Raw genomic sequence first — 288358 nt, 5'->3', positions numbered from 1 at the left:
ATTGCTGAGCTCAAACATAACCTTCCCTTTGCACACCCATGCCATTCATTGAAACATAGATTCTTTGAGAGAGAAAAAGAAAAAAAACCTTGCTTGACCCTGTATGAAATCGGCTAACAGCTTCTTGAAGTGTGTATTGTCTCATCCTTCAACTATGTTACGGAGATGTTTAATGTACGGTATATTCTAGAATAAATATCTATAATGAGACAACGTAAAAATCACTACACATCCGGTAGAATGATAACGTCACCAAATTTTTAAAAAAAAAAAAAAAGGAAAGAAAGAAAAAGTTATTACCCATTATACAAGCAGTAATGACGCTCTAAGTGCAAATCAGCAACTCTGTGATGAGGTACATATGTGTGGTTAAAATCACTACCTGACTTCAGGATAAAATGGCCTGGGTGGCCGGGTGGTTAGCATATCCGCTCTCCAGCCAAAAGGCTGCGGTTTTGAATCCTGCCGTGGGCATGGATGTTTGTGATTGTCTGTGAAAATACTAGTGGTGGTGATGGGTGGTAGATGGCATTGGTGTAGTTGGTGGATTGTGAGTAGTGGAGATAGAGAGTTGTAGAGTAGATGTCCTCCCTCCATGAGTCTTTGGACCCCCTGGAGGTATCACATAATAATAATAAATGAAATTTATCACCCAGATTATTGTCTGCCTGTTTTAGAAAATAACAGTCAAGTATTACAGACATAAGAAAGTATAGCATGCTTGTTGCTTTAAAAAGAAAGGGAAATCATAATATATTTCCCTTTGAATTACTTTCACTGTAGCTTTCCTCGGTTTTTGAGAGATGGCATAGAGTGATAGCAGGATGACAATTACCATATGCAAAAGACAAAATAAGAACTAAGAAAAAATACAAAATTTAAATTACCAACATTGTACATTGTTGTGCAAAAAGAAATTTTACATCATTATCTAAATTGGGATGATGATCATACATAAAACAATGACATCATACGAGCGGAAAAAAAAGCAGTAATACATGCCCAGGATATTTTCGAAATAGCACAGGTACAAAGAACTATTTTCTTTGCTCCTTATTAACTGTCATATGATAGCTGGATTGACTTCTAGTAAAAAAAGGAATAAACCAAACAATTACAAATAGGGTAGTTTTAAAATACTAAATACAGTAGTTTCCAAGTTTTTTTTTTTTGGGGGGGGGGGGGGTTCCATGCTACTAAGTCATTTTCTTTCTTTTTTTAAGTGGGGTGGGAGGGAGAAAGATAATGCTCAGATATATTACCGTTTCCCTTATAAAGGAGATATAAAGGAAACGAGGGTTACTGTTACTATTCAAATCAAAGGAAATTAAAGCTAAAAGAGTGGTATTACTTTATATTATTTTCACGTTCCGTAAAAACGCTAATTGGGCTTTAAATACGCGTGCTGCAAAATGGGTTATTTTTAGCGGACTGTCATAACTTGCCAATAAGTCATGTCTTATTAACATTGGAGAAGCTTGCGAAGAGATGCCAAGGTCTTCATTTGTTATTATTCTAACGTAAGAACTTTAGTCTGTAATATGCCTGCCTTCCCTAGTAAGAAATATTCCAAAAGGCTATAATGAAATTGTGCACCATCTTAGAACTCTCTTATCATAGACTGACAATAACATGACGGCGAAATATTTATACGCTATAAAATTCACTATATTGTAGACTATAGTGTTTGTTATACGCTATAGAATTCATATGAAAATATTAGGCAGGTTAAATGCCTCAGGGCCGTTTATCATAATAAAATTCTGAAAATACGCATTTAATGGATTTGATAACACATTAAATACATTTTCAAGGAAAATTTGGGGGAAAATAAGTTTTGTGTGTAAATAGGCATCTTAAATGCTTATTCAGTTTTCAACCGGATAAAAATTAACATCAGATTAAAAAATCGATCTCTATACCAGATCCATTTTCGGGAATTAAAAATCCCGAAAATAGATTTTTAATTCCCCATCTGAACAACAACAACAAAAAAAAACTGTTAAACCCGCACTGTTCCAGATAATGCGACTGTTCGGGCTACAAGATGGCGACACTTGTCTAGTATATTCCTGATAGTGTACATGTAACAACTAAGGAATTGATTCGTTGATAGCTTCGGTTCACTATCAGTGAAGGCTCGAAGGATGGAACTGGCTAGCTACATGTCAAAATTAGGACTAAAGGCGTTCATCGTTCTCCCTCTGGGGTAAACAAAAGGCGTTACGGGATTTTTTTTTCTCTTTAAAAAAAATATGTACGAAAGCTTTAAAAAAGGAATGAAAATCAAGAAGCTTTCAGAGGTGAACTATAGCATATACAAATATTATTCAAGTAAAGAAGAAAAAAAAAAAACAGTTTGGAAATAAGAACCAAACCTTTGAATCTCGTGACAAACTCTGAAGAAAACGTGTATTGATTCAACTAAGGAGGAATGCATTTGCAATAATAGAAAAATCAAAACTTCACAATGGCCTCAAGAAGTTAAAGGGGCAGTTATGGAAAAGAAGAATGCATAGCAAAAGCTCCTAGTAAGTCAGCAGATGCCTGAGAGAATATAGATAAAAATGTGTGAAAGCAGCTAAACAAAAGACATGAGTTGGATAAGAATATAGAAAATAAATATCAGGTGGCAAAATGTTCCACAGACTTAAAGAAGCTTACAAATGGAGGAAAAGAGGAATCAGAAATTATGAGGATGATATGAAAACTGAGGATAAAGGTATTCTGGAATTACTTTGAATGATTGTTAATGGGAAAAGCCATGCTAAAACAGTGCTAGAAAATATTCAGAAGAAATGCAGTTAGGAAATAGAGAAAGCCATCTGACACTTGGAATGTGGGAAAATAGCCTGGAGTTGATGACATTCGACTAGAAATGCTCAAATATAAGTATAAAAATTTTGCTGTGGCTACACTGCATAATTCAGATTGTCGAATTCCAGATATTGGACTGGAGATCCTGTTGTGCCCATCTATAAAATAAAATAATAATAATAATGAAACAATGTAAGAAATGTAGAGGAATTTTCATACTTAGTGTTCCAAGTAAGATTTATGCAAGCGTATTCGAATTTTTTTAAGGAAAGTTGCGTAAGAAAAACTTGAAAAGAATAGGTTAGGTTAGAGCCAAATAGGGGTTGAAAAGATTAAATATTCGCTTTATGGATCCAATTTAAGTTTTATAGGTATTTAAAAGGCATATGAAGGTGCAAAGAGAAAAGCTATTCAAAGCGGTACAGTATTTATTTATTTTATCGTATGGCTTGTACATATGGTTAAAAGACAATAAGATAAAATACACATGAATATACTGTAGATAAGATACACATATATGATAATGTGAATAAAAGAAAGTAAAACATCTACATTAAGACAAATACAAATATAGAATTTATGACAAGCATCAGACAGAACATTAATCATATTTTAACATTTAGGTTTTTAATCCAGTTGATGATTGATCGCCTCTGGGGATAGGTCAAAGATATGGAGATACGTCAAAGCGGTACAGTTATATGGTGTAAATGAGACATTAAGTTAGCGATTATAATTGAAGGAAGTACAGAAAGATGATTCGATCTAAAATTAGGTAACACCACGACAAACACTATCCCCACTTTTATCCATCATCTATATGGATTATTATGCAGGAAGAGGATCAATCCAGACTCCAGTTGCCAACTAAACTTTTTTTCCCGTCAGTTCCGAGTTAGATATTTTGTAATTAGGGTTTATTCTCAAATCCTGTAACTAAGAGAAATCAATCTTAGAATTCACACCACGATTGATTTCCCTAAGTTCTTTAGGAGTACAAAATGATGGTAGTTTAATGCCATACTTTCTTCTCAGAAGTCAAAATCATTTGTAACTCTGAACTCAAGTTCCAGTGATGATGGACTGGAGACCAACTGCTCACCGATTTCCAAAAAAAGCTAAGGCTAAAATAATTCCACTAACTCGATTTTGTAGAATAAAAATGCTAGTGGATTTTTATTTTACATAGAGGTTATCGCTAAATATAATTGAGATGTTGCCATCCATTTGGAATTGAATCCATGTTTTTTTTTTTCCTTGAGGAAACTTGTGGTAGATTTCTTTTATATGGATAAGCTTATTTTATAATTTTTCTCCGGAAAAATCAATCCATCATTTCCATAATTTTCAAACATATTAATGTCGAAGCTCACTATTATATCAGAGATTCTGTTTTGAATTAAATCATAGCAATAAAAATCTTCTAATGCCTTTTAATTCCTCAAAAAAGATTAAGTGGCGCTGTTTTGCCCATAATTTTTGGAAATTGGTAAGATGCAGGCCTCAGTATTCCTCACTGCAGCAGTTTGGTGCATTTCTGTAAGGTGCTAATCGAAGACAATATTCATAATCCTGACACTAGTTATTTGTATCTATTTAGTTATTTGTATCTATTAATATAATATCCTAGACAGTTGAGAAGCTGTGCCAAAGATCGAGCTAAGGTGTGTGTCTATATGTTCTTCTAGTCAGTTGCTACATTTGAGTCTGTACGACACTAAGTTGCAACTCAACTGTTATTGCAGTAACAATGAGCTATGAAGGCATCACAGAAGTTCTGTGATGCCTTCTGAATGACAGTACTTACGTTTTTTTTTTAATTATTTCAGTTTTTGATAAAAAGATTTCTTTCACATGTTCTGACGTTGTTGATCAAAATAATTTTTAACATTTTCAACTAATCTCAATTTGAAAATAGTTGTATTCCTTTTAATAGTCCTGTTTCTCTTCTATTTAGACACATGAATCCACTAATACCTTTTATTTCCTATGGGGGAGGAGGCGAGGCCGTTTAGTCCTAACTTTTGGAGACTGAGGGGTAGCTGTCAACAAGCTGGTCCAAGACTATCACTAATTATAAACGGCATCTGGTGCCCCCCATCCCATTATCTCTAAAACAGGGTATTAATGTCTAAAATAGTATAGATACTACGGTCGATTTTCTTGAGTTTAATAGACGTTAAACCTCTAGTTTCTGGGCGAAAAAAAACAAACCTGCTTGCATGTCAGAGATCGATTAACTCGGGAACCAGTTGAAGAAAGGCTTAGAAAAGGTTGCTCTAAGGTTGTTTCAACTAGAATCGAACAGAACGGTCGTTCTGCGGGAGTCTAGCGCTATGGATACAATCATTATTTCTGCAGACCTCAATTTGCTTATTACCATATACACTATGTTGACAAAAATATTTGGACACCTTATGTGTTATACAAATTTAGAATCTTACCACATGCAAATATTCAGGGAATGTCTGTGTAAGTCTGTTAATAAAAGGTGGGATGTGCTGCATGTTTTTCACTGTACTTGAAAATTTTCAGCTTCCAAATGTGGAAACTTCGAATGTGGGATGGTAGCTGAGTGCCACATTAGTGGTCTTCTGTCCATAACATTGCTACCTGTCTCAGTATACCAAAAACCACTATTGCTTATGTCATTCGTATATGGAAAGTTGATGGTACTACCACAGCAGAAAAACACCCTGGGAGGCCACTGACACTCACATGCACTCGAATATTTTGCGTAACAATTAATCGGGCCCTACAGTGGAAATCTCTAACATTTATTTCAGTTCCATATCTATATTTGATATTCATATTACACTATGTTTCATCAAAGTTTAACCTATGTAGCTCAGTGGAAGTGGTGCTTGCATCCTCTGCATTAGGTTGTGAGAAGATAGATTTCAGTTCAAATCTATCTTCTCAAAATAGACACCATCTCAAAAATCTAGATAGGGTTAAAAGGCCTCGCCTACCCCTATAAGGGAATAAAACGCATTACATTATTATTAGTATTATCATCATCATCAAGGTTGTACATTTGTCCCATCGTATATTAGTGGATTCTCTCAGTATGAATTCAAGGAATATAAGTATAAATGTGTGCCACAACACCACTTACTGAAAGGACTTATTTCCGTTATTAAGCTGGTGTAGAAGTCAGGTATCTATCCAAATTATGCTGGAGTTCGAACTTAGTTCAGAGTTCTTTATGATTTAGATACAGTAGAATGTTTCAAAGCAGCAATGTGGTGATGAATAATCATTATGCATACTCTTCAAAGCAGATGGATATCCTTTGGCATGACAGCTGCTGGAGAAAGTATATTTCTTACCTGTTAACTACTTTGTCAGTGATATTATGTTTCTCGTAGTCACTTTGCCTTTGACAAAAATCAGTAAAGTCAACCTGATAATGCCTGTTATTCTGCAAAAGGAATATCACACAATGAGAGAATGGTACAAAGGTTCAGAATCCTAATTTGAACTAATTATTATGTATACCTGTTGTAAGAGATATAACTTCGGGCTGGGAATCAGGCCAATTTTATTCGAGAGACACTGTTACTTCGTTAGAAAAAAAAATAAACATAATATGTCGCAATCTCTGCTGATCATCAACTTAATGAGGAGTCTATAATCATGGCCAAAGGCGAATCAACTGTATACAACTTAATTAACTGTCTGTAAAAATAAAGGGTTTAAAATAAAAAAATAAATCTGCTAACCTCTTTAATTCCCTTACAGGGAATAGATGAGGATCTTTAGCTCTATCTAACTTTTGGAGATTGAGGGGGGGGGGAATTCAATCTTCACAGGTAGCCATCAAAGATATCTTTCCCCAGGCTATCACTAATCATACCCAGCATCCGGTGAAGAGAGGCGGCTGACAAGTGCCGCCATCTCGTGGTCCTTAAACCTAAAACTATATATATATTTATTGCCTGAGATATTGTGGGTTCTACTGTCGATTCTCTCTCTCTCTCTCTATTCCACTTCGCTACACACATCTCACCGTCACCCCTATTACTACTACTACTTAATTCTCTTACTACACACAACTATCATCTACCACCCCACCACCACCACTAACAGTATCTATTGTCTCTAAATTGCGTGTGATGGCCAATTGTCTCTTAGCGGGATGAAAAACTCGAGTTTCAGGGATCAAACCCTACTAACCCTGTATAAGATCGGCTAACTCACCATCAGTTGAAAAAAGCCCATATAAAGATTCCTCTCATCACGACGAGAATGGAACTCAGGCTTTTTTTCAATCGAAGGGCGCAACTTACCGTTATTCTTCCAATTGCGCTACGTAGGGGCAGTTGGCATTGTCATGACTATTAGTCGCTACTTGTTTTAACACAGTATAAAGAGTCAGTAATCAGAAATGATTCATTGCATAATGTAAGAATACTTTTGGTAGTAATAGACTCTTCAGCATTTTACGTATGATAAACAACAGATTCCTTTATTTGCGTTAAAAGATCTCATGTTCTTTACGGCCTAATAATGTCACTTCACACTATAAGCAAGTTTCTTAGTTTACATGGGATGATGTCTTACTGAACAGTGATCATTATTTTACTAATTTAACAGAATAAGAAAACTATTGTTCTAAAGTGATATTAGGCACCTTTTGATACGTATGTCGTTTCGCTTGTCTGTTATCATTTGTTGTGTGAGTTATAGTTATATGTGTGTGTGTGTGTGTGTGTCAAGAAGTTGGCAACTGTTTTGAATTTTCGCGTAATAGCTTCAGTTGTTTTGTAGGCCACAACCGGTGCCAACATCTTTTTGATTAACTAGTAGGTTACGTATCACATTTGACAATTGGGTGAAATTTAAACTGGATCTTAACAGACTTAAGCAGAGGAAGACACTATTTTTTTTTTTTTTTTTACCCAATGACAACGCTGGTAACTGTTTGACTTTCATTTCCACATTTTCATGTAAAGAATGTTATCCAACGTGAATAGTCAGAATTCACGTTGGATAACATAGTAGCTAATTAGAACAGGAAAAAGACTCGAGTTAGGAATTATTATAAATACAGTAATGTCACACTCCCCCCCCCCCCCCGAAACTTCCGTCATAGAGCTTCCAGTCTTTCTCTTTCTTGTAACACCACTTTTTTTTTAAGGCACACTTTATTTTTTTATATGAACTTTTGCTTATCATGGTAAAGAAATTTGAATTTGAATGTACCAATGACTGGAGCGCTATACTGGCGGGAGGTGAAGATCCTGGTAGGACCACTCTAGCAAGACTGATCAGTGGATAGAGCCAGATGAAGTGTAGTTCACACACACACACACACACACACACACACACACACACACACACACACACACACACACACACACACACACACACACACACACACACACACAAAGGGCTGTGTTATCACGGGAGAATAGACTCAATGCTGTCATACCAGCGTCGACGACAGTCGCTCTGGATGACAAGGACTGTGTAAATGGCTTAGGCAGGGGGGGGGGCAGTCATGAAAAATATACTATAGTCTCTAAACTTAATGTGAATAGAGAGTAAACAATTACCTAAAATTACCAAAGCAAAATCTTTGAAAATATTTGTGTCAACTCGTAACGTGAGAACACTCATAACAGATGACAGACTACAAGAGCTGAAGAAAGCAGTGAAAACAAAAAATGGAGCATCTTTTTCCTTGCATAAATAAGAAGAAACTCAGAAAAGTAGAAATTTGTATTATAGAGAGGCCAAAGGTTATTCTTGTAGTATTCTTGATCTTATAGAAATGAAAACCAAACATGATGGGACATATGGGATAGATACTCTAAACGCGTAGCCTCCTTGAAAATTTGTATTCGAAGATACAGTAATGACTATAATCCAGATCTATACATCAAAGAAACACTTACAGTACACGCTGCAATTAATGAAGGCAGTCACACTCAATTAGTAGTAATGAGAGATTTAAATACTTCAATAAGCAAGAGGCTGTCATTTGAAGAGGTAAGTTGGGCAATATGGCCTTGGATTTCGTAACTTCGGAGTAATAAACCATGAAAAATACAAATTCCTTCTTCAAAAAAAAAAAAAAAACCTAAAAGAGTATTCATGTGTTCTCTAAATAACTCAACAGCTGAAATGGATTACATACTAATTCAAAATGCCAAAGTTGTCCAATAAAATAAATTTAACTTTAATACAGATCGCAAATTAGTTAGATGCACCATTCAAACTTTCCTTAGCAAAAACAAAAATAAATGCTTCAAAGAAGAAAATGCTGCCCCAGAATAGTTCAGAATAATATGAATGCATACCAGCTAATATCAGAATGCTAATCTATATGAGTTAACAGACTTGAAACTAATTAGAAACAGCAACTGAAGCCTCAAGTAAGCTAGTCATTAACAAATGCTCAAAAAAAAAAAAAGAAAAAAAAAAGATTCTCCAAAAATACTGAAGAAATTTTAAGAAAAGAAGAATTTTGTTAATGAAATAATATCGAATATACTAACTTCAAAGAACTTCTAGAGAGAGAAAATTAGAAAAAACATGAGGTACGATAACACTGCATTAATAAAGGATGCCTTGGAAAATAATACTAGCTTAAAAATAGTAAAAGATGAGATGTATACTGGCAAGAGATCGATCAACTAACTAGAAAAGGAAAACCCACAAACAGAGAAGTAAACAAAGATTTCTATAAATAATAATAATAATAATAATAATAATAATAAACTGTATTCTAACTCCGACCAACTTCCTAGTGTCACTACAAGCCTGTTGCTGGCTAATACAGAAATCCAAGATGTTAGTTACACAGAAACGGAATGCGCCACACATGAGGTGAAAATTAAACTTAAAAAAAAAAAAAAAGAAAAAAAAAAAGAAACGAAAACCTACTGCAGAAGATTAGATTTTTTTATGTGACTTCCACAAACGAAATGTTATAACCCTATAGTTCATTAGTACCTTGGATGGGCTAAGGATTTTTTTAATTTTATATCGTTTTTTTTTTTTACTTTTTTTTTTTATAATTCAGAAACCCTACCAAACATGGAACTTTTTCAAGCTATTTTAGACCTCTAATTAGCTAGGAGATGGTCTGACATTGAGATTGAATTCATCGCTCACTTTAAGAAAGTCACAGTATCCATGCTTACTGTGGGATTCGACCCCGCAGCTTATCGGTTACAAAAAAAAAAGATAACCATTCGATCAATAGGCTGGCGAAATGTTGAAATATTATAATTTGGACTGCAATTGTTACCTACTCTTCTCAACGTCTATAACAAAGTTGTTATCAGTGAATCGATCTTAGACCAGTGGCTCCAACTCCAAGATAATCCTCTTACACAAGAAAAATTTTAAAGCAGACATCCATAAACGAATCAGTCTTATTTCGTATAACTACAAGCTGTTCATTAGCGTTATTCAGAACAAATACTTTGGCCAACTAGAAGCAAATTTAGCCATATGCACAAAATATGATTTAGGCAAAACTTTTATACAGCAGATCACTTGCATACAATAAATCAAGATTTGTTTGAATATGACAAACCTCTGTGTATTGCTTTCATCGACTATAATAAATATATCACTCCATAGTTCATGTTACACTTTCGGATGCCCCAGTGGAACAACGTGTAAAGATTAAGTATATCGAATTAATCCAAGCTATTTATAGCCGAATTCAAGTAGCTACTTGCACAGAAAAAAAAATTGTTTTGCTCAATCAATAAAGGTGTTAAACAACATGACCCAATAACTCTAGACTCTTCAAAGCTACACTTGAACATATGTTCAGAAAAATGAATGAAGGTTTTAGTATATACGTATCTGAGACAAATCAGATACGTATCAGATACCTTCAACAATATACAATACTTAAAAATACAGTCCAGAGTAACCAAAGTATGTATATAATTATTGAAAATTGGATCAGTAGATGAAGGATGATATACCTATTTCTCCTAAAAGGAACAAGACATCATTATATATATATATATATATATATATATATATATATATATATATATATATATATATATATATATATATATATATATATATATATATATATATATATATATAGCTTTTTTTTCTAACTATGCTAAAAAAATCAACTAATGCCTTTTATTCCTTAATAGGGAGTAAGCGAGGCCTTTATACCCTATCTAGCTTTTGGAGACTGAGTGGGCTCTTAATCTCCACCGGTAGCCAATCAGAGATAGCTGGCCCATGTCTATCACTAATTATAGCAGCCACCGATGAAGAGGCTGGCAAACAAGTGCTGTCATCTCTTGGTACCTAACCCTAACAAGATATCTCATTGTCTGAAATAATGTGGGTACTACGGTCGATTTTCTTGAGTTTACGGGACGAAAAACCCGAGTTTCCGGGAGGAAAAAACGCTTGCTTGTGCCAGAGATCGACTAACTTGGGAACCGGTCGAAGATAGGCTTAGAAAAAGTTCCTCCAGTCAGTGACTAGACTAGAACCTAGGTCTAACTTCAAGCGGCCAAGCGCAGAGGACGCAAGCGTCACTTCCACTGAGCTACACAGGCCTTACTCTATGTTATTATTTCAAAATTATATTCTGTAGATATAAAAAATCTCCACATTTCATTTCTTTGCTTGCTTACAGAGTTTTTGCTTATTTGTCATGTGATTTGATTTTATTAAAAGTTTCTTCTAATCCAATATGCAGTACTGACGTACTATAAGTTGGCTGACCAACCTCTCATGTACGGGCCTAACATAATAATAATAATAATAATAATAATAATAATAATAATAATAATAATAATAATAAGTCCAACACATAAATATTTGTTTATTAAGTTCTAATGATTTTTCTGTTATTTGTTTCAGAATACATAATCTTCCCTTTATAAAAGCATTTATATTGTCCTACAGGAGAAATTTAAGTGTTAAAACATCAAACTGTTTACGCTTTTGTTTTCGGCCATGAAGAAGTACAAACAATTTTGAGTGCGCGCGTCTTCATGATGACGCATGCATTCGCTTGCAGCAGATTTTGCAACGAAACGAGGGAGCTCTTGTAAATAAGTAATAATACGCATAGCCATATTTCGAAATCATTTGAGTAATAAATACTAAATTATTTATGTATTCAGCAAATGTTTAGAGAATTTAAAGCTTTTAAAATCATGTGTAAAGTACTGTGTTTTTAACGAGAAAACTTCAAAATTTTCCAAGAAACGGCTTGGATATGACATCATTCTAAATATATCCGTTGTCGTATAGTGTATCATTGTTCTGAATCCAATGCCTTCCTGCCTCGTACGTGAAAATTTATTGTGTAATCAAATCTTGTTTATTTTTTTAGTGAATTGCTTAGCTCAGACTTTATTCGAAGCTTTTTCCTCGCTACATATTTCTAAAATTCCAAGTCATACTTCGGTAGTATGACTTAATTTTGTATGTATAATTCTCTCTCTCTAATACACACACACACGCAAAACGTAAATCTCTGATCTAACGACGATACAATTCAGAAAACTGTTTTTTTTTAATAAGAGATTGAGCTTTAAATCTTCAATATATCTTTCATTTGCGAAAGAGCTGCAATAATATAAAAACTTCGTTTTTATTAAACTTTCGTTTCGCTATATGAGATGTAATGCCTTCATGATCAAGCTTGAGAGTTCTTCGCAACTTTAGTACAGTATGAATAAAACATAAAGTAAACATGGTGACGTAAATATCACACCGCAAAATTTATCAAAATCTCAACGATCCCAAAGAAAGTGGAAGGAAGTAATTATTACGCCAACGTAACTACGGTATTTATTGAAGCTGTATAAGTAAAGACTTGTAAAGACTATATTTATTACAAAAATTATAATAGCAAAATTTTTTGTGAATTTTACTCAAGTTTTTCAAAGGTCAGCGTTCGAATATGAATACGATCCATACAGGAACAGAGTATTATATAGATATGAATGGATGAATAAATCTAAGTCTAGTACAAGCTCCATATTTTGTAAAAACACATTCTAAAAATAAAAAAAAAAGCGAGCCTAGGCTTCAGTTTTTATGATAGTCAATGGCATTATTATACAAGGTTTTGGGAGGGGAACCCTGCTACCTGCCTAATGAAACTGGCTAACTCACCTTCAGTTGGAAAAAAAAAAAAACTTCCAGTGATTTTATTAAAATTTTGCATTTCGGCCTTCTCATATTTGGTTAAAACGAAGCACTTTTAATGACCCCCCCCCCCCAAAAAAAAGGAATGATATTGAAGTAGTTGAAATAACTCAACATGAAAATGAATAAAATTTTATATTTAAAAATGTATTTCAGTTGTTTCAATTTTAAAATGATTTAAAACGTACATTTTATTAGCAAAATTTGACAAAACTTTATGAAACAAACAAAAAATTGTTACAAAGAACATAAGCCAAAAGCTCTAGGTTCTTTCTATGATCACATGCATGATTAATTACATCGTGAAACTTGTTAGATGGGTCCAACAGAAAAGTTTAATAGAGTCCGATGAAGGGTCCAAGTCTCAAAAGACTGTAGAAAGCTTGTTGCAGAGAGAGGAGACTGTATGTCAGCACAGTAATAAGATCTGTAAATAGGTCAAGGAAAAAAAAAAAGCGTCCCCTCTCCTTCCTTAATTAGGTCCCAGTAGTGGCTCACCCAGAGGGGGGGGGCTCTGTTCCCCCTAAAGAAAAAGGAAAAAATACTAGAGAATTTTCCAAAAATCTTTTCCTAATTAAAATGCTATTTTTTTTAATTTATTTATTGTCGTATCTTCTATTTCTATACTACTTATGAATTAGCGATCATTGCAGATGCTCAGTCATAGGTCGTATACGATGCGTAGTGTATATTCTCAAATCGTCTATTCAATTCTCCCCTCCTCCTCTAAGATTAAATCCTGAGTGCACTACTGGGTCCCGGAAAGTGGATGCCACAGTACCTCATTGCTTCCTGCCGAGGTTTTCGTTAAGCTAGCCGTCGTATATCGAACCCTAATTGACATTTCGTTACTGGAAATCCGTTTTGAACCATAAAACAACACACTGAAATGGTCGCTAACCTAAAATACGACAGTTCAATAATGAAATGATAAAAAACAAAAAATTTCAAGAGCGAAAAGGTTCCAGGATTTACTACTTCAGAGCATTTGTAAAAAAAAATAATAATAAAATACTAAATTTTTCGAGTTCTTTCAAAACTCGATAAATTTCTCTATAATATGACAAGACATTAATCACCGTGGCTGAGATTTTCGAGCTCCGTTCAAAATTTGGATCATTTTCCAATATGATGTAAACTTATGGAGAGAATTAAGTTCATAGCGTATTTTGTATTCTCAGATTCACTTTTCTTATTTCAAGACCTTTATGAGGGCACTACGAATATTCACTTTATCGTAAATGATTTAAAATCAGGGACGAATTCCATGCTTGCTGCGCAAGCTCATTACTTGAGAAAGAAGTAATTTTTATTTATTAATAAATGCATGCATTTATAAGCATTCCATTTAGGCTTTTTTTTTTTTTTTTTTTTTTTCTAGACAGAAGACGTCTTAAGCTTGCGCGGCAATAATTGAGCTTTGCGTTGTGTATCGAAGGTCGATGCTTGCTCGTCTAGTAAACTACCTCGGCTTGCTCGGTTGTAGGAGAGCTTCCAGATCCTCGCTGCGGCACTGTGATTTCGTGCGCGCGCATAGCCATTTCCGCTCCCTTCACGTCGTCTTAAACACAGGCCATACGCAGCCAAAATAGCTCTAGACAGTGAGCTTCAGCCAGCCTTTACAAGTTTGCGTGTTGCTTGGGAAAATTAAGTTACAACCAACTTTTTATTGACCAGTTCATAAAGAAGAACCGTAGGGTAGAATCTGTATGATTAAATATGCATAAATTTCTAAATATATAGTTTTAAATGGTCAATAACTCATTATTTCCCTAATCAGACTTCAATCACACCTCTCACTCCCTGAACGATAACAAGCGCAAGCGTGAATTTCAATACCAGCATTCGCCCCTGTTTAAAATTAAACTGATAATAAATGACGAGCAAGACTAATTACAACAGCTTGCTACTGCTACAGGCAAAGCCGGATTTATGCTTAAGTTAGACAAGCTACAGATTAGAATCTATTGGTTATCCGTTCTCCAACAGGCTGTGGTTCGAATCCCATTTTAGTTATCGATGTTTGCTTTAGGGAGACCACCATCGCGCTTATTGGAGACCTGAAGTGGTCCTGAATAAATTTCATGCTTGTCTCCAGATTCTGCAATAGGGTTTCCAGATTATGCAAAAACTAAATAAATAATTGTAAAAATTAATAAATGAAATAATTAATCCTTGCCTATCCATGTACAAATGTGCTATAAATTTACTACTTTTGGTGCGGGTTGCATTAAAAAAAAAAAAGTTAAAAACAAAGTTTTTAACTTTGTTTTAAACTTTTTTTAAAATTAAATGAAAATTCACAATATATTTTTGGGAACGAATATGTAATGGTAAACGCACATAACATTATATATATATATATATATATATATATATATATATACGTTAAAGTACTTATAAGCTCTGTATTACTTAACCTTGGTATTTCTAGCCTGGCTCCCACTGATGAGACCTCGATAAAGGTCGAAACCGGTCTGGGTAGTGGCCCCTTGCCTTTAATGCATAGCACCATACATCTCCTCAAGGAGATGGGCTTTGCATTAAGGGTAAATATTAAGAATAGTGATCAGAGCTTATTACACCTTTACCACGAGTTGCCTAGACTTGCACTATCTTGTGGGTCAGTTAGACTCACACTACGTGCAGGCGCAAACTTGACTTATTTGTCTGTTTGCTTACTTGGGAAATGGAGTAAAACCAAGTTTAAAATAGCTGGGTATCTTTAACATATATTATACCCAAGGTAAAAAACTTTCTCTCTCTCTCTCTCTCTCTCTCTATATATATATATATATATATACACGGAGGCTGTTCAATAAGTTATGACTATATTTATACAGAAAACAGATTACTTTTAATCGTCATCATTTACATGGTCTTTTTCGAAGTAACTACCGTGAGACGCGATGCATTTGTCCCAACGTTGCGTCCACTTCTTAAACACATGTGAAAGTCCGTTTTTTTGAGAGTTCTTTCAAAACCGCCTCCGCAGCTTTTACACATGCTTTGTTGCTTTCGAAATGGCGGCCTCTTAGTGGTTTCTTGAGCTGAGGAAACAGCCAGAAATCGCACGGTGCGAGATCAGGACTGTATGGAGGGTGTGGTAGGATATCTATGTTGTTCTTCTGCAAAATGTCCACTACACAACCAGCAATATGTGGCCTTGCATTATCGTGGTGCAATAAGAAGCCATTCCTCAGCAATGGACGCTTCCTTTTGACGTGCTGTACCATTGTCCGTAAAACATCCGCAGAGTATGAGCCATTTACAGTATTTCCGGGTTCTATAGCGTGTTGATAAACAATGCCTTCGTAGTCAAAAAACATTATGGTCATAACTTTACCAGCCGATTTTACAGTTTTTGCTTTCTTGGGGGTAAGCGAAGACGGATGCTTCCATTCACTGCTTTGTTGTTTCATTGTAGGGTCATAGTGATACAACCAAGCTTCATCTGCTGTAATAATGCGTTTTAAGAAGTTGTCGCCTTCTTGTTCCAGTCTTTCTTTCCATTCTGTGCACACATCCACTCGATGCTGCATTTGTTCCGGTGTCAAGAGTTTGGGAATCCATCGGGCGCAAACACGTTTCAGTCCCAAATGTTCAGCCATGATTGAGTGAACACTTCCCACAGAAATATTCAGGACAACATGCAGCTGGCGTACTGTAATTCTGCGATCCTCCTTGATGATAATCGCTGCTGTGTTGATCATTGTCTCCGTGATGGACGTTGAAGGTCTTCTCTCACGTTCAAGATCTTCCACATTTTGCCTTCCTTCCTTAAACGTTTTATGCCAGCGAAAAACACTTGCCCTCGACATTGCTTCATCGTGGAAAGCTTCGCGTATCATATTAAAAGTGTCCGATGCCGATTTTTGCAAACGCACACAAAATTTAATCGCATAACGCTGTCCAAGGACGCTTCCTTTTCGACGACTGTTCGCGATGCGTTGGCGCGCCGAAACAAAGTTGCGTTTAGTCACGTGACACTCTGGTACATCAGCCAGTATATGCCATCTATCAACCTCTTTTGTTAATACAGACAGCAACATTTCTTTATTCCATAGAAATTAATATTGTGATGAGTGGTTTCGCGAGATAATATAGAAAGTTTTTTACCTTCGGTGTATTATACGTTAAAGATACCAAAAAATGTTATACTTGGTTTCAATCCTTTTCCCAAGTATGCAAAACTTTGTTTTACTTATTTGGGAAAAATAGCTTAGACGCGAAAGATATTCACGTCTGAGCTACTTGTATATAGAAGCTAATTTGGCGCTGCCAAATTAATTTTAATAGGTGTGACTAATGAATGACTAAATGGCAAATGAGAGACAGCACACATCAATTTCATGACGTTTATTGTTAATTACAAATGAGGTTCAATATGACCACCATTCTGATGTTCCAGGAACTGCATACGGTGCACGACATTTTCCACAGCGGCTCGCAGCATATCGGAATTGATTTGTCTCACGTGTAACGTTATTCGATCTTTCAAAGTTGTAATATCGGGTACATGTCCTTGATACACAATGCTTTTAAGAAATTTCCACAGCCAAAAGTCAAACGGATTGAGATCAGGCGATCTCGGTGGCTATGGCATGGGAAATGCACGACTAATGATTCTTCTGTCAGAGATATGTTGTAACACGCTGTATACCTGAAGTCCGATGTGGGGTGGTGCACCATCCTGCATGAAGATGGTCGAATCGAGATATCCTCTTTGCTGCAGTTGTGGAACCACAAAGTTCTGTAGCATATTGGCATACCTATCAGCATTGACGGAACAGGTCACTGGTCCATTTTGGCGATTTTCCTCGTAAAAGTATGGACTGATGATAAAAGATGCCGTAAATCCGCACCACACTGTGACTTTGGGCGAATGGATAGGTATCTGCAGACACATGTGCGGATTAGTTGCAGCCCAAATGCGACAGTTGCGTGTGTTAATATCGCCGGTCAAATAAAAATGCGTTTCTCCACTCCATAAAATCTGCCACGGCCATGAATCATCCACTTCCATGCGCGCTAAGAATCTCAAAGATAAGTCAATTCGTGTAGTCGCATCACCAGGGCGCAATTCTTGAACATGGCTGATTTTATAGGGGTAAAACTTCAACATCTGATGTAGGATTTTCCACACCGTTGTGTATGCGATATCTGTTTGCCGGGATATTGCTCATGCACTGCTGGTACCCTGCACATTCGTCATCTCCTGTTCCACAATAGCAGTTGCAACTTGTTCAACTTGTTGGTGATTGATTGGTTTGCATCTCCTGCCTACCTGCACTGCTAGAGTTCCAGTAGTTACAAATCGCCGAATCAGTTCGTAGACGAAATTCGTAGATGAAAAGCAGTTCGTCTACGAATGATAAGAAATCTCACAGGCTTTCCTTTTATTGTATGATCGCTCACAAGAAACGCGATAATGTAAATTAATGCATTTTACTCGGTAAACAGCGCCAAAATTTCACCTGTTGACGACTTTTGGTACTTTTTTTCCGTTAAATAATCCCCATGTTCCACTGTGTACGTCTACCGAATATTGGTGTGTTTCGTCCAATACATTACTCGCTAGAGGGCTCTGAACACTTGACGTTATTTTATAATCACCCGGTATTTAACGTATGTTACACCCAAGGTAAAAAACTTTCTACATCTTTCTCTCATCCAAAGATCTTCATTAATAAGGTCAAGCACCTTTTGTCTACTTGTATAAGAGATATATATATGACTTATACATTACTACAACCTTGGTATCTCTCCTTGGTCTGGCTCCCACTGATGAGACCTCAATAAAAGTCGAAACCGGTCTGGGTTTCGACCTTTATAAAAACAAAGGGGGGGGATGTGCTTTGAATTATGGGATACATACTAAGGCAAGTGATATGAAGTCATTAGCCTCTACATACAAGTAGCGTAGACGTGAATATATTTCACGCGCAAAACTTTGTTTTGCTTACTTGGAAAAGGGATTAAAATAAACCAAGTATAAAATATAATTTCTTGGTATCTTTTACATATATATATATATACACATCGAATGAGAGAAGAAAAAAAAAACATAATGACAACATTCCCATTAGTTAAGTAGCTAAGTACTGTATTGTCCTGTACAGAAGCTTAGTTGTCAAGCATGAAAGCCCTTGAACAGAGTTTTTTTTTTTTTTTCATACTACAGTGAAGAGTCATCATGTCAATGTACATTGATTGGGTGGGGTGGGCTCTGTCCTTAGAGTTCAGTTCCGTTCACTTGTTGTCCCAATGCAGTCTTTTGCTGTTATTATTGTATTGTTATTATTATTATTATTTTTAAATAATGATTACCTTTTAAACTAGTAATTATGCTAAAACTATTTTTATTAGTAATGAAACAACATACGTTTCTATAATTGTGAGGAAAGAATTTAATTTTATTTTATTTTTTCATTCTCTGCAGATGTTGCGTTTATCCTGTATTTTTGAAGCATTTTCTTATTACCAAAACTGAAATCAATAATTTTACATATACACTAAATAAAAGAAAAGAAAAACCAAGCCACGTTTTAATTGTATAATAATTAGATTGAATTAATTTTCGCTTAGATTTTTTTTAAATGGCAATCCCATAATTTCTGACAAACTGGGAGCTAGTAAATGATTATTTTTACGTTATTTTCAGTTTAAATCAAATTGCAAATTATTTAAAAAATTTAATTTTAAATTAAATAATTTAAATTAAACTGTTTTAACGATTACACTGTTTAAAAAAAAAACAAAAAAAAAACAGATATTTGGTGTATTACATAATTTAAAATTGTAGACGTTGCCTAGGGATGAATACGTCCTATTTTAAATGGTCAACACTAAAATAGCTGCTAGACATAGTTTCTGTAGTGTTGACAGATATGACCTATAAAGTGCAACCCATGAAGGGAAAAACGTTTCAATAATAACAGGAAGAATCATCAAGCAGAAAGTGATGCAATACGTCATTATTCGCAGACTGACAATCAACAGGAGTCTGCACGTTTTACCTCAAACTGCGTGATTTTCAACGTGAAAATTGAACTATTCATTAATATGTGCCCCCAAGAACATTGTTTATTTTGTTGCGTTTCCACACCATGAATGTTTAAATCCCAGATCCGTCTACTTTCTCCCTAAAAAAAAAACAAAATGCCTCAGCCAAAATACACTGCTGCTTGCACGTTGTATACAGATGTCTACCGGCCTTAACTTTGTACAAATCACCCTAACTGGCCATTCTAAATTTAGTATAAGGACGCCGGTTCCATTACGGCAGTAGGAGATGACACTTGCATCCTGTTGTGTTTCACATCAACTTAAGGGACCAGATCCACCTTTCTTCTTGTTGTTTTTCTTTCCTCTCGCTGTTTCTTTCTTTAGGTGTATTTTCTCCAAAGATGGGGGGGAGGAACTATCTAGCACCTTTTCTGCGCTAAATTGCAAAGCATAAGATATCCCGTAAAATAGTTCATTAGTGTTGAAAAGCAACAAATATAATAACAAATAACAAATAAAAACTGTAAGTTATAGAAATTTCAACAGATTTACTGTCAGAATATGAATACAAAACAGGCAACTTTTTTTTTTTTGACAATAAAATAAAATTAATAAAACTATTATTTATTGTTCACAGCAACTGGTATAATTGAAGTTGTAAATGATATTCCTAAGTTTCGAAATTTTCGTCCTTCTTACCACAGTGCAGTAAGAAGGACGCGACCAGCAAGCACCCTTTAGCTGATAAACACCTGGGTCCGATTCTCTTCATGACATGAATCTTTATACAAGCTTTCTTCAAGCAAAGACGAGATAGCTAGTCTCGTACAGAGATGGCATTTGGAAACTTTGTTTTAACTCCCGCAAAACGATCAGACTGCCTCTAAACAGATGCATTTAACAGACGAAAAATGCATTTAATGGTAGAATGGAGTTTGGTAAATCAATTCAGAGCCGAATTTACGCATAAACCAGACAAGCTACAGATTAGGGCTTCGCATTACAAGGAGCCTCGCCGCTGTAGAAATAATTTAAAATTTGCTCATTAGAGGCGGAGGGGGGGGGAGATCTTAATAGTTGTAGTTGAGTGGCTACAACAACCTTAAATTTAACCCTGGATCATAATATAACACCGAATGAAGGTCTCCACGTAATAAAGATCATATAAGGAAATATTACCTTTAGCATGAGCTTTCTCGGTATCATGCTAATAAAATGCATGATCAACGCATTTTTTCTGTTATAGTAATATCTTATAATTGTAAGATAAGATTCTCTTATAATGATATCTAGTCTTTTATAATAAGATATTAATGTATTAATAACAGACCAAACTCTTTAACCACGAGGCAAGTCCATATTTTTTTATATATTTTAATGTATTAATTGGCCCATTACTTAGTATGAACTATAACCGAACGCTGAATATAAATAATATTACTGAAATACATTTCATAGATTCAAATGTAATCATATTTCAATAACAGAATCGAAACAATGAAACTATTTCAATATTTTTACTAAATTTAATTTAGAATGAGGCCATATTGGTAATATCGCATTGCAAATTTATTATTATCATTATTATTATTATTATGTGACATCTCTAGGAAGTCCAAGGGACTCATCGAGGGAGGGCACCTACTCTACAGCATTCTGTTTCCACCACTCAATCCACCAACTACAACGAACCGCAACATGTGATTATAATGTGATTATCACATTAATAATATTATATTATGAATATTACGAATTTATAATGTTGTTATCACATGAAAAATACACACCATTAATTACCACATGAAAATCTTTAAAATTAAGTTTATTTTATGTACTTTAGTCGAGTATTGCATAATTTTTAATATTTCTACTTCATTCAAACAAATTCAAGAAATCGGTTGGTCTACTTCCAGAAATATTAGTTCCAATCCATGTAATATACGTGATTATGAATACACGTCCACTGACTTCTATCACACCTTCTTGTTTCCTTTTCTGTTTTTTTTTTGGGGGGGGGGGTACTAAAAAAGTTTTTTAAAACTACGTTTAGGTTTTGGTTTTATTGCTAGAATAATTAATGTTTTCAATTTAAAAAAATAATAATAATAAAATTTACTGATGTTCTCATATTGCGATAATATTTTTGGAATAGAACACCGAATGAAATATAAAAAATAGAACAACAAAGTTGTAGAAGTGTATTAAAAAATAAATAAAATGTATAAAATAATTTTTTATAAAAAAAAAATCCAAATAAACTAATTTTTTTTTTTTTTTTTTTTACTATTTGTGTCTATTGCTGAAAATGATATTTCCTAAGCAAAATAAATTATAGTAGTGAATAAATTATTTTTGTCTAACGAAGGGTTGGGCAGACGAAGATTCACCTGTCAAAATCCTCGTTCACATGCACTTGTTGAAATTGGTATCGCACTCAGTGCATTTATCAAATGCTTCAATTTTTGCGAAAACCGTCTTTTTCAGTTAGGTATTTCCGAAATCCAAATTGTATCTCTTTCATTAACGGAAGCCAAATTTCAAATTCGACAATTTCTGACTTCACTCTCATCAAATGCCACTTAAGAGTTAATATCTTTAGGCCAAGTATTCGAGCTCACGCTGCTCTGTCAGGATTTTTACTATCAAACAATCTGCTTTCTACTGATTGTTAAAGTTCTGTAGAAAACTTTTAGATCGATTGGAGAATAATTTGTGTACTTTTTTGTTTTATTCGCTTTGTTTCCGCATCCTGTATGTATGGGTAACTTTGTACTGGAATGAAAATGACACCATACTACACATGCAAACAAAACAAAGTAAAGTTTTATTATAGCACTCAATACATACATACACAGACAGTCAGTGTACCGTAAATAGAGTAGAGTATTTAGTGTAATTAGAGACAACTGGAATGAAAATGACCCTGAACAGTGAAAAACATCGTTCTCCAGGAGACGTCATACTACATAGTCCATAGACGCAAGCCAAACAAAGAAAAAGTTTTATTTAAATATTTATAGAAAGCTTATTTAAATGGTATTATGATACATTATTATAAATTTTTTTTCACATTGCTCGGAAATTGTATAGTGTTGTATAATTATTGTAATTATATATATATAATTACAATGCTACAAATTTTGAAAATGATTTTTTTCATTAAAATGTGATTAAGTTTGTGTGTGTGTATATATATATATATATATATATATATATATACACTTAGCGAAAGCAACTGATACAATGAAAAAGGAGAAGTTGGTCCTTGTTGGGGATCCAAATAGCAGAGTAGGAAATGATTGTGAGACATACAAAAATATTTTGGGAAAATTTGGAGAAAAGAGCAAACCTAATAATAATGGCAAATATCTGTTGGATTTCTGCTCAGGACATGGACTGGTTATTACTAACGCCATGTTTAACATAAAAATGTGCACAAATTCACATGGAGAGAAGAGGCAAGGAATAAGAAAAGTCTCATTGACTATGTTATTGTTGATAGTGATGTTTTCTCCCTGGTGCAGGACACCAGAGTGTACAGAGGATTTGAAATTGGAAGTGATTCGCCATTTAGTCTTGTGAATTTCATATTGAAAATAAGAACGTGTAAGAAAGTTTTAAAGCGAATAAAAGTTGAGCAACTCTCAGATGTGAATTGTAGACTAAAATACAGAAAGATTATTGAAAAGAAAATGAGAGTTTGAGAACAGGAATCAAACCTTGGAGATTCAGTGGCAAACTCTGAACAAAACATTGATTGATTCTGCCAGAGAGGCATGGTGAGGTTGTCTGCAAAGATAGAAAAATCAGAACTCCATGGTGGACACAGGAAGTTAAAGAGGGAGGCAGTGAAGGAAAAGAAGAAAGCATATCAAAAGTTCTTGGCAAATAAGTCAGCTTTTTCTCTTACAGAATACAGAGACAAATGTAAGAAAGCTAAACACTGTGTAAAACTAGCTAAACAAAAGTCATGGGAGGACTTTGGCAAGAACATAGAATATAAATATCAAGAAGTTGGCAAGATATTCTGGAGGTTGTTGAAAAAATGAAGGAAAGAGTGCTATAAAAGGAATTAGAGCTGATAAATGTACATGAAAACAGAAGAAAAATATATCCTTTAGGTATGGAGTAATTACTTCGAAAAATTGCCAAATGAAACAAGCAGTGATGACAGCACAGTGGCAAAAAACACTGATCAGGCATGCAGTCAGGAATACATATGCATACTTGAAGTAAGAAAAGGCATCAAAGGCTTGAAATGTCTAAAGGCACCTGGAGTAGATGATATTCGACGAGAAAAGTATGGAGGTATAAAAGTCTTACAGTGGCTTCACTGTAAGTGGTTTAATGTTAAATCTGGTGTCAGACAAGGATGTTCATTATCTGTATGGATCACATTATGAAGGAAAGTGGTATTAACCCTGATATCAAAATTGGAGATGTTACTCTCATCTCTTGGCTTTTTTGCGGATGATGTTATACTTCTAAATAAATCCGCTACAAGTCTGCAAGATTCCCTGACTAAATTGAATAACTGTTGTAATAGATATGGTATGAAGGTCAGCATTAAAAAGACAAAGACAATGAAAATAGACAGAAATATTGAAAATATCAACTGCATTGTGAATAGAGAACTTATAGAACAAGTGAAACATTTCAGGTACTTAGGCACGATTTTTAGTGAAGGTGGTAATTTAAATATGAAAACAGACTACAGAATCAACAAAGCAGGTATGGTAGGAAGCCAACTGAATAAATTTATATGGAATAAGAGAGAAATTAGTCAAAAGACTAAATTAGCTGTATACAAGAGAATGTTCAAACCAATTTTAACTAATGGATCTGAGAGCTGGGTCAAAAGTAAAACACTTGATGAAAGACTAGGGACTGCAGATATTAGAGAAAGATTAGGGGCATGAACAGATGGCATCAATTTTTGTTATATTAAAAACGAGATTTAGGAAAGAACTTGACATTGTCAGCATCCAGGAATGCATTAGCAGAGCTAATCTCAGGTGATATGGTCTCTTAAACAGAATTGGAGAGGAAAGATTAGTAAAAGAAGTGTTCTTTGCAAGGAAAAATCTTCCTCTGAATCTTTTTCCTTGGCAGGAAAAAGATCCAGAGGAAGATTAAGATATAGGTGGATTGATACAGTAAAAAGTGCCTTAGAAAGCAAAAATATAAGATTTGATAATATTGGAGTCTTGACAAGAAACAGACTGATTTGGAATATATCTACTCTATATATGGGCACCATAGGTGCCAGGGGGGGGGGCACCCATAGTATATATATAAAAAGATAAGCCGAAATTTGAAACGTTTTTTATGTCACATTTTTTGTCTTACCAGCTTACCGGCTCTTATTCTGCTTCCCCGGAACTCGGGGGGGTTAGGCGCGATAGGCGCCAGGGGGTAGAAGCCCCCCCTAGTATATATATATATTCTTTAAGTTTAGTTTTAGTTTTCTTCTTATTTTCACGTATTAGGCCTAGTGATCTGTTATGGAGCTATTTAGCTCTTCTAAACCATACCCGTTCCGAGGATAATGGGGCTAGCCTTATGCTCCTGGTGTGTGTCCTATGTGTGCAGTGTGTGTTCACTGGACCGGTTTGCCTGCTTGCGAGAGAAAAAACCTAAGATAAACTGGGGAGGAAAACCCTGCAGTCCACCCCAAGATCGGCTAACTTGGCTATGTCTGAGAAAGATCCTTAAACTCTTCACGTCGGCGAGGGGAATCGATCCCAGAACACTCCTTTCCTAAACATATGGTTGTGAAGCGCATAGCCACTCGGTTAACGGCGCGCACTAGTTTAATTGTATTTTAAAGTTTTATTTTAGCACTTAAATACATTTTAATGCAAAAATCATTTTCAAAATTTGTAGCTTTGTAATTCTGAAGATTTTAAAAGATCTTGTCTTTTCCCCTTTGGGGAAAAAGGCAAGGTCTTTTAGTGTATATTTTGGAGATTGAAGGGAAAATCAATCTTCAGAGATAGTTTGTCCAAACGTTCAATAATTTTAAACGGTATCTGGTGAAGAGAGAGAGAGAGAGAGAGAGAGAACGGTAGGCAACAGTCCCCATATTGTGCTTCCTAACCCTAATCTGAAATCATGTGGAATCGACGGTCGATTTTCTTGAGTTCCGAGATAAAAACTCGAAGTTCCGAGAGGAAAAAACCCTGCTTATCTGTGCCAGAGAGTGACTGACTCTAGTCGGAGACTAGAATCGAACTTAGGGTGGTCAAGCGTTGTGGATGCAAATGACGTTTTCATAGGGTTACACATTGTACCAATTCCTGGTCAACAATCAGTAATACCATACTGAGATCGAAGTACAGGGAGTCAACTGCAAGTGCTACCCACAGTGAACGACCAACCGCACTTACCTAACGTGACTGTAGGGTGCTATGATTGATAATACATAAAACCGCCATTCTTCAGCCGACGTTCTGGGCGTCGACTGCAACATGAATCTGCACAAAAATGTTGAGAACAGATGCTCACAACATGGGTTTCCGTGGTATTACTGCAATATGCAAGCCCCACATTAGCCAAATCAAAATGCAGTGGTATCTTCAGTGGTTGCAAAGAGTGTTTTCAGTCTTTAAGCTGGAAAAGCTATGTTATGGAGCGATGAATCACACCATACCCTCTACCGAGCAGATAGATGGGTGCAGGTGTGATGGATGTCTGCTGAACATCTCTTACCAGAGTGCATAATTTGAACTACGAAATTCAGATACGGTGGTGGTGGTGTGATGGTATGGTTCTGTTTTTCTGGTTTGGCCTTGGACCTCTGTTTGTGGTACCAGGAACATTAAGCTTCGAGACGTATCTGAACATTCTGGACAATACACTACTTTGTGGTGTTTCTACAGAATTGATCGTTGTCTCTTTTAGCAAGACAATGCACTATGTCATAAGGCTGCTGCTTCTGTGTGGTTTGTGAACATGAACATCACCACACTTGACTGTTCACTTGGCACCCACAGAGCCCTGATCTCAACCATATTGAACATCTGTGGGATGAAATGGAGCATTGGATGAGGTTAAGGAACATCCGCCCACAACAGTCCGGGACCTCATTACATACCTACAGGAAGAATGGTCCAAATTGCATAATATCCTTAAAATAATGATACTGAACAGATGGGGCAAAAACATCCCTAAAATAAAAATCAAATTAACGTGTGTATTTAAGAGAGAGAGGGAGAGAGAGAGAGAGAGAGAGAGAGAGAGCGAGCCAAGTTATTTATGTATAAGAGAATTATTAGAATTGAAACTTTCAAGATGCGGACATTAAAGGGAAAACGAAAAGAAACGGCCGGATTGAGCCTGAACTATGTAAGTACAGGGTGGCCATAAATTAACTTTCCCTCTTTGGAGGTATCTGTAGCTAAAACTAATACACGGAATGAGACCACATTTTATATTGAGACTTTCGAAGGCATGGGGAGATGAATTCCGCGAAAAAAATATTTAGTCAAAAAGTCGCCAATAGGAGAAATTTTGGTGCTGACGGAGCCGAAAGTAGTCATATATTTGCAGTAAACGCAGGTAAAAAGGATTATGCAAATTTTTCTGTGCGTACGTGACAGCAGCGCCACCAATTCCACTTAAAAAGAGATTGGGAACGTCCAGGCAGTTATTCGAATGACTGACGAATTGTGTTCAATATGCATCCTACCTTATGCCTTTTACACCACCATTTCAGTAATGAGAGGGTTATCAGTCAGTTCTTTCCGACGGCATGGTCACCTCGATCCCCGGACATCACTCCATGTGACTTTTTGGCTGTGGGGATATTTGAAATTCGTTGTGTATGTTGGTGGCGTTCCCAACTTGCATGGCTTGGAAGAGAACATAAAACGGGCTATTATGAAACATCCAATCCAACTCCTTACGCTCAGCTGTAGAGCATGTCACAGACCCGATGCAATTTGTTGTACACAAGAGAGTTCAGCACATTGAAAATCGTGTATGTGGTCCAGGGGACTCTGATTCTAATGAATAAAACATTATTTCCTGTGAGTTCAATCACTACATTAATTTCTGTCTCTCGCAAGTTGTTGTTTTAGTTTAATTATTATTATTATTATTATCATTAACGCGCCACATATCCAGCTGGAATGAGTGATGCAGCTGTCGCTTACACTGTCGAAATGTTATTATTCCATTTTATCTGCCTTTAATGTAATTATCCGCTTGTTTTAGTCTCCACCAGCGCCAAAATTTCTCCTATTGGCGACTTTTGGTACTAAATATTTTTTTCGCGGAAATCATCTCCCCATGCCTTCAAAAGTCTCAATATAAAATTTGGTCTCGTTCCGTTTATTGGTTTTAGCTACAAATGCCTCCAAAGAGGGGAAAGTTATTTTATGGCCACCCTGTAGATAAAAGAATGTTAATTGGGATTATCACATTTTTAAATAATAAAAACGACAAATAAAACAAAAAACAAAGCAAAAAAAAACTCATGACATTGCATATGACGCAAAAAACACAGCGTGGTCGTCGAAAAAAAAATCCATGAAAAAAGACTTGTCTTTCCTTAAATCCAGAGAAATTTTCAGTAGTATGTACGATACTAAATCATTATAAATCATAATAACTTGCAGTTTCGTTTATGAGAATGCAACTTCAACAAGACGTCTTTCACTTAGTTACGATTGCTAAACTGTAAGTGTGGCAATGCAAACGCCCACCTATTCTGGGAGGACAAATCTTTTATATCGATATGAATTGTCGTGACTAAATAGGAAGGAAGAGTAAGCCTAATTATCGTGCATTACTCTATTCAAATTTATGACAGCAAGTTATCATCTCTCAATATCGAATTTTCCAAGTTAATTATCAACTGCAAATGGTCATATAAATCATACTAGCTATTATAATAAAATTAAAGATCATTGTCTTGCTGTTCATAGTTTGGAAATACCCTTGACACTTATATAACCCGTTATCTGCAATGGCAGAACAGGCCAGACTCCAAAGTTTCATTCAAGAGAGTGATTCATGAGAGATGATTCATGAGAATAAAACGGTCTCACACCATGACTAAACACAATACTTCTTTCTTCTTTTATTATCTTGATTGCAACGTGATTGCGTTAGGATCCGCCCTACTTGCACGCGCGCGCACACGCACATCTACTTTTCGCTTTTCAGTGAATGTAATATATTACTAATCTTACTATATGTATTAATAGTTATTGTTTCACAGAGGACATACCTTGCCAGTTGCCACAACATTCTAATACAGTGTACTACTGTATTTCATAATTTCAAAAAATTTTCAAATATTCTTCGTTAAATAATAAATGTGTGTATATATTATTTTTTTATTTTTTTTATTATTTTATTTTATTATTTATTTTTAAATATATATAAAGAATTACGCTTCCGTTCATGTTCATTTTGAACATACTATTAATTAATAATTATTTCATTAAATAATAATAATAATAATAATAATTTTATTAATTAATATTAATACACATTTTGTTAATTAATTAATAGTATTCATTTTGTCATCAGCCGACCAAACGACTAAAATCGTTCACTATTTTGCCAACAGGTTGTGTTTCACTTTCATGGTGACATGCGTTTGTTAATATTTCCAAGTTTGGAATTTTACAAAGTGACTTGCTTTGCAGTAATTACTCCAATGGGGGGATAATAATTTACATGAAAAAATAAAATAAATGTCATAGGTAATTAATGTTGATAATGACAGAATTTAGCTATTTATAGATTATGTTGTCTGTATATATATATAGGCGACAGACGCCAGACTGGATTATTATATTGTTTTATATGTGATAAATATTGTTATGTGTCTGTGTGAGATAGATTGTAATGGCTCATAGTTTTAGATCCTCATTAAAACTGTACGAGTGATTAGCGTATATTAATCTAAAATTTTAATATAATATTTATTTTAGCAGAATAATTTTTGGTGCTGTTTATGTTATATGAGTCTTATAGTATGTTATACTCGTTTCAATTACAAATAATGCCATCGTACGTGAAAAATATTCATAAAATCTAAAAATGCAATCTAAATTTTGACAGTGCAGTGGGAACACTTTTTAACATTATAATTTTTGAAATAATTTTATTTTATTTTACTTTTGATGGTTTTAACAGGACATCTGTTTGTAATAAGCAATACACAAGGACTATCGATCATTAACACTTTTATTTTTAATATTATTTTTATATTAGATTTCTTAATTTCAAGGTCTTCATCGGAAACACTTTGAAATATAATATTATAGTAATATTATTTCAAAGTAAATAGATAATAGAAAATTTGACAAAAATGATAATTGTTTTTAATATTTTACTAATTTATACGAAAGAATATTCGTGTTAAAGTAGAGAAATGTTTGTTTCCTTTTCTCACATAGTTTCAACTTTTGGCGATACTTAAAGATACCGTAAGCAGAGGCTCCATTTATTTGTGTAACATCGGTTCCCGGGAAGGCAATGTGCCTCCTTTATCTTCCTTTAATATTTCTCGAGACCCGTTTGTTATTCTTGGCATAGAGAGTCACTACTGCTTTAGTCTGTCCGTCTACTGCTAGCCAGCACGAATTTAGTCTCTGTAAAATGGATCTGAAGCTCAACCACTGATAGAAGAACAAAGCTCAGATTTCAAGAATTTTTAAATATTACCGAACCTGTAGCATTAGCAACATGCGTATAATTTGACAACACAAGCGTTTTTTTTTTTTCATTCATCGTCCATATTCCTTAAATCATTGTTATTACAGATATTTTAGAACGTAACCGAGCTTTCGAAAATATAGATTATTTCAAATGTATCTATTTTAATAATCTTAAGCAATATTCATTATTTGTATAGCAGTCGCGTTAATTAATATCGTCGATAATTAGTATAATAATCTCATTAATTAATATATTTTATGATTGGGTATACTACTTGTATGATGAAATATACACATTTAAAGATTAATTTTAAAAGAATTTGATAATAATTTATTGCCATTATCTAAACTCTCAAATTATTTGGATGACATATTGGCTAACATGATATAACATAATCTAGTGCACCATAATTTTATGTTTATAGGCATTTAAATGGTAATTTTCATGATTTATGAAAACAGTTATAATTCTTTAGTATCTAAGAATCCATCTTTGTTCTCCCCATGACCCATTTTTGATTTACATTTTAAACATGTCGTTATTGTTTTTTATTTATTTACAATTAATGCTGAAATGCTTTGTCGTTGACCTTTAATCATTTATTTATTATTTTATATCGGGGTTTAGCAACAGTTTTTATTATTTAAAAACAAACAAACGACGCTACATTTGTATAGTGAGTTCAGTAGTTACAAGTCGTAGTTGTTGGATGGTAAACAGAAACAATAGGCATATTTGTAAATGTATTATTATTATTATTATTATTATTATTATTATTATTATTATTATTATTATTATTATTATTACGACACTTCATTGAAGCCCAAGGACTCCATTGAAGTGTCAATTTTAGCATCAGTCATTTGTCACTGGATGTACATGACTGATTTCTGTGTATCAGCCTTGAAACTTTTTATTTGTTTTTGGGTCATGATGGTGGTAAGGTTTTCAGGGACCAGAGTTTCGTTCTCATGGCGAAAGCATCTTTTAGAGTTATCCAAAAGATGATAATTTCTATTTGCATATGTGCGAAACCTCATACAACAACAACAAAAAGGGTTTGGAACATTTAGATTTTATTAGCATGTGTGAATATCGGCAAACTTAGAGGAAAATTCAGTATGGAGTTGTTGACTGACGCTAAGAAGTATTTTTTAAATCACCTAGGGCGATGATCTAAAGCATTTCGCAGTAATCAATGTTTTCTCCACTCATATTTTTATTTCACTCGAAAGGCTAAACGATCAGAAAATTTCCCAGAGAGTGATTTATTTTTTATTGAAATTTCAAATTAGGCTCATTAAGATATATTGTCATGTCTGTAAGACAAGCGAGAAATATGAAATTTTTTTTTTTTTTCAATCAAGACAGTCCCTCTCTATAGGGGAGTGGGTACGTTATCCACTCAGTCAAATGTGGTAGAGTTTTTTTATTATGAAAATGCCTATTTCAAGATTATAAATGAAAATAATAATAATAATAATCTTCATTTCTATTTAACCGTTCCACTCCTGAATAGTCAATATGACCATATTCTGTTTCGATTTCTCCCAAGCATTTTAAAATCGACAGTATATATATATATATATATATATATATATATATATATATATATATATATATATATATATATATATATATATATATATATATATATATATATATATATATATATATATATATATACTTTGTGATATATAACACATCTTATTTCATCTTCTTCTTCTTCGTCTATGATCTCTTATGCTTTTAAGCGTCGTGATTTTGCCAAAGAGATTTCCATGCCGTCCTGTCCAAGGTTTGTTGTTTTGCTTCTTTCCAGTTAATTCCCTTCTTTTCCAATTTTTCTTTAATTTCCTTTTGCCAAACTTTCTTGGGTCTGCCTATGTTTCGTTTTCCTATTTTCTGGCTTTCGTATACAGTTTTTGCTATTCTTCCTTCTTCCATTCGATTAAGTTGTCCAAACCATCTCATTTGGGCTTGTGTTATGAATTGATTCAGAGGTGCAACTTGAAGGCTGTCTCTTATGGCTTGATTTCTTATTCGGTCTAGTTTTTGTGCCACTTTCCTGAGATATTTCATTTCAATTGTTTTTAGTTTATTTGTGTTTCCTGTTGTTAAATATCAAGACTCACAACTGTATGTTAATGTTGGTAGAAACACTGAACGGTACACTGCCATTTTGGTATTTTGGGTGACTTCTTTCTTATCTAGGAGTGGGCCTTTCATTGATAGAATAGCTTTGTTCCTCCTCTTATCCTGTTGTTAATTTCTGTGTCTAGTCTACCATCTTCTTGTATATATGATCCCAAGTATTTAAAGGAGTGGACTTGTTCCAGTTGGTGATTCTCTATTTCTTTATGTGTTTTTGTTGGTTTCTAGATATGATCATTGTTTTTGTTTTATTTATATTTATGGTCATATTCCTTTTCTTTGTTTCTTCATACCAAATGTTGATATTGTACTGCAGATCATCAGCTGTATTTGCTAGAATCACTACATCATCTGCAAAAGCCATGTGTGAAATCCTGTTTTTTTTTCCGTTTCCTGTATCCTATAGAGGTGGAACTTTTTTGTTTTTGTTTGGCATGCCTTTAAAATTTCATCCATTACCACGATGAAGAGAAGAGGGCTGAGGATACAGCCTTGCCTCACTCCTACATTTGTTTCAAATTCTTTTGATCTCTTATTACAGGTTCTTACATAATTTCTATTACTTTTGTAGAGGCTTTGTATGACTGCTATTAAGTTATCTTGTATCTTGTTTTTTTCTTTAATGTTTGCCATATTAAGTGTCTGGGAACTCGGTCAAAGGCGTTTTCAAAATCTATAAAACACGAATGTAGTTCTTTTCCATATTCCAATGTTTTCTCTGATATTTGTCTAAGACTGAAGATAAGCCCTATTACATTTTATCCAGTGTATTCTCTATTTGATTCCTAAGCCTCGCTTCTAAAATACGGGCATATAATTTTCCTGGAACGCTTAAAAGCGAAATTCCTCTATGGTTTTCACATTTGCGGTTGTCTCCTTTCTTAAATTATCTCATTCAAACACTAACTGTGTTTTGGTGGGTTACTTGTTATACGGTGGGGGGGGGGTACACTGATCCTAATGCGCAGTCCCTCGTTTTAAGTCCATTTACCAGGCACATTCTGAAGCAGAACCCCAGAACTTTGTCTCCTAAATATACATCAGGTTACTGCTGCTATTTTTTTCCTTAGATGCCTTCCCCAAATTCCTTCTAGATGCTCTCTCCTGCCTTTCTCTATCACTAAATCACTAAATTTTAAAAACTGATAAAAAATATATATATATAAAAAACTGACTGCCATAGCTTGAAAAATGCTGACAAGTATTTTTTGGAACAAATAATGCTCGATTAGTTTTAGCATATCGATGAAGAGGGATAGGATCCCCCCCCCCCCCCAAGGAAACGCACTTCATTCTCAGTGAGGAAAATATAGTTTAATTCTTGTTTTTCGCATTGGGATGAAAATTACGTTTAATAACAGAACATCAGAACAAAATAAAGTTTTATTTTATTTTTAATTTTAGATTTTTGTTTCTTAATATATTGCTCTTTTAATGTTCAAAATTAGTTAAATTATCATAACCTATAGCATTCGCACAGATCCATAATACAGTAACAGATATGTACAAAGAAATTCAAGCTCGTTTGTTGCAAAAACCACAAATAGTAGTAGCTTACTGCAAGCTGGTGTTTTATAATCCCCTGGGTCAAGATGCCCACTGGGAAATCTAAAGTAATTTCAAGCGAATTCCGAGAAGGTATAATACAACAAAGCAGTTTAAATACTAATTTGGTTACTAGGTAACAAGTTGTGGGATTATAGCAGGAATTTTTTAGGGATAAATTCTTCTGCCTGTTTTCAAACAAAGAACTGTGGCATAATTTTTATAAATTAGTTATTCTATAAATTAAGTTGCTAAATGAATCCTCTATACATTTTTAAACGATCAATATTGGATTATTTCCCTATACACTAACTTCGGGAGAAAAAGGGGAAAAAAATATATATATATATGGATCTTTTAGGGAGAAAATTAATTGTTCATTATTTCAGAGAAATGTTTCAGCATTATTAAGAACTTCAGCATTATTAAGAAATTCTTAATGCGAGAATATACCGTATTGCCCGTATCGATCTGCTAGATTTGCTGCAGGCGTTAAAATGATTTACATTTTATGCGTTGCAATCTGGAATAATGGGCGTCTGCTTAATTCTTTATATATATATATATATATATATATATACCGGCGCTAGGGTCTTTGCAGCCCCATGCAATTTCTATATCAGCGCCCTGTAACGATCCGGGCGTGTGTGGTTCTTTTACGATAATAAAAATTTAAATTATTTGAAATTTCTTAAATAAATTATTACAGAACAGCCACACGTTGGTTCGCTAAATGTAACAAACCGGGGGTGTTGATTAGGCAGGATAATAGTTAAAAACCCGAATATTCAAAAAAATTCTCAAAAGTTAAAGCAAATTTTGATAAAGCCACTTCCCTTTAATCGTTGAATATAATGATACAGGGATTACAGCCTTCTCACCGATCCGAATCGCTAACAAAATGAAAATGAATTTTAATTAAAGTTAAAATTTATTTGAACTAAAGTTTAAAAAATTCTTGCATTTTACAAGAGTTATTAAATTCTTAGTAACTTGTAAAAATTTTTTAATAATTTTTATAAGTGGAATTATCTTTTAGGAAAATAAAAGAAACTCAAGATAGATGAGAAAATAAAAAAATAATTCAGAAATGATTAGAACATTTAATGTAAGTATTCAAAAAATAACATATTTACAGAATAACAGAAAATAAATTAAATTACATAAATATCCTCGAAATTTTTTTTTTAAATTTTAGGTTTTTGATTTCATATTCACAAAATTAGAAATAATGGTCTTAACGTCTAATTCCGCACATATAATTTTCAATAGCTATTAACGCGCTATTAGCTATTAACTACTAACAAGCCTTTTTTGTGACATACTTGGTCTTAAGCCGGTTTTAGTCAATAACATTTTGGAAAAGGAACGTTCACTGCTCGCTACACTAACAGGTAAGGTTAATAGTATTCTTAAAGCAATTGAAAAGTTAGGGAAAGATAAATAATTGGACAAAATAAAATTAATAATATCGAAAGGGCTTTTGAATATTTAAATTATTATCCTTCCGAAAAATATCCCGGAAAGCACATCTCGTCATATGGTTCTATTGCGTTTACGTCTTTATTGTCGCCGTCCATCAAGAGAATCTCTAAATCGTCACAATTTTTTTCCTAAATCTTCGTTATTAATTTGTAGTAATCTATACAAGAAATTGAAATTATCATAATATGTTTTAGTTGCTCAAAACATTTTATTAACGAACACATTGCAACGTCTAGAAGTGTATAAAACACATTCACTCTAAATTAATCTTCTGGCGATTGTGGCGTTTCGTCATGATGCTCGTAGTCAAATTGTCGTGTCTTCTTTCGTCGTCTAGTTTTAAATTCTTGTTCTCCGTCCACCTCTTTACTCAGTTCTTTTGCTGTTTTTAGAACTTCTTTAAAATTTGTATCTGATCGATACTCTTGTAAGAATATTTTTAAGTTTTCGATAGATTCTAAAGCAAGTGTAATGTTTATATTTTTGTCTTGAAGCATTTTACTCACAGGGTTTATTCTGTTAAGTAAATCATGCCAAGTTATAAGAGAGCAAATCAATTTATAGTCCTTTATTTTAGCACATAATGTTTGTGCTTCATGCTGAGTTTCTTTATTAAAATTTTCATTATTTAAAATTTCAAAAAAGTGCATCGTAAATTTCTCCTAACTGATATCATAGAGGGCGGATTGCATTAATTTTACTTTCCCATCGCGTTTCTGATGGCTGTTTCAATGTTAATTTTTCTACGAACTTTAAAATGATTTTCCAACGTTTGTAAGAGAATGAAAAGAAATTGTATATTTCTTGAATAATTGCAAAGAAACTAATTGTATCTGCATTCACTTTGGCTACATCGTTAAGGATTAAATTTAGAGTATGAGCAGCACATGGCAAGTAAAAAAAGCTCGAGGATTTTTGTTCAAAAAGCAAATTTTGGAGCCCATATTTCCCTTTCATATTTGCCCCATTGTCATACCCTTGACCTCGCACGTCTTCAATGGGAATGTTCCATTTTTCCAGTTGTTCCATTATTGTTGCACGTAAACCACGTCATGTGGAATCTGATATATCTGCAAAATCCAAAACGTTTTCCCTGATCTTGACAATTCTATTGTCACAGGAAACAAAGCGAATAATAATGGTCATTTGTTCTATTTTACTTGCATTAGGTGTGCAGTCTAATATTATGGAATAATATTTAGATTTTCGAATTGGTAATAAAATTGTATCCCTGATTTCGTTACTTAAAGTTTCCAATATTTCATTTTGACTGTCTTTACTCAAATAGTGTACTCTATTTGATATTTCAAATAGAGTACATTATTTGAAATATCAAATAGTATTTGATATTTCAAATATCTTTGTAGAGTATTTGAAATATACTCTACAAACGGCCCTACAACGAAACTCTATTGTTTCCTTGTAGGGCCCTTTCAACATCGCTAAATTTTGGCTACCAAGGAATTTTATAATTTCAATCAAGCGTTCTAAAACACTCGTCCAATGTTTCTTTTCCATTTCATACATGCTTTGAGTCTGGAAATCAATAGTAGTTTTTTTTTTTTAATTTTTATCAAGTTTTTTCCATTTTAAGAAATTTTTCATGTGAGTTAAACTAGTCTCATGTCTATGCAAAGTTGTACTTACATTTCTCCAATCGTTATAACCTTCTACAAGACTACTTGATTCTGTAGGTGCGAAAAGTTTGCAACAAAACAATTGGTCTATAAAGTTTCGGAATAAATGAGCCATGTTCTTGGCACGAGCTCCCCGTTTTTCAGTTTTCTTTTATATGTGTCGCCAAATTTACGACCATATGTTTCTCTGGGATATATTATATTTTTCTTTTGAACAGGCCCCATTTCAATTAAAACAACTCGTAATTTTTCATCAATATTTCCCCATTCACCTGGATCTTCTAAATTTACAGAGACTAACAATGTGTTAGTTTCGTGGTCAACTACAACTAAATCGTCTCCTAACTGTTTTTCACTTAAATCATGCGTCTTGTTATCTTGTTCAATAGTTGCAATAGCTTTCATGCAAACTGGATGATGTGCACGGTTCTTCAACTCTGATTTCTGATGTATCGAGTTGGTTACCATCTGCATCAGAATATTTTAATATTTTAACAAATTTATTAAGAGCCCCAGTTTGTTTCTTAATATCTGCTTCTTTCGCAGCATGACACTTACGATTTTGTGCACCAGATAAAGTTTTTTTAATTTTTGATTCCATTTCTATTTTATACCCACAAGAAATTATTACACAACACGACACAGAGACGAAATAATAGTCCGCACTGCGCTACTATCAGTAGCCTACTGAGATGCGTACCATATGACTGGTTATCTAGCAAGAAATGTTTTGTACGAAAATTCGTTTCTACGCATAAAAACCGTTCACCGTTTCACTTTAGATAGACTGCAATAGACACAACAATCTGCAGGCAAGCATTTAGCCTGTAATCGCTACAAAATTGTAAACAGCCGGCTGATCAAAGAGGCGGCCATATACAATTTTTTTAAATTTTTATTCGGTGTATCCGGCCTTATTTATTTTAATATTGATCATTCTAAGAATTTGTTGTTTTTATGATAAAAATTTTGTTTCTTAAAAATGAATTTATGTACCGTGCCCTGGCGGCGCCCGCATGCTCTGCATGTCCGCTTCCGCCGGCTCTGTATATATATAATATTCTTACAAAATAGTACTAATACGAAAAATTGCTTATACTGCACTAATTAGAAGCAACAAAAACAACCATAGTAATAATTTTATTTCAAGCAGTTTAAATGATTAGTGTATTCTTTTTCTTTTCCTTTTATTTTGTAAAGCGAGAAGTCCAAAGAATGTACTGGTGCTCGAAGAATTGTAGGTGAAATTCTATTTTCATAAGCTTACTAAATTTAGCGGATTATCAAAAATAAAAATATTCTTTATTTTTGATACTTAATGGCTTTTGGTGAAGAAACTATTCCTTCTTATGTATCAGGATATAAATTACTTCATGATGATGATGTCCATGATATGGATCATTTTGATGAAGCTATGCTACAGGAAGCTCGTTTATCTATGAGACTGCAGCGGGAATTGATGAAAGCTGTTACAAGTAGAAAAAGTTTGCCAAAAATATTCTTTATAATTTATTATAACGAATGTTTTATACAGAACGACAGACTTTTGATTGTTAATATGGGAAATTATAATACTAATATATAAGTTGTAAATTTAATTTTCACTGCAGTTTCGATCAAGAAGTTTGTGCAAAGGAACTAACTTTTAGTACTTCGATTACAATGAAAAAAATTGTCACAACTTTCTTCAGAATAGCCAATAATAGAAAATGTAATAAGTGGTAGGATTAAACGACGTTTTAGCTATAATATTCAAGATTATAAAAATAAATGGACTATGATTAAAATATGAATGTAATGAACTTGATAACATTAACGAAAATGCTGTTTATTTAGTGCACAGAAAAGTCTTTGGATTTGAAAAACAAATCTTTTCCCTAATATTTTAAGAAAATTATTATATTATTTTCAAAATCACGTTTTCGTTATTACTTACCAAGCTATAAAAATAGATATTTTTATTTATTGCTCTACTAAAAGTGATATGAAAAAAATGGTAGCATGAACTAGACACTCTAGATCAGTGTTTCTGAACGTGGGGCAATTTGAATATTTTTTGGGGCAATTAGAAAATGATTGTTGCATTCTTCGCCTCATCACTGATATACTCAAAACACTCACCATTGTCGGCGAGGGGGGATATCAAAATCTTTGAGGAGTTGGGGTGGGGCATGATCCAAAAAATGTTGGGAAATACTGCTCTAGATGCTATAGAACAATGTGTTTTTAGTAATTAAGAAAAATGAATTAATAGAAAAATATTTGCTTATTTTTAGATAATAAAATAATGCTTCATTTAGTTAGTGAAAATGTATTCCGGTATGAAAAATCAAAAAGGTCTCAAGATTAATCACTGAGAACTGTTTGCAAAATATGAATATCGTATGAATATGAATTAATATTATAATCATTTAAGACGATAATGATACATTTTTAAAACAAGCGTTGATGATTTTAATTCTACCAAAAAAAGAAAGAGAAAAAAAAGCTGACACGCCATAGTTATGTTGCCAATGCGGTGTGTGTGTGTGTGTGTAATGATAAATTTATTTAGAAAATATTTAAATACCATGCATTTCGAATTGTGCAAGCTATGACTTTGGACTACATTTAATCTGAATTTCGAAAGATGCTCTTAAAGTGAGGAAGGGATGGATATCATCTATTTATTTACTAAATGGAAAAAAATAAAATAAAATAAAATACATAAAGATCTGTAAATATCTTCGATGTAAACAAAAATATAGAAACAACACTAATCGTGATATGGAAAGCTATACTAAAGCCTAAATCATATTAGCTTACGCATCGGACTTAGAACCGCCGAGAAAAATTCAATAGATAACAGACCATAGACAGATGACAGTGGATCACAAACGGCACATATCAGATCGCCAGAGCAAGCTCTGAATGCTAATATCTCATTGAAAATTAAACCTTAGTTGGCAAATTTAAATATCAAATTTAAAAGCCAAATATAGGTTACGTTGCAGGAAATGCAGGTCTATTCTTATGTCTCTCTCTGAGTGTTTATTTTATGAGGATAATCTGGGACAATATAAATCCTAAGTATGCGATCTTATACTGCGTTATGTAAAATGAAATACACTTTTATAAATTAACAGCACAACTTCTAATTTATTATTATTATTATTATTCCATTCTACTCGAAATGTTTTTAACTGTAAATATTTTCTTAATGATTCCTCTAATTTTTTGGCTTTTAATTATTTAAAGCTGTTTTAAGTTTTAAAATAATTTAAAACTAGTCAGCAACTGCGTATTTTTGAATTTGAAATTGTTACGAATGGTGAATACGATTCCACTCGACTTCCAGTTGTCTTGATTCCTCAAGATGAAAGCTTATCATCGTATTACTCATTATTTCAATAGTAGCTAGTGCTAGCATACAGGAGGTACTTACAGATTAGCAGAAATAAATCCGGAAATACTAGGAATCTATGTCTATGGTACATAGAAATACATAGAAAGGCTATGGTACATAGATATTAGTACAAGTGCTTAGACCAGTGTTTCCCAACGTTTTTTGGATCATTCCCCACCCCCTCAGCGCCTCAAAGATTTTGATGCCCACCCTCTAGCATAATAGTCAGCCAAGTTCTGAAAAGTTTAATATAAATATGTACTTTAAATAAAAAAAAGAACATAGGTAAAACTATTTTTAATTTGACTTTCTTCAATGAATATAAATTTTATATTACACTTTGTATATTATAAAACATAAATCGAACTGAACTCGGACAAATAAAATCCAAGTTAATGCGATCCTCGAGCTTGATGTCTACTGCAAAGAGCTTTTATTTGAGGTACTAATTTAGTCAATTTCAATCTCAAATCCCCATGATTTGTGATATCCAGATGAATTCTTTTTTTTCAGTAGCAAGTCATTTACAGCACTTAAAGCCACATTCAATTAAATATGACGACGGGAAGGGCAACAGTATTTTTTTTGTAAAACTAGTTGAATTTCGGTATTTCGTTTCTGTCTCGTCAGAAAGCCATGCCATTGTTCCTTTTATGTTGAATAAAGTTCTAACAGATTTATCATTTTGCTTTTCTGAACGTTCTTGATACTATATTTATGTTGACTGCTGTACTAGTGTTGTCAACTTTTTTTTCTCGAAAAGTCAGGGTTGCAACATCGACAATTTATCGCCGACAAGGGTGATTTTTTGACTGTATCGGTGATGAGGTGACGAATGCAACATCATTTTCTAATTGCCCCCCAAAATATTCAAATTGTCCCCCTATGGGGTGTACGTCCCACGTTGGGAAACACTGGCTTAGACTAAACTTTAAATACGATGTAAACCCTGATTTAGAAACCAAACACAGATTATTTGATTATTTTCAAGCCAAGTGGTAGTCGTAACTATCTTAACCCGAAGATAGTTAATTTAGTAGGCGGACTGCCATTTCAGAAATGCAAAATGCTTCGTTATGGATACGAAACATCTATCCATAAATAGATCTATCAAATCGTTTCTTATTATCTCATCATTGTCGGCTTCCATCTTCTATCACGAATGGTTCATTTTAGACTAATTATTCTGCAAAAGCAAGCACCGTTCTATTCATATATTTTTCTAAACTCACTGATCCCACCTTCATTTGCTTCGCACTGCAACCCATTGTGGATCTATTCAAAGCTCTACTTATTACGCAACTTTACCGTTTTCTTTTACTTTAAATACGATCTATTCGTTGGTATTTGTTCTTATTTTGAAGAGCCTTCTGTAGTTCAGGATTCCCCGGTATACAGAATTTATTCTAGGCACGAGAATGAAAATATATAAGTTAATACAAACGTCAATGAAATTCGTGACGTCATTTTTGTCACACGAGTCTTTTTAACTGTTATCCTGAAGTCAAGCTAGAAAAAAAAAATTGTGATAACGAGGTAATTTAGAACGACAGTGCATTATTTTTTTTTAAAAGGAAAATGTGTGAAATCAGAAACGGTGCACATTAACATTTCAACAGTCTTTGTTTAAAGAATAGTTAGAAAAATTGATGAATGTGAAAACAGTACACTTTTCAAATATAGTAAAGTAATTTGATTAAGAAACATTTCATATATTTGTAAGGAAGGATCCCGAAGCAGCACGTAACACATATCAGTACAGAAGTGTGACATCATTTAAAGTTTGCCATACATTTTCAAAATTGACAGCGACAATTTTCTACATATATTAAAAATAATAAAAAAGGTGATTTTCTCATAATGATTAAATTTCATCAAGTATATATATAGTAATTAGAAATTGTATCCAAGATATTCTTGACAGGAATCACTTGTTGAGCAAGTCACGGTTATGACAAATATCCTCACAGAGACACACAGTAGAGGTCAACGTAATGGCTAGCTGCAAATTATACAAAAGGGAACTGAAAAGTACTCATAAACACCTAGAACAAAAATGATATTAAGGCAACTGACATAACCACAAGAAAGAACATACTTTAAACCCTTTTAACCATTCTGTTTTATCAAATTGTAATAATTTGTTCTTGTTCTTTTAGAATATATAAGAATACATGTTAGAGGTTTTGAAGATATTCTTAAAAAAAAAAAAAAAATATATATATATATATATATATATATATATATATATATATATATATATATATATATGTATATATATATATATATATACATATATATATTATGTATCGATTATGTGAGGCAATTTGTACCTGTAATTTCCAGTTTGTTTATTTAAATAATTCAATGTTTATTAGTATTCCTTTCCTTTATAAATACCTGAAGAAGGCTGCTATATGCCGAAACTAGTAGTATTTATCATTAAAATCTTTATATGTTATCTCGGTCTTGGAGTCATTAAATCTATTTTTTGATATGTATATATATATATATATATATATATAATGAGGTCTGGGCTGTTTGAGACGGACGTCCCTTTACCTCACTTGACGCTCAAGTTCATCCTACGAAGATGCTTAATAGGGTTAGAGATGATGGAGGCCAGTCAAGTGTGGCGAAGTTCATGTCCACAAACCATGCAGTTACAGCAGCCATGTGGCACTGTGTCACAATGTCGCTGTCAAATTGTCTTGCTGAAAGAGACAGTGGTCAGTACTAGAAAGGTCACCACAAAATAGGAAGCATTGCATTGTCCTGAATATTCAGATACCTCTTGGAGTTCAATATTCGAGGCACCGATGAAACTCTCTTATCAGAGTATGTAACCCCAACTATGAAATTCGGAGGTAACAGTGTGATGATATGGTCCTGTTTTTCCTGGTTTGTCCTTGGACCTCTGTTTGTGGTCCGAGGCTAAACCATCTGCTCCGTATAGAGTGCAGCGTGATTTGTCATAACAGCTTTCCAAGCTTCCACTTTCCACTGTACACGCTCTTTGCACCACTGAAGACAACGCTGCATGTGTTGTGGTAATGTCGGGTTTGCATATTGTGGTCCTACCATTGAAACCCATATTGTGAGCGTCGATTGTGAATGTGTTTTGTACAGATTCATGTTCCAGTCGATGTCGAGACATTGAACGTGTAGGCCGACGAATGGTGGTGGTTTTTACATTATCGTTCATAGCATCCTAGAGTCACGGTGGGTAATACACTGCAGGTAGCACTTGCAGTTGATTCCCTCGCTTCCATCTCAGTATAATATTAGTGATTGTTGACGTAGAGTGGCCCACGTAAACATTTGCCAGCAATTTGCCAAACAGATAGGCCTGCTACATGGCCTCCCATCTCAATGCCTCTTTTCAATTCCATCAGTCCCTTTCTCACAGCCATTTCACCCTGACACAGTTGCACTGACTCGGGAGTATCATATCCTCCAATTTATGCGCTAGAAACACGTGTCTCGTTACATGACACGATTCACTTTGTCAGGGCCATCGCCATATTGGACCATGCCCTGAGGCAAACGATTAAATATCTCCCCTGATGGATTATTAGATAAAAATATAAGAAAATCCCCAATTGCTATTTTATTTTTATTACAAGAGAAACATTAATACAAAACTATTACATAATAATATTAATCAAATGTTTGTTCTACGAGGATATTGCACAATAAAACTGTTTATAAGCTCATCTAAATTTAAATTATAATCTATGTCGTCTCTATCGATATAGTTGCTAGACCAACCAATCTTTCTGGTCACTGCTGTTCGCAAATAATTTTTAATCAGTTTGAGCTTGGAAAAACTTCTTTCCGCACTCGCTACGCTAACAGGCGGAAAGAAGTTTTTATTATTAGCGTAGCGACGGCGCCTACCGCAATATGGCTGAACGAGCGCCCTTATTAAGCCGCCCGTGGGACAAGCTGCCTCTATGCTACACCCTGTCGTCGGTACTGCACCTTGCCCATAAAGGTGTCCGTTAACTTCCAACTGTGTATGTATACATTGAGTGGTAGAATAAAAACTCTACCAACTTTATATGAGCTCAAGCTGTAGCTTACCTTCAAGGAATCTTTATAAAGATTCATTGCTTCTCAGTTAGATTGATTTGACCCATCTCTTTAATCAAAGGACTTCGTTGATATCGAAGATGAAGTTATCAATAAATTAAAGAAATCCATAAATTGAAGATGAAGAAACAATTCATAAGCTAAAGTGATAATAAATATATAGTTAACATAATTTTTTTTTCTTTTCAGAATTCAAGATAATATAGACTCAGTGTAATGACGACATGCTTTTATTTTCTCTTATTAATTTATCTTTATGATTTATTATTATTGGGTAGTTCTTATTACAGCCAATCAAAAGAACAGGCCAATCAACAGGCCCATTTATGAGAAAAAAAAAAAATGAAGAACTCCCTTCCCGTCATGAATATAAATCTTTGATTTCTCATAATTTTAATCTTATAGTATAAAGTCTTAATATCCTCAAATACTAACAACTCCGTTTTAACATAATAAAGTCCTCATTCTTGAGTGATATATTTAGTTATCGGATCTAGAAATAAATTCCCTGAACACTCAGTATTTTCATTTTAAATCACGAACGACATTAATTTAATACTACCACGAGTAAGTGACACTTAATAATATTAATTATACAATTTTTTAAAAGCATATTCAATAATGCCCTTTGTGCGAGTTCTCAAAAACTGGAACACTTGAGGATCGGCTTTCAATGAGATATTCAGGATGTGTGGAGAATGTTGTCCCTTCCATATGTTGACTGCACAGATGGTCGTCCTTGAACACAAAAAGGTTTTGTGCGACTGAAAGGGCATTCTGGAACCAGCTGCTCGCTCGCTGGCTCTTGCTCTGGATGTTAGATAAACAGAATTACATACGACACGCCGTATCTTTTAAGAAAAGTTTCATCACGTTGTCCATCTTAAATTGTTTAAATAGAAGGAGGGGTTTAATAGTTTAATTTTATCACTGAAGCGCTTCTTTCTGCATCCTTTGGCAAGTTTTCAAGTCGTAAATCTATGTCTTTTTTTTTTTCTCTCTCTCTCTCTCTCTCTCTCTTTTTTTTCTCTCTTGTACGAATGGTTTTATTTGGAACTACATCGGTTTTGGTATTCAAGTGTAGGTAACTTCAAATAACTTCAAATGTAGGTAACTAAAAAGGAATAAACAAAACAAGTTATAATAATAATGATAATAATACTGATATCAAATACGCTTTTGTTTAAAATATTTACTCATTATTTTACTGCATACATAGATGTTTGTACTCTTCTGCAATGCCTAAAACTGACTTGATAGAAAATCACTTAAATAAAATAATTGTATTTTAATTTTTGAAAAATAATTTAAACAATTATTTTCTTTTAAAATTAAGGAACAACATCACGCTTTTCTGACCATGATTTAAATTGTAGAAGTAATTTTAGGTTTTTTTTTTTTTTTAGGGAATATATACATTTCTTTTATTTGACACTAATGAGTCAATATCTAAATCTTGGTACAGTACTTAGAAAAAAACAACAACAAAACCTTTATTATGTATAATTGGACTTAAGACGACATTTTCACGGTATGAAAATTTTGTCTTAATCTTAACTAACATCGATAATAACAGCTTATAAAATGAGGGAATTATATATATCGGCATCATTAGGCAATGCTTTAAGGGGGGGGGGAGGTAGGTCGAGAAATTTCTGATAAACACCTAGACAAAAATGATATTAAAGCAACTGATATAACAACATAGAACATAGTAGTAGTAGAGTTATGAAGGTAACTTATATTCTTATATCCTCGTATGTTCTTTCTTGTGGTTATATCGGTTGCTTTAATATCATTTTTGTTTTAGGTGCATATCAGAACTTTCCAGACCCCCTCCCCTCGTATATTATTTATCATTTTTATTTTTTATTTATCATGACAGTAATAAAATGTCACACCCACCAACCCACACACACAGACCATTTATAGTATCAGAGTATAAAGAATTGTTTATGAGAATGTGAAAGCAGTTAAAACTAACAAGAAAAGTTAATATTTCGATATTTGTGTATCAATTATCTTTGATATTAATATGCGCATTACGATATAGCACAGTATATAACATTATTAAATGCAGTTCAGAAGAAGTCATTCTTTATATAAACTAAGGAAATAATTCAGAATTTTATTATTAATTATTGTCTATTATATATACATGCTTTATTTATTAAAATAAGTTAAATAATTAATTTTATAATTAATAATATTAAATTTATTAAATAATAATAAATTAAAATAATTAATTGCGATTTAATCGGTCCTTGGCACTTTTTTTTTGTGTAAATAACAATTTTTAATCTTTCAGATATTTAGTACCGTTGGGGGTATGTACGGCAATCTGGTTCATTAACTCTTTGTTAACTCTGTCAGTTAACAAAGCTCTCTCTCTCTCTCTCTCTCTTTGTGTGGGTGTGGACTCGATAAATATACTGTCACTTGGCGAGTATCATCAAACTGAACAAAATAGATTTTTTTAAAAATTTAATCAAGAAATAACTCTAAACAAAGTATTTTTAAGAAAACACAGAATCAGCACCACTAATCACTTGTTGGAACTCCTTTAACTAACTGATACTTATCATTAAAGAAATGAGAGAGTCTTTGACGAGGGCATTTTTTGCGTGGCGAGTAGAGTTTTGCATAATTTGTCAATCCCAATCAAAGAGTTTAAATATTATATATATATATATATATATATATATATATATATATATATATATATATATATATATATATATATATAATATTTAAACTCTTTGATTGGGATTGACAAATCTCCAGGAGAGGTAATGTAATGATAATTATAATAATAAAATATCGAGATCTGGCAATCGAAGTTGGCCGGCTGTGGCACCCACCAGAGTCATCCCAATAGTTATCAGTGCACTTGGTACAATTTCAAAGAAGCTATCCAACTATTTACAAGAATTAAACATCAACGAAGTGAATACACGTAATTACAAAGAACGGCATTACTTGGAACAGTCCATATTTTACGACGCTACCTGACAGACTATTCTTAGATTCGTGTATAGAATCTGAACTGCACTGTATTATACCAGTCAAATTGTTGTTCGAATGATATCTTGTTTTCACTGTGTATCATGTGAATAAAATACTACTACTACTACTACTACTACTACTACTAATAATAATAATAATAATAATAATAATAAATTTAAACTGTTTTAAATCTAGTGATCAGATTTTAAAATCTAGACAAATCCGGTGATCGCCTTCTACTTTTGAAATCTTCAAATGCTTACTTTATATTTATATACTTTATGATGTATTATATTATTGTTCTAATAATTTTTAAATTGTTCATAATTCAGTTTAATCATAGCTTTTAAAACAGAACATTTTTATGTTGTCGCCGCTTACATTGCTCCATTGTAAGACATTCCAGCATACATTTTGGAAGTTAAGCTGTATTGTGTATTTTTTATTTATTTTTTAAATAAAGTTAGCTGTAAATCTATCATCTATCTGCCTATTTTTTACCACCCACTTAAAACCACCAATAAGCAATATCATACATGGAAGAGGAATTCATCTACCATCGAAAGGCTTCCACAAACCAATTTCTCTGGTGTCGATCCTTTCAAAATTAATAGTAAATAATTAATAGCCACCCTTTTCTTTGCTACCTCGAATTATCCAAGTGATCAACAAGCACCAGTATACGGATTCTGCAGTCGATCCAGATGATCCTCTTGTTTTCGTTTTTATTATGGGACATGCGTCATGGAAACATTCGAAGAAACAAAAGCCCTGTAAAAGATTTCTTATAAAATCTTTTTTAAGAACTTCTTTAAGCAGCAGCCTCTCACATTGCACTAATGCCAACTAACTCTAAATCTTTCTGCTTATCAACAGAATTTGGAAACCATAGTTCTAATCAGGGCCGTATTTATACTTTTGGAGACCCTAGGCGCAACATCATTACGAGGCCTCAAAAGAACAAGTTAATCAAATTCATACGCATTTTTTTTTTATTTTATTGAAAATAAAAGTCAACATTTCCATAATAACTCGTTTTAATAAAATAAGAATAACACAACATTGGTACACATATATTTTCATTTTAAAAAATATATAAAAATAAATCAGCTCAAAAATAAATTAAAAAAAAATAATAATTAAGTTTTTTTTTTTTTTCTGGCCTTGGTTTTAGCAAATATATCTAATGTAATTATAATCAATCGAGTCCATTACATCTGATTCAATGCATAATAACGACAGGTCACTTGTTTTATTTTGATGCAAGTCGCTTCTTAAATAGTTTTTTCAACACTGAAGGGTGCTGAGCACTTGCATTTGAAATAGGAGTCGTCAAAAATATTTTTAAAATTGTTTCTACGTTCGGAAAAGGACCTTAACTCATCGTTTATAAATTTGTACATATTTTTAATTGAAGACTTTTCTTCCTATTGCTGAACTTCATCAATAAATTTTTATGACTCAGTATCAGTCCTATAAGTTTGTAAAATTTTCTTAATCGTCTTGTCGTATATAAATAAGAGTAAAAAATTCATTGAAAAATATATTGTTATCGACTGCGACAACTACTTTAACCATATAATTAGGTATATACACTTGTATTCTGCTTTACAAATACTAGCCAAATAACGGTAACTAAACTATCAGTTGTTACTCGTGCATACGAACGACACTTAACCTCCCTACCAAGGTGGATGAACTAGCCAGACCATCCCAGCGTTTTTCGTGGATCAAAACTTCATTGGCATTCTAACTTTTATCATGCAATTAACCCCTTCGCTTAATCCCTGAACGGCGAATTTAGAGACGTTAATGGTTAACTGTAGTGGAGCGACCTTTGTGTCATTTGTCTTTACGTGTACTGTGTTACTTGGAATTCCCTTTAGGGTCCTACGATATTTGACCCTTTTTTGCTGCACAAATTTTTCAGAGGCGTCTGGTTTTTATATTATGAATTTAATATTTAAAAATAAGTATTTTATTTTGCAACTATAACCAGTACCATCTTAACAGCATTGTAGGCCCGTGGGCAAAGCAGTGCACTGGGACCCCTACCTACCCACCTACGGGAATAAAAATGTAAACGGTTAATAAAATTAAGCCTATCAATTTATTGATATTTTTAACAAATTCAATGTTAAAACATGCTGTAAAGCGAGGATTAATCAACGCAAACTTTGGCAAAATTTCTTTGCAGAGAATTGATTTATAATTGGCTTAAAGGCAAAATCTTCAGGATGTCATTTTCCATGCACATGAGTGAAAGCCAGTTCAAACGCTACTTCCCCGTTGTGCTGCGAAGCTGATTCTTTGTAAATTTCAATCTTGAAAATGAACGTTCCCCTGTACTGTTGGTCACCATCATGCACATGAACACTCTGAGTGCAATTTCAACACTGGGAAACACAGATTAATTTCTCCGAAATTTTTTTTCTATACAACATAGGGAGAGTCTCACAAAAAAAAAATATTTAAAATAATTTTTTATTTATAGTATAGTATGAAGTGTATTTAGATATTGACGTATTGTGCTCCATCTCCAATTCTTTTTCTTAGCTCAGTGTTCCAGTGAGAGGTCAAGTAATTTATACATTCTGCCAAGAGATCTCTCATGAATAATATGGCAGCATGGGGGCCCTGGGAACGCTAGTGTGCCCATACCTTAAGACAGCCCTAACTGTAACTAGGCTGTTTTTTTATATTGTTGTCTGTGAGGAGTAAGGTTTTAAAATGTGGTCCCGTAATATTTTAATGTTCGTTGTTCTATCGTTTCCTTTCAGTTTATACTCTTTTTTCTTACAATTCACTTGTGGTCCCTTTATATATACTACCTTCAGTGATTCAGTTCTTCTTATACCTGAGAACCATGGATATTTATATTAATTTCTGACTGCGCCTCCATGTCCCAAGATTGGTACAAGAAATTATGAAAACTTCCGACAGACTATGATTTAACCAAATTTCAAAATCTCAAAAAAAAAAAAAAAAAATCTTAACAGCCGTGGCATCTCTCTTTAGTATGATTCTAGTGATTACCCACTTACAGGTTCGGTTTATTTCAGATCAATGCATTGCGATGAAATAAGATCAGTCAACACATTTTTGTAAAAATTCAAAGGACTTATTTAATGAATGCTAAGTAAGAAATATACAATACAAAAGGTACAGGGGAACTATCCTCTGATTATTCCGTTAATTGATAAAACTTTTCTAAGCTAATATCTCACACGTCAAATCCTCTGGTATCACAACAATAACAAGATATTAATAGCAAATACCCTGATTCCTTAAAATACATGTCAATCCTTTCCAGTCACTCAGTTAACTTATGTTACTTAATTTATCACATGAATTTTAGTACCTTTTTCATTTTTTTCTTTCTAGAGATAGTGTATTTATACTCGTACATTCACATATTTCTTTACTTGAATTTGAATCATTGTCCACGTTTGTTTTTGTGCTTCATAAACGTCATATTTTAGCTGTTTAGAATAAACAACCTTCGTAATACTGTATTTTTGCTTTATGTAATACACAATACTGTATTATTGTGTATACTTTACATTACTTTTTTTTTTTTTATTGGACATTGGACGATGTATCAGTTTTATGATGGAAACATATGTGCGGTTTTTATCTTTTTTATATTTTTTCTCTATAAGAGGATGTTAATTTTGCTTTACGTTTTCCAATTTGTGTGTTCTATAATATTTATTTAAAATTTTTCCATTTGAATCTTTATTTTCCTCATCATTTATATTTTTCAGAAATTGGTCGGGTTTATTTTTCTTTTTTTTTCTTCCATAGTTTTCTGTAATATCATTACATAATATTCATATACTATCATCTTCAATTAAAATTGTTTCCGTGGATTTTAATACTTTTATTTATCACTTTATATTTTGTTTGAGTCGAGATCTTCCTATCAAAAGATCACTTTCCTATACCTGCAAATGTAAGAACTGTATTATTCAATGTTTCATCTGGTTTGAACAGTAAAATCAATGATTTTACTGTTTATTGTAATTATAAAACTGTGATAAATATATTGTTTATTGTTCCACTATACTTGTAATGGTGATTCTTGTGATTTAAAAAAAAATATATATATATATATATATATATATTTATTCTAAATTCATCATTATACAAAAGTAATCTTATTGCACAGCAATAATTTCACTGGCTCATTGACAATTTTTTGGTAGTGCATCCAATTGCAGGATCTTCATCCAGTATTATTATTAATCCAATTGATATACTTTTTATAATCTAATATACTTTTTTTTCATACAGTTTTCTTTATCACATATATGAAATAATCCATAATGATAATTTTTGTATCCATAAGATTAATAAGTCTATATGGTTTACAGTCTTCTTCATATACTCCTAAATAGTGCTCACATCATGATAAAATACTTGTATATTTTATCATGTTAGCTTCTGTTTCACACCAAACCCCTTTGAACACATTACCTATATTACTCACTTTACAATTGACACTGGAGATTTTCTGTCTGGCTGACTTGATTTCTTATACAATCATTATCAATAATCACTACCCTTCCTAACTTTTCTTTCTTATCTGAATACATGAGACGGAAGAAAAAGAAGAAAAAGGATATCTTCTACTTCTATCATCCAGATCGCGTTGAAGCCAATACTTTTTTGGTTATACTAATCTACCAATGCTATTAACTCATTGCCTTATTCCTGATGCTTTTGGCATTAGTGAACATACATGATAACCGACTACCTGGCTATCGAGTGCTCGGGTACCAAACACTTGTCAGCCTGGTTGTCATTACATGATAATTTCACATACGAAGCTGGGGATGATTCTTCAACTAAATTACCTATTAAGTTAAAGATTTACTTGCTTGAAATAATTTATTATCAATGAGAGCAGTGAAATTGCTTATGGTGAGATAAAATTTCAGCAAAATATGGTTCTATAGTTGTTCATTCAAAATGTGGCTCTATAGGTGTATTTCAATCTCAGATGCGGTTCGACATCTATAATGCGATTCCTCTTCTTAGTCTTAATATCTACAGGGGCCGAAAATCCAACTTCGCACAGATATGAACTTGGAAATAGAAAAATGAACCTTAGAGCTTTATCTGTTAATTCAGGAAATTCATTCTGTATTTGTAGCCAAAATAATGATAACGTATTCTGGCTGTATTTATTTTTTTTTTAGGAAACCATCAGAAGCTAGTTCTAAAAGTTGTTCTTCTTCTATTGACGATAGACCCTTTGGCATAAATTTGTTTTTATTGAAAGGGTATCTTATCCACTCAATGTTAATGTCAATTCAGGGAAATACTTTTCTAGGTGCATTTGTAAGCTTTTTAAATATTTGCTGCATGATAGTAATTTTCACATCATCATCAATTTGTTCATTTGAACTTGCGAGCATTTCATGAAGCGATGGAAACGCGTCAAATTCTGCATTACCAATCCGCTTTTGCCATAACTTCATTTTTGCAAACGTGGAGTTCACTTTATCTTGGACATGAAATATAGAAATTTCCTTGCCTTGTAAAGATAAATTAAGAGTATTTAATATAGTAAATATATCTGCCAGGTATGCTAATTGACTGAGCCATTTCCAATTATGTAAATGCTTTTTCAATTCAAACTTTTCATCAAGAAAAACTGGAAAAGTCCGAGTAAGGACTTTTACACGAGAAAGCCAACGAATATCGGTATGGAAAAGAAGTGTATAGTTGCTTCCCATTTCTTTGCAAAGTTGAGAAAAAAGTCTGGCGTTTAGAGCACGGCCTTTAATATAATTTATGATCTTCATCAAGAACTTTTCTTAGGTCTGTAGACATCATATGTGTAGCCAAAGCCTCCTTGTGTATGCAGCAGTGTGTCGACTTCGATTTGGTGCAACAGCTTGAATCTTTGAAACACGCCCTTTTTTAGATCCGACCATGGATTTCGCTCCGTCCGTGCTTATTCCAATACAACTTTTCCAATCAAGCTTGTTTTGATGCATAAAGGTATTTATACTGTTGAATATTTCTTCTCCTGTTGTATGTTCTGGCAAGGGTTAGCAATATAAAAGGTCGTCTAAATTTTTTGGTTTTTTTCGTATCTAACGAACACTAGAAGATTTGCAAAATTTGTAATGTCGGTGGATTCATCTACCTGCAACGCATAATAACGACTCTTACGTATATCGGATAACAATGTTTGTTTTATATTTTCAGCCATTTCAGTGAATCTTCGATGAACGGTACTATTTGAAAGGCAAATCCGATCAAAAGATCATTTTGCATTATCTCCGATCATAATTTCCGCTATTATTTTTGCTGCAAGCTTGACCAAAGTTTCACCAATTGTTTCCTCTGCACCACTTTTTGCTATTAATAGCGACACACGATATGAAGCTTCTAAAGCCTTCATGTTTTCACCTCCTGACACGATCGACATCACTTTTTGAGATTCTTTTAAATTTTTTAGTTTATTCGACAGGTTTGTCCTTGCATTCATTATGTTTCGATTTAAATTACATGGTTATTTAAATTTAAATTTCATTAATTTTTGCGGTGAAACTTTAATTTTTTAAAGTTTCACCGCAAATTACACATAATGGAATAGGTTCCTCTTCATTTCCCGTCCATGAAAATCCACATTTCAAGTAATTTATATCGTACTTACGAAGTTTTCTCATCTTCTTCCTAGTTGGTTCTTTAGAGATGTCAGACGACACACAATTATCAATTTCACTTGATCTAGATACAATATCAACATTTTCTTGTTGCTGACAGCTACTTGTATCTACTATGTTCTTCTCTTTTGCGCATTTTAAAAATGCGGTCTTTAACCAGTGATCCATACTTAAGAATTTGAAAGCTAAAAAAATTACCGTATTTAACGAACAGTCCTTCAACAAATGGCTAGTGAAAGCAGAACTGGAAACAGACAGCAATGGTAGGCCCGTAGAGATAAAGCAGCTATGAAGACGTTCATATGATTGGTGCGGTATTAACAAAAGATCGCGCTACTAATTGACAAAGACAAGCCGAAAGTTCAGTTGAAATGCTAATTCTCTTCAACCGAATTCCTTATATAATATCTGAAACACATTCACTATATATTTCTTAGTTTTAACATGTTCACTCAAACAAAACCATATGGTTTTGATTGTCTACTATACAGCATTTTATGTGGGAGGAGTCATGCGATTCATTAGTTAGTGCCAGTTGTCTCTAATTGCACTGTTTGTTGAGAAACATATTACACAGCCTGCAGATATCTCTGTACCTTATTCAGTGATACAATAGGAACGTTTCACGATCTCAATATTTATCAATTTATCAATTTCAATTATCAATTATAATTAACAATTTTTTTTTATTAATTGTGTATTAATTATCAATTAATGAAATTGATAATTAATACACAATTATCAATTTCACTTGATCTAGATACAATATCAACATTTTCTTGTTGCTGACAGCTACTTGTATCTACTATGTTCTTCTCTTTTGCGCATTTTAAAAATGCGGTCTTTAACCAGTGATCCATACTTAAGAATTTGAAAGCTAAAAAAATTACCGTATTTAACGAACAGTCCTTCAACAAATGGCTAGTGAAAGCAGAACTGGAAACAGACAGCAATGGTAGGCCCGTAGAGATAAAGCAGCTATGAAGACGTTCATATGATTGGTGCGGTATTAACAAAAGATCGCGCTACTAATTGACAAAGACAAGCCGAAAGTTCAGTTGAAATGCTAATTCTCTTCAACCGAATTCCTTATATAATATCTGAAACACATTCACTATATATTTCTTAGTTTTAACATGTTCACTCAAACAAAACCATATGGTTTTGATTGTCTACTATACAGCATTTTATGTGGGAGGAGTCATGCGATTCATTAGTTAGTGCCAGTTGTCTCTAATTGCACTGTTTGTTGAGAAACATATTACACAGCCTGCAGATATCTCTGTACCTTATTCAGTGATACAATAGGAACGTTTCACGATCTCAAACTTAAATTTTATTCCATGCGTTAATGATGCGTAGCCGAAAATTGCCACGGACCACCTGAAGACCTTTCGCGGACCTCCAGGGGTCCGCGTACCACACTTTGAGAAACACTGTATTAGACCATCAAAATCATCCTATACCTCAACATCTGCACATTGTTTTCCAACGCACTCAACTCATTCAGGGCCGCGCCAACCATCGGGTGCACTGCACTCAGGCAGCAAGAAACAAATATCAAATATTTATTTTATGTAACTGATATCTAATTTGCATTGTACAATGCAGTATAATCATTAATAGTAATAATATTCATATCTTGGTGTATCCTACATCGTAAAATTTAATATAATAACATTATAATATAATATAATAAATATAATATAAATAATATAATAAATAAAAATATTAAAAATTAGAACTCCAAAATTAGAAAAATTAGAACTCCATGGTGGACACAGGAAGTTAAACAGGCAGTGAAGGAAAAGAAGAAAGCATATCAAAAGTTCCTGGCAAATAAGTCAGCTTGTGCTCTTAGTGAATACAGAGACAAATGCAAGAATGCTAAACACTGTGTAAAACTAGCTAAACAAAAGTCATGGGAGGACTTTGGCAAGAATATATTATTATTATTGTTATTATTATTATTATTATTATTATTATTATCATTATTTCGGGCGACTCCAGGAGTCCTTAGACTCATCGAGGGAGGCCCTAAACATCATGTCCACACAACTATGCGATTACATTCTCACAGTATCTATTATACCTTGTCTTGAACTCGTTCACCGTCATAGCACCCACAACAGACTCTGGCAGCTTATTCTACTCATTTACCACTCTAAAAGTAAAGAACCCAGCTCTAACACCCCTGCTAACCACATTCTTTCCCAGCTTCCATAGGTGTCCCCTAGTTCTCCCACCACCAGTCCTGATCTCAAAAATATCCTCCGAATTAATCCTATAGAATCCCTTTAGCAATTTGAATGTCTCAATCATATCTCCCCTCTTACGCCTATCAACTAGTTTCTGCAACCCACAAATCTTCAACCTGTTCTCATATGGTTCATTCCATAGACCTGTTATCATCTTAGTCACTCGCCTCTGGATCCTCTCCACCTCCTCCCCATCAAGAAGGAACCGAGGTGACCAAATCTGAGCACAGTAATCGAGATGAGGTCTTATCAAGGCTCGGTACAGAGGTACAATAACTTGCTTGTCTCTACTCGTCAAGGTATTTTTCAACAACCAAGTGAGTTGATGAGCTGATTTAGCTACTTTTGCAGTGTGCCCCCTAAACTTCATCTCCTTATCCACCAACACTCCCAAGTCCTTGGCCTCATCAATCTCTTGGAGTACAGTTCCACCAATGTGGTATACTGCTGCTAATCTTTTCACCCCAAAATGCATAACCTTACATTTTGTCACATTAAATTGACATCCATTCTCCTTAGCCCAGAACTCCAATCTATCTAAGTCATCCTGCAAGACCTTGACATCTTCTGCATTCACTATTGCCCTACCCAACTTTGCATCATCAGCGAACAAATGAATTGTTCCACTTAGATCCTTCCCTATATCGTTAATGAACAGATTAAACAGCAGTGGTCCAAGAACAGAACTCTGCGGCACACCACTAGTCACAGGCCGTCTTTTGGACTCTACTCCTGAATAAACTACTCTTTGATATCTCTCCATCAACCAACCACCTATCCATCTCACCAACCCTATATCCATTCCCATATGTTGTAGTTTACGGATTAGTATTCCATGTGGTATCCTGTCAAACGCCTTTGCAAGGTCCAGCAGTATCACTGTAAATCCATTTCCCTTATCCAGTTCAGCCGTCACCTTGTTATAAAACTTGAGCAAGTTACTGAAGCATGATCTACCCTTCACAAAGCCATGCTGTCCCCTGTACAGTATCTCGTTTTCATCGATCCATTCCTGTATTTTTCCCTTGACTACTTTCTCTAAGACCTTGACAACGACTCCTGATATGCTGATCGGTCGGTAATTTGCAACCGTAGTCTTGGATCCTCCTTTGTGCAGTGAAACTATTTTCCCCTCTTTCCACACCTTCAGGACTAAGCCAGACCTGAGACTCAGATTAAACAACATGGTCAAGGGCATTGATAATTCTTTAGCCGCTTCACGCAAGACCCGTGCCGGTATACCATCCAATCCCACAGATGTGTTCACATTAAGGTACTGTAATAAACTAGTCACCTCCACTTCATTCATCACTATTCCCGTATAAACTAATGGTTCCTTCACTTTTTCAATGTCACCACCTGGATGATATGCTTTTGCAAAGTGCGCGCTCAGTAACTCCACTATATCGACTGATTTAGTGACCTCCTTACCATCGTCATTCCTTAAAATCATTTTGCCGTGTACAGATTTTTTCTTGCTTGCAGCATATTGAAAAAACTGTTTTGGATTCTCTTTTGTTTGCAAAGCTAGTTTCCTTTCATAATCCGCTTTTGCTTTTTTTACCACACTCGTTACCTTTCTGGCCTGCACTTTATACCGTTCGTGTGCCTGCAGGTCACCCCTTTCTTTAAATTCCCTCCACAGTTGTTTCTTTTTTTGCAGCTCAAGCTTAATGGTGTTATTCATCCATTTAACCCCTACTTGTTTTACTATTCGGACCTTAGGTATACAATCAGCCATTACCTCCTGTAAATGCTCCTTGACCACGTCCCATGCTCTATCGACGTCCAACCCTTGCAGTTGTACATGCCATGGCACTGATCCAAGCAATCTCCTAAGCTTATCATACTTGCCAGCACGGTAATTCCACATATACCCTGTCTTAATCGAAAATTCCACACCTTTAGCCACCTTCCAGGTCAAGACCTTATGATCACTCTCACCAATAGGTGGCAACATGGTCATATTCATTACAGTCAAATTCTCAGATGCTATTACCAGGTCAAGCACTCTCACACCCCTAGTATTTTCAATTACATGCTGTCTCAGATAGTTATCCCTTAATAATTGAATAAAATCCTTTTCCTTCCTCACATGTGTCCTCTCCTCCTTCCAATCAATGTTACCATAGTTGAAATCCCCCATAATAATTACCCTCCTTCCACTCATTTCATCAATTTTCTTATGCATACTATCTCCACCATCTATTCCATCACCTGGTCTATAGCAGGACCCAACTGTATAATTTATTCTGCCAGTCTCAATCTCGCACCAAATAGTCTCAAATGAGCTCCTTTCACTATCCTGCGATACAACTTCAATTCTTCTTGGCTGCAGTTCATCAGCTATCATCAATAATACCCCCCCATTTTATTCTCTCTGTCACTCCTAAACACACTATAACCTACACATTCTATCCCACTAACTATATCTTCTTCCGTCAGCCATGTTTCACTAATGCCAATAACCTGTGGCCAGGAAGAGCCAATCAAGGCCAAAAATTCTTCCTTCTTGTTCCTAATACTCCTGGCGTTAGTATACATGAAATGCAGTGATCCCTTAGTCCCACCCCTATATTGACACGTTATTCTAAATGACCCATTCCCATTTTTTGTCCTTAGTGCTGGCTCGGGTACATTATATACATTCTTACACTCATCTGTCTCACTGATGTCTGCATATCCATTCTCCCCCTCCTTGGTAGTTCTAGTTTCCCTGGTTTTGAACATCCATTTCCACTTCATTCAGCAACACTCTTTCCAGTCTCCGCACACCAAGTCCATTCAAATGCAGGCCATCCATCTTGTATAAGTCCTTTCGCCCTTCAAACTCATTCCACACGTCCACGAATTCCACACCACACCGTCTGCATAACCTACGCATAATGTTATTTGCGATTATGGCCCTCCTCCTAAACTCCTCTCTGTCATACCGCAGCAACAGACTAACCATTCTAACTCTGTCACTCTTTTCTTTCGCTACCTTTAACAATACTTTCAAGTCCTCTCTCATAAAAAATTTATCACCTTTCAAGTCATTCGTACCCGCCACAATTATTAATTCTTTCACCCTCTGTTTTTGCATTCTAATACTCTCACTTACATCCTTAAATTTCGCACCCGGTAAGTACGATTTAGTTACACTGCCATCTATCACCCCTCTTAATAACGAGTTACCATACAACACTCTTTCCTTCATTTCAGAAACTCGATATAGAAAATAAATATCAAGAAGGTGGCAAAATATTCTGGAAGTTGTTGAAGAAGCTTAGGAATGGAGGTAAGAGTGCTGTAAAAGGAGTTAGAGATGATAAATGTGACATGAAAACGAAAGAAAAAGATACCCTTGAAGTATGGAGTAATTACTTTGAAAAACTGCTAAATGAAACTAGCAGTGATCATAGCATAGTGGTAAAAATCACTGACCAGGCATGCAGTCAGGAATACATATCCATACTTGAAGTAGAAAATGCAATCAAAGGCTTAAAATGTGGAAAGGCAGCAGGAGTAGATGATATTCGACCAGAAATGCTGAAGTATGGTGGTATAAAAGTCTTACAGTGGCTGCACTGCATTGTTCAGAAAGCCTGGACAGAGAGACGAATTCCCGATGATTGGAGTAGAGCCCTCATAGTACCCATATATAAAACGGGAAATAAAATTAAATGTGAGAATTACAGAGGTATTTCCCTACTAAGTGTTCCTGGCAAGATCTATGCAAGTATAGTTGAGAAACAATTGAGAAGAATTGTGGAAAAAAAGCTGGGTGAAGAACAAGCTGGATTCCTGCCAAATAGAGGCTGTCAGGATCAGATCTTCACTTTACGACAAATAGTGGAGAAGTCATGGGAATATAACAATCTCTATTTGACTTTTGTCGATTTGGAAAAGGCATATGACAAGGTGCCAAGAGAGAAGCTATTCAATACACTACAGTTATATGGTGTCAATGGGGCATTATATCAAGCAATACTTGGTCTTTATTTGAGTTGTAAGTCAGCAGTTAGAATTGAAGGAAGTACAGGAAGATGGTTTAATGTTAAATCTGGTGTGAAACAAGGATGTACATTATCCCTCTGTTATTCATTATCTATATGGATCACATTATGAAGGAAAGTGGTATTAACCATGATATCAAAGTTGGAGATGTTAATGTCAGCTCTTTGCTTTATGCAGATGATGTTATACTTCTAAATAAATTCGCTACAAGTCTGCAAGATTCTCTGACTAAATTTAATAACTGTTGTAATAGATATGGTATGAAGGTCAGCAATAAAAAGACCAAGACAATGAAAATAGGCAGAATCATTGAAAATGTCAGCTGTGTTGTGAATGGAGAACCTGTGGAACAAGTAAAACATTTGAACTACTTAGGCACGATTTTTAGTGAAGATGGTAAATTAAATATGGAAATAGACAACAGAATCAGCAAAGCTGGCATGGTGGGAAGTCAATTGTATAAATTCATGTGGAATAAGAGAGAAATTAGTCAGAACACTAAATTAACTGTATACAAGACAGTGTTCAAACCAATTTTAACTTATGGATCTGAGAGCTGGGTTAGAAGTAAAACACTTGACCAAAGACTAGAGACCGCAGATATGAGAGTCTTGAGAAAGATTAGAGGCGTGAACAGATGGCATCAATGGCAATATCATATTAAAAACGAGGATATTAGGAAAGAACTTGACATTGTCAGCATCCAGGAATGCGTTAGCAGAGCTAATCTCAGATGGTATGGTCACTTAAATAGAATGGGAGAGGAAAGATTAGCAAAACAAGTGTTCTCTGCCAGGTTGGCAGGAAAACGACCCAGAGGAAGACCAAGATATAGGTGGATTGATACGGTACAAAGTGCCTTAGACGATAGAAATATAAGATCTGATAATGTTGGAGTCTTGACAAGTAACAGACTGATTTGGAGGAAAATTGTAGATAGGAAATTAATAATGATGTAATTTTTTCATGTGGTGCTATCATATCCTGTACACCCCTTGAGGGTACATGGCAGGAATTTGATGATGATGATGATGATGATATAATATAATAATAACAACCCTTACTTTTAGATGTCAGTGGAAGAAAAATATTTTGTGGAGCAGAATATAGAAAACGAAGAGCACAGAAAGAAGAAAATGTAAAAAAAATTACGACTCCTGTTTTCATTTATTTTGCATCTACATCTTAATGTACAGACAAATCTTCAGTTGCTCGAGAAAAATTTGAAGATTCTTCTTCTCCTGCCATACATTTAACTGAAGATTCTATAGCTGCTAAAAAACGATGCTTAGAAAATTCATCTTTCGCTTCTGAAGCTCTCAACAGCTCATTCGGTTCACTGGAAAAACAAGTGACAAAAGCGTGTGCAACACAAGTATAACAACTGAAAACTCTCTCTGAATTCTATCCTTAAGCATGATTTTGATGATCCAGGAAAGTGACCTTTAAAAATAGCAGATAATCTCTAAATGATTCTAATAGTTGTTGGACCAAAACAAATATATATGATATTGATTTTCCAAAAGATGAAAAAAAAAACAGATCATTTTCAGCAGATTATTGCTATAAATGATTAAGTAATAACGAAAAGATACACAGAAATTGGTTATTGTATTCTAAATGCAAATGTTTTCCTTGTAAACTTTTTAAAGATAAAATTAATGCGTTCAATGATGCAATTAGTTATTGCGATTGGCAACATTTATCGAGAACATTAGAGCGCCATGAAAAAAGTGAAGTACATATCAAATGTTAAAGGTCATGGATCGATTTAAAAAAGTCATTTATAATAATACAATAGATGCGTTAAATGAACAATTAATAAAACTAGAAAAAATCGTTGGAAATCGGTAATAGAAAGGATTATTTATACAATTCAATTTTTAGCAGGACAAAATTTAGCTTTCAGAGGTAACAGTAATAAGCTTTTTGAAGATAGCAACGGTAATTTTTTAAAATTAATAGAAACTGTAGTAAAATTTGATAATGTAATGGCAGATCATATAAGTCGAATACAAACTGATAAGAACAAAATGCCACATTATTTAGGCGAAAAAATGCAAAATGAAATAATTTCAATAATAGGAGAAAAAATAAAATCTAATATTGTTAAAATATTAAAATTAAATGAATATTACGCTATCGTTTTAGACACCACTCCAGACGCATCTTACGAAAATCAATGAAGTATTGTTGTAAGATTTGTTTACCTCGATAATGACAACAAGAAAATAGAAATCAGAGAACACTTTTTAGGATTTTATTCAATTACTAACTCAACAGGCGAAGGTTTAACAAATTTTGTTGTAGATTTTTTGCAATCAGAAATTATAAATCTTTACGATTTACGTGCACAAGCATATGATAACATGAAGGGCAAAAATCAGTCTCCAAAAGAGAATATTATATACGAACCCGAGAGCGTTTTACGTTCCATGTGCCGCTCATACGCTTAATCTAGTTGTAAATGATGCTGCAAGTGTTCCGCGTGAAATAGCAGATTTTTTTCACTAATTCAGGAAATATATAATTTTTTTTTCTAAATCAGCCTATCGTTGGAAAATTTTAAAAAAGGAATGCCCAAGTTTTACTGTTAAAAAAGTTTGTGATACGAGAAAGCTGAAAATTATAAAAAAATCATCTCCGCAGTACAGTGACACAGGATAGACTCAACAATTTAAGTCTTATTAGCCTAAAAGATCAAATTGCTACTAATTTAGATATGGAGAATATAATAAATGATTTTGCTACAAAAAAAATCACGTCAAGTAAATTTTACATAAAGGCACGTGCAATTAATCTTTGTTTATATTAAGATATAATTGTTGTTGTTTTTTTGTTTGTTTTTGAAAAAATGTTAAAAATAACTATACCAAACTATGTATTCTGTGTGTTTTTAATAAATAAGACATAACTTTTGGTTAGCATAAATTGTTATTTTATTTATCGTAGTAAATGCTGCATGCAATTTCTTTTAGTTATTTTTTAAGGGGCAACCGATAAAAGTTTGCACCTGGGCAGCAAATACCCTTAGCACGCCTCTGTACTCACTGAATCTTTCTCAATCACAGGCCTCCACCTCATCTGTTCCTGCTCTGCTCTAACAACAGACTCACAACCTTCTCTCATTTGTTCTTGTTTCTTACATTACTCAACAATTCTTTCATATCCGCTGTCACATGTCATCACTAACAAATCACTACTAAATATTCTATTTGCATATAGCCTCGTTCACGTCACGAATATTTTCCCAGGAGAACACATTATATAGCTCCTTCACTAGCATGACCCCTAATTATCGAAACGCCGTTTATCATCATAGTATTTTTACACGTTTCTTCTTTGTTCTACCTTCCTTTATTTATTCGTGTTGTTTTGTTTCGCATCTTACCTTCATTGCTATTTATAAAGCGCTTTTCTAGTCTCCCTCTGACTACTGCCATCTGGGTATGCGAAGCACTCGTCGAAGACCAAATTTCCAATCGTGCCTTAGTTTACTGCTTGATTTGTTCTTATTTTTTTAATTTTAGGATCATATATTAACATCGTTGTCGCTCTATTGTACTCTAACACCTCCATTTTTGCTTTTATTCCTCTGATTTACTCCGTCACTTGAAATTCCTGTTCCATTCAAACCATTCCCGATGATTCTGGCATTAGTGAACATACATGATAACCGACTACCTGGCTGTCGAGTGCTCAGGTACCAAACACTTGTCAGCCTGGTGGTCATTACATGATGATTTCACATACGAAGTTGAAGATGATTCTTCAACTAAATTACCTACCATAATTCATAATTGTCTACTCTTCTCATATTAATGACATATTCTAACATTATTATCTTTTTTTCCCCCTCAAATTACTTTAACCGTAATTAAATCTTGGAAATCGGTTGTCTCGAGTATTCGTTGGAATTTTAATTGAATTCAATGCTACCCATATTTGGAAAGCATCTGATAGAGAGTATGAAAGATCATAACTAACATCTTGTGATTCTAAACCCAAATCCGCATTGCTGTCTGAAAGAATACGATTCCTATAGTTGATGTTTTTTGGGTTGTAGAGTTATAAACCCAAGTTTATGGAAGGGAAAACCTACTTGCCTGTGCCAAAAATTGAGTAACTTCGGAATTGGCTGAGAAGAAGGTAGTAGAGAGCAATTAAAAATAATAATGTAAAATTTCTTCTCATTTCCTCTTCTTCTGCAGACACCTCTGCAAGCCACATCATCCTGCCCACTTTCACCAAGTATGGAATATGTTGTTTCTCACATTGATTAAGGATAAATAATTTCTGCCATTAAGCTAAAGTGTTAGAACAGCGAGTGAACAATCCTTCCATTGAAAACTTGAGGATGCACTATAACTATCATTGAGAAAACAAAAAAAGAATCTGTGTGATAAGTTGAGTTTTAAATTAGTTACTAAATGAATAAGTTGAATTTACCAATTCGTTTCAACTCTATCATAAAAAAGGAAAGATTTATATCCGATCACTTATATTAATCCAAAATGAATAATACTTTTGCAAGTATTTTCAGGCGAAACAGAAACCAAGTATCTTGGATCTTCATAAGACAATACTTATATTTATACCAAGAAAGCCTGGAGGCGTAATCTAAAAATATTTTCACATTTGATGTCCATAGACAACGTATGGTCACTGCCATACCTCACATCGTTTTGGCAATGATGTCTTCTGCTAGAATAAGTGGTAGGGTTTCAGATTCCCTTTCCATACAAAGTTTGTAGGACAATCACAAACATCCACGCCCACAGCGGGATTCGAACCCGCTGCCTCTTGGCTGGAGACGCTAGCCAGGTCGGCGATTCTTCTTGCAGGCTTAAGTGCAAGAAGATAAATCTTGCTTTCTCTAGAGATCTGCATATTATTAAAAGTATCAGTTGGAGTATCTGAAGTGTCTGAATAAATTTCTTTCAGAAAAATAACATGAGATTAAGTTTTACTGTCAGCAAAGACAACATTAGAGTTTTTCAGGAAAGAATAATCTGAAGATCAATATTTAAATCTATAGAAATTGATATCTGAAATTTTGTTAATTTATATAGTATAAAGTTTGTCAAATAAAAAAAGAGACGTACAATGCTCTATGGAATCCACCCCCTCCACACATACACAACTAATTAACAACCTAACTGAATTTGCTTTAAACGGAGAAGATCCTTGATGTATAGGAGAAAAGCGCTAGAAAAACGCTACTAATCAATATGGGTTCAGATCCGGAAGCAATACTGAAAAAGTGCTACTCGAGTTTCATAAAAAGGTCTATAGTGGAATAAATGAAGGAATGCACACGGCAGCTGTTTTTCTTGATATAGCTAAAGCATTCGACTGTGTTCATCATGCTCTATTGCTATTAAAAATGTCCAAATATGGCATTAGGGGATTACTAATGACTGGTTCAGATCCTATCTGAATAATAGAAAACAATATACCAGCTATGATATATTTAAAAGCACAACAAACATAATAAAATACGGAGTCCCACAAGGGTCGGTACTAGGACCCATCCTATTCATAATATACGTTAATGATCTATGTAAATACAAATTTTTTGGCAAAATGATATCCTTTGCTGACGATACGGCTTTAGTATATACCGAAACAACCCTTGAAAATCTAAAAAATCGGATTAATAGCGATATGTTAAAACTAAGTATATGGTTTAGCAAAAACAGATTTAACATTAATACCGACAAAACGAGATATATGTACTTTACATAAACAGACAAATTAGATCACAGTATAACTATAAAATGGCATGAAAGGAAATGTAGTGATACTCTAAATTGTAAATGTAGCTTAATCAAAAAAAAAAAAAAGCGTCAAGTATTTGGGCCTCCATATCGATTGCAATTTGAAGTGGAACTCCCACACCACTTTTTTAACAAATAAGTTTAGGTTCATAATTAACAGAATATATTATGTTAAAACAATTGTAAATGAAGCATTCTTAAGATGTTTATACTATTCCTGGGCAAATTTTTCACTGCAATATAGCATTACCTGTTGGGGAGGAGACTATTATAACAATCTGCTTCCATTAATAAGAATACAAAACAGAATAATTAGAGCCATAACTATTAACGACCTTGCACATTCAACCAATGATCTGTATATCGTTCATAATATTCTACCATTTCAGAAACTATATCTCTATGGTTGTCTGTTATATGTAAAAAGAAACACTGAAAGTTTCTTGGTATATAATGTAGACTATGGATTACGCTGCGGTTGAAACACGCTGGAAGTACCTAAGGCTAACAAAGAAATTTTTCATAAATCCTTGTACATTGTCACGAGCAGCAATAATAAACTTCCGAATGAAATTAAATCTATAACCTCAGAATATGTATTCAGAAAAAGGTCGAGAAACTACCATATGGGATTAAAGAATGTTGACAATTATTTTAAACGTATAGTATAAGAGATCATTATAACTCATATATATAAAAAAAAAAAATCAGCTAACGCCTTTTTATTCCCGTATACGTGAGTAGGCGAGGCCATTTAGCCCTATCTAACTTTTGGAGACTGAGTGGGCAGTTCAATCTCCACTGGTACCCAATCAGAGATAGATTATAACTCATATATCATAACCAATTAAGGTATTGATTTATAAATTGGTTCATTCAATTAGGAATTAAAATATCAACATGTATATTATTATAACTGGTAAGGGATCCCTCTTAGATGCGGTCCCCGGACTCTCGGTGTCTGTTTTAAGCTAATTACTTTTCTAGAAACTAGTATGGCTACGGCCCTTGGTTACACATATTTGCATTAACTAACTTGCATTACTCTAAACCAATTACTTATCATAACTTTGAAACCATTCGAAATATATTATATTCTACTTGTATATATGAGAAAACGTTTTATTAACCATAATAAAATAATAGGAGTTAGTACATAATAATAGGAGTTAGGCATAATAAGTGTTAGTACCAACAGAATGATAGTAATACTTGAATTTTATTTTGTAACATTGTACTGTGCATTGAATTGTATTACGAAATATTGTCATAATTATACAAGTTGAATAGTATAATATGCATAATTTGTATACGTGATGTGAAAAATAAACATTAATAATAATAATAATAATAATAATAATAATAATAATAATAATAATAATAATAATAATAATAATAATAATAATAATAATAATAATAAAGGAACTAAATCCCACAGTACCTAGCATTAGTTGTAAACTCTGAGGATAGCGATCAATCCACCATTGTATATAATGTACAATGTCGGCCTGGTTGGCTGAGTGGTTAGCGTATCCGCTCTCCAGTCAAAAGGCTGCAGGGTCAAATCCAGCCGTGAGCATGGATGTTTGTGATTTTCTGTGGAAATACTAGTTGTGGTGGTGGTGATTGGGTAGATGACGTTGGTGTAGTTGCGGTTTGTTGTAGATTGGTGGATTTCAGTGGTGAACACAGAGAGTTATAGAGTAGGTGCCCTGCCTCGATGAGTACTTGGACTCCCTGGAAGTGTCACGCACTTGAAAAAAAAAAAAAGGAAAGAAAGAAAACAAGAAACCAAACAATGTCAGCTTGGTTTCTGAAGAGGTATTTTATGTTAATCTCGCTTACAAGAGCTTCCGATAAGTAATACAACCATTTGAGTTTCTCCAAACGTAGTGAAATATGCATTTCGTATTAATCGACAGTGACGGAGTCAAAACCGAGATTGTTTTTGATTGTTTAACAGAGATTGGAGAATGATTTTTCATTTCATGAAAACGAGAGAGAGAGAGAGAGAGGAAATTAATCTTATCAGAAGAAATGGAGAAATTCCATTAGAAACCAAATTTGATAAGTAGATTGGATAAAATTCTTCTGATCTCTCACTGGAAAAAAAAAATTGGCAGGACATTAAAGTGTATGAAATTGGTATAGCACAGATATTATAATCACCAGTGCTAAAATCGGGATAAAAATAAGAAACAAGTTGATACGAGCCAACTAACTGGTATCGAGTATATTTTAAGTATTTTTAGTACAGATAAGATAAGATAGGAAAAGGAGTGCTATCAATGAAATATGATGATCTGAGCCCAGTTAGGATAGAAGGCTATGACAGAAATATTAGTAACCATTTCCTAGCAATTTAGTGTGAGGTGAAGTCTAGCAAAATCAAATACATGGTAGGAGGTTGTTAAAGACTTTATGAACCAGTTACTGGTAATGATAAAATGCATTCCCAAATCAACCTAGTTGATGTTCAAAGAGTAATCTTTGAACTCAAAGAGTAATCTCTGTAATTATTTGAAACCTGTTTAGCTATCTGTGAAATTTCATGAAAAAATGAAGCTGAAATTACTGAGCCGTTGCTATACAACGTCCTCTAGCGGCAAGTAAGAGAAGAAACTCAAGTTCAAAGAGTTTCACACCTGATCAGTGCCAAATGGCGTTTTGGTTAAAAATGTAACTATCATGTCTTCAGTTGGTGATGGTGATTATGTAGTAGATACTGACTACAACTTCGAGTTTCCAAATGTTCTATTCAGAAAAGGTTACGTGCTGAGCTGCAAAGCAGAAAATAATGACCTAGTAAGGAGGATACTAGGTTTGGGTTCATGGTATCTGTTGTTGGTTTAAATGATATTACCAGTGCATGGAAAGCATAAAAATACTTAATTGATGCAATATTGGAATGAATCTCTAGAGTTGGAATAATAAATATTGCAGGAGTGAAATAGATGTGCAGCCTTATTAAACAAGAGACTCTTAAGGAAAATATTATGAATGGGAAAACCGTGCACATAAGATTATGTCAATTATTAAAATTATAAGGTTCAAGCCAGAAGAGGTACAAGTATTGTACAGAAAGCTAACTTTGAAAAGAAACTGGATTTGTAAGCTAAAGACAACCCAAAAGAATTTTAATTTTTACGTTGCAAGTAATGCTTCAGCAATTTGAGTCATGTAACTGAAGTTATGCTTGAGTAATTTGCTTACATTTCATAATAATGTTACAGTTGAGCTAGACAAGAAGAATGATGAACCATGTTACTTTTGGAGTTGCTAAGACTTTTGGGAGGATATAGTATGGATTGCTTTTGCATAAGTTAGCAATTTATAAACCAATATGAAATTGGTTTATAAATTGTTAGCATGAATAAGTGGATGGCCGACTGACAGGTATCAAAAAGTGATGTATGGAAGATGTGACTTTGCAAGATTGAAGGATGATCATGATGATGTATCTCAGGGATCAGTCATTGGTTGATTTGTCCAGTCTTTACATTAATGACCTTGACAAGAATTTCACATGAAACACACAGCTATTTGCTGATGATGCAAAGGTAAGTAGGGCAATCAGGAATGCACATGGTATGCTGTACTTTTCAGAGTGAAAGTACAGCATACCATGTCAGTTCAATGCAAGTGAAAATAAAGTTATGCACTTAGTGGTAATGAGGTCACCGGCAGAGTATATTGGGGGTTATGCTCGGAGAAACTGGAGTTTTAATAGACAGGAAGTTAAAGATTAAGGGTATGTTGCAAAGATTGCAAATACAATTTCGAGGATAAAAAGAATGTTTAAATAAACATTGACGTGTAAGGTTAAGGTAATCACTTTTCCTCTTTACAAGCATTCAATTCGATTTCAGCTGACTGTTGTGCACAGATCGGGCGTAGTAGTTACCGAGGAGTTGCAGACACAGCAAAGACTGTGTGAAAATGAGTGAGTGTTAAATATGATATTGAAACTGTGGAGTGCATATTATGAGAAGAGATTGAGCAAACGTCTACTGCAGACACTAACAATAGTTAAAAGAGGGGTTATATAGTGAGACCTAAAAACCCCTGAGTCATAGAGGATACTGGCATGTGGAATTTTTGATTTCATGGGCAGAAGAGAGATGAAGAGAGAGCATTCATGGAAGTTGAGAAGGAATGCAGTCAAGAAAAAGGTAGAAAGCTAGAAGTTTCTCTCATAAAGTGCGTGATTAGAAATGCTTCCTTTTAGAAGAGGTGAGTGCAGCTAGTATAAATAAATTAAAGAAAAAATATGACTAGTGTGAATGATATAAGACAACTCTGGATAGTCTGATTAATTGGAAATCTGATATAATAATAATAATAATAATAATAATAATAATAATAATAATAATAATAATAATGATGATGATGATGATGATGATGATGATGATGATGATGATGATGATGATGATGATGATCTCAAAGGAGTATCGCGAGACTAAGGGTGAGAGGAGTCAAGGAATATATAAAGCAGAGACCAGAAAAGGTCAATTATTGTATGGAGAGTAAATCGGAGGAGTATGAAAAGAAATTGGCTATGCAGTTTAAAGGTAATCCTGAAATAATTTATTGGTATGCTGTAAGTAAAAGACAAAAATGAATGCGGAAGAATAACTTTACTGGAGATGCAAATTGTTCCCTTGTGTCAGAGGCAAATGAGATTTTTCAGATAATAAGTACTCACTTTACTAAAATCTGTCAACTAGATGTATGTAACGTGGGGCAGAATGTTATCACTACACTGGATGAAGAAATACAGGTGCACAAGAATGAAGTCCAAGATCTGTTGAATAACCCGACATCATTTCAGCAACAGCACTAGAAAGGATATCAATGAGTGTGCTAAAGTAATGTTCAGTCGAAATGGCTTGGCTTTTCACATATTTGAACTTTACTCTTATCTCAGGGAAGATCCAAAGGAATGCAGTCTGTAAAATAATTCCGTTTTAGAAGGGTGGTGCAGAAACTGATGTATTATCTAACTATAGAACTAAAAATATTTTGGGTTGGTGGTGAAGATTTAAGAGAAGTTGGTAATAACTCGCATAGAGAAATGGATTGACAGATAAGCTATACGTTGTAAAGCACAGTACTGAATAATAAACAGAGATCACGTTTTACCAATTTGTTTATATTTTAAAATAAAAGTACTGTATAGCTGAATTTGATAAAGCGAGTGGAAATACTATGATATAAAAAATTATATATTATATTATTAAAATTATATCAAGTCAATATATTATTAAAATATATTGACTTGAATAAGATGGACAAGTATCAGAATATGATATAGGGAAGGTGTGATTCTTCCTCATTCGCATTTCACATATGGCTATTGGTATTCCCCAGGAATCAATCCTTGAATCATTGTAATTCACCTTAATAAGATGACCTTAATATAAGATGTAAGACTTCTTTTCTCTGCAATGACTGTAGCAATCCTACAACGCATACTTTTACACAAGCGAACGATAGGGATCAATGGGATTTTGGATCATTCTTGTTGTAGGCATGTAATGAGGTCCTGGACTGTTGCAGGGGTGGACTTCCCTTGACCTCAGAAAAAGTCCACAAATATTCAATAGGGTTCAGATCAGAGTTCTGTGGAGGCCAGTCAATTGTGGTGACGTTCATATAACAAACCAAGCAGTTACAGCAGCAGGCAAATGACATAGTGTATTGTCTTGCAGAAAAAGACAATAGTCATTTCCATAGAAATGCCCAAGATAGGCAGCATTGCATTGCCCAGAATGTTCAGATAAATCTCGGGGTTCAATGTTCGTGGAACCATAAACAGACGTCCGAGGCTAAACCAGGAGAAACAGGACCATACTATTACACAGAATTTCATAATTGGAGTTACGTACCCTGTAACTTCTACAGAAACTGGGTGCTCTGTAAACTCTACAGAGCATCCCGTCCATGTGCTCTGTAGAGGTTGTTGCGTGGTTCGTCGCTTCATAAGAAAGCTTTCCAAGCTTCCACGCCCCATTATGCACGCTCTTTGCACCACTGAAAACGACGCTGCATGTTGGTTTTCGTGATGTGTGGATTACATATTGAGGTCCTACTATGGAAACCCATGTTTCCATAGTAGGACCTCAGTAGGAAAACGGTTCTGCACACATTCAGAAATGTTTGTGCAGATTCGTTTTCCAGTCCATGCCCCAAACTCCGCATTCAACGTGACGGCCGACAAATGCTGGTTTTTACAAATTATCCTTCATAGCACCTTACGGTCACGTTTGTTGAGTGTGTTAAGTCATTCGTGCAGGTAGCGTTTGTAGTTAACTTTCTGCGCTTTCATCTCAGTATGGTATCAATGATTGTTGATCTCTGATGGCACAATTTTTCAACATTTTGCCATGCAGATAGGCCTGAATCATTGCATCCCATTATAATTCCTCTTTCCATCTCTGTCGGTTCCCTTCTGGCAGACATTTCAATGAATACAGTTGCACTGACTTCGGAGCATCATATTCCTCCATTTTATACTAGCTACAAACACGCACCTCTTTAGATCGCACGCTGCACCTTACCCATGGGGGGGGGGGTGTCCGTCGACTTCTCTCCAAGCAGTGTATTAATATTGTGTAGGACCTGACGGGAGATGTTAAATTGTCTTCTGGTGATGCTCCGAAGTCAGTACAACTGTGGTGCATTGATGCTATTGATACTCGTCACTTGAAGAATGATTTGAATAGTCTGGAAATGGGGGAAAATGATAATAGTTTTCAATTAAATATCAGGCAGTGTAAAGTTATCCACCCTGGCTTGATGAAATTTCTAACAGTATATTATACTGATTGGATTATATTAAAAGAAATTGGCGATGATAGGGATCTTGGATTTATGGCGGATAAGAAACTAAAAATCGAAAAACAAAAATTTCAAATTGGAACTTAGATGATTTTTCGATGGTCAAACAAACCTTGATTTGTAATAAGCATGCTTCTTTATAGGACTGAAAGGTGTTAGTGGATTTTTTTTTTGGATAATTGCAATTTTGAAACGTATATTAACATGCACGGATAGAGAAGTCATTTGTCGTCTTTACAAGGTCTTGAGACAACCGCACTTGGACTACTGTCCTCAGATTTGGTCTCCTTGATCCACATGGGATAACAATGCTGTGGAAATGGTGCAAAAGGATTAACAAATATGATGTTGGAGTTATGGTATTTATGTTATTAAGAGCAGGTCTGTCTGTTTGGCAAATATAGATAAGGGTATAGAATGGAGACAATGGTAAATAAGAGAGAGAGAGAGATATGAGACCGGTCTTTAAACTTCTGAAAGGGAATTAAGTTATAGATTATCGGTTTATGAAAAGGGCTTTTGTTGGAATTTAAGTCTGTATGAGGTTAAGATGGTGAGAGAGCTAAATATTTCTCTCACAGAGCAGTGGATGAGTGGAACGTTTAATTTCTTGTAGTGGCAAGTGCATCCAGTGTGAACGAGTTCAAGAGATGGTATTAGTATGGGTGATCTATGGCTTTTCTAGAATAGTCTTTTACTCCTTCAAAATCCATGGTAATAAGAAATATAATAAGAAGATCGACTCCTTCTGGAATTGTCTGAAAACAGCTAGAAAAGTTCCTTTAGTGGTAACCAGAAGACTGGCTGAAAAAAAAAAGTCTTGAAAAAATTGTTGTAGCTTGCTTCTAGAATGCAATTTATAAAAGCGTTTTTTCAGGCCTATGTAAGCAAGTCCTGTTCCATACGATGGTAGACAGATTGATATCACACTAAATATTAAATTAAAAAATAATCTGCTAACGCCTTTGATTCCTCAAAAGGACATTAATAATGATTATGTAATTATTCGAATCAAATATTGCTTAGTTTTTTTTTAATAAATATAACACTAAAATATCATTACAAAGAAACAAAGACACTTTTACGATTTCAGTTTGTATCAGAATAACTGGAAGGTCTCGGTTTATGAAATATGAAATGAAGGCGCTTCAAAAGACAACAAGATTGGATATGCAAATAGTTACCTCATTGGTGATATTGAATACTCAAAAATGATTACATTGTTTGTGTCCTCATAAAATGAAATTTCAATGTCACATAAACTTTTGTAGCTACACCGCTGCAATATATCAAGATGACTGGAAAAATGGTCATAATGAAATGCAACAGCATCTGATTTTGTTTGAAAGGCACATCTGGCGGAAGTTCATTGTCTGTTGATAGAAGTGGGTGGAGCAAATGTAATGTCGTGGAAACATGTGAGTTTGGTATAATGCCTTCGTCAATGGCATTATAGATCATAAAGATGAACAGCATCTGTGACAATGTTTGTCGCACAGACGCCTAAATTATAAAAGATAGATTTTTATATGACTCATATACGAAATGTCACAAGCCCTACAGAAGATCAGTGCTGTTTGTAGGCAAGAGGATAAGAAGATATATTTCTTTGGGAAAGTCTCTTCTAAAGGACATCGGTGGTTGATGGATTGTAAAAGGCTGTTGGTTAGCAGTAATTCCCATTCTGGTGATTTTTGAGGAAAGCGAAGGAATAATAGGGACCAATGAAAGCATCTGCAAAAATCTGTTCTTTGAGAGAGAAAGTGAAGTGGATATGTGTGTGAGAAGGGTCATTAAATAACCGGATTGCTTTCCTATAGAGAGAGAGAGAGAGAGAATCGAGCAATCTTGAGGAGGATTTTGGTGCAGCATTCCAAATATGGGCGCAGTATTCAATAGGTGGGTGTACAGATTTAACAGCTGTGAAGGTGCAAAGTAGAGTCTGGTGCAAAAAACGTTTTTAGTAGCTGAAATGTTTGGTAGCTTTCATAGTTGAAATGTGTCTGTGTCAGGATAGATTGGAGGTATAGGTCAGTCCAAGAAGTTTTTGGTGGCATTAAAGTCTACAAGTTTATTACTCCCCATAGTGTACAGTAGTTAAGATAAAAGGTCATCATATTGGTCGTGGTAGATGTTGAGAATTCTAATTCTTGAGCACTACAAGATGTTTCAAATGAAAAGGAATGGAGTTTTTTGTCATTGTCAAAGTTTTGGATAGGACTGGATGTCTGTGAAACAGGTCATTTATATACCAGAGAAAGAGAGTGCGTGAAAGAACAGAACCCTTGAACTGAGTGGGAGAACTGAGGAGAGGAAATCATCCACCTGAGTGATATGGCTTAAGATCTTAATGTCTTATTGGGTGTCATGTACAGAAAATTCATAAACATCTTCTTTACAAGAAAGTTTGTGCGCACATACTTTCTTGTTTCGTAAAGCAGCTGAAATTTGAGACTACTCTTCGAATACTCTTTCTGATAAGTTTATTATTAGCATGTTTAATTTATGCCTGTGAAGTACCAAGTGCATAATCCTTAATCTTGCATTTGCGGCTGAGTAAAATGTAAGTTACAGACAAGTAACTCATTTTCAAAACTGTTGTGTACTGAAATCAACTATGTCCTACATGCATGTATGTCAGAATAAAGTCCTTTTCATAATGTTTTTTGACTTCTATTTAGAAACACCTGGATCATTTCTTAATGAAAGACAGTGAAGTAATGTCTTGTCAGAATTAAAATGTACATTGGACTCGTTTAAGGTTATACATACTATTTTAATTCGCGAGTGTTTCTTTAAAATTGGCATTGCTTTGTTTGTATTAATTTTAGGCAGGGCATTATCACCAAGACATTTCCTGAAAAAAAGATTGGCATCATTTGTTTTGAATCCATTTATTCATTTGTTTTTTAAAGCTTTATTTACTTTTCTTAATAAAGACTCTACACACCTTTTATATATGTTTAGAATTATTCAACCTTATTATAATATAAAAAGTGTCACAATGGGAACTTTTTTGTATGTGCACGTTGCAGCATAATTTATATTTTGTGTCAATTACCATAAGTAATATTATTAATAAGTAAAATCAACAAATAAAAACTATTGATTGGCTGCTCAAAAAAACAAACAAAAAAGATATGAGTAATTTTACTCACACGCTGCTGATATTCATTTCCAACAAGGCATTTCTTATAATAATAATAATAACTGTTATTATTATCAGATTATGATTAAAAAAAAAAAAACAAGAGTAATGTAATATCGACAATGTGTCTTAAATTTTCGTAACCACATGCAGATTATTAAATATAAGTAATATGACATTGCTTACAATTAATAATTATTTCGAAAAAATAATAACCACAGATTTTATATTTTTTTTATTATAATTATTTATATATATAATAAAGAAGTTTTGAATGGAAACGATGGCGCTACTTAAACCTTGAGTGGATTTCATTCTCTTCCGCAAGGTAGATCTATATCTACCTTACTGTTCCGGCGGTTATTCAAATAGCTGTGTTATAATAATTATCTGTAATTCAGGGTTGGTTTTCTCTGTCAAACTTCGAATTCATGTAGCCTTTTGCTGTATTGCAAATATTAGCACAAGTTTGTCAATCGTAAGATTCATTTTGAGTCAGATTCCTTTGTTCTCTAACTTAAGTATTCATCTGAAGTATTTTGTTTGGAGCGCGCCATATTGGAACAAAGGCAAAAACCACTTGCTGCATGTGGCGAGGTTGAGAGTCGAACCTGTGAGTTTGTTAATAAGCAGACGCAGTAGTAGTAATCCTCTGAGGTAATTTTTAGACGATGAACGGGTAAGGAATTTTTTGATAGAATTACCAATACTTTATTCTACTGTTAGTGTTTATAGTTTTACAAATGTTTGGCGTTTTGATGTATGCTTATGGAAGGTGAACTAGTTAGGCTTAAGGAATATATTTGATATCTGCATAGTAAACTAGAGCTATTTGTGACTGCTCGTTGACCAAGGTTAGATAGCTAGCATAATTACATTAAAAAGATTTCGTGTTGTAATTGTTACAATGGTTTATTTTTTAATTATGTGCTAGCTGACTAGAATTATAAAAACGTATTCTCTTGTAACTGCAGTGTTTACTGATATCACAATAAGGTTTATGTAAAATCATACGGAACATGACCGGTACCATTAAAATTCGTTAAAGAGATCTAATCTGATAGAATGATCAGCGAGAGGCGAGTTTGCTTTCATTGATCATTATAAACCAGTATTTTTGAATTCACTTTCAATTACTGTTGACTGATAGCTAGAGTTGAAAATCGCATCGAAATTGTTTATTGCCATGTTCCCATAGAAAACGTTTAACAGTATTACTATTGGATATAGTGAAAGTTGTATATATACCTCACCATTGTTATTTTTCGTTCTTCTCAATGTAGTGTTTTCCCAGTTTAGTATTTATTAATTCGCTGATAGTCAAAGTAACTGAAGTAGTTGACACAAGTGCAGTATAATGTATGAGAGGTCTAGTAAAGATAAAAATTGCAAAATCTTAAAAGCATACTTCATGCTGAAAATTCAGTACAGTATGTCACAGGATGCTTTATCTGCAGTCACAATAAGTGTGTTCACTTTCATATTAAGTTCGTTGCCACATTCCTTCCTTTTCTAGGTGAAAACAGTAAAAGGTCTTCTGGTCAAAAAAAAAAAAAAAAAAAAAGCCATCCTTTCTAAACAAGCTAGTTTAGAAAATGTTTGCTACCAAAAGAGAATTTATTTTGTTCATTATTAAGAGGAAGAAATTTTAACAGTGATTGCAAGCAGTTTTTGTTGTGGTTAACTAAACTAATGGATAAATTAAAAGTATTGAATCATAAATGTCAAAAACTGGTCTGTTTCATTATCATAGCCTAAGCCAAGAGCTTGAAGAATTACCCATAATTAGCTTAACTGGAAGCTAATGTAAATGTAAATTAGGCCATAAAAAAGGCATGTGGGAGGGGGAACTAAATGCTAGATACAGTTGTACTCAGAAACATTCTGTAAATAAAATTGTGAATTAAGCTTAGCTTAAGAATTAACTGCATTTCTTCTATACTACTGAAATGTGTACTATCTGGCCTGTTCCTGTCATCTCAAGTATTATATTCAGTTGTTCATTCATCCCAGTGCACAGAAGCAAGCATATATCCAGTCAATTCCAAAAAAGGGAGATTAGTCTGCCATCCAACCAGTAGTGCACTCAGGATTTAATCTTTGGGGGTGGAGGGGGGGGGGCTGAGTTGAGTGGATGATTTTAGAATACACACTATGCATCACATACGACTCATGACTGAGCATTTGCAATAATTACTAATTCATAAGGAGTATAGAAATAGAAGACACGACACAACAAATAAAAAAAAAAGTGAATTTTAATTAGGAAAATAGTTTTGGAAAAATTTCTAGTTCTTTCTTTCTTTTTTCTTTGGGGGGTGGGGGAAGGCCCCCTTGCCCTCCTCTGGGTGTGCCACTACATTCAACCATGGGCAATTACCAACACAATTCTCTCCAGAATAATGGAGAAAGTCATCAGCAGTCATCTTCTTCAATAACTTAGGCTTACATTAAATCATGACCACTAGTATTGATTCTGCCATTTGAGATCCATGCCATTGTCCATTAGCCTTCATTGGGATGAAAAGAACTTAGTCGTCTTCAGTGCTACCATTGCAACTTTACTTGGCTTACCTACCCATTACCTTTAGTAATATGAAAATTACCAGATAGGATCGTATTCCACTCATTGTGACTATTCGCCTTCATCTTCTCCTAGAATAAACACATCACATCATTAGCTTCACCAGCCTCTGAAGAACTAGGCATTCTTTTCTGCAGGAGATGTTACTTTTCATCCAACTACTGATTCTACAAATCTGAAATATACCCATCCTCTGAATACTGTTTGTTAGTTTGTGGTTGTGCATCAGAAACAAAAAAATTCTTGTGTTCAGAGGAAAGCAATTTGGCTGATAAATAATCCCCATCTCACTTCAATCACAGTCTTACAGATACTGTTTCAGTTTTTTTTTTTGCTACGAGTACTTTCATGGCCACTGTTCCACTGAACTGGCAAAAATTATTGCTCTGCTCTCTGTTGGCCTTGTTAAAGCAAACAGCAGCAGTTGCTCAACATTCCTTTTCACTGCAACTGTATGCACCAAACCTGTTTCTCTTCCTCCTTTATCTATTTACCATTGTGCTTTGTAACAGCCTTCCATGTGTAGTATTTCCCTACAAACTTCAATTCTTCAAGAAAAGATCAAATTTCTTTCCTGTCTCTCACCTGTATCCCACACAGCACTAATGTGTTGTACGTTCTAACTCATATATGGGATTGATTATATATAAAAATAATCCTTGTGCTACTGGTTGTTTTGAAATCCATGCCATGTAAGCTAGCTTGGGTGATCAAGTAGATAGTATTTCTTTGTAGATAACTTTCATTGCCCAGTGGAGTCTCTATTGATCAGTTGATATTGAAATATCCTTTGGAAAGACCTGTGTTTGAATCCTATCCAGCATGAAGAGAACATTTATCAGGGCTTTTCAGTTGCAGATGAATTAACCAGTCTCATAAGGAGGTGGGAGTTTTTCTTTCTATTGCAGGTTTTTCATCCTGCTCAACAGGCAAACCAGCCAGATGAACACATGCAATTTATACATATGATATATTGACCTTATACCCTTGTGACTCTTTCTTTGACCATAATCCCAAATAATAATAATTCATCACCCATTGAAACTCCACCACTTTGCTTACTGGAGGCATGAAGTGGCTTGCTGACATTTGGTCTTTAGAGAAAGAACTCTGAGTTCTATCATCTATTTCTCGCATGCACTGCAGGTGAAGCCCATATGTCAGTACACCAGGAATGGGCACACCTCCAAGCAAAAGTAAAGCAGCAAAATGGTTCTGCAGTCTGACTGACCCTAATAGTAACAAATCCAGAGACTTCCCAACCAATTGTGGAGAGGAGTCAGTATGATGGTATACTGGAGGAATGACTCATATGGACAGGAAGCAGAGTTCGTTCCCTTAATGTAGATAATAAGTTGGAAAGTCTTTTGCCTTCCATTGTGCCCTTACTCTTTAACTTGGACAGTGACCGCCTTACTCTGTTTTCTTTAAAACAGAGTAAGGCGGTCACTTCATCTTCAAGTTTAACAACTTCTACCCACTGTTCTTTGGAACAGCCTCCCCTCACTCTTTCCTCATAGACTACAACCTGTGCAAGAAACTAATTGATTTCTTCTCATTCTTACTAATATTTGGCACTTGTGCTATAGGTTCATGTGTGGTCTGATCAAAACCCAGTACGTTTGATTTCTGCTAAAAGCAATGTGTAGGTGTGTACCACTAAACAGCATGATTCTTTCAAGTCATTCTTCCATCATGGCAATGTTTCTGCTATTTTCAGCATTTTGCATATATTTCCATGGACTGTGTCTGATCAAAATGCAGTGAGTTTGATTTCTGTTAAAATCTATGTGTGGGTCTGTCTATAGGCAGCTGATTTTGTTGCATGATGTGAGATCACCACCTTCCCTATTGGGAACTTGCAGACAGGTGGCTTGAGACTTCTTAAGCCCCTTGTTTCATCAGAAGTTAACATTCTAATGTCAGCTTACCCAAAAATGTGCTATCGGCTTCTTTTGTAAGCAGAATTCTTAAAAAAAAAAAAAAAAAAAAAAAAAAAAAAAATGTCAGTGAAGTCTTGCACTTTCTGTTAATACTTGAGGAATTCAAGACTGAATTCCTTGCTGCAAGTGGCATGTGCATTGACTGGCCTATATTTTGCTTTAAAATGGTAATCTCATCCATAAGAAGTTCAGCACATAGTACATTAATACCATGGATGGGCAAAAAAATGGGGGAAAGAAGGTACTTGATAATATTGCATTTGTAAACTTGTAGATTATACTCCATAAAATACAAGAGAGGACTGTTGCAAAGGAGAGGAGAAGAAAGAATGAATGAAAAGTGCAAGAAAATCTTTTTTTTTTTTTTTTCCTGACTTTGGAGTTGAACTGTGAAAGGATATATAATTGTTGCATGTGTCTTAACAGATTTAGAAGAGTTGGGAAATTGTCAGTATCAGTTTTGAACAGTCCATGGAAATATGTAGAAAGCTGCAAACAGCAGAAACATTGCCATTATGGAAGAGTGACTTGAAAGAGAATTATACCATATCATATGTATACTATATGTATCTCTTGTCCAGTAAATTTTTGACACATCCATCGTAATCCTCGGAGAATACTGCATCAACCCAATTTTGAATCCTATCCCTTTATCAATCTTGCATCTTAATTACCCTTCCCATCACATAGATTAGCCTATCCTATCATTCCCGTTGTGAAGTGGAACAGTGTCTTCTTTCCATTCCTTTGAGACTCCTTATTATGAGACTATTCAACAGGTCTTCCAAGAGTGCTGGTAACTCTTGGAATGTTCCTCTAAAATGCATGGTAATGTGTGAAGACTAAGTAACCTGTCATGGTTACTTAATTCTTCATACTTCTTGCTCACTTGCCATCAGTCTCTCCTTTATATTCTTCTGCACTCAAACTCCAAATTGCAGAATATATATTAATGGAATAGCAGAGAATAAAAAGGCAACAATGGAACAAGAGTTGACTCTGAAGCACCCACCTTCAATTGGAATGTCCTCAAGATCTTGGTATCTGTTTTACACACAATTCTCCTGATCTTTCTGGTGAAAAATCAGATCATTAAATGTTGAGTGGAATGGTAGAACACTTACTAAAATCATCTGTAAAAGAATTAAAGAAAAGTAGAAAGCCAGAAGATTTTTTTTATTTTTTTACTCTGTAGGTAATGATACAAATGTGCTATTTGAGTGTACAAGTATCAGGGTTGCACAAAAGTTACAGTCAGTCACTTTGGGAGGAGATCACAAAGCATGATTGCCATTTGGATGTGATTCAGTCCTAGCTTTTAACCCTTTCAACTTCAGTATTTAATGTATTGATAGTTTGCAGCTTCTTTGGATCTGGTATAAACAGAAAAGGAAGATGAGAATTTTTATGAAAGCCAGTTGCAGTATGCCCAATTCTTGTGTTGTACATCCAATAAGCATTACTTCAGTGATATGTTCCCTCCAGATGTTTGGAATGCTAAGTGGATTTGTGTGTTCTCTGCTTCGTGATCCTAACATCTGGAGAGAACATATCACTGAAGTAATACTTATTGATATGGAAACATTTCCCTGTTCCTTGAAGATTTTAATTTTAACAAGCCACAGGCAATATAGATCATTCCACATAAAGATCCAAATGAGAAGACAATTATTAGATTGTTTGTGGCCTAGAGAATTCTGATAATCTAATATTTATGTCTTTTCATGTGGATTAACATACCAGAGAAGACATGATTGATAGCAACTGTGTCTGTATGTTAATCCACATGAAAAGACATAAATGTTAGATTATCAGAATTCTCTAGGCCACAAACATAATCTAATATTTGTCTTCTCATTTGGATCTTTATGTGGAATGATCTATATTGCCTGTGGCATGTTAAAATTAAAATCTTCAAAGAATATGAGCTCACTATTAACAAAGTTGGAATGGAGAAAATCTAGACAGTAAATGAATTTGGTTGAATGGGGTAGAGAGACTATTTAGCCCCAAATCACAGATTCTAAGTTGGAAATACATTTACATGATGTATCAGTGTGAACATATGCATAGATACCACATTTGACATGGAAAATATGATTGGTAAAGCTGAAGTGAGTAGTGCTTGAAGCTGAAATTTGTGTTTGTTAGCAAAAGTGTGTGGTTTTTTTTTGCAGACAAGGTGAAAATGAACATTGAAGTTGGTACCATTGACTCCTCATGGTTGTTTAAGTTGAGATGAAATTGGGAGAGACATGAAATAATAGATTCCCTACCAAACTGGTGAACACACCAGAGTTTCCCCAACTCCTGCACATTTCCAGCATACCACTAATTGGATTTCCTTCATGCATGCCTGGCAGCAAGATTATTCCTTAGCTGACCCCCCTCTCCAGAAGTCTTCTAAAGCAGTGCTTCCCAAACTTCTGGATGTCAGGGCCCCCTTTGCAAAAATTAAAATATTTCACGGTCCCCCTCGAAAAAAATCGTAATAGATATATTATTATAATATTTATTGTATTTATATTCAATACAAAACATACACAGCGAATATTGCAAAAATCAAATGCATATATTACATTTTTTGCCTCTTACCATTTGGTTCTGAAGACGATGCGGGCTGTTCTGGTAAAATATGAAATACTGTCCTTTTTTTTTTTTTTTTGAGTCTGTTTCTGCTTCTTCTGATTGTTCGCGGGAATTTTTTTTTATTTTTTATCAGCCACTTATCCATCTCAGGGTTAAATTTTTTAACGTAGAATAGGTCAAATAATATCACCACTTACCGATACTGGCACACCACAGACTGATAACATGAAATTAGTGAATATTACCTGAATAAGGGAATCTCCGGACCAGGAACATTTTTCTCTTTTGTGACTTTCGGTTGAATTTTATTGCTGCCTTGGGAAATCGAACTTGCACACATCTAACAATAGTTTTTAGTTAGATACTGTGTTTGCCCATGCAACATATGGTTTTGCTTGAGTCTATATATACAGCATAGTTTCTGTATGAGGGGACATGTGATTCATTAATTAGTGTTTTTATCCCAGTTGTCTCTAATTGCACTATTTGTTGAGAAATATATTACACAGACTGCTCATACCTTATTCACTGAAATAATAAAAGTACTTGTTTTTATTGCCTCTGCAGTATAGTGGATGTTAGGGAAGGGTGTTGTTTACCACTGCAAGCGAGTTACTATCTCCCCACATGAACTTGTTTAAGCTTTTTTTCATGTGTGAAGTATATGCGAAACTTTTATTGGTAACAGAAAACTAGCTGGGATAACAGTGATAATATAAAACGAGTTTTGATATGTATATAAAGTCAATATCAACAGTTCCTGATTACGAACGCCTGATGAAAGGGACAGGAAGATTTGGAGCTTCCCTGGAGAGCATTCGAAGTAAATACAATTAACCACTGTTTTGAAATGAAACATATGAATAAGCAATATTTACTAATATTCATTAAGCGCCGAAATACGCAGGAAGCAAAGTTTGTGAACCAACACCGATGTGTGAATTTTTCCATTAAAATATAAAAAATAACAAAAAAGAAATAAGTAATAAAAGTTAAATACGTTTCTTTTAAAATAAAAAAATCTACTTAGTCTTAAAACATTTTAAATTTGTTTTCATTATTTCACGGCCCCCCTCAACAAAACCTACGGCCCCCAAGGGGGCCGCGGCCCACAGTTTGGGAAGCGCTGTTCTAAAGCATTGTTGTTATGTTCAGCCAGGTATATTACCTAATTTAAAGATGCCAACTACATACCTGAAAGGATGTGTGCCTTGCATTATGGAATATTAAGGAAATTAATATGAAATCATTAGCCTCCCTATACAAGTGGCCTAGTTGTGAAGATACTTCATGTGCAAACTTTGTTTACACTTTTATAAAGGATTAAACAAGACTAATTTCTTGGCATCTTTAATTTACAACAAACTGAAAAAACTTTCATTGGTATACTACATAGCAACCAGTCTGTAGAGCAATACCTCTAAAGTTGTACTGTACCATTGAAAAGAAAAAAAGTTTTTGGCTCCCTGTCTAGTGAAATTCTGAAAATGTCACTCTAATTGTATGGCATGGTTGAAGAAATGGGGTGGGGGAATAAACTCCAAACATGGTTTTGGACACTTCAAGCATCTAATAAGTAAATGTGGTATTCACTATGCACATTACCCTTAGTGATGCTGACAAACCTCTGGTATCACAGAAGTTTGTCTTTTTCTGTAAGTTGTGTTGGCACTGTGCCTCCACACCTGCCTACTTAAGACAGCTTTTTCCAGTGTTGCACTACCAGGTGTACTATGAGTTGCCCTGGTGTTGCACTATCCAGGTATTTGCTTACGCTTGGACTCACCAAACTTTATATAGTTTCTATATTCGGCATGAAACTCTTTGAGTTTCTTACTCAGCTATGAAACAATATGGGATGTAATATCCCTTAATTTAAATAATTTCTCCATTATGATATCTTATGCCTATTGGCTGAACAATATATATCCAGAGCTACTTATGGACTTGCATACACTGTTGCTGCAGACCATCAGGATCTGCCTGAAGTTTGGTGTATACTCCACATTGTGGTGACCTGAACATCTGTTCCATTGGTTTGAATTCTGTGGTTTAGCCTTAGATATTGCATTCAAGCAACCTATTTGACTCTGAGAAGATGTCCCCCCCCCCAACCCTCCTTAGGCTCAAGTTGAGTTTGCTTACTCAGAAAATTCTGTTCTTTTTATTATGCATTTTTCCCCAAGCTTCATTCAGCATGAAAGTGAAAAATTGATCTTTACTGTTTTATGTGAAATAATTGTGTGCATGCTACTTATGGACTTGTCTACACGATAGAGTATGCCGGTTAGCTAGTTGATGCAGACCATCAGGACCTCACTAAAGTTTGGTGTATACTCCACATTGTTAGTGATCATCTGTTCCATTCATTTGAATTCTGTGGTTTAGCCCTAAACTACTGAAATGTTTGGAATAGTTTGGATGTGAGGCTTTAAGCATTTGTTCACTCATTGCCTTAAACTTATCGATACATCCCCACTGTTTTTCAGTGGGGCAAGGTTATTTAATGAGGTTTATTGCTTTTGGTCTAAAAGTCTTGGAAATATCACTTCTTTACTTTAGATAATACTCAAATCCTAACAGTTAAATTTCTCTCTTTAAGCTGACTTGCACCTCTATTCTAGCATAAACTTCTCAACGTAGCTTCTTCAGCCTCGAAATTAGGTATATACTTCTGCTCAAGACACCTACAATTGCTGATGCTGTGCCACAATTTTAAATGTGAATCAGATTTGGAAATTGAAAAATATCTGTCTGGACCAAAAGACTGTCTGTTTTCTAGAGGTTTTATCAGAATATAAAAGATAAGAAAACATGAAAGGCATAGAGTAAGGTGTTTTTGGACATGATTAGAGAACAAAAACATTCTTTCTTCAATTCTAGATTTGAGTGGCCCATAATGCCATTCATTATTATTAAGTAACACCTCCAGGGAATACAAAGACTCATTGAGGGAGGACATCTACTCTACAACTTTCCATCTCCACTAACCGCAACTACGAGGTGGTATCCAAAAGTTTCGAGACTAGTTTTGTAACACTCCAACAGATGGCAGCACAAGGCTGCAGTCACAGGGAGCACCGACCATCATGTCAGTGTGCCAAAAGACATCCTCCTGTGTACATCGGAAGCTGTGCAACTGGTGCTATTCTGACCACATGCATTACCACGTCTGCGATTTCATCATGGACAGCAAGTTGGAACAAAGAGTGCATGTGAAATTCTGCATGGAACTGGGCAAATCTGCCACAGATACGTTATGATTTAGCAAGTTTACAGCAAATGCTGCAATGAGTCGTTCGAGGTGTTTTGAGTGGCATGTGCACTGGAAGAGGACGAGCTCAACGCCCAAAAATGTCGAAACCATTTGGCAACTTGTGTATGAGGATTGTACGGAACAGTCCAGGCAATTGTTATGTGATCTGAACATGCAGTGTGTTGCTGCCAAGTTTGTCCCCAGGCTGCTGACCCAGCAGCAGAAGGAACACCGCATCGAAGTCTGCCAAGAACTCCATCAGCGTGCTGTGGATGACCTGTCCTTCATTTCGAGGATCATTACTGGTGACGAAACTTGGGTGTGTGGGCACGACCCTGGATGAGCCCATCATCTCCATGAAGGAAAAAGGCGAGGCAGGTCTGCAGCTCGACCAAGTGCATGCTCATTGTCTTTTTCGACATTTCTCGGCATTATGCATAGAGAATTCGTCCCAGGGGCCAGACCGCCAATAGTGAGTTCTACTGCCAGGTTTTAAGTCATCTGAGGGAAGACATTCGACAAAAGCGACCAGATCTGTGGTGCATGAAAAACTGGATGCTCCAAGACGACGTTGCACCCTGTCACCGAGCTCTCCTCACACGTGAGTTTCTTGCTGGAAACAACATGATCTCACTTCTGCACCCATCCTACTTGCCAGATTTGGCTCCTTCTTCCCGAAGATGAAGATCCTCAAAGGTCGCCGTTTTGACACCATTGCGGAGATCCAGCGCTAATCGCAGAAGGTGTTTGACACGCTTCGAAAAGAAGACTTCTAGGACACATTCCAGAAGTGACAGGAATGCTGGGAGCACTGTATTGCTATACAAGGGGACTATTTTGAAGGTGATAGTGTGTAAAGGTAGATAAATAAAGTTATTTCTTAAATAGAGCTAGTCTCGAAACATTTTGATACCACCTCGTACTTTCATCATCTACTGCCGACCACAACCACTAGTATTTTCACAGACAATCACAAACATCCATGCCTATGGTGGGATTCGAACCCACAGCCTTTTGGCTGGAGAGCGAATACACTAACAACTCTGCCAACCAGACTGGCTCATAGTGGCATTATACCTCTCTTGACCGTTTGTGGAGATATTTGGACCCAAAACTAATACAGAGAACATGTCATTGCATATATCTTCGGCATTATAAATTAAAGATGCTAAGAAATTATTCTTAGTTTCATCCTTTATCCAAGTATAAGCAAACACAGTTTACACTTGAAGTAACTTAATGACTTAGCTACTTGTGTATAGTGTTCACACTGCATGTTGCAGTTTTTGATATAAGTGCATGTATAGTTGTTGAAAGTCGTCATTTGGTTAGAGCAAATTGTACTTGCCAAGAAATTAGATTCTTGTTTAATCCTTTATCCAAGTGCTAGCGAAGTTTGTGTGAAGTATCTTCGCAACTAGGATGCTTGTATGTACATGCTGATGACTTCCCATCAGTTGCTTTAGTATCCCATAATGCAAAGTACACCTTGGATGTGCATAATGCTAAGCATTAAGGGAGGATCACTGCCCAGACCAGTTTTGAAATTTGAGATATCAGAGATAGTTGTAGAAAGTATTTTTGCTTGGTTACAGAGTAAATTCTACTTAATCAGAAATGTATTCTTGTATACATGAAACAAATTTTGCACATCTTCACGATGTATAAGGCAATTAATGTGAAGTCATCACCCTCCATATACAAGTAGCCTAGTTGTGAAGATACTTCATGGCATGGTTTGTATGCCTTGTGAAGTATCTTCAAATACTCGCATCCATGGCATTAAACACCAACATAAATGTTGTAATAGGTTTCATGGTATGGTAAGAACACAGATGGTTAAGAAAATAACTATTTATTAACTTAAAAGCTAATATTTCGCTAAATTTTCTTAACCATCTGTGTTCTTATCATACTGTGAAACCTATTACAACATGTCTGATGAACACATAAGCCTATCCACGCATACCAACATAAATGACATTCACCATCACTTAGTCATTCAGTCCAGACCTCTTACTCCTGATAAAAATACATTGCATTCCACTCTGCTGCTGTGTGCCTTCAGTGTCCAAATCTCACAAAGGCACCTGTGCCTATTTGAGATCAGATATGCCACAGATTGGCTAATTTAGAATTCTCTGTTTTTGGTCTCCTCTGGCTCAAGCTTTCCTTGATCCCATTTAATAATATTCATCTGCTGATTTCTGTTCTCCAAATTAACTACTCAGACCGCTTCACATTCCTCTACATGAAACTTGACCATCCAAAATCCAGTGGACCTGACTCAAACCTAACTCTGGGTCTCTTTTTAATCAGTTCTCCCACATACACCATAGGGGTTGCCTTCCCTTCTGGCAACTCAGACTACCATTTTGTGCATGTCTTCTCTCTCATAGAACATTCTCAAACCACTATTGACCTTGCATCCTCTGGCACGTTAAAGGTGCTCAATGGCATGCCTAGAACTACTAGTTCTCCTTTCCATAGTCTTGCTTCAGCTCATTGAAACCTAACACCTGCTCCGAACAAGTCACAGAAATGATCCTCATTGGTATGAAGGCATTTATCTCTTATTTTGCTTGAAATAATTTTCTTTCCAAGCCCTGATTCAACAGAAGGTGTATTACAGCAGTCAAAGGTAAACATTCAGCTTACTTCAGATGACTCATCAAGAACTCCAGCCTCATACTCTGTCTATATCAAAGCATGCAACAAATTCAAGAGCAGATCCAAATCCAGTTTCATAAAGACCAACAGAAGAAAACTTGCCTCCTGTCCAAATGAAAACCATGCCTTCTGGTCTTTGCTGAGGCCATTGGACCCAACTTCTGCTCTAACTTATGTCTGCCTCCCCTTATCTCATCCTGATGGCACTACTCTTACTTTACCCAAATATAAAGCTGACCTCTTAGCATCGTTCACTTCTTCAAATCCCTGCATTGATGACCAGAGAAATCACTGCTTACCATACTGGAATTGAAACATTGTATGCCTTCTATAGTTTTTCAACCAAAAGACAGAAAATGACTAAACTTTGACACAAAAAAGTCTCCTGGTTCTGATGGCACCTCTCAGTTGGTTCTCAAACATTGTGCTCCAGAGATAACACCTCTCCTGTATTGTTTACAATGTATTATACAGAGCTGGTACTTATCCCAACATGTGGAAGCAATCTCATATCCAGTCTGTTCCAAAAAAGGGGAGGAATAGAAGTCTACCATCAAACTATGACCAGATGCCATCTTCTCAGTTCTCAAATAATGGAGAAAGTCATCAGTAGTGAACTTCTCCACTATCAATAAAGGCCTATCAATTAATCAGTGACCACAAGTATGGATTCCACCATTCAAGATCCACTGCTAACCTATTAGCTTATATCACCCACCACTCAGTGTGTACAATGGAAAGGTTCGGCAAAACTTCAGAGTGGTGGGTTGCTGCAAGTGGGAAGAAGATGATTCATGTGATGATTATCTGTGAAAAAAGATAAGTTGGAAGTATTTAGTGAAAATTTAGTCATGGTTTTTGCATCCTTATATTTGAGTACTTGTTTGAATAATTGTAAGGGTGCTGCATTTAATTTTCTGATTTTCAAAGGTTTAATATTTGTACTGTGTTATGGCGCCAGTGTGCAAAACAATGTCATAAAAAATTATAAATAAATAATAATTGTTATTTTATATATATATATATATACAGGGTGTTCGGGATAAATTTGACAGTTTCGTAAGGAAAAAGAAAATCTTCTTTGTATCTATTAAATTTAATGAATTGACAAAAAAACATTACAGGCAGAGTTAATTACAATACTGTCAACAAGATTTACTCAAAATAACCATTAGCATCGATCACAGCTTCAATTCTGCTTCGGAACCTCGAACAAGCTGATGCTACAGTCTCCCTGGGAAGGGCCGCAAAAACTGTTTTAATTTTATCCATTAACTGGGCTTTTGTATTACTGGAAGTGCGATTGGTGTCTTTTTCAACTGCGCCCCATACAAAATAATCCATGGGGTTAAGGTCTGGGGAGTTTGGAGGCCAAACATTTGGACTGGTGAAGTCGTAGAAATTTTCAGACAACCATTTCAGACAACCATACGGCCTACCATTGGCTACCCTTGTTATCCAGGGCTTGACTACAGTTAGCAACTCCACGAACAAAGCCCGAATTCCAATGCCAGGGTTCTTCAACACCTGTTCCTGCAGATTTGCGAGGAATTCTGCTGTACGAACGCAATCAGATCGTCTGCTAGGGATCTTTCTTCTTGCTACATCCTCGTAGTCACCATTGCAAGTCTCTAGTTCATTCCTGATTGTTTTTACTGTATTCAGGGAGCATTGGGCAGCAGTCGTAATATCCTTATTTTGATGGCGGGCACGAATCATCATGATACAAGTTATTCTCTTCCATGATTCAGGTGGGTTCCAGCTATCCATCCTTTCTGACATCTTGTATATGAATGAAGAAGGGTCCAAACTTTTAAATGAAGAGAAGTGTGTGTTAATACATGTAACTTACGGAAAAATATAATTAATTATAAATATGTCAAATTTATCCCGAACACCCTGTATATACTGGCCTGGTTAGCCAACTGGTCATTATCTCCAGCTAGCAGGCTGTTGGTTTGAATCCCAATATATGCATTAATGTTTGTGATTATCTTTAGGTGGGATATGGATTTCATCTCCCAGCATGAGAGCACTGTCTTGCTTATTGTGTATAATAAATTTAGTTTAATCCTTCATCCAAATGTAAGAAAAAAAAAATTTCGCCTGAAGTATCTTTAGGACTGAGGCAACTTGTGGTAAAGGTGGACCAAACTCTCATCACTACTTGTGTTAGTATCTCCCATAATGCAAAGCACATCTCCTTCACCGCAAGTTGCCTCAGTCCTGAAGATACTTCAGACGCAAACTTTGTTTGCTTATACTTGGATAAAGGATTAAAACTAAATTTCTTATAGTCTAACCAAGTGGGAAAAAACTTCCAACAACTTTCTCTAAATCCAGATTGGATTATAATTTGCTACTTCTTGGATCTTCCTTTATGCAATGAGACTATTTTGTCCTCTTTCCACTCCACTGGCACCTTCCCAGTACTAAGGCTTAAATTAACCAGCTTGGTCAGAGAAGCTGATAATTCCCTTGCACGTTCTCATAATACATAGGCCAGTATACTATCTAATCCCATGGTGGAGTTTGTATTGAGATTGTGCAATATTTTAACTGCCATTTCTTCACCTCTATTCTTCTATCCATCAGTATCACATCTGGCACTGCAATGTCACCAGGAAAACAAGATTTTGTCACTCTCAAGTGACTCCTGTTATCAGTGAATCACCACACAAAATCCAACCCTTATTCTCATGCTTTTGCTTTTTCATACTCTGCTTTCTCTCCTTTTCTTTTGCTTCTGTCATCACCCATCTCACATTTTCATCAGTGGAGAACTCGATGTAAATGTCTTCCTATTCCACATTTTGTTCTATTAAAAATAAATCTTTTTTTTTTGTTTACATGAACATATAAATTCAAATAAAACAGACATTTACAATGAAATATACTTCATTTATTATTTGATAAGGGGGTACTTGGTAATAATGAAAATTTAAAAAGGGGTACGGTGGATATCTGAAGTTGAGAAACACTACATTAAGGGAAGGGCCACTACCCAGACCAGTTTTGACCTAAAGTCCTAAAGATACTTCAAGTGCAAATTGTGTTTGCTTACACTTGGATAAAGGATTAAACTAAATTTATTATAGTCTAACCAAGTGTAAAAAAACTTCCAACATCTTTCTCTAAATCCAGAGTAATTTAATAAGGTGAGACACCATTTGGCAACTCGTATAGGTAAATATGACTTCTCCATTGCTTCCACCTTAGTATCACCGCCTCTGGGTCTGGCTCCCACTGACGAGACCTCAATAAAGGTCGAAACCGGTCTGAGTAGTGGCCCTTCCTTTAATGCATAGCATTATACATGTCCCCAAGGAGTGATGAGAGCTCGATCCACCTTTACCATGAGTTGACTCAGCCCTGAAGATACTTCAGACGCAAACTTTGTTTGCTTACACTTGGATAAAGGATTAAACTAAATTTATTATAATCCACTCAGCATCTCAGGAGTGGTGGTTCAAGTATTGGAGAAAGATAGAATTCAGAACTGGGTGGATAGGAATATAATACTCTATAAGGGACAACATAGTTTAGTGAAGGGTAGGTCTTGCCTTAGTAATTTGCTTACTTTTTATAATCAAGTGACAATGGAGTTGGATAAAGGAAATGACTACTCAGTGATATTGCTAGACTCTGCAAAGCATTTGACAGAATTCCGCATAGAGGGATGGATAAGAATCTTGTGATTTGGAGGGTGGCTGATGGACAGATATCGAAGATTGATATCTGGAGGAATTGAGTCCAGGAGAAGGCAAATGATCAGTGGTGTATCACAGGACTCAATACTTAGTCCTTTGTTTAATTTGTGTATCAATGATATAGAAAATGATTTGACAGGAAATATTCAGTTATTTGATGATGATGTAAACTGGGAACAGTAATGAAGGTGATGCAGAGATCATGCAGGAAGACTTAAATAGACTAGCAGTATGGACAAGGTAAATGACTGTCAGTTTAATATGACCAAGTGTATGGTGTGTACTATATTGATGGAGGCTTCATAAGCTGTGTACCATATTGAACTAGTAAATGAGTATTTAGGCTTCGGTGCTGGTTTACACTCAAAATACAATTTAATGGAATAACTATAGCACAAAGAGAAATAAACAGCAGGTTTTTCAGGATTCTCTGCACTGCTTTCAAACCTCATTGAAAGCTGGCTTCTCTGCTCTCCTAAAGATCCACATTCTCACCTGTCTGTTCCATGTGCTTACAAGATTCCTTGTTTTTTGCAATTTATATTATGGTCAGACTGGGAGATTTACTAACATCGACCTAGAACTAAAAAAAAACACATCTGTCACCACAACTATGCTCAATCAGGTCCAGCAGACCTCTTGGATACCTTGCACATTATGAGATGGAAGAAAACCATTCAACAAATACAAACTTGAAAGACTTTAGATGTAGTAGCAGACTTAAAAAAAAAAAAAAACAGCCTAATCTTAGTAAATATGGTTGTATTAAACTGCCGAAAATTTGGGAAACTTTAATTCTTAGGTCTCCTGCCCACCATCTGTTAGCCAACAGCACTCAGAGGGTGTCCCCCATAGGACTTTAGTCTTAATTTATTCCAATCTCATTTCTTCCAATATTGTTTTCTTCAGTGTTTTTGTGTATGTTAACATTGTATTCCTGAAGATAAAATATTGAAACGATTAAACCTGCTGTTTAATTATTTCTCTTTGTGTTGTAGTAGTTATATTATGATTGCTGGAACTGAATGCAGGGAATGGGGGTTGAAATTTAGAGGGCATATTGCAAAGGAAACCAAAACAGCACCTTACATGATTGTTGATTACGTGCAGCAGATTACATGATTGTTGAAGAACATGCTAACATAGAGAAGTTATTGTTCCCTTATATAAGATTTAATGAGGTCACATCTGGACTACTGCACACAGATCTGGACTCTCAGATTCTGTGGGGATGTAGAAGTGAAGAGGTGATCCAGAGGTGAGTGACAAAGATTGTGAAATACTCCCTATGAGAATAGATTGACTGTCTGGGCTTTAAAAAATTAGTTCAGATCAGTTGTATGTGATCTTGATGCCTAGGATAGGCATCAAGATCATACACAACTAGTGTCTTAAACATTGATTTACATATTGTTCTCTGGGATGAAAACAATCTTGTCATGTTAAATGCCACCAAAATAGTCTTGCCTCTTCTCTTACAAACAGTATATATATAAGTTATTAAACCCCTTTTAATAACTTTATTAATATATGTTATATATATATTAATGGGCATATATATTATACATATATAGAAGTATAATATATTATATATATAAACATATATTAAAAAGGGTTTAATATATGTTATTAAACCCCTTATTTTATAGGATTGACACAATTTTTTTTTTTTTTCTCCCAGTGCATGGTAAGAGTGTGGTTAGCAAGGGCAGTGCCGGCACTAGGCTGGACATTGCCTGCCTACAAAGCTGAAATGGGCGCTCCCAAACAAATGGCAATTTATTTATTTTTCTTTTTGTCATAATCATGTGGAAAGAATTTATAAGAATTTTTTGTAAATTTGCAGCAATTATATTGGCTTACCTAATTATTATTACTTAATTCGTTTATAAAAATTTAAAGAATGAAACTTCATACTAACACTTCGAAATGGCACCGCCTACACCGCAGGCCCGCTTCCACTGGCCCTGAGCAAGGGTGTTAGGATTATAAACGAATTTTGGGTTCCTAACCAAAAGACCTGTTTATTTTGGGGTTCTTCAGTGATTGAGCTTGAGAGGTATGATAGTGTGAATAATACATCCCCCACAATGAATTTTCTGGCTCCATATAGATACCTGTTTAATAATTTATGCTATCACTCTTGACATTTCCATATTTGACATGATATAAACATTGAGGCCTGCTAAACTCTGCCATCCTTTGGCCTACCTGCCACTGTCTATAATTAGGTTGATTGCTTTATCTTTGGTCATTTGCTACATGTTAATGGCTCTCTCTCTTTGAGCTTCACCGTCAGTGCAGGAGTACCTCAGGACTACCCTGTAACCTACCTTCTTTCTCATGTATATAAACAATCTACTCTCAATCACCACTAATCATCTCTGCAGTTTTACAGACAAGAGTGCAAGTCATTCTAGCCATTCAACAAACAATGCAGTGTGCAGATATTCTAGGCATCAAGATCATATACAACTAGTACCTGAAACATTGATCTATATACTGTTTTCCCTTTAGTGGGATGAAGACAATCTTGTCATGTTTAATGCCACCAAAACAAATTTGCCTCTTCTTACAAAATAGATCCCAGCTCATTCCCTTATCCTCAGTAATATACAAATCACCAGACAAGATCACATTTCTGCTTGGAGTAACATTTACCTCCAGAATCTCTTGACACAAATTCATCATTACATCAAGTTCCTCAGCATTAAAAAAAATTAGACATGCTCTTTCATCTAATATACTATTTTACTACTAATGGAATTTTACACACATTACTAGTGGAACATCTAAAACTTCTAAAAATTCTATCTAGAGGAGAGCAATTCAGCTCATAGATGAACCCTCTCAAAGTGACCCGAGAAAATTTGTCAGCTGTCTTTTCACATACAGTCACCATTTCAAAGATTTCTTATCAGCTTCAGTGATGTGCTAAGCAATCTGCAATTTAGAGGTCATTATAGCAGCATTCATTATATCCCTAGACTGCTTAAAAGACTAAAATGAAAATGCTTACTATAGTAATCTTTTTTTCAAGTAGTTCTTGAATAGTTGTCATTATTTGGTACATGCAATTATGATTTCTCTGTTGGAAGTTTATGTTTTAATCTTGCATCTCAGAAAAAAAATCTGTAGAACTTGTTCTTTCACGATATGCCACAAGTGTTAGGGTTTAGGATCACAATTGCCGGTCTGGTTGGCTGAGTGGTCAGTGTAACTGTTCTGCAGCCAAAAGGCTGTGGGTTGAAATCCTGCTGTGGGCATGGATGTTTGTGATTGTCTGTGGAAATATTAGTGGTAGTGGTGGTCAGTAGATGCCATTGGTGTAGTTGGTGAAGTGTGGCAGAGACAGTAGAGTAGGTGCCCTCCCTCAATCAGTCTTTGGACTCCCTGGAGGTGTCACATAATAATAAATTCTTGCAAATTGCAGCTTGCATAATTCTTTCTACTTTACTAAATCTCTCCAACATGGAAAGATTTAGTAAAGATTAAGAACTCTGCAAAGAGGCAAATTCCTCTCTCCCCCACTAACTTTTCTGGAGGACTTGGCTTCCTCTTTTTCCTTTTTTCTTTTTCTGCAACTTTTTTGTGCTCCTAGCTCTATCACGTCTTCATTCAAGAGAGCTTCCATTAACTGATCTTCATTTTTGACCTCCAATTCCAGCAGTGCTATCTTGTCATTAATCACTTGTAAGGTTTCTCTTTCTCAAATCCTGTGAATCTCTGAACATATTTTTCATCAGTTTCTTCCGAGATGCTTTTCATACACTTCGCTCTCACCCAACTCCATGCTTCATCTGCATTCTTTGTATACAGTGCAAGATATTCCAAGTCTTTGCATCATTACTAACTGATCCTCATCCTCAGTAGCAGCAGTGACCCAAGCAAAAGCATATTAAATAATATTCCTTGAAGATGACAATGACACCCTGGTCCATGTGTTATTGGAGTAAGTTGTTGTAAGTCATGGATTGACTATATTTTCAAGCTACCTGCTTTAGGTCTTTTAACAAGTAGGACAATGGTCTCACATTGATAATCATCTGCTATCTGATGACATTTACAACATCCATGCTTAAGTTAGTACACAACCACAAGTTTAAGAGCAGGAACTGTTGAATCAGCTAACCAGCACATGATCAAGTCAGCCTTTTTTTTATTTGTCTCTATGCATGTTCAGTAGTAATATGCAAGTTTTTCATGTAGTGCTATCATAATATCCTGTACACCCCAATTAAAAATGTATGGTGGCCAATCTGAATTTAAATTTTTAGGTCCTAAAAATTGAAATTTGCTAATACTTGCAGATTTTGCAAAGAAAAGACTGTCATGGCAAATTGTGCTAATAACATAATATAAGCCAGGACTGCCCACAGGCCGGATGCGGCTCGCCTGTAGGTTTTGATTTTCACAAGCGAAAAAAATAAAACAGTCTGAATCAAATGCGTATTATGGTAATCTTGATGTTGGTAATTTTATTTGATGTTTTTACACCAATCGTGTGCTCGCGGGGAACGTGAGCGCACAATTGGTGTTGTCTGTTTGTTCAGCTATCAAGGTTGTGTCGCTGCTGTTCACCAAATTACTAGATATGCATTGTGATGCACCCCTCGCATAAATTTTTTTATTTTTTTTAAATGCAGCCCTTGGATTCCCTAAGGTTGGACAGCCCTGATATAAGCCATTAAAATGACAGATTTGAGGGATTCAAAATTTTGGCTCATAGTCTGCAGTCTTATCAATAATGAAGAGGAATGCAAGATTTGTGATTAGGTGTTCAGTGGTTATCATGCCAAAGAAACTATATAAAAAGTGAGAATGGCGTCTGCCTATGGTATGAAATTCAGTTTTGTACCAACAAAATTATCTTGCTGTCTACATAGTGCAGTGTTTCTCAAACTTCAGATATCCACGTACCCCTTCTTAAATTTTCATTATTACCAAGTACCCCTAATTAATTAATTAAAAAATCATTAATTAAAACAAATTAATAACTTTTAAAATATTAATTAAAACAAATTAATAACTTTTAAAATATTAATTAAAATTAAATATCTATTTTATTTGAATTTATGTGTTCACGTAAACAAAAAATATGATTTATTTTTAAATTTTGATTCTCTAGAGATGTCAGAAGACACACTCTTATCAATTTCATTTGATCCAGATGCAATATCAAAGTTTTCTTGTTGTTTACAGCTACTTGTATTTGCTATATTGCTCTCTTTTGGGGATTTTATAAATCCAATCATTAACCAATGATCCATACGTAAGAATTTGAAAGCTAAAAAAAATACTGTATTTACTCGAATATAACTAACTTTATTCCCAAAATTAAAGCTAAAAAATCGTGTTGCAAGATACGTGCAGGAATTTTCGGAAACTAAAGTTTTCAGAAAAAAACTGAAAATGGTGCGACTTACCAAGAAGCTCTTACTCGCTATCACTACTTTTGGCATCAAGAACAGCTTCTTTGTGTGCATCGTCAAAGTCATCTTCCCAAATAGCATCATCTTCTTTCCCATTATTTCAAGCAAAAATTACCAGTAATTTACGAGACTTGAGATACGTAGAGCAGCGAAGAACTGCATATGATTGGTGCTGTATTAAGAAAAGATCGTGCTGTTGAATTAGCATTTCAAAAGTTGAGTTGAAATGCTAATTCCCTTCAACCGAATTCCATAATATCTGAAACACATTCATTATATATTTCTTAGTTTTAACACGTTAACGACGGGGGTGGTGTCAAGCAAAACCATATGTTCCGCTGGCAACATATGGTTTTGCTTGGTCTATACAGCAGTTTCTGTTGGAGAGGGGATATGATTCATTAGTTAGCGCCGTTTTATCCTGGTTGTCTCTAATTGCACTGTTTGTTGAAAAATATGACTCTTTTAATTATGCATAACTGAAAATTGCCACGTACCCCTAATGACCTTTCGCGTACTCCTGGGGGGTACGCGTACCACACTTTGAGAAACACTGACATAGCATAGTGAAATGTGGCTGCCATACAAGATTCTGACGGATGAATATTTTGAAATAAATCCGAATCCACAAATAGAAAGAACTACTTAGGAGGGGAAGAAGTCAGTTTTAGGTTGAAATGATCTTCGGTCTTTTTCTTACTCAATTTATATATATATATATATATATATATATATATATATATATATATATATATATATATATCCATCCATCCATCAACAAAACACACACAAAAGGCAGAAGATCCTATAGCAGACAGATGGCATGTGAGGACAGGATTAGGAATAGAGTAATCTGATATTCTTCTTGAGCTTTGAAGATTCCTTTGGAAATGCTTCATGAGAGAGACTTCCACAGAATTGAGGTTGGAAGGAGTGAAAGATGACTGAGTACCAGGTTCTGTGAGTATGTAGTGCGACGACTGTAAAAGGATGTTGAGAAGCTGTTGCATGAGTTCCTATAGATCTGGCAGAAATAGGAGGCATAATGGATGCTAGTTCTGCTGAACAATGAACATGGAAATCTGATTTTACATATGTAATATATTCGAAAAACTAATGTTTCTAGACATTAAAGAGTTATCATGTTACTTGCTATTGCTCTACTCTTTTCTTAGTATTATTTTATCATGCTGGAATGTCCGTCTCCAACCAGAAGGCTGGATTCAAATCCTGCTTAGGGTACGAATATTTTGCGAATGTCTTCAGTGTCGGGAGTAAATGTCATTGCCTGTCGAGACAACCTTCATGCTTATTGAAGGCCTCGGTGGCTCAAAAGTTTCGTATTAAATCTAAAATCCTCTTTGTATTTAGAACAGGGTTTTAGATTTAATCCTTAACTCACTGTAATACTAATCTTAACATTACTAGTGTCCAAATTCTAGGGATGAACACTTTTCGAAGATTACAACTGCAAATTCAGATGAATCGACTTTTGGAAATTTGTATAACTGATTTTAAATAGAAAGCGAGTACACATTCAAATCTTCGAATTGCATGCAAAGGAGTTACGTGGTAGCACTCAGCAAGATAAAAGGCAAAAGGCTGTTCTAAGCAAATCATGTTTGAAGGAAGTTCTTTTTGTGAAGAAATAAAGTTGCAAACTTAGATGTCTTGTAATGTCTCAAAGACATCATCTAGATGATTTCACGCAGGGAACAATTGGCTGCAGAATTACTGATATTGCTAGACAGTTTGGAATCTCACGTAGCATTGTATCCAGGCTCTCGGCAGTGTTTCAAACACCAATGGAATGAGTTCCAGTTTGCTAAGAGGTTGTCCTCGCTCTGCCACAGAGCATGAAGACAGATTTTTGGTTATAACAACAAAACATAATCAACTCGCCATAGCAGGTCAGCTTGCAAGTTGGCTCCATTTAAGCAGAGGTATGCAGATATTGCGACAAACTGGTGAGACATCTGTGACTAGTAGGCTTATATCCCCCAAGGTCTGTATCCTTTATCCACAACTCATCATAGAATATGTTTTCAGTAGTTGTATCCATAAAATTTGGACAAGACACAAATGGGCTAATGTACTCTACAGATGAGTTGTTTTAATATTTTCTCCGATTCTAGATGACACTTAGCTGTTGGGAAAGTGGAACCGCTTACCCTTGTGAGAATGTCCTTGAAAGGGATAGATATAGCAGTTCTGGGGTCAGAGTATGGGGAAGCATTATGCTTAATGAATGCATCAAGCTACAAGTGCTGGAAAAAAGCAATGTGACTGGTGAATGATATTGCAGCAAAGTTCTTCAGTGTCATGGCTAAGAATTCATTTTTATGGATTACAGTGCCACACTTCATACCCAAACAGTGGAGATACTTCTGGAGACTGAGGATATTAATTGAATAGAGTACCAGCATACTAGATCTCAACTCCAAAGAACATGTTTGGGATGCAATAGGGAGAAACATTGCTGCTCGAAATTCATCTCCAGAAAACAAACAAGGCCTTATACTTGCTCAGGAAGAAGAATGGGCCAGTTTGTCTCAAGAACCCCTAAATCACTTGGTGCTAAGCATGGTATGATGCAAGATCTGCATTGCAGTTGGGGTGCACATTCCATGCTGAAATGTCTCCACATAGTTTTCTGTAAGCACTGCATGTTTATTCCTTAACTATGTCCTTAGTAAATTTGTGACATTTACCAAAAATGTACTGCAGTTTAATTTGTACGAAATTCATAACACAGTTTTGTGTAATATAATTTATTAGTATGTCTACAATAAATTATATAAATTTAAGCCAAATGTGGGCAAAATAAATTTTGGCTATAGTCATAAATTTTTTTTTATAAACAGGTAAACATGTAGTTTGTCATTAGCTTTTGCACACACCATTATAGGCTGATGTCCTTTTGTGGGTGGGATTCAATGATAATACACATTAATTATTATTATTGTTTTTGTTTTCTCAGTTTTTGCATCATACATCATTGGTCCTGTTATCTGTCATATTCAATCATAGGAAGTGACTGAAAATTCAATTCAATTAATGTACTTCTAAAATTCAATTAGTGCACCTATATACATCTTAAAAAATTTAAAATTTTTCTATCTATACATTTTTTATAGCTAACTATTTTAAAAAATCGCTCGCCAGGATGTGAAATAATTTAGTTACCAATTTAAAACATTTTACAAAGTTATTGTTTAATGACATATAGTACTATGTTCCAAATTTATCACCAAAATTTGTCTGCTAATTACATTAGCATTTAGCTGTATGGCCATGTATCACTGATAAAATGTTTTTCATGTCACATTGATTAAAAAATTCACTAATATATAAGTAATTAATATATTAGCTTTAACATTGATGAAGTTAGTGTAAAAATTAGTTGCAGTATTAACAGACACTCCTGAATTGACCAGGACTAGGAATGAACACCGACTGATATATTAGGCTACCATAGTATTCTTCCGAGGCTTTACACTTAACTAGGGATATATTTGCCTCCTGAGCCAGAACTGAATTTTACAAGCCCTGTACAGTTTTCTTAGTTCTTGACTGAGATTTGGTTTATTGTTAGACCCTGATAAAATCGTTATTTATATTTCTGACCAACCTCTCACTCTAGAAGAGTCCTGATTTTGCCATTACTGCTATTTTTCTTTTTTTCCTCCTCCAGTAGATGGTCTTCTCCAACATTGGGGATGAATATGACACTGGTTATGTGAATAAGAGGGTAGCTGCTGGACAGATCAGAAAGTGATTACAGAGAGACAGAATCCAGGTGACTAGGTTCTGTGTTAGGACCACTACTGCTTGAATTTTACATAAATGATATGGGAAATAATCTGAAAGGAAATATTCAGTTGTTTGCTGATGATGCAAAATTAGGTAGAGTAATAGTTAGATAAGACAATATGGAGAGCCTGTAGGATGACTTAAATAGGCTGTCAGTATGGGCAAAAGATAATGGGTGTCAGTTTAATGTAGAGAAATGTAAAGTTATGTGCATTTTGGGATAAATAGATTACAAGCTGTGTATCACATTGATGGCACTGTACTCCAGGAAATGGATGAAGCTAGGGATTTAGGAGTGGTGTTACAGTGTTGAAATTTTGAGGGCATATTGCTAAGGTAGCTCATAAGATTACTTGGCTATTGAAGAACACACAAGTAAAGATAAGGAACTTATTCCTCTTTATAAGGCTTGCACATCTGGATTACTGTGCTCAGGTCTATTCACCTTGGTTTCTTGTGAATGAGGGTGGTGGAGAGGATCCAGAAGTGAGTGGTGTGTGGAATTCTTCCTATGAAGATGTTTAAGTTACTTAATTGTTTTATAGGATTGATGGAGGGGAAATGTAATGGAAATGGGGGGGGGGAGATAAACTTCGATTTTTGTATAGAAAAATTTGATCTACTAATCAAAACCTAATTTAAAAAAAAAATGCAACTTGATTATTTTCTTTATGATTTCAATCATTTTATTTTTTTATTTGCAGAGATATTCCTACTTGTGGAATCAAGGTATGTAGTCTTATAAATATATTCTTTTTTTCATCAAAAATACTCATTTTAACTTATTTTTATTAAATTTATTAAAGTAAATTGAGAGTTCTTATAAAGCTACACTTCTATTATGAAAATTTTCACAAATTTTAATTATCATTAGAAGAAAAATTTTCTCTAATTGGTTAAATATTTGAAAAAATTAATCAGAATCAGTTGTATTATTTATACCTTTATCGCTTAACATTTTTTATTATGAATGCCAGACTTCTATATAGGCAAGCTCATCAAATTGTGATTTAACCTCATTCAATGTGCCTGCATTCACCATACTCAGACAGTGCATTCCACTTCCATCTCTTCCCTCCCATTCTATGAGAAATTTTTTCCACATTAACCCAGTAACAACCCCTTAACCAACCTTGTATCTTAATGTCTTCATATTCCAAAGCCTAGTTACTGCCTTAGTCTTCTAGATCCTTTCTGATGATATCCTCATCACCACAAAAATCAGGTGACCCAATTTGTGCACCATAATCCATATGGTGCCTGATCACATGCACGACCCCCTCTGATATCTTATTTGGTGGTAAATTCTGAAGGGATCTTACTTACTGGTTACACCTCGTATTCTCATAAATGTCATATCTGTTGTCTCCAGTTGAAAGTTTATTTTTTAATAATAATAAAGTTAATAATAACTATAATACATTTAGTTTAATCCCATATTGTTTCTTAGCTGAATAAGAAACTCAAAGAGTTTCATGCTGAATATAGAAACTATATAAAGTTTCTATATAATGAGTTTCTTATTTGGCTAAGAAACAATATGGGATGCAATATCCTTTACTTAAATAAGTTCATGTCGCTGAATTGAAGCCTTTGGCTCTTCATATAATTAGTAATTAGTTTAATCCTTTATCCAAGTGTGAGCAAACAAAGTTTGTGCCTGAAAGTATCTTCAGGACTGGGGTAAGGTAGTGCAACTCGTTGCAAAGGTGGAGCAAGCTTACAGCACTCCTATCTCAGTATCTCCCATAATGCAAAACACATCTCCTTGTGGATATGTATAATGTTATGCATTAAGGGAAGGGCCACTACCCAGACTATTTTCGACCTTTATTTACTTTACAAACTTTCAGGCACAAACTTTGTTTGCTCACACTTGGATAAAGGATTAAACTAAATTTATTATAGTCTAACCAAGTGAAAAATAAACTTTCAAAATCTTTCTCTAAATCTAAAGTAATTTAATAAAAAAAAAAAAAAAAAAGAAAAAGGTGGCACACCTTTTGGCAACTCCTATAGGTAGAGATGACCTTGCTATTGCTTCTGCTTGGTATCTCCACATCTGGGCCTGGCTCTCACTGAAGAGACCTCAATAAAGGTCGAAACTAGTCTGGGTAGCGACCCTTCCCTTAATGCATAACATTATACACATTTGCAAGGAGATGTGTTTTGCATTATGGAAGATACTGAGATAGGAGTGATGTTATCTTGCTCCACCTTTGCAATGAATTTCCCAGTGTTGTACTACCTTATCCCAGTCCTGAAAATACTTTCAGGCACAAACTTTGTTTATTCACACTTGGATAAAGGATTAAACTAAATTTATTGTTGTCTCCAGTCTTTGATCAAGTGCTTCATTTCTATCCTAACTCTGAGACCCATAAGTTAAAATTAGTTTGAATACTGCAAATGTGAGGATATCTCAGTGAAGATATCATAATTGATATCTTCACTGAGGTACAGTTTCTTGTGCACCATTGCCTGGATCTTTCATCTCATATGGCTGTATAGTCCAAATCAAGCCTTGGCCTCCTGGATTTTTTGCCTCCTACCCCCTGTCTGTCCAACACTTTTTCAATTTGGATATTGTAATATGTTGCTATCTTGGCTATCTTGACGGTATCAATTTATCTTGTTCTAGGTTTTGCTTTTGGTCTTATACAATTAATTTTACTATTTATTGCCTTAAGAATACTACAGTTTTCCATACAAAAAAAAACATGCCTGCCTGCTGCAACTTTCAATTAGACTATCCTGGGTATTATTGGTTCTTTATAAATTCTCATCTCCTCTACCTTCATCAAAGTTTCTTCACTAAGTGTGGAGAAATATACTTTGCATCTCATAGTTACCTACTAAATTTCAGAACGTTTCACTTGGTGACATTGAACTTGACATTTCCAATTACTTGTGCACTCATACAATCTCTGCAATTCCTCCTGTCAGGCCAAAACTTCCTGCTTGATTCCATCATTCTCCCCTATTTTGCATCATTTGCAAAAAAAAAAAAAAAAAAAAAAAAAACTTATTAATATCATTAATCATCATCAAATCCTCCAATGGGGTTCAGATAGCCTAATCAATTTCAATGCTAATAAAACCCAGTACTGCCTTATTTCTCATTAAAAAAAAAAAAAACATTTTCTTCCAATATTTTTGACAACACCCAAATTTCCAGACAATTTGAGATTTCTCTTGGAATTACCTTGACATCAAGCCTCTCCTTGCATAAACACATCACAACCATTGCAGCCTCAGCTTCTAAAAAATTAGGATTTCTTTTGCACTCAAGACATTACTTCACCCCTGAACAACAGTTGTTAACCTGATACAAATCACAAATCTGCCCAGCCATTGAATACTGCTCTCACATATGGGGTGGGGGCCCCCAAAAGCTCCCTCAAAATGCTTGACTCAATACAGAGGAAAGCAATCAGAGTTATTAATGACCCATCTCTTACAAACTCGCTCCCCTCACTCTCACATAGACGTTTGGTCTCTGCAATTTGTATATTCTATAAATATTTCCATGGAAAATGTTCATCCAAAATAGCATCAATAATACTTCCACTTAGTACTAAGCTCGTTGGATAAACATGCAGCTGCTGCTCAACATCCCTTCACAGTGCACCTTGAAACCCACAGAACAAGCTGCTTCTCCTCCTTCATCTATGCAACTGCTGTATTATGGAACAGTGTTCCCCAAGGAATACAATATACAGTCATTCAAATCAAATGTGAACAAGTACTTTCTTTCCTAATCTGCTACCCATACATTTACCTATAGTACATTAGTAATATAGGTTGGTCAACCAACCTCTCGTGTATGGGCTCAACATAAATCAAATTCCCGATATGTATCCTCAGAGGGTGTACTGGATAATTATGATAGTACTACATGAAAAAGCTTCATCATTATTATTATTACAGTTTTCCTCCAGAATAATCTGTCAAGATTCCAATATTATCAGACCTCTTTTAATGCACTTTTTATTGTATCAATCTGTCTACAGCTTAGTCTTTGGGTCTTTTTCCTGCAAACCTGGCAAAGAAACACTTATTTTCCTAATCTTTCCTTTTCCATTCTGTTTAAGTGACCATATCACCTTAGATTAATTCTATTAATTTATTTCTGAATGCTAACATTGGCAAGTTTTCTAATAGGATACTGCTATTGATGCCATCTGTTTACTCCACTTATCTTTCTCCGAACTCTCATATCAGATATCTTCAGTCTTTGACCAAATGTTTTATTTCTAACCCAACTCTCAGATCCATAAGTTAAAATTGGTTTGAATACTGTCTTGTATATAGCTAATTTAGTGTTTTGACTAATTTTTCTTATTCCATATAAGTTTATTCAGCTGATTTCCTGCCATATCAGCTTTACTAATTCTGTTGTCTATTTCCATATTTAATTTACCATCTTCAATAAATATTGTGCCTAAATAGCTGAAATGTTTTACTTTTCTATAGGTTCACCATTCAGGATACAGTTGATGTTTTCAATGTTTCTACTTATTGTCTTTTTATTGCTGATTTTCATAGCAAATTTATTACCGTAATTATTCAATTTAGTCAGGTAATCTTGCACTGGATTTCTTCAGAAAGATCTGCATGAAGTAAACAGCCGAGATTAATATCTCCTTTAATATCAATCTTAATACCACTTTCCATCATAATATGATCCATAATGTGCACCCTTGTCATACATCGATTTTACATCAAACCATTTTCCTGCAATTATAACAGCTTAAATAGAGAATATGTATTGCATGATATACTATCCTATTTACACCATATAACCAGTGGTGAGTTATAAGGGGCTTGCCTAAGCCCTTTGTTAAATTTTTCTCAAATTTGAGAGTCCCTTGTTATTGTTTACTTTTTTATTTTTTCAAAAAAACAAACAAACATAATTTTTTGAAATATATTAAGCAACAAACTCATACGGTAACCTAACAAAGTGATTTTATTAAATAAAATATTATATTTACTGTTACCACCAGTTTACAAATAAGAATTCACTTTTGGTAATCACATATAAATAAATAGGACTATAAAATAATGCCCCTTGGTTGGTACCGTTGAACATCACATGAAGTATAAAAACAGAAGAGAAATATAACATATTTCAATATTATTGTGTTTAGATAACATTTATTTATCATTTATAGATTGTTTGCATAAAAACTTCTATCGCAAAGAAAACAAATTTATTTTGCTTATAAAAAAAAATGCAGACTATTGCATATGTGCTATTATAAAAGATTTTATTCTTATTAAATTTTGATAGTTAAAAAATGTTTTTCTTATGTAAGATAAATTAACACAGATGATTGTGTGCAATTTCATGTTTAGATCATCAAATATTTATTTAAAAATGATAGCCTTTAGAGGTTGATTGCCCCCTCATACTTTTTGATTGAGTACATAAGCTGTATTAATAAAAGTTTTTGTGTGAAATAAGCTTTTTTTTTGATAGACGATGCGAGCCCTTTGTTAAAATTTCCATCGCTCACCACTGCATATAACTGTAGCTTTTTGAAGAGCTTTCCCCTTTCATATTCCTTTTACAGATCAACAAAACGTAAATACAAATCATGAAGGGGATACAAATCCTTTGATGTTTATCTACCAGTATTATATTATATTATAATAATAATAAAATAAGAATAAAAGCTTTTGGCTTTTATTCTATGTAAATACAAATCCTTGTTATATTCCTAAAATTTTTCAATTGTCTGTCTTGCAGTGAAAATCTGACTCTGACAACCTCTGTTTGACTTGAATCCAGCTTGTTCTTCACCAAGCTCCCCTTCCACAATTTTTCTTAGCTATTTCTCCAGTATACTTGCATAAATCTTACTAGGAGCACTCAGGCAAATATCTCTATAATTCTCACATTCTGTCACAATCTCACATTCCCTCATAGATGGGTACTATGAGGGCTCTGCTCCAATCATCTGGCATTTGACACTGACCACACCTTCTGAATTATGCAATGCAGCTACTGCAAACTTTTTATACTTACATATTTGAGTATTTCTGGCCAAATTTCATCTACCCCAGCTGCCTTTCACACAGTTCAGCTTTTTAGGAACTTTTTCTACCTGAAAACGTGATTTGTGTTATTATATAGCATGTTATCTTCTAAGTCAGAACAGTTTCTAACAGAGCATCAGTTGCATGCACTTGCCATCTTTCATTCTGAGCCTGAACCTAATCAGAAAAGTGTAGAGATTTTTCAGTGCTTTCTTTATGGATAATTTTGTTTATAATTTTATAAGAATTTGAACCATTACCAAGATGCCATATAAAGATTCGTCATTAGTGCTGAAAAACATCAATTATTAGGCCATCTCAAAGCCCATTCACCCAATGCAGTCATCTGATTGATGTTTATCTACCAGTATTATATTATAATAATAATAAATCTGGTGGATATAATATGGCCATCTGGTGGGAGTACTGAAATCTGATTGCATTTTTGATACAACAGCAAGATAAACACATGCCTTGGAAAATGGGGAAACATTCCAAAAACAGAAGCATTGACCAAAATGTTCTACTCCCGATTTGTCCCAATTAACCAGAAACTGTGATTACCACTATCATTCCTGATTCCTTTATAGTACGTTTTCATAGCTAAGCTTTTTTTACACAGCTTTTAAATTTTATGAGTGCCTTGAAATTCTGTTTTCCATTCTTGCAGACAATCACTTGCTGTTTTCCAGATTTTATAGTTAGGGTTGATTAATTCTTGTTTTCAACTTCTGATTTCTTTTCTCAAGTAATATATGAATTTGAGGATACAGCTCACTTCAGCTGCTGAACTCTTTCAGTGAATACAGAGGATTTGAAATTGGGAGTGACCATTACTTAGTACTAAGCAGGGTAAAAATGGATATCATATTGAAAAGAAAAATATGTACAGAAAGTTTTAAAGAGAATTAAAGTTGAGAAACCGGGCTGCTTAAGGGTCAAAGCTGTATAACTGAGAGTAGACCTCCACGTAGCATTTAAAGGAATGCGGAGAACCGACCAGGGCTTCTGACCTAATGTCCAATCCTCACCTTCTCGTGGTGCACCCTGTTGGGTATCTACTTGGATACTGAACTGACGAGGATGAGCTGGCAATTTGGGATTTAGCCGACCATATTTATTCTTATTGGTTAAACCAAAATATAGAATGATGGTACAACATGATAAAATTTCATGCCGGCTGGGGCGTCGCTCGGTTAAACGAAGCCCCCCCCCCCCCCCCCTGTTTTCTCCAGGGAACCAGGGCGAACAGCGAAAAGTTAGCTACTGGAACAAATCTGAAAGCACACCCCAACTCAACATCACCAGAATTAAAGATCGGTACTATCAACATAAGAAGCCTGAATGGCAAAGAAATGGAGCTAGCTGAGGAATTAGATAAGTACCAGATCGACATAATAGGGGTGATTGAAACAAAAAAAGACAAAAACTGGTGAGATCTTTCTGAGCAATAAATACAAAATGTTATATTCAGGAAATAACAATAAAGGAAAAGAAGGAGCAGCCATAGTATTCAACACAAAATACGAGACTAATCTTCTTGAATGGCAGACAGTCTCAAGTAGAGTGATGTGGGCTAATATCAGAATGGGAAATTGGACAATGAGACTTATTTGTGCCTATGGTCCCACAGAAGGTTATACTAAGATAGAAGTGGAGGAATTTTTTGATGCTTTAGAAAAGCAACTGACACAATAAAAAAGGAAAAGTTGGTCCTTGTTGGGGATCTAAATAGCAGAGTAGGAAATGATTGTGAGACATACAAAAATATTTTGAGAAAATTTGGAGAAAAGAGCAAAGCTAATAATAATGGCAAATACCTGTTGGATTTCTGCTCAGGACATGGACTGGTTATTACTAACACCATGTTCCAACATAAAAATGTGCACAAATTCACATGGAGAGAAGAAGCAAGGAATAAGAAAAGTCTCATTGACTATGTTATTGTTGATAGTGATGTTTACTGCCTAGTGCAGGACACCAGAGTGTACAGAGTATTTGAAATTGGAAGTAATCACTATTTAGTCTTGAGCAGGATAAAATTGAATTTCATATTGAAAAGAATAATATCTAAAAAAGTTTTAAAGCGAATAAAAGTTAAGTAGCTCTCAGATGTGAACTGTAGACTAAAATACAGAAAGATTATTGAAGAAAAAATGAAAGAGTTTGAGAACAGGAACCAAACCTTGGAGAGGCATGTGGTGAGGTTGTCTGCAAGGATAGAAAAATCAGAACTCCATGGTGGACACAGGAAGTTAGAGGCAGTGAAGGAAAAGAAGAAAGCATATCAAAAGTTCTTCGTAAATAAGTCAGCTTGTGCTCTTAGAGAATATAGAGACAAATATAAGAAAGCAAAACATTGTGTAAAACTAGCTAAACAAAAGTTATGGGAGGATTTTGGCAAGAACATAGAAAATAAATATCAAGAAGTTGGCAAGATATTATGGAGGTTGTTAAAGAAATGGAGGAAAGAGTGCTGTAAAAGGAATTAGAGATGATAAGGTGACACGAAAACAGGAGAAAAAGATATCCTTGAAGTATGGAGTAATTATTTTGAAAAATTGCTAAGTGAAACAAGCAGTGATGACAGCACAGTGTAAAAAACACTGACCAGGCATGCAGTCAGGAATACATATCCATACTTGAAGTAGAAAAAGCCATCAAAAGCCTGAAATGTGGAAAGGCAGCAGGAGTAGATGATATTCGACCAGAAATGCTTAAGTATTGGAAGTATAAAAGTTTTAGAGTGGCTGCACTGCATAGTTCAGAAGGACGAGTTCCAGATGATTGGAGTAGAGTTCTAATAGTACCCATATATAAAAAGGGAAGTAAAACTGAATGTGAGAATTACGGAGGTATTTCCCTACTGAGTATTCCTGGCAAGATCTATGCAAGTATACTTGAGAAACGGTCGAAAAGCTTGGTGAAGAACAAGCTGGATTGAGACCAAATAGAGGCTGCCAGGATCAGATCTTCACTTTACGACAAATAGTGGAGAAAGCATGGGAATATAATAAAGATCTGTATTTAAATTTTGTCGATCTGGAAAAGGCATATGACAAGGTGCCAAGAGAGAAGCTATTCAATACACTACAGTTATATGGTGTCAATGGGGCATTATATCAAGCAGTACTTGGTCTTTATTTGAGTTGTAAGTCAGCAGTTAGAATTGAAGGAAGTACAGGAAGATGGTTTAATGTTAAATCTGGTGTGAGACAAGGAGGTACATTATCCTCTCTGTTATTCATTATCTATATGGCTCGCATTATAAAGGAAAGTGGTATTATACATGATATCAGAATTGGAGATGTTAATGTCATCTCTTTGCTTTATGCAGACGATGTTATACTTCTAAAATAAATGTGCTTCAAGTTTGCAAGATTCCCTGACTAAATTGAATATCAGTTGTAATAGATATAGTATGAAGGTCAGCATTAAAAAGACAATGAAAATAGGTAGAATTGTTGAAAATGTCAACTGTGTTGTGAACAGGGAACCTGTGGAACAATAAAACATTTCAGCAACTTAGGCACAATTTTTAGTGAAGATGGTAAATTAAATATGGAAATAGACAACAGAATCAACAAAGCTGGTATGGTAGGAAGTCAATTGAATAAATTCGTATGGAATAAGAGAGAAATTAGTCGAAACACTAAATTAGCTGTATACAAGACAGTGTTCAAACCAATTTGAACTTATGGATCTGAGAGCTGGGTTAGAAGTAAAACACTTGACCAAAGACTAGAGACTGCAGATATGAGAGTCCTGAGAAAGATTAGAGGCGTGAACAGATGGCATCAATGGCAATATCATATTAAAAATGAGGATATTAGGAAAGAACTTGACATTGTCAGCATCCAGGAATGCGTTAGCAGAGCTAATCTCAGGTGGTATGGTCACTTAATCAGGATGGGTGAGGAAAGACTAGCAAAACAAGTGTTCTCTGCTAGGTTGGCAGGAAAACGACCCAGAGGATGACCAAGATATAGGTGATTGATACGGTACAAAGTGCCTTAGACGAGAGAAATATAAGATCTGCTAATGTTGGAGTCTTGACAAGTAACAGACTTATGTGTAAAAGTAGTTAAACAAAACTCATGGGAAGACTTTGGTAAGAGTATGGAAAATAAATATATAGAAAGGTGGCAAAATGTTGGAGACTTGAAAAAACTTAGAAATGGAGGAGAGTACTGTATGGAAACTGAAGATAATGATATCCTATATGTCTGGAGTAATTACCTTGAAAGACTGTTAAATGAACCAAGCAGTGACAGAACTGCACTGGGAAATTTTCAAGAGGAATGCAAAGAGGAGTATATATTAATATTTGAACAACACATTACATGCCACAGTAATTATCTTTAATGAACGTACAGATACTTTGTACTGAAAATAACAGTACATCATTGTGTAGAAACAAGCAAATCGAAGAACAGGAATACAAGGTACTTACAACAACTAGTTTACCAATTAAAAACTGCTGCCTTGAGCTAGAAATTAATATAATATAAATTATATATAATTATATATATATATAATATAATATTAATATAATAATTTGAAAACTATTTTTGATGCTTACATAAAATGAGAATCTTCCAAACTAAACTTTTTTTTTGTGGGGGGAGACGATCTTTTGCGATTCGGGTTAGAATGATGTAAAAGAGCTTTGCAACTTTCTTTGAAAAGTCGTTCATATTTAAAACTGTCTATGAGAAAACAAGCCTTTTCTGACTGGATACTGTGTCAATGCTATGCTGTGCCAGACCAGACTCTTCACGTAATTCAATGTAATATTGATGTTCATTAATTCTGTAGATATAGATCTTTCAGTACAAAAGTATCTTTTGTAAATGATGACAGATGGGAAATTTTGTTGATAGGAAAATGTGGAATGAGGTGATACTTAAATTCTACCAATTTTGAGATACCAGAAAAAAATGGGATTGGAACTTTGCAGTCTGAAGAATCTTTAGATGTTGTGACATTTGAGTCAGTTATCTGCTTGATTTAATGAGGGTTGTAACCATTTAATTCCATTAAAGTTTTGATAGTGAGAAGTTCTTGTAAATTGAGAGAGAAGCATATCATTCATAACCAGATCATTCATTAAGAATTCCACACATTTTCTCGAAAAAATCAAGAATATTCAAATACAAGAGCCAGATTCATTAGTCAGCTTTGACATTATTGCCCTTTTTACCAACATTCCATTATCTGACACTATTACAATATGATGATTTCTCTCCTGATGCGAAGATTTTTGAATTTGCTATACACTCAGGATATTTCAGCTGGAAAAACAAGATCTATAGACATTGAAGGCACTGCCAGGGGGAGTCATCTGTCTCCACTTTTGGCAAACTATTTTTTGAATGATCTGGAAGATGCCTTGTTCTCATCCATTCAATCCTATCCCTATCTTTTGATGTTTGTACTGTTTGACCTCATTCTGAAAATGAACTTGCCTAAAATGAATCAATAGCCTTCATCTATGCATTCAATTCACCATGGAAAAAGAAAATACTGGTAGTTTATCATTCTTGGACATCATTCTTACACGCACAGCCTCCGGTACTTTGTCGACCAGTGTTTATCGAAAACCTACCTTTACGCAGATACATTCATCAAATGTGTTCATCACAAGTTTCAAAAAAATTAGTGTTATCAAGTCTAATTAATAGAATTCATATTCTGTATTTTAATTTATGATTTTTTCTTTGTATATTTATAATTTTATAGTTAAATTAATAATTAATGGAATATATATTAATAGAAGTCTTTAATTAACATCGTATGCTTCTCTCCCTCAAGCTTACAAGAACTTTTAAATATCAAAACTTTAATGGAATTAAATGGTTACAACCCTCATCAAATCCAGCAGATAATAGACTGTTCCAACACCTATGGATTCTTCAACAAACTTCAGGGTTCCAATCCCTTATGTTTCTGGTATCTTTGAACCTGTTTGTAGAATTTTGAAGAAGTATCAGCTTATTCTTACCTATTTTTGTTATCAACAAAATTTCTCATCAGTTACCAACCACAAAAGACACTGTCACGTCTATCATTATCTGGCATTTATCAGATACCTTATGAATGTAATTTGACATACTTTGGGCAGACAGGCCATTTGCAAAAAAAGAATTAATGAACATCAATATTACATTGAATACGTGAAACCTCAAAAGTGTGTCTGGTCTGGCACAAAATAGTATTGACACTAAACACAGTATCTGGTCAGATGAAGCTCGTCTCTTCTCCATCGAAGCAGTTTTAAATATGAATGGGTTTTCAAAGAAAGTTTCCAAACCCTTTTACATCGGCCTAACCTGAATTGGAACAATTGTCTGTCCTCCCCCTCTTTCCCCCCTCCCCCCAAAAAATTGGGAGGTTCTCATTGTATGTAAACATCAAAATTAGTTCTAATGTTATTTATTAAAATATTACTTTATAGCTCATGGCAACCATTTTTCATTGGTAAACTGATTTTTTGTATGTACTTTGTATTCCTGTTCTTTGATTAGCTTGTTTCTACTTAGTGATGATGTACTGTTATTTTCAATATGAAATATCTATACTTTCATTAAAGTTTCTCGTAAAATTACTGGTTATAATTCGTTTATAGCTATATTACAGGGACCTTTCAAGATTAGATCAATACTTGAGGTAGAAAAAGCTGTCAAACTTGAAATGTGGAAAGGCAGATAGAGTAGATGATATTCAACCAGAAATGCTTAAGTATGGAGGTATAAAAGTTTTGCAGTGGCAACACTGCATAATTCAGAGGGCATGGTCAGAAGGTTGAATTCCTGATGATTGGAGTAGAGCTCTCACAGTACCCATCTATAAAAAGGGAATAAATCTGAATGTGAGAATTACAGAAGAATTTCTGTAGAGTTCCAGGTAAGATTTATGCAAGCATGCTTGAAAAGACAGTCAACATCAGATTTTCACTTTAAAACAAATAGTTGAAATTGTGGGAATATGACAAGGATTTGTACTTAAATTTTCTAGATCTGGAAAAGGCATACAAGGTATGGGGTGAATGGAACATTATACAGATTAATACATAGCCAACAGTTATGTTGTGAGACAGCAGTTAGAATTGAAGGAAATACAGGATGCTTTGTAAAATCATGGGTAAGACAAAGATGCCCATTATCTCCACTCTTATTAAGCATCTATATGGATCACATTATGAAAGAAAGTGGCATTAGGCCTGATACTAGAATTGAAAATGTCAAACTTACGTCTTTGCTTTATGCAAATGATGTTGTACTCCTAAACGATTTTGTGCAGCTCTCCAAGATTCTCTAATTAAATTGAATAACAGTAGTAACAAATATGGCATGAAAATTAGCAATAGAAAAGACCATAGCTATGAAAACAGACTGCATTTTGAATGAAGATCCTATAGAACAAGTAAAATATTTCAGCTATTTAGGCACAGTAGTTTTTAGTGAATTTTTTTTTTTCCATTGTTATCTTCCCTATCTAATTCTACTTTTCTCTTACTAGAACCTTCTATGGGCACTTATTTCTTCCACATTACAGGCAGAAATAAGTCAACATCCAATTTCCCATTGAAATAGCCTTCCATTCAAGAAGTCTTGTTCAGTGTAAAATACTATTGCTTTTCCTTTCACCAATCATTCTTTCCTTAATATAGAATAAACTAGCTAGTTTATTCTTTTTCTCTATCTTAAACAGCTGGTATAAAATTTGCCAGTGAAATTTATACCAATTGATTTGCATGTGGTTTTCATTGTAGTGAAATATTTACGAAATAAATTTTACTTTGAATTTAAATAGTCATTGTTGAAACATTTCATTGTAGCAAAACCATAAAGAGATCACTACTGTAATGAGCACAAAGCCTTGATTTTAATTTACACACGTTCCTACAATTGCTCAGTTTTATAATGAGCAGCCGTACAAATGTTGGTACAAATAAAAACATTAATTGCTTGAGTAGTTCTTGGAATAGACAAAAATATGAAAGGAGTGACAGTCTTTATGACCACTTGCTTCAGATTTTGAGCTGGTTTATAACCTAATCTTGTCCTTGGGAACCAACCCCTCAATATCTATCTGTCCTGTGCCTAGTCACCAGCCCTCTCCCCTGCACTGTATCCAAACACTGCCACAACTGTAAAATCAGTTTAAAACCTTCAACAGTATCCACACTGTGGAAGAATAAAGATGCTTACATATCAGCACTGGAAAACAACATAACTGGAACAAAAAAAAAAAGTGCAAGCTTATAAACATCAATGAAGCATTGCTTGAATGGTTCACTATATAAACAAGTGCTGGATTTTCAACAGATGGACCAATCTTGAAAGCAGAAAAATATGCTAAACAATTTGGATGCAACGATTTTGTATGTAACAGTGGTTGGCTGAATCAGTTTAAAAACTAACATGTCAGTTTTAAAGACTAATTGAAATCATGATTATTATTAATTACTATTTTTATTTACAGAGAAAAGTATTGTTTAGTATTAACAAATACCTTATTTTTCGGACCATAAGACACACCTTTTTACATAGAAAAATCAACTTAAAATTGGGGTGCGTCTTATGGTCTGAAGGTAACATTAAAATACGAATCTTTACACTGTACTGAAGCTGTTAGCGACATTCAATTACTGGCAATATGTTAATAAAATTAGTAAGTACGCCACTGAAGGTAGGTTATCTAAGTAGGTTAGGTTAACCCAAGTTATCTCGCTGCATGTGGGTGAATCACCCATTTAGAGCATCAATAGTCATTAGTGTGTAAACGTGTGCTTTTGTACGGTTCATTTGAATTATTTTTTATAAGTTGTTAAAATTTTTATCTTAAAATTAGAAAAAATGAGTGTAAAACAAAAAAGACTTTCATATAACATGAGTTAAATTAAATGTGATAAATTATGCAAAACAATATGGAAACAGAGCAGCAGAAAGACATTTTGGTCCACCACAAACAGAAAAAATGGTTTGCGAGTGGAGAAAACGAGGAACAATTAAAACTGCTATGTAAACACAAGAAAACATTCCGTTCGCACCTAGAAAAATGGCCAGAATTAGAAGTACAAATGAAAAATTGGGCAAAAAATCATCGAAACATGGGAATATCTGTTTCTACAAAAATGATAATTTTTGAAGTGAAACGATGGGCAACTGCTAATGGAATTTTAGATTTTACCGGATCACCTTCTTGGTGCTTTAGATTTATGAAAAGACACGGGTTATTCATGCGTACAAAAACTACTCTAGCCCAAAAAATGCCAGCTGACTATAAAGCTAAAATTATAGAATTCCATTGATTTGTTATATCAGCAAGAAGGAAATTTAACTTTGAGCTTAATCAAATTGCGAACATGGATGAAGTGCCTCTAACTGTTGATGTTCCTTCAAATTGAACAGTAGATTCAAAAGGCACCAAGTCAATAGTGATTAAAACAACAGGTCATGAAAAAACTTACTACACTGTAGTTTTAGCTTGTTGCACAGATGGAACAAAACTACCCCTCCCATGTTAATCTTCAAGAGAAAAATGTTACTGAGAGATGAAATTCCTCATGGCATTATTATCCGTGTTCAAGATAAAGGCTGGATGGACGAAACAGGAATGAATTTATGAATACAAAAGATATGGGCAAAACGTCCAGGTGCATTGTTTAAAAAGCCTGTGATGTTAGTGTGGGATCAATTCAGAGTGCATAAAACAGAATCAACCAAGAAGCTTCTAAAAGAAATGAATACAGAATTAGCTGTCATTCCTGGAGACCTTACAAGTCAATTACAACCCTTGGATGGATCTATTAATAAACCATTCAAAAATTTTATGCAGGAAGAGTGGAAGAAATGGATGGCAAAGTCAAATCACGATGTTGCAGCAACAGGACGTCTGAAACGGCCAACAATTTCAGAAGTATATACCTCGGTGAAAAATTCATGGGTAGCTGTGAAAGAAGAGAAGGTTATAAAGTCATTTAAGAAATGCGGGATAAGTAATGCAATGGATGATACTGAATCCATTAAAATCGCAGTTTCTGAAGGGAGTGACAACAATAGTTCAGACGAAAGTAATACGAATGGGGACATTAACGAGACTAGTGATAGTACCGAGAGTGAAGATGAACTGAATATTGTTAATACAAATGATTCTAACAATAAATAAAAATTATTGTAAAATTGTGTCTAATATTAAGTGTATTGTAGTTTAAACAAGCATATTCATACAAATATTAAAGTATGTAACTATATATATTTTTTCTCTAATACTTTATATTTTAATCTAGTTTTTTTAATCCATAAATTTAACTCGTCACTGATAAAGCGAGGATTGCATATAATGAAATTTTGTTACCCTGTAGTGTTCATTATAGCCACGTTCGACTGTAGATACATTATATGGTACATTGTACTATGCTTGTTCTCGTGTTTTGTGTCATGCTAAGCCACACAGTGAGAAAAACCCCCTAAAATGGCATTTTACATACACTGCTTGGAAAGAAGTCACGGACACCATGGCACCCAGCTTAATAAAATGTAGGACCTCCTTTTGCTGCAATGATTGCAGCAGTCGTACAGGGTGAATAAAAGTAATCAATGGGAATTTTGGACCATTATTCCTGTAGGCATGTAAAGAGTTCCTGGACTGTTGTAGTGGACATCCTATCTGATGCCCCAGTTCATCCCACAGATGTTCAATAGCATTCAGATTGGGCTCTGTAGAGGCCAGTTAAGTGTCGTGATGTCCATGCCCATAAACCATGCAGTTATAGCAGCAGCCTTATGGTATTGTGCATTGTTTTGCTTAAATCCAAGAGACAATGGTCATTTCTGTAGAAAAGCCATGGAGTGGGTAGCATTGCATTGTCCAGAATGTTCAGATACCTATTGGAGTTCAGTGTTCGTGGTTCCACCACCAGAAGTCTAAGGAGAAACCAGGAAAAACAGGAACAGACCATCACACCGCCACCTCTGGATTTCATAGTTTCGGAGGTGGCGGTGTGCACTCAGGTAAGAGATATTCACTGGGCATCTGCCACATACCAACACTCGACTGCTTTTCAAGCTTGCACATCCTACTGAACAACTTGTGCTCTTTGCACAAGATGATGCTGCATGTTGGTTTGGGTAATGTGTGGCTTGCATATTGCAGTCCTACCGTAGAAACCCATGTTGTTCAGTCTTGGTTCTGAATGTTTTTGTGCAGATTCGTGTTCAGTTGGATGCCTGGAACTCCACATTCAACAACTAGGCCGATGAATGGTGATTTTTGCATATTATTCGTTGTGGCACCCTACATGTTCAGTGAGTATGGTGGATTGTCCATTTTGGGTAGCACTTGCTTGCAGTTGACTCCCTGAGCTTCCATCTCAGTATGGTATCACTGATTCTTGACCTGGGATGGTCCAATTTATCAACAATTTGCTAAAACAGATAGGCCTGCAACATGGCATCCTATCACAATGCCTCTTTTAAACTCTATCAGTTCCTTTCTCACAGCCATTGGACCTGGACACAGTTACACTGACTAACACGTATTATATCCTCTAGTTTATATTGGCTACAAACACGTGACTTACATGCCACAATGCACCTTGCCTATGGACATGCCCATTGACATTTTTTTCCAAGTATTTGTGTATAGGTATATTATACTCTTCCATAGATATTGAGAGATGTTTTGGATATCATTTTTGTAGTAAGATGGATAGTCCATTTTAGAAATGCAGTGTGAAAGGAACAATTTCTGAACTACACTGGCCTGACCTAATGCTCCACCTTTAGATTTTTCATTTGGAGTTATGTAAAGGATAAAATGTGTACATTAGTGGCTTTATTGAAAGAGCTAAGGCAGGACTCCAGAAATACAGCTCTAGTAGCCACAAAATATTGTTATAGGTGATATTTAAAAAATAAAAAAACTAAATGTTATGATAAAACAAAACAATACATTCTCTATTTCTTACTACACATTACAGATAATTATACAGAAATGTCCACTTTTAATGTGGCCACGAAATTACTCTTTTAGGGCTTCATATGATCTAGTGTCTTTTTTTGGTTGCAAAATACCAGAAGCTGATTTATCTGGGATAAAATCCTGCAAAGTTCATTCATATGTATCATTAAGTCATTCAAGGTGGAGGGATTCACTGATGACCTTAACTTCTCTTTTATTAGATTCATTTGACTAAAACTTTCACTCAATGATGTACTTGTTGATATAATAGCTACAATTTCAAGTGGTTTTGAGAGAAATGGAAACCTATTGTTCTTTTCAAAAATGTCTTGTATGTTTAAATGCTTCCCTGAAGCATTGAAGCATCATTCATCACAAAGTCTGAAACTATTTCTTCATTATAGAATATTTCCTGAAATGTTTATCCAAAACATTAATTTTTTCCTTTCCTAAGATCTCCCAGATTTTCAGGTAAACGTATCAGATATTGGTGCAACTTTGACAATTTTTGTTTTTATTAGTTTTTTTTTTTTTCATTCAGCATTCAAATGGCTTTCTGCAACCATTATTAATGCCTGCACTATTTATCTAAAAATTTTCTCTCAAAAGAGTTGTAACACTTCTCTTTCAGGGTATTCAAGGGACTGTCCACATGGTATTTTGTTTGTCTTAATATCAAATTTTCCCTTTGAGAAATCAGTGGCAGGTGTTTGATTAAAGTTTAAAAAAAAATGTAAAAGAAAATAGTTGCTTCTTATAAAGCAGTGTCTTCATTTTCTTTAACGAGTGTTTTGATATTGCAGTATCATCTGCTTTTACATTGGTTATTTCCTCCAAATGGATTAGTGCTTCAGAATAGTTAACATTGATACATTGATTGATTCTGCCAGAGAGGCATGTGGTGAGGTTGTGTGCAAGGATAAAAAAAATCAGAACTCCCTGGTGGACACAGGAAGTTAAAGAGGCAGTGAAGGAAAAGAAGAAAGCATATCAAAAGTTCCTGGCAAATAAGTCAGCTTTTACTCTTACAGAATACAGAGACAAATGTAAGAAAGCTAAACACTGTGTAAAACTAGCTAAACAAAAGTCATGGGAGGACTTTGGCAAGAATATAGAAAATAAATATCAAGAAGGTGGCAAAATATTCTGGAGGTTGTTGAAGAAGCTTAGGAATGGAGGAAAGAGTGCTGTAAAAGGAATTAGAGATGACAAAGGTGAAATGAAAACAGTAGAAAAAGATATCCTTGAAGTATGGAGTAATTACTTTGAAAAACTGCTAAATGAAACAAGCAGTGATGACAGCACAGTGATAAAAAAACACTGACCAGGCATGCAGTCAGGAATACATATCCATACTTGAAGTAGAAAAAGCCATCAAAGGCTTGAAATGTGGAAAGGCAGCAGGAGTAGATGATATTCGACCAGAAATGCTGAAGTATGGTGGTATAAGAGTCTTACAGTGGCTGCACTGCATAGTTCAGAAAGCCTGGACAGAGGGACGAATTCCCGATGATTGGAGTAGAGCTCTGATAGTACCCATATATAAAATGGGAAATAAAACTGAATGTGAGAATTACAGAGGTATTTCCCTACTGAGTGTTCCTGGCAAGATCTATGCAAGTATACTTGAGAAACAGTTGAGAAGAATTGTGGAAGAAAAGCTTGGTGAAGAACAAGCTGGATTCAGGCCAAATAGAGGCTGTCAGGATCAGATCTTCAATTTACGACAAATAGTCGAGAAAGCATGGGAATATAACAAAGATCTGTATTTAAGTTTTGTCGATTTGGAAAAGGCATATGACAAGGTGCCAAGAGAGAATCTATTCAATACGCTGCAGTTATATGGTGTCAATGGGGCATTATATCAAGCAATACTTAGCCTTTATTTGAGTTGTGAGTCAGCAGTTAGAATTGAAGGAAGTACAGGAAGATGGTTTAATGTTAAATCTGGTGTGAGACAAGGATGTACATTATCCCCTCTGTTATTCATTATCTATATGGATCACATTATGAAGGAATGTGGTATTAAACCTGATATCAAAATTGGAGATGTTAATGTCAGCTCTTTGCTTTATGCGGATGATGTTATACTTCTAAATAAATCCGCTACAAGTCTGCAAGATTCTCTGACTAAATTGAATAGCTGTTGTAATAGATATGGTATGAAGGTCAGCAATAAAAAGACAAAGACAATGAAAATAGGCAGAATCATTGAAAATGTCAACTGTGTTGTGAATGGAGAACCTGTGGAACAAGTAAAACATTTCAGCTACTTATCCCCTCTGTTATTCATTATCTATATGGATCACATTATGAAGGAATGTGGTATTAAACCTGATATCAAAATTGGAGATGTTAATGTCAGCTCTTTGCTTTATGCGGATGATGTTATACTTCTAAATAAATCCGCTACAAGTCTGCAAGATTCTCTGACTAAATTGAATAGCTGTTGTAATAGATATGGTATGAAGGTCAGCAATAAAAAGACAAAGACAATGAAAATAGGCAGAATCATTGAAAATGTCAACTGTGTTGTGAATGGAGAACCTGTGGAACAAGTAAAACATTTCAGCTACTTAGGCACAATTTTTACTGAAGATGGTAAACTAAATATAGAAATAGACAACAGAATCAGCAAAGCTGGTATGGTGGGAAGTCAATTGAATAAATTCATATGGAATAAGAAAGAAATTAGTCGGAACACTAAATTAGCTGTATACAAGACTGTGTTCAAACCAATTTTAACTTATGGATCTGAGAGCTGGGTCAGAAGTAAAACACTTGATCAAAGACTAGAGACCGCAGATATGAGAGTCCTGAGAAAGATTAGAGGCGTGAACAGATGGCATCAATGGCAATATCATATTAAAAATGAGGATATTAGGAAAGAACTTGACATTGTCAGCATCCAGGAATGCGTTAGCAGAGCTAATCTCAGATGGTATGGTCACTTAAATAGAATGGGAGAGGAAAGATTAGCAAAACAAGTGTTCTCTGCCAGGTTGGCAGGAAAACGGCCCAGAGGAAGACCAAGATATAGGTGGATTGATACGGTACAAAGTGCCTTAGACGATAGAAATATAAGATCTGATAATGTTGGAGTCTTGACAAGTAACAGACTCATTTGGAGGAAAATTGTAGATATAAAGTTTATAATGATGTAATTTTTTCATGTAGTACTGTCATATCCTGTACACCCCTTGAGGGTACATGGCAGGAATTTGATGATGATGATGATGATGAATAGTTAACAAGTGCAGTCAGTGCCTCACTCTTAGACATCCACCTTACTGAATGCAAATACTTGAACTTCAGGATTTTTGTAATATTGCTGCCACTTTTCCCAATTCTTTGACTTTTTTTTTGGTGAATTCTGGTAAAAGATGTATACTTTTTTTTTACTACTGTTTCAATTTCATTTTCAAATTGAACAGTCAGGTTTAAATTATGTGCAGTGCAATGTGTTGTTATAAGATCTGGCATATCTCTTCAATTTTGCCACTAGCCCAGTATTTTTGCACCATGTTTCCTGCTCCATCTTTTCCAGTGCCTACTAATTACCAGTCTTCCATGGAAAGAATAACTTAGTATTACTCTCTCAGAGTTACTTGCAGCTTTGCATTTTGAAGAATTATGGAAACAAATGCCCCTTTCAATTTTTCACTTTCATCTATGTATCCTATAAAGAACAAGTTTTCTCTCATTTGAAATAGAAGTATCTAAAAGAAGATTCACTCTACTAGTCTTTGATTTCCTTAACTCATTCTTGTTATGACATCAGCAACAACTGACATGTTTTACATTTCATGTCATTCTGGTTGTATACTGGACCTGTATATCATGCTTATTTAGGATATCATTAATGCCTATCAAGTTTTTGAGATCTGTAAATGGTTTATTGAATTTAACTATATAATGAGTTGTATTAAAAAGGCACTTAAGGTGTTCAAACATTTTAGAATCCACTTTACTTTGGCTAGCAGAGCCACAGGTGTGATTTCTGGCTAATTCTGTCACAACATCTTTTGTGTGAATTGGATGCTTCAAGATTGCCTAAATGTCTTCACTTCGAAAGATCTGCAAACTGTAGCAGTTTAGAGTTACTGTCAGCAGCCCAAACTATGTCTTACAGGTGTTAAAAATGCAACTTTGTCTTTGTACACAACTACATGAATTCTTTGAGTCATTTGTCTTGATAAACATCTGATTATTTTTACTTGGACCAACAGAATTCTTTCTTCCAGCATTTTTAACTTTTTAACTCTCCTGGTCCCTGCAGTTCACTTTGTTTTTATTATCTGATGGGATTTTCTTATTTTTATTATCAAGTACTCAAGGGAGGCTGTAAATCACCCAACTGTCATACCTTCTCTTAAAATCATTTTCATTATATACACTCACTACCCCTAAAGGAAAACTAATCCTTTAGGGGTAGTGAGAATCTAGCTCTTGTCCTTTTCTTGGCTGTGAACAAAATTAAATTCCATGGATGACCCCATGTTCTCTCTCCACCTTTCATATAACAAAAATTTCATCAGACAATATCCTATAACACCCATTCAAAAGTTTATATACCTCTGTCATATCATCCTCTTCTCCTGTTAACCGGAGTCTGTAATCCACATACTTGCAATCTAAATCCCATAATCTGGATATAATCTTTATCTGTAACTGTTCTATAATCTAACTATTCTTTGCACCCTTTCCACAGCCTCTTTAAACCCAGGAGATCAAATCTCTGCACAATAATCCAGACATCAAGGTTTGCATTGTTTTTAAGTGTAGTTTGTTTTTCATTTATTGTTCGTAATGAAGGATGAATTTATATAAATTATTGATATACAGTAATTTAATAGAAAAAAGCATAATTAAATTCACGAAAAGAATGACGGTAGTACTTGTGGTGATGCTCACTTTTTATGATATACTCAGTTACATGATCCAGTCTATTACCTTTGCTTTATTATTCTTTGCAGAATAATTGTAAGTTTTAAGTAAGTGAAGAGTTTTAAATAAGTGAAACAGTTTTTTAAATAAGCCTTGTCATTAAGTAAAATGTTCAAGTATTGAATTACACTAAGTTAATTCATCTTTTGAACTGAAAATGAGCTTAGTAATAATAATACTATATTAGAATTGTGCACCTAAATATACTACACCTAAAAAGTACATAGCTTACAGTGAAACTGGCTTGGAGAAGCATGTTATCAGTGTATCATCCAATCCACAACAATCATCAGTTTGTTGCAATCTCTATTTATTGACTGATATACAGGGTTAAACAATGGCAATTAGAAAAGTGGTAATGAGCAGTGCTGTCACTCATAAATTTGTAATTGATGTTGAAATAGAAATTAATATTAAGATGTACCAAGTATTCAAGGCAAGCCTTGACCATATGACTTTAAACTGGCTGCATTGACTGAATAGAATTAAGGATGCAGCTCACATTAAAGAACATGTTAAAGGATCTCGACCATTGAAACCCACAATTATAACGATGGATTTCTGCTGTAATATTTGAAATGGAAAAGCTTTTGATTTATGTTGGTAGAAAATCAGATATAAAGTCATATGATTAAAGTAATGTATACTCTATATAATAAATTTGTTTCTATTTATGTAAACTGTACTTTCCATGTTTTTAAATTTAATTTTCTGCCATCTATATATTTTAAATTTCCGTTATCATTTAACATTATAAACATTTCTAACTTGTATGGTAAACTTCATATTGGATGTCATCAGCTTCAGAGGTCATTTAGAGTTGCAGTCCAGGAATGCAACTCTCCCATAAGTTAGGGACTGCCTGTATTAGTTTGCATTCTGTAATGGAATTTCACTGTTTTGGATACTATGACTTGTAATTCTGCTTTTGTAAAAACAGTAAGCCCTTATCGCTTGCTTTATCTGAATTGTCATTATTGATGTATCAAACATAAACTTTACTGATTATAATTCATTAATCAGCGTATTAGAGAAATGTAAAAAAAAAAGATAATTCTCTAAAATAAGTGAGGATATTTTTAGTAGTGCTGTGCTGATATATTTCTGTTCATGTATTTTGGCAACATCTTGCAGTACAAAAAACGAGTAAACGTGTTAGTGTTTGTTGTGTATGCAACTTTTTTTTGGGGGGGGGGGGGGGGGGAGAAGGGGTTGGAAAGGAACTCACCATGAGTTTTCTCCTTGCATATGTGCGCACACAAAAAATCCTAATACAGTTACTTCTGAGATTTTTCAAGAAAAAAAATATTTGCATCATCTGCTTATAGATTAAAGACTTTCCTGTTCTGATTTTAAAAGTTAAACTGGAGTTGTAATTCTTCCCAAGTTAAGAATTGTTGATGCCATTCTTGGCTATATATCACTAATATTCTAGACACTTGGCAATTAACTAAAAAAATGTGGAGGAAATATCAGATTAGGTAGGATTAGATATCTGATAGGAAGTATAAGATTGTTGAAATGTATAAATTTTCAGTTTTTTTAATGCAATTAATATGGAAAGATGCTCAGTTGTTTTTGATGGAATAAGATTTCATTTTTCATTCTTAAAAAAAAAAAAACACTTGTTTTAGTAGAGAGAATATGGTTAGATCTGAGAGCTTCTAACTTATTGAGTACATAAACAATGTCCTTAGATTGTTATGGTAGAATCCCATTAGGATGCAAGGAATTTTTTGTAAAAGAGCTTTCTAACTGAAAGCTAGTAAGTCCAATAGCTTTTGAAGTGGTGAGGACTTCCTCCAGGAGATTCAGGTTGATCATCCTACAAAAATACAAGAACAAGACTGCATCTATAGACATGATTAATTACTGTATTTTTCTCTTATGTTTATATAAAGCCAAAGTATGACAAGTTCAGCCTAATTATCTCTTGGTTATTAGAAACTGCAAATGTCTTTACAAGAATATACTACACTAGGAAAGTAGTAGTAGTCCTAGAATAACACATTCCTTACATGTTTGTGGGATCCAGAAGGGTTAGCTGTCACTTAGAAATTCAACTATATTGAGCATAAAATGCCAACATGTAGCATACATATAGTATACACATTCTTCATAAAATATTTTTGTAGGAATGTGAATGTTGAGAACCATTATGGAAGAAGCCATATTTGCAATAGAACATTCTAATTTTAATAAGTAAAAGCTGATGGGGGAAGAGGATACAGTTGGTTAGAGTATTGCTAGGATGTCATTTTGAACATAGAAAACTATGTTTGAGCACATCTGTTTCATTTATCCATGAGTTTTAAAATGAATCAAAGTTGAGCAGTTTTCAGAGGTTAACTGTAGACTCAAATACAAAGACATTATTCAAGTAAAAACGAAAGATTGAAAACAAGAACCAAACATTGGAAGTAGTAAACTCTGAAGAAAGCATTGATTCAGGCATGTGAGACTTTTTTGCAAGGATAGAAAACTCAGGAAGTGAAAGAGGCAGTCAAGGAAATGAATGAAACATCAAAATTCCTGGCAAGTAAGTCAACTTATACTCAGAGAATACAGAGAAAAATAGAAGAAAGTGAATCATTCTGGAAAACTAGCTAATCAAAAGTCATGGAAAGACTTTGGTAAGAACACAAAAAATAAATACCAGGAAGGTGGGAAAATATTCTGGAGGCTATTGAAGATGCTTAGAAAATGGAGGAGGGTACCATAAAAGAATTAGAGATGATAGAGGTCATGAAATCTGCAGATAAAGCTATTTTTCCAAGATGTAGAAAGTAAGATTGCTAAATGAAGCAATCATTGTCAGCATGATAGTAGAGTACACACAGCAGGAGTGCAATCAGTAATATATATCAATACTTAAAAGTAATCAAAAACCTGAAATGTGGAAAGGCAGCTGGAATAGATGATATTCGTAAAACTCTTATGGTGGCTATGCTCCATAATTCAGAAGGCCTGGTCAGAGGGTCAAATTCCAGATGATTGCAGTAGAACTCTAATAGTATCCATACAAAAAAGGGAAATAAGACTGAATTGGATAGTCACATTCATAATATGAATGTGAGAATGTTCCTACTGAGTTTTTGGGAAGATTTATGCAATCGCAAATTTCTGGAAGGGAAACTTGGAGAAGAATAAGTTGAATTCAGTGTGTTGACATAACACACATATCAGTATCTATTTGGAGGAAAATTGTCGATAGGAAGTTAAATGTAACTTTTCATGTAGTACTTTCATAATTTCCTGTACACCTCCTGAGGGACATGTGCCAGAATTTGATTAAAAATATCACATCAATTGTGAAGGGATTTTGAGATTTCCCTAAATTCAGACATTAATTTCAGTGACTAAAATTTATTTTGAGTATAAAAATTAACAAATGGTAAATTGTATTTAAAGTTACAAAGTAGTTGTAGCATTTATTAATGTTTGTGGCATCCAATTGATTAATAAGTGGTTGAGGATTAAGGATAAATAAAAAATTAAATTTACATTATTTTTAATAATGAAGGGAAATTCATTATTAAAAGCCAACCAGTTAAGATGAAAAGAGTATTCAAAATTTATCTGTTTGTTGCACATGAAGATCCACATACTTTCAAAATATATTTAATATTTTTTTCCCTTTTTATGTGCAACTCATGAAGTTTGACTTTAAGGTTTTTCTTATTATTGTTGATTTTACTGTGTCAGTGGGCAGTTGATTTTTGTCTTATCTCCATAATAAATTTACTTGAAAGCTGTTTCTACTGATGCAGTAGACCCAGCCAGTAACAATAATTTTTATATTCTCAAAAGAAATGTTTTCATTATGAAAAGTTCTTTCCGTCTAACACTAATGGACATCTTGTTTGTTTCAAAATGCAATTTTTTCTCCAGTATTAATCTCTCAGGTAGTAGAATTCACTATCTGGGTTCCATGACTTGTCCAATGTGGACACCGAATTTATAGAAAAACATGTTTTTCCAATTTGTAGTTTTGTTTAGCACTGTCCAGGACACAGAATTAAATTGTTTGAAAGGGTGTCTGTAGTTGTATGTATTTCATTGTTATATTATAGAATTCATTTGCATAAACCTGGAATTGTGAATGTTGTCAGAATTAAAATTATGCAGTAATATTTCAACAGTGGCAGGTAAATATTTTTAATTTTGTTTCAGATTAAAATATTTTAATCTGACTTCAAATGACTAAGTCTGTACTAAGATTGAAATCTTGTCTTTCAGATATCTGAATTGTAAAATCATAAGTTCAGTGACAGTGTAAGAAATCCATTAATGTAAGCCAAAGCAAGTCTTCAAAAAAAAAAAAGTTAATATGGCTGAGCATTTATAGATTTTTTTTTAAAGCTTCTCTTTTCATCTTAACTGTTTGGCTTTACACTTACAAGCCAATCATTTTGTCAATAGAAACAAATTCATATTACTTATGCCCTTGCTAACTATATGCCCTAGCACACTTGCTAACCACACTCTTACCCAACTTCCATGTATGACCTTGTTCTGTGACCTCTAACGAAGTGCTGAAATAATTACTCTACATCAGTCCTATAAAAGCCTTTCTATCATATTTCCTTTTTTTTTTCTTTTTGTCTATCAACTAACTTTGCAATTTAATGAAATATTGCAAACTTTGAAATAAGTGGTAATTTGAAGGTGCAAGATAGGAGAATAGGGAGGATTGCTACGTTTCATCTCTGGTGAAATGCCATTCTCTCAACTGTTAAAAGCCTTGTGCACAATGCCAAAGTACACAAGTTCACGGTGGTCTTATGGTCAGTTGCAGGGATGACTGGAGAGCAATCCCAGGCAGAGAAGGCAAACTCATGGTGATTAACTTGGATAAGGCTAATCACCTAGGTATCAGTCATCTTTGTGGAAAACAACTCTTTCGATTGACCTGAGAACATATTTTCTTTCAGCTTTTTATTCAGTCGATTGAGTTGCTCACAGTATACTTCAGCTGTGATTGGTTTTGTGGCAAGAGTTCAAAGTGTATAATACCAGCCATATCCCACCAAATGCTTAACAAAATCTTCTGGGGGGTGAAGGTCTTGTTTTGGCTGAAGTTTAACTTGTTCCTCTGTTTTCGGTGCTCAACATTCTTGTAAAGTATCCACTTTTCATCACTGGTGACTACATGACTCAAAAAATGGAGATTTAACCTCTCGAGAATGAAGAGCAGTTCAGATGGTAAAACAATTTCTTTTGATTGTTGTTCATCATTTCATGAGGAACCAACCTGCCGAGCTTAGGCACTATTCCAAGTTCTTGCAAATGGTGATGGATAGTCAATGATGATGAATTAAGATCTTTTGCTAAATTTTCAACAGTTGCATTGGCATTATCTCTGGAAATACTAGTGGTGGTGGTGGTCGGCGGTAGATGGCATTGGTGTAGTTGCGGTCAGTTTGTGGAATGAGTGGTGGAGACAGAGTTGTAGAGCAGGTGCCCTCCCTCGATGAATCTTTGGACTCCCTGGAGGTGTCAGAATAATAATAATAATAATAATTTCTTGCAATAGCAGCTTCCAGCATATCATTATCGAGAGAGACAGGGCGCCCAGAACATGGGAATCTTTCAAGCTAAATTTTCCTTGTTGAAATTTTTGGAACCATCACTGGCACTTTCCCACATTCAATAAATTATCATCATACACTTACACATTTTTTACAGTGTTAAAAATCATTTTTTTGAAATCATAAAGCATGATGTGCCTAATGTGCTCGTCATTGACCTCCGGTCAGTGACGAGCACATTAAAGGGTTACTCAAACATTAACTTAAATTCGACTGGAATTCCATCTTGTTCTTGCAAGGTGGAATTCCTCAGAATGAGGCGCCTCAGATTAGCAGTACTTATAAAGCTTTTAAAAATTCATGTTTAGACAAGCTGAGATGCGTTTGCCATATCTCACCAATTTTGGAATGATCAGTTCACTCAATCGTATGCAGGTTATAATCTTTGTCTCAAAATGCATAAATACACTTTCCACATTAAATTGACATCCATTGTTTTTTGCTCATATTTTGCTGTATGCAAGACTATTCAAGCCAATGGATCTGAGAGCTAGGTCAGAAGTAAAACACTTGACCAAAGACTAGAGACCACAGCTATGAGAGTCCTGAGAAAGATTAGAGGCATGAACAGATGGTCAATGGCAATATCATATTAAAAATGAGGATATTAGAAAAGAACTTGACATTGTCAGCATCCAGGAATGAGTTCGCGGAGCTAATCTCAGGTGGTATGGTAACTTAGACAGTAAGTATGGGAGAGGAAAGATTAGCAAAACAAGTGTTCTCTACCAGGTTGGCAGGAGAAAGACCAAGATATAGGTGGATTGATACGGTACAAAGTGCCTTAGAAAACAGAAATATAAGATCTGATAATATTGGAGTCTTGATAGCTAACAGACTGATTTGGAGAAAAATTGTAGATAGGAAGTTAGTAATGATGTAATTGCTCATGTAGTACTATCATATCCTGTACACCCCTTGAGGGTATATATATATCAGGAATTTGATCTTTTGCCCATAGTCAGCCTATTTAAATCATCCTGCAAGCTCTACATCACCTTGATTAACTATTAACCAACTTTGCATCATCAGCAAACAACTGAATATCTCCTTTCAAATTATTTCCAATATGATTTATGTACAAATTAAATTACAGTGGTTCATGTACAGAGCCCTGTGGTGTTCCACTAATCACTTGCCTTCTCCTGGATTTTGCTCCTCCATATGTTACCTTTTGGTATCTGTCCGAAAGCTATCCTTTATCCCTATCACCAGTTTTTTATTCATCCCCATTTATTTACATCTTGTATAAGAGTTCCATATAGTATTCTGTCAAATGCATTTGCAAAATCTAACAGTATTATCATATAGCCATACATTCAACTCAGTTGCCACTTTGTTATAAAAAGTTAACAGATTACTTAAGCTGACCCTTCACACAAAGCCATATTACTCCTCATAGAGTATCATATTCTTATCCACCCATTCCTGAATTCTCTTTTTTTGACTAATTTTTCAAGTACTTTTACTGCCACTCGTTAGATACTAATTGTTTTATAATTCTCCTTGATGCAAAGGAATTATTTTGTCCTCTTTCACTCTATTGAGACATTGCCTATAGAACTGAGACTTGAACAGCCTAGTCAAAGGCATCATAAGTTCTCCTGCACATTCTCGTAAAACATGAGCCGATATCCCATCCAATCCCACAGCTGTATTCAGATTCCTCAATATACCAAATACCTCTAAGTCTTCAACCTCTGTTTTCACATCAGTTCCTGTCAGCTCTGTCATATCTTTGCTTGAATGGTATAACATTGAAAATGATCACTGAGTAGCTCAAAAATTTCATCTGCCTGTGTTACCTCTGTACTATCTGCAATCATTGATAAATTTCAATGATTGCAGATGATACATTCTGTAGTCATTCTTTGTCCTACTTACAACCTAACAGGAAAAACTTCAGGATTTCTTTTTGCCTGTTTGGCTAGTTTTCCAATCATTTGATTTTGCCATCTGTACCAGGCTAGTCACCTTTCTTGTTTGAACCTTTTACTGTTCATTAGTTAGTAGTTCACCTTTCTCTTTATATACCCTCAAACATTTTTCTTTGTTTATGTTTAATGATACTACTTATCCATCTGACTCTTACCTGATTTATCCTCCTGACCTTGGGTATAAAGTGGGTATATTGCTTCCTCCTGATACCCGTTGACTATCACTGTGCTTTACTTACCAAGTGTATCATAATCATCTGCCTTGTAGTTCCACATACCCCTTCTTAACTGGGATTTCCACATGTTTTGCTATCTTCCAAGTCAAGACCATATGATTACTTTCCCCAATTGGAGGCAGTGTGGCCACCTTAGTTATGGACATGTCTTCTGATCCTATAACAAGGTGAATACTCAGTCCCCTCTGCCACATGATCTTTAAACCAAACATTTTGTTAATAGGAATAAATTCATACTACTTGAACGGTATCTTAAAATAACTTCATGAATCAGAATGCAAGCTAGAACTAATTAAACACAGTATGGATTTTATTTACATAATTTATATAAAATTATTTATTAGCATTAAATTTTTGCCCCAGTATCAAATCTGCAACAGAAGCATACCATCTGTTTCTAAAGACAGGCTTACAGATGGTTCATATCTTGCCATATTTGAGCTATTACTTTTTTTAAACCTTATTTGCTAATTTTATAAATGCCTCTTGCAAATTCTTTCATTTCTCACTCTCTTTAAGTGAACATACTATTTTAGTTTATATCTGCTTAAAAATTCTTGAATGTTAAACAGTTTTAAGTTATTTTCTATCAGTGGTAGGACCACATTTCCTTAATGAGGCAGATCTGTTGTAACTCGCATTAACCAGTTATAGTTCGTGTTCCTCACTGTTAATTCTTCACTAACCATGACTGTAAAAAAAAAAAAAAAAAAAAAAAAATCGGCTAATGCCTTTATATTCCCGTATGCGGGGAGTAGGCGAGGCCATTTAGCCCCATCTAACTTTTGGAGACTGAGTGGGCAGTTCAGTCTCCACTGGTACCAATCAGAGATAGATGGCCCAAGGCTATCACTAATTAAGCGGCACACAGTGAAGAGAGACGGCTCAAATGTGCCGCCATCTTGTGGTCCCTAACCCTAACACAATATATTTAATGTCTGAAATAATGTTGGTTCTACAGTCGATTTTCTTGAGTTTACAGGACGAAAAACCCGAGTTTCTGGGAGGAAAACCCTGCTTGCCCGTGCCAGAGATTGACTAACTTGGGAACCGGTCGAAAAAAGGCTTAGAAAAATAGTCAGTGTAAATGGTCTCTTGCTCGATCCTCAAATATCTATCCAGTACACTCCTTATGTTCAAATGGTCCATTATGGATTTCCCAAAATTCATCAGGCAGAAGGACTCATCATTCTGACAGCAGCAAGATTATGCTATTAGTCAGTCTTATATGGGATTTCATAAACTTTTTTTGTCCCTCAAACCATAGAAACTGGCTGGAGGAACACATGCAATACACTAATAAGGATTAACCATGATGAAGTGTATGTGCAAGCATAAATCAATCTGATTTATCACATCAGTGAAGTGTGGTTACACTTCATTGGTCCCATGGGCAAGGTATTTTGGATTCTTTTGTAGCTTACCTTAATAGCCAACATCTCAAAATTTACTTCACATGAAAAATGGCAGGTTTTTTTTTTTTTTTTTTTAACACATTAGTCATTTGCCTCTCAGATGGATCACCGTCTTTCTCCATGTATAGAAAGCCATTGCATACTGGAAGATCTATGTAAACAGTTGCATCATCAACCAGCTCGACAGATTGGAATTCTCAAAACTTACACATAGAGCCAGGGGTATTTGTTTGAATGATGCAGAACTCAACTATCTTTGCCACACTTTCTCAATGGCTACAGTTCCTACAAAATAGATGAAATACTACATGGCCCCTGCATTTAGTTTTATTGTTAATTTTCCCTTTCCACACAAGAACAAAATACCACTACTCTTTGGAAAAGAAACACACAACACAGGCTTTATAGTAGTTACAGGTAAGAAAGATTAGTCAGCAATGGCCATGAAGCATTCCAAGTATGGCTGCAGTATTCTGCCAAAAATTTTGGAGACACAAGATCCAAGTACACACCGATAATAACATTACAGGGTACCAGATTAGGACTTCAGATCTTTTGTTCACTGGAATTAGGATTCTGAGAATTTCACGTAAATCGTATGCAGTGTAAATTCATTATTGCATGTAACACATCTTGTTTTGCTATAAGAATGCTGGTTTGAAATTCATCAAAATATAAACCAGTTAGTCCTTTAAACATCCTTGTATAATTTATGAAGAGTGCAAGAATATAAGCTCAGTTTAGAAAAAAAATACTTTACTATTGATCAGATCTCCCTGCACAGAATTGTAGAAATAGGAAAACAGTAAAATAGTATTGATCTTGATTGTTATTTTATTGATTTCACACAGCATTTGACTGTTAATAGAGAGAATTTCACGTAAATCGTATGCAGTGTAAATTACTGTGATCATGACAAATTAGAACCTCCATAGCTCAGTCAGTATAGATGAAGCCCTTTGGTCGGAAAGACCTGGGTTCGATTCCCATCAGTGACATGAGGAACCTTTATCTGGCCTCTTTCGACTAAAGGCAAATTATCCGATCTCATACGGAGGTAGGGGTTTTTTTTTCACCCAGAAAATGGGATTTTCCTCCCCCATAACAGGCAAACCGGCCACATGGACTTACAGCCATGAATGCATCTCAGCCCAGATAAAATTGGGGGGGGGAGTGAAAGCAATGGTGAACTAGCTTGTAAAAATCTCTCCAGGAATACTTTGTGGGCAATGACAAATTATGAACACCGTAGAAATAATACAACATGGTAAGATACATGACTATTCATTATGAAGAAGGGGGGTGGGATGAAGCAAGACTGTCCACTCTTGTCCCATTAACCAATTCATAGATCTTAATGTAATAAAGGAAGGAATAATAAGTGGCACATGCATAAAATATGCAGGTGTTATAATTGCAGTTAAAACTACTTAGGTTCATTGATCACATCTAAATTATTTCACATAAGATTAAACACAATCTCAATAGGATAGGCAATGATGACAAAAAACAAAAACAAAAAACAAGGGAATTTATCCATTAACTAGAGCTTTGATTAAGTCATTCCCTTTTTTGGTGTTGAGAGGTTGACAATTAGAAAAAAAAGTCCTGAAAGAAAATTGCCCCTTGAAATGAAATCTCCAGAAAATTAATAAAACACTGGACAGAATTCAAATGAACTTGATAATCACATTGAATTATGGATGATATATATATCAAATGACAATAGTTGGAATAGTTTGGTCACAGATGGAATACATCCAGAGACTAGTACAGAGATATTTGCACAGATGAAAGGAAGACAATGATTAACATGAATAGTTATAGAAGTTATAAACTTTCTAGGTCAGAAGATGATGAGAGATCTTTCACAAGACGGGAGAAAATGACAATCACCATCAATGAGAAGCTCAGTTTGTCATAAAACATAGTAGTAGATATAAGAAGCAATAGTATTGAATCATGTCTGCAAATGTCATATTCTCATAGCTATCATTCTACTAACCTAATATCAGGCCTATAGAATGTTGGCTTTAAAAGAAAACTTGCTCATGTCCAAGAAATTGGTGACCAAATTTATGCACAAGTTCTCCATGTGATTCAATGAAAGTCTAATTGGAATGACTTTTATCATATGCAGCACACCACCAATATAATATTACATTTTAGAGTATTCTAAAGTGTAAAATCTTGCATTTCATTTATTGATGCAAACTGGTCCTTAAGGTAATATGCCTGTTTTGTTTTCCACCCTTGTGCAGTGGTACATTTTCCATTAGTGCTGATTTTTTTTTTTTTTTTTTTTTTTTTTTTTTTCCCTTCCAGATTCAAGAATATTAACAAAATTCTCATCTCAGTACATTTTCAGAAATTGCCTTCAAATGTTAACCAATTCAACTACCCTTTTTTTTTTTTACATGTCCTTAATTTATGCATCTCTGGCTCATTCAGCCTCAGTTCTCCATCTAACAAAATTATTTTCATCAGAATGAACCACATTAGTGCAGTAAAACTAATTTGTGTAACTTCATTGTAAAAAATGACGATTTAGTAGCTTTTAAAACGAAATTATTTTATGAAATTTTAAGATTTTCTCAGCTATTGTATGTAATATAGCTGAGAGTTGATAAAATCAGAAGCAATGGAATAAATATCGGTTGCTAATTTTATATATATATATATATATATAGAGAGAGAGAGAGAGAGAGAGATTTTTTTTATTTACAAACTGGAGAGTTATCAACATTCACAAATCGTGTAATTTTTTTTTTTCATTCTCCATAAATTCCACTTCGGTTTTTTTATTCATACAAGTATCAATGGGTATAAAAAAAAATAGCGCGAATAATAATAAAGTGAACAATCCTTACTAATGGCATTTCTAGGGGGGGGGGGGGGAAATGCGGAGGGATTCTTAGTTACATAAAACTAAGAATTCCCTCCGCATGATGTGTTATAAAGAATGTATTTCGTAAGAATAAAAGAGCTTTTTTTTTTTAAATGTAATGCTGTTTGGCAGTTAGTCTCATGCATTCTTTAGTCTGCTTATATAATTTTTTCTTTTTACCTTAAAAATCGTGAAATAAACTGAAGTTAAAGCATTTTCATTATTGGACATTTTATGTCATTTGTACCGTGAAATTCATTTTGTAAGTTTTATCGTGCATAAATGTCGAGGTAAAGGAATCGAAGCAGTGACTCACGTGTAGTTGATTTTATGCAATTGTTAAAGCACTCCCCTCCCCTCGTTCTCAGTGGCGTGTGGGTAGCTGCCAGCAGGAGGTTCTCACTATCTAGGGGTAACATAGGTAGCGAACTTGGTTTCTTGGCTGTACTGATGTAGACACCTTTCATTTTCACTGTGCGTATTGTACTGTTCATTGGTTATGACTAAGGTAAGAAAATGTGTCGATGTGTCTAATTATCATCGGTGTACTGTTTTAACTCGAATAAATTGACACGGCAGGTTACAATCGTGAAACCTGTTGCCGTGTGTAGGACAGCAGCCGTCGACGTCTAGCGGTAGCGTCTGGCGTCAGTTAATTTTCGTAGTCTCGTTTTCGTAACATTGACCTTGTTCGTTGTGTATGGGCTGTATTTTTGATATTTTTTTTTCTTGTTTGACTTCGGCTTTTTTAATGTCAAGTTATCCATACGAACGAAAATAGAACGTTTCATTACCTGTAATTCATTGTGAATAGGATTAACTTAACCAACGGTTTTAATTACTTATTCTTGTTGTGCGCTCCACGAATATTTTACTTTTAATTTTTAACTGCATGACATCCTTTCTTGTCCCGAAATATTTTTATTATTGCACTAAACTTTTTTTCAAATTCATTACCATATTGTGAAGCACGCTGAAACCACCAAAGCTCTTCTAGTTTCAAAAATCACGATTAATTTCTAGTTTTCGTTTTCAATTTCCATAAAATTAAATTTGGAAACTGCACACATTGGCCTCGTTATTTCAGGATGCGTTTGTGTATATTTTTATCTGTGAAGGGCGCCAAAGTGATTGGTGGCTGGTGCAAGACAATTCAGTTGAATTCACACGTGAGCCAAGTAATTAAACGTGAATACATGAAGACTTTTTGCTTGTTTTGCTGTCAGAATCAGTCTTCCACCTACACGCAGTAACCATAAGGTAGAACTCTAAAGGAATTGATGACAGCAATTATATATAAAGGGCAAAGCATACATCATAAGGAATAGAAAAAGTAATGGAATTAATTAGTACATAAAAATTTATGCTGTGACATTTGAAGCTTTTTAGATTCTTTTTAAAATCATGAAGGTAGTAGAGTTTCAGTTGGAGATCTTAGTATATTTTCCAATGCATGATTTGCAGTTGCACTTTAAGTTATGGGAATACTTTAGTTCATACTGAGGAACGGATAAAAAACGTGTAGAATATTGTATTTTTTCTCAGTTTTTTGGAAAATATTCAAGGCAGAATACCTACAATTAATATTATGCACTACGAATAGCGCCGTATTGGTGATAATTGTAGTGCATGAATGATATAATCACGTAATCACAAGAAAGATATTTATTTAACCAAATATTTCGGTCTGGAAATAGCAGACCATCGTCGGTGGTATTACAAGAACAGTTTAAAAAATATACAAGCTAGAATACTAACAATAGATCGTTGAAATTAGAACATGCCGCGTGATGTTATATCACTAAGTATGAAACGAAATATTTTGAAGTAGAAACATGATTGAATTTGCTATAAAAAAAAAAAAAAAAAAAAAAAATTAATGAGTAATCTTGATTAGGCTTTCCCAGATTTTTGACATTAATCACGTAATCACAATAACAATTGTGATTACGTGATTATATCATTCAGTCTTATGTCGCAAGTATCCTTAAAACAACAAATTGTAGTGCATGTTTAATTTGTTTTCAAGCCAATTATCGACTGTTCTATTCCATTTATTGAATGCAGGCAAACACATGAAACTACATTAAAATCAACACAAATCATCATTGTGTGGATTTACTTTCGTTTAATTCTTTTAAAGGATTGTTTAGAAGATAGCTGTAAATTTGTAATAGGCACCAGAGAGTGTCTGAAATTTCTTTAGTTTAATCTTCCTTGTATTAATATTGGTGATAATAAAAAATTATTGTTTAATAAGTAAAAAAAAAAGTACATTGGAAAAACATGTTTGCACTTACTCTTCATTTAATCAGGATGAAAAAAAAATGTTTAGGAAATGTTAAATATTCATTTATTACATTTTCTGAAAGCATCCTACTCTTTCTACAAAGCATGTGTTTATGCAGCACTTCTGTACTAATCCAGAAAGAAATGTTGCACACAACTAGTTTGAACTATCTTCTGTTAATCATTTATAATAAACATGACAAGTTCTACTACTGTAAGCTATTTTGTGTGAAATGGACACAACCATTTGTCAATTCTCCTTCAGTGTGGATAATGTTAGTCATGTGAATAGTTTGGGCCACCAGGTAAGGACTGTAGAGCTGCCTGAAAAACTGAAATATTTCACTACACAATTTTGGAGGCACTGATATTAATCTTCACATCATGCAAACAAAATATGCTTCACAGTGAACTCTTCCATGGGGATAAGTTATCAGAATGGCATTGTTTTCAATACGACCAAAGTAACTAAGGCTGTGAAGCGAATATTATGCTTTTATTGCCTTCATCTGAGGTTGACTAAACTTGCCTTGTGCTACTTTGCTGTGACAAAATAATTGCTTTGCTAATTTTCACTTTCACAGATGAATTTATGCAGCATTTTATCCTTGGCATGCTCTTTGATTCATGTAGCAACCATCACATCTTTATTCATCTTAACAAGTTTGAGATGAGAGGAGTAAAGATTAAAGACCACATTAAACAATGAAGCATTATATTTGTAATTCTGTGGGTGCAATCACCAGTGGGTTCTTTTCTTCATAGTTGTCCTCCCATGAGTTAGTGTATTTTCATGAAAGGGGTTCTGATGAAAGAAAACATTACTACTCGTATTTTATCTTTCCTTGTTGGAGGAATGTCAACTGGATTCTCCAATGATGTTGATTGCATGCAACTATTGCTTGGTTATTTTCAAAAGTGTCAAAAGCAATTTTGTATGCAAATCAAACTTTCCCTTCCCATTACCTGTTGCAAGTGGCATAAGCAGCATCCTTCACTTATTAATGAACATAACGAGAAGACTTAAGACCTCCATTTGGTAATGCTTGAGATACATAACTGCTCTATATTTGCCAGCATAATTTTTTTCTAGAATTGTTGTGATCATTCTAAGTTACCTGGCTATCTGCTTTGTGCCTTATGGCACATAAGAATAGTTCCATCTTCTATAATTATCCTTGTCTTTTGCATCCAGTGATCTTTTTTTGCTTTTCTTTTTCCTTCTGGGATCTGTGTTAAGCTACCCTTGGAATTGTTCCTTTTGTCAGGCTATGATAACTTAGCTTCTTCTCCATCCACTTCTTCATGCATGAGCTTCACAAAACAGTATGATAAATTATATTTTACCTCAAGGTCAGAAATCCTGTTCTTAGAATATGTTATCTGTACTTAATATTTTTTACTACTAGGACAAAAGTAATAAACCCACTAGTTAACCTACTCAGATGTCGAGATATTTGTTGGATGCATCAAAAATTGACTGCAAACTGATTTATAAGCCTTAGTTAGGCTTATACTAGGAGATTGTACATATGTAATATAAGTTTTTTTTTGGTGGAAATTGTATATATATACATGATATCTGGAGAAAAAACCAAAAATAAATCACCTGAAATGATTTAATGTTTTTTCCCTATTGTTTGAGATATCTATACACACAGACCATGTATACTGCTTGGAAAGAAGTCAACAGACACCTGAGGACCAAACAGCCATGATACCCACCTTAATAAGATGTAGGACCTCCTTTCATTGCAATGACTGCAGCAATCCTGTGGGGTATACAATAACTATTGGTGGGAATTTTGGACCTTTCTTCCTGTAGGCATGTAATGAAGTCCTGGACTTGTGTGACAGACATCCCACCCAATGCTCTTGTTCAACCCACAGATGTTCACTAGGGTTTGAGATCAGGACTCTGTGGAGGCCAGTCAAGTGTGCTGATATTCATGTCCACAAACCATGCAGTTATAGCAGAAACCTTATGACACAGTGCATTGTCTCTTTCAGTAAGATAATGCACCATGCCAAAGTTAGTTCCATAGAAATGCCACAGAGTGGGAAGCATTGCATTGTTCAGAATGATCAGATACCTCTTGGAGTGCAATATTCAAGGCATACCAGAGATCCAAGGCCAAACCCGGGAAACATCACACCACCACCTCCTCCTAATTTCATAGTTGGGATTATGCACTCTGGTAAGAGACTTTCACTGGGCATTGCTCAGTAGAGGGTGTATTGTAATTTTTCGCTCCATAAAACTTTCCAAGTCCCTGTACATACTCTTTGTACCACACTGAAGATGATGCTGCGTGTTGGTTTGGATAATATGGGGTTTGCATATTGCGGTCGTACCATAGAAATCCAAGTTGTGAGCCTCATGTTCCAGTCGATGTCTGGAACTCTGCATTCAACTTGTAGGTCGACAAATGGCGGTTTTTAAATATCCTTCGTAGCATCCTACTGTCATGTTTGGTTAGGGTTGGGTTGTCCATTGCAGGTGACACTTGCAGTTCACTTCTTGACCTGGGATGGTGCAGCTTGTCAACAATTTGCCGAACAGATAGGCCCGCCACATGGCATCCTATCTCAACGTCCCTTTCAAGCTCCGTCCATTCCCTTCTCGCAGCCATTGTACCCGGACACAGTACTTCTGACTTGAGAGTATCATATTCCTCTGGTTTATACCAGCTACAAACACCTGACTACATGACACGATGCACCTTGCCCATGGAGGTGCTCGCTGCTTCTTTCCAAGCAGTGCATATATAGCAGTATATATTATTTTGTAGAAAAGAATTAATTTAAGAATACCTTACTTATAGCATTGGACTTTTCAGATAGTTTGGCAGAATTTCAATTTAAACTTAGAAAAATCTAAAAAATAGCTGTTAACAATTCGGGATTGAGTCATTACTAGCTGTGCAAAATATGAAATTAGATGTTTTTTGCGATTTTCGAACTGAAAAAAAAAAGTGTATTCCTTGTCCCAAAAGGATTTACTTTGCCTTTTTAAAAAAAAAGCAAATATATTAGATCCTCTTAATCTACATTATTTTTTTCGATTTGTACATTACTTCACTACAGCTTCTTAAGCGGGTTTAATGAAATGCGGAAACCGCGTTTTAGATCAGTTTTACTGTCGACATTCAAGTTATTAATGATGTCTAGCGGAACGGACTTCATTGTTATTTGGAATGGGTAAAAAAAAAAAAAAGAGAGAGTACTGATTCTGAATTTTTGTTAGGACTATTTACAAGGCAAAACTTTACGAAAGTATTTAGGAAGCGTATTAATTGTCCACGTGGTTAAGTTTTACTTTCAGTTGGATCATTCGTGAATAAAATTAAGTATCGTTATCAGTAACGCTTTAATAGCTATTAGTAATAAAAATAAAAATTAATGCTTCTCTCAGGTTCGTCATTGTAATGATAAAATTAACCTGAGAAAATCGATTATTTATATTTAAATATATATTTTTCTATATGAAATTACGTGGCTTCTAAAATAAAGACCCAATAGTTCTTCGACCTTATACCCGAAATGGAGATCTGCCTTGATTAGTGTTTTTCTTAATCCTCCATAAATTAGATTATCAGAGAATGCCTAGACCCGGAGCATGGAAATATGATAAAATAAACGCGCTATGTAATTTCGGCTGCTCAGATTTTTGTTTCGCTGCCAACTTGAGAAAAAGAGGTGAACTTAATCCTGGATGACCTTCCATCTAGCTGTACAAAGAAACGAAAAGTTCCAAACTAGTTTAAAACACAGCTCTAAGGATGAACCCATAAATATTAAAGGTAGAACCCCCTCCACTTCACATATCAACAGTCAAGAGACCTCTACAGTTTCTATTTTTTAAGCAGAATGAGATGGCATTTTCCCGCGTGGTGACAGCTCGTACGCATCCTGAAATAGAGCCCCATGCTGCCACTTTCTTTTCTTCTAGATTGGCACAAAAAACTTGGCGTTGCTCCACGACCACCTTGTATATTTTATTTAGATTTTCTCTCCTTCTGGTGATGAGGAAAAACATTCCCTTATGTTCATCACCTTTATCTGCCAATTTCATTAACTGAAGTGAAAGAAACGAGTGTATAATTTTATGGTATTAATTACGCTATCACATTGAATGGGTGAGCTATTAGATCAGTGCATACCCAGACTTTATTCGAATCGATGTGAGATGATTTTCAGATATCTTCTGGTGCTGAGACGGCGGAGTCTGTAGATCTTTCCGTGCTGACTGCTCCTAAAGACCCAGTTCGAAATCTATCTAGGACGCGAAGAACTTTTTAAGAGTTTTTCTGATCTGAAGGTGAGTTAGCTAGTCTCACACAGAAGTGGATTTTCACCCCCCCCCCCCCCCCCAAAAAAAATCAAGCAAGTCGGTCCAGAACAACACTATAGGCAATTCTTCATTATCAGTCTTAGACTGGTGACGACAACGTTTTTCACAATCAATTCTTTCCACCGTTTTTGCGCTTAGTCTTCCAACTGGTCTGGTATTTGGTTTTCATTTTTTTCTATTTGATTATTTATTTATTTTTTTTTTTTGTATCCATTCATTTACTAATCGTAAGGCATACTCTTGTTTTATAAATATATATTTTTTCTTAAATATAAAGAGCCAACAGGCTTCATTTCGGCGATATAAACATTAATTAAATTAAGGGGATATTAGATCCCACATTGTTTTAAAACCGAATAAGAAACTCAAAGATTGGAATCAGAGAGTTTCATGCCGAATATAGTATAAAAAACTATAAAAGTATCGGCGAATACTAGCGTGAGCTGAATGCAAGTAGTCCTAGAACGTAGTATAAACATGGGCAACTCGTTGCAAAGGCGGGGAAGGTTCTGATCACTATTCTTTGGTATTTACCATAATGTAAAAACACATTTCCTAGGAAATATATGCTGTTATTGCATTATGGGTGGGAGGTCACTACCCAGACCGGTTTCAGCCTTTATTGAGGCTGAAACCGGTCTTAAAAACTTTAGAGGCTTAAAACAATGTGGTATCTAATATCCCTTTAATTTAATTAATATATTTTTTCATTTCTGAATTGATCACCTTTTGCTTTTCTTGCAGTTTTCCTAAGAGTTGTTTCCGCATCTACAGATTTTATTAGTAAATCCTCTGGTAACTCTTCGGTTTGTCACATTATTCTTAATCGTAGAGATGCTTAATGTCGCCAGGACCTTACTAGAAGAAATGAATCACCCTTAGCGTAACTGGCTTTTTTTTCTCTCTCTCTTTTTTTTTTTTTTTTTAAATTAGTGTCATCATCCACGGGAACAATTCCATGGCTATTGTTTTCTTCTTCCCTGTTTTCCTTGTATATTTAAGTTTAAATATCTTAAAGCTACAGGGTACTGCAAGTGAAGACTAAGGGTTATATAATCCGAAAAAAACTACTCTAGACATCAAACAACTTTGGGTTGCTGTTATTGCTGAAATAACTACCGCCTATATCGAGATTAGTGTGTTATGTCTGATAATGGCGTATGTTTCCAAAGAAAATATACACAATTAACAATGCAATTTGCAACAACTTTGAAGTGGCTTAGAAAAGCTTTGTTTGATTTCTGGAGTAGTTTTTCCGAATTATGTAACCCTTATTCCACTCGTAGTACTAGGCCTGACTACTATAACTTTGCTGACATTTTTTAAAGTGTGACAGAAAAAATAGCCATTATTTATGAAATTGTTCTCAATAATAACGCTAATTTAAAAATGTTATGCTACGAGCGATTTATTTCTTTCAGAAAGGCTCTCCTTCTGGGAATAAACGTGACATAAGCTGATTAGTTACTCAGGATTTACTAATAACATTTGTAGATGCGGAAAAATGAATGAATTTTGGAACCGCAAAAATAAGTTCTATTAAAAGAATTCATTTACTTTACCTTTTCTTCAAAACCTAGAATTGTTACACAAACCAATCCTGAAATAGTGAATAGTATTTTATTGCTTTGCACATTTGTGAACCCTTATGAAGTGAATTCTCAGACTTCCACCCGTCATTAAAAATATCATAAGCACGTTTTTTAAGAGATCAGTTAAGAATCAACTGATTCTTTATTGAGGAAATCGAAATCATTGTAACATCCTGCAAGTTTGGCCTAGTTGCCCAGCAGTCAACATTCTGTTGTACGAATCTCGCCTTGAGCTTCTCCGTGGTTATTTTAGAATGGGAAATGAATTTCATCGTTGGTGCGAAACCACCATCTTACTTATTGGAGGTCTGAAATGGCTAGAAAATTCCGTGTTTGGTCCCTATAGCAGGGTATATCTCTCGTGCGAACGGGATGAGATGACAGCTAAAATTATCTTCAATGTTAGGATCCATTGGAGATATGTTTCGCAGTCCAAGTTCATTCTTACTAAGGATAAATATCTGCCTCTCTATCCTGGAGTTTACCGACTTTCCTGCTGCCAACATGTTTTAATGTGCTGACAGGTCAAATGCATCTAGAACATCAGAACTACATCCAGCTCCATGATTCTGATGTCAATTCTTGCCATTCACCCCATATCTTCTAGACTCAGGATTCATTGGATCAACTAAGATTTTATTAGAATAATTTTATGAAACTAATGAAGTCCACATTAATCATCCTAATCTGAACAAAAATGACCTTCCCAGAAGTTATCTTACTCAGTAACCCATTAATGAGTTAAATAATTGAGTTTCACCATTTCCTTGAATTCTAATAGCTACAGATAGGGCTCTCCTTGCAGTGAGTATTATGTGTTAATCACTTGCTTTAATATTCAACTCTGTTGTTTTGCCTCTTTAACCTGCTGGAATTAAAAATGGCCTTAACGGAGTGCCATCCTTATATATTTCGTAATATTCGAGTTATTTTCATATTTGCATTTTTTCATGCACAGAATCTGCATGAAAATCTGTGTATTACCTCCGAAGATGCTATTTGCTGGTCTCAACTCATTAATAAAGATTTCAAGCAAGAACAGAATCGTAAAAACAACGAAATTGCTTCAGTAATTTTTTTTTTTTTAATTTTATTATTATCATTATTATTAAATACGACGAGGTTTTCATTCGCATCCTCCTCCATATGTAGTGAACGAATATATGGTCTATGTCCCTATGATCTCCTTGAAAGCTTTTGCGTGGTCTAAAAAAACTGCAATAGAGACAGCAAGTTAGTAGTGAATATAATTAGTATTAAACAAACAATATGTAATCGGACCTACTACGAGCCGCTCCCGTAAGAAACAGATGGGCACAGTTGCATTGACTTAGGGTTATATTCTTGCAATTTATTCCGGCTGCAAACACGTGACTCGTTACATGGCACGGTGCACCTTACATACGGGGGGGTGTACATTGACTTCTTTTCAAGCGGTGTATAAAATTAAAAAAAAAAAAATAGACAATAGGAAAGGAAAAGAGAGAAGCCCATAAATTCACACACATGTATTACCTCCGAAGTACTCATGATTAACTCTAGAGCAGGATTTCCAGATTAGCTCACTATATAATGAACAGGTTTACCAACCTTTCGTTAGTGGGATTCATATGACTGATTTTCTTACAGATTTCAGTTTGCAGTTATTACTTGGAGGTTTCTTGCAAAGATATCAACTGTAAATTCAATCAGATATTCAATCAGTTGTGGTTATCTAAGTGGTAGAAGTGTAAAAATTTTATGACGGCTTTTAGATATCCTGCAATGAAACGTTTATAACTACAATATCGAATGTTTCATCGGTGCGTTATCTTAAAATTTACATTCGATTTTATGTGGAATTTCGATAGACATGAAAAAGCATTGTTCGCTTCTGCAAAGTGTATAAACAGCACTGTTTATTTTCGATAGCTTTATGTACGCATATATAGTCGCTCTTTAAGACAGTTTGTAAATTTAATTCTTTCTGTAAATTCTCTTGTTATCGTTGGTTTGGTATGTCCTGTATATTCATCTGTTTGCTCTTCAGACATTTGGCGAGCAGGTCTGCCTTAGACAATTTGAATAATTGTCCTTTAGAACCAGCTTTTCTTTAGAATCGTAGGAAGAATTCTATCTATTGCGAGAGTAATCTGCACTGGCTCACCCATATTAAAAATATGAAAAATAAGAATAGTTCAAGATTAAGCTATCACACAATTGTTTTGCTTCACGAGATTCTCTTTTTTCTCCATTTTTATCAGTACTAAATTGTAAGATTGTAATGTTGTGGCAATCTGAATAAAATTTTAATAAAAATTCTAACAGCAGTTTTGAACTTTATCGTTCATCTGACCATTAATTGGTACAAATGTTCAATGAGAATGGAAGAAATAATAAAAAAAAAACGGATCATACTGGTCTTGTAATGGCATTTCACCACAGGGTTGAGCCTCATTTACCGAGGCTCCATCTATTGGCGAAATGTGAAGCTAAGTTTTAATTATAGGAAAATATTCATTTTCTTCCATTTATGTACAAGTAAATATACATATTCGTTAAATTGTACATTGAATTATAAAAAGGATAATAAAAATTATATAAAGGATAAAAATTCATGACTCCTTGTCATGAATTTTTATCCTTTATATAATTTTTAGTACTTTAAATATAAACTTTATAGTTTATTGCTAGTATACCACCCTTATTCATCCAGACAATTTTCGCCTTACAGCTATTTAATAATTATTTACATGGTATTCAGACATGTTTATTTTCGTATCTTTCACTTATTTCTATCCTATTCGTTTTTTAGAGTAGTTCACACACACACACAAACTACTTTCGTGTATTTTGATGCAAGTTATAAAAATGTAACAGACACGAAATCAACAGGAATTCTCTTTGTATGTGTGTAGAACACGTTTAATGCGTTCTGTTAAATTATTTCTGTTGAAGTATGAGTTATCTGGTCTCCCACCGATAACATACGAGTTCTCTCGTATGTTACAGCTACTCGATTCTGTGGTATAGTCCTGTTTTTGGATTATTAATGAGGGACAGTTTTAATTAAATGCAGCATTATTTAATGAAATAAACTAAAGTTGGCACTTCGTGTTCTGCGATTATTGAAAAATATTCTGGTTACAACATGCCTTTTAATACTTCTTACTAGCAAAGAAAGCGTCAATTTTCGCTTAATTTTTCTGTACTAATAGGAAAATATGGAAATAAATACCTGACGTGGGTTTAAACTTCTTTCAATTGTGGTTTTCTCCTTATGCAATAACATCTTTCAGGGGCAGATGTTATTACTGGACTCTCGTTAGTTCGTTTCCGGTGCTCGCTGGCTGCCAAAATTGCCAACATCCTGTCCGTCATTAAGTGTAAAGAATTCAGACACTGATGACTAAGAGGCGCGTTTAAAACGTTTGTACTTCCCACTACCAGTAAAATGGGAGATATGTTTTGTGATCCGCAGTTTCTTCCCATTCTCATGTTAACCCCCCCCCCCTCCCCAAATGAGCCTACTTTTTTACATATTTTCAAACATGTAAAAAAAAAAAAAAATACGCACACACATGAATATTCAATCATCGACTTGAATTCAGTTTTAGCTAGGAAAATTGGATATTAAACAAGTAAATGTCATTTGCAAAAATTTCTTCAACAGTTTACTCATGGAGAGGATGGGCTTGATTGAGTGACGATGACCTGTGAAAGAAACGATATAACCCTTGTTTCCAAAACCACTTAAGTAACCTAACTGAATTAATCACAGTGCAGGACGTTACAATACCCCCCCCCCTTTCTTAAAGTAAAGTGAGACTAACAGGGATCGAATATATTCCCATTGATATATATAACCTGCTGAACTTTGATTTGGCTTTTTAAGTACAAATAATAAGCACCTGTTCGGATTTTTGTTCATTTGTCTTTACTTCTGTATGAACTCCTGTAGCTGGACTGATTTTGATGAAAATTGACATTTGCGATACTCGACATAAAATATCTTTATTATTTGGGCTGCAGGAAAGGCTTCATTGCTCAGTCTAAATAGTGAAGCCATTTTGTATTTGTGTGTGTGGGGGGGGTAAGTTATTTGCTGTTAGCAATGACTACCAACTGTCCATTTATTCTACTGAATACTATTATACTATAAGAAAATACTATACCATACTATTCTCCCAACATTCTGAACGTGTTCTTGAGTGTTCAACATAAAGACTACACAATTCGGAGCTGGGCGTTTGTGTGTAATAATATTATCTACTTATATTCCCTGCACACGTTTGTATACTTACTCGAGAGTGAAAGTTTCTCGAATAAAAACTATGTAGAACTAGAATGAAAATAATTTAATAACTAAATTAAATATTTACGTGTCGATGTTTTTCCAGCTCAACTTACATTAACAAAGGGTACTCTGGAGACGCTCATTGAAGATTGGGAACGAAATAACAACACGGACTTAACGTCAACGGAGGGAGAATGGCTCTTTCCTGATATTCAATGATAATGGCATCTCCTGATAGGATGGTGCGCCAAAATTTGTGTAGGGTTGCGCGTACTCTCAAAACAGTTCGATTATCATTAGGTTATGTAATTCACTGGATTATGTAGAACAGGAACAGCCTGTGATTTGAAATGGGATCTGTGTGTGGAAGAAGGCCTGCTGTTAAGAGGTTGGACCAGTGCCCCAAAATTTGTGTAGGGTTACACACATACACATCACCAGTTCTGTTGCAGTTTACTGGGTTATATAGAACATAAGATACCACAAGGAACAGCATGATTTGAAACTGGATCTGTGGAAAGCATCCGGGTTGCTACACAGATCCCATTTTTCAAATAATGCTGTTCCATGAAGTGGTTCATGTTCTACATAAACTCAGTAAAATAGGATAGAACTGATGGTGTAACCGTACCCAAATTTTGGCGCACGGTCCCATGCATCCGTCAGCAGTAATCCCAGAAGATATCCGTGGAGGGCGCAACTGTTGCATCCTATAGGTGACTCCTTGTTCTGTCATTTCGATCCAAGTTTTAGTTTAGTGTGTCCAGAGTGTCTTTGTTCATGCAAGCTTGAGCTGGCAAAATGTCGGCGTTAAATTATTTATTTAATAAAATAACTAAATTATTTTCATGCCGGAAACTTGAGGGATCTCTTGTCGTTTAACTTATATCTAAAAAAATCTACCAGTGTGTGCAAAATATGCAGAGTAGAAGTATAGTACTAATATATATTTTTTCGAGTTCAGAATAGTGGTTTTTATGCCGGAACTATCAAAAATTTCAACATAAACACACTCCCATGGAACTTTTGCATCATTCAATTTGCACTGCTCATATAAAAAGATGGGTAGATGTTGACAATGACAGTTCATCCTCAAACTTACCGAACGAACGTCCCATTCCAACTATTTTTCCTGAGCATTGCATTGTTTTCTGTGGAATTTTGTGATGTCTTATTTAAGAAGGTACGTATCTGCATAAACTTCATTGTTGTACACCAATCAGAATTTGTTTGTTGGAAGTGAGTTTAAAGAATTGGATTGGCACACTTTGCTCACAAACTAACTTAACAAATATACTAGGAAATGCACATTTTACTTTATTTTGATTTTAATACAACCGAGCGAAGAACATGCTGATAAATCTACCAGAAATTTGTTTGAAATTGCGTTAATAATACTTTGAGTTTTCCATGTCGTAGTGCTAGCAGTGGACTTTGACCTTTTTTCCATATATGAAAACGAAAGAGAAAGCATAGCTTGATATGCTAATACATCCTTCGTTTGTTATATGATAGCTATATCGATTTTGCGTACTGGCTCGAATGGCAGTTCTATGCACCGCTATCATTAATGGCCTATTTTATGCCGTCGATATTGCATCTGTTTCCAGCACTTCGCACTAGTTGTGTATTGTACGGTTATCTTCCAGTTTTAATGCGTCTTTGCATGTACTGTTGGTAGCAATGTCAGAAATTTGTTTGGTTCAAGTAAAAAATGCATGCGTAACTTTAAATTCGAACATGTCCTTAAATTAAGGCGATAGTAGCGGCCTTTCATGTTTTAATAATTTTGAATAGATGCAGTGAGCAGCTCATAAAAATCATAATTCTAGAAATGTTTGATTTGGTTCGCCCGGACATTTTGAACTAGATTTGGTTCTAAAAATGGAGAGCCAAAGTTAAATTAGTAAAAGGATTCAATGAAGTGCAAAAACTTCAGGGTTTGATATGACACAATACCTAAATATCCCGGACTGTAGGGTGAGTATGCAAGTGACCTGATGCTTGATGAAAAAGTCTTGCTGCCAGAAATGTCGGTAGCATTAAAGAAAAAAAACACGGAACGCAAGGATGGTAAGATTGCAAAAGGGTGTTGCTAAAATTGAACGTGACAAAGTATCGATTGGTATTTGTTCCGTGATTTGGGTATCCAGGTGAGGGCAAATGAGGGTAACTCTTTGGAAGTTGGCACGAATTTGTTAAGCAGGAATACTGTTTGTTTCAGTAATTTAGTTTGCTGCTTTTTATAATGAAGTAACAGGTGTAGTTGATGTGGGAAATGTTATAACGTAATTCGCAAAAATATTTCATAGGTTGTTACATAAGTAAACAGTACGGAGTTAATGTCTCCCTATCACTGTATTAACTGTAAGCTGTCTGGTAGATATGAAAGCTAATATGCGGGCACCTTATCACGGAAAAAGAAAGTTGCAAATAGTTCCACTTGGTTCAATACTTGAAACTATTACAGTTTAACCTTTATATGAACGATATTGTCACTTACAAAGACGAGTAACAATAATAATTTCAGGAATGTGATATTGGCAATGAGGATAGATTGAGGGCATACAATATGCAGTCAGTGTTCGGTAGACAAATGAAGGGGGATGATACGATTTGAAACATTTAAACCATTGTGAGATCTTTTCCAGATGGACACATAGGAACATATGAAAGATTATTCAGTTAATAGAACACGGGGCCACCTCTGGGAGTTGCAAGAGTAATTTTTTTTTTTTGTTGTTGTTGTATAGAGAGCAGTATGTTCATGAAATGTTTGCCTGGAAGTGTGGAGAAAGCGCCAACAGTAAACGTTTAAGGAACAGTACGATAGACTAGTACCGCCAGTTTCACTGGGAAGGTCTTGAATAATTTTTGGAATGCATTTTCCTTCATTTTTCTGTGCATATTTACAAGCCCCAAAATTTGAACATATTTTCGTGTAATTACTTAAGGGATTGCAAAATTTTGCATTTTCGATGGTCTCTTAAGAATATAGATTTAAAATTGGCGGATTGTGTGCAAATTACCAGCAGCTGGGATGAATGCTTGGATTAAAATAGCTAAAACTACTTCTTCAGGATGCTAAATATGAAAGCATAAGTAATCCACTTGCAAAAGTTGATTTAGGCAATGATTAATTACCTAATCCCTTTTTGTGGTTAAAATTTCACCTATAACTATGCTAATTGAATACTAGCAATCCTGTAGAGGTATGCATCCATTACAACTCAGCTGGTAAACGGTAAATTTGTAGCATTAAAAGGATTAGAAAAATAACAAAAAAAAATTTCCTGAAAGCGGCGTTTTTTTTATCTCCCGTAAACACCTTTTATTACTGGTCTAATCAGACATAACATTCGGAACATCTTACGTTGCTTTAAGACTTAAAAAAATTCCAAGTCTTTCGATGTCTACAGGGCTTATCCTGTTCTCAGGAATTCGGCCTTTTCATTAAAATAAACAAGTGCAGAAAAAACATTCGAAGCTGTGTATTTCAGTAGTACTATCATGATCATTTTGTGATCATAGCATTGATCTTCTAATATTAAAAGTCCAGGCAACAGGACTATTGTTAAAATAGTGCTGACTGTCGGTAACCCATATATCATATAATTTCTGCGTGTATTTGTTTACATTCTGTCTCCATTGCATATATATATAGATCAGCTTTTGACTTATGTAGCCGACGATTTTCGACTCCCGGTGTGTGACTACGATCGTGCTTATCGGAAATGACTTAAAATATCGTTTTTGGCCCAGCCCAGAGGAAGATTCACCGATTTTTACAGCGCATTTTATTGTAATTGATTCTGTGAGACTAAGGCATTTTTGCCTTTTGGGATTGTTCTAATATCGATGCTGTTAGTTTTTTCCCTCATACTTGATTCAGTACTAATTTTTATATCGCTTCGAATCAGTTTATCACTAAAAATAGTGCAATTTAAACAAAATTGAATCGATAAATTTTTTTATTGAAGATTCTAAATACTTCAGTAAAAACAATGCAGCCAAAATGGAGTTTTTATATGTTTACGAACGGACAGAGTGAATCTAATAGGACGAACCTTGCCTCTTTTGAACAGTCTGTTTATTTGGTTTACAAAATAACTTGAAGATAAAACGTATATATTTAATATTTTTTTAGTTTGGTTTTTTTTATAGATTAGAGGGCTCTAGAAAAAATTATTACCTTTAGTGTTGATACTAGTCTCATGAGTTTATTGCAATTTTGTTGTTTAGTAGCTAGTTTAAATTTGGAGTTTAGTGGTCTCGCAATTTAATAATTTTTAAATTGTTTCGGAAGGAACTCTACAAACACAAATAATGCATAAACCTTAATTAGTTCATAATGTCTTATTTATTATGAAATGGAACAAATATACTTTTGCGTATTAAGATTCAATAGCACGTTTGTGTAGATGAATAGCTAAATGAGATCTGATCTTGTCACAATCTAAACCTCCATTGTTCGTTATCGCATAACTGGTAAACGAGAGCTCGCAACAATTCATGGCGGTTTCTTCATTTCGCAGTGAACAAATTGTAGCACATATACAACTTTCATGCAAAGAATCAACCATGAACTTCTTTATGTTGGCACAGTGCCACGTGGTTCGACAAATCAGAGTCGATTCTTTGCTGGTTGATGGACGCATAGCTGTATGCGCGCCAAAAAGTACGTAGTAGTCTGCATAAGTGCAGCTTGAAGATACTGTACTGAAGTAATTCTAGGTACACAATACTTATAGCTATGATCAAATACTTCAAACCAAAAATGTAAATAATTATATACTGAATATTGGGCCAATGTGTAGGTAAGTATTTATTGCGTATTTATAGAAGATAATTGCCATTAGAACTTGATTTCTTCGGAAGACTACCAGAATTGTCGTCGTGTGCACGAGATTGAAATCTCATACTTGACTAATTAGAAAATATCGAACGGTATGGTGCATTTGTCACTAAATTAAATGAGGGTTACACTTCTTTCACGGCAAATGTTTTTTTTTTCTCAATTGAGGATACATCTGCCATTATTAGTTTTATTTAGAGCTGAACTTTATTTTGTTCACTGCTTGTTTTTTTTTTTTTTTCTTTCCCTTCCCTAGGCTGTTGCAATTGTATGCATGCCGATAAACAACAAACGCATACCACGTTTCAGCACCTGAAGCAGAAATCGTCAGACCTCGAAAGCAGTATAATAAATATCTTATAAAAAGGAACACGTTCGTAATAATCGACAAATTATTCGATTTTAATCTTTCCTATTAAAAGACGGAGATCACTGCTGATAAGGATTATGAATGAAAGCTTGTAGTTGAGATGTTGAAATAATTTGGAGTTATAACTAGTAATAAATTCCATTTATTACTAGTTTCTAAATCCAGAAAGTTAACGACGGTTATTATTATTTATGTTTTCCTACTGTAAGTCAAACGTTCGTGGCTACATTTCTTTTGAAAAATGGTTGATACGCTCGAAAGAAACAGTTTCAAATGTACTTCAAAAGTGAACTTGCAAATGCTTTGTGTTTATCCAGTCTTTTAGGTAAAAGCAAGGAAATTAATCATTTCCTTGGTTGGAGCAAGGCACAGATACGTGGACCACGTTTTCGTGACGTTAAAAGTAAAATTAGTTTAAACCTGATCAGATTCTTATTATGCATCTGCTTTTTGAGAAGTGTGCATGGTAAGCTGTTATTTCGGGAAGTGGATACTAATTTTATGTTGGGCATGATTAATTTGTTAAATGAGAATCATAAGAAAAATGGATGCGTTATTAGACTGCATTTATTTCGATGCTTTAATACATGAAGTATGCATGCAATATCAACGTTTATTCGAATTTTTCTGGTTCATGGTTTGCAATTATAAATTCACTACTGCAATTTCAATCTCAACAGTTTGAACCGTCGAGATATAAATGTCAGCACTTCTGAATTGCATTTAACCTCCTGCATTCTGATAGGCTCACTTTATTTAACTGTATTGAATATTCCTGCACCTGATATGTGCCCATACTGTTAATCGTTCCAAATCCTCATGAACTGCCCCTTTAGCAATATTAAATGATGCCAACTGTAGTAGCAGTATCTGCGAACCCCCACCCTCCATTTTAGTTTTGTTAAACTGTTAGCGATTTTTTCGCCACCTTTAAGAACTATCAGTCGTGTCTCATGTATGCAGCTTCGACGGTTTAGTTATACATGTAATTGCCAGTTAAATTTGGCAGCTAATGAAATTGCCACCTACCATGATTTCTCATAAGTAGGTACCGATGCATTTCTCATTTGCTAGGTCTAACTATTGAAGTTTCGCAAGCTGCATTTAAATTTAAAAAAGATTGGGTGATTGCGTTTTTTTAATATTAATATATATATATATATATATTTTTTTTTTTTAACAGCGAGACACATTGTTACAGTGGGATTTACTTTGTATTACCTTTCAGAACTATATGCATCATCCATGATAATAACTTCTAACGATCATGAACTATGTCAGAAATCAGCGCCATTTGTTTTCGAAGCTATTCGTTTTGTGGTACAGGATGTCTCTGCTCAGAGTACTCCACTAGAATACTCTATTTTTAGTTGCATTGACAAACAAGGGAAAATAATGGACATTTTAATTTAAATCGAAATATCGAGCACAGTTGATGTTTTTTGGACATTTAAGTTTTGAACCACCACACGTTTTTACTGACATAGCAGAAGTAATGAATGGTGGTTCATATAATGAGACATAATGACATTTCTGGTGTCCAAAAGCTAAGGACGAACTCCATTTTTACCTGTGTACGAAAAAAATTTCTTGACTACAGCCAGATGTGGACATAAAATTATTGCCAGCATACTAATAAATTCGATCACACAATTTTTACATATCGTAGAAATTAAATTGCAATATGCAAATTTCCTAAGGACGTAGTTAAGGAATTAATGTACTGTTATAGAAAACTGCGGAGAGATATTTCAGTATGGAATTTGTCCACTCCGAATTGCGATGATGCTCTCACAACCTCGTACCATGCTTAGCACCAAGTGATTAAGAGTTGTTGGGACAAACTCTCCTGCTTCAGAGCGAGGATAAGGTCTTATTTATTTTTCTGGAGGGGAATTTCGAACCAATGCACACCATACGTGGTATGGAGTGAGATCTACGGAGCGTGCTGACCACTCGAGTCGATGAATATTGTCGGTCTCCAGAAATATCTCTACTGCTCGTGTACGATGTGGTGTAACATTGTCATCTATAAAAATGAATTCTTCGCCTACAGCACTACAAAACAATCGAACATCAGGTCAAAGATGCCTATCCCACACCACGACCCCAGCACCGCCGTATTTATCCCGTTCTAGAACATTCTCGCGATGGTAAGCAGCACCACTTTCACGCCAGATCTTGTCATCTAGAAACGGTGGAAAGACTAAAACAACCATCATCTGTAAAGAGTACATTAGTCCAACGTTTTAGTAATTAGAGCACGTTGTACATTAGTCCAACGTGCTCAACGATGAGTTGTGGATAAAGAGACGCAGACTACAGTTCTACTTGTCGCAGACGTCTTGCCAGAGTTTGTCGAGATATCTGCATGCACGAATGGAGCCTACATGCAAAATGACCTGCTGTGGTGCGTCGATTACGTTTTGCTGTTATAACCAAAAATCTGTCTTTGCTTCGTGGTAGGGCGACGCGACCTCTTATCAAAATGTCTGGAACTTCCACTGGTTTGAAACGCTGCTCAGCGGTTATATCCAGGTTTCAAACTGACACCTAGATATAACGCTATGCGAGATCCCAAAGTCTGGCAATATCAGTCATTCTGTGGCCTTCAAGCTTTCCAATAATTCTTCCGTGCGTGAAATCATCAATATGATGTCTGTGAGACATTACAAGAAATCCCAGTTTGCAACTTTATTTCATCACGAAAATGGCTTCCTTCAAATACAATTTACTTAGCGCATCCTTTTGCTTTTTATCCTGCTGAGAGCTACCACGCGATTCGAAAATTTGAATGTGTACATGCTTTCTGGAATCCTTATCAAAGACCCATGTATACAGATGCACCTTGAAGACCTGAACTTTGCAGATGATATAGTCCTCATTGACTCCAACATTGCAGATGTCCAAAACCACTTCAACAGCCTTAGGAGAACCGCAGAAATATTTGGACTAAAAATAAGCTCCCAAAAAAAAAACAAAGATATTAAATATCAGATAGATTGGCACATCTATATAAATCAAAATGATCACCTTGAAGAAGTAGAGGACTTTGTACACCTTGGATCACACATCTCAGATTCCTTAACAAAGAAGAAAACAAAAAGCAATGCTTTCCGAAGAAGTCTTAATAAAGTATGGAAGTCGAGCCTCATCTCAATGGAGACGAAGATTCGTCTTTAAAAGTGCACCAGCCAGTCTATCTTTCTGTACTGCTCCCAGACCTGGAACATCTCAACAAAAGCAGCGACCAATATTATAAATAGCTTTGGAACTACTTGTCTAAGAAATATCCTGGATTACTCTTGGGAAGACCACATTCCCAACTCTACTATATTAGATGAAACCCAGCAAGAACCTCTGGTCAGCACTGTTCAAAGAAACCAAATAAAATGGCTCGGCCACCAACTTAGACATCCACCCTCTGTACTCTTTGACTAGTCATCTACGCCCCTACAGATGGAAAAAGAGGCAGACTCCGAACTCCCTATTGGAAATACATGAGTATTATTCTCCCCCCCCCCAACTCTCCGTCAATTAGCATATGACAGAGAAGCCTGGTTTTCCTTCACGTCATAACAACCTCCAAGTCCTATCTTAGTGTACACAGTACACAGACTACTTATTTGTTTTGGTTGGTTTCTCTATTTATGATTGTAAAATTATAAATAAATGATGATGATTACCTGCTTTCTACTCGAAATCGTTAGTTATACAAATTGCCACAAGCTTGATTTGTTTTAATTTGTGGTTGTAAATCAGAAATAGTTCGTCCTTTGGTGTTGGACGTCAGTGTAGTAGGCACCTCTAGCGCTTTTCGACTGGAGATGGGTTATCTATTCTCACAAGACGGTAGTTTCCTTTTAGGAACTCGGGTTTTTCATTCCGCACGACAAACCAGCCAGTGATTACCGCACTTTATCAGTTGAAATATGTTTCTATTTGACAGGTCAGCGAGTTAATACATGGAGAGGAGATTACACCTGGCTTATTTTGTTTGTATAAAACATGAATTTGTGTGTTCGTACGCGCATTTGAGTGGTTATTATTAAGAGAAACCTCCAGGGAGTCAGGGACTCATTGAGGGAGGCCACATACTACACTCACCAGCTATCATACTTGTTCTTGAATCCATTCGCACTACTTGCACTCACAACAGCCAACGGTAATCCATTGGTTGGATTATCATGCCGTCAAAATTATTTTCTGGGTTACCAGAAAAATGATTTGAAGTGTCACGGGATGAGGGCAGAATAGACAAAGATGACGCGGGAGCGATCTTCCAAAATACATGGGATTTGATGGCAATTTTCTGATTAAAAAATTATTCATTTGTTAATTTTTTTTTAAAGAGATGGTTTTCATAACGGGAAAATATAGAAGTGGATCGTAGTGTGGCTAATATAGCCGCATCTCAGTCTAGTAACTAGTTGATTGCTAGAAAAAGGATTCAAGCACTGATAATCTCATTCACTTAATTTTATTATTCCAGGAATAATAAAATGCATCTAGTATTGAGAAGTGTTAGTGTGCTGTTTAGTAGATATTAGCTTATTCTTCACTATTCCTTAGTTTAAGAAAACACTTTTTTGTCAGAAGTAAACAGAAATGATCATGTGACATGTATATACGGCTAAAGCAGGTGGTATGTGACCCGAGAGAATTGTCTATTATACTTCGTACGAAAATTTACTTAAGGAATTGTATCCTTTAGAGGTCTACGTGCGGGTGTACACACACAATATATATATGTGTGTGTGTGTACACCCGTACGTATATATATATAAATCAGTTAGCACCTTTTAGAGCAGGAAAGGCCTTTAAAAAAAAAAAAAACTATCTAGCTTTTGGAGACTTTAAATAAAATGAATTTATATAAATCGAATGTACACAATGCAAATTACGTAATATAAATTATACTTATCTCTTTCGCATACTGATGTGATAATGGTTTGCAGGAAATTGAGGCATTCTGCTAGTGCAGAATACTCCGAAATATGCGATATTTTTAGTCTGCTCCCCCAATACATCTGAAAGATCGTAAACCACTAGTGCTGTGAGTGAACCAAGGGTTTAATCCTAATCTTGGAAGTCTTATTAGATTAAACAGAGAATTGTTTCAATCCACTTAATGCCTCCAGTCAACAGACAGTTGTCTCACACTGGAAGATGAAATTTATCTGCTACCTAAAGAAATGCCACATCCTAACTAGAAACAGATATCCATTTTTTCCTGCCAAACTGGCCATGACACTTATGACATTCATATGAAGGAAATATTTTTAATATTTATCGTATAAAATGTTAGTGCTGCTTATAATTAACTTCCTTTAAATCGATTTATTCCTAGAATATTTAGAGCGTTTCTAATTCTAAATCTTATGATGTCAAAATCTTTAGCATTGGTACCTTTTTCTTTGACTTGACCTAAACTGTCACAGGTTGGAATTGACAGTTGTTATACTAGGAGAGTACTTGATTTGTTACTTCAGGTATGTAACCCCATTAATGGATATAATTTCAAATAACTGGCTACCAGTCTTAAATTCTGATCAGAATGGAATTAGTACCTATTTGACTCGTGGAATATTTCAGACCGTTGTGTGTGTGCGCGTGTGGGATTGTACTCGAAAAATGTACTAAAGTAAATGTACTCGAAACATTCGTACAGAAAAAAATGTGTTCCATTGATAATAATTAACGGACACTCCTGTTAACGTATCAAAAAAGCAGTAATCAGGTAGGTAAAATGGTAAAATACAGTGGTATGGCACAAGTCACGCATGATTGCAGAAAGTACATTTTTGAATGCAAGTAGATATCAGGTATATAAAACGCCTTCTCTTATGACACCAGTTACTTCACTTACATGCGTGTATGTGCGCGCGCCTCTCCTTTTCCTATTAAGAGTACTGTGTTTGGTTCATTGTCTTTCCATTTCGCTGAATCTAACGCCGAATGAATCGGTGGGACACTTGTGGTATAGATAATCTAAATAAAGGGGGGAAGCGAGTTATGCTACTTTCGCATTCTTGGGAATAAAACTTTGTGTGACTGTGTGTAAAAACTAACTATATCGCACAGTTAAGTTTTGTCCATCTGTGTTGGACAAATCATGTACTCAGCGCGTTAGTGTACGCCTACGGTACTTCGGTCGAACCACCATCCAACTGCTTTTACTGAAGCTCCGGCACCTGTGAGCGAGGCTAGCAGCAGCTCGTGAAGCAACAGCTGAATACAGGTTTTCAACGCGTGCAGCCCAACCCTACCCTCTTGTGTTTCTCACGTTTTTGTCTGGCGGCGGTGGAAGTGAACTGCTCCGAGCTTGCATCTCGTCTGCCCCTTCCTTTCACTTTCCCTCCTGCCGTTCCTTCCCTCGGAGCTCCTCTGCTGTCTCTCGACATTCCTCTCGTACTGTCCCCCTGTTCTTCGCTCGCCCGTCATCAGCTGTCATTAGAGCTTATCATCCTGAAGTCCATTTTACATGTTGTAATATTACATTAATTTTGTTTGGATCAGTTTCTAGTATCATACGACTCAACATTTTTGAAATTTCATTATCATCAGCGAAGTGGAAGTGAGCACCCTTTACTTCCAGAAAAGTCAGTTCTACCTTAAGGAGTTAATAATCTCAAGTGCCTTTTCCTTGATACCTTCCTCATGGTAAGTAATATTGCCTTTAACTCTTTGTTCAGTTTGCCGTGCCGTTTTGGGTTTGTTGTGGGGCATTGGTGCCGATCATCTCAGGGCGTGTATTCGACAATATGGTTAACCAGACTCTTGTTAAAAGGTAATAGATGATTTTGCGTATTCATCTCTACCGACTACTCTGTTCAATTTTAGTTCACGTTTTTGTTTCATATATGAATGCTTAATTTTTAATGGCTGTAGATGTGGGTCAAGAGTAAGCCTCCCCTTTAGATACGTCGGCTGTACTCGACGGACGAGTTTTCCTCCCCTCAGGGTGGCGGGCGGGCTTCCTGTTGCTCTACCAGCTCCTTTGTCTGAGTTGAGCGTGCTTCTCAACCAGTTTCTCGTGTAGACGTTGTGCCTTTGTTCGTACTTCGTCTACTAAGACAAAGAATTCATCTAAATGTAACAGCAACGAATGTCATAATGTTACATATGTTTTTTTGTGATATAAAAGACGGTCGTTTTACTTAGGCTTATACGTTCACGAATAGATAATTCAAAGGGCTTGAACTTACTCAAATACTAAAATTCATTCCTCCTATAATGAATTTTGTTTTCCCCTTCCCGTTCGTTGTTTTGTTAATGTTCTTGTTGTATGCAGAGTTTTTGTAAACAACTGTTGTGTAATGCGCAGGTAGGGAATCAACAGGTTCGGAACTACTTGTTGATCCTTCACGCGGTCTTCGTTGACCACAACTATGGCGAACATAAAACAGCGACAGGAAGTGATTGGGTTTACGTGGGAGTGTGTTCGAGTTTTATCCGGTAATATTGTCTTTGTAATGTGGTATGCAAAAAGAAGCGGGGAACACTGACATTAAGAATGTGGTTCTTTTTCAGTGATGAATACTTGAATAACAATCACTTGGCTTCGTTAATATATATCGTACCACTACAGGTACGTCTAAAATTCGTTAGGTAATTTCAGTTAGTGTTAACGTGTTCACACTAACTAAAATTCGGTTTCACAATTTAATATAATAGCCCTCGTTTCCTCATTCACTATTTTTGCAGTACCAGGGGACTGCTCCCTACGCTATTTATACAGTTCATTTAAAAGTTTGTTCATTGATAATAGTGGTGGGAAAACAATTCATTGCTTCATTTTTGAGTGTCTTAAGAGTTTGTAAATAAATTTTCTTTTGAAATACTTATGTTTCAGCTTGTAATTTTGCTAAATATTTTGTTGTAAACAAGCTTGGCTAGAATTTGTATATCTCACATTTGAAAATATACAGCATTTATTTACTTAGAAAAATAAAACAATAGCATCAAAACAAGTATTTTCGGTTTCGGAAAACAATTTTTTTTAGTGAATGTCATATCATTTCGTTTAATTTTTCCTTCTAAAGTAGCGTAGTAGCCACTCCCATTTACTTCCAGGTACAGAGCACATGACGTAGCGGAAAACCTTTTGGTCAAAGATTACTTAGTTCTATTCTTGAATTACATATACCTTCGTATATAGTTTCATATATTTAATATTGGGTTTAAAGTTAGTGGACATTCAAATTATTGACATTTTTATCCAACAGAGAAAAAAAAGCCTAAAATTTTGTTCACATACGCCTAAAATTAAACAAATTAATTTGCATAGTTAATTCATTTATATCCATTATCAGACTTAGGACTTCATATTTTGAACTTTTTATACGAAAATGTTTTGCTTAATATTTTTGCATTGCTACTATTACTATTCTTATGGAATCCTAGTTTAACATGTATTCATTAAGATTAATATAGAAAAATAAAGCATAAATATGAAGTTATCTTCAAGGAAACCTTCAGCACCATGCATCCTTCCATGGTTACCACACAAACTGTCACTGTACATTAGTATAAAATTTGTTCATTACTTGAAAGGAGTGGGTTTTGAAATACAAATATTTCAAAGTAAATGCCATATATAATAAGCAGCATGACAAAATTTATGCGTCATAAGTGTATCACAGTAAATGCACGAAATTGCTAATTAGAATAAAGCATCTCAATTTTGAGATGAAATATCTGATTTTAAAATTTAAATTTATTCTAATTAGCAATTCATGCATTTACTGTGATACACACTTATGATGCATAAATTTTGCCAGGCTGCATGCAACTCATTCTTACCTATTCTTCACTCCATTAGGAACGTAGGGCTTTGCATGTCATCATCTTCTGTCTATCCACCAGGATCTGCAATACACGAGACCACACACTTAGCTATTTCAGGAATCTTCCAAAATTTCACTTTCTCAAAAACAAGGTGACTAAATCATACACACAGTAGTCTGTATATGCCAGATGAAGGCTTTATAGTGCAATTATAACCACCTCTTTGTTTTATGTCACTCTCCTCATCGTCTATAATCCACTTTCCCACAAATTTCTGTCTAGCAATAGGGCTCTTTAATTGCAAGTCGTTTTTTACTATCTTTACCAATTTTACAGTTTTGCAACATTGAATTGGAAATTTGACTAATGGGTCCAGATTGTTGTATACAAATCTTCCTGCAGAGCTCAATCATTCCTCATAGTTATCCCTTGCACCATCTGTAAACAAACTACATATCCGTATTTAAATCTCTGTACTAACATCGATACATGAGTTAAACAAAGATCTGAAAACAGATCTTTGTGGTATCCACTCTGTTCATCCACACACAACTTGCTGATACTTGTGAGTAATCTCTTATCCAACTTGCTAATCCAGTATCACCACTTCCATCACAAATGTTAACTTATCATGTAGTAGTTAACTTCTCATTAATTTTTTTCAAAATATAAATGTACTACCGTGGTCTGCTTGGTTAGTGGTTATGTGTTTCGCAACCATATAACTGGGAAAGGAGTGTCCTGCATCTGATTCTTGTCACCGACGTGAGGAGCTAAGGATCTTTCTCAGACATAGCCAAGTTAGCTGGTCTTGGACATGGACTGTAGGCAAACCAGTCTTAAGAGCACAATGATTTGCAGACAACACATGTTGAGCATGGAAGTGACAACCCCACCTTGTAGTGAGTTATGAAACCCAAAAATGGGAGGCCAAGACCCTACATGGGGCTGTAGTGCCAATAGAAGAAGAAGAAATGTACTACTGTATAGTTAGAGAAATAAAGTAAATAAAACATCCAAGTATTATTTGAGAGAGTAAAAAAATGAAAACATTTATGAAGAATGCTGTTAAACAAATAAATGAGAAAAAATCAGAATGGAATAAAGAATGAACCCCAAAAAGAATAGTTAAACTAGCAACAGACTGGAAACCGGATACAAAAAAAATTAGTCGGCCAAGAAAACAGTGGACAGACAAAACAAGCAGAAAAGAAAATCTTCCTTGCCCAATAAATCTGTTACTCCCATTTTATAACGTATATAATTGCTAAATTATGACCACATTTGCCAACTTGTGTTTATTCTCATCAATCACTAGATGCACACACCGATATATAGCTTGAACCTTATTCTTGCCTTTTGTGAAGTGAAACAGTTGTACTCATCGGAGTCACATTGCTGTTTTAATATTTCCTCCTTTGTAAATAGTCTCTTTGCTATTTGCATCTTGTATCTTGCACAATATTGCAATTAAATTTTTGCAAATTCTCCAGATGTTTTAACTGCATCTCTGTAGAGAATGCAGTTAGGACATCTGGAAATATTAATATAGCAATATGACTTCAATGAGTTTTGGAGTTTTTCTTGGCCTGATTGGTTTAGTGCTGTTGAAACTGCACTTTTGCTTTCCTTGATTACTTTCGTAGCCTGTTCTTTATACTTCAGTATAGCTGATTATTGCCCCCAGAGTATTTTCCAGATTGTGGCCTTTATATCCCTATTCATCAATATTACGTGTCCCACTCTTGACCCTCGAATAGAATATATTCAGATATTGTTAAATGTTTCATGATTGGTACATAACCTAATCCATTCACCTGCTGATTCCATGCTATTGATCCATCAACTATCTTGTAATTCTACATGTATCCTTTTTCAAAGCTTTCATGTGGTTTGGCATCATCCAGGTCCCACACCCAGATTCAAAACATCCCCTGAAGCACTGATTAAGCTTGTTTCTTGATTTGTATATGTCCTGTTACATGTGCCTAAGTTGATTATAATTCCATTTAATTTTTCTGGCTATTAGATGCAGTATCTTCATTCAAGTCTCTTTCTGTAATTTAAAATGACCATAACAAACATCTAATTATGCGCACCTTTCTTTATTATCCTCTTCATTTCCAGGTCTGTTGTAACATCTTACTAAATTTAATAGTAAGTTGAGCATTGTACAAAAGATACATTTTGAATTTGTTTATTACCAGAGGAAACAGTTAACTTCTTATTGGATCGTCCCTTTGGTTACAGTGTACACTATAGAAACATAATATAGGGTGGCCAATACACCATGAAGGGATTTAAACATTTAATAACTTATTTAGTAATTATTTTTATTCTTTGTTATAACGAAATACAGAACCTGGAGGTTTTTTTTATTAGTTCCCACATCACATTAATGCCTTCCATTTTGGACTTCAAAAGACGGCCTCTTTCTATGGCATGTTCTAACAACAGCTGTTATTAATGATAGAACACCTAATTTCTGCACGAATGTTCTTCTACGTGGTTACTGTTAAAGGAAAATGTGTTTGTGAACAAGCCCCAAACAATCCAACTGCTGAAGGAGAACAACGTTCCTACACAAATTAGGATGCTGCAGCCAGAAACAGCATCATGGAACATTCCATAGGAAGGGCCTGTCTTTGCAAAGCCAAAAATGAAAGGCATTTACATGATGTGGTTTTTCATAACTAATAAATTAAAACATCTACAGGGTTCTGTATTTCATTGTAACGAGAAAAAAAAAACTTTATTTAATAATTTTTTTTTGTTGGGCTACCCTATACATAGCAGTGATAGTTTAAATTAATAATGCAGATTGAAGGCCTCATATTTTTCTGAAATTGTCTAGCAAGTCTTGTATTGCCATAATGTACTACTTAAACTTCTGTCTCTTAATCTAAGGCACAATTCGGTTGTTTGGGAAATATGCTGATTAATCAAGCTACCATTTGTAGTTTGTATTTTGCAGTTGCTGGTTTCTACAAAATAACAGCAATCTGGTTACACAATATAACTATGATGGATAATTCTTTAGCAACACTAATTCTGTGCACTTCATTTGTTTATATGGTTTTCCTTTATATCATAACATCTTCTATTTATGCCATTTTATCACATTACGCAGATAACACATATCCCCTTTCTTATTTTAAAAAGCTCATAAGAATGGGGGGGGGGGGGCTCTTTCTGAATAGCTGGAATTTCTTGCTCTTAGAGGTTGTGATAGTGCAAGATAGTGTGATCAAATGTGACCTCCTTTTAGCCCTACTCTCTCTGGAGGGCTATTATAATAATAGTACTTAATCCTGAATTCTCACACACACATGATTTGGCAAATGGTTCTGATTAACTTTAACTTCATTGTCAAGTATCTTTTATCCCCCCTCCCCACAGTTTCCTGTCTTTTCTGACATTAACATGTTGCAGGTATTACACTTCTGAATAAAATTTAATTAGATACAAACCAGAAATATATAGTGTGCAATAGGGTGGTTTGCCCATAAGACATGCTCTAAAATAGTTCAGTTTCTTTATGACTCCCATCCATGAAAGGCTTTTTTGTACCATTGGTGAGAAGGATTTTTTTTTTATTTATTTTTATTTTTATTTTTTTTACATAAGCTAGAAACTTAACACTTCAAGCATCCAATCTGACTCCAACTGGAGAGTGAATATGCTAACCATGTGTTGAGGCTTAAGTGCTGTGAAGAATTCATGTTGTGGAATGTTAATGGAATATTATCAGCACTGAGAAAGGATTAAAATTAATTTTAATGCTTCCAATATTTCATCTCAGTCACAGAGACATCTTCAGGGATTACAAAAAACTTTTTGTAACAACACACACACACAAATACAATACAATGATAGTAAAACAAGTGATTAAAACTAAAGTCCTATCTAGGTGTTGCACCCTTTGTGGGTGTTTGCAGGTGGTCTAGGATGTAAAGAGGGATTTCTGATAATTAATGTTTCCCAAATTTTGCATAAAACTTCCCAAAATTTGGGAAACATTATCAGAGATCCCTCTTTACATCCTAGGCCACCTGCAAACGCCCATAGAGGGTGCACCATAGATAGGACTTTAGTTTCACCCACTTTACTTATCATTGTATTGTGTTTTTGTGTAATTGCATTTTTTCATTCATGTTCAAGTGTTATGAAGTATATAAATGATTGTATACGCTTTCAAATGTAATCATATATTTTGAGGCATTGATTTTCACAAACAGCAGTTGTCAAGGATATTGCAAAATGCACACAATGCATGAAGTGCTTGCTTTTATCTTCATGAGACCATCATTTGTACAGTAAGTGGATTTGCAGACTGATTTTATAGAGTTGTCAATCTTTGCCATACTAGCTCTAGAAGAATATTTTTGTTTTTAGATGTAGGGGAAAAGAAAAGCTCATTTTTGTATCCCACTGTAATGCAAAAGTTTACTGTACAGTACAAGTAAGTTTTCGTTTCCTCAAATATGAAAAACTTCAATTGTCTGAAATTCTAATGAAGTAGTCTTCTTTTATATCATCAAAGACTGATTTGTTTTAGAAATACTTTTTATCAGAAGTTTGACTTTTGAGTGGTGTTTGAAAGTGAAGTGTGAAAAAATGTGTGTAAATAAAAGTATTTTGTAGTGAATAATGTTAGTTTGTAAGGAAATGATTTTGTCTGTTTATATGCAAATTCTGATATCCTCTTAGCATGTCTATTATCTCTTGCCAATCTTCTTGGGGTTCTGGTGCTATAGTTTGACCACCGATTAGAAATCCTTCGACACTTCTGCGCATGTCAGAAAAAGGAGAATCCATTTCGATAATAGGGTAATCAATCTGTCTTCTGGGATGAGTTTGTTTATTATTACAGGTTGGAAAATTTAGCTTTTCTTTGACGAACATTGCTGCTTTTAAAGTGTAACTATTTTGCTTGTATAACAGTTGGAAAAATGTATGTAGAGTATTAACAAAATTAAAAAGGTATAGCATAAAACAAAAATTTAACAAAGTTTATTTTTAAGAAAGTTTTCTATAAAATAAAAATAATTATACAGAAAAACAGAAATTTTTTCAAATGAACTTAGATATTCTAAACTTACTGTTGAGAGAACTCTTCGCTCCATGATAAGTTTCCTTTTATTCTGGGACATTTTAAAACAAAATCCGATTTCATATTTTCCTTAAGGTTTCTCTTTTCCAAGGAAAATTAATTTTTTCTTTAAGCACACGAATCAATTTTGGAACAGTTGGTACTCTTTTCTTGACCACGTAAAATTCGCGAATAGTTCTTATAACGTCTACATCAAAATCATTCAAAGCTACAGTTTCGATCGTTTTCTTTCTCTGGCGCTTTTTTTTAGGAGATTAAATTTTGGCTTACCTTCACCTTTTGATTCCCTACGAATTCTTTTAACAGTCGACCCCCGATACGCCCGCAATTGCACTTGCACGTTTTATGACTTGAGAAAGGGGAACAAGGAGCCGGCCTTCTGATGATTCTTTTTCGCAGAATGTCAGCACATTATTCAGTATTCTTTTGCAAGAGCTACTGAAATGTTTCACAACAGAACTTGTTGACTGTACTGGATCCATCATACAAATTAATAATAATAAAAAAATGCAAAAAAGCGACAACAAAAATCAAGCTACTATACTAGTACAGCGACAGACAAGAAAGCACATGATTTCGCATGTTGGCAACCAATTCGTACATCCTTCATTTCTTTCTCCCCTTCAGCATGAATCGACTATTCTTGGCAAAATGCCAAGGAGAGACCTACAAATGGTGGGCATACTATAGCAACCTTCGTACATATGCTTGTATTCTGTTGAATTCACCCTTGGCTGAAAATTCATGAATCAGAGTAAAAACTCATTCGTAGAATGTTAGCATACTTTATATGTTTTTCTTTTCAGTTTGTTTGCATATATTTTCTTTTGATTTGTATTTTATTCCCTTTGTTATAGCGTGGATCAGACGAGCTCCTTTCACAAACAGGTTCTGTCAGTAATGGTTCTGTCATGAGCCCTCAACCAAATCACACTGACAACAACAATGATGCCAAAAAGGTACAAAATCAAACTTACTTTCTTCTAGCATTTTTAAGAGGTTGTAAATTAATTTATTAAAATACATTTCAAATGTTTTAAATATTTAAAATTTTAAATCTTATTTTAAATCAGCCAGCTATTGGTGTTAGTTATATTTACTTTTATTTTTGGAGAATTCTACAGGCAATGTTTCCTAAAAGAATATTATTTCTTGGAAATTTTTTTTTATAGTTTATTGGTATGGATATCTTAGATAAGTGGTAAAAAACAAGTGCCAACAATATCACATCATCAGGCTATATTATGTGCAGCCCTGATTCAATATTCAGCTGGAAAAAGACTTGTTACTCAGCAACAGAACATGTTATCAATATTAAGAATTAAATTTAAAAAAGTCTATGAGTGAGTAATTGGTTACTGACTTGAATGATTAATGGAATGATGTGATAAAGCCAAAATTTTGTGTTGGGGTGACTTGAGATAAGTATCCCTCCCCTGCACCCATACACAAAAGTGTATGCCACTGGCAGAAAATAGCATCCTCCATCAATTTTAGATATATAAAAGAAATTATCAGTAATGGGTGAAACATGCATTCAGCATTTTTTGTTAAAAATGCAGTAGAACAAAAGATTTGTAAAATTAGAAATGGTAATGGACCTATCACAGTATTCATAATTCCTGAAAATTCTATTGAAATTTTTACAAAATTGTATAGTAATACCTTTCCCTGTCATCAGGAAATTTTTATAATTTGCTGTTAATTGTAGCATTAGCCAGTGATACTATGAAGTTGCAGGGCTGAGATTTAAATAAGAATCTATGAAATATAGATGATGCTGTCTGAAGTAGGGAAGTTAGTAAGTGCATAACTGAAGAAAGTGGACATGAGTATGCTGGAACATTGAATTTCTTTCATTGAAGGTTATTAATACAGTCTAATCTTGATTGTCTAAAGATTATTTATCACTTGCAGTTAAATATCAGAAATCAAAAAAAAAGTTAGTCTGCGAAGATAATTTCCTCACAGCAAATGAATGGTGTGGGTGGGAGGAGGATTTAATGAATATACTAGTATGTATTTCCATGTAATTTATAGTCTAGTAACCATGAACACATTTCTTATTCCATTGAAAATTCATAAGTAATTTAAGCTGTGTGCATTCTGACAATGAAATATCGAAACTGTGCACACAGATAAAAAGATTGCCCAAGAAGTAACCTGTCAGGTGCATTAGCTTAAAGATTAACTCTTTGTTGATTTTAAAGGGGCAGGGAAATCCACATCAGAGGTCAGATTTTTCCTGATATAAGCTTTTATATTTTCAAGCATTATAAAATGCTCATGTTGTTTCTGTCATTTGTTACTTTGAATGGAACCAAAGCTCTCGAGTGCATTGCATCTCCATTTATAGCTTTTACCTGTACACAAATGCTTTCATGCGACATTAACTTCAATAGTAAAAACGATTTAAGATCTGAAATTGCTGGTGATGAATAAGAATCCCATCAGTCAGTCTAATTGGATAATCACAGTATTATTGGATATGTTTAAAAAGCAGTACGCTCCAACAAGTTGAATTGTGTCAATAAAGACTTGGCATTTCATTTTGAGGAAGAAATTTTTTTTCTTTTTCTCCCATTGAGATGTTTATTTGAACACACAGGGCCTGATTAATCTTTTCCCAGCAAGTCCATTTTTCTAAATATCAAATATCTATATATAACCGAACATCTTGTAAAAAGAATATTGTGTGAGATCTTGATCAGACACACGAAACATTCTTTTTTAAATTAATAAATATATTTTTAATTATATGAACCCAATATACCTAAAGTAGAAACAAAATGAAATATAAATCAATAATTTAAAATGAGAGGAATGAAATAAGTTTCTTTTGGGAAGAAGTTAATTTGATAAAATCTGATAGTATATATCCACGGTGGCCAAACTGCGGCTCACGAGCTGCATATGGCTCTTAAGTTTTATTGCGACTCAACTAACAAATAAAAAATATAATTTTTCTTAATTTTCTAGCAGACGTGGGCAATCACCTAAAAGTTTTTCTGAATGATGATAATAATTTAAAAAAATCGACAAAGCCAAAAAAAAAAAGGGGGGGAAATCGATGTTTTTCTCTAAAAATCATCAATGTTTGTTTGCCATCCCTAATAAGCTGTATTTTGTTGCTCGATTGGTCAATGTTTTTGAGTGGCTTGATGAAATATGCTGTTTGGCAATGTAGTTATATTTATGTTTCCTTTGGGATGCGACTCTTAACAATTGTTCATATACTGTTCGCAATGTAGTTATATTTATATTACCTTGGGATGTGACTCTTAACAATTTCTGGTAGGTAACTATGGCTCTTGCCCACCCCTGGTATATATTACCAGGTTGCCAGTCATGTGAGGACTTCTGTCAGAAAATGGTATATGTGGAACTGCTCCAGAGATAACTTGCAGCTATAGCATGGAATGAGGAGTTGGGTGCAAATCAAGAACTATTTAGTAGAAGCAATGTCTAAATGTATTCCAAAGGTCAGAAGGTTAAATATGGTAGGTGTGAAATGGATGAATGGGGAGATTAATGAAGCAACATAAGAGGAGTGGTTTAGTATAATTTTTACTACCCTTACCAGGGTAGTAAAAATTCAGTATGAGTAGCAGTAAGCTAATGGGGCGGAATACGATTATGGTAGGATGGCATTGATTGGAGAAAATGGTATAAAGACAGCTGCTGCAGAAAAGGTAGCTACGGTATTTACTGAACAGTTAATAAAGGTCTCTCATCCTTATGAATCTGACATTATGGAGAGTTTGAGAGCAGTGGATGAGAGAGACTGACTGTGATTGAGCAAGCAGTATATGGAAATTGTTAACAAAGCTGTGGGACATGATAAATTGCAACTTATTTTGAACGGATGTGGCCTTGGCATATTTAATATGAATCTTACATTGGGTCAAGTTCCAAAGGAGTGTAAGGAAGGCAAGAGTGTACTGCTTCATAAAGGTGTGACAGAACTCAAGCATCAAATTATAGGCCAATCTGTGTCAGCTGTTGTAGTTAGTGTTGGTAATCTGATGAGAACCAGGATCCAGAATTTGTTGAGTTGACAACAGTGGTATTATGTTAGATGGACAGCAGTGATTTGCTCAAGGGAGGTCATGTTTTAGTAATCTACTTATTACAATAAGATGACAGCAGCATTAAATGTGGGAGATGGATATAGAGTAGTATACTTATACATTGCAAAGGCTTTTGATAGATTACTGCATGATAAGTTGTCAGTCAAACTAGAGCTGATGGATTTGGATATTAGACTACTGCATTGGATTTGAGATTATCTGATAAGTATCAACAAGTTGTGTATGGAGGAGCAGTATTCCATTAGTGACTTTCCTCTTCTGTGCCTCATGGGTCTGTTATAGCCTTACAAGAAGACTGTGTGAATCGGCATGGGAGTGGGAATGCCAGTTCAGTTTATAAAATATAAGATTTTAAAATTGGAAAACAGAGATGGAATGTAGAATTTACATTCCATCTATATGACATACTCTTGGTGGGGATATATTGTTGGAGGAAATGAGAGATCTTAGGCTAATGGTGGGTAAGGATCTAAACATTTAGAGGTCGCATTGACAGTTGTTGAGGGCAACACAAATTCTGACTTGTAAGGATATTCTGATTCCATTGTATAAGGCTTTGATTAGACCACATGGACTGTGCACAGATTTGGTCACATACTTTTCAGAAGGGTTGAAGAGATGGAGAAAGAGTCTAGTGGCAATTGACAGTTTCTGATCTCTGGAATGTTGAATATGAAGAAAGGTTGAGACAATGCAGTTTGTGTCTAGTGAATAGAAGGAAGGGTAAGGGATTGTTACAAGATTAACGTTGAGGTTTTTATAAAATGGTGGGAGATTGGGGTAGAACAAGAGGTCATCCCTGGAAACTATAAGGAGGTTTTGAGCAAGGAAGTTAGAAGCATGTGTTTTGCATGGAAAGTTGTAAATGATTGGAATGCATTGCTTGAGAGCATGATGAGCTGTGTATATGACAAAAGGGACCTCCATGGGATCTTAAGATAATATTGTTAAGAAAGCATTTAATACTTTATAGTTTTTAATACAAATAGTTTAAACTATGTGTTCAAACTGTTTGGTTGGAATGCAATTGTACCACGAGCCAAATGAAAGTCAGCATGATATGCTGATATATGATACATGCCAAAAGACACATTTCGGTTAAAAATTCCTTTAGATTTTTTAGTTATTGAAAATGTATTATAGAACAGACCTAAACTTATGGTAATATAATGACAAAGGTTAAAAAAATAGAATTAAAGTGCCTTGAAGACATTTCATGTATAGCCAGGGATATGCATATCACACTTTGGTAAACAATGGACTAGATTCATAATTGCAATATACAAGATGGAGAAGAACTTATTGATTTAAGAAATGAATGAAGCTTACAAATAAAATACAACTTATTCATTGAATTGTTTTGGTTACAAACACTTGACCATTTATCCAACCTTCAAAATAATGACCCTTAAAATAACTGACTCTTGCATGTCAGCTAATTTCTGTAGAGCATTCATGTGATTATACTTCAGTTATCAGAACTCTTCTTTTTGATAATTGAAGGACTAGATAAAAGTTAGATTACTGTATTGGAAATTGCTTTAATTTTTCACTATTTATCCTTCTTAGTTTGAGGAGTTTCACTAAGAAATATTGAAAGCAAAAGGTGGGAAAGGCTGCTGTCCTTAAATTAAGTATATTTATGTAGACCACTTATTAATAACTTTCATAATGTACAGCAGTGCTTCAAATTATGAAATTCCTGATAAATAAATAGCCTTGATAATACTCTTGTTCCATACTACATGAAAAATTTACATCATCACTATCTTCTATCTACAAATTTGCTCCAAATTAAGCCATTCTGTCAGAACTCCACACTTGAAGTCTTCTATTTCAATCTTTAAAAGCACCTTTTAATGTATCACTCCGTCTAGATCTATCCTCTGGGACTCTTTCTTGCCATTCTGGCAACAAGTATCATTTCACTAACCTTTCTTCACCCATTCCCAATTCTGCTGAGTTGCACTGTATTTTAAAGTATTACAACTGCATGAGTTGAATATTTCCAATTTTTGATAACACCTAATGCCACTTTCCTTCATAATCTGATCTTTATAGATTGATGAATAACAGTGGAGATGCACCCTTCACTCATACTTGTTTTACATTAATCTATATTTCTCCTTCAGTGTACCTCCTTCAGTTTTAACTGCTCATAACTCAAATAATAACTACATATTGCTTGAACTAATGTCCCATTTTACACCATGCTGTTGTAACATTTTGAATAGCTTCTCTCTCTTGGCATTGTCATGCTTCTTCCATATCTACAAAACTTGGATACAGATTCTTGATGTATTTCCATGATTTCTGAATAAGTATCCATAAAAAAGGGAAATAGAACAATGTGAAAATTACAGAAAACTTTCTTCCTGAGTGTTCAGTAAGAAATTTTTCTGTAATTTTCACATTGTACTATTTCCCTTTTATTCTGGATACGTATTATGACATCTCTACCCCAGTCATCTTTAATTTGACCTTCTGAATTATGCAGCATAACCATTGTGTATATCTATATTTTAGCATTTCTGGTCAGATATCCCAGCTGCTTTTCAACAGTTCAGAGTTTTTTTGGTTTTTCTAGTAATGTTTTATCACTTGTTACATTTAGCAGTTTTTCAAAGGAATTATTCTAGATTTTTAGAAAATCTTTATCTTCAGTTTTCATGTAACTTATCATGTGATTCCTTTTACAGTGCTCTTTCTCTTTATTTCTAAGCTTCTTAAATAGCCTCCAGAATGTTTTGATGCCTTCCTGATATTCATCACTTATTTTTTTAGTTTTCCCATGACACTATTACATTTTTTTTTGTATTTTCTCTCGCTTATCGCTAGTAAGTTTCAGTATGCTTTGTCTTGTTTAGGACCGCTTTCACTTGAGGTTTGAATTTTTCAGTTATTGCACAAAACTTAATCACATGCCTTCTCAGATGAACCAGTTGACGTATTCTAGTGTTTGCCACTGCAAATCATGTTTGGTTATTGTTTTCATACTCTGATTTCACCTCTAATATTTCATATAGTTTACTGTTAATTCTTTTAGAACTTACTGGCATGTTTTTCCTTTGAATATGTTCAGTTTTACCAGCTCAATTAATGATCGGTTTTGTGTCTCCTGCCCACTCTTGTATCCTGAGCAAGTATGAAAATATCACTACCGATAATAACTTAGTCAAGTCTATTCACATTCTCTCTATTTATGCACATCTAAATCTTGGAAATTCTGTTTAGTAATTAGTAGTCAGCATCCTCAATAGCAATCTAGGAGGTAATTACTATTTATCATTAGCTTTGGTCTTTCTAAATTTTCCTAAAATATTTCCTACTCTGCTGTTTAGATCTCCAACAGTTTAGTTGATATCAACTGCTTTTTCTAATGACTGGAAAAATTCATTCACTTATTCCTTAGGAGAGAACCTTTTGTGTGGAAAATAGCCACAAGTAAGTTTTGTTATCCAATTCCTCATTCTGAATTGTTGAGGACTCAATTTGAATTGTCTATTTGAAATTTCTTGCCAATTTCAAGTTTTTTTTTTGTTGATCACTTGTCTAAATGATTATTTAGTGCAATCTTGCCTATTGTAGTCTGTCTTGGTCACAGTACCTGACTTTATACTTTGATGTCAGTTCGATGTATTTTTTATTCTTATCTTGGTGTACATATCTTCATTTCTGCTGATGCTGAATTTAATAAGCCTTCGTATATTTTTCTGAAGACCCTCTCCCAGTCCATCTTCAACATGTATGTTATCAGTATATTCAGTCCTTGATTTACAATGGAGGTCAGTTCCAACAATCCCACTATAAGTCAAAAATCAGTATGACTGAATCATGAAATGTGTAGGTTTGGTTTGTTATATTTTAATCTACTTTTACTCTTTGTTTAGTTTAAAAAAAAAAAAACAGTGTACATATTATAACATTACTCTATACAGCATTGTAATGTAATAAGTTCACACTGCTGGACTTACTAATAAAATAATCAATTAGAAATATGGATCAAGAGTAATTCTTCAAAGCTGCCGTTTTATTAATTGGACGAGTTATCGAAGGAGGGAGAAACTATGTAATGAACAGTAGTCTTCAAATTTGGGAATTGTAACAAAGCATTCTAAGGATAACTTTCCAGACATAGCTTGTGGGAGCTCTTCATCTGGTGAGGTGAGAATTTCTTTCAACTATTACATTCTCTGTACAATACATGATTTTTTCAAAAGATAAAAAAAAAAGCCCAAGGTTTTCTTACCCTCAGCAGCAATAACACCCCGATTCATGGCTTTCAGGAGTGAGGTTGTATTCAGTGACTGTTAATAAAATCAGTATCACAAGTATGAGTCGACACAAGTCTCATCAGTTGAATATACTTTCATAAGCATCAGCTACTTCACTTACATGCACAGTGTAACTTCCTTTTCATGAAATGATTTAAAGGTACCTATATAATTAGTATTCTTTGACTACTATCATGGGCTAAGGATTTCATAATTATTTATCTTTTTACCCCACTCAGAACCCTGCTCTATCGACACACTCCAGTAAGTGGAGTGTTGGTCTCAAACCAGGCTCCCAATAACATGCACTTGACAAGATTTAAACTGCATTAGTGAACATATATTTACCACTTAACAAACGAGTAAATTTAGGGGGAGAATGGTGTAATGAATGTGTAAAAGAAGCGTCAGATAGCTTTGATATAAATTGTGTAAATCCACGTATTAAGATAAAATTAGTATGAAAGCCAGTACCAAACTCTAGCAAATATTTCAGAAAATAGGATGAAATAGGAATTGACTTTAGTCAAGCAGCTTTGACAGGCTCACCATACATCAAAATATACAAATATTAGTAAAAAAAAATGAAGGCATTGAAAACATTTCAAAGACTGTTTTTCTTGAAGAAAAGCATTGGTTGATTGAGCCAGACAGGCAAGTAGTGAAGTTGTCTGCAAGGATAGAAAAATCAGAACCCCAAAGTTTGAGAGTTCTGGAAAAGAAGAAAACATATTGAAAGCAAGTGAGTTAGTGTGTGCTCTGGCAGAATATAGAGAAAAATATGTGAAAGCAAAGCAGTATGTAAAATTACCTAAACAAAAGTCATGGAAAATAAACAATAAGAAATGTAGGAAAATGTTGTGGAAGATATTGAATAATGCTTAGAAATGGGAGAAAAATGTAATATTAAAGGAATCAAAGAGTATAAAGATGATATGGCAACTGAAGACATTCTAATTTAAAGGTTATTAAATGAAACCAGCAGTGGCAGAACAATCATAGAAATATTCAAGAGGAATGCAGTCGGGGATACATATCAGTATATAAGGTAGAAGAGTGGAATGATATTTGACCAGAACACTGCTGAAATGTATAGACAGAAGTTTGTTTTGCAGTGACTGTCTGCTATATAATACAGAAGTCCAGATAGCAGTACATCTCTTATAGTGTCATCTATTCTTTAGGAAGAGTTCCTCAAGAATGCCTTCAAGGTATATATGCAATCATACTTGTTAAGAGGCTTAAAAAAACTAAGAGGGGAAACTTAGATAAGAACAAGCTGGGTTCAGGCAAATAGCAGTTGTCAGTATCAGATTTTTGCTTTTAATGATAATATATACTAAGAATATATCTGTGTTTTCTGGATCTGGAAAAAGGAATATGACAAGGTGGCATGAGAAATAGTGTTAGGCATTCTGTTGTGTAAATGTAACATTATATTGAACAATAAATAATCTATATTTGAGTTGTAAGTCAGCAGGTAGAATTTTAAAAGGTTTGGTGTTAAATCAAGTATGAGAAGACAAAGACGTGTGCTTGCATGCACGTGCACACACAATCTTTTGTTCTTCATTCAGGGTCACATATAAAGGAAAGAACATTTTCTACCCACAGTACAAAATGTACTATTGGTTTGCAAGTAACATTTAATACACACACACACACACACACAGGTAACCCTCCTGTAATGCAGATGTTAGGTTCCATGGAAATGCCACGTTATATAAATCGCACACACAATCTTTTATTCTTCATTCAGGGTTACATATAAAGGAAAGAACATTTTCTGCCCACAGTACAAAATGTACTATTGGTTTACAAGTAACATTGTGTGTGTATGTGTGTATATGTGTGTGTGTGTGTGTACACACACACACACACACATATTCAGGTAACCCTCCTATAACGCAGATGTTAGGTTCCATAGAAATGGCGCGTTATATAAATCGCGTTATGCGAGACTCAGATCACATGGAAAAAGTAGGGTTAGGTTCTGAAATACTTCCTTTTTTTTTTTTTTTTATCCATGTAATTCATGTAAGTTAAGAAAACAAACTATGAAACAAATACATAGTATAAAATTATGAATTGTACATAAACTTCTTTGCACATAATTCATAAATGTTTTAGGCAAAATAAAATAAAGCGTATATTTTAATCGTCATCACTCTCTTCAAAACTAACATTTCGTAGATGTTCTTTATTTACGAGTGGCCGGACATCGTCCTCATTGAAATCTCTTGGACATCATCAGTATAATTCTCATTGCATACTTCGGCTGGTTTAGTTATCAACAAGTCAGTAATAAGACCTTGCTTACCACTATGCTGCAATTTTTTTATTAAGTTCATAATACGGAGCTAAACCAATATCCATTTGTCTCATGAATTTTCCGGAGCGCTCCATTGAGAGATCATTATCCATAAAATAACTTTCTTGCCAAGTTCAATCCTGCTAATTTCTTTAAACTGAATTCTTTAACAGATTCATCGCAATCAGAATCTTCAGCAGACTTTCCCCTCCATTTGGTTCGACGTCATCTATCAATTGTACCAGTTCCTCTTCATTTAAATCTATTTCCCCATCAGTTAATTCACTCATTTCATTTTCAACCATATCGCAAAAACGTTCTAAGTGGCCATTACTAAAAAATAATTTTTTACACAAAAAACCAAGCATTAGATATTGTATGTAACTCACCAAAAAATAAAGTGCTCAGATTGAGATTATCACACTTATGATTTTTAATGCGCTTTCCTGGCAGAAAACGAAGATGATTTTCAAAAAAAAATGGCATGCACGATACGGGCAGATGAAAATTTAACGAAGATTAAAATTAGATTTTTTTAAGTCGCGTGGTGAAAATTATATGAAAAGATATATTTAGCTTATATATATATATATATATATATATATATATATATATATATATATATATATATATATATATATATATAAGCTAAATTTTACTTTCGTTATTGGATGGCAAGTCTCATTATTTTCATTTGAAGACATGCTTGCTCAGACACTTACTGGTGTCTGAGCAAGCTATCTTACTGGACACGACATTGCCCCCATCCTTTACGATTGTTAATTACTTAATTTGCTATTATTATTGTTTAACCATAAGGATCTGAATCTTAATAGATTCTGATAATGCATTGTGGCAGAAGAATATAAAAACATCAGCGTTTATGAATAATGTATCACTTCCATTCTAAGGCAGAGATTGATATTTATAAACTTTGAAATTTGCATATTCCCCTTAATGCATTTTTGGAATCTTCCAAAAATGGAAGAGGATTTCTTAGTTTCTTTATTATGTTATTTTGTATGTAACGTAGATAGATACAATATAGCATTATATTTCACTGCAGTAAGATGTTCAAACTTGGAAAGCTGCATTGTTAACAGTACTTTTTCTTCAAATAGGTAAAGCTTGAAAAATCTCCAAATGGAAAACCTTCCCGTGTAGTGCATATTCGTAACATTCCGAACGATGCCTCAGAAACCGATATCATACATTTGGGTATACCATTTGGTAGAGTTACAAATGTTCTTGTTCTTAAAGGAAAGAATCAGGTAAATCTGTGTAAAAAATAAATTTTCAGATAGTAGTTGTATGTTGTTTTTTGACTTTATTATTAATCAGGTTAGACATAATTATTTTCTATATGATTGCATTAAGAGTTATGCTGCCCAAGAATGACGAAGTGGGTACTAACAGACTTTTTTTTAATGATCTTTAATATTACTGTCTTACCATCATCAGATTCCTGCCATGTACCCTGAAGGGGTTATGATAGTACTACATGAAAAATTTACACCATGAGTAACTTCCTATCTATAATTTTCCTCCAAATCAATCTATTACCTGTCAAGGCTCCAACATTGTCAGATCTTATATTTCTATCTTTTAAGGAACTTTTTACTGTATTAATCCAGCTATATCCATGACTTCCTCTGAGTCTTTTTCCTGCCAATCTGCCAAAGAACAGTTATTTTGCAAATCTTTCCTCTCCCTTTCTGTTTAAGTGACCATATCACCTGAGATTAGCTCTGCTAACACATTCCTGGATGCTAACAATATTAAGTTCTTTTCTAATATCCTTGTTTTTAATCTCTAGTCTCTGGTCAAGTGTTTTACTTCTAACCCAGCACTCATATCCATAAGTTAAAACTGGTTTGAACACTGTCTTGCATACAGCTAATTTAGTGTTTTGACTAATTTCTCTCTTATTCCATATAAATTTATTCAAGTTGACTCCTACCATACCAGCTTTGTTGATTCTGTTGTCTATTTCCATATTTAATTTACCATCTTCACTAAAAATCATAGCTAAGTAGCTGAAATGTTTTACTTGTTCTCCATTCACAATGCAGTTGATATTTTCAGTGCTTCTGCCTATTTTCATTGTCCTCTTATTGCTGACCTTCATACCATATCTATTACAACAGTTATTCAATTTATTCTGGGAATCTTGCCAGAGTTAAAGATCGGTACTATCAACGTAAGAAGCCTGAATGGCAAAGAAATGCAGCTAGCTGAGGAATTAGATAAGTACCAGATCGACATAATAGGGGTGACTGAAACAAAAAAGACCAAAACTGGTGAGATCTTTCTGAGCAATAAATACAAAATGTTATATTCAGGCAATGACAATCAAGGAAAAGAAGGAGTAGCCATAGTATTCAACACAAAATACGAGGCTAATCTTCTTGAATGGCAGTCAGTCTCAAGTAGAGTAATGTGGGCAAATATGAGAATGGGGAACTGGACAATGAGACATATTTGTGCCTATGGTCCCACAGAAGGTTCTACTAAGGTAGAAGTGGAGGAATTTTTTGAGGCTTTAGAAAAAGCAACTTACACAATGAAAAATGAAAAGTTGGTCCTTGTTGGGGATCTAAATAGCAGAGTAGGAAATGATTGTGAGACATGCAAAAATATTTTGGGAAAATTTGGAGAAAAGAGTAAAGCTAATAATAATGGCAAATATCTGTTGGATTTCTGCTCAGGACATGGACTGGTTATTGCTAACACCATGTTCAAACATAAAAATGTGCACAAATTCACATGGAGAGCAGAGGCTAGGAATAAGAAAAGTCTCATTGACTATGTTATTGTTGATAGTGATGTTTTCTCCCTGGTGCAGGACACCAGAGTGTACAGAGGATTTGAAATTGGAAGTGATCACTATTTAGTCTTGAGCAGGATAAAATAAAAATTGAATTTCATATCGAAAAGAATAACATATAAGAAAGTTTTAAAGCGAATAAAAGTTGAGCAGTTCTCAGATGTGAGCTGTAGACTAAAATACACAAAGATTATTGAAGGAAAAATGAAAGAGTTTGAGAACAGGAATCAAACCTTGGAGATTCAGTGGCAAACTCTGAAGAAAACATTGATTGATTCTGCCAGAGAGGCGTGTGGTGAGGTTGTTAGTAAGGATAAAAAAATCAGAACTCCCTGGTGGACACAGGAGGTTAAAGAGGCAGTGAAGGAAAAGAAGAAAGCATACCAAAAGTTCCTGTCAAATAAGTCAGCTTGTGCTCTTAGAGAATATAGAGACAAATGCAAGAATGCTAAACACTGTGTAAAACTAGTTAAACAAAAGTCATGGGAGGACTTTGGCAAGAATATAGAAAATAAATATCAAGAAGGTGGCAAAATATTCTGGAGGTTGTTGAAGAAGCTTAAGAATGGAGGAAAGAGTGCTATAAAAGGAATTAGAGATGATAAAGGTGACATGAAAATGGGAGAAAAAGATATCCTTGAAGTATGGAGTAATTACTTTGAAAAACTGCTAAATGAAACAAGCAGTGATGACAGCACAGTGGTAAAAAACACTGACCTGGCATGCAGTCAGGAATACATATCAATACTTGAAGTAGAAAAAGCAATCAAAGGCTTGAAATGTGGAAAGGCAGCAGGAGTAGATGATATTCGACCAGAAATGCTGAAGTATGGTGGTATAAGAGTCTTACAGTGGCTGCACTGCATAGTTCAGAAAGCCTGGACAGAGGGACGAATTCCCGATGATTGGAGTAGAGCTCTGATAGTACCCATATATAAAAAGGGAAATAAAACTGCATGTGAGAATTACAGAGGTATTTCCCTACTGAGTGTTCCTGGCAAAATCTATGCAAGTATACTTGAGAAATGGTTGAGAAAAATTGTGGAAGAAAAGCTTGGTGAAGAACAAGCTAGATTCAGGCCAAATAGAGGCTGTCAGGATCAGATCTTCACTTTACGACAAATAGTCGAGAAAGCATGGGAATATAACAAAGATCTGTATTTAAGTTTTGTCGATCTGGAAAAGGCATATGACAAGGTCCCAAGAGAGAAGCTATTCAATACGCTGCAGTTATATGGTGTCAATGGGACATTATATCAAGCAATACTTAGTCTTTATTTGAGTTGTAAGTCAGCAGTTAGAATTGAAGGAAGTACAGGAAGATGGTTTAATGTTAAATCTGGTGTGAGACAAGGATGTACATTATCCCCTCTGTTATTCATTATCTATATGGATCACATTATGAAGAAAAGTGGTATTAAACATGATATCAGAATTGGAGATGTTAATGTCAGCTCTTTGCTTTATGCAGATGAATGATGTTATACTTCTAAATAAATCTGCTACAAGTCTGCAAGATTCTCTGACTAAATTGAATAACTGTCGTAATAGATATGGTATGAAGGTCAGCAATAAAAAGACAAAGACAATAGGCAGAATCATTGAAAATGTCAACTGTGTTATGAATGAAGAACCTGTGCAACAAGTAAAACATTTCAGCTACTTAGGCATGATTTTTAGTCAAGATGGTAGTTTAAATATTTAAAATAGACAACAGAATCAGCAAAGCTGGTATGATAGGAAGTCAATTGAATAAATTCATATGGAATAAGAGAGAAATTAGTCAGAACACTAAATTAGCTGTATACAAGACAGTGTTCAAACCAGTTTTAACTTATGGATCTGAGAGCTGGGTCAGAAGTAAAACACTTGACCAAAGACTAGAGACTTCAGATATGAGAGTCCTGAGAAAGATTAGAGGCGTGAACATATGGCATCAATGGCAGTATCATATTAAAAACGAGGATATTAGGAAAGAACTTGACATTGTCAGCATCGAGGAATGCATTAGCAGAGCTAATCTCAGGTGGTATGGTCACTTAAACAGAATGGGCGAGGAAAGATTAGCAAAACAAGTGTTCTCTGCCAGGTTGGCAGGAAAACGACCGAGAGGAAGACCAAGATATAGATGGATTGATACGGTACAAAGTGCTTTAGACGATAGAAATATAAGATCTGATAATATTGGAGTGTTGACAAGTAACAGACTGATTTTGAGGAAAATTGTAGATAGGAAATTAATAATGATGTAATTTTTTTCATGTAGTACTATCATATCCTGTACACCCCTTGAGGGTACATGCAGGAATTTGATGATGATGATGACATCTGGCTTGGCCAAGAATAAAAGTGCCAGATCTCCTGGACCTTGACCATCCTAGAAATGCATTCTAGAAATCTTCCACAGTGGTGGCAGTTTTTGTGGATCATGGATTGATTCAATCAGGCATCTCTGGATTCACCAGTAGATCAGCTTTTTTGAAAGATGTTCTTACTCAGTCATACTTATTCACTATTTTCAAATTACATCATTTTGCAGTATCAGATGTGTGATATTGAATGTCTGAAAATTTAAGCTCTTACTTACTTTAATTTAGCCTGTCCTTGCAGTATTTTCAAAAGGCTTCCTAATGCAAACTTTAAATTTTTAGGGATATAATCAAAGTTTATTGTGAATGGGTGACAATGAATTTTTTTATATCTTATTAAATTAATTATATAAGAAATTAGAGGTGAATTTTATCAACACTTTATCAACATATGTAAGTGAACTGATTTTGGAATACCAGTAAGTATAATCCTGACCAAGCTAAAAATTTTTTTTGCGTGTATTGAGGAAAATCTAAACTGACCAGACTGACCAAGTGGATAGTTTTTTTTGTTAGTTCAGTTGTTGTGAGTGGTAATACTTTACAGAATAATGAGGTCTATAATTGCAACTAATCTTGCATCTTACATTGACTGAACTAATCTAATGTGCATGATACTTCTTTACACTCTCGTGCTGATTTGTGTTCTAGGCCAGTGCTTCTCAAACCGCCCCCCCCCAGCCATAGGTTTTGTTGAGGGGGGGGTCGTGAAATAATGAAAACAAATTTAAAATCTTTTAAGACTAAGTAGAGTTTTTTATCTTAAAAGAAACTTATTTAATTTTTATTATTTATTATTTCTTTTTTGTTATTTTATATATTTTAATGGAAAAAAATCACACATTGGTCCAGGTTCACAAATTTTGCTTCCTGCGTATTTCAGTGCTTAATGAATATTAGTAAATATATTCTTATTCATATAAGTTTCATTTCAAAGCAGAAATCTAAGAATTGCAGTTACAAATATTTCATCTGATATTGGTGTAGCAGTATTGAAACACATCCATCACATTAAATTGTTATTAAACTTCTTTTGTTTGTAATTCTTTTTTTTATTGCTAATCATTTTAAGTTTCATGTGCTTGTACTGTGTAAATGTACAATAACAATATCTATCTATATAAAAATATAAGATAATGTGCCATGTCAAATGTGTATGTAAGATGCTAAAAATGTAATATTTGCATTTGATTTTTGAAATATTTGCTGTGTATGTTTTGTATTGGATATAAATACAGTAAATATTATAATAATATATGTCTATATTACGATTTTTTTCGAGGGGGGGCGTGAAATATTTAAATTTTTCCAAAGGGGGCCCTGACATCCATAAGTTTGGGAAGCACTATTCTAGGCTATTCACAAGTTCAGTACAGTGAACACATCTTATATAGCAATTTATGCTGATCAGTTATTTTGGTGTTTTCTTATGAACTTAGGAATAGTCTAATTTTTCTGTGCATTTTATTTTAGAATGATAGACCTTTTGCAATAAAGGACTACAGCAGGGGATATTATCCACTTTTTCAAACTTTTAGTTTGTTAGATATGTGTCTCATGTGTACATCATAGTTTATTGTACTGCCTTCCCGTGGAAGTACTCTAAATTATGGATATTTATTTTCCTTTACTGAATCTCCTTTTCTCTAAAATTTCTACACCTTAAATGCTTGACTTGTGCATTTGATTCTCGTCTTAAAATCAAGAAAATCTCTGTTTCGTGTAATTCTTTCCAAACCCTTAATAACCTAACATGAAAATACCTAAATGTGGAAATTGTTTTAAGCCTGAGTTAATTATCATGAAACCAGTATCGTTTTCCCTCCTGCAGTAGGCTCATCCTGTTCATTGAGTAGTTTGTTTTTTCCATGCATGGATGTTTTATGAACAGAAGCTGAAAACTTCAGTTTCACTTAACTTTTTATTCAAATTTTATTCACAGTTTTCCTTGTTTTAATTCATTTCTGAATTCAAAATCAGTAATTTATAATTATATGTAGGCAATCTTCAAAAATCCTTTTGAATTAAAAGTAACAAGTATCAGTTGTAAATGTATCATGTAGAATAAGTTTGAGTGAGATGGCCGGATGAGTTTACTGGAGTGCAATGGACAAGAAAAGCTGAAATGAGAACAAAACAGAGAAAATGGAGAAAATCTTAGTCTATCAGTGGACTGATTAAAATCAGGAGTTATCTATCCCACCCCAGTAGATTCTTTCATTGTATTTCTATTTCATGTTTTTCAGAATTTTGGTGTGAAACGAGAATTATAAATCATTAAGAATACTACTTTAGTATGTTCAGAAAGTGCGTGGAAGTGAGAGTGAGGAAAAGAGTGATTGATGATAAAGCATCAACGTCAAACTTTTATGACTGACAATAATATAGCAAGAATGAACGAAAGTGAAAAATATGCAAGATTTGAAAGCTGAGTTAGTGAAGATGAGGAAAGAGATGAAGCAGATGCTGAATGAAATGAAGAGAATTGTAGATATGTATAGATGAGTGAAGAAGATGGGAATGGAAGATGGAAGAAAGAAGCATTGTATGGGGATTCGATTATTTGTTAAGTGCGGTGACTAGGAAAAGGAGAATGTGAGACTGGGTATCAGGAGGTTGAGAAGAATAAAAGATGATAGTGTGATAGGAAAGGTAGTCGGTGTATTGCCCAGGTACGATAGTGATGATATTAGGCAGAGAGCAAGGATTATGAATGATATGTTCATGGAAATGTGTGAAGAGAATGGAGTGCAGTTTGTAAATGTGGAGAATGAGTTGGAAGGATGGATTAAACTGTAAGAGTGAAATGCATTTGAATGGTTTTAGTGTCAGTCATTTGGAGAGACTGCTCCTAAAATCGAGGGTAATGAAACTGAGCAAGTAAGAATTAAGAGATTGAAGTGGTGCTTATGAATAGAGAAATGGGTAGCATAGAGAATCATATGTGGATGTGCTGAAAAGTTGTAATAATCACAATGAAGGAATTGAGGTAGAACCATGTCACTGACAACACTGCTGCATCATTTGCAGTCCTCTGAGAAAAAAAAAGTATTTTCCTTGTTGCACAAGCCAGTCCTCAGCTGCAGATATGACTTCATCTGTGTTAAATTTTCTTCGTTTCAAGTTTCTTTAAATTTTGAAATAGGAAATAGTAATATGGGGCCAAGTCTTGCAAATAGGATGGTTGAGGCAGACATTGAAAGCCCAAGTTGTATTGTCTTGTTGGGTTTCATGAACAGATGTCATCCTGCAAAAGCTCATCTGTGGTAAATTTTGTTTTTCCTTGAGTACTTTCTTCAGAGCTGTTGAATAAACTGTTGTTGTAACAGTCACCTTTTTTGCCATGGAGAACCTTTGTGTCCACTCCATTGTCTGTTGTTTGGTCTCTGAGTCATAGTGATGAAGGCATGTTTCATCAACAGTCGCAATAAAAGCCAAAAATTCTGCACCTGATTTTTCAAAATGACCCAAAATGCCTCGATATGACAGCACATGTTCTTTCTTGGTGGGCATTCAAACAATTGTGGGACCCACTTTGTTGAGAGCTTCTGCATGTCCAGATGCTGGTGAATAATCCAACTCGTTCTCTGGATATTCCCAGAGTCTGCAATGTTTTTGGCTGGTATTCATCTATCATCAAGGATTATGGCATGCGCTGCACCGATGCTTTCAGTTGTGATCATCGTGGAAGGTCTCCCTGACCCTGGGACATCTGTTGTTTCAGGATGCCCAGTTTTAAACTTGGCCACCCATCTGGCATGCTGAGGCACAGTTCTGTAAAGTCTCACACAACGTTTGGTGCATCTCAGTTGCAGGCTTTTCTTTTAGCATGAAAAACTTGATGGCTCGCACCTCTGTGTCTTCAAATCTCTGACATGTCTTCTTATATCCTAAAATAAAAGAACAAATTATTATAATTTGAAACATTGGAGGTTAAAGGGTTTTAAGATGTTCTTTTTTGTGGTTATATCAGTTGCTTTAATATTTTTTTCTAGGTGTTTATCAGAATTTTTCAGACCCTCGGGTATATAGTGTCTGAGAAATGTTGATCAGAGAATGTGTGTGGACGAGAAGTAAATGGGATATCTTGGGATCCATGGAGAGCAGCTGGATTTAAAGAAGGTTCTGGGATGGGTAATGAGAAAAAGAATAGAGATGGAAGGGTATAATGCTTTTCATGAAGATAAAGAATCGGTAAAATTGATAATAGAAAGACTTATGTCCATATAAGTGATGTAAATGGGAATATTGGCAGTGGTTTTGAGGTAGTATGTGCGAGATACATGTGAATAGAATGAAATAGATGTTGTTATAGGTGTGGTAATGGAGGATAGTGAAATGCATAAGCAAATAGGAAAAGGCCGATCATTATGGGTTATTTTAATTATGGCAATATAATTAGGTTGAGATAGCAACTGGAAGTAGAGAAAATTAATTTCTTGATGTTTTGAGAGATAATTACCTCACTATGTGACATGAGATGCAAGGGTTGATGGTCTTCGATTTGATCATTTCATCACATGATGTCTTATAAACGAGGTGTCAAATTTCTTTCATTTGGTGAGAATGACCAAAAAGTGATTATGTGGGTGGTTGCCAGCCATGTGAGGAAAGGTTATATGTGGAACTACAAGGCTAGTGATAATGAGCTTAGGACATAGTTTGCAGATATAGCATGCAATGAGGAGATTAGGTGGAAAGGAGATCAATGCTGCTTGGGTGCTAGTAGAAGCAATGTGTGAATAATGTAGTCCAAGTGTCATAAATTAAATAAGGTAGACATGAAATGGATGAATGAAGAGACTAAGCATATAATACATAGAAAAAAGGCATTGAGGCAACATGAGATGAGATCAGTTTCATGAAGAGTGCAAAGAACAGGCAAGGAGGGCAACTTTGTAATGCTAGCAGAAGTGCAGTATGAGTAGCCGTTAACTAATGAGGGGGAGAAAAACAGGGAGTTCTTTTGATATGTAGCCAGCAAAAGAAAAAAAGTGGAATGACCGATTGAAGAAAATGGTATAAGGTCGTGGAGGATATAGTTGAGGACCTTCCACGATTAGATTTTTTTCAGGATTTTGGGATAATGATGATAATACTTATTGCGAAGAATAAAAGATAATTGTGTGATAATAATTAACTGTCCTTTTTTATCTTCACAAATTTTGCATATTTGTAATTAAGAGTAATATTTGAAAACTAAAAATGGTGTCACATAATGAGTAATGTCTTAAGTTTTGTATTCTTTGTTTTCTACTCATTCATTTATAAGAGGATACATAAGTATTGTTTTTCTGATGAAATTTCAAACTTTATTTGAATGTCTAATTAAGCTTATACTGGTGAAATTACACTTTTCTCTCTGAAATAATCTGAGTTCTTATAAACTTTGTGTACATAAAATTTGATTTAAGTGCGATTTATAATTTTCATAAATTAAATATGAAGTGAGCATAATTTTATATAATATAATAATCAACTTACTAGTCCAGACTTCTCACCCAAGCCTTAAGTATATTTAAACTTTGATTTAGCCATTATTTTAGAAATTTTTATTGTAATTGTAATGGTATATATATATATATATATATATATATATATATATATATATATATATATATATATATATATATATATATCAAGTGGGAGCTTGTAAATCAACTGTAACTATCAGATGATAAACTACCATTGTGGAAATCTTTTGTATTGCTTGATTACTTATAGTTGTCATGCACATATGCGATAGGCTTTGTGAGCTTCTGCTTATGCTTTGATAGCAGCAGTCATAGACCTGCAGGATCCTGTAAGTTAAGGTCTTTGTCTAAATGTCCTAGTGACCTTGGAAGGTCAGTCAGGCTTGTCTGACCTCCTTTCACAGTGTGTGTTTTTGGGGGGGGGGGTAGATTTAAACATGGATACTGTTTTCATGACATGTTTTCAGTTTAATATAATTTTTTAAACAAATTGTCATAAATCTGACCTCAGCATTTTTTCTCTCTCTTTTTTTTGCAATTAGCATTTTTGATCTCTTTTGTCATAATTTTTATGTAATTTTATTATTGAAATAGTCACAACTGTTATCCAGGAGATTTACATATAAAAATAACATATTTTCTTAATTTAGTCATGCTATAAAGAAGCATGACATGTTTTATGAAACACCTGTTATTTCTTTAAAACTGTTTTCATTTATGTGACTGTAAAAAGTTAATTCTAGTTGCAATCATTAAAAAAATTTTACTGCTGAGTCTTGATTTGAGTATGTAATAAGATGTTTTGATCTTTTTTACTGATTGCATGTATTTAAGAAAAAGTATATAAGAGTACTGACAAGTTAGTTGGAACTTTGAAAGTGAATTGATATTCAAATCCCTTATTTTTTAATTCTTTTTAAAATATATTCAGAGAGAAACTGTTAAATGACTAGTTCGTACTTATCACTTGCATGTCAGAATTTAGGAAGTACATTCTTAGGCATAGTTATCTTATCTTGAATTTCAGTACGAAAAGTGCAACTTTTCGTACTTTTCGTACGAAAAGGGAAATGCAAAATACATTGAATAAAGAGCGTATTAGAATGAATATAAACAAATTTAAGATAAACTAGAAAAATAAGATAAGGAAGCAATTTAAAACCAAATGCAGTAGTTGAATCACTGCTGAGGTATGTAATAAGATGTTCTGATCTTTTTTACTGATTACATGTATTTCTGACTGCACATGACTTCCTGAGATCTTCTGTCTTGTGCTAATTGCACAGAGGGCTGTTTGCATGTACATGCTTTTTTTTTCCAATGAACTACTGTTGCTAAAGAAATAGCACCCATCCTGTTTTTATAGATCTTTCATACTTGAATGGCTGCGAACACCACTCGAGTTGCTGTGTGTGTGTATGTTTGGCTGTTTGAAATAAACTATATGAAGTAATTCTGCGATTGTTAACCCCATATATAATTATCATTGAATTTCTGCATTGTCATTGTAGTTAGTATGTTATCAAATTATTTTATCCAGTTTCTCATTTAGCAAAATGAAAAGCAGTTTTATGCACAGCAAGTTTAGCTGCATACCTGTTTTTCAAATTTCTGAAGTGAGCTGTTATCACTTTAAATTAGAAGTATGCTGTTTCAAAATTAGAACAGCAACAAGTCTTGGTTAGTGTAATTAATAGTAAAGTTCAAGATTTGTATAATGACAATTTAATCATCATTCTTCCTTCTTAACATTTATTATGATTGGCATTGTGTTTTTCTATTAGTATTTGTAGGAATGTAGGAGGATCATACATTGTGATATTTTAAGCAGAATGTTAAGGTGAGTTTTGTCATGTGGAAACAGAAGTTTGCAATTTTCTTGGGAGAATGGACTTCTTTCTACTTTTCTATTTTTGACTGCTCTTGTTTAAACAATTCAACACAGGTGCCTAATTATTCGCCAACATTTTACTTCATAATAGCATTATTTAGATATGCTAAGCTAGAACTGCGATCTGTAATGGAAGAAAATAAATATTCTTAACAGTGCATGTTGTTTGTCATTAATCTTGAGAGTAAGGTTCTGCTATTTAAAATAAAGGAGTCATCACTGTTTCTGACTGGATATAAATTGATGCAAGAGGTCCCATTCGGAAACACACCAGAGAAAAAATGTTAATGAGTTTTTCTCGATATGGAGAATAGTTGAGTAAAGTTAGCTTGGAGCAAGAGATAGGTAAACAAAAATTGCCATCTTTTAATTTACTGAATTGTGTTCATGTCCATTAAAGCATCCCATGAAATGCTTCACCCCATGAGCGAAAAAAGGGAAAAAAAAACAACAAAAAACAGAATATTTATTAATGATCAGAGGCAACAGATGTGAATGAACGTCTGTTGTCTAGAAAATTAAAACATTTACTTTTATATATATATATATATATATATATATATCATTCTTCATGATTTTGTTTTTATCGTGTACTTCATTTCTCATTTTTAAAAATACTAATAATGATATTTCCTCCCTTGTCAGCAGTTGATCACTAATTTTATGGTACGATATCTGGTGAGAATAGCCAAGTTACCTGTTCTAGTGAAACACGTTTATGTAGATGAACCACTGTTTCAAATTCTTTTTTGGAGGGAGGTGCATCTAACCATATTTTTTGCTCGTAAAAAGTAGTACAACTACATAAAGTTGAAATTTTTTAGCATTTATGTTAATCCTCATAAAGCTTCACCTCTTTGAACTATCAACATAATCAAATTTCTGATATATACCCACAGAGATGTATGGGGAAAATATGCTAGTACTGTATGAAGTGTTTACATCCTTACTAACTTCTACTGTCAACAGTTTAACTCCAAATTAATAAGACCTAAGTATTGTTAGATGAGACCATAATATGCTAAGACCATAGTATTGTTAGATCCTGTATTTTGGTCTTCTAAGGTACTTCTTATTGTATCTTTCTCAGAACGTTCATATCTCTGATCTCCAGTTTTTGATGAAGCATATATTTCTAACCCAACTCTCAGTTCCATAAATCTGTTTCAACACCACCTTATCAATTCCATATAAATTTATTCACTTGACTTCTCCTACCATCCAGCTTTGCAAATTCTGTTGTCTATTTCCATTTAATTTATACTAAAAACCTTAATTCTCAGACATAGCTTGTACTTTTGAGCATTAACTTTTAATTTCACAAGTTCGATTTTTAATTATTGTGGAACCTGTAACAAGATTGCCAAGTTGGGAATCTTGTTAAAGGTATATGAAGGCACCATAAAATAAGATTTTCACTCTTTTTAACTTCGACAAGTTTACCTTAAAAATGCCAAAATCTATCATATGTAACAGCCAAGTTGCAATTCTTTTTGCATTAAATTTAGCATATTAATACTATTATACAACAAATTTTATATTATACAATATAAATATTATACAGCACTTTATCAAAGTGCAGTATAATATGTAAAAAAAAATATCAAAGGAGAATGAAATTGAAATACAAAATGTTGTTTTGGAAGTGAGAGAAGAGTTTGAACATTGCTGGTCTTTTACTAATTCCAGTGTTGAAATCAGCCATGTTTTAAAGATTGGGCTGTCTGTTCTGTAATGACCATGTTCTGTTGTAAAAAGTTTTCTTTGGCTAAATTAATGTTCTTAGTGACTTATTAATCTTCAGAGCAGTTTATGGCTAGCATGAAAAATTCACGTTCTTAAATGACACGAGTATTCAAATATTCTGGGACTTTCAAGGATGAGGAATTAACAATTTTTATCTGTATAATCTGTATATAAAAAATGTAGATGTATTAAAAGATATTTGAAAAAACAAAAACTAGAAAACTCAAATTATTCTTATAGGCATTTCTGGAGATGTCAGATGAAACAGCTGCTACTACAATGGTAAGTTACTTCAATAATTCTGGTGCTCCGATGGTTCGTGGCCGCACAGTCTACGTCCAGTTTTCCAATCACAAAGAGTTGAAGACTGATAGTTCCCATTCAAATGCAGTAAGTATATGTTGAACTACTTCAAATCCTAATTTATCTGTTGATATAGTTGATTATTCTGTGCATTTTAATTTTAGCTGTAGAGAGAAGGAACCATAACAATTCTTTGCCAAGATAGGTTAGATTTCTTCACAACATGCACACCATGCATTTCAGGCTTATGAATGTTGCAGATCAAGAAGCATGAATTGCATTGAATTATGTTTTGTTTTTTCAATCTAGTAGCCTTCTTTGAGAACTTTCCTATTTGGGGCAAAGATGTAATATGTAAGGGGGATTTCAAATATTTTAAGTAATTTGGTTATATTTCATTTTCAAGTAAAAACAAAAGAAAACAGTTTATGATAATAAAGAGGAAAATTGTTTATTATAAAATTTGCGACCAGGTACAAAGGTCACAACCAGTATAGAATGAACTGGAATAAGCACAAATATACATGCTTTATTTGTAGCGCTCCACACTGCTGACATGCTCTTCATAGAGCAGCATCGGCTTGATTGCTGTAAAATCTGTAAACTTACTGTAAAATGTACTACCAAAAACTTGAATTTTTGTTTAAAAAAATAATTTTGTCAATATAATAAGGAATTTATTTGCTAGGTTTGTGATTTTTATCTACTCTTATTTTTCTATCTTCTAAAGCACTCAACTGCATCTCATCTCCAGATTATGGGGATAAGATGCATTAGATTTCTTTACTTGCTATTTTTGTTTCAATTGCTGTTTTATAAGTATCTCATCCTTTCACAATATTCTCATCACTTTTCTGGAATTCTACATAGTGTAAAGAACTGGACTTGTATTTATTGCCATTTTTCTTTGTAATGTAATCAGGTGATAAATAACATTGACTTGCAACTGATTTCCCTCTTTATCCTGCAGTTCTATTTTCATGCATAAAATGAGTGTTGCAGTTGCATTCCACATTGGTACTCTTTTTGAAGATCATTAAAACTTGAAACATTGAAATGCATGTTTCAACTCTGTCATATTAAAATCTTGGCAACTGCTAATATAGTTTGTCTACGATTTTATTTTCCCCTCAATTTTTTTCTTAGCCATTTCATAACCATGCCTACACAAATTTCTACAATTGCATTTAATAAGAATGACACTGCTACCTGTGGCCTTTGTTTGTAGGTCACATGCACAAATAATTTTTGAGATAAAATGAAGACTTATTAGTTAGAAATTCCTTTTATATATCTTACATTTATTTCTTTTCATATCTGTTATATTATCTGGAATTTGATCTAAGCTTGCAGAGAACTGCCATTTAGCAACTATAAGACTATCTTCATACACAGCTAAAGTTTTACAGTGGTTAAACAAGAATTTCTTAAAACATGTTGAGTTAAGAGTATCATATATTCCAGCTCTCATTCCACATTGCAGTTTTTTTTTTTTTTTTTTTTTTTTTTTCTACCTCCAGTACTGAAATATGTTCAGAATTGCATTCATCCTGGATATTTTGTTACCATATCCTTACTTCAAGTTTTGTTGTGTGTGTGCTTTTGACAAGATAACGTAAAACATTTTCTCACCTTCTCAGTATCTATTCCATATTTTACCAAAATTTTCCCTTAATTTCTGTGTATGTCTGGAATTTATTTCTTAATTTACTATATAGATCTTCAACGACTATAGTTCCTTTTTCTTAATCATCCAGATGCTGAATTTCTAGCGACTTAACCCTTTCTTTCATACTAATACCTTCAGAGAGCCTAATGCTAATAAATCTCCAGATTTTGTTTATAAATTTGCCCACGTTACTCGAATTTGATTACCTTGTCTTCTTGTTAAGTTTTGAACATTACTGCTGTTTGTCTCCTTAATTCTTAGTACCTGAATAAATCTTATTTAAGAATCTTCTATTTTGTTGGCCATGTGTCAGTGTTTCCAGTATGATAATGTTAGACTATCTGAAGAAAGTTAATTATAAGTTCAGTTCTGGTCACATCCTTGAACTTTTCTAGTCTTCAGACTCTGTTTAGGTCATCTCATTATAGATGGATAGATTATGCCACTAGTAGAATGCATTTTGCCTGATTGTATTTGTATTGTTCCACTGATGAAAGAAATATAGAATTGACGTTGTGAGTTTGCTTCTTTTGGCATGAACTAGGCCAGCGTTTCCCAAACTTTTCCTATGACGGAACACTTCACAAATCCTGAAATTTTAACAGAACAACTTGGTTATAGTCGAGTATGATTGGTCTCATATTGAATGTAAAGCTAAGCGCATGCTATTGCTGAAGCAGGCTGTATCGCATTGCAAAAATGCGACAGCACACACTACAGACATGCCAGGCTGCATTGCATTTACCTTGCTTGTGACTGCACGTTTCCTAGAATAGATACCTCCGTACTCACGCTCGGAGGTGTCAACAACTGTGGGCGGCTGAGTCAAGGCCAGCATGCACTCTCCTTAATAGTACAATCCACATGCAGAGTGAGGAGCTCCTGATTTTCAAATATGTTTGAACTTCTCGCAACATTTAAAACCATTCCAGGCTCATATTAATTTTGATAATTTTTCATGGAACACTTATTCACTTTCTGCAGAACACAGTTTGGGAAACCCTGAACTAGGCTCAGTAGTCATGAAATAATAGGTGCCATTTTAAAGAGCCTTAATCTGAATTGGAATGCAAAATATGACATTGATATTATATGTTATCTCTGCTAGTTCACTATGACAGTGAGGGTTAATTGTATTAAGCTTCATTTATGCCAGATGGATTGTTTCAAACTGTTTTCCTGGTACTTTTCTTTTCAGCATTTAAAAAATTAGTCTTGATTTCCTAAACATTTGTCTTGAGATGTCTTAAAGTAAAAATCTGTTTGTCAGCACAATTCTTTATCAGTTTTTCCCTCCCATTAAACTATGTTGCATAACTTTCTTGGAACACATTAAGTAAATTCCTTAAATTCTCATGCTCTATTATTTTATTCCCCCCCCCCCCTATTAATAGTGGTACAATAAAAAAATTGTTTTCTAGTCATTGGGATATGACTTTCTGACCAGTTCTGAATTTTGTAGCTACGAAAACATTGATCATTTCAGAATTGAATATATTAACCACCATGTTTTCCACATTTCTTCTGGCAGCTTATTTCACTCTCATGCTCTTATTGGCATTAGTCTTCTCCAATTCTTATAAAGAAAATCAACTTCATCCAACTTTACCAGGAAGAACTCACTGCATGACACTTGTTCTTTTGATATAAAAGCATGAGAAAAATCCTTAATCTAGATACAGATCTCTTGGTCTTGATGAAATCTCTCCAGTTGTATAAACTGTGCTCCAGGATTAATATCCATCCTGTGTTGCCTATGCATGCTATCATACTTATGTCGTGCTGAACAGTATAGAAGCAAGCCTTTACTAATGTATCCTTCAGAAAGGAGATAAGTTGGCCATTTAACTGTTGATGTCCTCACCTCAGTACTTTCAAAAGTAATGGAGAAGGTCAACAATTGATATCATGGAGGTCCAATGATTTGTATTATGGATTCTGTCCATTTGGCGCTCGTTCCACAACAGACCTTGTAGCCAATGCTACACACTTTCGAACTTGGAAGGCATTGAAAACTTTTTGGAGAAATTTATGTGGTTGCTATTGTTAACCTACTAACTTAGAGTTTCTCCTCTGCCCTTTGCGATTCTTTCTCTGGGTCTTTTTCCTACCAAACTTTGTTGCCAATGATTCCTTTCATATTCCTGAATGTTAGCTACATCAAATCTTTCTTCATATCCTTATTTTTAATATGATATTTCCATTGATGCTATCTGATCTCCAGTCTATGATTGACTTTTATTTCTAAATTAACTCTCAGATTTAAACATTGTCTTGTTTGTAATTTCAACTAGTACAAAATAGTTTTGTTAGTTACAGCTCAAACTGCATTATGATGCTGTGAACATTGGAATTGAATAGTATCAGAATTGGCTTGCATGAGTAGGTTTCTGGTTTTTAACTACGTTTTGAACTCAACTGTAGACATCTGTGACTGGTAATAGGTGTTAATTTTCATTTCTGGTATGAGCACTATCTGCTTATCAGAAGCATGGAAGTAACTTGAGAATGTATTAAGAACAGAGTTTCTAGAATACCCAGTCCTTATGGCGTAGCCGCTACCTACATGTACCAGTATTCTCGTAGATTAACAGTAGCATTCTAAATTTTTTGCAACTGTATTGACTTGTTAGATCTCTGCTTGTAAAATTTTTGCATTGCCTAAAGACTACACACACACACACACACACACACACACACTGAAGTTTTTGTAATGTAAGTCTAACAGTATCTGTGTATCAGCAATTCACAATCAGTCATTAAACATCATTATACAGTCATCTCAGTTACAGCAAACAGCACTACAATAGATTTCATTTTAACCAACTGCTGAAAAGTGCTGATCAGAGCCCATATGTACAATGCTCTGCTAAAAGAATTTGCCATTAAAAGAATAAACCATTCCTGTGGTCCCTGCTAGTTTGCTATAAAAAGAGGCATACCTGGTTTGGATTGCATTTCTCAGAATTTGCAGTCAACTCAAAGTGTAGCAATAACCATTATGGTAATTTCATTTACTATAACAGATTACAATAACATTTTGATTGTCCCCATACCATCAGTGCTATTCTAATGGAAATTCTCTAGGGCAAATAATACACTATAATACTATTCCAATGATTACCCCAAGTTTTCCTATACTGAGTTGATTACATTCTGGTATAGTTCTTTTAATCATACCATTGTAATTTAATTTAATTTTTGGTATAGTACGCCCACAGATACAAGACCCTTTGACACTTCTGCGCATGTCAAAAGAAGTAGAACCATTCTGATAATGGGGTAATCAATCCGTATTGTGGGATGAGTTGTTTATTATTACATGTTGAAAAATTAACTTTTCTTTTATGAACATTGTAGTTGATAAAGTGGTAACTATTTTGCTTGTATAACAGTTGGAAAATTTTACGTATAAAGCATATGATTTCGCGTGTTGGTGACCAATTCGTACATCGCCTTATTTCTTTCTCCCCTTCAACATGAATTGACTTCTTGCCAGTCTGCCAATGAGAGCTCTTGCTTTTATGGTCGGACTATAGTGTATTTCAGTTTCTTTTTTGAAATTAAATTTTATTATTTTCACAACATTTTAAATTTGAAACTCTATGACAAAAGATATATATGATGTATTCTTTTTTATTGTTGTTTGGAACTCAGCATGCAACTACCCAAGCAGCCCTGCAAGCTGCTCAGGCACTTGTTAACCAAAGTGAGACCCAAGGCGGACCAAACACTGTACTCAGGGTTATTGTTGACAACCAGATTTATCCCGTTACCCTTGATATCCTTTACCAAGTAAGTATTTGCTTAGTTACATTTAACCATTTTCTTCATCGTAAATAACCTTGGCATTTTTTTAAAGCAGCCAGTAAGCTGATTTTTTACTACACGATTATCTTCAACTCCAAAGACTCAAGTTGCAGCCATGGTAGAAATTTAAGCAGTTTAATAAGTTGAAATTTTTTCTTTTGAATTTTTTGAATACAAGGAAATCGATAACTAAAATAAAAAGTTGTAACTTTTATGTGCTATTATGAGGTGAAGCTCACACTTTAGCTATCAGCATTATAGTAAACTTACTATAAACATTGTCCTTTTGCAAGCTTTCATTCTAAATTTGGAACAGCAGTCATTCAGTTTAGTTGGCCCTAAGCACTTGTATTAGATTTGTTCAAGAGTAACATCTTCTGATGCAAGAGCTGCAAGTAGTACCAAGTTAAGTTTAACTTGGTACTTGCTGCTCTTTTTTTTTTCGTACACATTTTACACTTGATTTGAATTAAACAATTTTTCTGTACTTATTTCGATCTGCTGATAATTATTCTTGTATAAATCTTACTTGGAACAATCATTAAGAAAATCCCTCTTAATTATGGAACCAAATGTGCAAGTATTAATGGGTTGACCTGGACTTGATGGGGAGGAGATTGAATTTCAGGAAAAAGAGCTTGAAATGTATTTATGATCTCAAAATTATTAAATCGATGATACATATTTTTATCATCATCATCGTCCCCTTTTCAAGCATTTAGGCCTAGAGTGGCTTGCCTGTACTGGCTTTAAAAGTCATTGTTGAATCTCTTTAGGGGATGTCCTGGTTTTCTTTTTCCTAATACTTTGTAATTTAAAACTTGTTTAATAATAATTGGTTTATATGCCCCAGAAGAAGGAAGAGAAGGTGATAATATTGAATTTTATAATCAATTACAAATATATGTATAATAAAATAAATAAATATGATTGTGTAATATTAGCAGGAGACTTAAATGCAAGAATTGGAAACATGAAAATTAATAATGTAGGAATATATGGCTAACATACTCTAAACTGGAATGGTAAAAATGATTCACTTTGTAGTTTATAATAACCTTAAAATAATGAATTCTTTCTATAAACATAAAGACATACATAAATATACTTGGGCAGCAAGAGGATGAAAATCAATATTAGATTACTTTATCTTAAATGAAAAGACATCAAAGTTTTCTTTAGATGTTTCAGTCCACATAGGATATGAAATAAGTAGTGACCACTTCCTCGTTAAAATAAAACTAAGATTATTACCTAAATGACTACAAATAAAAAGAACAGAAAGAAAGTTTACAACATTTGTTTATAAAACTAATTGTGACATAACAATACAATGGCTATATGAACAAAGAATTAACCAATATTTAGATAAAATAAAATGAAGAAATAGAATGGCTTAATATAAAAACGATACTAAATACAGCAGCAAATGAAAGCTTAGGAAAAACCAAAAAATTCAATAAAAAGAAAAAAACTGAAGATAATGGGATGATACAATCAAAGAAATAATCAAAATGAAGGGAAGTGTATCACAAATTTAAGCAATAAAAGATTAAAAGATGAAATAGAATATTAAAGAATGAGAGCCATAGCTAAAAGAGAAGTCAGAAAAAGATAAGAGAATCATGGAACAAATTTGTTTCTAATTTAGAACATGATTTATATAAAATAAGATCCAATGTATATAAGATTTTGAAACATTTAAGTACAGATACTGCAAAGCGTAAAATTAAAGACCAAAATGAGTAATCAATAATTTCTAACAATCTTCCCCCCCCCTTCCCTTCACACTCACTGACCTCAAATGCTATCCATGGCTGAGTTGATTATATTACACTTAATTACTCATCATTTGACAAACACATGCACATTATAGTGCATAATCATTAAAAAAAAAATTGTTTCTCCATAATTTTTTCTCTGATATTGTTTCAGCCTGTAAGGATAAAATTTCTTCCCTTCAATTCTACTGAAACACTGTCCTGTCATATCTTTTACGGGAGAGATCTCACTTCATTTCCCCTTTCTTTTGATAATGCCCAGAGCTCCAAATGGGAACAGATTTTTTTTTCTTATATTGACGTGCACTGTAGATTTTCCTGACACATTGCGTACTTTTCTACTCAAGACACCACTTCTTACAAGTACAACTGCTAACACTATAAATCCCAAATACCGTTGATGAATTTCGGGTGTGCACCTTATTCAGTCTTATACCAATAAATTTCTGCAGACTCCTGATACCAAAATGCATACCATTCCTCCCTTGAATGTACTCCAAACAGCCCAAAACTCACAACCGATCCTGCACAGCCTACACACTAAGTTGCTTGCCATCATTGCCTTTTATCTTAATTTAATATTCTCATATCTTGGTGACAGACTAATGATTTCCACTTTATCCCTTTTCACTCTTGCTTCTTCCAGAAATCCTTTGTTTTCATACATACTATATCAAATTGTGTATATGCATACTAAAACTACTATGTCTTTGCTGTTTTCAGTTGCATGTTACATTTTTGATTTTCCCTCACTGAAACTGGACAAAAAAAAAAAAAGAAAAGAAAAATAATAGTTCATTGATGACGTCATAATTATGAATCCATACTGAATCTTATTTTTTTAAATTTTATTTTACTTAACTGATTATCACTCGCAATATCCTGCATGCATCAGTGCTTTTTTTTTTTTTTCATCTTTTGCTATTTTAACTTTTTTTCCCCTTTCTATGCTTTTCTAAGCAAACCTCAACTTCCCTCAACTTTGCACGTTATCCTTTCTAATAATTTGTTTTAGTGTTCATTTTGAAAGTTAATTCATTTTCACTATCCTACTTTCTGTATTGACATATTTCTGTTTAGTTTGGCAAGCATTTTTTTGTCCTTAGCTTTGCTATTTGCCAGCCTTTTCTTCTTCATTGCTGCTTTATTGTTCTTGTGTATTCTTGGGGCCATTTTACAGCTGTTCTTTATTGCAGCAGAATATTATGAAATATATCTAATACAATAAAAAAAAATCAGTGGTAGTATACTGTAAAAAAACTAATTCTAGGAGAAAACACAAAATAGACAAAAATTGCCAATTTGATTGTAATGTCAGACTGACTTTCATGATATAGCCTTGGAAAACAACTCCATATATTGAGAGAACATATTCTCTAAATATGCATTTTCTTATATTATATAGGAAAAGGGCTAAAAATCTAATTCTAATTTAACTGCTGAAACAAATGCCATTAAATAAAGTAATCTGAACTTTTGTTTTAAAGGTATGATGATGATAATGATTTGGAAAATGCACAAATTTGATTATGAGAATATAGCTCTATAACATAGCCATTATCTAGCATATTAGTCCATTATATTACCCTGATAATAACACCTAACCTTCCTAGACATGTTCCATATATCTTATAGGAATTAGAGCATATGTTCTTGGCAACCAGTTGCTATGCTAAGAAAGTTAGACCATCTCAAATTTTTCCAGTTGAGTAACACATGGCCAATGTTAATCCCCCATCCTGCAATTTCTCTTTGAAATCATAGCATTAAGATAAAAGTAGTAATGGATTTTTGATAAGGCTACAAACTGTTGTTCACTATCAGAATTTTATTTATTCTAACATTGCTTGATTTCCTGGTATAAGATGAAATTTTTGTTTTTTAACCTGCTAGTTGCAAAGTGTGTGTCTGTCTAAACTTATTCAGAGTTAGAATACATGTTGATTATGCTTTTCTATTCTTAGATATTTTCTCGTGTTGGGAAAGTACTGAAGATAGTAACATTTACCAAAAACAGTAAGTATGAGTGTAAATTTTTTTTCTTTTTTTTTTTTCACTAGTTGATTAACTTTTCAGATACTGTTTAAAGATGTAATTTTTTTAAAATGCTTTTTACCATTTTTTTTTTCTGTTTTTCTGTCATTGTGGCGTTTACAAATATGTCCACACAGCTACAATATCCAGGATCCTAAAGATTAGAGCCTACATGTATGAAAGTTCTTAAAAAAAAAAAAAAAAATAATAATATTAATATTAGGGGAATGAATAGATGGCACCATCGTAGAGCCATATTAAAATTGAAGGAATGTGTGGGCAGAACTTATACCAGGTGTTATGGTCACTTAAACAGAATAGAAGAGGAAAGATCAGCAAAGCAGTATTTGATGCCAGGTGAATTGATGATACAAATGCTTTAGAAGATCCATATATAAAATCTAATATTACAGTCCTGGTAGTAGACTGACTTTGAAGAAAATTGTTGATAAGCTAGTGATTATGTAAACTTTTGATGTACTATCATCATATCCTGTATGCCCATTGAGGATGTGTATATATCATTTTCTTTTGTCCCTAATTACACTTGAATTGTAAAGATAAATAACATTGATTTAAAACATCTTTCCATGGATATTCTTTGATAAACATTTTCCAAATTTTTATGGAAGGTGCTGCAATAAATCCTCTGGTATCTTTTTCTCAGAGAAAGAAGACATAATGGGATTTATTTAATAGCAATAATAATTGCTATTAAATAAATCCCATTATGTCTTCTTTCTAATAATTGCTTTTTTTTTTTTTTTTAATACCTGGAAATACTTAGTCCATTCTTGAGGTGCACTTCAGAAGGAATTCTGCATTATCACTAAACTAATTTCTGTATGCTTCTCTTCCCCCAATGGTGAACTGGATCTTAAATTACCGGTGATGCATGAAAATCCACTGAACACCCTGAGCATTTCACAATATTGTTAAAATTACTTCTTTTTTTTAAAAGAAGCTTACTCGAAAGTCTTATGATATGAATTTTGCCAGTGGAAGTTGAATGTATTATACTTTTACTACTATGAGTGGACTAGATAATCCATTCATAAAGTCCGTTAGTAAAGATAAATCCAATTTCTCAGCTCTAGGTAGGGACCAAATAGGATATTCTCCCTCCCCATAATTTCATGTCTGCAGTAAACAAGATGGTAGTTTCACACTGGATGATCAAATATTGCATAAAGAGTTCAACAAACAGCCATGATACGGGATTCTAAGATCTGTGGGTTAAAGAGCATCAATACTATCCTTTCAGCCAGTTGAGCTAGCTTAATGTGATGGGATTATTATGCATGTAGCTTGCTTTTTTCAGTCTTATCCAGCTTATCCTTTTAATAGCTCTCATTTGTTTTCTTTCATTTTATTTTATTTCCTTGTTTGTTTAGTGTGTCTTCTATGGTTTCACAATTATTGGTAGATGTGAAATGATTGAATGCACAGTTTTCACCTGACTGTAATATGCCTCAGTGCCTGGAATTTGACCTACAGACTTGCAGCTCATAAGTAGGTGCAATAATACTAAACTAGTTACTTATAGTTAATCTCTTAAAGTGTATAAAGGACTTCACATGTCTGTCATCTTGTTTAACTGATCTGAGTTTGGTACAGCAAAAACAAAAATTCTAGGTGTAATATGATTTAAATTTGTTGGCCAAGGGGTATTGTGATTCATTTTCAAGGATATTTGATGTGAATATTGTAAGCAGTTAACTAGACCAACCTAACTTTTGTGTTCTAATGTAATGATGTTAATTTCTATATTTCAGATACATTCCAGGCTCTTATTCAGTACCCTGATGTTATCACAGCACAGGCTGCTAAACTGGTATGTTAATTTAGTATAGTTTTAGTATATCTCAACTCATAATCATTATAGTGAAATAATGCACTAAGCAAACTGATTAAATGTCCTTGACATAACATTTAGTTTTTCTATGCTGAATGAAAGTCACTATTGAATGAAAGTTTTGCTAATTTTTGCTGCTCGTTGGAATAAAGTGTGCCTCAATTAGCCTATAGGAAAATCAGCTGCTTGACATGGATTTATTTATTTTTTCTTTATTTATTCCTTATCATTATATTAAAGCATTTGTCTCTATTTTTCATATTTAAAATATCGCATGTCTTGTTTCTGTTAAGATTTTATCATACAAAAAAGGATAAACGAAGTTGGTTGCATATTTAAATTTTTGAAATATGTAATAAAATGTGAGGAATCAAGTAATACTAGTTTCTGTAAAGTATAGCAGGCCTGAACTAATGAAATAGCAAGATTTGCACTTGCAATGCCTACAGTTCCCAAAGGTATTCGGAAATGAACACTCCTGATTTTCATACAGATTAAAATATACGACTACCATTGAAATGTTAGTGTTTAACTTTTTCCCCCCTTTCTCATTCATGTCATCAATTTCTTTAAATATTTAAAACATTTCAAAATGTTCTTTTTCTCTACAGAATTTTTGCAACAAATGCTTTGCACACGTAGTAAACAAGAGTATAAACATATAATGATATACATAAAATAAATCCCTCAATACCATTCTGTTAAAACATTAAAATTACTAAAATTAATTAACACTGGTATTTGGTACCATTTTGTGTTATAATTTTTCAGCATAATTTTTACTCCATTTGGGGTCATTATGCATTTCAAGGATTTAGGGCTGTTTTGGCTTCAGCCTTTTCAGAGGACAGCCAGGTCCTTTTTTTCCTGATGGTTTATAAATGAACTTATTTTTGGTTAGTTTTCCCATGTGCAATCTTTTAAAATGCTCTTTCGAATTGTATTTCTTTACTTGATTCTGAAGATTATCTTCAGAATCGGGAATTATTGCTGATCATCAGCAAAGAGGAGTGTGATTTTAGTAATCTCCTGTTTCATTGCTTAGTGATAACCAGCAAATTTTTTGAAATGTATTTGTTCATGTGCCTTACATTAGTTTTTTTTTTTAAGATTAACCTGTTTTTTTAGTATAGTTCCACAAAATGTGTAAATATTATTGGATTATTTTATGTCTAACTTATATTCTTTACGTGCACCGCTTTCTTGAAAACCTAGTGCAGTATTTTTAGGAAGCCAGACAGGATTGGAGATGAAGGGTATGCTGCTAATGTTCTGAAACAAGTTAGAGTTGCGACCTATGACTGCAATACTAGTAACAATATTTCATGTGGCAGTGAGTTTGAAGCTATCTGGTGTGAGGTGGAGTCTAACAAGATTAAATACACAGAGGGGCATAGATATAGACTTGGGGGATTGGTTGCCAGTGATGAAGAAATGAATCAATAAATAAAACAATGGGTGTGAAAAGTGTAATCACAATGGAAGACTATCCAAACATTGATTGGGTAGCTGTGAAATTGCATGAGAAGAATGAAACTGAATTTATTGAGCTGTTATGAGACAGCTTCCTCAAGCAGCATGTCACAGAAGGATCTTGAGATTAGTGTTAGATCTGATTATAGCGTTAAAGGGGGTTTCAGGTTTCGTTAAAGATGTAGCTATTCTGTCTGCAGTTAGAGATGATGATTATACAGTACTCACTTGGGAAGTGGCTAAGCTTATGAATGTTCCATTCAGAAAAATTACATGCTGAACTATAAAATAGGCAATCATGACCACCAAAGAGTTATACTGGATTCTGTGCCATGGTATCAGTTATTGGATGGGACGGATATTGACAGTGCATGGGAAGTGTTTAAAAAATACTTAAATGATGCAATATCAGAATGTATCCCTAAAGTTCAAAGAATAAATTGAGTAGGAGTGAAATGGATGGGTAATCTAAGCAAGAGGTTTTTAAGAAAAAGATCAGGAATAAATATTGTGTGCATAAGGATGATGTCAGTTACGATAATTATAAGCAGAAGGCCAGAACAGTCGCAAGTGTTTGAAACAGAGCTAAGTGTATGAAAAGAAACTAGCTCTGCAAACTGAAGACAGTCCAAAAGAATTCTATTGCTATGCTGCAAGTAAAAGAAAGAATGAATTTGAAAGAATAACTCTATTGAATGCAGATGGTATGTGAGTGACTAATGTAGAAGTGATTGTTCAATTAATGAGCAGCCATTTTGTTAAACGCTATCAATTTAGTATATACAACAAGAATTCACCGTTACATCTTGACCGTAAGAGGAAACTCGTGGGTGAGGAGGAAGTGCTAGAGCTGTTGCACAAACTGAATAAGAATTCTGCAATAGGATCTGATTGGATATCAGCACGGATGCTAAGAGTGTTCAGCTAAACTGGCTATTCCCTTGACCAGGCTATATAATTTGAGTCCCAGAACAAGTTAACATTCAACAGGAGCAGAAAGAATGTATGGTAATCCCTTCTACGATGGGATTACCACATGCATTTATCCAATCATCGACCAATCAGTATCTCAGGAGTGGTGGTGAATATTATAGAAAAGTTGGTTACGGCTTGCATTCAGAAATGTGTTGACAGAGAATCTCCTACTTTGCAACGAATAGCATGGGTTGACTAGGGGAAGGGCCATATTTTAGCAACGTGCTCACATTCTATAACAATGTTACCACTGAGCTAGACAAGGGGAATGATATACCATGATACTTTTGGATTTTGCTAAGGCTTTAGACAATACAGCATGGAATACTGTTGCATAAATTGGAGAATATGGAATTGGATTATAAACTATTGGCATGGATAAGAGGATGGCTGATGACTCATCAAAAAGTGGTATATGGGGTGGTGTGAATCTGCAAGATTCAAGGTAATCAATGGTGTGCCTCAAGGATTAGTCCTTGGTTCATTGTTATTCAATCTGTACATTACTGACATTGGAAAGGATTTGTCATGTGACAAGGCTATTTGCTGATGCAAAGATATGAAAGTAATCAGGAGTGCTGCTGATATGCAGTACTTTCAGAATGATTTCAATAGGCTGGAACTGTGGGCATGTGAAAATGTCCATTGTTTCAATGTTAATAAATGTAAAGTCATGCACTTTGTTTGATATCCAATTTCTTATTATATTGGTGGGATTGTACTTGAAGAAACTGATGACTCTAGGGATCTTGGAGTTTTAGCAGGCAGGAAGTTCAAAGGTCATAGCAAAAATTGCAAATACAACTCCGAAAATAATGGCAATGCTGAAACGAACCTTGACATGTAAAGATAAGGAAGTCATTTTGCCTCTTTATAAGGCCTTGATAAGACTTCACTTGGACTATTGCTTGCAGGTCTGGTCTTCTTGTTTCTGTGGTGATTTTGATATAGTGGAGAGAGAGAGTAAAAAGGAGTGTTAAAAATGATATCAGGATTGTGGAATATAGATTATGAAGACAGATTGAGAATTTGTAGGCTGCAGACACTAGCAAACAGCAGAAAAAGGGGTAATATGATTGAGACTTACTAACTTCTGAAAGGGTCATACAGAATTTCATTGGAATTTTTCCATTTTATGGAGGATGGGGAAAATATGCAAGGGCATCAATGGAAGTTGAGAATGAATGCTGTCATGGGGCGGGGGGCTAGAATTTTCTCTCATAGAGTAGTGTGAATGTTGTGTGCAAGTAGCATGAATGAATTCAAGAACAGGTATGATAGCTGGTGCAAATAGTATGGTCTCCCTTAATAAGTTCCTGCCTTCCCTGGAGATCTCTTAATAATAATAAGTAATTGCAATTAAGAGGTAACAGAATTTTATATATAGAGCCATGAATTTAGTCCTTTCTGTGATATAAGTAATCTAAACATTGCTTTCTGTTGCTATTACAATGCAAGATATAGTTGATGTTCTAATAAAGAATATCTGAGAAATCCTTTTGTAACATTATTTTCTTTTTAAGAAAATATTAAAATAATTAGTTTATTAATTGATGATTATTAATGTTGATACAATGAATATTAAAATTTTTCATGAAAAATTATAAGTCAATTTAAATGAAATGCTAAATTTTAGAAAAAAAAATAGCATTGGACATGCTAATATCCACTCTACTGCATATTAATAAAAAAAATGAAAGCAAAAGATAACACATTATTTGACAACCTGTTATAAAAAATCTATGGAATCAATCTGTTCATTAGATGTCATAGTATCATTGGAGAGTCAGATAAGTGATGTGATATTTGATATGAAGACAGTTTTATTTAGTACTTGCTCTCAAACACACTGTTGACAGTAATATTTACTCGAATATACAGTATTTGCTGGCGTATAAGTGGCAACGGCCTAAGATGAACCCCTATTTTGTACACATTTTTTAGGGGGAAAAAAAACTATCACTGAATATTACAATGAATTTACAGTATTTCAAATATAAAGTAATGAGTAGGTCTACTTTCAACAAATACCCAATCTAACTAGGAAAGAGTACCCACCTATTAATCTTCTTCAAAACCCAGAAATCTCTAGAGCTAAATGAAGAGACACTTGAAACCTCTTCTAAATCAGAATCTGAGTTCTCATACAACAAAATTGTCCTCTGTACCATACAGTGTACCATCTACTGCCACACTTCTTAAATGATTTAACCACTGTCTCAGTTTTCACAGTATCCCATGGAGCTTTGACCCACTCACAAACTTGCGAAATGTTAGGCCTCTTCATTCTTCCTGATGACGTAACCTCAAAATCTGAAGACTGCATCCAGCAGTCTTCTGGATGCAGGTGTTCCACTTCTCCTTCATAAATCCCTGAAATGGTTTATTAATACAGACATCTAATGGTTGAAGCTGACTAGTTAGACCTCCTGAAATTACAGCTAACTGAGTTTTCAATTCCTTGAGTTTATTTTTAACATCTGTTCTGTGAGAACAAAACTGATCCCATAGTAGCAGGGCAGGCTTCAACAGTCCGCCAGAGCACCTAGATCAAATGTTATCTATCCATAACTGGAATACGTAACTAACGTGATTGGAATGCTTTCGCACACCAAGGAAGCAGTAAAGAAATAGCGTAACTCGGAACAGAGAAAATTTCCAGAAATGAAAGTAATAAAAAAAACTGAGTATCGATGTATAAGATGCATCCTGTTTTTCAGACCTATTTTCAAAGGAAAAAAGTGTTTCTTATATGCCGATAAATATGGTAACTTGCTGTCATGTATAACTCACTTCTTATTTTACTTTACGAAAAAAATAAATTAAAAAGTTTGGCATGTATCTCGCACACGAAAAAAGTGTCAACACGTTCACTTCAAGGCGATTGTAACTTGATTATAACTCCCCATGTCACCAAATAGCCACTATACTGCAGATGCAAGAAAAACAAGCAATTTTATTGTATCGCTGAATAAGGTACAGTGACGTTTGCAGTGTGTGTAATATGTTTCTCTACAAATAGTGCAATTAGAGATAAGTGGGATAAAAAAGGGTGGTAGCTAATGAATTACATGTCCTCTCCCACAGAAAACTATGCTGTATAGACTCGAGCAAAACTATATGTTACACCGACAAACACAGTATCTAACTAAAAACAATTGTTTTTAGTTAGTGAGCAGCAATAAAATTCAACCAAACGTGTCTAACATCTTAAAACCAAGAAATATATAGTGAATGTTGTTATGGCAGTTTCAGATATTATGGAATTCTGTTGAAGAGAATTAGCATTTCATCTCAAAAATTGTCGGTTTGCTTTTATCTTTGGGCCGTACAATCTTTTGTTAATACTCCATCAATCATATGCACATCTTCGTAACGGGGCTATTTCTACCAGCCTACCATTGCTGTCTACTTTGCGCTCTGCTTTCACTTCTCATTAGTCATTCGTGAAGGATTGTTCATTATGTATCTCAAGTCTTGTAAATTACTGGTAATTTTTGCTTGAAATAATGGGGAAAGAAGATGATTCTATTGGGGTAAGATGCATACAAGGAAACCACTCTCTAGACCGGAAATAACAATCATGAATAGGAATAGGAGATTCTTGGTTAGTCATACCCAATTTAATTTTTTTTCCTGAAAACTTTTCTTGAGTTTCTGAAAATCCCCGCATATATCTTTCACCACGATTTTTTAGCTTTAATTTTGTGAAAAAGCGCGAGTTATTCGAGTAAATACGGTATGTGGAGGAAATAATTCTCTTACTAAGTGGAAGAATAAATATTTAACTCGCTTATCATCCTTATTGACACTGTAGGTGGAGGATTGAGAAACTTTCTTAAAGGGGAAGAAAACCATCAATTTTTGCCTACTTGGAAATTTCATTCAGGATCAATATATGGCTCAATGTAAGAAATGTCGTACTTCTTTACTAATCTGTATTTCCCAGTCTTTGGGCCGAGACCTCATTTGCAGTGACAACTGATCCAGTTGTTGAATCAATGACTGCCTTTGAGTGCAAAATTTCACATTTAGTAATCCTGAGGAATACTCAAGTCTGCATTAAGAAGCAAATTCCAGGAAAGGGGGGAGGGGTTGTTCATCAATAATCGCAAATATCCATACACACAGCGGGATGTGCTTGCACTGCAGCCTGTTGGTTGGAGAGTATTTAACCTATATTTTACTTTTTGTGCTAATAGTAACAGAGGAATTACCAAGGATAAAGATAACACTGTACACAAAGATTTTAATATGAACAGAGAATATCAAGCAAGCATTCAAATTCAATTTTTTGACTACAGCCTGTCAGCAAAGACAGCTGTTTTATGTAACAGTTTTTCTCCATCTAACTGCACTTATGGTTCCAGCACATGGTCTGCTAATCCACTTAGCAGAACAAATTCTTTGTTCATATCCATATAACTATATAAAATATCCTAATAAGGTATTAAGCTCCTTATTAAAATGTAATATTATAACTAGTGCATAAGTCTAATTACACATTGATTAGATGTCTTTTGTAGGTCATTTTTTCTCTCTTTTTCATTAGCATTTTTTTTTATTTAACTTACTGACACAGGGTATTTAATTTTGTTGCAGTCTCTAGATGGCCAAAATATTTATAATGCTTGTTGCACTCTTCGAGTGGAATATTCAAAGTTAACCAATTTGAATGTTAAGTATAATAATGAGAAGAGCCGGGATTTTACCAATCCTAACCTTCCCACGGGTGATCCTACTATTGACAATTTGGGATTAACAGGTATTGTACGAACTTTCAAATTATAAATTTGTGATTAGTTGGTCTTCATGGCTCCAATAATAACAGTAACAATTCTGAAAGTTTAAAGTTACCTAGGCCAAAGCATTTGCCAGTTGCAGTTGTATTCTTCACGGTGTATAAGATCTTTCATGGCTTACCCAGCTTATGGGGGACAGATGTTTCCTCTGGAATTCCTCCTATAGACATACTGGAGAAAATATAGTAAAGCCATAAATATCCAAGTATTTAATTCAATGGTGGTTTTTGATTAATGCAAAATTGTTTTGCACTGCATTTATTATACACAATACCTTAGTTCAAATGTAAGTTTTTGAGTGAAGTAATATTATTAACACAGAATTTACACAAAGTATTCAGGCAGTTATTCAGTGTATTATCACCTATGCTCGTGATAAATGGAGAACATCCCAGGATATTACACAAGTACCATTGGCTGAGAGCAGTTTTCTTGCTCAATCACCAAGTGAAAAAAAGACTTGCATGAAAAGACCCACAGTCCTTCAGTACATATCCACAGCAATACAGATTCCACTGTTAAAAGCCATATATACCGATAGTTAGGTTATCAGTTAAATTAATGAGATGGGACTACACAAGATGATGATGATGTATATTATATGAAGTTCTTTGAAACGAGGTTGCTTAATAATAACAGGGGATTAATGTGTAATTTTATGTTTGGATTTACCATAATCCAGATATTGTTTAATGTAAATCTTCCTTTATTCAATCATTTCTTAGCCAGAATTAATCTCATACTAGCTAAGATTGTAAGCCTTTATATAAGATAACCTTCTTAAATTTTGTTATGCCAGTTTTTTGTTTGCAATTCACACTTAACAGTACTTGTGTGCTTTCATAAAGCCTAGTGGAGTTTAGAGAAATGAAAACTTCTTTTACAAAAGTAAATTAGGTAAAACCTTTAATAAACCCTTGAGCCTCTTAATGTGTGCAAATTGAGTGTATGGAGGAACTATCCTACCTGCCATCTCATTTTTGATGCTGTCCAAAAATAACTCAAAATTTTGAGTTTTCCCTCTTTGTAGGCTTATAATCTTAGCCACTACAAGATTAATACTAATGAAGAAGAAATAATTGAATGAAGAATGATTTATATATAAAACAATACACTATGTTGGCAAAAGTGTTCAGACATCCCCTCACAGTTCTACATTGCCTCACCTGTATGATGCAGATATATGTCCCCAACTATGTATGCATATGCACGTCGACATTGTCAGTGTAAACATTAGCTGACAAAAACAGTTGAGTCTGTTTGAACATGCCATGATAGTTGGAGCCCACAAATTCGTTCATTCAGTCAGAAAGATTTATGCCACATTGGACACCCTGCTCTACTGTCAGTTAGGTGAATGAAGTGGAAACATGCTGAAATCACTAAACCCCTCCTCCAAAGTGCTAGGCCGAATAAACTGACAAATCCAGACTGCATGCCTTTTGCCACAGTAAATCATCAGCCTTTGATCAATCAATAAATCAAATGACTTCCACATGAGTTCTGTAACAGATGTCAGTGACAAAACTTTGCTTGGAGGTGTTTGCCCTTGGGTTTCATATTGTGCTGAGGCTCACAAGTCCTTGATTACATTTGTCATCTGGAATGGTACAGACGACACCATCATTGTGCTTGTGGATCAATGGAAGGGGATCCTGTGGAGTGATGAATCACGATACACAATCTGGCAATCCAATGGATGTGTCTGGACCTGACATGCCTGGTGAACCATATTTACGAGAATGTCTTACATCAACTGTGAAATTTGGAGGCGGTATAATGGCCTAGGACTATTTTTTTTTGTGGTTTGGACTGGATCCACTATTTTCTGTGTTCAGATCTTGAAATTCTCATGCCTACACTGACATTTTGGGCAATTACATTTTTCCCAAGATGTGCAACAATTTGCAATAGGACCCGACTTGTATCGGCATAATAATGCACCTGCTCACAAAGCAAGGGCTCTAGAGCTTCACGCTTTTGATGACATGGAGGTGGAAGAACTAATCTGGCCAGCCCAAAGTCTCAACCCTCAAAGAATGAGAATAAAATTGAACATCTTTGGGATGAGCTGGAGTGAAGTTGCATGCCAGATCTACTTGTCCAACTCATCAGTTTGCCATACTATAGGAGCAATGGAAACAAATTCTACAAGCAGCTTATTAGAACTTAATGGAGAGCCTACACTGAAGGATAATAGCAGCTAAAGGAGGCCTGAGCTCATATAGCAACAGGGGAAATACAAACAGTTACTGTCTGGATACTTTTGGCAACATAGTGTATATAGATTATGGTAAATCCTAACAAAGCCATCTTTGGTGCTGATTGTAAAGCAGAGTACAATAATTCTAGAAAAATGAGAATAAAAAAAATCTTGAATAATTTTTGTGATGTTGCTGTATGCCATTAGTCCAATAGGAATTAGACAGAACAGATAGTATTATGTTACAACATTTTGCCACCTTCCTGACATTTATCTTCTGTATTCTTATTTGTTTAGCTTCTTTTTCACACAACTTGGCACTTACATTTCCTCTGTATTTTTAGGGCATATGCCAACTTATTTGCTAGACACTTTCAGTATGCTTTTATTGGATTGGTTCTTTAACTTCTTGTCTACCATAGTGTTTATTTTTCTCATTGAGACTTCAAGGGTTGGTTCTTGTCTGCAATCTGTTCATACACAAACACTCATTTTTTTCCCTGGATGTTTGTTTAGTTGTCAGTAATTTATAAAAGTTGCTGGACTTCAATTTTTTTTAACTTTTTTACATCTTGTTGTTTTCAATGTGATATTAATTTTTATACATAACCTTAAGTGATGATCACTTCCAATTTCAAAACCTCTGTATACTTTTATATTTATCAAAAATAAATAGCCAATGAATCTTTCCTATTCTCCCCATAAAAATTTTCTAATTTTAATATAACTGATTTTATCACCTATATCGCAACCAAAGGTGAGCCTAAAGTCCTAAATAGTATCTCCTAGCAGGCTAATGGAAGGTCTTGTACTTTGCTGAAATATCAGATGTATTAAATTTATTATAATCAATAATTACACTGTAACTGCTTGAGGGGGAAAAATACACTGAATAGCAAACACATTCCTACCAGAATTGCAATAATTCATGAAGATTCAGCATCATGTTAGGCCTACCCATACAGTAAGTTGAAACAATCTGTACAAATGAACAAACTTACTGTACAAAGACAACAGATTAGATTTTTTGAAATGCTACCTGGATATTTTCATTCATAATTGTGTTAAATTAAACATTGCTTTAATTCTCCAAAAACTCTTCGTATATACAGACACAGTAGGTATGATTTTCTACATGAAGAGATGGGAATTAGCACATTCTACTACTTAATCAGTCTGTGTGTGTGTGCTGGAATAGAACCTCACCACTATGATGAATGCTGATTCAATGTTTTAGCTGCCAGAGACTTGCAAGAAACAGTAGTCTGCCACCTGAACAACTTCACAAATTATTTAATTTTTTTTTTTTTGCCCTAACCACCTCAAGAAAACACTGTGATATATCTATCGTCCATTACCCTTAAGCCCAAATCATTTCTTGGAATTGTTCATGTCCGTAGCTATGCAATAGCACCCAAAAAAGTTCCTTTAGAGGAAATTATGATTCAAATAAAACAAAATATTTCTCCAGCTTTCCTACCTCTTGCTAACACCACCAGACTGGATAACAGTGTACTTACACAAGCAAACAAAAAAAAAAGTAACCTCTCCCGGAACATTTGGAATAATACAGATAAGTGGAATGCCACAGTAGTACTAAACCATTTTGAGGAAAGAGTGATATTTAAGCAAAGTTTCCTCTTTGCTTAAATATTACTCAGAATATGATCCAACCAATACACAAAGTGCTTGGTTCCATAAAAAGAGTCTCCTTCTGGGCTATTAAAATTAGAAATGAGCAAATTAATCCTAACTGTGTAAATGTAGATTTACAACTTTACATAGGTGGGATTTGACAGAGGTACCATGTTGTTTTCCTTCAGTGAAGGAGTGGCTTCTCTTAAAATTTATATCTCAATAAAGAATATTCATCATAAGCAAGTGTCTCTGATAAAATTAGTTTGTCTCAACAAATCTGACACTTGACTGGCTGTTTTGTATGTACATCACTGAGCAACAAATAATCATATATATAATAGTGTTTCTTTATAGGCATTGCTTCACTTCACACATCAAATTACACCACCAGTGTTATCCTCACCTGTAAAACACTCATAATATTTCTAACTTTTTGATTAGTTTTAGTGAGCTTTATACAAAATTGTGCATTTTTACAATGTGGGGAACAATTTCCTAGGAAATGTTTCCACAATTTAAAAATTGGGTTTCCTAAAATACTTAAAAGGTGCATACAGTGGAACACCAGACACTACCAATTCATTGAAGGTGCCTCAGTCACAAGATGCTTGTCATTTATTTATTGCTCATGGCCATCACACTGCCACATGTATTAAGTTCAGAGGAGAAACATGTTCATGGCTTACTAAGGTACTATTCTTTTCCTCCTTTTTAAGATAAATAGGAACTGGTACACAAGCTTCTGCAATGGGCATTACAAATGTTCTTAATTTTACTTCAGTCTGAAATATCTTTTTAGTATGTGTGCTTTATTTATTAGCATTTAATGCAAATTATTAATGGATGTACAAATTTGCTTTTTTTTCCCCCTCAAAGTACACATGGATTTATTTACAAAATGAGAAAATCACATTATCTTTAATGTTGCGTTTCGCATTTTAATACCTTTTACAATGCTAAACAAAATTTGTTTCTTCAGATCCACCTAGCTTTCATCATATCTGATGACTGTATATAGGAGCGATGCCCTTTAAGGCAATTATTAATAATCTCCATAAAGTATTAATAGTATCAATAGCTCTTATAAAAGTGTTCTGTGCAATTATCTGGAATGTTATATTGCTTCAGTAATATGACTTATGTTTTATTTTATTTATTCGTATGGAGTTTCCTCCCTTCCCTATTGGGGTGAGTTGAGCCCCCTCATGGGGAGGTTAAGTATTTATGGCTGTAGATCCGTGTGTGTTCACGGGGCTGGTTTGCCTGCTTACAGGATGAAAAACGCCAGATAAACTGGCGGAAAAACCCTACTGCCCATGCCCAAGACCGGCTAATTTGGCTATGGCTGTGGAAGATCCTAAATTCCTCATGTCTTCGACGGGAATCGAACCTGGGACACTCCTTCCCCTGTCATGTGGTTGCGAAGCGCACAGCCACTAGGCTAACCGCACAGACACTTTTATGTTACAGTACAGTAAATGATATGCACACTTGGATAAACTTGCTGCCAATGTTATTTGCTCACATTGGATTTTAGCATTAGTAATTGAACCTTTCCCATGCAATAATAAATTTAGTTTAATCCTTTATTCAAGTGTAAGTTTGCGTCTGAAAATATCTTCAGGACTGAGGTAAGGTGATACATCCCTTGGCAACTCGTAGCAAAGGTGGACCAAGCTCTCGTGAGACAAGGAGTGATGAGAACTTGGTCCACCTTTGCTACGAGTTGCCAAGGGATGTATCACCTTACCTCAGTCCTGAAGATATTTTCAGGTGCAATTTTTGTTTGCTTACACTTGGATAAAGGATTAAACTAAATCTATTATAGTCTAACCAAGTGCAAAATAAGCTTCCAACATCTTTCCCATGCTTTGATTGCAGTTCTAGCAACTTGTTTTAACCATTAACATTAAAGGAGCAGGCACTTTTCAGATATGCAGTTTATGAACCTTAATTCACTGAAGTGAGTAAATATTTCTGTAATTTAAATCTCATTTCAATATTACGTTTGTTTTTATTGCTACAAATCGTCAATCAGAATTTGGAGTTCAACTTGATAATTGTCTGTAATTTCATCATTGATAGTTGTATAAGTTTTCATTGAGTTCATCTAATGAACCATAATCACTTGTGCCATTCATTTTATTTGAAAAAAAAATTTCACTCTTCCAGTAAGTATCTCTTCTGGCATTGAGATTCAGTGAAATCTGTATGCATACTAACAAGGGATAAGAGCAGTGAAATTGATTAGTGTAACTCCTTCAATCTATATATAATGTATTGGTTAAAGTTAATTGATTAGCATTGACCTATGAACACATCCCATTTTTGATATTCACAGAAATCGTTTTTGAATGTTAATATTTTGAATCCTTTCTTATACACTGCACTGTGCTACTGAACTAACCAAAATATATATTTCAGTTATGTATTCAGAATGTATATGTTGTTTGTCACTCTTTATTGGAGCCCATGAAGAGTAAATTGCATGTTTGGTCTGGAACTGCTCTTTCTACTCAATTTCTAGCTCTTGATGCTTTTGGGTTACCTAAATGTTACTCTCAGTCTCAGCAAGCAATCTGTTTCCTTCTCTCTCTCCTCTGAAACTTCTGCTTCTGATGTCTATTTTTAACTGTTATATATAAATGAATATATATATATAGATATATATAAAAACACAGCTATGTATAAAGATTTCTCTTGCAAAATTTCTTTTATTGTGGATATATTTGGGATGTAGTTTTTTATATTAAAATAGTTCACGTAATATTGTGTAATTTAAAGTTATCATGAAATTTTATAAGGCATAATAATACTAACAACTTCTTTAAAAAGCTAAATATATTAATAAATTGGTTAAATATTGGTTCCTAATAAAAAAAAAAAAAAAAAAAAACACCAATAACTTTACACTGAGCATCAAACTGATTTTGGCACTTGGCTTGTCCCTCCCTACTCTTGACACAAAGGTTCTCTTGGTGTTTTCTCGTCACCATTTGTTGCTGCTCCTGGACTAGGAATGCCACTAACTGCTCCCTATGCTGCCACAGCTGCTGGAGGTATGCTTTCTGCTTGTTGAAAGAAAAAAAAAGGAAAAAGATAATAAATAATAAATCTTAACTGAGGTGGTTAGTTTTGCTAATGGATATGAGCCTTCTGTTGCCTCTTATAATAAGGCAATAGTAATTTTCTTAACATTCATAAAATAATGCCAGGAATTAATATTAAGTTTTTATATTTTGATCATATTGTATCCTATAATAGTATTCAGTTGAGCATGATGAATTGCTCATTGAAATGGTATATATTAGTTTGTTATATCATAACTTTTTTCTGTGTATATCGAAACATTTTAATACTAATTTTCTGATTTACACAAAAATTAAATTAGGTATTATGATTTGAATTCTTGCAGTAAATTTCTGAAATTTTATAATTGCCAAATGATTTATGTGACTGTTCAATAGAGGGTAGTACCATACTGCCCTCATAGAGTACATTTCATTTGAATAATGTAATACTGTGTGTGCAAAGATAAAAAAAAATCTAAAATAAAATAATACATGCAACTGATGTCTCTAGCACTTGAAAAAAAAACAATAGCGCTGATAAATAGAATATGAAGGAAAATATTTTGGAATTTATAAGTTTATTTTTTGCTAACACGCATATATATAAATACACATACTGCCATAAGATTTTATACAAAAATATTTGTTTCTCCCACTTGCACTCTTAAAATAATTTTGAGATTACTTTGAAATGCTTAATTTGATTGAGCATTAGCAAGATTCTCTGTGGGACACTATTACACACAGTGAAAACAAAACAAAAAGTAAATCCATGTCTTCACATTTTTAATTGTCTTTGATTTGCAATATTGTAGGGAATGCCACTCGTCATTGTCTAAGTTATTTTTTAGTTCCTAATGTGCTAGTATCCTTAATACATTACATGCATAGTGAGTTTAAACCACAACAGATCATAGATCACCAAAAGATTATTCAGAAGTCAATTTCATAAAAAAAAAAAAAAAAAAAAAAAAAAAAAAAAAAAACTTCTCCAGCATCTTTTGAATAGGATGAAAACTAGGCTTTTTATACTTTCCAAGTTATTTCATTAAATTCAATAAAGAATTTGAAAATAATGGAACCTCATTTGAGTTTGGTGAGGTAGATATTAGCAAGTAAAATAATAGAATCTTTATTAGCAACTCGAATTTTAGCACATCTGAATTGAACAAACGATCATCTAGGAAATTAGTTTTAGTAACCTGTCTAGAATCTTTACTAATGCATATAAAAAGATTACTGAAAACGTTTGTATTTTACAAATTAATTATAACACTATGCATTTATTATACGCGTTTCAATTAAATGTACTCTTTAAACCTAATTTTTTTTAATATACTCGGATTTCGAAGATAAAAGGTAAAACATCATGATTTGCAAAATCTTCCTGTAAACTCTTTCTCATATGAAGGTATTATTATTTTCCTTATTCCCAGAAAATCAATGTTTTTTTTTCTCCTGCAAACATGCAAATCAGCTGTAATTGCATTTGACTTTATACTTCCAGTTGTTTACCTTTGATATATGAAAGGTAACTTAAGATATTAGTCTAGTGTGTATAACATTAACATCGATATTTAACTGATTTTTCTGTTTGGATCGAAGCTCATGTTCAAGAAATAAAATGAGATAGATGCATTTTAATAGTTAAGTTTCACTAGCTCAAAATGTACATCTCTATGATTATACTTTAATGTATTTCCATCATTATTTTAATCAAAATTGTCAGTTTGGGTACTGTAGTGAGACTAATCAATCTGTTTATTAGACAAGAATGTGCATAGATTGAATCTGTTTTCAGCACAGTACAGTATGTCTGGGTTAGCTTACCAAGACCACTGAACATCATATCAGATGGGTGGGATAGTACTCCATTGCAGTCACTTTAAATTTTCTAGATTATTCAAGAAATCTCGAACGATAAATTGTGTTCACTAACCGAATAGGAACAACACTGATTCTATGTGGTTTTTTTGCATGTGGGAGTTATCTGAAAAATAAATTTTTATTTTTAATTGTATTATGGAGTAATAATTATGACCTTTTATACTCATGTTTAGTATTAAAAGTAATGTAGGAAACTGAGTATTAATACTTGTTAATTGTTCCCTTTATCAATGTGTTTAATGGTAAGCTAGAGAAATATCTAACATCTTTAATAAATTTGTTTCAAGTGGTATCTATTTTACTTCACTAAAATAATTGGATTTTTGACTAAATAGGAAAATAAATTATTAGTGAAAAATTTAAAGCTAAAATATATTAAAATAATTTATTTATAATAGAAATGATTATTAAATTAGTATTTATCTAATTTTCTCATTAGGAACAAAATGATTATTGATCATTCATAGTTTATGGATTATGTTTTGAATCTATATCCTAATAAATTATAAAAAACTTGAATGATAAATTAGCTTTACTTGAAAGTACATATTAACCGAGAGCGACTGTATGCTCTGCTAGCCTGACACTCTGAGATAACATCTAATGTGCTATCTAACAGACTATGTTAGATTCTTAGTATTAAAGTGACTAGGTGCGTGTTGATGTTCACGATCTAGGATGTTTCACTGTTTGAAAATACGTTTGATCTTCAGAGTTTCTTGTTAATGATTCTGTGGTATCAATTTGCCATAGTCTATGACTTGTCATGGTTCTTGACAAGTAAAATCGGGATGGGAGGTCACTGAGCTGAAACTCAACTTTGTAAATTCGTTGGCAGTCTTTGTCTTAATTGGCATCCTAGATAGCTGAGTGGAAGGCTCATCCACTGCATCTCTTAGGCAATAGAGCTCGCTTAACCACGTACCATATATTTTCTATCCCAGGCAAACACAATTTTAAACATTAAGTACATGTGGCATGCCACAAGTTTTTTTCAGCATTATTTTTATTTTTTTAAATATTAATCACTGCATAGAAAATATCTCAAGATTTGCTTTTGCATTGCATCACTTGTTTTTCTGCACCAAATGAAGTATCTACAGTTGATCCCTGAATAACATGGGGGTCACGGAGTGCCAGTCCCCCACACAATGAAAAATCCATGTATATCTTTTGACTCCTCAAACACTTAACTACTAATAGCCTAATGTTGACTAGAAGCCTTACCGATAACATAAATAGTCGATTAATACATTTTTGTGTGTTATATGTATTATATACTGTAGTCTTACAATAAATAAGCTAGAGAAAAGAAAATATTATTGAGAAAGTACATTTACAGTACTGTATTTATCGATACCGTAAGTTTACGACACCTGTTTATGTTTACAAGATGAAATATGTTTGTCAGTATCTACATCAATATTGTCTTACATGTTACAAACTCAAGACATCAAAAATTAAAAGGTAACATGAAAAAGAAATTCATACTTATTTGAGTATAATGATTCGTACATTGATAACAAAGCAGCAGCAGTATGATTGCTTTATTAGCTAGTGTAATTGATACGATTACTTCACTGTAGGCTAGCATATATACTAATGAATGAATGAATCATTATGAAATTTTTATTTTATGATAATTAATTATTAACTAATAACAGTTAATTTCATGCAGTTATGATTTAATACAACATCTTTATGTTTGTTTTACATTTCTCTTGACTGCAAATGGCACACATACGGTCTGTAAGTGTTGTGTGCGGTAGGTTTGACAAATTTTAACTTTTTATAATAGATTTGTGTATATTTTATTTGTGTATATTTATTGGTAGTAAATGATAAAATAGACTAGTATCTGCATATATGTAATGAATGCATAAAATATTTTATGCATTCATTTACATACCTTTGTCTTAATTTTTGTGATATTTGTAGATAACACAGTTCGTCTGATAGTTTTTTCAAATTGTTGTAAATCTCAAAAAAATTTTCCAGTTCAGGAATACCTTGTATAGCGCGGTTAATAGGTTCCAAGAAGAGTCTGCGCTATGCAAAACCACGTTGTTTGAGGTCTATAAAGGTTTTCAATTTAATTTTATTACAAAAATTTAGAATTTTTGTAATAAACAAAAATTAATAAAATTTGTTATTCAGTTAATAAAAAATTATTTTTATTAACTGAATAACAAATAAAATCCTTTTAATCTGATATAAAAGTTGTAGAAAACAACAAATATTGCTTTAATATTAGCGTACAGTAATTTACTTTTTACTAAAGTAGTCTTTTAGTGTTCGTTGAACCATCCTTGTCTTCTTTGTCTCTTCAAGTACTAGATCTCTGTAGCATTTGATGACATTATTGAGACTTTGTCTCACGTTGATGCTTCTTTCCAAATTCAGGTCGGCATTTATGAGAAAGTCGGAAGCTTCGTCGATTTTTCTCACAAAAGTTGAAAGGTCAGCAAAGGAAAATTCTTCAACCACGACATCAGTGGGGTCAACTTCGTCGTCTTCTGCTTCATAGGCTCCAAAAGGGTTTCATCATCCAGATCATTTGAATGAGAATCAATACATTCGTTCACATTGTTACAATCGAAACTTGTAAAACCAAGGTCTTTGCCCATCTGCACAATTTCTGTTGAGATTTCCTCTTTCTGTGTTACAAAGGCAACAAAGTCCTTTGAACAATGCGGCAAGATATGCCATACGGCTCTCATGTTGCTTTGAGTCACCTCTTGCCAAGATTCATAAATATTTTGAATGGCATCTTTTATGTTAAATTTCTTCCAGAATTCACTCAAAGTCCTAGAATCTTCTTCTGCTGCAGCTTTAATAGCTTGAGCAAAAGTTCGTCTTAAATAGAAAGCCTTGAAAGTGGAGATAACACCTTGATCCATCGGCTGTAGAATTGATGTTGTGTTTGGAGGGAAAAAATGAATCTTGATATTTTCATCTAAGTCAGTCAATAGAGTTGGAATGGCCTGGCGCATTGTGTAATAAAAGAAAATTTTTAAAAGGAATTCTTTTTACAATAGCTTTTAACTTCAGGGCAAAAACAAGTTTTAAACCAGTCTTCGAAAATTGAACGAGTCACCCACGCTTTTTTATTTGAAAGCCAATGTACAGGTAAATTGTTCTTTGTAAAGCCCTTAAGAGCTCTTGGGTTTTCCGCTCTGTACACTAGCAGTGGCTTCAATTTTAAATCACCTGATGCATTACCTTCTTGTAAAAGTGTCAATCGGTCTTTTGACACTTTATACCCAACTTGTGTTTTTTCCTTCTCTGCTAGAAATGTGCACGATGGCATTCTTTTCCAGAACAAGCCAGTCTCGTCAGCCTTAAAAATTTGTTCTTCTGTGTAGCCTTCCTTCTCAATAAGCTCCTTCAATTCATTGGGAAATAATTCTGCAGTTTTAGTGTCAGCACTTGCGCTTTCACCTTGGATTCTTACGTTATGGAGTCCCATACGCTTTTTGAAATTGTAGAACCACCCGTGACTTGCTATAAAAGTTTCATTGGTTGTGCCTCCTTCATTTTCTTTTATTTTGTCATATAGACTTGTTGCTTTTGCCTGGATTATCATTTGACTCAAAGGAATCTTTTTCTGATTACAATCTTCAATCCAGATCATTAGAAGGCGTTCCATATTTTCCATTGTAGAAGATCGATTTCTCGTGATCACTTTTGACATATAAGAAGCGGTGCTCATTCCATGTTGTTTAATCTTTTCTTTGCTCTGAATAATTGTTTGTACAGATGACTCATTCATTGAATTCTCACGTGCTATTTTAGTAAACGAAGCGCCATTCTCATGACATTTTAATTTAATATTAATATTAAATATTAATATTAACGTAAATAATAAAATGCTGCTGGGAAAGAACGTGTCTACGTGAGAGCCAATCTAATAACTACTGCATGAATGTGGCGCCCGGGAGTCGCCAGTCAGTGTTGACAATGTTAGTGTATGTAATAATAAAAACCGCGTTGTTCAAAACCGCGCTATACAAGGTATTTCTGTATATTTATTGAAAAAAATCTGCATATAAGTGAACCTATACAATTCAAACCCATGTTGTTCAAGAGTCACCTGTATATAAATATCCAGCACTATTTCTATTTTATGATTATACTTTCATAAAAGCTTGAGAAAAAGGCAATCAGTAAAATCAGCAGTCCTCTCTTATCTCCACGAATATGGAATTAACTAGTATATGCTAGTATAATGAACTGCTGTGAATTTGCAGCGTTATGTCATCGGCCTGGTTGGCCAAGTGGTTAGCATATTTGCTCTCATAGCCAAACAGCTGCAGCAATCTTGTCGTGGGCATGGATGTTTGTGATTGTGAAAATAGTGGTGGTGGGCAGTAAATGCCATTGGCGTAGTTGCAGTTGTAGCTGGTAGATTAAGCGGTGGAGATGGAGAATTGTAGAGCAGATGCCCTCCCTCGATGAGCCATAGGACTCCCTGTAGGTGTTACAGATTATTAATAATAATATACGTCATATAAATAGCATAACATTACTATTTATATGATGGATAGTAAGTCTATTTCTTATTTTCTCTTAATTCAGGATTTGTTCCTTCGACAAAATAATCAGAACAATTTGTTTTGATCATTCTATGGGAAAAAAGCCCCAACATCCTATCATGACATTATTCCTATTTCAATCTCAGTCCGTGATCGAATCTGAATTTCCACTAGATGTGGAAATTCAGATTTTGCATAAAGCTTCACAATTTTTCATTTGACCTTAGATTAATTCCAAAAACAAGATAACCAGGCTTTTCTTGAAAAATAAACCAAAATATAGGCTATTATTTCTTGGGATTAAACAATAGAAAGAATAAAGCAAAAAATAATATATATTTTATATTATATTATATATTTTACAGTTTTATATATTTTATGCTACGGTAAAACTGTAACAAGAAATATATAAAACTGTGTATATTCAATTCTTCAATCTAGCAGGATTGGTAAATACACAGAATTGACTGTGTGAATAATGCAGGTTGAAATATGATTATTTCAGAAATTGTTGAAATTGAAACCTACTGGCCAGATGTAGTCTGTCATATACGGTATGGTGCAAAAAAAAAAAAAAGTGCAGAGCCTATGGCATTTAGCTGTAACAGTGGTATTCATATTGGAAGACAAGACATTATTGTTGAGCATTATTTTTGCTATGGAGTTGATAGAGCAAATGGTCCAAGCTTACATGTTTGTGAGCAGTTTATTCATAAGTGTGCCCCAAGCAATTGTGTCATCATTGTGTTAATCGAGAGGTTCTGACATACCAGAAGTGTTCTGTGTTAATGCAAAGGGCATTCATGGAGACCATGAACTGTTAACACAAATGAGAACCATGGGCATGTGCTGCAGCAAGTGTTATAGTCTCGGAAATGCAGTCAACGAGGTGGTCACTACAGAGAATCCTTAAGGTGCTGGGTGTCCTTTCCTACGTCATTTTGGTGGGGCAGTGGTGAACAGCAATGGATTGTGCTGTGTGGTAAGAATACTGTGCTACTTGCTGGTTAATGTTGTGAAGATCCTTCCTTTCTCCATAATGACTGGTTTTTGGACAAAGCACATTTACATCTAAGCAGTCATCTAAACAGAGGAACTTACAGGTTTATTAGTCTCTCGAGACCGGAATTTGTCCAAAATCTCTTCACAGAGTGGTTTGCCACATGGTGTGCAGTTTCTGGCCATGGGACCAATTCATTGAAGAGGGTGGTGTAATTATCACCTTGAATAGTGAAACATTAACAACGTGTTGTTCCCTTTCACACAGGATTTCGATAGGACCCAAAAAATTGCATTTCATGCACAGATATTCTAACAGGATGGAGCAACCTGTCACACATCACATGATTCTAGAGCCTATTTATCAGAACACTGGTTGCTCATTTTGAGGTTCACAAAATTTTCATACCCTTCATCTCCTGATCACACGTCACTTGATGCCTTCATTTGGGGTAAGTTGAAGGATTGGGTATTCCATGACCTATCTTTAAACATTGAACTAAGGGATAAAATTACACAATGTGCCCAGCAGATGCCCCAACACTTCTTCTCCAATAACAGTGGGTCTTAACCTTTTTAGCGATCGGCATCCCCCTTGAATCTAAAAATAAGTTCTTGCCCCCCCCCTGAAAAAATGTGTTTCTATTTCTTTATTTAGGAAATTACATCTATTGCAAGATAATTTATTTATTGAAAAATAAACACATATGCATACAAAACAATATCTCAAATTTTAATACTATGTTGTTGTTTATTCGTAATAATACTTTTGAAGTGAGGCTCCTTTTTTTGAAAGAGCCACGCATAAGTCATCACTTGCATATAAGCGATTTCTGGCTTTTGTTTTTATGTGCAAAAGTGATGAAAATCCCATTTCACACAGGTAGGTGGTGGCAAATGGTAAAAGTATCTGCAATGCTACTTTGCCAGCTGTGGATAAGGTTCTGTGTACACCAGAAGTCCAGTTTTTCAAATTCCATTTGAATACGTGCATTGGCTCGTATTTCAATAAAATCATCTTTTATTAAATAGCTGTCGTCCATCGAATCTAGGTTAAAATTTAGAAACTTCTCTCGCACCCCCAGAGGTGCACACACACCCCAGGTTAAGAACCACTATCCAAGAAGATGTGTGCTACAAACCTGTCTTGAAAGACAAGGTGCCCATTTCGCACACGTAATCTACCGTTGTTAATTCTTTATTCGACCAAGATTCCACCGATAGTTGTGGCTGTACATATTGTCATGTGTAAACATATTTTTTTGTTAATTAACCCATTTACTCTATAACATATTGTTGTAGTTATTTAATGTTTTTTGTGCCATACTGTAGTATAGTGTCATGTGATGATTTGGACATCCCAACCCATGGTCAAGTACTAAATGATATAATTTGTCCGGTGCCTGGCAGGAATGTGTTAAGGAAATGATCTTACTTATTGGTTATTTTTTACTTATTTGAAATAAAATGATGAAACTTATTTGAAAATGAATACATAATATAAATTAGTTGCATATATTTTGCCTTTGTGGCACAACACATCTTTTCTACATTTCAACATAATCAAAATCATATACGATTTGATTTCAGGTAATCACAGATGTGTTTAATTGTTAACTGTTAGGAAAGGAGATATAGGTTAGTCCAAGAAGGGAAATTTGATCATGTTTCGATATCTGGGTATTATTGAAGTTAAGCTGTGGGGAGGATGTTTCTTCTCCCCCTGAGAGATCAGACATGAACGAGTTTTGGTGGCATTAATCTTTATAGGTTTGTCCTTCTTTCCCCATTGAGGTATAGTTAGGAGATTGGAGTTCAGGTGATGTCTAATTAACCACAATATAGTCATTATGACATGTGATATGACACATCTTTTCCCATTACCACCACCTTGTGTTTTGTTCAAGCAGGTATTTGGATCAGTAGAACTGATGCAGTATTCAAACCATGGGAAGGAGGAATAGAAGTCACAGAGGTTATGACATTTTACACCCTTGTGGTGCCAAAGGATATGAAATAGAACTGATGGGTGAAGGCAGATAATATATGGGTATCTTTGAAATTCCTCAATTCATTCTTAATACTTTAAGTAAAGGACTTTTCTGAAATTTGTAACGTTCTGAGTTTGGTAACTAAATCATCTTGATTTAGCTGGGATTTTAAATATGCATTTCAAAGATAAAATATGTATTTAAGATATTTTATTTTTTGGAAGAGATATAGATTGAAAAGTTGTATTTAGGACTGATTCCTATTAATGAATGTCTTAGGTGGACCATTTTATTGTCCATCTAGTTCCAGAGTTGATCGTAAAATTTAAGAAACCTGAACATCAACATGGAAGCAGTTCAGATCGTATGGGAAGACAATGATTCTTATATCGTTTTATTTCTAATTCCATGAAATAAATTTAAATGAATCTTACTTAGTCCAGGTGATGTCTGACTAGTGAGAATATATATATAATCATTATGTCAAGCAATGTGACACCTTCATTTTTTTTTTTTTTTTTCCTATCTAGTATTACTGAAAAATTACTTAGTCAAGCAAGGAATAAAGGCATGAATGCATGCTAAGTAACTGCATACAGTACTGGAAATGGGCGTAGTTCAGAGTTTTTATAAGGTGTTTTCATTGGCTGTCACATTAATCATTGTTGATGTGATGTGAATCCTGGCTTATAACTGAGTTAAACACTGACGTAGATATTGTGTAGCATATTCTAATCAGTTCAGAGATTGATTGGTATTTGTGATATTAATCCCTACTCACCTAAAGAATGTATACTGACTCCATAGTTCAGTGTTTCAAAGATGATTTTTTGCCATTGTTTCTTAAGATATCTGCATGGATAAACTGGTGTTTTTTTTGTGGTAAGAGAAATAATTGTGCTGTACCTTTCTTTATTATAGGCATATTACAAGTAGTGGCACGTGCTTTCCATCAAAATAATCAATCATAGCTATATAGAGCGAAAAGAATTATTTGGTTTCAAACTATCAAAAAAGGTCAGAAACCTATAGGACATCTTAGTACCATGGGCTGGTTAAGAGCTTGGTAATCAAAGAATCCTAATCTGGTGACCAAACACATCCTGCTGCCCACTTCAAGCAATTTTATGGCTTCATTGTACTTTATAATTACACTACTTACTATCTAAATATTTCGGTAATAGCATTAAATTTACTATGGGGGTGAAATTGCATGTCAAGAGAAATTATATATAGATTAGGGACATTAAAGTTCAGAAGTGAGATTTAATATAAAAAAATGAATACTTTGTTAATATGAAAAATGTAGATATTAGGAAGGAACTTGGCATGGTGAATTTAAGTGAATAGTCACTTAAATTCACCATGTCAAGTCACCTAAGCACAATGGGATAGAGGCAAGATTAGCAAAACTGGTGGTTAATAGCATTTGAGTGCTGACAGATGACACACTAATTTGGAGTTAAATCGATAACTCCTTTAAATATTGGCAAATATTTTGAAGAAATGCTGGATGCAATATGGAGCTTGTGATTTTTTAATATTCCACACCATTGTGAATGCTGTAGAATACCCATCTCTAAGTAATGCAGTTAGTGAACCAGTGGTAGTAATTATTTGTTTCTCTCAGCCATTGAATAATTTTCTTGTCTATATGGAGCTTAATTTCCATGGTATTTTCTTTAAATATCTGTATACCATTCATCTATATTAGAACAAATTGAGGCACCTGAATCTGGTATACCTTCTGTGTTGAGGTATATCTGGCATGTATGTTTTGTTTTCTAGTATGTTTTGAATGGAAATTTCAGACTACATTTTCCAAAAATGCATCAATGTCACTTGTCATACAATGCTTGAATTTGAGCATATTAACTTTACATAATTTTGATGCATTTTAAAGATCTAAAGATTCCTTATTGTGATTATGTCACAATAAGGAATAACCTGTGCTGATTGTTACGTTAGCAATGGTGAAAATGAAGTTTGGAGGCAGTTGCATCCTGATCTAATTAGATTGAATGATGGTAGTCTGACATCTGGTGTGGATTTTGTAATCTTATTGGTTGCATCTATAGGAGATAAGTTTTATGCAATCATCTGCATAATTTGTTATTTGCATTTTGTTCACAGCATCTAAGACTGCTTACTTTTCTGTTGAGTTGTATCGATCTTTCTTTTTAATTAATAACATTTTTTTTTTTATCTTGTTGCATTATGCATTTGTGTTTATCATTACTATATTTTGTATGTCCAACTTCTGTATTTTGTTTTCTCCATAGTTTTCAGTGTTTTATTGGCAGAGATCATAACTTTTGTATGTAGAACAATCCTAATGGCCTAAAGCTTATGTTATTCAGAATGCAGTATTTGCATCTGCAATTAAAGCTGCCATCAAGGTCTAAAGATATGCAATGTTTATACCTTCTTATGTTAGCTCAGAATTAAAGCAGTTCTTTTCTGATCTTTGCTCTATTGTTTGGAAGGATGAGTCCTTTAAACCAAATATAGGGAGCTCAATTTTGGTAGCTCTATTTCAGTGGCATTTCCATTTGGATATAAATCTCATCATCATATTCCTGCCATGTACCCTCAAGGGGTGTACAGGATATGATAGTACACATGAAAAAAATTACATCATTACTAACTTCCTATTTACAATTTTCCTCCAAATCAGTCTGTTACTTGTCAAGACTCCAACATTATCAGATCTTATATTTCTATCGTCTAAGGCACTTTGTACCGTATCAATCCACCCATATCTTGGTCTTCCTCTGGGTCATTTTGCTGCCAACCTGGCAGAGAACACTTGTTTTGCTAATCTTTCCTCGCCCATTCTATTTAAGTGACCATACCACCTGAGATTAGCTCTGCTAATGCATTCCTGGATGCTGACAATGTCAAGTTCTTTCCTAATAACCTCGTTTTTAATATGATATTGCCATTGATGCCATCTGTTCACACCTATAATCTTTCTCAGGACACTCATATCTGCTGTCTCTAGTCTTTGGTCAAGTGTTTTACTTCTGACCCAGCTCTCAGATCCATAAGTTAAAACTGATTTGAACACTGTCTTGTATACAGCTAATTTAGTGTTCCGACTAATTTCTCTCTTATTCCATATGAATTTATTCAATTGACTTCCTATCATACCAGCTTTGCTGATTCTGTTGTCTATTTTAAATATTTAAATTACCATCTGACTAAAAATCATGCCTAAGTAGCTGAAATGTTTTACTTGTTGCACAGGATCTTCATTCATAACACAGTTGACATTTTCAATGATTCTGCCTATTTTCATTGTCTTTGTCTTTTTATTGCTGACCTTCATACCATATCTATTACGACAGTTATTCAATTTAGTCAGAGAATCTTGCAGACTTGTAGCGGATTTATTTAGAAGTATAACATCATCTGCATAAAGCAAAGAGCTGACATTAACATCTCCAATTTTGATATCATGTTTAATACCACTTTTCTTCATAATGTGATCCATATAGATAATGAATAACAGAGGGGATAATGTACATCCTTGTCTCAAATCAGATTCAACATTAAACCATCTTCCTGTACTTCCTTCAATTCTAACTGCTGACTTACAACTCAAATAAAGACTAAGTATTGCTTGATATAATGCCCCATTGACACCATATAACTGTAGCGTATTGAATAGCTTGTCTCTTGGCACCTTGTCATATGCATTTTCCAAATCGACAAAACTTAAATACAGATCGATGTTATATTCCCATGCTTTCTCGACTATTTGTCGTAAAGTGAAGATCTGATCCTGACAGCCTCTATTTGGCCTGAATCCAGCTTGTTCTTCACCAAGCTTTTCTTTCACAATTTTTCTCAACCATTTCTCAAGTATACTTGCATAGATCTTGCCAGGAACAATCAGTAGGGAAATATCTCTGTAATTCTCACATTGTTTTATTTCCCTTTTTATATATAGGTACTATTAGAGCTCTACTCCAATCATCGGGAATTTGCCCCTCTGTCCAGGCTTTCTGAATTATGCAGTGCAGCCGATGTAAGACTTTTATAGCAACATACTTCAGCATTTCTGGTCGAATATCATCTACTCCTGCTGCCTTTCCACATTTCAAGCCTTTGATTGCTTTTTCTACTTCAAGTATGGATATGTATTCCTGACTGCATGCCTGGTCAGTGTTTTTTATCACTGTGCTGTCATCACTGCTTGTTTCATTTAGCAGTTTTTCAAAGTAATTACTCCATACTTCAAGGATATCTTTTTCTCCCATTTTCATGTCACCTTTATCATTTGTAACTCCTTTTACAGCACTCTTACCTCCATTCCTAAGCTCCTTCAACAACCTCCAGAATATTTTGCCACCTTCTTGATATTTATTTTCTATATTCTTGCCAAAGTACTCCCATGACTTTTGTTTAGCTAGTTTTACACAGTGTTTAGCATTCTTGCATTTGTCTCTATATTCTCTAAGAGCACAAGCTGACTTATTTGACAGGAACTTTTGGTATGCTTTCTTCTTTTCCTTCACTGCCTCTTTAACTTCATGTGTCCACCAGGGAGTTCTGATTTTTTTATCCTTGCAGACAACCTCACCACATGCCTCTCTGGCAGAATCAATCAATGTTTTCTTCAGAATTTGCCACCGAATCTCCAAGGTTTGATTCCTGTTCTCAAACTCTTTCATTTTTTCTTCAATAATCTTTGCGTATTTTAGTCTACAGTTCACATCTGAGAGCTGCTCAACTTTTATTCGCTTTAAAACTTTCTTACATGTTATTCTTTTCAATATGAAATTCAATTTTATCCTGCTCAAGACTAAATAGTGATCACTTCCAATTTCAAATCCTCTGTACACTCTGGTGTCCTGCACCAGGGAGAAAACATCACTATCAACAATAACATAGTCAATGAGACTTTTCTTATTCCTAGCCTCTTCTCTCCATGTGAATTTGTGCACATTTTTATGTTGGAACATGGTGTTAGTAATAACCAGTCCATGTCCTGAGCAGAAATCCAACAGATATTTGCCATTATGATTAGCTTTGCTCTTTTCTCCAAATTTTCCCAAATTATTTTTGTATGTCTCACAATCATTTCCTACTCTATTTAGATCCCCAACAAGGATCAACTTTTCATTTTTCATTGTGTCAGTTGCTTTCTCTAAAGCCTCAAAAAATTCTTCCACTTCTACTTTAGTAGAACCTTCTGTGGGACCATAGGCACAAATAGGTCGCATTGTCCAGTTCCCCATTCTCATATTTGCCCACATTACTTGAGACTGACTGCCATTCAAGAAGATTAGCCTCATATTTTGTGTTGAATACTATGGCTATTCCTTCTTTTCCTTGATTGTCATTGCCTGAATATAACATTTTGTATTTATTGCTCAGAAAGATCTCACCAATTTTGGTCTTTTTTGTTTCAGTCACCCCTATTATGTCGATCTGGTACTTATCTAATTCCTCAGCTAGCTGCATTTCTTTGCCATTCAGGCTTCTTACGTTGATAGTACCGATCTTTAACTCTGGTGATGTTGAGTTGGGGGTTTGTCTTGAGATTTGTTCCAGTAGCTGACTTTTCCCTGTTTGCCCTGGTTCCCTGGCGAAAAACAATGGGGGGCCTTGTTTAACCGGGCGACACCCCAGCCGGCATGAAATTTTGTCATGTTGTACCATCAGGATATAAATCTTGATACTCTTAACATGTCAGAAATGGTTTTAAAGTGCTTTTCAGAGAATTCATCTCCTGTTACAGAAGTGATGCAGTTCCCAATAGAAAATCTGACTTCTCACCTATCATTTGGAGTTGAGTATGAACAATTAAGACAGCTATGTGATTGAATGCTATATAGCAGTAAACGAGTATGTTACTTTTAGCATTATATTGCTGCTTTTACCATCTACTTTATGCGGTAATTTTACTTGCATGTGTTATTGTATGAAAGCAGCAGATTCTTGGCTATATATAGTTGATTTACAAATAACATGAAACAAATATTCATGGCTAAGGTATAGAGAAATGGCATTAATTCTTTCTATAATGAAATTTTCCCAATTTCATCAGATGTTTGTACTTTTTTTGGGAGGAAATTTATGCACAACATAGATGGATATTTAGAATTTTTTTTTATTCAGCTGTTAGTTCAATCCAATTAATATATGCTTATTAGCAAAATCATATTCATTAAATTACATTAATTAATAAGGAATTAAAGACATATTTCAGGTTAGCCTGTGTGCCAAAACTAGTTATTGCATTGGTCTCATCTGTTATAATATATCAATTTTGGCCAGGATCAAGGGGATCTAAAATTGCCGTATTTAGATTACAAAAAACCTATATTCCTACTTATACATAATTTTCAGAAAAATAGTTTGTTGCACATGTTAACATCTAATAATTAGAAACAGTGTATAGGTCCTGATAGATATAAGAATACAGCTACAGTTGCATTCGTCTGGGAAGATTTGTTGAAATAAAATAGTTATATCTAAAAATTAAATTTCCAAAATACTGTTATCAGAATAGCATCTGCGGTCAGTCTAAATATTGTAATGATACATTTTTCACACTTGCTTTTTTTTTTTTTTACTTTGTATGAGGTACCTGCTAGTTTCTCAAGAAACTAGCAGGTACCTCATACAAAGCATCAGATTTAAAAAAAATTACAGCATTTGAAAAATGTATGTATATATAGTATTGAAGTTGAAATGATTTCAGTGCTGAAAAATGTCTGCAGTCATTATCAATAGTTATGCATCATAAAAAGAACAAAACCTTTTCATTTCCCAAATATCTGAAAATATTACATAAGAGCCCATCATATTTCAATAATGATTCCCTCTGAGAGTTAGATTGTATCTAAAAAAACTTAAATGATATTTAGAAAGTTAATTAAACCATTTAAGTGTAATCACATCTAAGTAATTGCAAAGTTTGTCATTTTCTCCAGTTGTGTATGGTAGATATGTAGCAGCCACAAAAAAAAAAGGATAATATGAAAATAAGAGTATCAAACGTAGCTGTAATGGTGCAAAACAATATCTTGCAAGGGAACTTAGGAGATATTTGTTGTGTAATTTTCATCTCAAATTTTTCTCAGTTGAAATAATACTTGCATTCTCATGCCAAATTGTAAAATACTGAATTATCACAAGTGTCCAAACAGAAGAAATAACTGAAATGTAAGTTTCTATTCTTGAAGCTACATTCACATTCTATACAGCATGTGAATCCATATGTACAATTGTCACATTTGCTAATATAGTAACTTGCATTCAACAGAACAGCAAATTGTTTCTCTTCTGCTTGGAACTTAATGCAAAAACATAAAATTTTCCTTCTTTTAAATTTAGAAATAACGTACATAAATTTAGCATGATAAACCAACACATTTAATAATCAAGAATTAAACGTACTATAGAAATTCATACTGTAACCCTTTGTTTTTGGATAGTTGTATATCAGTACTTTATTAGTATTTAAAGTTGCATGGTAGTAGTATTTAAAATGATCTGTAATCAAACAATGAAAAAATCTCATTCTTTTTAGTAGCTAACACATCTTTCCTAGTTCATTTGGATACTTATTGATTTCTTGTCATGAGCAAGCATGAATGTTTTATATCATAAAAAATATGATCAGTGATTTTGAATCACTTGATTATTTTCTAATTTTTGCTGTAGGCAAATGAAGGGGGGGGGGTAGAAATTTGAGATGAAGAATTATTGTTCCCCAAGAATTTATTCACACATCAGTTCCAAGTACAAAGCACCTACTGGTGCAGTTGTGTTCTACAGAAAATTCACTTTAGTTTCTGGGTGAAGTGAAATTAAGCTTATGTACCAAATACTTTCCAGTGGTGTGTATTGCTTTTTGAGAATTAAGTATTACTGTAATTATCTTAATATCCTTACATATTCTCCAGGCATTAAAAAATCAGTTTATCATATCCATTGATTTTCTTTATAAATAGTTATAAGTTAGGTATTTTCAGTTTTAGATAGATATTACTCCTTTTTTATTCTATGAATTTCATTGTATGCTGATTTAATTTTTTTAACATGGTCGATTTCTTACATGTGCATGCATATATACATTAAAATTGCATGTGTTTATGGGGATGTTGTCATCATTGCAAGAGAAATGGTCAGTTATATATTGAATTTAAGAAAAGAAATAAAAGTATTAAAGGAAGAGAAAGGAGACAGTTTGCACACATTTCAAAACTCTAAAATAAAGTGAAAGTGTTTTGAATAACTAGTAGACAGAATCAGTACCAGACAATTAAAAAAAAATTTTTTTTTATTTTTTTTATTTACCTTCACCCACCAAGATCATGTCTTCCTTTATGCTGCCCTTTCCTTTCCTGAGAGGAGGAGAACACAAGTGAGCAAGTAGCACAATAGGGATTGTCCTTATTTCATTTGCAGCAAATTGTGCTGCTGTTGGAGTAAGACCAATAATCAGGATTTGCACCATGGGAATTCCAACCTAACTTTAGTTTGGACAGGAAGCTTAAGTTATTTTAATTTTACTATTAATTAAAGCATAGGTAAAGAACTGTTATAAAATTTATTGCCCATTCTTAGCTTTGCCTCTAGGAGGGTTTGCCCTTTCTCCAGCAGCCTCCACTGCAGCAGCCCTTGGAGTCGCAGGAATAAGACTGCCCGGCAATCAGTTCATGAGCTGTGTTCTGCTTGTTAGCAACTTAAATGAACAGGTTTGTGACATTTTTCTTTTAACTTTAAAATTATTTAACATTTTAACTTTAATGAATACTTTCATAGTGTCTGATTGCTATTAAATCAGAGCTGACATTTAAACTTAACCTTTTATTCAAATTAATCATTGCATTGTTGATATAAAAATATTTATTAACATTATATTTTAATCCTTATTTTTCTCATTAATTCTGTTGTCTTTCTAATATTATTTCTCAATTTTTTCATATGATAAATCAAATATTATTTTGTCAAATTATTTTAATTTATTTATTTTATTTTTAAAGTAATTAATTAAAATTTTTTTTTATGTTTTGCACTGGTTTGATTTTATGGTAGTGGTGATGCAGAGTTGAGCAAAGTGCTCCAAAATATACTGAAACTACTGAAAAGTACTTATTTTGTTCATCTCTGTGTAAAGTTTTAAAGTTAGCCTGTTTGCTGTATTTCAGAAAATTTATTTTATTTTTTAAAAGTTTTTATTTTTTAAAATAAAATCAATACAACAAAATCCTAACTTTTACTGAAAAAATTGTAACCAACTTCAAACTTATAATAAATTTCAGGTGTGGAGTAATTTTTTATTTAAAAATGCCACTTTGGACCTGATTGTAATTTCATTATATTGGTCTTCATTACAAGAAAATGTTTTTGTGTATAAGAAAATCTGCAGTGGCCATTTTTCACTGTGACATAAAGATATTAATTTCAGTGGTCTTTGAAATTAGTATAGACAGTTATGCTAGACAACCTTGATTACATGTTGGATACATATGAAAGTATATCCATAAATGTGCTGAAGTCAGCATAAGTTAGCAGAGAATTTGAGAACTCGTGGAATGTTAGCACTAATGAGATGAAATGCCATCAATTCAGAGAAATGTCAAGCTATATCTGGCTTTTGAATTGTTTTATTGACAATTTGTACTATATTACACTGCTAGACTGTTAAAACATGTGATGTGTGTGTGTAATGGCAAGCATTATATGTATTCAATTTCAGAGTTTCACATTTAATTGCAATCAGTAGATATCAATAACCAACAACAATCATAACACTGATTTGAAATCAAGATAAACATTAAATGTCTTTTTCTCCCTCTTACATCTTATATACCATCATCGATCTGTCAGTATTCCCATGGATATACGAATGAGTGGTGAATTGGTCTCGGGTTTGGGAGAGGAGATGAATTCACTGCATTTTGAAAGATATTGTTCATTTGAACTTTTCTATAGAGATGCAACAACTGCATAGTTTACCCAGGTGGAATGCAGTTTCTTTATTCAGTTCATGGCAAGTTAGCCAGTTTCATACATTGCTAGCAGGGTTTCTCCCATGTAACCCTGGGTTTCTATGTCCCATATAACAGGCAAATTGGCCAGCTCATATATGCCTTCAACAGAAAAAAAATGCTGTGTTGTGGGAAGTAAGTACATGGCGTGGTGCAGATGGATTGCACAGACAAAAGATCATGTATATAGTGAACTCCAAACAATTCTCAGGACTTGTTTGGGGGTGTTATAATATTAAAGTTAAAGAACATAAATGGCATACCATATAAAACTAGGCAAAAAAAAAGAAACAAAGTAACATAAACTATTTACCAATTACAGGAAAATCTTGCTTAATGCAATTAATGCGCGCTAAGTGAAATTGCATTAACTGTATACAATAAAAAAATAGGAATAATTTTAATTCATCCACCACTTAAAGTAAATTTGAAAAAAAAAATTTACAATCTATATTTAGTTAGTTATCCATCAGTTAATTAAACAATTGCTTAATTATATTTGATGTCTAAACATTTGATTGAGCTACTTTTTACAAAAAAAAAAAAAAAAATTGTAAAGTAAAGATATTTGAATAGTGCATGACATCTTATCATACGATTTGTAATTGTTTATTACAGCTTTCAGCACATACGAACCACATGTATAACGTGCATATAGCAGCACTCAATGTTCAAAATGTTCCCCCTTTTGCCTTTACAGATGCCTGAAGTCTCTGAGACTAAACATTGGTGGCATGCACAACATTCAATGGAAATGCCACCACCACTGCCTGCTCCAAATCCACTTCAGATTGCTGATGCTGGTGTGGCAGGCTTCTCATTCAAGCTCTGACCATAATTTGAAGTCTAGCGGATTCAGATTGGGACTTCCAGATGGTGATGTTCCCGTGCCCATTCGCCTCCAACCACTATTGTGTGGTCATCACCTTGTGTGCAGGGGCTGTACCACAGGTTCCAGCATCTTGATATGCTTTGGCAGTGGTCTTGATCTATTTTTTGCAGAAATTCAACTTGGATACCGCCTGATACCATCGCTTTATTTTTTTTTATTTTTCCCTTCCTCGCATCAAACCCTTCACTGAACACATCTACTAACCTAATGCAGATGTTTGATCTGCATTAAGTCAGTAGTGTTGGAAAATGAAAGCCAAGTGGAGCTATATGCATTTAGGTAACTTAGAAAGATGACTTTGCCATAGCTGGGTTGCAGAAAACAATAATTCAGAGATGAAGTGAAGAGATCAGATTGTAATTTGGAGAGTAGTAATAAACTTTAAATACAATGATACTTCTTATCCTGAAAATAGTCATTAAGACAGCCATACATACTAATACATTTCAACATTTTTTAAAATTTTTTTATATCCACTGGAAATTTTCGTAGCCAGTGAAGCTATAAAAATGCAACTGGTTGCATTTTTATTTTAAATTGGCATTTGTATCAATTGCCCTTTATCTTCAGGAGCATAAATTTCTCTTAATTTTGTTTATATTCTTATACATTTATATCTACAATGTAATTCTAACCATGTTGGTTGGAATTTGGTAATGACTGAAACTGTATGTGCTTATCAATGATATTATATGGGCAGAAATTTTCATTTTATTACCTATATGCTTTCAATGAAAATAAAAAGCATTTAACTATTGTTAAATGCAATTATTTAGTTTGTTAATTATCTTTAGTTAACATTTTATGTTAACTAAAGATTTTAATGTTCTGCAGCAATTACCAGAGAACTTGGTATTGCACTGCACCAGTCATCACTGTTTTTTGCTTTATAAAATGAAGGTTTTGTTTTTAAGTATTAAAGCACATTCACACATAGTTCTGGTATACAACAGCTTTTAGTTTTTCTGGTACATTAGTTGCGTCCAATCTGATCTTTCCAATCAATCTGTTGGATATGGAGACTTTAAACCAAAGTAGGGTTGGGGACGGTTTTATTTGGTCATGGCTAACTACAAAGATATATGAAACCTACTAGTTTTGGCACTAAAAGCTGTAGCGCTGTGTAAAAAAAAAAAAAAAAAAAAAAAAAACCATAAACTATAACATTACTATGCAGGAACCATTACAATATAAACTGACTGAAACTATGTTGGAAGTGGCACAAGTTGTTCAGTATTATGCATGCAGATAGTTAGCTGAAAAGTTCAGGTCCAATGTATTGAAAGATCTGATGAGTGATTTTCAAATATCACAGAAGAATTACTCCTCGAGTAAGATATGGAGCTCTTATTCCACTCAATGTTTTGTGTGTGTGTGTGGGGGGGGGTGAATAGCTAAAGTTGTATTCTCTCATTGACACGTCTAATGTGTTCTTTCTGTATTATTTCAAAACTTTTAGATATCTGCCTCATGTAAGAAAGACCAGAAGAACATTGAATATTATAGACCCCAGGATGTTTGTGGGAGTTAGTCTTAAAGTAAACTTCGTACAATCAAAATAGACTTGAAAGCCACCCGGGTATCATTTGCTATGAGGATACAAGCAAGATAGAAATGGTGAAAACTGAAACCTCAGAGGATTTTTGCTGTAGAGCAGGATTAAAGAGTGGCAATTTTTGTATAGATTGTTTTTCTTCATCTCTTGGGGTAAAGACTGCCCTTTTTTGAGTATATGTTTAATACCTAGTGACACATGCAAAGATGAGAGTAGATAACACCATATGAGTAGGCTTGCAATATATGCAAAGTGAAGTCATTTCAGCATTTTTGGTAATTAAAACATCTAGGAAGAGCAGTTTTCTTTCTTTTACTTTCTAGTTCTAAAGCATTTTATGGTGGAATGAATTAATAGACAAAACGAAATCATGTAAATCAGCAGTGCTGTATTTCCAGAAAATGAATATATCATCTACATCTCTCTGCCACATTGAATGTTTCCAATTATGATAGCACTTTTTCAAAATTTTCCATAAATAAATGCACATGGAGGAGACAGTGGACTGCCCATTTCAAGGCCAGAAAGCTACTTGAAAATTTGTCCACTCTATCTGAACTAATTAGAGTGAAGACGATGTTTGAATAGCTGTGAGATAGCAGCAACTAACAGATAAACAATAAACCTAGGACTTTCCATCATTTTTATCTACAAAGTGTAACGAAAACAAAATTGCTACAAACTCATAAATCAGAGAAATTGGTTTTGGAATCAGCAGCAACTTTGAAACATTCACCAAACCTCAACAAGTATTGAATGTATAAAGTTAATAAAAACATGGGAGACAGTCATTTTAACAATTTAAACTGGCACCACTATTAACTAATTGTTACTGTTCATATATTGCGACAAAGTATTCTTTGTGCTGTGAAGATGCTTTGTATAACATTAGTAAAATATCAGAAATAAGTAATTATTTTCTTGTGTTGTGAATTAAAATTGTTAAATAAAACATGAGTGGGTGAATATAAAGTTTAATTATCTGAGGTAGTCTGACAAGGTTTTTTTTTTTTTTTTTTTTTTTTTTTTTTTTTTTTTTTTTTTTGAATAATCTCTTTGGGTTAATTTATAATTAGCCTAAAGTAATTTAATAATTAGTCTTTAAGGAGATCATTTTTCTGTTGGTCCATAATATAATATACCAAATGGATCACAACCAAAAAACAAGTAATCTTTGTTTCTTGGTGTTTATACCATGAAACACTATTATGAATTAGATTAGGTCTGCTTGTTAGCATTCTTGAATGCTAATGTCAAATTACCCTCTTCATATAAACCTGCCATTGATGCCACCTAATTATATCCAAAATTTTTCTCACAGCTTATGTTTGTCTTGTTTTTAACCCAATTTCAGATCCATAAAATGGTAAATACCTGTTGGATTTCTGCTCAGGACATGGACTGGTTATTACTAATACCATGTTCCAACATAAAAATGTGCACAAATTCACATCAAGAGAAGAAGCAAGCAATAAGAAAAGTCTCATTGACTATGTTATTGTTGATAGTGATGTTTTCTCCCTGGTGCAGGACACCAGAGTGTGCAGAGGATTTGAAATTGGAAGTGATCACTATTTAGTCTTCAGCAGGATAAAAATTAATTTCATATTGAAAAGAATTCAACCGAATAAAAGTTGAACATCTCTCAGATATAAACTGTAGACAAAAAAAAAAAAAAAAAAAAAAAAAAATCATTGAGGAAAAAATGAAAGAGCTCGAGAACAGCCAGAGAGCCATGTGGTGAGGTTGTCTGCAAGGATAGAAAAATCAGAACTCCATGGTGGACAAAAGAAGTTAAAGAGGCAGTGAAGGAAAAGAAGAAAGTATATCAAAAATTCCTGGCAAATAAGTAAGCTTGTGCTCTTAGAGAATACAGAGACAAATGTAAGAAAGCTAAACACTGTGTAAAATTAGCTAAACAAAAGTCATGGGAGGACTTTGGCAAGAACAAAGAAAATAAATATCAAGAAGGTGGCAAAATATATTCTGGAGGTTGTTGAAGAAGCTTAGAAATGGAGGAAAGAGTGCTGTAAAAGGAGTTACAAATGATAAAGGTGACATGAAATGGGAGAAAAAGATATCCTTGAAGTATGGGGTAATTACTTCGAAAAATTACTAAATGAAACAAACAGTGATAGCACAATGGTAAAAAACACTCAACAGGCATACAGTCAGGAATACATATCCATACTTGAAGTAGAAAAAGCCATCAAAGGCTTGAAATGTGGAAAGGCAGCAGGAGTAGATGATATTCGACCAGAAATGCTGAAGTATGTTGCTATAAAAGTCTTACAGCGACTGCACTGCATAGTTCAGAAAATCTGGACAGAGGGACGAATTCCAGATGATTGGAGTAGAGCTCTAATAGTACCCATATATAAAAAGGGAAATAAAACTGAATATGAGAATTATAGAGATATTTCCCTACTGAGTGTTCCTGGCAAGATCTATGCAAGTATACTTGAGAAACAGTTGAGAAGAATTGTGGAAGAAAAGCTTGGTGAAGAACAAGCTGGATTCAGGCCAAATGGAGGCTGTCAGGATCAAATCTTCACTTTACGACAAATAGTTGGGAAAGCATGGGAATATAACAAAGATCTATATTTAAGTTTTGTCGATCTGGAAAAGGCATATGACAAGGTGCCAAGAGAGAAGGTGTTCAATACACTACAGTTATATGGTGTCAGTGGGGGCATTATATCAAGCAATACTTAGTCTTTATTTGAGTTGGAAGTCAGCAGTTAGAATTGAAGGAAGTACAGGAAGGTGGTTTAATGTTAAATCCGGTGTGAGACAAGATGTACATTATCCCTCTGTTATTCATTATCTATATGGATCACATTATGAAGGAAAGTGGTATTAAACATGATATCAAAATTGGAGATGTTAATGTCAGCTCTTTGCTTTATGCAGATGATGTTATATTTTATGTTATACTTCCAAATAAATCCATTACAAGTCTGCAAGATTCCCTGACTAAATTGAATAACTGTTGTAATAGATATGGTATGAAAGTCAGCAATAAAAAGACAAAGACAATGAAAATAGGCAGAATTGTTGAAAATGTCAACTGCGTTGTGAACGGAGAACCTGTGGAACACGTAAACACATTTCACCTACTTAGGCACAATTTTTAGTGAAGTTATAGCTGTATACAAGACAGTGTTCAAACCAGTTTTAACTTATAGATCTGAGAGCTGGGTCAGAAGTAAAACACTTGACCAAAAACTAGAGACCACAGATATGAGAGTCCTGAGAAAGATTAGGGCATGAACAGATGGCATCAATGGCAATATCATATTAACAACGAGGATATTAGGAAAGAACTTGACATTGTCAGTATCCAGGAATGCATTAGCAGAGCTAATCTCAGGTGGTATGGTCACTTAAATAGAATGGGCGAGGAAAGATTAGCAAAACAAGTGTTCTCTGCCAGGTTGGCAGCAAAACGACCCAGAGGAAGACCAAGATATAGGTGGATTGACATGTACAAAGTGCTTTAGACGATAGAAATATGAGATCTGATAATGTGGGAGTCTTGACGAGTAGCATTCTGTTTTGGAGGAAAATTGTAGATAGGAAGTTAGTAATGATGTAAATATTTCATATAGTACTATTCTGTACACATATCCTGTACACCCCTTGAGGGTATATATCAGGAATTTGATGATCTTTTGTCTATAGATTCAGCCTATTTAAATCATCCTGCAAGCTCTCCATCACCTTGATTAACTATTAACCAACTTTCAGGGTACATGGCAGGAATTTGATGAAGTTAAAATTTGAACATAGTCTTGTATTCTGCTTTTTTAGTGTTTTGGCTAATTTCTCTTATTTCATACTTATTCATTTGAGTATATCTCAAGCACACCAGTTTTGCTTTATCTGTTTCCAAATTTTTACTAAATTTGTACCTAAGTAGTCAGAGTATTATTCTATCAGTTCTCTATGGAGAATACAGCCTGGTTCATTTTGATATATTTTTTTTTTAATTGCTGATTTTTGTATGACTTTTTCACTTGTTACAGTAGTGATTTAATTTAGTCTTAATGACCTGTGTTTGATTTAGTTGGGTATATTGATACATGCAGATGTATACTTATATGCATGAAGTAAAGAGGTTTCGATGCATCTAATATTGATATCTGATTTTTATAAATTAATCCACACAGATGATTACCTGTTGATGATGCCCACTCTTGTCTTACACCCTCTGTCCAAAAAGAAACTGAACTTTTCAAAAATAGAAGAAACTACTGGCCTATTGTATCTTTTTGTTGTCGAAAGTGGCAACCTTCATTAGTGCTGTGTCAACTGTTTATAACATTTGTTTCATTAGAAGCTGAGATATAGTGCCAAGAGTGACAATGTGTTTTGATGACCGGTCGGAAAATGAGTTTCAAACAGAGAGCTGCGATTGACTTTTGTGTTAAACTTGGTAAACGTTTTACCGAAACTCATCAAATGCTTCAAAAGCATACAGTGATGAATGCTTATCCTGTAGTCATGTTTACAAGTGGTTGAAGTGATTTCCAAGTGGTCATGAGACTCTTGATGACGACGAAAAGCCAGGCTGCCCAAAAACTGGGCTGAGCGAAGTTAACATCCAAAAAGTGCCTGATTTCATCAAAGAAAACCCGAAATCGTCCATGAAATTGATTGAAGATGAATTGTGGATTCCTAAATCAACTGTGCACAACATTTTGACCGAAAGTTTGGGCCTTCATAAATTGAAGTCGCGATTTGTTCCCCACAAGTTGACAGACGACCAAAAAATGTCTCGAATTGAACACTGCAAGGATTAAAACTGCTTGTAAGCACTCAAACTTCCTTGAAATGATAATTACTGGTGATGAAACATGGTGTTTTGAGTATGAGCCCAAAACTAAGTGCCAGAGTGCTGAGTGGAGACCACCAGAAGAGGGCATCCGAAATAAAGTCTCTTCGAGAAGTCAAAAAGTAAAGACAATAACTGATTCGTTTCTTCAATTCCAAGGACATTATCCACAAAGAATTCGTTCAGCCTGGCCAAATTGTCAATGGTGAATTTTATATCAAAGTTTTGAAGCGATTGATAGTGAGAATTCATCGTGTATGGCATGAATATCGTGATGCAGGCAGCTGTTCACTTTTGCACAATAATGCCACCTAATCATTCAAACATTGAGACGATTTTTGAGCAAAAACCAGGTTTGTGTGTTGGATCACTCGCCGTATTCACCTGGTTTAGCATCCTGTGACTTCTTTCTCTTCAACAGACTTCATTAGCCGATGAAAGGAAAGTGATACGACACCATTGAAAACATTCAAGCAGCAGTAACCACAACCCTTAATAGTATCCCAAAAACCGATATAAAAAAAACACTCATTTAACGAATGAGTTTTTTTATATTCTAAAATTCTCCCTCAGCTTCGAAACGCTGTGTCGAAGCTGAGGGAGAGTATATTGATTGAAATAAATGATTTGAATAATTATAATCAGCTTGTGTTTTATTTTCTATCAAAAGTTCGGTATCTTTTTGAACAGAGGGTATACAGCTGATCTTTACATCCCGTACTTACTTCATTACTATGATTGGTTTATAACTTATGCATTGTGTTTGTAACAGTGCATTTGCACCATATTGTAGGGTTTTGAACAGCTTTTTCCTGGGCATTTTATCACGACTTATTCTGAAACCAAACTCAGTACAGATCCTTCGTATATTTCCATTTTGACTGTTAATCTAGTCTCTTTGATAGAATTCACACTACTTATAGAAGGAAAAAAAAGGAATTTCATATAAATCACTTATATTTTGTGATTAGCATCCTATCATATTCAGTACGTCTATACAGAGAATGGACCACCACGTGAGGCAAGAAAGAAATGAACAGCAGCTAGTAGTAATTCTGTTCTACTCTCTGTCTAGTCATGTAGTACTATTATGAATCTGTTGGAACTGAGATCATGATCAATACCAGAGATATGACATTGTCAAAGGGGAGTGCAAAAGCTCATTCTAAGATATAGAAGTGTATTAAACAGAGCCAGTTCAACAAAAAAAAATCACTAAATTTGAAATAAAATTAAATTACGATATTTCCATGTACAGACATGTTACATAAGAATTATTCATGGAAATGAATACGGAGTTATATGTAAGACATGCCAGAGAAATTGACACAGGAATGTGTGCACGTGCACACACACACTCGCATAAATATACGCCATCAAACAGAATATTACATATTTATACCTTATACAGGTACACTTGATTTATTTTTAGTGCCTTTAGATTCAGAGCCTTGTCAGATTTAGATGTTTTGTTGAACCAACTGATGTCATGTAATAGTAATTCATCACTGACCCACTAATTAAATCTCTTCCATGTTTATAAATCACCATGGATCTAGAAACTTAAATTTAAATGATGTGATTAAATGAAATACAATTCTTTCAGTGTTTTTATCAGGATTCAGAACCAGTATAGTAATAAACATCAGATTCTTCATCAATGTTCACCCACTCAGTAGATTTTTTTTTTTTTTCCCATTAAGCCTACTTGCCATACCTTGGAAGCAGATGATGCAATATTTTACAGAGTCAAGCATCTCATTATCAGTTGCTTGCTCCTTTTCCTTTGATACATGAAATCCAATTTGTGAAATCTTAGGTATGTTGTCTTGGTCATATCTAAGAGAATTCTCAAATTAAATTCTGGACCAAGTTGGGAGATCCATGACAGACCAATTCACTGTCTGGGTAAAAACAATACTGATGTAAATCTCAGAAAGAAAGGAAATACTGGTGGATTTTTTTTGGCAATGACTTGATAAGAAATGGACAATGATTTTTGGGACATGGTATGTACAAAGTCTAAATATTAAATATCATGAGGTAATTCAGGATGTGAAGATGCTTCACTTGGTAATAAAGGAAGTGTATTTTGAATATCTCTGAAATTATTTGAATCAGGCAGTGGATGTAAGAAATTATTAGCATTGGGAGACTTCAGTTATGCAGAGTGATAATCAGGTATGTGAAAAAAGTCAGGTGCTAAATGGATATTATCAACACAAAGATATGTTATATATACTAAAGATACCAAGCAATTTTATAAGCTAGGTTTGATCGTTTTTCCCAAGTAAGCAAACAGATAAATAAGTGAAGTTTGCACCTGCACGTAGTGCAAGTCTGAGGCAATTCGTGGTAAAGGTGGAGTAAGCGCCGATCACTTTCCTTTGTATTTTCCCATAGTGCAAAGCACACCCCCTTGTGGAGATGTATGATGCAATGCATTAAAGACAAGGGCCACTATCCATACCGGTTTCGACCTTTATTGAGGTCTCATCAGTGGGAGCCAGACCTAAAAATGCCAAGGTTTAAGTAATGCAGAGCTAATATATAGTATTGGGGGGGGGCTATGCCAACTACCCCCCTGAGTTCCAGATGGTTTTGAAGACTCGAAAGGGACCCCCTCCCCCCTGGTGCATACAGTGCCCCACACCCCGAATTCCGGACTGGTAGGCCGGTTCTTGAATTCTGACTCGAATTTTCAAGACGCGAAAGGGTATCCCCCCCCCCCCCCCAAGTTCTGGACTGGTAGGCTGGTTCTCCTTGAATTCTGATGATTCGAATTTTGAAAACTCGAAAGGGACGGTGCTGGCGCCTACAACACCAAACTCCAAGTTCCAGACTGGTAGGCCAGTTCTCCTTGGATTCCGATGAGTCTAATTTTGAAGACTCGAAGGGAGGGGGGGATCTGGTGCATACAGCGCCCAACCTCCAGAGTTCCGGACTGGTAGGCCGGTTCTTGAATTCTGATGACTCGAATTTTGAAGACTCAAGGCCCCCCCAGTTCCGGACTGGTAGGCCGGTTCTCTTTGAATTCAGATGACTCATATTTTGAAGAATCAAAAGGGGGTGCCAGCGCATACAGCGCCCAACCCCTCTGATTTCTGGACTGGTAGGCCTGTTCTCCTTGAATTCTGATGACTTGCATTTTGAAGACTCGACACTCAGGGTAGCCCTGAGTTTCAAAACGTGAGACAAAAACGTTACAAAAAAGCTTATCATTTTATATTATAGAGTAGATTAAAAATACCAAGCAATTTTATAAGCTAGGTTTTAATCTTTTTTCCCAAGTAAGCAAAGAGACAAATAAGTCAAGTTTGCACCTGCATGTAATGCAAGTCTGAGGCAACTCGTGCATTTAAAATGAATCTTTAGATACATTTTAAACGTATCTAAAGCGTGAATATATTCCTTATGAACTGCAGTGACAGATTTCATAAAATTGATATTGTAATCACCATAGTAGGTTGATAGATTAACGAAGTATTGAGGTTAGATTATCTATATTTGGTTTTGGTGGAAGGTGGGGAGGAACAAAGTTCAAGTAAGTGAATAATACTGGACATAAAAATTTTAGTGCAATGAATGAGCTCATGTAGTGTATTGAATGCACAGCATCTGTGTGTATACTTACATAATGAAGTTTGGTGCTGTTTTAATATTATATCACAGACTGTGTAGGCATTCAGAATAGTTTTCTACCTTTCCAGTTCTGTTCAGAAATATCATATTACCACTTCCATTTGCATTGGAACTTCATCACTTTAGTAGTCGCTTCGAAGTGTATTTTGAGAAAAGAAATTCACACCTTCATTCTTGATTTTAAGCCAGACAACTCTCGCAACAGTGAAACGTTTGTAGGGTGGATGTTTTAGAGAATAAAGGAACATACAAAAGAATTTTGTTGATTTTGAAAATGTGGCAGACATTTATGGAATGTCCCGATTGAAACAGTTTTAATGAAATAGCAGATGATGCTTTCTTCTGTTAACCTGGTAAGCAGTCATTGTAGTATCTTAGGTAATTCACTTTCAAGCAGATGATTGTATGTTATCTAATTAAAATTTGTGACACTTTTCATTTCATTTTTAAAATGACTTGTCAAACATTCTTCAGTATATAAAGATATCACTGAATTGTAAATGAAAATAAATGGTTGTGCTATTCCTTAGCTCTGAAGAATACTGATGTTAAAATTTGTGTCATTTCTTCTTTTGAATGACGTGTTCCTTTAACAACATTGCCCCGGAGTTAGCGACACAAAATGATCATTACAAAGGGTCAATCTGATAATAGGCAGTGTTGTTAAAAGCAACTACAACAAACATTAATTCTCAGTTTCTTCCTTTACTAAACGACTTTCACTTTCTTCTGTAGTCTCTTTAAAGCATTTCTATGCATGCTGAAAAATACCTGAAAGAAAATGCAGAATGACAATTATTTTCCCCCAGCTTATCAAATAGTAGTAATTACTATATTCATTTCACTTTGTATTGCATTAATTTTTCTTTTTGTTAATTTTTGTTTTGTTAATGTATAGAATTGAATAGAAATTTTAGACAAAAGCATAATGATTAATTTTCAGATTGCCTGTATTTCATTTCTGTTTTGCTATCTACTTATTGCTGCCTTTTTTAAAACTGTACATTTCATTTTACATGTTTTCATATATTCTTTAAATTCTCACCACGTTTTTTCCTTTCAGCATACTATTATTATTAACAATTTTTAGAGTAAAATGTCAGAAACTGCAGAATAAATCATAATTTTTAATTGCTTTATTAATGTATACGAGCTTACTGAATGAATGAATGGTTGACCTATTCCTGGAAACAGAACACTAATAATGAATTTTTGTGTTCTCTAAATATTGTAGCTAAATTTTATTTTTGACCTGCATTACTGACATTTTACTAATCTTGTATTCTTCTAATTACCATACATTTACTAAATTTATTTTATCCTGATTTTCTTTTTCCCCCACCTTCGCCTGCTGGTGTTTTTTTCCCCCCATGTGGACTTCTTTATTCCGTTCGCTCGGGTTACTGAACCCCTTCCGCCCTTCTGCTCTGCTCCACATCTGTTGCTCTGAACTGTAGATGGTCACGCCTGATGCTCTCTTTACCCTTTTTGGTATGTTTTTATAAAGCACTTTCTCTCTCTTTTTTTATTATTTTCCTTTTTTTAAAAATCTATTTAACCCTGTATGAAATGATGCACACTTTCTTAAAAAAAGCCTTCAGTGTAAATTTCATAATTAGGCCTTAAAACTCTTTCTGCCACATAAATTAGAATGTCTGCTTTTATTTAAGCCATAATTTTATTTATGTTCAAAAAAAAATTATATTTACCGTTAAATTTTAGAAATTAAAAAAAAAATTACTCTTTCATGTGGCATATTGAGTTCTTAGAAATAATCCCCTCTTACTGAAACCTATTTATGTGTGGCTTTAATGCTCTTTCTGTGTAAACTTGCAGAAGTCCTTGTGCTCTGTATTATACTTCATACTTTACATTTCATTCACATCATTCATTCATTCTTCCTTATTTTAACTGTCATTCCTGTTTAGCAATCTTACACAAATGCCATGTTTCAGTACAAAATAATTCAGAGCTAAGGAATCTGCATAGGTTTTATAAATTTGACCATTTAAAAATATGCCAATTCTAATTTACATAGGTGTTTATGGAGATGTTCAGAGAGTTAAGATTCTGTTTAACAAAAAAGATAATGCACTTGTTCAATTGGCTGAACCACAGCAAGCTCAGTTGGGTAAGTCAATGTTCTCATAATTTACAAATCTATTGTCCATTTTCAAGACAATTGATTTTCTCAGCTAATACTGTTTTGCACAACATTATACCATGCTATCAGAATGCAATTATTTCCTGAAAGTATAGTTTTAATTAGGATTTATATAACTTGGGCTGTGATCTCCATTCTATGATTCTATTAATCTATGTATTAAAGTGCAGCTTTGATAATTTGGACAAATTTAATGCAGCCAATCCCCATTATGAAATCATGGAGACCAAAGACTGTCGTGTTTATTTCTATGCTTATTTTTTTTTTTAGAATTGCATTATTAATAGTTCTTTAACTAAGACTTCATACTGTTCATATGGAATTATTTCACTTTAATGGCATGTTCTGTATTGGTACTTTGTCTAGATAACCAACAAAGTTTTTGCATGTATTTATATTTTATTTGGAATTTTTGTCACTTATTATTTTTTTAGAATTTCAAAGCATTGCCTATTCTGTGGAGCATTCTGTTTTTCTCTGGAACTAGCTCAAATCTTTGCATGCACATTCATATATATATATATATATATATATATTTATTTATTTATTTTTTTTTTTTTTGTAACAATGAGAGATTATGGTTGAAGTAACCTAGGTTGCATGAGTTGTAAAGTGCATGTTATAGCAAGGATTTCTTCCATATTAGAATGGTTCCTTCCTTATCCACTTTCAGTCACATATTCTTCAGTATTATAACAGCACAATTGGGAAAAATTTTCAAAACTTCTACATTTTCCATTACTTAGTCACTAACATTTTCACTCCTTTCACCCACCCATTTGCTGCAATTGAGTTACAGAATTTCTTCTTGCTGGAATATAGGTTTTCATCATTCAGAACTCATTTTTACTTTCAAAGTATTGATCATTGAGGGCAGTCAAAAAAAAAAAAAAATATAAGTAGCTAGACAAATATTTTCAGCTTCATAATCATTCTGCACTGAAGTACAAAATTATAAAACAGCCATGGGGGAAAAAAAAAAATTCAAATCAAAATCAAAATATCCAAATAAGGAAAATTCCTCTCTTGTACAAATTGCAAGGGACCAGATCAGCATAGCCTGCCAAGGCCACTGTGCACTGATTTTCTGTTTCATTCACACAACCACCTCCACCATAACATTGAATTAAAAAACTACATCCTGCCATCATTCTCTTCACCTTGGTTGACTATGCATCTTATCCATAGTCAACCAAGTCGAATCACTTCCTGCACTATATATCTCTTGTGACCTCTTAACTGATTCAGAAAAACTTCAAAATCGAAAAAAACTTCATTTCAAAAAAATTCAAAAATCTTTTCGCTTTCATTATTTTTTTCAGCCTTGAATTGTCCATCCTTAATCACATAGTAAAACATGGCACGTCTTGATTTCATGCAGAACATTTCTATAATTCACTTACTATATGAAAGTCTCCTCAAACATCACTGAAGAAATATCTAAAACCATATCAATACCTTCAAACAGAAATTCACAAAATAGAACTTTACTGGATCCTCCACTGTATGAAATGGAAGATACTTCTTTTGTTCATTTCAGAGGGGAAACATTCCAATGTGGATGAAACTCTCACTATTTGACTGTTTTTTTAACAGCTTACTTATTCTCACAATACTATTTCCAACTCCTTGTAATTTCTGTTGAAAATAAAGAAAATAAACACAATTCTACTCCACCATATTATCTTTCCCTGTATCAGATCATTATATTTGGCATCGTTTCACTTTATGTTGTTACTTCTTTCACTATTGACCTTGTCATTACAGGTTTCGTTTATGCGTTTAAAATGGTGATAGTTCTTTTCTTATTGCAAGGAAAGTATTCATTTAAATTTTGTCATGAAAGAAGTAGAATTTGATTGAAATGTTTCTTCATTTCATAATATTTAAACACCAAGGTCAGTTCACTCAGCTGCATTCGTGATAATAAAATAATTAACTTTTTTAATTTTGTCGTAAATGACTACTTATAATAATAAAGTATTTAAAGCTCCCATAAAATTTGTACTAAAATTCTTATTTAATAATTTTCTTTACAGCTTAACAAGTCCTCAGTAACCAAAGATTAAAAAAAAAATATTTTTTAAGACCCAAAAATCTTACAAATATAAAATTATAGAGATATAAATAAACAAATGTTTTTAATAACTATTAAAAAAAAAATCATCTGTTTCCTTTTTGGTGCAGTATCTATATATATATATATATATATATATATATATATATCCTACATAATCATTTGATTGTGATTGTATTCTTCCTATACTATTGCAATGCACTCAAACATTGTGCCCTAGATATAGCAATGTTCATCTTTTTCTTATTTTCACATACCACATGCTTTGGAATATACAGCCAGTTTTCTTTGCTACTTGGAGGCTTACTAGTTGATCACCAGTATAGATTCTACAACTTCTAAACCCAACATGTCTTGATAGCCCACATTGCTTTACCCAAGGACATATGGGAAAGTTTGTCCATGTGGATAGGCTTTCTGCAAACCAAAGAAAAATGTGTACCATAAAGACAATGTGTGATTAAAGTGGTTTTTTTTTTTTTTTTAATTATAATAATAATGAGCTTCATTCTATTATGTGGAGGAGGAACAAGTCTTATGTCCCACATGACCAAATGGTAACACATAATGTATCCCCCCATGTGAAATTTTCAGTATCCCCCCCATGTGAAAATAGGCTACAGGAAAGAGGTCATTGTTACATTTCCTCTGTATATGGTGTACTTGGAAGTGAATTAACTGGCATCCATCACAATATTGAAGAAATAAGCAATGTATGGAGAAAAGTATTTTTAAGTAATGCCTGCAGAAAAGGAGATATTGGCAAATAAAGAAGCGTCAAAACTAAGGGTAACTTATGATACTACTACTGTTTAAAGCTATGTTTTGAATTAAATATTATATTATAGGCAAGTGGAATTTTTATTTTTTTAATATCTAAAATAAAGTATGCTCAGTTAAGGGCCCAGGTTAAAGATGTGGCTAAATGTTTGGCTAATTTAAAGAAGGGAAATCAGTTATACATGTCATAGGGTAGCAAGGGATATTGGGTTTCTGAATTTAGGGTAACTCATCGGAGAGGAACTTTTAAAAATGGTCTTTTTTTTTTTTTTTTTTTAGTCAGTAGGCCATGTGCTAATGTTTTCAAACTTATTTTTCATTCATTGTGAATATTTTTAAGTATACAATTTGCCTCTGATTCTGTTGGAGCATGATTAGCATTTTACAATCTTTGCACATGATTTTTTCTCTCTGAATATCTTGTGATATTCATTTTGTCATAATCAAAACGAAATGATCACTCCTATTTCAAATGTCAATCATTCTGAAGATAACACACACAGCTACAACAAGAACCCAGGTTTATTTATTTATTTATTTTATTATTTTTTTTTTTCTTCTTGTTGTCAGTACTTTTTTTTTTTTGTCTTGAAACATCATAAAAGATAAAAATTTGGATGAAGTCAGCTTCATACTACCCTGTAGAATAATGAAAAATGTTAAGAAAATTAAGTGCATGTGTAATTATATAAATCATATCCTTGACTTCCTCCAGTACTGAAATGTACTTATGCATTCTTCCATTCTACCACCTTGTTATGACTTCTTTCATTGTATTAATTGGAAAGAACTGGCTCAAATTCATATGTAATTATTCTAATTAAATATGTAAAAAGTTCTGCCAACTGCCATACATAGAATAGTTTGAGTTAACCTTGGATTTCAAACTGCATCACTGTGCTCTTTATTGATGTATTTATAGATGCACTTTTGTAGTAAAATCACTTGCAACTTGTTCATTAAACTTGTTTTACACATCATGACAATGTCATTGGACAATAAGAAAAAATATACTATATCAAATTATTTCTTTGGTCTCTATGAGTTCACTATAGTAATAATTGCAGTGAATAGCTGTGCATATAATAATCAGTGCATTTGGACCACAATTCTTCTGGCAGTGACTTTTCTGTGACATGTTTCTTAGCTGCTGTAGTCTGACATTCATTTAAGACACTTAGTAGCCAAAAGCGTGAAGGGAGATCCCGGAGAATAGTCTGGAAGCTTTTACTGTATTTCTGCTTTTTATTGTTACAGTATTCCTGTTTTTCAGATGATCAGTGAATATATATATATATTTTTTTTCAGCAATGACCCATTTAGACAAGATTAAATTGTTTGGTAAACCAATTCGTGTAACTCCATCCAAACACCAAGTTGTTCAAATGCCAAAGGAGGGACAGCCAGTGAGTATTCAATTGTTCTATTACTAAACGTTTTTTTAAAATTAGAATTCTAGTGATTATTGTTTTGTATCTCTGATTTTGAAGTGCATCTAACCAGATGATTCCTTACTATTAGTTTTGCATATAAACATTCATTCTCAAATTTGTCAAAAGAGGAGATATATCCCTGATTTTGAAGTGCATATAAGCAGATGATGCTCATAAAAGTTTAATATCAATATTGTTATTAGTCTAACTGGCATGTAAACATTCATTCTCACATTTGTCAAAAGAGGAGGAAATACTATTTGAGGTTCAAACTTGGGTTTGAATCCTATTTTTCTGAAGTCAAGATATTTAGTTTTATATTGAGTTGCTAGGGAGGAACTGCCTTTTTTATCTTGTAAAACTGGTAACTTAGCCAGAAAATATAACTGGCAAATAAAGCAGACTGTACTAATTTAACATAGCAGTAAGTTTTTTGAAGCCATATTACTGTTACAAAACCATAATCTTAATCAAACATTAAGAAAAAATAATTTAGTGTGACGGTTAGAGCAATTTCTTTAATAACAGATCCAGGTCAGGTTTGTCACTTGAGAAGAGGGGAGAGAAGTTGGGTTTACGCCAAACAGTGATTGTCAAGATCATATTTTCACTTCAAAGTGCATAAAAATATAACAGTTATCTGCATTTAAATTGTATAGATCTGGAGAAAAAGAAGCATGCAAAAGAGGTGCCGAGAGAAAAGCTGTAGAACACAATTACATGGTGTAAATGGGGCATTTATATTAAGCGATGCGTAGTCAGTATTTAAGTTGTGAGTCAGCAGTTAGAATGAGAAGTTTGTAAATTCAGGTGTGTGAGAGACGAGAATGCACTCTACTTATTCAAGGACATTTTATATCCTTGTATTCATGCACACGTTATAAACACACCCAAAAGCGTATACACAGAAATAAGTTGTACAGAACAATGTAAGCCCTTACTGTACATGTAATAAAGCAAAAACTAACAGACATTATATTACACATTCTGACAGCCAAAAGTTTTTTTCTTGTAGTGTCAAATGCAGTATCTAATTCAGTTTATGGATCCTAACATCTACTTTCAAAATTTTCAGTTAGAGAAAATATGCGGTCTATTCATAATGGATTCAAATGATATAGAAACATTTTATGTAAAAAGAAATTTTCAAAAGTAATAAACACATATTCCTGCTTAACACGGGTCATAATATACTGTTAAGTGTGATTCTGCTGGGAGTGAAACGTGTGAGATATGATACCACTCAACATGAACATGTAAAAGCTTCTATGATACACTCTGATATTTTCTATTATGTTTGATTAAAAAAAACTGCCAATCATGACTTGCTAAACAGATTTCATGACCTACCATGGGTTGTGAACCCCAGTCAAAAGCACTTGATTACATTAATTACATTATGAGGCATTAAACCTGATTTCAGAATCAGAGATACGAAACTTATTTGCTTTGCTTTATGCAAATGATGTTGCTCCTAAATAAATCTGGTGCATAATCTAATCTCCAGTCCAGGAACTAGACTGAATAGCTACTGTAACAAAATTGGCATGAAAATTAGCAATAAAAACACCAAAATTATGAAAATTGGCAGGAACCCGAAAAACTTCTGATTTTTCAATGTAAAATTAAAAAAAAAAAAAAATTCGGCTATTTAGGCACTTTTTTTTTGATGAAGATGGCAAATTAAATATGAAACTATACAATAGAATAACAGTGGGTTGGGAATTTGACTTCTTGCCTACCATCCTTGCTTATTTTAATATATAGTATAGGGCCAATGCCCATCACTGGACCTGTGCTATGAACAGGTGCTTCACATGAAAGTATCTGTTTATAGTGGAGGATACTTCCTTGTGATGGTACTGGCCCGTTTTATTGTTTCACCTTTTCTATACTTTTCCATATTCTTTGTTTAGCTTCTCTTCTAGACCAACAACACTGAGATCTAATATTGCAGTGTAATGTAAAACCATGGATATCTGGGAAAGGGGATCCTAGTGCTTGTATTACTTTGGTAAATTGGTTCTTGCTTACATGATCAACAGTGTTACTGTAAGATTCCTGTACCAAGACATAGTCTCGGTACAGCATCCGATGATTGCTCTTGTCCTGGTATGCCATCTGGAGTAACCCTTATGTGTGACTCATGAGTAGTGATTGCTTGCTAGACAGTGGGCATTCACACATGACTTCATGGTATGTAATGAGCTCTGGCACCTTCGCACATGCTGCAGCAAAAATAATCATGGAAATCAAAATCACTCACCATTTGTACATCAATAGAAAAATAAAATGAGAGAGAGAAAATAACCAGCAACATCTTCCATAGTGTTGCATTTAGCAAGCAAATGTCCACTCTGAAAATTATCACCCATCATTATCCAGGTTTGGTAGAATCACCAAATTCTGTTCAGAAACTGTGATCAGGTTAATTCTTGCTAAAACAGTTGACAGAATCGGAACATCATCTATGGAGAACGCCAATCACAGTAACCCTCCCTAAAATTCTTGAGTAATATCAGAGTGGACCTCTTCCATACTCCTGGCAAGGAGGTTTGTTCTGAATTGAAGGAACTAGATGACCATTCCTTTGGGTAAGAATCCTTATATACAGGGAGGGTCATCTATTCCCAACCAATCATCATTACATCCAACATAAAATCCCCCAACATAAGTGAAAGAAAGTAAGTTATCTCAACTGTCCTATATCCTCAATCTCTGGATTGGTTACTAGCCATCTGCAGCCCAGTTTGGGTTTGATGGTGTGGGGCTGCCACCTTAGGGCCTCCAAACTAAGTTCCCTTTCTTTCATTTGTACCTGACCAAGCTTCCCACTGGAGTTAGTACCAAATCTTTCACTTTGTTGCTCAGGTTCCAGGATTCACCAGATGGGGGTGAAAGTTGGATTGGGGAGGAGAGGCTAGGTGATCCTGCTTGAGAAGATCATATATTGTGCATCTATCCCCTTTAAAAACCTAGATTGATATATAATTATATGTCTTAAATTTTAAACATATTAACCAATGTAAAAAAATTGTACTCTAAGACAAATCTTAACCTTTCTACGTATGGGAGATACTCAGGCAGGAGTGATGTTATCTTGCTCCACCTTTGCTGTGAGTTGCCCGGTGGCGTACTACCTTACCCCAGTCCTGAAGATATTTTCAGGCGCAAACTTTGTTTGCTCACACTTGGATAAAGGATTAAACTAAATTTATTATATATCATATATTTAATAGCTTTCTTGCTTCGCAGTATTTTTTCTATTGGGGATTTAGTTTTATTCTAATTTCAGTTTATTTTGCCTTGATTCCTGTGTGTTTACGAGGTTAATTGTTTCTAAATCATTGTTTTGTAGTTTATTGATGCGTGTATTGAAGTTGGCAAGTGGCAAAGGAGTTAGTTCATGGATCAGGAAAGGATTTTGTATTTTCATAAGCTTGTTGTCAGAAGTTATTTCTCCTGTTCTCCACTCCATGAAAAATATATATGAAATTAATAAAATAAGAAAATAATCCTTAGCCCATCTCTCAGTACAAATACTCTATAGGTTTATAGAAAACGTTTTGCAGTTAGGAGTTGCAAAAAAAAAAAAAAAAAAAAAAAAAAAAAAAAAAAAAAAAACAGCATGAAAATTCAAACTAATACTAATTATTTGTGAGAGTTATACAAAATAATATCAACTTATGAGCAGCATACAGATAAAGATTAACCATCAGAGTGGAGGGTGATTCAAGTAAATAAGTATATGCTTGGTTTAACGTTAGGGTTTAATGTTTGAGTTTTTTTTTATCTTCTAGAGTAGTAAGATACGTAATTAGCCTGAAGCCCTGGGGCTGAAGATGATCTTAACCAGAATATCAGAAATTTACATTTTGATTGGACTGATATTCTCATGGTTTGAGATTAGACTAGTGCTTCATTTGCTGATGCTGACTGCAGAAACAAACTGCAACAGCTTTTTTTGTAGTATTGATTCTGTCTTCCATTTCATATGGTGTAGAGGTATGCTTAATGCATTGTCTACACAGTTCCAACTTTCTGTAATGAAGCATTTATTGCATATGTATTTGCTTTTTAAGGCAGCTGTTTTTTGCATTTCTATCCATAATAAGCCAAGTTTTTGTCAGAAGCCACTAAATATACCGAAGGATGGATATGGGTTGCTTGCTAGTTTGATGTAATTTGATGTTAGCAAATTACACATCCTTAGCAGATATAAGGGGCGAGAATAATTTGCAGTGATTCACATGTGGGGGAATAGGGAATATGTAGTATTTATATCTGTTTTATAGGTATTGTGGCCATTGGCTAAAAAAAGTATGACATCTTTGATTTTATTAACAAGAACTTTTGTTAGAACATGTTATGCTGGCTTTAAGTGTATTTACTTTGGTGTGGTAGATTCTTTTTGTTTTTTTTTTTTTGTTTTTTTCGAAGTATCTTTCAGCACATGCTAGCTTGCTCTAAGCATAATGAGTATATAAAGTATTTAATGAGCATACATTATAGAAAGGACCAATGAACCACCAGTTTTTCCTATTTGACATATAGCATGAACTCTTAATATCTGCCTTGAAAAGTAGAATATATGATAGTGAACCATTTGAGAGCTTGCTTAATAGTAAAGGTAGTAACTTGATTAATTTTCTGTTTGTATAATTTTTATATCCATAAAACTAAATAACAAATGCATCAGCCACATAACACAGCAAGACCCAATTAGAGCATGCTAGTTGCGAAGATATGTCAAATTGTGTTAGGATTAATGGGGGGGGGGCAGAGCAATATTCTTTCTCATTTTACTTGAAGGGAAGCGAAAAGACTAGTAACTAGCACATGTTATTGCCCATCTCAACATTACTAGAAAAAGAAATCCCAAAAAAACATGGCAGTAGGGACTTTTTTTTATGCTGCCTTACTCAGGAAGGTTATTTGCAAACCTATGGTACACTTTGCACCATGGGTGGGCTAAGGGTTTTTTCTATTTTTATAAATTTATATATTTATTTGTATTTTTTTTAACAAAATTTAATTTTTTTATATTCTGGAAAGCCTTCTCTAGAGATCAAATATGAAACTTTTTCAAACCAATTCAGGACTCCAATAAGTGGGTCAGTGGTCTCACTGACCCGCTCATCAATGAAATTCATCTGTCACCTATGGACTATTGGTTTTATTGATATAGTTCTTGCTGCTAAACTTCGCAATCTTGGAGGAGATTGCCAAGCTCAGAGGAACCAAGTTTTCATTGTGAAAGTCTGGTTGTGAATTTCCTTTAGCATAGAAACGATACCATGGTACATAGAATTTTATAGTTGGTGCACTATAGTGTTGTTTGTTATACTGAAGTGATTATATGTTACATTTTTACATGTGCTACTTAGAACTTGAAATGATATCTAGCAATCACTATTAATGTTTTAAATATGATTTATATACTTTTGTGGCCTTGAATATTATGCAAACTGTGCAATTGCAATATCAATTTTTTTTTAAAATATTGTTTCACTTTTCATTTTGTACTGTTAAATGTACTATATTTAATAAGGATACATTATAATCACAGGATGCTGGACTTACCAAAGACTACAGCAGTTCACCACTACATAGATTTAAGAAACCTGGGTCTAAAAATTATCAGAATATCTATCCACCTTCTGCAACACTTCATCTATCAAACATTCCGTAAGTTCTGAAGTTAAAGCTTTTTTATTAATCAAAATTAAGTCATTCTTATTTTAGTTGCTACATATTCTCCTTATGTTAAAATTTACTATAATCTGTTTTCAATGCTCCTATTTAATGTTTTTCGCAAGTGGGCTATCTATCATATAGGTGAACCTCTACTTATGAACTTGCAAATAAGAAATAAAGCTCGGTATACTTATTCTATTTTTTTTACTCCATGTTCTAGTATGGAAAAGAAATTGTGATGTAGTCATTGTGAAAGTGCTAAAAGCAGCAAAATTGTAACTTGTGCGTAACGAACAGTTAGTTTACACAAAAAGCATGTAATGCAAAGTGATAACAGTTTGCGACATAAAATTGTGACAATTTGAACAAACATGTCCCTTTCAATACATTGCACTGTATAATGCAAGTTCTATTGAAACATGGTTTGAGGAAAGTTATCATTTCTCTTAAATGGACTGCACAGAATACTGATATCTGAATAGAACTTATCTAGGAAGCATTGGAATATCAGGCACACTTTGTTTCATGGAAATATTTATTGTTACCTAACTGGGAAGAAACCTTATTTAATCATCAATGCAAAAACATTTATTATTAGCTGAAATTGAGTACTTTGCTGGGTATGTGTATGACCTGTGAGTGCTGCATTCACGTATCATTTTCTGGTGTACATCCTTAAGCATTATTCCAAATATTATGATAGGTCAAACAATATATCAAATTGTTTTTTTTTATTGAAAACTTTATTATCAATTCAGTCTCTCAAATCTCAATGTGGCATCATTTTAAATTTTGAATTTCTAAAATACTGCTAACAATTATCCTACTTTTGCTTTGTCTTTTATTTTTCTTGTCATTTTTTGGTTTAAATGCCTTGATAATAATTTTTCTTTCTTTTTTCCCATGTGCTGCAGGATTCTGGATTAGCTCTGCATACATATTCTTGAATATATGCAAACTTCTTTTTATATCATCTTCATTTTTACTATGGTTATGCCATTGATGCAGCCTGTTCATATCTTTTGTCTGTTGTCTCATGGTTTTGATTAACAGTTATTGCTAACCCAAATTTATATGTTAGAATTTGTTTGGAAAACTGTGTTAACTTGGTGTTTGGAAAATTTTCACTTCCCTTCACACATAATTTATCCAGTTTCTCATCATTACCTGTATCTGTTTTTTATAGTTTATTAACTATTTCAATAGTTAATTTTATTTCTAGATTAAACAATTGCTAAAATCTGTTACTTCTATATTCTATTGAATGCATTTGATAATTTCACACATTTCAGCAAACTATTGAAATAGTTAATACTATGCTATCCTATGAGCTGTAATATGCCTGCAACTTCCCATATCACTACATTGCTTTTTATGCAGCTATATGATGCGATTTCCAGATGTGATTCATAAAAATTTTTCCTAATGATTAACAAAACTCATTTTATATTTATGGAGAATTATAAGTTTAATATCTTCTACTTGAATATCCAATTTAACAATTTCCTTAATGTGATAAGTAATCATCATCAAATTCCTGCCATGTACCCTTAAGGGGTGTACAGGATATGATAGTATTACATGAAAAATGTACATCATTGCTAACTTCCTATCTACAATTTTCCTCCAAATCAGTCTGTTACTTGTCAAGACTCCAACATTATCAGATCTTATATTTCTATCGTCTAAGGCACTTTGTACCGTATCCATCCACCTATATCTTGGTCTTCCTCTGGGTCGTTTTCCTGCCAACCTGGCAGGGAACACTTGTTTTGCTAATCTTTCCTTGCCCATTCTGTTTAAGTGACCATACCACCTGAGATTAGCTCTGCTAACGCATTCCTGGATGCTGACAAGTGTCAAGTTCTTTCCTAATATCCTCATTTTTAATATGATATTGCCATTGATGCTATCTGTTCATGCCTCTAATCTTTCTCAGGACTCATATCTGTGGTCTCTAGTCTTTCTAACTGCTGACTTCCAACTCAAATAAAGACTAAGTATTGCTTGATATAATGCCCCCATTGACACCATATAACTGTAGTGTATTGAATAGCTTCTCTCTTGGCACCTTGTCATATGCCTTTTCCAGATCGACAAAACTTAAATATAGATCTTTGTTATATTCCCATGCTTTCTCAACTATTTGTCGTAAAGTGAAGATCTGATTCTGACAGTCCCTATTCGGCCTGAATCCAGCTTGTTCTTCAAGCTTTTCTTCCACAATCCTTCTCAACCGTTTCTCAAATATACTTGCATAAATCTTGCCAGGAACACTCAGTAGGGAAATGCCTCTGTAATTCTCACATTCAGTTTTATTTCCCTTTTTATATATGGGTACTATGAGAGCTCTTCTCCAATCATTGGGAATTCGTCCCTCTGTCCAGGCTTTCTGAACTATGCAGTGCAGCCACTGTAAGACTTTTATACCACCATATTTCAGCATTTCTGGTCGAATATCATCTACTCCTGCTGCCTTTCCACATTTCAAGCCTTTGATGGCTTTTTCTACTTCAAGTATGGATATGTATTCCTGACTGTATGCCTGTTGAGTGCTGTTTACCACTGTGCTATCACTGCTTGTTTCATTTAGCAATTTTTCGAAGTAATTACTCCATACTTCAAGGATATCCTTTTCTCTTGTTTCCATGTCACCTTTATCATCTCCAATTCCTTTTACAGCACTCTTTCCTCCATTTCTTTCAACAACCTCCAGAATATTTTGCCACCTTCTTGATATTTATTTTCTATGTTCTTGCCAAAGTCCTCCCATGACTCTTGTTTAGCTAGTTTTACACAGTGTTTCGCTTTCTTACATTTGTCTCTGCATTCTCTAAGAGCAAAAACTGACTTATTTGCCAGGAACTTTTGATAAGTGAATGTGAGAAGTGTGGATTGCAAATAGGTAGAGAAACTATCTTCCTGTCTTAACTGTGAGGATATTGTGACATTTGTCCATTCGGCTTTAACCACCTTCCCAGGGGATTTTCTTTTTTCTCCTTTCCTCTTAATGTGAGAACTAGTGTCCTGTTGTAATGTTTGTTATGCATTGTGATCCATAAACTTTACCAGGAATGCAGATCTTTTTGTGACATTCTTGTGGAAACAGACAGCTGAAAAACTGCTGTAAGCAATATTCATATGGGTATTTTGTTATGGTAATATCTCATAAAACACCCAACCATTTTAGAGTTATATCTGAATGCCATCTTCTTGATGTTTGGGATGAGATATATCCAGATGGAATAAGACAGGAGTGACAGCATACTGTTGAGCAGGATTGGTGTTCTGGTTATAACCAGGAATACTACCTTTTACTTTTGACCCATCTAAATCTCCAGCATCTGTAAAAGCAAATTAAGCTTCAGTAGAAATTATATTCATTGTCATCCTTTGCCTAATTATGAGCAGATAAGTTTGCAATGCATTAATGTAAAAATGGAATGGAGTAATGGAAAAATTTCAAGAAATACAACTGAAGTGATATATGTTTTGGTTGGGTTTGGCACTAATATCATGTGGTGGTCTTAACTGATAGCAGAAAGCTTACTAGCTTTATTTACTTAAATATTATCCTTGATTGTTATCAAGAGTAGAAGACTGCCCTTGATTATCTTCATATATGGCAACCACTGTTATGATTCCACACGAATATGTTTCTCTTACTATATGTTCCTAGACTCTTCTGTATATAACCAACTTTTTAACATGTAAACACAAAGAATAACATTGTATTTACAAATATAATTACAGTAAGTATGAAGTTGTGCAAGGTAGAATGCTAATAATGATTATTTCAAAATTGATAAGCATATACCTGTGATTCTGCAGTGTTTTATTCTGGTAGGATTACTTTAAAAAACAAATTTCAAGTTTTGTAGAAATTTTTAAAAGTTGTGACAACTTAAATTTGTGTGGTGTACTAAGGCATCAGCACTTTCCTTAAATAAATGTTCATATTTAAATTGACAATTAAAGAAGTAATTGGGTTCGTGTCCAGAAGATTATGTTCAGTATATACACAATGCTGTGCTAAACTGCCTTCAGGTTTATTATAAACAGTGCAGCTATAGATATTATAAACAAACTTGTTTATCTACAGAATGACCAGTTTATCCAATGTTAAGAACTTGGTAAACTTCTGGCAGGGTAAAAGGAATCCACCTGTCTTTCAAGTGAAGTAACCAAAATGAAAGTTTATTGATTAGAAAGAATGTTGGTTTCCTTGAGATAAGTCCAGGGATTGGAACTCTTTGTACAGTTTTTTGGGTATGGTGCGGAGCAATCTCAGATCTGTCATTTATTTTTTGGAGAAACCATTTTCCAGCATTAATATTCTGAATATTATGAGTTTATTTGCAGGTCTTAAGGGTTAAAACAAACAACATATGTATACTAGATACACAATGTTGTGCTAAACTGCATTCAGGTTTATTATAAACAGTGCAGCTATAGATATTATAAACAATACATTGAAGATTATATTTGCAATCTGACCTCAACCTAAGGATATACTCCATGTTCCTAGACTTTTCTAGATATTCTCAAAATTGTCCAGCTAAAAATTAGCTAATGCAAGAGATAGTGGACTGTCCGTGCATAGTACTGTCCCCCCCCCCCCCCCCCACACACACACACTGAATTAAACATTCAGCTTTGAAATAATGATGGATCTGGTATCCACTTTGCCTATGTAAAATTAAAACTTTGATTTTTTGATCATATCATATCTAGCTTGTGGCTTCAAATAGAATTTTTAAATCTTAAAAACCTTACTGATTTTATTCACAGTGCAGAATGTAACTTGTCTACTGAAGGCAAAACTTGTGCTGTCCATTATTTTTTATTTCAGAAATTTGATTATAATAGAAGATAACACTTCTAAAAGATAGAATACTGTCAAGAAATAGTCATAATCTTACAATTACCCAAATCAACTAACTTAACTCTATACTCCGAAGTCATAAGTTTAGACAAGAGGAAAAAATTGAATTATTTTGGTTGGACTCCACATTTTTTTTTTTTCTTTTAATTATTATTATTCAAGATCCATAAAGATAGAATTCCCTTTAATCCCATCAGGGATTTATCATTCATATCTGAATGTAGTCACATTGTACATGAGCACAACCAATATTGTTACGAAATAATCCATTGTTAGCATTCTACCTTGTACACCTGTTCCTATACTAATGGTGGCTTATTAGTTTCAAACTTCTAACAGTTGGGAAGAGTACTCAGAAACATTTTTATGCAACTTTGTGTTTGAGATAAAACTGCTTGAAGAGATTGTTTTTTTTGTTTTAAAATTCTGTCTAATTCCTTGGTTTGAAATGGATTTAAGTTTCACTATAAATTAAAGATGCCAAGAAATTATATTCTTAGGCTAATCGTTTATCCAAATGTATGCAAAGAAAGTTTGTGCATGAAATAACTTTACGACTGGGCAACTCGTATATAGAGGCTAATGACGTCGTAACTTGTGTTAATATCCCATAATGCAAAGCAAATATTCTTATGAATAATGACATGCATTATGGGAAGGGCCACTACCCAGACTGGTTTTGACCTTTATTGAAGTCTCATCAGCGGGAGCCAAACCCTGAAGTGATACCAAGGTTGAAGTAATGCAAAAGTCATATTTCCATATACAAGTAAGGTATGACATCTTTTGGCTACTTGGTCTGGGTAGTTACCCTTCCTTTAATGCATAGCATTATACATCCCGAAAATTTTAATGTGATCTACAGTGGAGTTTGACAGAGAGCAAAGAGCACAAGCAGGAGTCATGATTTGGATTCATAATTGCCTTTCAAAACAGTTAAAACATTATAAATTATGGAATAAATGAATAGTAGCTAGAATAAAAATAGATTCTATTTAACAATAATTACTTTATATGTTCCAGAAGAAGGAAGAGAACAGGATAATATTGAATTTTATAATCATCTACAAAATATATATAATAAAATAAATAAAAATGATTATATAATTTACACAAATTAATAATAATATAGGAGTATATGGAGAACATACTCTAAACAGGAATAGTAAAAAATTGATCTAATTTAGGTTATTATAAACTTCGTAGTTTATAATAACCTAAAAGTAATGAATTGTTTCTATAAACATAAAGACATAAATAAATATACTTGGACAGGATAATAAATATGAAAATCAATATTAGATTATTTTATCTTAAATGAAAAGACATCAAAGTTTTCGTTAGATGTTAGTTCACAAGGGATATGAAATAAACAGTGACCACTTCCTCGTTAAAATAAAATTAAGATTACCACTTAAATGGCTACAAGTAATAAGAACAGAAAGAAAATTTAAAATATTTGTTTATAAAACTAGACTATTAAATGACACAAATATACAATGGCTATATGAACAAAGAATTAACCAATATCTAGATAAAATGAAGAAATAGAAATAGAATGGCTTAATATAAAAACGATACTAAACGCAGCAGCAAATGAAAGCTTAGGAAAGGCCAAAAAATTCAATAAAAAAAACTGAAGATATGGGATGATACAATCAAAGAAATGGTTAAGTAGTAAAAGATTAGAAGTTGAAATAGAATATAAAAGAATAAGAGCCATAGCTAAAAGAGAAGTCGGAAAAAGACAGAGAGAATGGAACATGGAACAAATTTGTTTCTAATTTAGAACATCATATAAAATAAGACCCAGTGTATATAAGATTTTGAAACTCTTAAATGCAGATACTACATAAAATTAAACACCAAATTGAAATTAGAAGAATTTCTAAACAGAATTGTGGACTGATAAATATTTTAAGAAAGAAACCTGGCAAACTTTTAATGAAAATGAAAAGGAAATAACTAAAGAAGAATTAGAAATCAGCCTGAAAGAAACAAGAAATGGAAAATCACCCAGAGAAGATAAGCTAGGTTCAGAACTATATAAATATGCAGGAACAAGATTCAAAGAAAGACTCCTATTATTTTTAAATAAAATTTATTCAACTGGTAACCCCCCAATAGAATGGAAAAAATCAATTGTGATTCCTATCTTTAAAAAAAGGTAGTAGGGATGATGCTAAAAACTATAGAGGTATAAGCATACTAAATTCCTGTTACAAAATATATAGCAGAATTTTAAATAGCAAACTAATGAAATATTATGAAAATTTTATTTTAGAAGTACAGAATGGATTTAGAAAAGGACGATCATGTATAGACCTGGCCTTTTGCCTAAAATTAATAATAGAGAAAAGAAGAGAATACAATTTAGAAACACATATTGCATTTATTGACTTTGAAAAAGCATTTGACAAAGTTAAAAGAAGCATTTTATTTAACATATTAAAAGAAAGACACCAAATAATCTGAAAGCTATCGTAAGTATATATGAAAATAATCAATAAGATGAAATCACGAGCTCTCATGTACGAGAGAGAGAGATAAATCAAGAGGTCCGAGAGGGATGTCCCCTCTCAGCAACTCTTTTTAATCTTTACCTAAATGAAATAATAAAATGGAATAAAAATTTTGATCAAGAAAGTTTAAAACTTTCTCCTATAGTGAACTTAAATACTCTCCTTTTTGCTGACGACCAAATAATAATTACAAATTCTGAAGATAACTTACAGGAAGCTATTTTAGATCTAAATGAGATAGCCAAAGATTATGGTATAAGAATATCAACAGAAAAATAAAAAACCATGGCCTTTAAAGGACAAGATCCAGCAAGAACTAAGATAGTAATAGATAACAAGATCTTAGAACAGATGAATTCATTTAACTACCTAGGATGTATGATCACATGAAAACGAAAAAGATATAAATGTAAAAATTGCAAAATATTTAAAAATAACAGGTTTAATTAACTCTATATTTAAACCAAACCTAGTTCAAAAACAAACCGGACTAAAAGTATACAATACATTAGCCCTACCAATCTTATTGTATGGAAGCGAAATCTGGACAATAAAAGAAAAAGACGAAGATTAGTAACAGCAGAAATGAAGTTTGAGAAAAACTGCAAAGTATATTCTATTTGATCACAAAAGAAACGAAGAAATTATGAAAGAATTAAACCAAGAAACCAAGTTAATTAAACCTGTCAAATAACAGGTTTAATTAACTCTATATTTAAACCAAACCTAGTTCAAAAACAAACCGGACTAAAAGTATACAATACATTAGCCCTACCAATCTTATTGTATGGAAGCGAAATCTGGACAATAAAAGAAAAAGACGAAGATTAGTAACAGCAGAAATGAAGTTTGAGAAAAACTGCAAAGTATATTCTATTTGATCACAAAAGAAACGAAGAAATTATGAAAGAATTAAACCAAGAAACCAAGTTAATTAAACCTGTCAAATAACAGGTTTAATTAACTCTATATTTAAACCAAACCTAGTTCAAAAACAAACCGGACTAAAAGTATACAATACATTAGCCCTGCCAATCTTATTGTATGGAAGTGAAATCTGGACAATAAAAGAAAAAGACGAAGATTAGTAACAGCAGAAATGAAGTTTGAGAAAAACTGCAAAGTATATTCTATTTGATCACAAAAGAAACGAAGAAATTATGAAAGAATTAAACCAAGAATCAGTAATAGAAAAAATTAAAAACACAAATGGATTTAACACGTTCAAAGAATGAAAATAGAAAGATTACCAAAACAAGCTATTAGGAAAAACAAAAAACTTGATTTTTCATGAGAAACTCCTAAAATGTTTCTCGTATTTCTGTTTGTAATTTTATAGGTTTATTCTTAGATATGTAATCTGAATCTTCTAATGAATTGTTCTTCTTCTAGGCATTCCCTTTTTACAAACCACAGTTATCCCCCCCCGATTAAGCCTAAAATATTTAATATTTCTGAAAAATGACAAGTATTTTTCTGAGCGAAAAGTTAATTTCTAATGAAGTGGTCATTATACTCTTTATGTTGAATTTAATTTTTATCTTATTTCTAGACCAAGTGTTTCTGAAGAGCAGATAAAAGAAGCCTTTGCCCAAACAGGAGGAACTGTGGTAGCCTTTAAATTTTTTCCGTAAGTTTGAGTTTTAGCATTTTCCATTTAATATATAGTGGACATGCACTATACTAATGTCACTAATAAAACATATACTATAATGAACAAGTCTTGACCTTAGTCCCATAGGTCAACTGCTCATTATTACGAGCAGCAACAACTCAAAACATTCATGATTTTGAATTAAATTTCCTAAGAAACTATCCCATAGTCAGTAGGCAAACAGAAAAACAAAACAACAGAAATAGTGGGAAATCATGAATATCTTGATTTCTCCCGTTTGCTAATGTTAGTGTTGGATCGTCCTTCCTGTCTTTTGATCCGCCATCTTGCTTTAACGTTGTTCTTATTAAGGTTAATTAATTGTATGTTAATTATTAATCCAAATATAGGGAAATTTCTATTATACTGCGCCACCCTATATTCAGATTAGTCTATGCAAAATAGCGTAATCAAAATATTAATTAACTTTAGCAGTCTAATGTTTATATAGAATCAAAATATTAATTAACTTTAGCAGTCTAATGTTTATATATAGGCCAAATTTTACATTAACATTTGAGGATCCCGCTAGGTCCAATAATTTTATGAACGGTGCAGTGAAAAAGAATCAGGCTAACAACAAAATGAAATCAATAAAACAAAACATTTAATGCAAGGTTATATAATATATATACATAAGCATACTTTGGATACAAGATAATGCAAAATTAACTCAGTTCAACTACACATAACATTCACTTAACTTTTGGTATCAAACACTGAGCTTCAAAATCTAATTTTTCCTTAATAAGCAAAGATAGTTCTAAAGTTCTTTAACACTGAAATTCACAGGAAATATTTTAACAATAGTATTCTTTATCTATCCCTTAGTCAGAAATTACATAGCTCAGTCAAGAGATAACTATCACCTTAAGGGGGGAAGACTATTAACCTTCTAGCTTCGGCTAATTTCAGCATAAACACCACAGTTAATGTTAGGATTTAACAGAAGGAACCTCACTCTAAAATGCTATAAAATATAACTGTTCTTACCGGAATAAATCTTTGCACATATTATTCACTGCGGCACACTTAAAACTTTAGATAATCCCTTAGTCAGAAATTACATAGCTCAGTCAAGAGATAACTATCACCTTAAGGGGGGAAGACTATTAACCTTCTAGCTTCGGCTAATTTCAGCATAAACACCACAGTTAATGTTAGGATTTAACAGAAGGAACCTCACTCTAAAATGCTATAAAATATAACTGTTCTTACCGGAATAAATCTTTGCACATATTATTCACTGCGGCACACTTAAAACTTTAGATAATTATCACACTGGAGCTACACATTTCAAAAGTAATCTTCTTTAAATTAACTTAATCTTTAACTTCAACACATCACAAATGTACACACACTTGCTCTAGAAAATTCACTTATTCCTCATATACTACTTTACAATAGAATCAGCTTTCATTTATCTTCCTTGAAACCTCTGGAATACAACATTAACTTCAGAATTCCATATCAATATTCTGAGATGCCAATTTATATTTTGATCCTTCGTAATCTGATTACAGCACTTAATTCTTTGTACTACAGCCTCTTATTTAACTCCGTGCTGCCAATAAATTATTTCCTCATCTCTATTGTACTGTTCTCAGAGCCGTTACTGTGCTGAGTGCTCCAATTGTACTCAGTCCCTGGTTCCCTAGTTCTAGTGCTATGACTAATGACCAACTGTTTACTCTCGCTTTCTGTTTATATATTTTCACTCCTTTTTCCTGCCAAAACTTGTTTTCACCGTCCAGCTCATATCAATTCCATCTCACGTCCATAACTTACACACTCGCGCCTTCTATTTTTAACTCCATCTCCATGACAACAATTAGAGCAGTACATAAGCATTACATAACATTATACCTTTATATACAGAAACTAAATAAAAGGATATTTTTCAACTCAATATATAATTATGATGAACACAAATTCTTCTACTATTAACATAGGAATAAATAAAATAATCGTTATTTTTATACAGAGTCCTTTCCATTATTAATGCATATCCTAGATTAAATAATTAAATAAAAAAACCTCAAAGTTAATTACACGAATAATAGTTTTATATCAAGAGATTTACATAAAATGATATCTACAAATGTAGCCTTTGTCATGGTGGATTATGTTGGATTCTGAAGGGAGTATTAATAATTTTAATTTCTCTTCATTCATAATCCAACAGTTAGCTAGCAAACGGGAGAAAATTCTCAATCTGTCTTCGCAATCAGTATTCAACATTTTTGACACTCTCCTTTGCACTCTTTATTGTATCAGAATTGCCACAGAGACCAGACCTGCTTGCAATAGTCCAAGTGAGGTCTTATCAAGGCCTTGTAAAAAAGGGAAAATGACCTCATATTTACATGTCAAGGTTCATTTCAGCATTGCCATTATTCTCCGAGTTGTATTTACGATTTTTTAAAAATTTTTTTATGACCCTTGAACTTCAACTTCCTGTCTACTAAATTCACAAAATCCCTATCCTGATCAGTTTCTTCGAGCATAATCCCGATATTGGATATCTAATGACACGTGTGATTAGATGTGACAAGTGCATGACCTTACGTTTAACGTTGAACTGATAGTCATTTTCACATGCACACAATTCCGGCCTATTCAAATCATTCTGCAAGTACTGCATCGTCAGCAAATATATCTGTTGCATGTCAAATCTTTCCGATGTCAATATACAGATTGAATATAACAATGGACCAAGGACTTTGAGGTGCATGGTACTTGAGATATGCATCTGGTTACCTTGAAACGTGCAGATCCCCCCCCCCCCCCCCCCCCCCCGACTACTTTTTGATATGTGTCGGTCAGCCATCTTTTTATCCATGACAATAGTTTATAATCCAATCCCATTGAATGCTGTTCCATAAATTGTAGAATTTATGCAACAGTATTCCATGCTGTATTCTGTCTAAAGCTCAAGCAAAATCCAAAAGTATCATGGTATATTCATTCCCCTTGTGTAACTCAGTGGTAACTTTTTATTATAGAATGTGAGCAAGTTGCTAAAACATGACCCTTCCTCTAGTAAACACAGTCCTAACCAACTTTTCCAAAATCTTCATCACCATGCCCGAGATACTGATTGTCGATAATTGGATACGTCTATCTTTGCATCACCCTTGTGCAATGGAATTACCATACATTCTTTCTACTGCTGTGGAATCTTTCCTGTTCTGAGACTCATAATGATAAAGTATGTCAAAAGAATAGCCAGTTCATCTGAACTCTTTTAGCTTCCTTGCTGATGTGTTCAGTTTGTGCAACAGCTTTAGTGCTTCTTCCTCATACAGTAAAGAAGTAGCAGGGAGTTCAATATTGCATATACCAGATTGATAGCTTTTAACAAAATGGCTACACATTTGTTGAACAACCTCTCCTACATCAGTCATCCGCACACATCTGCATTCAGTAGAGTTATTCTTTTAATTTCATTGTTTCTTTTACTTGTAGCATATCGATATAATTCCTTTGGGTTGTCTTTAACTTGCAGAGCAAGTTTTTCTGTACAACACTATTGACTCTTTTGGCCTGCTGCTTATAATTATCATAACTCACATCATCCTTACGAATCTCTTGCTTGATAGGATTACACATCCATTTCATCCTACTTTATTTATTCTTCAAACCCTAGGGACACATTCTGATATTGCATCATTACTATCGATATGCCTCCCATTCAACAACTGGTACCAAAGTGCAGAACCCAGCATACTCCTAAGGTGGTCATAATTTCCCACTTTGTAGTTCAGCATGTAACCTTTTCTGAACGATACATTCAGAAACCAACTTCCCAAGTGAGTGATGTATGATCACTGTCACTAACCAGAGCCAAACTGTCTAAATCTAATCCCCCCATCACTATAATAAGATCTGACTCAGAGTTCTTTTTCGTGTACTGCTTTGGGAAGTGTCACATAGTAGCTCAATCAATTTGGTTTTATTCTTTTCATGTGGTATCACAGCTACCTGATTAAAATTTATATCCGCTCTATATATATAAAAAGATGAGCTGAAATTTGAAACGTTTTTGTCACATTTTGAAACGCCCAACAATGTTTGTTAAGCCGAAATTTGTCAAGTTTGTATATCACGCCTTCATGAGACAACAATTTTATCGTTTCAGGATTACAACAATCAAACTCATTTTCGACCATTAGAATAGTACGTGTATTCATTACTGAAATTAGTATAATGCACGTCATGACTGATTATATAGTAAATATTTTATTTTCATTTCGTGATTTTGAATTTATGAACCGGCCTACCAGCCCAGAATTCGGGTGGGGGGGACATCGTAGGCACTACAGTATAAACACTGGGAAGTGTTTATACTGTGGTTTGTCTAAATTAAAATAATTATTATACTTTGCACTATAATATATATACGAAAAATTTTGAAACATCTATTGGTGTGAGTGGCATTATGCCCACATTATTCAAATTAATGCTGGTCATGCTGTTTGCACAATTAAAAATTTTGGCATGACAGCTGTATATTTTCTGTTATAAATTTTTAATGCTTCACCTTTAAAAATATTTTGCAAATTTCCAAGCCCTGTAAGTGAAATCCAATTGCTTTGAGTAATGAAACAAAAGTTGTCTGAAGACTGATAAGAATATAGAAAACCATGAAACTGGCACAGTAATCCTTCAGGTTATATGGGAGAAAAGAATAATGTAAAAGGATTCATAAATGATGGACAACATAGTCACCATCGAATTCCTGATGTGTACCCTCAGGTGGTTTAGGAGTCATCAGTCTTAATTACTTTTGCTTTATTCATCATCATCATATTCCTGACGTACCCTCAAGGGGTGTACAGGATATGAATAGTACATGAAAAATTTACATCATTACTAACTTCCTATCTACAATTTTCCTCCAAATCAGTCTGTTACGTGTCAAGACCCCAACATTATCAGATCTTATATTTCTATCGTCTAAGGCACTTTGTACTGTATCAATCCACCTGTATCTTGGTCTTCCTCTGGGTCGTTTTTCTGCCAACCTGGCAGAGAACACTTGTTTTGCTAATCTTTCCTCGCCCATTCTATTTAAGTGATCATACCACCTGAGATTAGCTCTGCTAACGCATTCCTGGATGCTGACAATGTCTAATTCTTTCCTAATATCCTCGTTTTTAATATGATATTGCCATTGATGCCATCTGTTCATGCCTCTAATCTTTCTCAGGACTCATATCTGCAGTCTCTAGTCTTTGGTCAAGTGTTTTACTTCTGACCCAGCTCTCAAATCCATAAGTTAAAATTGGTTTGACCACTGTCTTGTATACAGCTAATTTAGTGTTCTGATTTCTCTCTTATTCCAATATCTGACAAACAGCTGAAAAAGCATGGGAATATAACAAAGATCTGTATTTAAGTTTTGTCGATCTGGAAAAGGCACATGACAAGGTGTCAAACTGTTTTAAACAATTGAACAGTGCATAGGCTATATTTAAGTCAACAGTATTCATTGAGGTTGAGGAAGATAGGTTAAATATAAGGATGCATGCATGCTACCACTGTTTTTCATCATTATGAAGAATAGCAACACTAAAACCTGATTAAAATTGGAAGTGTTGATCACAGATGTTAAAACTTTACGTCCATTATGTTTTACTCTTAAATAAATCCACTAGAAGACTTTATAACTAAACTGAATAAGAGTTGTTACAGATTTTGAAAATTAACAATTAAAAGGCCAAAGCTGCATAAATAGGTAGCTCTGGAAAACCTAATTTTTCTGGCTCATCTGCACATGAAAAACATTTTGTGCTCAAGTTGTCTAAAATTGGTGGCATTTTTGTTAAAAGATGAATACTAAATATTTCTATAAGAGCAACCTAAATGAGCACTCCTTCAGCCACTGGAATACTGCATAAACATGCATTTATAAAAAAAAAAAAAAAAAAAAAAAAAAAAAAAATTCTTTTAGAATTTCTAATTTACAGCCAGTTTTTAAATACTATAAAAATAATTATATGATAAATCATACTTGTCTTTAGTGTAGTGATTAGTCCAATGCTTCCACTCCAATATTCCTATAACCTAAATTAATATGCTAATTACGTTGCACTGTGTAGGTGAGCTGATGGCAGCAAGTTGCAGAGGGTGCCCTGTCCCTTTTGGCTCAGAGGATATTAAGGACAGTTTATTACGATAATTCTGATTACTTGCCAGCACTGAAGGAGAGCACATCACAGCATGTGTGCAACATAAGTCCTGATCGGCTGCATTCTGCCATTGAACACACTCCAAGGAATGAAGTTTGTAACATACTGGGAAGGGCAGCCCATTGAACAGTATATATGCCATGAATGTATAGCCCATGAATGCCTAATAGAAGTGAATAAAAATGTGTTGTTTGTGTTGCTTTTCTTCTCCTTGCACATACTGAAACATTAGTCCATTTATATTCAGTACATCATACATTCCCCCTAGTGGTGAATTTTGGAACTACCTTTTCCCCTCAGATATTGCTTCTGCATGACATACAATTATTCCTGCAAACTTTTTGCAGCATTTGGATCACTGAGTGGAGCCCAACAACGCCTTAAACAGGGATACTTTAATTTTGATCATCCAGTACGCTTGAGTGGCCACTTCATGTGGAACAGCATTTCCTGAGTGGACCCTTAAGAGCAGCCTGTATTTTCTGTAGCATTGATTCAACTTGGTGCTGTTTAAAACATTCCTCTGGAGTTTCGTAGAGATAATATAAAGAGTTAATGATGATGAGTTTTGAGAGTCGTACGACTTGCATCATCAGAGGGTAATGGTTGATAAACCAGAATACAAATGTATCGTTTGTTACTGTGTGCGTGTTGGAACATTGCTAGTTGTTGCTATCTTGTTCTGTAATTTCACATATGCTATATTCTAAGTCTGTGGCAGTTTTGTTGCAAGCAGACCAAACGATGTAAAATTGAACCTTATGTAAAACTTGTGTACCATTACCAAAAACTACCTACAGAACTGTTTAATCACAAACCTATGTGTACATATTCCTCTTGAGTGTTTGTCCACACTGTTACAATGGCATTGCCCAATCTTATAATCTTTGTTGCCCACACATCCATTCATGGCTGCAGTTTACTCATTGTGAATTCTGCCCTGAATAAACATCTGTGGTTAGTTTAGGTCTATTTATTTAGCATGAAAAAAAGGAAATGCCATTAGGAAGATCTATTAAAATAAAATATTTTTGAATATTATTTTTCCCCCCCTTTTCTGGAGTCCATTTGCAAGGTATTTATCTTTTTATAGATGGCTAGTAAATAGCAAAAAAAGAAAATCAGGCTGCTGTTATATTTTTTTACTCTAAAAACTTTTACAGGAAAGACAAGAAGATGGCTCTTATTCAGATGGGTTCCGTTGAAGAGGCCGTTACTGCACTTATTGTGAGTAATTGGATAAAACATAATCAGTATATATTGTAATGCACTAGTCTGATATTTCATTATGTTGTTGAAATCAGTAGTTTTATGCTTGTTTAGTTGAAATTAGTTATTTACATGGGGGGGGGGGTAAAATACCAGTTCCCCCTAATACACTGAAATATGATATTAATAGTACAGTGCTGTTTTTTTGTCTCATGAAAACTTGCCACCTGCTAGTTTTCTGATAAATAAGATAAATGTTTTATCAAATCTTTTATTTTAAATAAGGAAATCAGCAAAGATGACCATAAAAATGTGATACTTTGTAATTGCATTTTTGTGTATGGATATTCAGTTATTTCATTAATTGCATCTAGAGTGTTGTGGCTAATGCATTTTTAGATATAGTTTTGTTAATTTTCCACTAGAATGTGGTCCAGCTGAAACCAGAATGGAGATTACAAGTTTTAGTTGGAATCCTAAATATTATACATATCTAAATTAGATTAAATATTGGGTTGTTGCAAATGAAATGGCCGATTTTAAGGACAAATGAAAAAGAAGAAGAATACCTGTTTAATCAGAGTAATCTCCAGCAGCATCAATGCATTGTTCCCTTTCCGTGTGGCAAGGTCATTTATACCACATTTGTAAAAATCAATGTCTCTGGAAGTGATGAAGTCCTCCACTGCCTGATAAATTGATGCGTCGTTGGCAAAGCATTTCTTGAATAAAAAATGGCTCAAATGCCAGAAAGAACGGTAATCTGTTGGGGAAATATCAGAAGAGTATGGAGGAAGAGGCACAATTTCGTATCCCAAATTGTTGATTTGCTGTATGGTTGACACTGCTGTATGTGGTTGGGCGTTATCCTGAAGCAATAGGACTCCATGTCTATTCACAAGTGCTGGTTGCTTAAGACACAATTTGTCATGCATTTACCGCATATCTGTACAATATAGAGCTGCATTTATCGTTTCACCTCGTGGAAGGAATGAGTAGTGATTAACACCAGCAGAAGGCTGGTGTTAATCCATACAGTTAACATATTCATTGGATGCAGAGGTGCCTTTGGAGTCCTTCCTGGAGCGCCTTTCACTCCCAACCACTGCGACGAACGTGTACGATTGTCGTAGAATATCCACTTCACCCACAGTCACAATTCGTTGCAGGAACCTTTCTTCTTTACTTCTTAAGAGAGAAGAGCACACTTCCAAACACTGTGCTTTGTTTTCATCAGTGAGTTCATGAGGCACCCACTTGTCGAGCTTCCTTACTTTTCCTATTATTGCCAAGTGCCGTGAAACAGTTGAGAAGTGTACATTTAGTGTCTGGGCGATCTCTCGTACAGTTTGTCATGGATCTGATTCGATTAAATCCTTTAATTCATTTGAATCAATGGAGGAAGGGCGATGGCCATGGGGTTCATTTTGTAGCCTCAAATCTCCTGAGCTAAATTTTGCAAGCCAATGCTGAGTTGATCTCTCATTAGTTGTTCCTCCAATGAATGCTTTATTGATGTTTTTTTACTGCTTCAGAATTTCTCAGTTTGAACTCGTAAAGGTATAGCAACCTTCATTGACTGGGTTCCATGATTGTCTTGATGTCGGTAGTACCATGTGTAATGCTTGTTGAATGAAACAAATACTAAAATTGCATCACCCACATGTGACGCTGTCGCATGACAAAAAATTTGCATATACCTCAGCACTTGCTTTCTTCAGCAACCAGTAGAAACCTGAAAGCCATTTCTTTGCAACAACCCAATACATCCAATATGCATGTGAATATTGCTGCTTCAAATTCTTTTGCCAATAAAAGCAGTCACCGTATTCGGAATTCAAACCAGCTAGGGTGGATAAAATACTGAGAAAGAAATCCTTATTATCCTTTACACAAATGCGTACACAAGTTTATTCATGAACTAACTGACATCTATATACGAGAAAGTTTATTAATATAAAGTATATAGTTATTTTATCCTGAAACTTATAGATCCTCTTCAGTGTAATTGACAATCTAAAAAAAAAGTAGAATGAAAACAATCGATTTTAGACAAGATCAAAAACAGTTATAAGGATAAGGCTCTTCTAAATATTTGGAAGGAAAGAGTCATTTCAAGTTACTACAGTGCTGTGGTCCATGGCACTCTGAATAAGCAGTCAGATTTTTTTAAAACTGCATCAGTTTAAGTGTCTTGATTTTTTTTTTTTTTTTAAATTGAAGAACATAGGATCGATTCTTACAACCCCTTTCTTGCTTTCTTTTCTGTCAGTTTGGTCACCTATATCTGATGTGACAGGGAGACCAGAGAGAGAGAGAATCTAGAGATTTAGGTATGAAGTGTAAATCAGAGTGGTAGCAGGAGAGATAATGTGGAAGTTGTAAGGTTGTGTGTGTGGGGGTGGGGGGGGGGAGATAAGGATTAGAATTTATTTATTTTATTTTTATTTTTTAATGTAGAATATTTTGTTTGAATAGTAGTATAAATGGTTTTCAAGTTCAGTAAGTGGTGTTTTTGATGTGTAAGCCTGCAGTGAGTGTGACTCAGTGGAGTTTGTTGGACATTAATATATAACATTCACTTTGGAAGTTGAAAAGCACTGCATTGCCTTTTGCTAGATTTACTCATAATAACAACAACAACAAAAAAAAAAAAAAGACTGGTAAAGGAAACACAAATGGTTAATGATGCATTCTTTATCCTTGAAGAGAGCTGGCCATTTTTAGACCTGTTCATCATACAAGAACCATTGTCTTTGAATGCTGTAGTCTTCATTAAGACTTCAGTGGCCATGAGAAAGTAAGAAAAAATTAATTTCCATTCCTGAACTTTGTAAATATAGAAGCACAGTATAAAAAGTGTAGGCTCCTATCTTATCTGGGAAAAGGTCTCAGAATACATTGAAGAAACACTTGCTGATGCCATCCCACCAACCCCATAAAATAGGATTTGCATTTGCCTTGAGTTGTACACTCAGGTCCTGTGTTTTGGAAATAGGAATGTCTTTGCCTTGAAACAGCTCTGGTGAAAGGTATTCATATGTTGCTTTACTGTAATGGCTTAAATTTAGGCTTTCTAGTTTTGTCACCTTAGGCTGAATGGAGAATATGAAATCGCTAACCATTTTGTAGCTAGAATGCATCAGGCCAAATACTCGCCTTTGGATCATAGAATTTTGATTTTATTTCAATGTTATTATACGATCAAGACCATGTTTCCTATATAATATATATTATTTGCTATAGTGTTGTCAAAACCTATGTCTTCTTTTGTGTGTGTGTGTGAACTCTTAATACTAAGCTCTTCTTTTTTTTTTTTGCATACACTGTTATTTTGTTATACGATATGCAAAAGTCTGCGCAGTTAGCTGAGTGGCTATGCGTTTCACAACCATATGCCTGGGAAAGAGGTGTCCTGGGTTTGATTCCCCGTTGCTGACGTTGAGGAGCTTAGGAACTTTCTCAGACATAGCCAAGTTTAGCCAGATTTGGGCATGGACTACAGGGTTTATCATCCCGTAATCAGGCAAACCGGCCTTGAGAAATCAACATTTCTACAGGCATAGGATACACCGGGAAGCATAGGGCTGACCACCTTATCCTTGTGTACTGTTGCAATTAAATGAATAGAAAACCCTTGCTACCACAAGGTAAAAGAGGGGAAAAGGAAGATGATATGCAAATGTTATTTCAATATAGACTTCACCTGTGTATTTATTGACTTATGTCATGGCTAGTAAAGTGGTTAACACAATTGTTTTTTACTAGAGGAAACTTATTAAGAATAACTGCTGTTGCAGCATTCTAGAAGTCTATTAATTGCTTTTTTTGGCAAAATTATCAAATCATGTTTTTTATTAGCGGTTTCTGGTATTGATCGTTCTTAACCTGATACATTTTCTCTTTACAGAAAATGCACAATTATCAACTGAGTGATTCAAGTCATCTCCGTGTATCATTCTCAAAGTCTACAATTTGAGCCTGCCAATTGCAAGCACTGTACTGGTTAATGCAGCCACCATCTGTCTTCGTCTGTGATACAGGGAAGCCTCTTCAAGCTGCTGAGGGAAATTTAATCAACCTTTGAAAGACCTTACAAAAGCAGCTTTCCTGGAAATTCGGAGAATTGCACTGAATAGTTTACTATATATAAGAAAGATGGCTTTTGTAATTTAATGTTGTATACCCCTAAGCATGGTGAAATTATAGATTTCATTTACTATTATTGTTAATTGCATACCTTTTTTAAGGATCAGGCATGAATTTAGTAAAAAAAAACTATCATGTTTTTAGGGTTTATTTGACATTAATTTATGAAAGCTTTTCTTTCTTATTAGTTGTATTGTAAACATGTTTGATATTGAAAACATGTAAATGTTTTTGGAGTAATGTAATTGGCATGTACATTTTGTACCGTAGATTTTATAATCTTTTGTATGTTCTGCAGCCTAAATTTGCATTTAAATTATTCCCTGGTTTTCCTTTTACAGCCTACTCCGTATCACAGACACATAAAGGGGGGGGCAGTGAGTGTCTTTGTCTGTGTATGTCTTTTATATATATATATATATCAAATGACCTTGTATTTTTGCAAGCTTTCTTTTCTTTCTTAAACCACGTCGTGAAAGGGTGATTTCTCAGAATTCCATGTTTGTAAACTATTTTTTCATATTAAAGCCACTTCTCAAACTAGCATATTTCTTGCATAACTTGATTTCTCTATTTCTGTTTTAATTTTTTTTCTCCCAGTCTTAAGGTGATGGTAAAGTAGGTGTTATGTTTCCCCATTGCAAATCTATGCTTTGTGTGGACTAACTGGTATTGTGGTAAGTTTTTTGACTGCACTTGTATCCACTATGTGGCCAGTCCACTGTATACAAAGTTTTGCTGTCTAGATTTTACAAATACACATTGTTATAAATGTTATGTTCATTATTCTGTAACATGTAACTTTACAGGACAGCTTTTTCTCAGACTGTTTATAAAGCTGTTTTCTGAGATTAATGCTGTGTGTCCTTTTTCCTCCTATAGCCTGTGTTTTATGTTAAAGGCTAAAGGCTTTTCTTTGTGTTCATTGTCATCACACAGTATTTTGTAGTCAAGGGGAAGTGTCATTTGGCATTATTTCATTTTTGCAATCATTAGCTTCACCCTTCACTCATTGTATTTTAAGTATTTTTACCCACCAATTTTCAATAGCATCCAAAGAAGGTCCTAAGTGTTACTCCTGTTAAATACATTATCTGTATGCATTTGTACCTTGAGGCTGAAAGAACAAAAGGGGGGGGGGGAAGATGATCTATTTAAAAAAAAGTATATGCATGAGTGGAAGGAGCTGTCTAGAAACCCTTTTTTAAAGCTTGAAGGCCATTCTCTGCCCAACATTCCATTATTACAGATCATACTGAACTTTTGACAGTTTTCATCTCCCATCTGCTTCCCCTTGGCTTGTGTACATCAGATGCCACCATTGTAAAAACAACTAATATCCATTTATCTTAATGTATGAAATTCAGAAGTAGTAAAAAGTTCTTACTTGATGACTGCCATTTTCAGTATGGTCATGTCATTCCATCAAGATTGATCATGTATTTTTAACTACTGTGAGAGATCAACTCCTGTCTTGAAATAGATTAAATGACTTCTTCATTCTTATATACTTGATTAAATTTAGTTTACTACTGATTAGTGGTGCCTTGAGCAGTATAATTATGTTAAATTATAACATTTTGTGGGATCTCCAACAAAACTTTTTTTGTGTACTTGTTTGATTGTTTTAATTTAATTTTTTTTTTTATTATTCAGAACCACACTAAATGTCATCTACAGTGTTTCTCTAGTGTGTAGAGAACAAGCAAAGCTCTTATCTAATTCCTTGAATTGCACCATTCATATCAAGGCTGTGAAGCCAACAACATGAACATAAAAGTTGTGCCTTCTGACAGGTGCTAAATGAGCATGCAGCTGCTTGTAATCTAAATTGTCATTTTTTTATAATGTAATGCAATTATTGTCTTTATATCAAAATAAAGATTGGTAACAATATTTTAATGATGTCAGAAATTTAACTACTGAAAACCTCTTCAAGTTTTGTTTGGGATAATACATACACACATGGCAGCAGTTTGGAACACCTGGGAAATGAGAAGATAAAAACAAACCAAAGGGAAGGAGGAATTTTTTTACAGCACCACATTGTTTAACATATCCAGTTCCTTCACTCAGACAGCATTGCGTGCATATAGAATATAGTACGTAGATAATTCTATTTTTGGACTTCAGTGGGTTTTATCCTTATCTGTAGTTTTCAAGCAATGTTTAATAACATTGAACACCAATGTAAAAATAAGCCTGTTTAACATTTAATCTTTGCCTTTATTTTACAATGCTTTTATAAAAATTGTTACTTATTGTTCCCTAGTGGAACATGAATTTGTAGAGTTTAGATCAACAAGTAAAATGGTAACGGGGCCTCATATGTATGTTGTCTACTAAATGTAATTCTTTGTATCGTAAATAATGCAATGCTAAAGTATTTGATTTTGGGGGGAATGACAGGTGCTGCAATTTCATAATGCATAGTAACTAATATCTTGTCTGTTCGTATTTATCTCTTCAATATTTTCTTCTTTATGCCCTTCATTGTAGTCTCTCTCTCTTTCCTGTCATACTTTCACCAACTTTTTTCACTGTAATTTCAGTGTGGGATTAAAACTTAAAACTATTTCTTGCTTTCTGTGCTTTGTTTCTCACACCACCATACTGTTTTTCACTTTCTTTCTCTTTACAGCTTTGCACATAAATATCAGAACTTGAGCTTTTGTGTACCAAGCACTTTTAAACAGCCAAAATTTAACATATCAAATATATAATGAATATTACATCTAAATATTAAATCTTCCTTTTAAAAAATTAACATGCAGTAAAAAAAAAAACAAAGTTGGTATTTAAAATGAATATAAGACTTGGAAATATCTTGTTTCAAAAAATTAGCTAAGCAGAGGCAAATTTAAAAACTTCAAGTGTTCAAGTGAGATTCTTTTTCTGTTACATACTAATAAGTTAAATGCAACATGAAAGTATATTTTTGAATAACATTAGTATAATTACATTTTTATTACTTAATAGAGCTTGCAGATATATTTATATAATTAGTTGAATATTTTATTTTGCAGCTCACTCATTTAGTTTTTTTATATAATGTGTAAAATTTATATTTTAACAGCTCTAATACAAAAGGTAATGCTGTTTATAATATGCTTATTTCAAGTATATAGTATAATGCATGCTCTCCCCTTCCCGTATTACAAGAAGTCTTTTTAACAAGCGGTGTGTGCACAACTTTCTGCCATTTAACATGCATGAGAAGTCTATTTTATTTTAAGTGAGTTTCCTCCCTAACTTATCACTTACTCTTATTTCTTGATTCCACTTCATTCTTCCAAATTATTTACATTAGATAATGAACAACTAGGAATTCTATTCTCAGTCATATTTGTTTAAAAGAATTAAAATCTATGAGAAAGTAGATCATAATCATGCAAGAGAACAACTGCTGGACAGTGAATAAATTAGTTAAATGCTCAAGTGAAACTGATATCAACTACCATTCTACAAAGACAAACAGCTGTAGCTGTAATTTTATATTGCTAGTTAGCCTGTTGAGTGTATTTTGAACTGCTTGTCTCATCACCCTATATGTATTTTTGATAATATTTAAGTATTATCAAATAGCAGCCTCTGATTGTAAAATAATACAACCTTTTTTAGCATGTATATTATCCAGGGGAATATCTTAGCTGTTCATTAACAACTCCTCCATCAGTGGTTGATCCCAGTATGTAAAATTGTATTGCATTTCTTATCAAATTTTATATTTTGGTATATCTTGAATATGCATTTATATATTTAATATCTATCATAGTAATATTAAAATAAAGTGGCTCTAGATGCACTTCAGGTGTAGTCTCTGCTTGCCTAAGATTATGTGAGAATGAAATATAAATACAGTGATTACTTAGTATTACATGTACATGGATGCCTTGGCAATCTCACCTGAGATACTCTTGAGCATCTTAAACATCTACCATAGAAGTGGTGCAATCCTTTAGCCAGTGCCCCCCCCCCCCCCCCAACTGCATATGAAAATTGGTCTGCAACAAAAGAGCAGGGTTTAAATTAAAAAAAAAAAAAAGTAACTTCAGCATTTTTTATTTTCTTAGAAAACTGGTATGTCAGCTTCAGAGAAACTTTAGTAATGGGTCTATTGTTGGCCTTCTTCACAGAGAAAATAAATTATACTTTTATGCCCAACAGGCTTTACTGCCAAAAAATGCAAATGGATATATATATTATCAAAATACTTATCCTCCAGCAGAATAGCATGTTCAAATGTCATTTTTTAGTTGGAAAATAAAATTATTTTTCAATTTTTTTTTTTTTTGTGTGTGTGTGTGTGTGTGTGTATGCATGCATGCATGCATGTGTGCTTATTCTGTTTCTGTTATGCAGCAGTTATCTTCACATCTAAAGTCTTGCGAATTTGAATTATATACAAAGATGCTTCATTGCCAAGTGTAGATGCTAACCACTTATTTTGGATACCTAAAGGCAGCATGAAAAGATTGTTAGAATTTTTTGGCTTTCATAACCTCTTAAGCACCATTACACTAATGATATTCTCAGCCTTCAAAAATATAAAGCACCTTCCACTGCAATTGTAAGATTTTATTTTACCCACCAATCTTGGACTGTGATTGTTCCATAATACAAAAGAAAGCCGGGAGGATCAGGTTAAAAAATATTGACATCCTATATTTTAGTGTAAATCTACTTCTCAATTTTGGTGATAGTTGAATTAAATAAATTAAATTATCTATATGGATCACATTATGAAGGAAAGTGGTATTAAACATGATATCAGAATTGGAGATGTTAATGTCAGCTCTTTGCTTTATGCAGACGATGTTATACTTCTGAATAAATCCGCTATAAGTTTGCAAGATTCCCTGACTAAATTGAATAACTGTTGTAATAGATATGGTATGAAGGTAAGCATTAAAAAGACACAGACAATGAAAATAGGTAGAATTGTTGAAAATGTCAACTGTGTTGTGAACAGAGAACCTGGGAACAAGTAAAACATTTCAGCTACTTAGGCAAGATTTTTTACTGAAGATGGTACGTTAAATATGGAAATAGACAACAGAATCAACAAAGCTGGTATAGTAGGAAGTCAATTAAATAAATTCATATGGAATAAGAGAAATTAGTCGGAACACTAAATTAGCTGTATGCAAGACAGTGTTCAAATCAGTTTTAACTTATGGATCTGAGAGCTGGGTCAGAAGTAAAACAATTGACCAAAGACTAGAGACCGCAGATATGAGAGTGCTGAGAAAGATTATAGTGGTGAACAGATGGCATCAATGGCAATATCATATTAAACACGAG

General features: G+C 34.1%; 1 protein-coding gene across 1 annotated transcript; it reads left to right on the top strand.

Annotated features, from left to right (window-relative positions):
• The first annotated feature begins 77011 nt into the window (after nucleotides 1–77011).
• On the top strand, nucleotides 77012–286859 carry heph (polypyrimidine tract-binding protein 1 heph). The gene is made up of 18 exons (XM_090407996.1): nucleotides 77012–77360; nucleotides 103383–103407; nucleotides 170200–170301; nucleotides 181140–181289; nucleotides 194566–194715; nucleotides 199955–200092; nucleotides 203853–203904; nucleotides 205698–205756; nucleotides 212828–212990; nucleotides 219838–219927; nucleotides 237938–238068; nucleotides 251748–251781; nucleotides 252329–252421; nucleotides 256620–256717; nucleotides 262314–262432; nucleotides 271401–271478; nucleotides 278860–278923; nucleotides 282816–286859. Exons 1-18 carry the CDS (start codon nucleotides 77353–77355, stop codon nucleotides 282882–282884), a joined length of 1623 nt encoding a protein of 540 aa, XP_090264122.1. The 5' UTR covers nucleotides 77012–77352; the 3' UTR covers nucleotides 282885–286859.
• The last annotated feature ends 1499 nt before the right edge of the window (nucleotides 286860–288358 follow it).

The sequence above is a fragment of the Typopeltis vanoorti genome, chromosome 18 (genome assembly GCF_054136105.1).
Source record: "Typopeltis vanoorti isolate ZY-2024b chromosome 18, IOZ_Tvanoo_1.0, whole genome shotgun sequence".
In the NCBI taxonomy this organism is placed as follows: domain Eukaryota; kingdom Metazoa; phylum Arthropoda; class Arachnida; order Uropygi; family Thelyphonidae; genus Typopeltis; species Typopeltis vanoorti.
Note: the sequence above shows the minus strand (reverse complement) of the source record. Positions and strands in the feature narration are given on the sequence as shown.

Coding starts and splice junctions, on each gene's coding strand:
- heph (XM_090407996.1), top strand. Junction 238,069..251,747: donor TTAGCAACTTAAATGAACAG/GTTTGTGACATT, acceptor TCTGAACTGTAG/ATGGTCACGCCTGATGCTCT. Junction 252,422..256,619: donor ACCACAGCAAGCTCAGTTGG/GTAAGTCAATGT, acceptor ATTTTTTTTCAG/CAATGACCCATTTAGACAAG.